The 288,358-nt window shown below is 42.4% G+C and overlaps 6 protein-coding genes, 1 long non-coding RNA gene and 2 other non-coding genes across 17 annotated transcripts; 5 read left to right on the forward strand and 4 right to left on the reverse strand.

Annotated features, from left to right (window-relative positions):
* Positions 1–220: 220 nt before the first annotated feature.
* Positions 221–19,684, forward strand: hnrnpl (heterogeneous nuclear ribonucleoprotein L). Its single transcript, XM_061803375.1, has 14 exons — positions 221–375; positions 846–964; positions 5,597–5,834; positions 6,213–6,298; positions 6,522–6,618; positions 6,695–6,767; positions 15,781–15,816; positions 16,029–16,097; positions 16,172–16,422; positions 16,490–16,611; positions 17,829–18,030; positions 18,355–18,412; positions 19,200–19,295; positions 19,394–19,684. Exons 1-14 carry the CDS (start codon positions 292–294, stop codon positions 19,453–19,455), a joined length of 1,593 nt encoding a protein of 530 aa, XP_061659359.1. The 5' UTR covers positions 221–291; the 3' UTR covers positions 19,456–19,684.
* A 131-nt stretch (positions 19,685–19,815) lies between these two features.
* Positions 19,816–26,829, forward strand: LOC133491781 (interferon regulatory factor 2-binding protein 1-like). The gene is made up of 2 exons (XM_061803374.1): positions 19,816–22,364; positions 26,150–26,829. The coding sequence occupies exon 1, from the start codon at positions 20,586–20,588 to the stop codon at positions 22,341–22,343; it is 1,758 nt and encodes a 585-aa protein (XP_061659358.1). The 5' UTR covers positions 19,816–20,585; the 3' UTR covers positions 22,344–22,364; positions 26,150–26,829.
* Positions 22,350–45,623, reverse strand: micu2 (mitochondrial calcium uptake 2). 3 transcript variants are annotated; one of them, XR_009792477.1, is made up of 13 exons: positions 45,068–45,623; positions 44,710–44,839; positions 41,040–41,071; positions 40,855–40,930; positions 39,664–39,711; positions 39,423–39,505; positions 37,987–38,037; positions 37,787–37,884; positions 31,648–31,819; positions 31,467–31,575; positions 31,226–31,383; positions 28,307–28,488; positions 22,350–25,314 (listed from the first exon to the last, which is right to left on the reverse strand). XR_009792477.1 is itself a non-coding variant. In XM_061803377.1 (12 exons), exons 1-12 carry the CDS (start codon positions 45,263–45,265, stop codon positions 28,387–28,389), a joined length of 1,245 nt encoding a protein of 414 aa, XP_061659361.1. In that variant the 5' UTR covers positions 45,266–45,623; the 3' UTR covers positions 28,255–28,386. The 3 variants fall into 3 exon arrangements, 2 of the variants coding, with proteins under 2 accessions (XP_061659361.1, XP_061659360.1); XM_061803377.1 differs by lacking the exon at positions 22,350–25,314 and having other exon boundaries at positions 28,255–28,476; XM_061803376.1 differs by lacking the exon at positions 22,350–25,314 and having other exon boundaries at positions 28,255–28,488.
* A 2,329-nt stretch (positions 45,624–47,952) lies between these two features.
* On the reverse strand, positions 47,953–109,977 carry sptbn4a (spectrin, beta, non-erythrocytic 4a). Of its 7 annotated transcripts, XM_061803366.1 has the most exons (21): positions 107,960–109,977; positions 101,930–105,038; positions 91,525–91,679; positions 77,799–78,062; positions 73,620–73,853; positions 73,450–73,539; positions 73,087–73,365; positions 72,879–73,009; positions 71,950–72,154; positions 69,992–70,237; positions 69,749–69,883; positions 69,255–69,496; positions 67,900–68,038; positions 67,692–67,776; positions 67,282–67,493; positions 64,711–66,032; positions 61,151–61,211; positions 60,801–61,069; positions 56,590–56,760; positions 56,389–56,434; positions 47,953–51,755 (listed from the first exon to the last, which is right to left on the reverse strand). In XM_061803366.1, the coding sequence occupies exons 3-21, from the start codon at positions 91,645–91,647 to the stop codon at positions 51,459–51,461; spliced, it is 4,551 nt and encodes a 1,516-aa protein (XP_061659350.1). In that variant the 5' UTR covers positions 91,648–91,679; positions 101,930–105,038; positions 107,960–109,977; the 3' UTR covers positions 47,953–51,458. The 7 variants fall into 7 exon arrangements, with proteins under 7 accessions (XP_061659350.1, XP_061659351.1, XP_061659352.1 ...); XM_061803367.1 differs by lacking the exons at positions 101,930–105,038; positions 107,960–109,977 and adding an exon at positions 96,305–96,385; XM_061803368.1 differs by lacking the exons at positions 101,930–105,038; positions 107,960–109,977 and adding an exon at positions 93,991–94,008.
* Positions 83,224–83,296, forward strand: trnat-ggu (transfer RNA threonine (anticodon GGU)). Its single transcript has one exon. It is a non-coding gene; the product is annotated as a tRNA-Thr (tRNA).
* On the forward strand, positions 105,063–107,883 carry bhlha9 (basic helix-loop-helix family, member a9). Its single transcript, XM_061803378.1, has one exon. The coding sequence runs from the start codon at positions 105,838–105,840 to the stop codon at positions 106,747–106,749; it is 912 nt and encodes a 303-aa protein (XP_061659362.1). The 5' UTR covers positions 105,063–105,837; the 3' UTR covers positions 106,750–107,883.
* A 611-nt stretch (positions 109,978–110,588) lies between the features above and the next one.
* LOC133491785 (uncharacterized) lies at positions 110,589–125,269 on the reverse strand. The gene is made up of 3 exons (XR_009792478.1): positions 125,106–125,269; positions 115,752–115,836; positions 110,589–114,448 (listed from the first exon to the last, which is right to left on the reverse strand). It is a non-coding gene; the product is annotated as an uncharacterized LOC133491785 (long non-coding RNA).
* A 41,211-nt stretch (positions 125,270–166,480) lies between these two features.
* On the forward strand, positions 166,481–216,338 carry wscd1b (WSC domain containing 1b). Its single transcript, XM_061804090.1, has 9 exons — positions 166,481–166,607; positions 167,583–168,214; positions 183,383–183,497; positions 184,662–184,846; positions 198,859–198,980; positions 203,907–204,096; positions 205,922–206,086; positions 206,171–206,371; positions 215,389–216,338. Exons 2-9 carry the CDS (start codon positions 167,833–167,835, stop codon positions 215,739–215,741), a joined length of 1,713 nt encoding a protein of 570 aa, XP_061660074.1. The 5' UTR covers positions 166,481–166,607; positions 167,583–167,832; the 3' UTR covers positions 215,742–216,338.
* On the reverse strand, positions 180,593–180,665 carry trnas-gga (transfer RNA serine (anticodon GGA)). Its single transcript has one exon. It is a non-coding gene; the product is annotated as a tRNA-Ser (tRNA).
* Positions 216,339–288,358: the final 72,020 nt, after the last annotated feature.

Raw genomic sequence — 288,358 nt, forward strand, 5'->3', positions numbered from 1 at the left:
ATTTGTCTCCAATTCTTGACTAACAGCACACATACTGTACATTATTGTAATTTGGCGAATGGAATGGAATGCAGTTCCGTATATGTAGACCCTGCTATTTTGAATATAATATGTTCTCCTGTTCAAAATGTGAAGAGTTCAGGAATATTTGCTTTACTGGATGAACAATGAAATTGTTCAAAACTGTAAGCAATTTCTCTGCGTTAAAATGACCTTTCATTTCCAATGTGAGCGTACGTTGTCCCATTGCCTGTGAATGCAACATTTATCGAGCACAAGAGGCAGAACAACATGGCTACCGCTGCGGGCCGATACTACGGAGAAGGCGGCAGAGCTACAAAACGACAGAAAACCGAGGACGGAGGGATGACAACGGTCGGGCGAGCCTTCTTGCCGCACTATTTAGTTGCGAATACAATTATTTACGGACTAAAATCGGACTTTGGAGGCTACTATATTGAAAATTAAGACCCTCATTTTGAGTAGCTAAAAATTAGCCGTTCTAAGCAAACACAATTGTGACCATACACTCTTTGGGCTTTTTAAATTACTCCGTTTCCTGGGCAAATTAAATAATTTTGTAGCTCGTGCATTGATAGTAAAACATTGATAAAGCCCAGAAATGCGAGACCAGTTTGTTTACTAAGTTTGATGTCTAAATCAACTGATAGTCGCTAGTATGTAACGCTTACGTTAATGCTAGCGAGCTAGCTAGCTAGCTAGCTCAATTCATGGGACTCACTCCCATTGCGCCGAGTTTCGCACGTCGTTTTACTTGGTAAAGTAATTTGCCACGTTGCTTTACACATCGTTATCAAGCGTCATTGTGTTGAACCTATTTTCAGGAGAGCTACGATGATCCCCATAAACCCCTACCCTCGCCGGTTGTGCACATCAGGGGCTTGGTTGATGGTATTGTGGAGACTGACTTGGTGGAAGCCTTGCAAGAGTTTGGAACAGTCAGGTATGCAACCCCTAAGGAATATGCTGTATAAAAAGTATAAAATGTATTGTTATTGTACGTTTCTGACAGCAATGGTCCCGAGCCCCAACCTTTTGTCTTGTGTAGCTCATGGACATTTTTGTCATACCATGAATTCCCCTCACTCATGCATGTACAACGGTGGCATGATCATGTTATCAAGTCAGACCCTGGTGGGGTAACTGATTATTATATGAATTTCGAATAAACTTTATAATCTCCTTGATTTGAACATTGGATTTGCAGGCATTTTCTTCTTTTTATCTTAACCCCCCCCCCCCGAAAAAATAACATTACCTTGCAAATAAATATACAAAGACTAGTATGAAATCATAATAAATAAACCTATCCTTGTTTTATACAACATTTAGAATGTTTACTGTTATATGAAGCCTCTCAACATCGTTCTCTTCTTCTCACCGCTTTCCTTAGCAATTGACCCCTCCGTACGGGGCACTTAACCATGCCTCCTGAAGTGACGTCACGCCACGTGCGCTGACGTAAGACAAACAATTCATAAAAATGGCAAATACAATACAATACATTCTTAACTGAGACAGACGCCATGCTTCTGATTTCATTCAAATCAACGATATATTATAGATTGTAAATACAATACATTCTTAACTGAGAGAGACGCCATGCTTCTGATTTCATTCAATCATTCACACGTAGCAATGTTATGCTAGCGGAGAACGTCTCATTCATTTATACAAGACGTGTATTAAAAATCAAATATAGGGCATATCTTTGTGCAAACACAATCTGGTTAAGCTTCGGCCGCGAGCCGGCAAGAAAGCGACACGTTTGTGCAGTCCGATCAACGCTAAATATCGCTCAACAAAGAATAAGTGTGTCAATCGTTCACACGTAGCAATGTTATGCTCGCGGAGAACGTCTCATTCATTTATACGAGACGTGTATTGAAAATCAAATATAGGGCATATCTTCGTGCAAACACAGTCTAGTTAAGCTTAGGCCGCGAGCCGGCAACAAAGCGACACGTTTGTGCAGTCGGATCATCACTAAATATCTCTCAACAAAGAATAAGTGTGTCAATCGTTCACACGCAGCAATGTTATGCTAGCGGAGAACGTCTCATTCATTTATACGAGACGTGGATTGAAAATCAAATATAGGGCATATCTTCGTGCAAACATATCTGTTCCGGTTGATATTAGATGGATTTAGTTGATGATGCGGTCTTCCACAAAGTTTGATCCATCAAAGGCATTTTTCGCACTGGGTCTTCGGTTTTGGAAAGGGTACGAATCGAACTCCACCAACTAGCCTTTCAGGATACCCGTCGTCACTATTACAAAGTCCGTGACGACACCTCTTAACCATATCTATTGTTAAAGAACCCAAATACGCGATAAAACGCTAACTAAACCTATACTGGACCATGCAATGTTGTCTGAGAAAATGGCGGGAGCAAAAACGGGCTTTGGTTTATGCAGATCTCTGGCCTCTGATTGGTCAGCGACGCGGATTGCCCAATATCCACGGAGGGGTCAATTGCTATCTTGGGCTGCATCGTTAAAAATTCACTAAATGCAACATAAAATGTGAGCACAGCTGCACACAGATGCTACCGAGCTCAGGTACACACATGGAAAGTCTGAATGAAGCTCCAAAAGCTGCGCGGAACCTGTATGTATCAGCATCTTCACGATCGCAGCACAATCTACCGGCAGTCATTCATGTGTCAAATCCTAATTCGCAAGACAAAGCAAAAAAATTTCCTGGCCGCGGGTCGTATCTGGGAAAACTCTTATGTAAAGTTACTCGTATGTCAAGGTACCACTGTATTTGCTTTTACGCAACTATTTTGTTTTTTTGCATGGCGCTGCCAGTCTTTTGTCAACCCGGGTAGACTAGTAGTAACACACATACATTTAAAATTAAATAAAATTTTCCATGTAGGGTGAGGTGGGTTACTTTCAAAATGTATTCAGATGCTGTTATTTGTTACCTAGTAAGGCACAGACTCTGGTTATGTTTCCTTACTTGTGACAATGCAAATGACTGATTAATCAATTTGATCTCTTTCTACTTGTACTATCCCAAATGAATCATCCAATCAAAGAAAATCTAATTTATTTGAGAACAGTCCAGCCCACTTTTATTTTATTTTTTTATTTTTTTGAGATTGCAGATTTAGTTACAAGGTAAAGAAAGTAGGCAGTGGATGCATTTTCCCTCTAGCCAAAACAGACAGTTGCCAAAATTCTTCTTTTGTAAGTTTAAAATGACTTGCTTTAATTATCACGATCACTTGAATGAAAGATGTTATCCACACGTTGGCTGGCAACATCTCGTCTACGACCAACTATTTAGCTTTGCGACTAGTTCGCGGTAGGCATTGTCAGTCATATGCCACAACGTGTTGAATGAGTCTCGTATAACTTCATCCAACTCCTCTGCTGCGGTTGCCAACCATATTCACCAGTCCAAAAACAGTTTTTCTTTAAGAAAAATATTGTATTTTTCAATATGTTGCTGATGAGCTTTTACCCTCAATATCATGGCATTTCATTTCGCCATTGCTGCCATTCTTTCTGTCCACCATTGTAGCCAGCCGCAGCATTCACCATATAATCTCAAAAACGAGGAAAAAGTTACTTGAATGTTTTTTTCAAATGAGGAATTAAAACAAAAACTCTTCTCTTCTTAATGTCCAAACAAAAACAACACAGTATGACAGACCAAAGAACATTAACTTTGCATTCTTTGCGGTCTGCTTGACGATATTAACAATTATCTATTCTTACATTACAAAACACATTGGATATTATTTGTGATCGTACAGTGTTAAAATTAAAGCATTCTGATACCATTTTTTAAATTGTAATTATATACTTTTTTAAGAAAAGAACACATTCAATCCCATTTATGCAGTGTTCCTGAACACGCCTTGTCCACTCAATTTCGTGCTCGCATAGTTTTATTTTAAAGAGCGAAATAGGAAATGCAGCACCCAGTTCATTCACTGCTTATTGCACTTGTAGCGTTTTTGAATAAAACAATTTATTTAACGAAATAGTCGTCAAAGGTGAACGTCTGTGTTCACTTCTGGTTTAGTCATATAGGTGTTTACTGTCAGAATTAAACAAAAGTACAAAGTTAAGGAAAAAGCAATGACAAACCTTTTATCGGTCTAATTGAAAGTTTATGTCGTATGAAACATGAATCCTAGATTAAAGAAGCTTCATGAGCAACGTGTGGAATTTGATAGAATATTTAATATCTCCAAGGGATCTATAAGGAAACACCAGGCTTCTAACTTTAGAAAGAAAATAACACAAATGGTTAAAGAGATAAATAGAAGAGCGATCGATCACAGGAGTAAAATGAAGCAGATTTGGCAGAAGACAAAAAAAAAATGTGCGTCAAAAAACAGGCAGGAAAAGGAAAGAAGGAAGTTATCACGCTTCATTGGGAGGACATGACTCTCTCTCTCTTTTTGCCAGTTTTTGCGATACGTCAGGTAGTTCAGAGAACTCATGTTTGACTGGGAGCATATGTGGTACCTGAGCAGCAAACTATTCAGGATGCGTACCAGTGATGATCCACGGAGGCTAGGAAGCTGGTGTGTCGGTCTGAGGACTACCTCGTGCTGAAAAGTCCCCTTGTGATGAATGCGCATGCGTTACTAACAGGGGAATTCTGGGTATGTAGTAGACGGTTACTGGGAAATGCCCCGCTCTCATAGTTCCCCTTCTTCAACATAAAGCGAGCTAACATACGTTATATCCTAACTGTTACCCCACCCCAACCTAACCTTAAAACAAAAGTATACACATATCTGTACGTTCACTGTGTTCTCTTTCTGAGACGTCCATAGTGAACATGAACACTCGGCAACAAGTTGTGTAATGCCACACGTTGAAGCATGGATGCGGATGTTTCAGAGTGGCCGGAAGTTGACAAAATATACGCGCATGCGCTTTAAACTCAAGAAGACTTTTCAGCACCGGGAGCGCTCAGACCATCACACCGGTCAAAGTCTCCATCCCCAAGCCCTGCATTTACTGAGCTGTGTTTGAACAAAAGGAAAGGAAGGGGAGGGGAGGTAGAGGCGGGAGTCACAAGTTAAATATCCAGGAGGCATGTCCAAGACGAGGGAAGAAATTGGACAAAACGTGTCCATCCTCTCAAATTCAGTCCACAGGTTTTGCCTTAAAAGTGGTGTAAAAATCATATTTTACCCAAAATACTATCAAGTTAGTACTTACTCATGGATCAAGCATACAGAACACTTGTTAAAGGGGTGGCTTGGAATGCAGTTTATCAATTTGTGGGGGACTCACCGTGGCACCTCAGGATCCGGGACCATGTCTGCTACACGGTACACAATCATCGCGGCACACCCTGTGATGTAACTATTTTGTACACGTACATTGTGATGACAATGCTCTAACAAAATATCATACATCCCTAAAAAGAAGCTTTTGGGTTAGAGTTAAAAAAAAAAGAAAGAAAGAAATTTCTATTCTTGGAGTTCATTCATAAATTGCAACGTCAACTCCCTTTACTAGGCCTGAGATTGTTATATTTTTTTTAGCTTCTCACCAATAAGGACTCTATCTATGTACCCCCCACCCCCCATAGTTCTGTGGTAATGATGCCCAAGAAGCGCCAGGCTTTGGTGGAGTTTGAGGACATGAACGGATCCTCCAGCGCTGTTACATATGCAGCCGAGAACAAGGTTTACATTGCAGGGCACCCTGCCTTCATCAACTATTCCACGAGCCAAAAGATCTCGCGGCCAGGAGACTCAGACGACACCCGGAGTGTGAACAATGTGCTGCTCCTCACCATCATAAACCCCATCTACCCTATCACCACGGTAATCTATACTTCAAACCAGTTTAAGATGAGTGGTTGTCTTTAATACGGTTTGCAGATACAACATTGAAAATGCAGCAACGTAATTCTTTGCATGCAAATTTTGAAGTGACAGTTATAAAGACTTGCTTTTAATACAGTTTGTTTTGCATGTATATCTGAAAATCAGCAATTTAACCAAATTTGCTCAGTTTTATGTTTATTGATACCATACCACCATAGAAACTATTACTTTATTTTCATTATTGCAAATATGTGCATCATCCCCGCTCTGGGCTGATATCGTAAATTTGAGGGGTACTTTGGGCGTGCAGGGAATCAGGACTGCTTTTTAAAAACAAAAATAAATAAAAAATGTTCAAATTTTTGTTCTGTACAGGATGTGTTGTACACCGTATGTAACAACTGTGGTCCTGTACAGCGGATTGTCATCTTCAGAAAGAATGGTGTTCAGGCCATGGTTGAATATCCTTTTATGTTTTTTGTGAAAATTTGCTATAATTAATATTTTATGATTTATATTGACTCCTTTGTAAAAAGATCATAGAAAGTAGTTTTACTTAGTATATATGAACTTTTCAATTCTTGTGGGTTTTTTTTTTTTTGTCTTTTTAGTGAACGGCTATCTAATATCAGTGACTCAGAATTCTTCGTGTGCTCAAACATCACCTTAACTTACAGTTGTTACATTTGACTCAGTCCAAAGTGCCCAGAGGGCCAAAGCCTCGCTCAATGGGGCAGACATCTATTCTGGTTGCTGCACACTGAAAATTGAATATGCCAAGGTATGTGCAAATCTGGAAATCTTATTATTAGTACAAGTAGAGATATTAGTGTTTTCTTTTGTGACTTAATCCACAGCCGGCACGTCTAAATGTCTTCAAGAATGACCAGGACACATGGGACTACACTAACCCTAACCTGGGTGGCCAAGGTAGGCTTGTCACCATTCCTTCGCCTTTCTACTTCCTCTTTACCTTTCATGCCACTAGTTTTTAGATGTTAGGTCTCTTTACTGTGGGAATATTGCCTTCGATCACATTGAGTTCTTGCACTCACCAAGCTCGTCATCTTTATTGTTCCAAGGCATTCTTCTTGTGGTACAATCACAGTTTTATTCCTTTTTCTTGCTACACGGCAGGCAGAAAGTGAGGGCATGAGGAGTAACCTCATTGGCAGCCATTTTTTTTTTGTCCCATGCATGAATCCAGAGCAGTGCACTCTAGTCACAGTACCATCCACAAGTACACCATTCACCACTTAGATCCACATTCCCTCAAGAGCATGAAACAGCTGCACAACAAAACATCCCTGCCTTTTTCAGTCCAGAAAATACTTGCAAGTGTGCTCATTCTATCAAACATATTGGAGATTTTATAATTGGTTGAATGAAACTCAACATTTAAGGGTCCCACAAAATGGTATCTGATGTCAGTACCTTATGGCTACTTTATAGCCACTAAGGATTTATTTATTACTTATTCTCTTCATGCCTGGATCAGACTACAAGACGAATGGTCTCTAACGATTGGGCTATATCGGACGACTGCCGTGAAATCCCGTCATATCTCAGTCAGACATTGGCAGCACTACATGAGATGCATTAGTATATAACCATATGCTGTATTTTACTATCATTCGGTATCATGATCATGTTATCAAATCAGATTCTGTTGGGGGAGGCAAAACCATAAAACGTATCATCACTTCCGGATACTACAGCTATTGGCATGGTGACAGAAATCTTGTGGCAATGTATTTGAGTTGGGGGTAAATGTGTGTTGTTGCCTGCGGGTGGTCCGTAGAGGAAGTTTTGGCCTGTCCATTCTTCAGTGAGACCCTGTCCTAATGTTCACAGACTTTCTAATATGGCTTGAAAGCAGGCAACATAATTTTATATAGCTTGCTAGTGCTAGCATTAACGTTTGTACATAAACATAGTGGCGTTGATTCATACGATAAAATTTCGGTAAATCCTGTCGGCCGACGTCAACACATATGTTAGAAGGTGTTTGTTCATATACAGAGAAGGTATCTAACATTTTTGCTTTGAAGGGCCAAATCGTTGGCTGTGGATTGTCATATCACAGAAATATTGTCGTTCATGACAAAATATGTTTGACCTGATCTGGGAAATCTTCGGAATAGCAAGTTGGGCCGACATCTATCTGGGTTTGTATTCTGTAGTCTGATTCAGGCATAATTTAGCAGTCACTCTACAGGTTAGAATACGATTATACAAATGATTGTGCTGGCAGCTGTCCACTGCCTCATATACTATTACGGAACGTGGTTTGATCCACTACATGTTTTTATGAGCAACAGCAAATGAAGTTCATACCATGACAATGGCATGAAATAATTGTTTTATGTGGTTCATATATAATTTGACAATGTGATATACTGATCAGTATGGTGAAGGGATTGTGATTGTCAGGTTGCATTGCAATAGCCCGTTTAAAGTGGTTTAAACATTCTAATCAATGCTAAGTTACACAAAGAATATGCTTGCTTGCCAAGCATGTTCTTTGCCTCCCATACTTTTGACACCCTTACACAGATTGATTTTACAGTATGGCCTGAAAAGGCACGAGAACCTTGTTTTGGATTAAATTCAGTCAGTTAGATGAGAACAACTCAATTATTTTTTTTGTAGCTTGCACCAGTTTATATAATAGACCTGAAAAGTAAGGGCATTACTTTTTGTGGGTGTGATCTTTAACATATTGGACACACTGTTCAAATTATATGCCGTTTGGTCAATTCAAAGTTAAGATACCAACTTCCTCCTGTCCTCTCCAAAGGTATTAGAATGGCAAGGTCAAATCCTTTGTATTTATTGTATACTGAAGACATTTGTGTTTCAGATTTATGAAAAAAAAAATGAACATGAGTTCACAATTCCATTTTTTATTTCATGGTATTTACATCTACATGTGTTAACAGCTCAGGACAGAGCAGCTTTTGTTTGAACCCACCCACTTTTCAAATGGACAAAGGTATTGCAACAGACTATGAAATAAACATAAATGTGAATGACATTTAGTATTTGGTGCGGCAACCCTTACTTGCAATAACTGCATTAAGTCTGCGACGCATTAACGTCACCAGACTGTTGCATTCTTCATTTGAAATATTTTTCCAGACCTTTACTGCAGCCTCTCTCAGTTCTATACTGTTTCTAGGGTTTTTTCCCTCCAGTCTCCTTTTCAGGAGGTAAAATGGATGCTATATTGATTTGGTTATGGTCAGGTGATTGACTTGTTCAGTCTAAGACCTTTCACTTGTGTCCCTTGGCATAGTCTTTTGTTATGTTGGCAGTGTCTTTTGGGTCTTTGACTTGTTGTGTGATGAAACTTCTCCTAATTAGTTTGTAGGAATTTGTAGTTTGTGGGAATTTACACACAATCAGGTTTTGTAGACTTCAGAATTAATTCTGCTCCTACCAATATGCACTACATCATCAATGAGTCAATCATTGAGCCTGTTACAGAAACAGCCATGCAAGCGCAAGCCATGACATTACCACGGTGCTTCACTGGTTAGCTTGGCTTTAGGGTCATCCATTGTTCGTTTCTTTCTCCATAATTTGACCTTTCCTTCACTTTGTTGGCAGTTAAGATTGGTCTCTCATCAGTCAATAAAACTTTGTTCCAAACCTTAAGTGTAGTTTATCCCGATTAGTTATTTGCAAGATCCAATCTGGCCTAGAGATTTTTTTTATTTAAATTTTTTTTTTGCTGATGTGTGGTTTGTATAATGTTGCATCTTGGCCTGTGTATAAAATATTTCTTGGAGTCATCTTGGAACAGCGGATTGCGATAAATTCACCCCTGCCCTGTGGAGGTTGGCAGTGATGTCCCTGAGTGGTGTCTTTGGGTGTTTCTTCAAAACGTGTACAGTTTATATCATCAACTGCTGTTGATAACCTTGGGTGAAATAATAGATATCAGACACCAGTAGTTTTTCTTTTTTAGAACGCGTCTAGTTGTTGTATTAGCTATGCCCAATGTTTGTGCAATTGGGGACAGGGATGGAGAATCAAGAAACGATTGGAAAAGAGATTAACATTTCAGTTCTCCCGGAACGTTCAATTAGAAACATTTCTGTTCCCATTTTTCGACGCCTAGTCAGGTGGCCCCAAAGAAAAGGTGGCAAAAACAATGAAGACTGCGCACAAAGATGTACTTGTGCCCAACAGCGTTTCTTAACTTAAGTTTTTTAACTTTATTATAATTAATGACCACTTGCCTCAGTTCAACACTTGAAATAAGCTTCTATTGTGCAAAGGAGGCTTTCACACTGTGTAGCATCTGACGCGCTCCCTTCCATGACGAGCCTCAGTCTACAAGGGTGCAGAGCTTCTATGGTGGCCACTCTGTCATTTGCGTGAGTGAAGTAATAAAACGCGTCTCTGCCAATATTGAGACAGTTTAAAAGGTAAACGTTTGGTTGCATTGTTGCACTGTTTTTAATGTTTGTTTTAGTCTTGAAATCAACGTAATAGCCGATGACAGAAAAAAAACTGCTTAAAGTTGAGCTAAAACTTCACCATAGAAACATTACATCACAATGAACAAAGACAAAATTCATATAAAAGTTGTTTCACAGTATCACAAACACGGAACTAAACTTGTGCCTCATCGATGGGTAAGGAAAGGCGTCTGTTTTATAGAATTTTGGTCCATCCATAAAAAGAAAAAAAAAATCTGTTACTTTTTTTACTAAAATGCTGAATTCGATGTGCACCCTTCAACATAAAATGCTATAAGTTTACAACAGGAAGCCAAGTTAAAACTTGCACATATAAACCATTTGATGTGATTAAACAGTCCCAAAGAAGGGTTTTAACAATCCTATATTTAACTTTTAACCCAAATGTTAATTGAAGATTATCAAGTCACTTGGCTCATAGGCGATTATGACTGTATTTTTGTGACCAAAAGGCACACCACATTAAAAGGCACGTCTCAGTTATGGGTGCTATTTTTGTATTTAACACATAAATAAGGCCCAGTGTGTGTTATACTGCAGGCATGGCATAACATACGCTAGCTTAATACCTATTTTGGTGGCACTGCCCCGTGAGTGTCACCATGTGGTAGCACACATGCACGGTTACACTTACGCTAGTTTGCATGCATGCTATCTATGTAACCAGTGTGCTTTGTTGTACTTTATTGAAGTAGTCACATAACATTTTCAGATTTTGGAATTTTGTTGCACACATAAGGCACGTCATATTATAAGGCACCCCTGTCCATTATGGAGAAAATTTAAGATGTAAGTCAGTTGGGCAATAGGTTTGTTATTGATACTGGTTATAATGCACCCCAAGTAAAATGTTGATTTTAGTCTATGCTGCGGCCTGCTAAGAAAATTGATGTTCATAATTTGGAAGCCCTTTATCTAAACCATGCGAACTTTCTGACCCAGCCTCCTAAAAGAATCAAAATCAATAATCATTTGGAAACGGAATCGAAATAAGGAACCGGAATCGGGACTAGAATCGTTCAAACTCAAAACGATGCACAATCCTATGTGCAATAGCTCTGATCGATTTTCCAACCAACCCCTCTCAGCTTCAAAATTGTTTGCTTTCCTCCCATAGACACTGCTCTGGTCCTCACGTTTGTCTAACAGCAAGTGCACTTTTGACAGGCGAAACCCATAATTAAAAAAATATGCACTAGTGTTTAAGTAATCAATCCAAACCCAACACCTGAGGAACTAGAAACACAAATCACGTTCCAATACGTTTTCTCACTTAAAAAGTGGATGGCTCGCTCTCAAAGAAAAGTAAATAGGTCACCCAAAAAAAAAAAAAAAGACTTTGCCTTTCCAATACTTTTAGAGGGGACTATATATAATTTATTTTTCAGTTGGTACACTTCTGAAAGAGGTTACAATCAAGCAAGGTTGGGAGGAAAAAATATTTTCAAAACAAGAAACTTAACTTGACACTTCTTGAGGTGTCTAGTTGGGAGAAGTGTTCTATTACATTTCAGCTGCCTTTTAAACCAGAGGTACTCCTTGTGTCCTTGACCATGCAAACCCATATACAGGCTCACTTCATTTCCCAAGCAGACACAACAACCTCGACAGCGACAATAGAACAACACCCAAAGCCATAATTAATGTAAATCTACTCTTTGGGACATATCGGACACAGTGGGACAACAGACACTGGAACACAACCTCAACGCCGTACGTCCTCATATCAAGTTCATCGACATCTACAAGGGGATCCATGTTATTTTTTTTGGGTGATGGACAATCACGCTTTCATTTTGAGGGACAAATACTCAGACGGCCACGCAGACACCCATACCCAACACAGACCCATCTTGATACGTTGATAAGCATCCACCGCCACCTGTTTACCAGTACAGCACATCTCCAGATCCTTGAGGAGCAACCACTTTTGTCACAGCACATTGATGGCCTGGGCAGGTTGTTGTCGCCCACACTCCCTAGCCCTGGGGGCCCTTGGGCTTTTCCTTCTGTAACACTACCACAGGGATCCACAGAGGAATTTTCAGACACTCAGCTGACAAGGGAACAGATGACAACACATACAACAGGAGATATCAGGAAAAAGAGGCCCTCTCTCGTTGCAACAGTAATACAACATGCCTCCACCTTCATGTGCGAACACATGGCACCACTACAAGCTGAATATCCACGGCTGCATACAGTGCGGAACTGCCATCACAGCACATCGTCATGCAGATATACTGTCAAGCACTAGATGCCTCTTCTATTTTTCTACAAGTGACCAACCACCATTAGACCACATCAAACCAAGCAATATTTCAGTGCCCAATTTTACATGAGAAGAAATATCCACGGGGGGGCCCATGAAGACACAAGCATGAAACATTCAGGAAGCATACAAGTACAAATGCAAACAGTTAGAAAAATCTTCTTCCAAAGCGCTGCATTTTTGGACGGGTATTCTGTTTTTCCCTTTTACCTTCCCACCTGTTTCCCTTCTATCTGTGATGTTCTGTTTCATTCCTCTTTTTTTTTTTTTTTTTTTTTTCTCTTCTGCACTGGCCCGAAGTGATACCTTTAACACCTCCCGTGTGATGCAGGTTTGGCTCAGTGTGTGTATGGACAGACAGCCCACTCTCAAATGATGCACTAATCCTGCTTTGTGGTCTGCACGGTAAGCCGGAAATGCTTGTCATAGCAACTTTGAAAAAAAAATGAAATGAAAAATCAAATGGCAACAAGCACAAACCAAGCATGGATGTTTGGATGTACTTATCTATGGTGGTGGGGATGCAAAGAACGAAGAAAAGAAGAAAAAAAAAAATGGGAGATTGAGTTGTGCCTGGAGGGTGGCATCCTTGCTGAAGACTGCCCCCTTCTGCCCACTGTCTAATACTTCATGTATGGTCCTGTAAGTACTGTTAAATAAACTGATGTATTAGTTAAAAATTTACAGTTATTTTGTACCACAATAAAAGTTGCTGTTTACTCAGTGCTGTACTAAAGTATTAGCTGATAGCAGTAATAAACTGACAAACTGGCATAATTAAGAGACTGGTATGTGAATACTTAAAGACGGGTAACAACTGTAATATAATTTGAATAAAGCTGAAAATACAGTGTGGCGGCACGGTGGAACAGCTGGAAAGAATTGGCCTCACAGTTATGAGGACCCGTGTTCAATACCGGCCCTCCCTGTGTGGAGTTTGCATGTTCTCCCCGTGTCTGCGTGGGTTTTCTCCGGGCACTCTGCTTTCTTCCCGCATCCCAAAAACATGCAATGTTAATTGGACACTCTAAATTGCCCCTAGGTGTGATTGTGGCTGTTTGTCTCTTTGCGCCCTGCGATTGGCTGGCAACCAGTTCAGGGGGTACCTTGCCTCTTGCCCGTTGACAGCTGGGATAGGCTCCAGCACTCCCGAGACTCTTGAGGATAAGCGGCTAAGAAAATGGATGGATAAAATACAGTGCCATTAGTTATTGCCCCTATCGTAGTCTTGTGGTTTTCAGTTTCTCCACTTTCATCAAACAAATGTATGTCAGACAGCTAAACCAAGTAAACAAATTATTTTATTTCGGAAAATTAGCTGCCTGGCTAAACGTAATGCCCCGCTACCCAAAGTCATTAGTTAGGTGTGGCTAATGGCATTTTTGGGTTAATTTGTACTGACCACGCCCAAGCCTGATTACCTCCAGGTCTGTTCAATCAAGAAAATTGCTAAAGTAGATAATCAATAACACATTACATCTATAGCACTTTTGTTGGCAGAAGTGTTTTACTACTGCACACAATCATTCCTCCACAGTCACACCTGGTGGTGCTAAGCGACTTGCGTACCCACAGCTACCCTGGGGCAGTCAGTTGGAAGCATGGCTGCCATTTTGCTCTTATGGCCCCTTCAACCAACATCACACATCCAATTGCATTCGTTTGTTGGGCAACGGCATTAAATGTCTTCCCCAGGGACATAATGACGACATGCCCTCGAGGGTGGATATGAAGCGGCAGTCTTACCCTCTCTGCCACGCCGCCCCATAGAACCTGTTTTGACGAAAGGAAGTCTCCCAAAAGAGCTCATACATCTGTGCTAAAATGCTGCAATCCAAAATTACTGCAAGAGCACGTCGACAATTCAGCCATGGGTCACAAGGGAACAACCGCTAAAGAACTGGAGGCCTTCCTTGCCTCAGTTCAGGTTCTGACTCAATAATAAGGAAGAATCTTGGATTGCATTAATGGCATTTTCCATGGCAAAAAAACTTAGCTGGCCCTCAAAAAAAAAAAATTCTTTTGTGTGTGTGTGTGTGTGTGGGGGGGGGGGGTGACATCTGAATGATTCCTAAAACTATAGGTAGAATTTTCTTTGGACTGATGAGGTGAAAGTTGAACTTTTTAGAAGGTGTGTATGTCTTGTTATATATGTCATGACCAACAGAATTTCAGGAAAAGAAAGAACATCCCAACAGTCAAACGTGGTGGTGTGATAGTCTGGGGCTTATTTTTTTTTCCATCAGGGTCAAGACACCTTGCTGTGATGCACCATGAATTCTGGTCTTTACCAGAAAATCCCAAAGGAGATTGTCGGGACATCCGTTTCTGATGTACTTGGGTTTCTTTACAGGGACAATGATCTAAAACCCAAGAATGCCCGCGTATGAATGGCTTTAAAAATCGGTTTTGGAGTGCGTTAGTCCTACTTCCAACTTGAGTCCAATGTAATTGCTGTGACATGACCTTTAAATGGCAGTACATGCTCAAACTCTACTTTTGCTAAATTAAAACAATTCTGCAAGGAAGAGTGGGCCAGAATATATCCGTAGATATGAGTCACTGCCAGCTATAGAAAACACTTAATTTCAATTGTTGTTGCTGCTGATGGTGGCCTGAGCAGTTACTGGTTTTAGGGAACTATTTTTGACACTAGGCCAGGTAGCTGAATGTCCCCCCCTCGCCCCCGCCGCCCCCCCATAACAATTTACAGATGACTTTATCTTTCCTTAGGTTAACGTTGTCTATTTACATTTGTTTGGAAGTAGACAAAGTGGGGAAACTGCCCCCACCCCCCCAAAAAAAAAAAAGATTTAGAAAGGGTCCTATTGTTTTTCATGGCACTGTAGCTCTAGTTGGATTAGGTAATATGGTGGAACAATAATTGTGATGTAAGAGAGTTTGAACCTTTATTTTTCAATGAATTGAGTTAGTCATTTTGTTATGCAACAAATTGGAACGGCAAATTTTTGTGGATATCCCACTGCTGCATACTTTTTTTTTTTAATCAAATGCAATGTTTTGTTATTCAAACGGTTGCACTGGTAATTTGATTTTGTTTTAATTACCATGTAATTGTCAGCGCTGTTGAGAAATGTTCAGGCATTATCAAATGTCTTTTTTTTTTTTTTTTTTCAGTTGCAACTTTTTTTATTTGACGCATGTATGTGTACTTGCACAGATGCTGATGGTGAAGGCAATTGGAACAGTTCACAAGGTGTGTTTGCGTTTCATTACAAATCCAGGAACAAAGAAATCTCCATTATGTACTAAATTGCGTTACAAAATCCTACTTTGTTTAAGACTCAAGATCCTTCTGTTGCATGTCTATCACCTTACATCCCTTAACACAAAGTCATCACTAATTTACCACAATAATATCCAGTCTAGAACCTGTTTCATAGGCTTTTATGGTTTTACGTTATGTAGATCCAAATGGGAATCCTAACAAACGCCAGAGGCAACCTGCTCTTCTTGGGGACCACCCACCTGATTATGGTATAAATCTAGAAACAATTTCAAGTTGATGTGCAAATTATGAATATTTCTCATGTTGATTATTTATCATAAAGGTGGCCCTCAAGGAGGCTATCACGGATACAGTGATGACAGTTACGGGCCGCCTCCTCCCCACCGAATGGGGCCTGGTATCGGGGGACGCGGTCGTGGCAATCAGCGCTATGGTGCTGGATATGGGCCTCCACTCCCCGAGTACGGCCCTCATGCCGACTCACCTGTACTTATGGTATACGGTCTTGAACCCTCAAAGATCAATGCTGACAAGGTCTTTAACATCTTCTGTCTCTATGGCAATGTGGAAAGGGTGAGTGAAATAAATGCTTTTAACAATTTGTTGGTATGTTTCTAACTTCATGTTCTTATTTCTGCAGGTTAAGTTTATGAAGAGCAAACCTGGAGCTGCAATGGTGGAGATGGGTGACTGCTATTCTGTGGACAGGGCCATTTCTCATCTTAATAACAACTTCCTTTTTGGACAAAAACTCAATGTCTGGTAAGGCTAGTAGTCTTAAACGTTTTCATCTTGAAAACGATGTATGTCTTTACTCTAGCCGCACCATTTAGCGTATCAGGCGGCCGATATTAGCCCTTTTTAAATAGGACATTTTTTTTTGCCATTTTTCTTTATTTACACACTACAAAACAAGGAAAAGATAGTCACATTCAAACATACACAAAAGACAATCAGCATCAAAATCGACCCAAATTTTTTTTTTCTTTCGGAATCTTTGTTTTATTGTTCTGTTCAAGGTCAAGTGTCATCCCTATAAACATTCTAAAATAGATATTGTAATGAAAAATACATATAACATTATTCACTTAAATGTCTACCCGAAAAAATAAAAGGTGTGACACGCCCCTTCAGACACGGAAACTCTTTTCGAAGAAGAGAAAATCACACAACCAAGTGAAGTTACTGGGGCAATATTCAGATGATATGCGATCACGGCCAAACCGCCTCCCTGTCCGATCCATTTCTGTGGCGGAGATGAGGCACCCGGGGTGGCTCGTTTTCGCCGAGCCAACGCGGCAGCCGTCCGACGCGCACATAGACACATTTAGCACCCGTCATACGTACGCGGATCTTTTGTTACGTTACGTGGTCCGCCCCAAACTATTATTTTTCTTTTAGTAGCTGTATACACACCTACCTGTCGTTTGGGACCCACAAAGCTTTCGTCCTTTGCACCCGTACAAGCCATTTTTCACAACGAACCGGGTCTCTTGCAAACTTATGAAGGGTAAATCCATCCTCCCAAGTGTTCGAGAAATGTCCAGCAATGCAACGAGCTGGCATTTTGGTTAACATGAAGAAAAACCGAGCTACCTTTCTGGAGGTAAAACTAATGGAAACAAACGAGTCCACTTGCGGGCGCTTCTGTCCTTTTACGTCACTTCCTGCTTCTTCTTGAAAACAAATCCCTCGAAGATTTTCATGGCGGGAGTTACAAAAAGATGTATATGTCAAAATGTTTTGTGATTGGGGAAAAAAAAAATACATGGGTCCATGTCGGCTGCCGTTTTTTTTCATTAATAACATTAATAACATTGTGCATTTCACGACAGTGGCCCTTTAAAGCAATTACAGTAAAGGCATTCTGATTCAAATATTGGAATCACATTGGCATTATAACAAAAAAATATCAGTTGGGCCTTAGTCATTGCCATTATCAACATCTAGACATAAAAACTCTTGTCTTTCCTTGGTAGTGTGTCCAAGCAGCAGGCTATAGTACCAGGACAGAGCTACCAATTAGAAGACAACAGCAGTAGCTTCAAGGACTTCCATGGTTCTCGCAACAACCGCTTCACGTCACCCGAACAGGCAGCCAAGAACCGAATCCAGCACCCCACAAATGTCCTACATTTTTTTAATGCACAGCCTGACATCTCTGAAGAGATCTTCAACCAGGTCAGAAATGCCACAAAGCTTTTACAGTGTACTGTGTGTGTGTGTGTGTATAATTTTTTGTTTTTAAAAACAACAACAAAAAGATAATAGAATAAACTGAAGTCTTAGGGGAAAATTTTAAGAAAAACACATTACTTAAATCTGCACACTCCCATGCTGTTTAGCTAACTTTTAGGTCAATGTAATAGTCTAGAAGGTTTTAAATGACTTGCTAATTTTCGATATCACAAACCTGGCATTTGAGCAGGGTTGTGTAAATCTTTTGTATCCACTGTAACTACAGTTGTCAATATTGTCTTCTCATCAACGGTGTTTTCCTTCTAGGTCTGCGATGAATTGAGAATTAAGAGCCCTTCGAGTGTGAAACTTTTCAGTGGGAAGAGTGAGTATTTAGCATGAGTCGAACATGTTTTGCCATGCCATTTTTATAATTGTCAACACCTGGTTGTTGTCCCTGTCATCCAAAATCAGATCACTGTGCGTGAACTCAGCTTATGTTTAAATCTAGAATCTGAGTTGTGGGCGCTTATTAACTTGAGTGACATACAAACATGCAACAACCTATTTTCCACCATTCCCGAATGAACGTGATCCATGTATACCCTATATTTTATTAAAGCTAGCGTTCGGCGTTTCCACGGAAATGATAATGCTGGTGTTTTCAGAAACTTCCACCTTGAGAGGCATTTGTCTTTTTTTTTTTAAATCTCCAGAATGCTGTAGTTTCATAAATTTGCCATGTCATACTGATGAGTAACCCAAACAACACTTTAAAAATGTTTGAATTTGTACAGTCTGTTGGATGTATCCTTCATTATCCAAATTGATACGGTTGGTAATCCACGCCACGTCTTCTTTTTTTTTTTTTTTTAATATATAATATTCATCTTTAGCGTTGCTTTTTTGAACAAGATGTTTTAATATCTCAAATTATGCCACTTTGATTATTTCCTAAAAAATGGTTTCGTAGGCGCTAGGGTTCCGCCTAACTGACAATATTGCGCATTCTTGAAGGGATTGATACCATTATAAGTTCTGGAAACAAAACATCCTCAATATCATATAATGGTGGACGTCTCATTTACCACAATACAGTTTACATAACTACCCAAAAAAATGACATCCGTTTGGTGTTTTAATGTAGTTATTTGTCTTGTGTGGCCCGACAGGTGAGCGAAGTTCATCGGGCTTGCTTGAGTGGGAATCCATTAATGATGCCATGGAAGCCCTGGCAATGATGAACCATCACCAGATGAAAAACCCCAGTAAGTATTCACAAAGATTGCAACGACCGAAATGTTAGTTTCATTGTCTTAACCTTCACAATGTATGTGACCAATGACCCACGCGTTTCTTTTAATAGGTGGACCTTATCCTTACACTCTGAAGTTGTGTTTCTCAACCACTCACCATTCCAGCAGCTAAATGCATCCCCTTCAAACAACGTCACATTTGATTTCTCTGCATAAACTATAATCTCGTTCTGTTATGTCCCATTTAAGTATTCACTCACTGTTGACACAAGTTAGGATTGCTGTGCTTTATTTTTTAAGTATTTCTTTTTAGATGTTACCAAGCCCACAATCTGAAATATTTCAATGTAAATCCAGGCTTTTGTTTTCCAATAAAGATGGAATTCACATTGAAAAGTAAATGTCCATACAAGGTCTTTATTAGTATGATGAGTGATGATTAAATTCCAGTTTCCTGTTTAAAAAAAAAAAAAAAAAAGTGATTTGATTATGTGCCTCCTTTGACTTGGTCGTTGGACTATAGCAAATTATCTGTTTTTACTTAATAGTTAATATTAGCACCGAGTAAATAAAGTATCTGGAAACCCTCTAGTTAGAAGGCTAGTTTTGCAGCAGTGAACTGGGACCAAATGGTAATGTTCACAAGTCTGGGAAGTGTGACCATGCAGTACAATAATACATGTAATAAACATCTCAAATACAGTTTTGTAGCGTTGTGATTCATTGTTTGAAATCGCTTTGATTTTGGATCGGGAACTTGAAAGTACTTGACTATATGAGATAAAACTGGTTGTGAAGCTGACCTCAGTTAGTGTGAGTGAGACTTTAGTGCATTGTGGCCGCAATATCAAAAGGGCACTATTTTATTGATTTTTTTTTTTTTTCCCACAGGAGGCGTGACGAAGTAGATATATACCCAATAACTTGTCTTCTTAAAGCATCGATGAAGCTGGTGTGCGTTACGTGACGTGGCAAACACGCGTGTTGGTTTCAAGGCAATTTGAGCGCAAAAGCCTACAAGTCCCATGATGCCTCGGGCCGTGAGGACGTAGGTGTTTCCGGTGTCCCGTAAGTTTTTACTTCCCTCTGCTCGGATCGACGCGGACAAACCGAGAAAGAAAACGTTCAAAACTACCGAATGCCATACAATACACTCGTCTGTTTAGCTGCGCTTCGTTAGGTGAACATTTAAACGTGCGCAGCATGTGGTGAGCCGTGGCCGAAGAAGGAACGCAGCGGGAGACGTTGAGTGCTAAGGTTTAGGCCTCGGAAAGAAAGTTTGGTCGAGGGCCTGTAAACAACATGTCGTCCTCGTCGCAGTCCTCCTCGAGACGCCAGTGGTGCTACCTCTGCGATTTACCCAAGATGCCCTGGGCCATGTTGTGGGAGTTTAGCGAAGCCGTATGCCGGGGATGTGTCAACTACGACGGCGCCGACAGAATCGAGCTCCTTATTGAAACCGCCAGACAGCTGAAGAGCACGCATGGAGTTTTAGAGGGCAGGTCTCCTGGCCCACAGCAGGGCAAAGCGAGCTCGGCCGGCTCCGTGGAAGCCGGGCGGCCGCATGGCGATCGGCTCGACAGGGGCAGGGGTGAGTACGGCGGAACGTCTCGCCTTCCGAATGGTCTGCACAGAGCTGAAGATGTGGCGCTGTCGGAGAGCAGCCGACAGAGCCCCAACACTCGCAGAGCGATGGCTGGGGCAGTTCCGAGCCTCCACGGAACGATATCCCATGCTTTGATAGCTCAGGGCTTAGTCGCATCCCATCCGCACGGGCTCCTAGCGCCGATATCGGGCTCCAGACCAGGAGGCACTCCCATTGCTGTTTCGGCTGGCCCCGTCATGAGCGATGGTGCGAGAAGACAGGCAGTGGCTCTCGGTGTGGGAGCCAGCACGTCTGCTCTGGTGGGCATCGACCCAGCCACGTGGAGGAACAGTGAAGTGATGGCAGAACTCAACGAGGTGGCACGCAGCAAGTTGGAAGGCTGGCCCAACAAACCCAAAGTCGTCAGGGACGTTCTCATGGCTCTAAGCACCTGTGTTCCCTTCACCGTGCGCTTCAGGAAAGACCACAATCTGATGGGCCGGGTTCTGGCGTTTGATGCCAGCGCCACACCGGAGTTTGAGCTCAAGGTGTTTGTGGAGTATCCCGTCGGTTCCGGCATGATATTTTTGGGAGTTCCAGACCTGGTCAGGCAGATGTTCCGTGACTCTGCCAAGGATGCCGGTAAAGCAGTGAACTCTGGGTTACGCTACGTGGAATATGAAAAGCGGCAAGGGACTGGAGACTGGCGGGGACTGTCTGAGCTTTTGAATGATGGTGTGCGTATGTTCAAGGAGCCGCCCATTCCAGAGGTTCTTCCGCAGCCGGACGCCGGCTTGCCCATGGCGGCCGCAGCACGTTCTGTCCAGGTCAAGAGCGCAACTCGGCGCCGCAAGGCCTCTCCGGGCTCCGAGAACGGCGAGAGCGACGGAAGACCTGATCACCCGTCCAGGGAGGTGTGGTCCCGAGGTGCTTACCCGGGCATGGAACCTCTTCCGGGAATGGGCGGCCCTCTGGACGGCCCCCCTCGTTTACACAGCCAGCCCTCGCCCATGTCTGCACTTATGGGGGTAGCCGACAGCCTGAGCTCCGGCCAGGTCGCCAGAGACAGCCCTGGCATGTCCTCGGCCGGACGCGCCTCCACCAGCAGTCCCGCCTCCGCCACCGCCTCCACCTCTGTCTCCCAGGCATCTGCGGGGCCGAGCAGCAGCACGGGCGGCAGCGAGTCGAGCGGCGGCGGAAGCCAGGGCGCCCTGCTTTGCTGCACCCTCTGCCGAGAGCGTCTGGAGGACACCCACTTTGTCCAGTGTCCCTCCGTCCCACACCACAAGTTCTGCTTTCCCTGCACCAGAAGCTTTATCCGCAGCCAGGGTCAAGGAGGAGAGGTGTACTGCCCGAGCGGAGAGCGCTGTCCCCTGGCTGGATCCACCGTGCCCTGGGCCTTCATGCAGGGGGAAATCTCCACCATTCTGGCCGGAGACGGAGACGTGACAGTAAAGAAGGAGAATGACCCTTGACATCGCCATTCATCAGCACTGGTACTTCCAGATATCTTCTTTTTTTTTGGTTTTTTTTTTTTTTAACACACTGTACAAGCAATACCAAAGCTGCATGTGCACAGACTATAATATTAAAAAAAAAAAAAAACCCACCAATACCAGGTTTTAGTATCCTTCTGCTACAAGCCTTTTACTTCAAGGTTTCGTGTGCTCGTGAAAAATCAGAGAATGAATACGTCTTCCGCACTAGTAGTTATTGTGCTATAGTAGTGAGAAAGAAAGAGTATTTTCCTTTGTTCCGTTTATTGTAGCTGAGATAGGGTCCAGGACACCTGCGATGGATAGATGGATACATATGTATCAAAAGCATAACTGGTATTGGTGAGTACTCAAGTGAATCCTCCTTCTGCTATTGGTCTGAAATGAAGTGCAATTGAGCGGCTCAATTTAGAAATAAATTTTTGTCATGATAGCTGAAGCGCAAAATAAATGATTAATTTTGTCATTAAGTCCTCACCAGCATTTCAGTGAAAATTAAGTTCAATAATAAAATCTATTGTCATGCTAAAATAAAATAAAAAAAAACACATCCGTCTTACTCTTCTGAGGTTCAGGGTTCAAATCCAGCCTGCGGCCTTCCTGGATCCAGGTACCGTGTTCCCTCTGTGCTGTGTCTAGGTTTTCTCCGCCACCCAACTTTGGTTCATTTGAATAATCTCAAATTGTTCTTTGGTACAAGTATGAATTGTTTGCCAATTTGTGCCTTACATTGCCCGGTAACCAGTTTAGGATAATTTTACTCCGTAGTGATGGGCTCCATCTGAACTGACACTAATTTTGAATTTCCTCATATACGATGCCCAGTGGTGTGCAAACTTTTTGCGTCACGGGCTACAATGGACTTAAAATGTGACAGCCAGGCCAGGTCACCATCAGATGCTTCCATATAAAAAATAAACGCAAAAAAAGGCATTGTAGCGTTAACAGATTTATTGATAGCAGCGTTGTTTTGTTGATCTTTTTTTTTCCTTCGTCGGTGCAGTTTGGTGTTAGTTTTATTGTTGCAGTTCTCAGAACAACAGCTGTCAAGTGAATTTTACTTATCCACAGGAAAAAAAATGCTTAACTGTGCCCATTACTTGATAATGTACACCGCACAAGTTACATCAACATGAACCAATAACTTACTGCTTTAGTGTCAAAACAGCAACTTAGTGCAGAACTGACAAGACAATACAGAAGAGTACACTATTCCCAGTACAATTCGTAAAAGCAAAGCAAGTTTATTTTTATATAGTACATTTCATGCACAGGGTAACTCAATGTGCTTGACATGATTAAAAGCATTTGAATACAAAGAAATCAAACAGTGGAAAAATCTGGAGACACTGCTCGATATAATTGTGTGTCATCTGCATAGGCATGATGGTGAACATTAAAGTTCGAAAGAATTCGCCCCATACATGCTGAACAGGAGGTGTTCAAGAACTGATCCGTGAGGGACCCCATATGTTATTGCAATCCTGGACCCGCCTGTGTGGAGTTTGCATGTTCTCCCCGTGCCTGCGCGGGTTTCCTCCGGGCACTCCGGTTTCCTCCCACATTCCAAAAACATGCGACATAAATTGGACACTCTAAATTGCCCCTAGGTGGGATTGTGACTGTGGCTAAATGATCCAGTCAATCATAGAGCGCATGGAAACAAATAGTCGCACTCACAATCACACCTAGGGGCAATTTAGAGTGTCCAATTAATGTCGCATGTTTTTGGGATGTGGGAGGAAACCGGAGTGCCCGGAGAAAACCCACGCAGGCACGGGGGAGAACATGCTAACTCCACAGAGGCGGGGCTGGGATCGAACCCGGGTCCTCAGAACTGTGAGCCCGGCCGCTTCTGTACTGTACTGTACTGTAAAAAAGTCCATTTAATTCAAGAAATGGCTTTCTCATGAATCTTGGCTATGAACGGGAGATTTAAGATGGGTCTATTGAGCTCGTGCAGCTACGTCCTAAAATCACGTGACTTTTGTTTACGTCGCCATGTTGCCAGTCAAACAAAGCGTTGTTGCAAGTTAATTCTGTCGAGACGAAATGAAAATACGTCCTACAGCACAACATCCAGAGTTTTGTCCGATACCGTTAAACATTTAGAAGGTGATAATAAATGAATATACGTGGAAAAATGAGAGACACTTGGCATCGAGGACCCAAATTTAATGCCGAAGTCGGATGTTTTCGCCGTTAAGAAATTGGACTGTTAATTTGCTTCCGCTTGTCTCGGCCAACTGGATCTACACACGGATCTGGTGAGTAAGTCGTCGAGAAAAGTACAAAAGTGTATCAGAGTCTGGACACAGAAATACTTTGGTGCTGGATCTGTTCCCAACGGGGAGATGGCTCGCGAATGCGGAAATGCGTTCGGCTACACGTTAACCTTTGGCGAAACCCATCGATCTTTTGAGCTAGTATTCAGCACAAATACCGATATTTAAATAAATGACCCTTGGTTTTACACAAACTAGCATTCATTAACTATGATTGGAAAAAAAAATGTAGCCTCCGTACACGGAAGGGTATTGCTACCACACGCTTACCTCCGTAAACCTCTCCGTGGCACACGGTTTATTTATTTATTTTTTAAAATACGCATCGTTCTCAAATGAGCAAACATGGCATCATAAATCCTTCTTGGTTATTTGAGATCGCGAAGAAGAATTCCTACTACAAAGGCGGGTGTATTTGTTTGGGCACCAGCCGTCACGTATCATTGCCCAAATCCATTGATGTTTTCTCATCTTTTCAGCTGGTATTCCGTAGAATGACCTCTTTTTGAAGATCCGTCTCATCGGTTGTGACGACCAACAAGTCTCCGGCGTGGTGTATATTCCGTCTCCCACAATGTTGCGCAATGCTGCTTGATGGACAATATGGCGCCGTGACGTCACGCGCACGAGCTCTACAGCTTGCTAACATGGAATCGTCCGGTGCTCTGTTTTTCAAAAAAAAAAAAAAGGTGGAGAGCAGCTACTTTAAGAGCTTTAGGAAACTCGCCAGATTGAATTGAGCAATTGATCTTTTTTTTTTTTTTCTGCAAATCAGATAGAATTGATTTCACAATAGTTTTGAAAAAAAAAAAACAGATGGTGTTGGGTCAAGACAGCTTGTTGACGATTTCAGCCGCTGAACAATTTTCTTTCCGTCTTTTTGGTCAACTGTATAAAATTCTGACGTGGTAATAGTTTTCCCCGAGTGGCTTCTGATCCTCGTCATATAATTCTATCATTTTGCCAATTTCGGCTGGTGGTTGATCAGATGGAGATGGGTTTGTATTTTTTCACTAAAATAAGCCAATTTATTGCATTTATCAACTGCTATGAGATATGTAGCTTCCTGATTCGGAGATGTGGAGGGTGGGGACCAGGGGCAGTGTGTGTGTAAATGTTTACCACAGCAACAGAGTGCAAGTGCTGTTGTAGTTCTTGCTGATGAATTCCTAAAACTTGGTCTCTCACACTGAATATGATGGATATTAGATTGAAAAAAAAAAGTGTTTAACATTAGGGGTCATTGCTTTGCAGGAAAGGAAATGAGCATTCTAAAAAGAAACTTTTAACATTTACTTTCTAGTAGTTTGAAAATGTGAAGCCAATTCTAAAAACAAAAAAATATTATTTCGAGACGGCCTCGTAGCTTTTCAGAGCTCTTCAAATGTGTTGACCGCAAAAAAAAAAAAAGATAGGGAAAAGGCAGCCGATGTTGGATTTCTACTTTATATTAACTTTTCTTATCGTTCTCTTTTTTTTTTTTTTTTTTCCACCCTCTAGTGGATGGATGATTGATTGATTCCAAAGCACTTCCCTACCACGTAAAGCAAAGCAGAGTGTTCCTTCTCTGAAGTTCATCGTGTGCCTCTCAGGACTGAAGAGCTCCCGTCTAAGAGGGCAAGACTTGGCTAAAGGACACAAGAATGATGCTTTTCATTGGGCCATTTTCAAAGCACACCCTTTTTGACTTTTTTTCTCTTTCATTTGCGTGTAATTTTGGAAAATAAGACGGCTCACATTGATACTGGTCGTTTACCGATACGTGCGCCACAAACGCCGCCGCCCCCCCCCCCCCAAAAAAAAAAAAAAAAAAGCAAATGTCAAAAATGAACTAACTTTCCTTTTCAAAGCCAAGGGACTCATGTAATCTCAATGTCTCATTTGTCAAAATGTGAATTTCCTTTCAATATGGCTATTTCTATTTTTGATACAATTTGATTTTTTTTTTTTGTTTATAGTACAAAGACCAAAGATGGTGTCATACTCAAGTGTCACTTTTATTTTAGTGGTGGATATCTTGTATTCGTTGATAACCACACCGCTATTCACTAATTTGTCCCGGACGTAAGCTTTATTTACTTTCTGAAATCTGTATAAGGTAATTAGCGTCACAATCTTAAATGGTAAACTTGTGATCTCAATGAGTCATTTCTACAGTAAATTACAGTAGTTGAAATGTTGCCTGTCTCTTTTTACTGTTTAATTTCCATCTCAGAAGTGCAACAGATGCTCAGATGAAAAGTTTTTTTTTTTTTTTTTTTTTTTTACAAACTTTATTCAATAAATACCAAACAAAACCCACACCACTGTATACTAATTTTCCTCAAGTTATCAACCGTGACATGGAAAGTATTCCTCCCCTTTGATTTCTAGCTTTTGTGTGTGCAATTTGAATCAGTTTTATATGTGCCCTGTGATTAGCTGGCAACCAGTTCAGGGTGTACCCCACCTCCTGCCCACTGACAGCAGGGATAAGCTTCAGCGCTCCCGCGACCCCTTCGAGGATAAGCAGCTCAAGAAAATGGACGGATGGATGGATTTTAAGGGGAGGTTGAAAGAAAATATAAAACACTTGTCCATTTCGAGCGAGCACTGGTGTCAAACTCAAGGCCTGGGGGCCAAATTCAGCACACCACGTGATTTCATGTGGCCCGGGAAGGCAAATCACATGCGTCAACTTAAATGATTTTTGTGAAAATATGTACCAAAATTTCAAATTGTCATATCATAAAAGATAGATATTTTCAATGATTTTTGTGACAAAACAACAATCGAACCCCTTACCCATGATTTCGAATTCCAAGGGGAGTACATCAATTGAGGGAATTAAATCATGGAATCATAACAGCCCTCTTGAGAGAATCCATAACTACAAGGTACAAAGATGAGTTGGACACCCCTGATCGAGAGTATGATGCAGGACAGTGCCACACCACTGAAAACTATTAACTGCGACAAATTGCTAACGATCATGACCAAGCAATAAGTTTAAGGTGGCAAAACTTTACGAAGCGATAAGGATGAAACTGGATATAAAATTATATTAGGTGCAGCAAAGTTACAATCCATATCACAGCAAATCATTCATAATAAAGGGTATTTAGGAGCTTGAGTATTTGTATGACTTGAAAGTATATAAAGTATAGATGATATAAAGATGTACACAATACCAAACTCTAAAACCTGAAATAATTGTACAGCCTTTTTGTAAAGGTTCTGCTTGATCACACAAAGAAAGACAAATGCAACACTCGCACATTTTCAGACATTTGCGTGAAATGGTTGTTTCTATGTGGCCTGCGATTGGCTGGCAACCAGTTCAGGGTGTATCCTGCAGATAGCTGGGATAGGGACCAGCACTCCTGTGAGCCTTATGAGGATAAGCAGCTAAGAAAATAAACGTACGGAAGCGGCAAAAGTCCTTTACTTTCCAAACACCCATCGTGAGAAGCCTGCCGAGCTGAAAATACGTTACTCACTCCCCCCGCCGCACACTTCTTGCAAATACAATTAAATTCTCTTCATTTTCTGACTCATCTTGAAACATATTACTGGATTAAAAACTTTTTTCATTTCAATATAAAAATGACGTGACGTCACTCGTGCAACTTTCAGACTTTTATCAACAAGGTGTGTATTTACAATTTGTTTTCACACCGTATTCCCGCTGACGATGCCGTCCGTCACTCTGGTGGAAGTGTGGTGGGGCGGAGATGTGTCCTTGGTGGACCCCACACTCAGATGGGACATCTGCCGTTTCCAAGTGCTTCCTGAGCTCCTTTCAGGGTCTCCTGCTTCACACACTTCCAGTAGCCAGAGAATCCATTCTGTGGATGCACCTGCATATGTTTATCACATAAAATAAAGCCAGAATTCTTGGAAAATGACATGTGGATGAGAGCAAGGAAAACTAACAGTTGATGGGTTCACATTTGTCACTCGTTCTGCAGTTGCTCAAGTCTTCAGACGCTCCCCCCCCCCCCCCCCCCCCCACCCCAATCTTAAATTAATAAAAAGGTATAAACTCATATTATGGGTTACACCAGGGGTGTCAAACGTAAAGCCTGCAGGCCAGTCATATGGTCCAATCCCTTCTGTGGGGATTTTTCTGGTTTTGGTTCATTAATATGTACCATACTTCGAACTGGCATTCACAGAAAAAGATTCCATATACAACGACCAAAGTAAGCCCACATCATATAAAATGTGGGGCAATTTTTGCACTATGAAAAATATTCACCCATCTGTTCTCTGTACCTGTGAGGCAGTTCTGCTTACTCGTCATCCACCATGCTGCCTGAATTGAATATTGCTATATATCAGTATATATATATATAACAGTTTCAGTTCAAGAGATTGATTGATTGGTGGAACCCATTTGTTTTTTCATGCAATAGTTTGATTTGTCTTATGTATACATTTACAAGGCAGCAATAAAACTGTACTTTCAGTTTGAAAAGGTTCCCACTTTTCTTTGCACATCACATTACATCCCTGCATAAATTGGTCATAAGATGTGGTCTGATTTGTCAAACACAGTTTGCTTAAAGGTCAAGTGTCGTCAAACGGATGATTTTTCGTATATTATTAATGAAAACCCCACACCCAATATGGTCCCATGTGTTTTTTTTCCACCACACAACAATGATTTTGACGTTAGACAGCTTTTTGTAACTCCCGCCATGAAAATCCTCTCAGGGACTTGTTTTCGAGAAGAAGCAGGAAGTGACGTAAAAGGACAGAAGCGCCCGCAAGTGGACTCGTTTGTTTCCATTAGTTTTACCTCCAGAAAGGTGGCTCGGTTTTCCTTCATGTTAGCCAAAATGCCGGCTCGTTGCATTGCTTGAACACTCGTGAGAATGGAATTACCCTTCATAAGTTTGAAAGACATCCTGTTCGTTGTGAAAAATGGATTGCACGGGTGCAGAGGACGAGAGCTTCGTGGGTTCCAAATAACAGGTAGGTGTGTATAATACAGCTACAAAAAAAAAAAAAAAATTGTTTGGCCCAGACCATCCTCTCATAACGTAGCAAAAGATCCGCGTATGCAATGTGTTGATGTGCGCATACAGCTACTAAAAAAAAATAATAGTCTGGGGCAGACCACGTAATCGGTCTCTCTCATAACATAACAAAAGATCCGCGTATGAAATGTGTCGATGTGCGCGTCGCCCAGCCAACAATGTCTGGATAGTGTTCATCGCGTACTGCGGCGACTTTGAACATACCCCTAAAAGCAACATAGCTCGGCTCCACCTCCTCCTTATATGCCACCACGGGCGCCGAAACTCGGCCACAGCGGCTGAGGCGCCGCGTTCGGCGGTCACAGCTTCCGCGAAGGCTGCGCGTCGGGCTTTGCGACGGGGGCGGCTCTGAAGAACCCAGCCGAGAATGCGTTACTCAGTCGCGTGCGCGCATAAAGCGCCCCGGCTCGACTGTGACTAAAGCAGCACCGCTCGGCTCTGTCATAAGCCACACCGGCCGGCTGCGATGGGCCGCGATGCCTCATCTCCGCCGCGGGAGTGGACCGGACGGGATGCGGTTTGGCCGTGATCGGATATCATCTAAATACGGCTCGAAACAATAGCGTAATATTGCCCCGGTAACTTCACTCGGTTGTGTGGTGCTGTCCTTTTCGAAAAGAGCTTCGGTGTCAGAAAAATCCGAATATCTCTGTTGTTCGGCTTTCATAGTAGCGGGCACAGCGCGTTTTCAACGGCGCAAGTGACGATGACGTCAAGGACAGAGGACGCGACTAACGTGGCGACCACGCGGATGTCGAGGGACGCTCAATTGCGCAACTTTGTGCATGGATGACGCGCTCTCCGCTCACTTTTTTTTTTCCCGTATAGACATTGACGTGAATACTGTTATGTATTTTTCATTACAATATCTATTTTAGAATGTTTATAGGGATGTCAGTCCCACTTTAAAGGTCAAAGGTCCCTATAAACATTCTAAAATAGATATTGTAATGAAAAATACGTATATCATTATTCACTTGAATGTCTATACGAACAAATAAATATGAGCGGAGAGCGCGTCATCCATGCGGAAAGATGCGGAAGTGTCATTCGACATCCAGGTGGTCGCCACATTGGCTGCATCTCCTGTCCGTGACATCACTGCGGACATTCGCCATTGAAAACACACTGTGGCCCCTGCTGTGGAAGACAAACACGCCCCTTCTGACATGGAAGCTCTTTTCGAAGAAGAAAACATCTCACAACCGAGTGAAGTGTCTGGGGCAATATTACCCTATTGTTACGAGCAATACTTAGACGATATGCGATCACGGCCAAACCGCCTCCCCGTCCGATCCACCGAACGGATAACATCTCATGAAAACAACCCATTAGGCCACTGATATACAGGTACTACCTAGTCCGTCCTACTGGATGTCAAAGTGGTGTGAATGTGGCCCATGACCTAAAATGAACAAAGTCATACTACGCATCATTGTTCCCTAATTATTCCCATTTTTGTAGAATTCCATTCGATTCCATTAGAGGGGAATCAATCTTTCAGGTACAACTTTGTCCTAAAGTATTTCAAAACTGTAATGGATCTACCTACCTTGAGACCCCGCAGGACTCGGTCTTTCATCACCCCAATGAACTCCTTGTGGCTCAGGCAGTTGTCCCCGTCCAAGTCGAAGAGTTTAAACACCGTGTCCAACACGTTGTCGGACAGATCATGGCCTGTGGCTATCCTCACGGCCCGCTTGAACTGGGCTGTTTTCGGAAAATAGAAACAAACCACCGTTTAGGACGGTGTTCTTCCTTGCCACGCATTCTCGCAAGAAAAGCGGTCTTACCCATTCCTATGGGTCGGTTAGCTTCACTGATCATCTTCATAGAAAATGCAAAATCCTCCAGATTGTTCGTGAATAGGCAGAAGGCTTTGAACTCCTCAAACGTGATGCTCTGCGTGGGGCAAATGGGTGATTTTTACGTTGCGCTTTGCCTCGGAAAACGAAAAGCCATGCTGCAGCATACCTGGCCAGCCGGAATCCTCTTTCGCATGTTTTCCCAGTAAATCTCATTGTCTTCCTCATTGGTGTAATGGAGAAGCCACTCAGCAAAGTCCTCACGCCGCATGGTGTCCATTCCTTTGGAGAACTGCAGGAACTCCATCTCCTGGACCTCAGCTTGTAAATCCTCCATGAACCTGAGAGAGACGCAGTTGACCAAACGATTAATTGATTTAACCCATCTCAAGATGTACATGAACAATGTTGACATTGTTAAAGCCAAAATTTTCATGAATTTCTACCAGCAACTGGTCTGCAGCAGGGATGGGAAAACCTTTGTCCTGCAACTAATTTTTAAATATTGAGAGATGGAAAGTATTTATATCATAAAAACCCTTCATTTTAATATTAAAACTTTTAATTAAAGTGTATGGAATGTATAATTTCTAACGCAAATCATCTAATCTAGATGAAAATACATGTTCAACTGTACCATAAAATGCACAACCTTTTCAATGTTTTTACCAAAAAATACAAGTGTTTATGAATTAAAGTCCGTGAGTTTTGACCGAGTTTCCCATCTCTGAAAAAAAAAAAAAAAAAAAAAAAAAAGACCTTCACAAATGCTTACCAGTCTCTGTTTCCGACACAGGGCATATCCTGCTCCCTGCGTGCTCGCCACTTTCTTCATGGCCGGCTATTTTGTCTGCATTCGAATGTTTGTGCCGTCTAACTGCCTCAAATTGATAACCTTGAACGGCTTTATAAAGCTCATATTCTTCACAGTCTTTCTGGGACCCTTCGGAATAGGGTTCATCACTCGAAATATCGGAAAATTCGTTGTCGTTCTTACAACGTATTCCAATGCTCGCCATTGTTGTCAACCAGTTATGACATCATCACAAATCTCCCGTTCAGAGCCAAGATTCTTGAGAAAGTTATTTCTAATCAACTCGAGTTCTTGAATTTAAATGGACTTTGACAAATTTCAATCAGGTTTTCGAACTCATCTCAGTCGAGAATCTGCTCTTATCAAAGTGCTAAATGATATAAGGTTGAAGACTGACTCAGGAAAGGTGTCCATTATGGTCTTGTTGGATCTCAGCGCGGCTTTTGATACGGTAGATCATAATATACTGCTGAACACGTTGGAAATGTGGGTAGGACTAAACGGAACGGAGCTACTTTGTGACCATTGGAGGTGCTCGGTCTCAGCGAATGGAAATGACCTATGGGGTCCCTCAATGGTCAGTGCTTGGAAATCTCCTGTTCGTCTTGTATAGAGCTCGTGCACGTGATGTCACCATTTTCACGGCACCATATCGCAACCCCCCCGCCCCCCTCTCACCAAAGCATGATGCTATCACCCCCATGCTTCACAGTAGGGATGGAACTCATCATTTGTCTTCCTCCCAAAAGTTCTATTTTGGTCTCTTCTGACCACAAAACCTTCTCACATGACTTCTCTGTATTAACCAAACGGTCATTGGCAAACTCAAGACGGACCTTGACATGTGCTGGTTTAAGGAGGGGAACTTCGTGCCATGCATGATTTCAAACCATGACGTCTTAGTGTATTACCAGCAGTCACCTTGGAAACGGTGGTCCCAGCTCTTTTCAGGTCATTGACCAAGTCCTGCTGTGTAGTCCTGGGCTGATTCCTCACCTTTCTAAGGGTCATTGAGACCCCACAAGGTGATATCTCGCAGGGGGCTCCACTCCGATTGAGATTGATGATCATGATCATGTTTAGCTTCTTCCATTTTCTAATGATTGCTCCAACAGTGGAGCTTTTTTCACCAAGCTGGTTGGATATTTCTACATAGCCCTTTCCAGCTGTGCGGAGTTGTACAATTTTGTCTCTGGTGTCTTTGGACAGCTCTTTGGTCTTGGCCATGTTACGAGTTTGAGTCTTACTGATTGTATAGGTTGGACAAGTGTCTTTAAGCAGCTTACGACCTCACACAGGTGCATATGATTCAGGATAATACATGTAGTTGAGTTGGACTTTTAAAGGCGGAGTAACAGGTCTTTGAGAGTCAGAATTCTAGCTGATAGGTGTTCAAATACTTATTTGCAGCTGTATCACACAAATAAATCGTTAAAAAAAAATCATACATTGTGATTTCAGGATTTTTCTTTTTAGATTATCTCTCTTACAGTGGACATGCACCTTCGATGAAAATCTCACACCATTCCTTGATTTCTAAGTGGGAGAACTTGTAATATAGCAGGGTGTTCAAATACTTATTTTCTTCACTGTAGTATGCAGCACACAACTGGAATAAGTTGTCAACAGAGGTGAAGTCAGCCCCAAGTGTGAATGTCAGGGTTCATACTCAGTCTGACCAAAAAAAATTTAAGAGCTTTTTCGGGGCATTCTTAGGGCCTGACACGAAAAATTTAGGGCCGACATAAAAAATTTAGGGCCATCGTGGGAAATCAAGAGAAAGGAAAAAAGACTCACCCAATGGTGCCATCGGCTGTTCTTGGTTCATCAAAGTACCTCAGTACTCACCTGTCGCCCCTTGTGGTAGTTCTCATCGATATGACCATTGTCAACGTCTTCACATAACAGTATACAGAAAAACAGGTTCCAACTACAATTGCAACTACATACACAAATGTCTTCTACTGATGTCTGTCTCAGCACCCCTACGAGTCGAGCTCCTTGAGCCTTCCCAGTGCCTCCTCTATTTGTTGCTGCAGAGGTGCCAAAGAGGCTCTCTCGTCCTTTGCTCTGCCTCTGAGTGCATCGGCCTCGGTGATAAACCTCAGATTCCTCTTTTCTTCTGCCTCCTCACACAGCCTGTCAACTTTCTCAATAAGCGTTGATATGTCAGTCTCTATTCTGGCTTTGAGGCTGTCTATCTCTGCCTTAGCTGCCTTCCTCTTCTCTGCCTGTTTTGACGCATATTTCTTCTTTTCCTCCTCTAGATGCTGGACGTAAATACTTCTGGCAGAAGACGCAGCGACCAACAGCTCCCTTGTGATAGGCACCATGTCAGGCCATCCATATTGCTGGACTACCTCCACTATTTGCCTCCGAGCAATCAGTGACTCCTTGCTTAGGTTGTCCTCGGTGACCTCCTTGTTTGTGGGGAAGCCTCTTTCCACAGATGCCCGTCCATAGGGCCAAGAGCAGCAGCTGCTTTATGACGCCCCATAGCTCCTGGGAACTGCTGGCTTTCCTGCTAATGCAGAGTGGAGTGGAAGAGAGTGTCCAGCCTGTCCTTAGAGATGTTGAAATCATAGAAAGCGACCCTAATCTCCTCATCTTCTTGGATCTTTTCACTCAGTCTGGAATACTGGAACAGAATCCTGTCGCAATTGCTTTCCTCCACCCTTCTGTGATCCACCGTGATGTTTAAGTTTTTTGGGAGTTTTTTGTTGTTGTTGTTCTCCTTCTCATCGTTTATCGCAATCTGCCGAGGGTCCATCCAGCTTAGTAGGGGGACTAAACTGTATATGATGAGGGCCTTCTCCAGCAACTTTTCTATCATGTTTACCAGGAAAGTTTGGCAGCTCATTCTAAATTCCTGCTTTACACGGTCGGGTTGCAATGCCGGATTTCAGAAGCAGTCTCTCAGCAGCAAAGCCTATGCCGACTTTCAGTAAATCCACCCAGTGTGACTTGTCACCAACATTAATCTTGACAAAGCTGGTGAGGGAGGCTGCCTTTTCTTTAAGGACTTCAGGCTTGGTGAACTTTTCCATCAGAGTCTTGATGAGGGTGCCCATGTCCTTTGCGATGAAGAGAAGCATAGGCTTGTCAGTCTGGTACATTTTCAGGAACGGTTCCACCAGCCTGTCGCACATAAGAAAGAAGTGAAGCTTGGCAACAAAGATGGGGTCCTGTGCTGCTTTCTGAACAACAGTGAAGGAGCTGTTGGTTGGGCAGGTCACATTCTTCGTCCTTGCTACCTCACAATAATCTCGTACGTGTGGCATCAGGGTTATGGCTCTCTCTGCCACAATGTTTTCAAGCCATCTGTGCTTGCAGAACAGGAGAGGGAGAGTGTTGGATCCAGTGACTTGTTTAAAGTCCTCGCGCCTGGCAGGTGCATCACGAAACAAGTTGTAGAGGCTGGACAGAAAATCTTCCACTCCCCATCCAGCTGCCTCGCAACCGATTCGAAATGCATTATGGAGGATGTGTAGACCGCAGCTTCCAGTCTGCAGCATGCGGCGGGTGGTCATTTTTTCTATTTCTTCTTGAATAGATTTGTACAGCTTCCAACTAACATTGGGGCCATCCATCGAGAGCTGGAGCAGCTTTTGGTGACCGAAGTCACACACGATAGGGTCGAAATGCTCCTGAAGATCAGTTGCTACTGAATGTCCAGGAATTCAGAGGTGAGGTAGCAAGTACGGACCCGGTCCAGCTGCTTCTCATGATTTAGAGACTCATCAAAGAGGAGGACATACTCTGATTCAGCCTTCACTTTCTGCCTCAGTAGAGATGAAAAGTGGGCAGCGATGCCAAATGTAGCCAGGTACAAAGTCTTCCTTTCCCCACAGTGGTAGTTTTTAGCAATGTCACTGTCTGGAAACATGACTGCAAAGACTTTTGAATTATTTTCACAAGATTTGTAACTTTAATGGCTGAAGATCACTTTTAAAGTCCACACGATCTCTGCCTTTAACGAGTCCGCCTTCGTGTATACGTTCTTAAAGCCTGACTTCTGGCTGGTTGAAGTCGATGACTAGACAACTGTAGGTCCGCATGCTTTGCCAATTCCACTGCCTAAAGTTGTTTCTTCACAATCTTGATATTTTAGAAACAGATTCATACCAACGGAAGATGAGAGAGTCTTCGCCAAATCAGCGTGTCTCCTGTTTTTCCGGTGCGACTCCAGCGCTTTGACGGCCATTTTTTCAAGCTGGTAACTCTGCTTGCTTACAGATGGCAGTAAAACATGTGCCGATCTTTTGGATCTCGACGAACCCAGCTCCCAAACTCCTTACTTTCAACCCAAGCATCTTGAAAAATGCACTTCCCCGTGATACAAGTCGGATCGATGAAAGAACTACGCTACGTCGTAACGAAGACCAAGTGAAATGCCTACTCACGGAAACGTACAATGGAAAATCGATGACAAGATGGAGACTAGTTGTGAACACGGTGACTTCCGTTGACAATTTCCGGCTGTTTTGGACGCCAGACCGATCGTAATTTTTTTTTTTAAAATAAAAGATAATTTTTTTTTTTCTGGAGAATTTTGGCGGTAGAGGTCCTCCTTTTGATTTTTTTAAATTTAAGGCCTTTTTAGGGGCTTGAAAGGTTTTCGCGGATTTTAAGGACTTTTAAGGGCCCCTAAATGCACCTTAGAAAATGTAGGGTTTTTGGGGACTTTTAAGGCCGCGTGCGAACCCTGGAATGTTTATAAATTCAGGTTGAAAACTTTTTTCTCATGCATTTCTCATGTATGAAATGTGCTATACAAATACATTCCCTTTGCTTTAACTAAGCAATGCAAAAAAATGTAATGTCACAATAAATCAATTACCCATTAAGCAACAAACTAAATGAATAAAAAAAAAAAAACCTTTTAACTTGGAAAAACAGCTTCATGAATTCAACAACGGTGGAGAACTGGTTAGCACATCTGCCTCACAGTTTTGAGGACTAGGGTTTAAATACATCCTGTGTAGAGTTTGCATTTTCTCCACATGCCTGCGTACATAATCTCCAAGTCCTCGGGTTTCCTCCTACATCCCAAAAACGTGCATGGCAGGTTAACTGAAGCCTCTAAATTGCCCATAAGTTCATTGGCGCCCTGCAATTGGGTGGCAACCGTTTTAGGCTGTATCCTGCCTCTCGCCCGAAAGAATGACGACCTACATCAATGACACTCAACATGCCAACAAAGCTGTTGATAGCGGCTCGTGTACTGAACATGACACACTGATATGGGGATCGCTGCTATTTTAATGTAAAAAAAAACAAAAAAAAAGTCAACTGTTATTAGATAACGGCTTCGTGCTGTTTTTCCCCAAAAACATATCCTGTAATTATAATTCTACACTAGTACTGAATCAAAGTAACAGACTACAAAGTGCTCCGAGGTGCCTATAAATTTTCGTTATTTGTCATCATTGCTGTAAAACGTCTGCAGTGAAAAGGGAAGACGTGTAACGGGAACTAATGGCCATCACATTACTTGTGGAATTCTTGATACCGCAACTTGTTTTGTCCACTCTTTCCAAAGAAGTATGCCTGCAACGTCGTGTTCACATGCTCGCCTTCTTCAACGGATCTCTGCAAGATTCCAGCAGTGCAGAACAGTGACACATTAGAGAAAAAAAACAAACAAACAAACAAACATTGGTGCAAGTTGCCAGACAACGGGGATTTCCTAACCTCCGTGATGTCTTTTGAAATTCTCTTTCTACTTTTCCCAATGTTCTTGAGCTGACAAACAAAAACAAGGAGAAAGAGTATTCATGACTTTCACAAAGGAAGCATTCTGATCTTTCGGAAGACATACATGGATTGTTGAAGAAAAATAAAAACATGCACTTCTAATCATTGATGCATACTTACACACCAATTTTGACAACAAATTTTGATTTCGGTTTAATCAGTCTTTTTACTAAAATGTAATTCACATTTGGTCCAAATTTTGTCATTTAAATAGCTGTACTTTTAATTTATCTTTAACTGTCGACAAAGATAAAAATGGTTAAGGGTGTGTGTGTGTGTGTGTGTGTATTGTAAATGATACGAAGCCTCCCTCTACTGGTACATGAAGAAATCACTGAATTCAATGTCAATAACGTTAAAGTGGTTTCAGATTTTTTTTCTTTCCATAGTCACATACATTTGTAAAATAGTTGAGTTCCATATATTAATAGTTATTTTAGAAGCTTTTATAAATTTAATTACATATTTTTGGTGCAATACATCTTTTTTTAAATCAAACCAATTTAAGTCTTATTTTTCCATTTTGAAACCCAGTATTGTTCACACAATCCATGCTCTGCGGTGGTTTACATTACTTAATGACGACGCTCATAAAGTGCAAAAAAACAATGTGAAAAACTTTGACATTTCAGAAAACACTAACAAAAGCAGAAAGACTAACAAAAGACGAAAACACCTTTCTAGGCAAGAGCAGCCCCGCTTCAACATGATTGGCTGCTGCATCCTTTCTTCATGGTCGCTCGCTGCTGGTGGCTTCATTCTCAAACCGTCTTAAATAAGTTCCCGATCATGTCAATTTCTTAACTTCTCCCTCGTCAAACAAAATTCGTTTTGACTGGATCTTGTCTGTTAGGGGCATATGCATGTCTCATTTTTATTCTTTGACAAAAATGTCAATTCACTTCATCATTATCTTAGTCCCTGGAAATCCATTTTTATGTCATAATTGTCATTGTCAGAGAAAAAAGGCCACTGACTAACGAACATTTTTAATCAACAAATGAATACTGTTGTGCAGCTGCTATAGTAGAACCAACATGCAAATTAGAAGCACACACACAATCCAGTTCTGCCATATATGTGCATAGTCAGGACACGGAAATGTAAAAATGTAAAAGTAAATTGACTAAATAGAAGTGCTGAGTGACGCAACAGAGATGCAAACAAGATGGGTGAGAATCCGTGGATGAGTCCACCTCACCTTTCAGCTGCGACGGCATCGGACAGCATTAAAAACACAGTGCTACATTTCAGCCTACAATCTATTCATCCATTGGTAAGAAAAGTATGAAAACACTAAATGGTAAAAATATGCGGAATAGTACAAATGTCACAAAGAAGCATATGTATCCCTGTCATTTTGTCTACTTTACCTTCAAAAACTCCCTTTTGTCCACTTGCTCATTACCATCAACGTCGAGCATTTTGAAAGCTATACGAAATCCTGTCCGTGGCTCTGCAATAGCAAAACGCATCAGTTAATGTTGACGTCTAATAAACGCATCACTGAAGCTCACTCAATAAAATGCATAAATTTAACCTGCATACCATAAAGTGAGGGAAAATATATTTTGGAATTGCTGATGAACTGACTGTAAAATCTATCACACTTACTTGTGAGAATAGTCAGCAAGAACAGGTATTCTGTGTAGGATATCAAACCTGCAAAACAACAAGTGCTGTATAAAAACCAGTACAGCGTTCGCTCATTATTCGCAGGGGTTACCCACCCCCCCCCACCCCCACCCTTGTGAATCCGGAAAATATGCAAATTCATGCAGTTTTCAAATGCCTATGAATGATATGTATCATACAATGTGCACGTAAATGTCTGATATTACCTCCAAAATGGAAGGGCACTTTGTCATACAACATGCCTTATGTGTGAACCAAAGTCCAGAATTGGTAATTATCTTTTTAGAGACCATTTCAATTAACTACAACCAAACACACTAGTTGGTAGTACCGTAATTTCCGGCATATAAGCCACGACTTTTTTTCCCCCACACGCTTTTAACCCTGCGGTTTATGCGGATAATTTGTGTGTAACGGCCGCAAGGGGGCACTCGAGCGAGACCGGTGGAATATATGTGCCGAGGAAGTGACTTTTACCGATCCAGCATTGTTAGCGCGCCGCTAGCATGAAACTCCCTGTGTACTGTCTTTCTTTGTAAATATCTCCGGTTTTAACGTGGGCACTTGCGGCTTTTACACAGCTGCAGCGTATGTATGTACCAAATGGTATTTCCTTTATAAATGTATTGGGTGAGGCTTATAACCGGGTGCGCTCCGTAGGCCGGGAATTATGGTACATACATGCAAACTCGTGTACGTGTTAGCATGCATGCTACCCCATTGTGGGGCTCTGTTAGGAACAATTGTAATTGTACATTATATTATTATATGTAAGCAGAAGAAGCTTACATTCCCCCAAACACTGACAGAGTAGTTAAGTCATTCGTAAACATGTTGTTCACAGTCATTGTATCATGGAGAAACAAAAATGATCACACCACGGGAAACAGAATAGCATCACTAGAAAAACCAATGACTGACATAACTGCAGTTGTGAAAGAGCAAATCTGCTGTTAGTGCATTCAATAATGTGTCACCTCTGGGTGTGCTGTGGATTGACCTGGAAATTCTGATCATATAATTCAAGTGTATGAAAACATGTTGCTCAGAAAGAGCCATGGTTTTGTTGAAATTGTGGAATGAAATTAAAAAAAAAAAACAACTGTTGGGATGGGAAAGATAAAGAGAATAAGCCAGTCATGCAAGAACCCCTATTCAGTTCAAACTTACCGTTGTCACCCCAAAGTCTGAACAAATTATTGCCAGGCTGAGCTTTGGAAGCAGCAACCAACATCTGATCAATTTCCTACAAAAATGCCAGAATCAATGGATTACCATCGGCATTATTATCCCCGATATAAGGTAAAATGCGGAGTAAATGTACTTAACTACTCAGTTAAGGGAACTATACTTACTTTCGTCTTGAGAACTCTCTTCTGCAGTTTGCCTAGACCAGACACCAGAAACACAGATTTGAAAAAATGAATCGCAAAAATGTTGATTTCATAAGAACTAAAAAAAAAAAAATAGCAGTAAGTACATATAGGAAAACAAGTACTGCAGGGATTAAAATTCCACAACAAATGATCCAGTACCCAATCAGATCCAGTTCATGACGCCGTGCTGGCAGAAAAAAAAACAACTCCGACAAAACAACTTTTTTTTTTTTCCCCATTTCGAGATGTTTTATAAATTAAATACAGAGTCCAGGGCAGGAGTGGTCAATACGTCAATCGCGATCTACCGCTGATGCAGTCTCATCGCAGATATTCTGCGTTGCGGGCAAAAAAAAAAAAAAAAAATCCAATGCAAATTGAAAGTACCTTGCAATGTGATTCAATGAGTGAGGGATGACTGTTTTTTGTTTTTTTTTTTTTTTTTTTTACATCTAATGGCACAATTCACATATGTACTGTAAAAAAAAAAAAATGAAAAGAAGCCACTGCCAAGTTTCTTTTAGGCAGCACACGGAACTTTCTCGAACAACGACAGCTGCTCCGCCACAGTCTCGTTTCCTAGTTTACCTACACCCCCACCCCTCTTTAAGACGTACACTACAGTAGTTACGCAGCCCATCAATGTGTTTTATGATGGCAGCGTCCACCACCGCTGCTTTAGTTCAACGTAGAGCAAAGATGAGCAAGACATGCTGCTCATGCTTACTTTTGATATTAATGGGAAAAGTTCAAAAAGAAATGCTGTTGTTTTAAGATGCAATAACTGTCAGAGTATGTGATTAAACGAAGAAAAAGTGGTTAAACTGAACAAGATTTTCTCTTTTCCGAGTGGGAAAGGTCTGGTCTGAAGCCAAAGTTTAAAGTGCAGGATCAGATGGTGTGTCATTTTAAAATTCCACCTCGGCACAGCCTGAGTGCACAAAAAGCTAATTATGTATTTTAAATATACATCTATATTTCGTATGATCTATCACATAACATTAATAACATAACATTGGGAGCATCATCCCCCCCGTCGTCGGAAGCTCGCGAGAGGCTGGCTGCTTGAAAAGTAGATCTTGGAGTAAAAAAGTCTGGGCACCGCTGGTCCAGGGGGTCCTCGGCTTACAACAGACCTGACGTACAACATTTTGATGTTATGAATGCCGTGACATGAACTAGGTTGCAAAGTGGCAAAAGAATGTCATCATGCAGCAGAACAAAGTACACAGTTTCCACTGTACGTACTGTTCCTTATTGATTGTACTGTATCGAAATGGGCGGCACAGTGTATCAGCTGGTAAAGCGTTGGCCTCACAGTTCTGAGGTCCCGGGTTCAATCCCAGACCCAGAGTCTGCATGTTCTGCCACGTGCCTGCGTGGGTTTTCTCTGGGCCCTCCGGTTTCCTCCCGCATCCCAAAAACCTGCACCATTAATTGGATACTCTAAATTGCCCCCAGGTGTGACAGTGAGTGCGGCTGTTTGTCTCTATGTGCCCTGCGATTGGCTGGCAACCAGTTCAGGGTTTAACCCGCCTCCTGCCCGTTGACACCTGGGATAGGTTCCAACACTCCCCGTGACCCTCCTGATGATAAGCGGTGAAGAAATTGGAACCAAAAAAACATGGAATGACCACTTTAAATAACGAGAAAAAAATTAACCACTAAAAGAACATGTCATCTATTCTGCTGCCAACATTGGTCTTTCGAAGAATAAGATCCCACTTGTGCCATTTCAGTTGAGTTTTACGGTCACAATAAGACATGCCCAATGAAATGTAGGAATTTTGAAGCATCGACTTAGAAAAGCCCTTGGAATTGGTGGCTATTTTCAACTCCAACTTGTCAGCCAATTGGAGAAGGGATTCCCCAAGTTGGAGACCAAATGAAAGGGCTGGGGAGAATTTATGAAATTAAATAGATTATAGATGTATATATTTTTTCAAATTTGAAGGTAATTTTTGACCAGGCATTCTGTTGGCTATAGCACGCAAAAAGGCAACTTTTTTCCAACAGCAATCATTTTTTAGGTTTTACTTTATTTTCGCCAGACCCAATCCCCCAAATTTCAAAAATGTACTCAAATTGAAGTGGCCTTTCCACCGTCAGGTTTGGGAACTCTTGTCACATCGCAAACGGAATTGAGAAAAAAATAGTCTTACATTTGGGAAAAAGCTGTGTTTGTGAAGTGTATCTGCATGTATTCCTACTCGCCATACCTGTGATTTTATTGAAGATATCAATAGCGAAGCCATCCGTGGCAAGTTGCCAACTAAACAGCAACTTTTCCTTTTTTTTTTTTTTTTAAGTGGGCTTTAATTCTGCCTGGCAACAAATTTAAATTTATAATATAAAGTGACATTAACTGCACTTCCATAAAACAATGAAAAACACTGACAGTGATTTATAGTGAGATAATCCCAGTCATAGTTTGCAGCGACATGGAACTTCACTCAAATATTTTGTTAAATGTCTCATTCCATAAATTCTCATTTTCTGCGAATCAAAATCATCACTTCTTCTTCTTCTTCTTCTTTTCCTTTCGGCTTGTCCCGTTAGGGGTCGCCACAGCGTGTCATCTTTTGCCATCTTAGCCTATCTCCTGCATCTTCCTCTCTTAACACCCCAACTGCCCTCATGTCTTCCCTCACCACATCCAGAAACCTTCTCTTTGGTCTTCCTCTCTCTCGCTCTTTTGCCTGGGAGCTCCATCCTCAGCATCCTTCTACCAATATACTCACTCTCTCGCCTCTGAACATGTCCAAACCATCGAAGTCTGCTCTCTCGAATCTTGTCTCCAAAACATCCAGCTTTGGCCGTCCCTCTGATGAGCTCATTTCTAATCCTATCCAACCTGCTCACTCCGAGCGAGAACCTCAACATCTTCATTTCTGCCACCTCCAGTTCTGCTTCCTGTTGTTTCTTCAGTGCCACCGTCTCTAATCCGTACATCATGGCCGGCCTCACCACTGTTTTGTAAACTTTGCCCTTCATCCTAGCAGACACTCTTCTGTCACATAACACACCAGACACCTTTCGCCAGCTTTTTCAACCTGCTTGGACCCGTTTCTTCACTCGCTTACCACACTCACCATTCCTCTGGATTGTTGACCCCAGGTATTTGAAGTCGTCCACCCTCGCTATCTCTTCTCCCTGTAGCCTCACTCTTCCCCCTCCACTTTTCTCATTCACGCACATATATTCTGTTTTACTTTGGCTAATCTTCATTCCTCTCCTTTCCAGTGCATGTCTCCATCTTTCCAATTGTTCCTCCGCACGCTCCCTGCTTTCACTGCATATGACAACATCATCTGCGAACATCATGGTCCAAGGGGATTCCAGTCTAACCTCATCTGTCAGCCTATCCATTACCACTGCAAACAGGAAGGGGCTCAGAGCTGATCCCTGATGCAGTCCCACCTCCACCTTAAATTCCTCTGTCACACCTAAGGCACACCTCACCATTGTTCTGCTGCCATCATACATGTCCTGTATTATTTTAACATACTTCTCTGCCACACCAGACTTACGCATGCAGAATCAAAATCATCACTACGGAAAAAAAAATAATCTTATCTTTAGACACAGCCGACCACAGATAGGAGACGACAGTACAGTGCAATATGTTGCATGCTGGTATGTAGCTTACGATCAACGTTCTCCAGCATCACAGAGAATAGGAAGTCTCTAGGCGTCATGTAGGGCTCCTCTTTGTATACAATTGAGGCAAACTGGATGAAACGCCGCTTTCTGGCAGACATTTGGGGAGCAGCAGACTCCTGCAATTAGGAGAACACGTGAAAGAATGATTTTGAACACGCGAACAATCTGAACATTGTCAAGTTAGCACTGGATGGGGAGGGTTGTTGCTATATGGGGACCTTGACGCTTGGTTACGCTCGCATTCGGTGGGAAGCTGGAGAGCGACTTTCATTTAAAACAACAATGTACATAATGCGCTGTGAAATCTCTGTTGTGAGAACGAAACTTTTCGGGTGCGTATTCACCTTTTGGTCTTCGGCGTGAACGACGACGAGAGGAATACTCCCACTCTTCACGTTACATTGGTAAGAATACCCTAAAAAGCCTGTCGCGAGCCCTACTGTGCCGCAGATCACAACGGGGCGCCATGTTAAACTTTGCAAATACCGCGAGCCTTTGGCGGCACTTCGTAAAAAGAAGGCTATTTTCCCAACGAAGGCCATTTTCCTCCACAAAAGCAACCCCCTTTCCGAAGTTCCGCCGCCGTGGATAGATTTATCAACTAGATCGGACGTAGCTGTGAGGCGGCCATGTTGGAGAGGTTGGTGACGTTTCCATCAACCCTCCCCAACAATAAATACATCGTAAATTGCTTATCTCGCGTCCGATTTTTGTGAGGTGTACTTTATTTTAATCAACGTCAAAGCGTGTGCTATCAATACATAACATAACAAAAAGTTGTCTTGTTGTAATTGTTATAGCGCTGCACACCCCTTGCTTAAATGCTGTGATATTCTAGATTTTGGTAAATGAGACACCTCCAGGGAGTCCATCTAGTCCATCTAGCCCAGCAGTCGGCAACCCGCGGCTCCGGAGCCTCAAATATATATAAATTACTAAAAAAAAAAAAAAAAAATTGTATTTAATTGAAGTGTGTTTTATTTGTGTTAGTTTTTATATTATTTTAGTTCTAATTTGAAGATTATTGTGATCTTGAAATATTAAAATATTAATTACATTATTTGATATGATTTTTTTCGTCGCTCAAAATAGACGTCACACTGCGGAAGCGGGTATACCCGCCGAAACGCCGTCTATTTTGAGCGACTTTCAAGCCCGGCAAAGCCAATGGAGAAATGTAAGAAAAGAAAAATATCTCAAGAAAATAGAACATTCAATGATGCCTGGGCAGATTCATTTGCGTTTACCTCGGGCGAGAGTGGCCTACCAGTGTGCCTAATTTGTGGAGAAAAACTGGCTCACAATAAACGGTCAAATGTCGCAAGACATTTTAACAATACACACAGAGCCTTTGCTGACAAATTTCCAGAGGGAGAAGAGGGGAAAAAAGCTGATGCAGAAGGCTGACCGGACGAAAAATCCGTTCAAGAAGTGGGTTCATTTGAGATAAGATAAATGGATATAGGGATGACGCCTCATGGCGTTTTTCTGCTTTCCTTTGCTACATGGACAATTTAAATTCAGCTTTTTAATTTATTTCAAAGAGACATTCATTGTTATTATTTTTCAAGAATTCAAAATGTGTTCATTAAATGAATAAAATGTAATTTTCTCTGTAGCACGTGGATTTCATAAGAAACATGCTGCGGTAAAGTAGTAGAAGTTTTGTTTTTTTTTTTTTCATTTTAGATGTGCGGCTCCCAGTGTTTTCTTTTCCGTGGAAACCGGGTTCAAATGGCTCTTTCGGTGTCAAAGGTTGCCGACCGCTGATCTAGCCCATTTCTGAGCCGCTTATCCTCACAAGGGTCACGGGAGCACTGGCGCCTATCCTCGCTATCTTAAGGGGAGGAGCCGGATACACCCTGAACTGGTTGCCAACTAATTGCAGGGCACATAGAAACACACAACCATTTGCACTCATTATTGTTCAAAATACTCTTAAAAGAGAACACAAACCCAGAAATGAAAAGTTGTTATTCTTAGGGTCTGACAAAAATCATCACATAGGATTAAGTTTGGTCGCAGACTCTTGACATCGGTATTTCCATCGGTTGGAGAACCGTATCTAGATTATCTCTCTGGATATATTGTAGAATACGATGAAAAATTGCAAGCCTAAATTTTGCTGTGATGGACACCCAATGCTGTCACGATTGCAAGTGAACAATCAAAATTACTGTCCCCCATTATTCGTGACACTTTGATCCTACAATTTGTATTTTATTTTTTACATTTTATTTATATGAGCAGAAATTGGACTTGGTTAAATACCGTCCCCCACATGTGGTGTGAGGGGGACTTTGGTACCCTTTTGCCCTTGATACCCTTGAAAATCTAATGTAAGTGTTGCAAAAAAATGTTTTTTTTTTTGTTAGGATTAAATAAAGTTCCACACTTTTGAATAGAGTTGTAGAAAATAAATCCACTAACATGTACACGACTCCAGGTATGGCATCGGAATTATATTTGGGGCACAATATAGTTATGTTATGCACACGAAACGCTAATACTGTATATGACCACAAAACAGGTGTAATTTGCGCACAAATGACTCATTGGTGGGTTTGTTATCATTCCAATGAACACATGACGTGCACCTTGCAAGAAACTGCAATTTCTGGTCTCCTTCTTTTCTTATTCCGTTATGATGACTAGCCTGCAATGCTATGCTATGCTAAGGCCTTTCAAACTTTTTGTTCCTTGTGGCCCCCCTTTAAATTTTGACCACCTGCTCCTGCAAAGGTCTCTGCAAGTCGTTGACTCGCAATCTTGAAAGATATTCACTCAACATTGTACTCATGGGTGTCATCCACGCGCCATTCTTTTATCTCTTCTGTGACGTATAATTTAACAATGATTTCCTGGAATCCATCGAGGTGCCCTAACCTTCCATGAAAGCGCTTTTATGCAGTAAATATTTGTTTGTTTTTTTTTTCATGGTCATGCCTGGAGAACCTTCAGAGAAGAAAGAAGACAGTGGCAAAGGGAAGGGATGCACTGATTTTATACATCACCATATTTAATATTTCGACAGAGTGTTAATTCCAATTAAATTCAATTGAATAAACAAATCATAATGTTGACGTACATTCTTGAAGCATACATCAAGTTGTGCAGGATTTGTGCAATAATGTAATAATATAACTGGTACATGTCTGATAATTTATCACTGTTCCTCCCCCCCCCCCAACCACATAAAGGTGCACAAGGTCGGGCAAGTGGGGGGAAGTTGCTCCAGCACAGCGATGTTCTTCTCGCCCAGGAACTATGGGATGCTCGGGGCATCATGAGAAGGGACCTTCTTATTGGAAAGAAACAAAGAAGTCACGGGTTGTCTGTCGTGTGTTACAACGCCCACCTGATCTCTTAACTGATTTAAGCAAACGCAACAGCATCTCTGGCTGATCGTTCGGCCGCATTTTCAGGGAAAATTCATACTTTGCAGTTGCATGTTTCAAATGCGTGTATCTTTTATGACGCCAGTCCCGGAATTTCTCTGACAGGTAACTGACCTCGTTATGTTACGAGGGGCAATCAAAACAACTGAATGCGACCTGTTAATAAGTGAAATTTTCACAGCTCGTAGTTTAAATACTTTTTTTTTTTTTTAAGTTTAAGTCTGTCCTTTTCCTGTCAGCCATTCTGGAAATTACATTGTTGGATGCTTCCCAGAAACCAACCAGAGAGCTATGATTGAGTTTCTTGCTTTGGAAGTGGAACCAAAAGGTTGCAAAATGAGGAAGCTACATTAGGCTACTGAGAAAAGTTTGAACACCTTTGTAACACTCGGAAAGCTCCAAGAACAAGCTCCAAAAGTGTCCTCCTCGTGCACATTTGTGAGTTGACTGGGTAGCTATTTGGGATAAAGCTTTGCAAAAACTTGCTATTTCTCTGTTTCTGCAGCACTTCCATGGCTTACTACCAGAAATTCAGTGACATCATCTATGATTTCCTCAGTGCTATTCCCACGATTGACCACCGAAGATCACATAGGTCACCTTAAATTGGGCTTTTTGTCCTTTGCTTTGATCCTGGACACCACCTTTTTGACTCTAGCAGAGCCTTTTGGAGTTTCCCCATACACGTTTTGCCACTTTTTGAAAATGTTTAGTGTTGGTTTCTCGAACAAAACAAGGAATTCAATCACCGTTCTCTGCTTCTGACAGTCAACCAAAACAAGTACTTAAACTACAAACCATGGGCGGGTTGGGGTGGGGGTGTAACCCCAGCGATTTTGGGCTCTCTGAGGGCAGAGCCGCTGTGACATACTGTAGTTTTAAACCTCTGGTCTACAGTAAAGTTTTGAGTAGGAAAGGCTCTCAGAATCACAATCTCCTATTTGTTCGAATGTGCATATGCGAGCAGAATAGCAGATCATACAGCGTCCACATGAATTCAATGTCAGGTTAGCATCAGCAAGTTTGGAGGTTTATTCATGTCTTAGCAGCAGGTTTGAATGTAAAGTAACAAAGACATACACACTTTAAGACCATCAATGAAGAAAACAATGTTTGCATTTTTGTTTTTTTTTTTTTAATCAGTCACAGTTTGTGCTGTCTCTTGTTGTTGTGTTGCTCATAACATGGTGGACGGGGAAAGAAAAAAAAAAAAAGAAGTCCCTGGCGTGCTTCATAAAAGTGATGGAGAGCAAACATATCAGACCGGAACAATGACATCCACATGTAAGTATTGTAGCTCCCGCGTCATCGATAAAAATCAGGTCTTGTAAAAACAAAAACAATGTATTGCAATGACAGGTTTAATTTCAGTTCTTCTTGAGTGCTCTTTCATCAAACTGTGTGACATGGCACTTAATGTTAAAAGAGTGACAGGAAAATGACATTCACATGGTAAAATACAGAAGCTCGTCTACTCTCGTCGGAATAATTGGAAGGCTGCAGAAGGACACAGCACATTGTCACTACATTCCTGGTGGGGATAACCCAATACTGTACTAGTGAATTGGAATTGGAAAGTATCTTTTGGTGTTTACAAAGAAAGGAAGACTGCTTTGAATTTCTCTATGTATATTCAAGGTGCAACGACGATTCAATGGAACGCTTCATTTTGGACATTTACACAATGCCTCCAGCTGTCACTGCAGAGCGGCTGACTTCTTTTCAGCGATTTATGCATGTTGTGTCAAAACGGCCACTGATTTTCACATTTATCTTCTCGTGTTCTCGAACACGTGAAAGAATGAACGCACAGCCAAGAAACAGTACGTTTGTTAATCTCACAGAACTCTGTGCTCACCACCGGGAATTTCTCGATTTACAAATGTTGATAATACAGACACTGAACACATCTCTCACAAACACACTGACTGTTCAGTCAGCTAGATGGTCTTATTTGGGCTGGGGGCCAATATAGGCAACATAGGAATATAAAAATACAAGCATATTTTAAGTATTTCCTGTTGCTCTTCCCTGGTAAAAGTGGCTCATACAACTAGATATTGGTGTACTTATATATGCTATGTAAAACATTCGTGATTTTTACTTTGCATATTTTCCTTTACATGTAATGTTTTTATTTGACTTAAGTGGATTAATACAAATGTTTTACTTTTACCCATTACACTTCAGTGTACTGTTTTATTAGCGCTTAGGGTTTATTGATATACATACAAAGTTAGGTATATACATTGTATGACTTAGAACAGATTTGCATTTGAACTCGCTGTTGGTATTCCACAATCTGGACTTCAAAATAAAAGACGCAACAGTACAGAGGGCTTTTCTCTCACGTCAGGTTTTTACAATTCTTCAGACATCATTTTAAATTCTGGGGGTAATTCATTTAAAGGGTGTAGAACAAACAAAAGTGTGTGTGTGTGTGACGGGGGGGGGGTCTACAGGGCCACTTCTCATCATAACAGGTCAAGGAGGAGACTCTTATAACTGTGAATGGAAGACAACTCTATGATTGCAGAATGTTTCATCGCGCTAAATTATTGCAATTTCCCAAAATGATTTCTAGAACGTAAAAAAAACAAGTGCACTAGGAGACTATTAAATCTCATGCAGTGACATCAGATGTTGTGTACAAAGGCTTTATGACAAATTGTGTTACTGTGGGTATTTCATTGTAAGCTCCTTTTTGTTTGACATGGATCAAAAAATAATGTATATTTAAGGACGTCCCAAAAAAAAAAAAAAAAGCTCAGTGGGTAACACCAGCATTTCATTGTTATAACATAATCTATGATTACCATGTTGTGGGAATACAAGATTTTGTGTTTTAAATAGCTAAGGTGCAAAGACTGGGGTAACCGTGTGGATGAGAAATCATGTAAATTCATCCCATTTGCAACGACTTCATCTTTAATTTGCTTTCATCTCTCACTGCAAGAGAGAATAACTTAAAAAAAAGTATATTGCTTCAAACGTTTTTAATTAGCGTGAACATTTCATTCACCTCTTTTCCGGTGTGTCCAGACAGACGGAGAGACAGACATGATATCATCAGTCACTGAAACATAGAAAGAGGAATCCTGGAGATGAAACAATGACAATCCCCACACGCAGGTGGCCCAATGCAAGTGCTGACGCATCGCTTTGGGTAAAGGGGGGGGGGGGGTGGCTGGGAGATGAGTTACAATAGTCTTTTTTTTTCATTGGATGGTAATCTCGTTGTTTTCCAGCTCTGTGACTGAGGCTCTCTGCAAACATGCTTCCCATTCATACAACCAACAGTTGTCAGTCAATAAAAACAGAAACATAAGCAGGCTCTTCATTTGCTCTTTCCAGATGCGCTGGAGCCCCCCGCCCCACCCTCCAGCTTGTCAGCAATTTCCGATGTGTCTAACTTGTCAGAGCCGTCTCCTTTCTCTGACCTCTCCTTCTCAGATCTCTCCTCGCCGACTAACTCCGATCTCTCTGACCTGGCATCAGCATCGCCCTCAGACCTCTCCTTCCTCTCGGAACGGTCAGGGTCCATCCCTGATGTGCCCGGCTTGTCCCACTTGACCATGGCCTCGTGCTCAGCTATACAGGTGGTGATGTTTGAAGTCCAAGCCTTCAGATCATCCTGCAGGAGACCAACAATACACAGCCTTGATGCAGTGATCACTCTGTTTTTATACTATTTTTTTTTAAGCAGAATAACATGGCTGACAAAAGCGATCCAAGCGGCATCTGCCATTTTTTTTTACAGGGCAGTGGAATTGCTAAACTTTGTCCAATTGTAATACAACCAAAATTCTCAGGTGACGCAAGCCTCCCAAAAATCTTGTAGGTATGGCATATCTTGCAAGACTTCCACATATCTCGAGAGTTTTGAGCATATCTCACGAGGCTTCTGCTTATTAAGAACATAAAGGATTAACTCCAAAAGCGTATCCGCCCTCACAGAAGAGTACTACTCAGGCAAAGAGGGCTAATATAATGTAGACAATAGAATCCTTTTGTGTTTGTACAATACTATAGTGCTAGGAGGAACCACATATAAAATGTGAGCGGCGTAACCTTAAAGTGCTACCGACACGTAAAGAGTGATTTTTAGTATGTTTTTAATTAAAGAAAAAAAAAAAAAAAAAAGGGCAGCTGGAATGGACTCATCCGTTTTTTCACCACATGTCGAAAAAGAAGATGTCATGATGTTGTCATATATGGATTTTTGCATCTCCCACCGTGAAAATGCTCTTGAGGCATTTGTGTTGGAGAAGAACAAGGAAGTGACATTTTTTACGGTAGCGGTTTCACGTCAAGTGTTTATATTGGTTAATACTTATTGTAACGGTGAAAAATTACTTGTTTGTTTCGTGTTAGCCAAAATGCCGGCTCGTCGTAATGCTGGATTTTGCTCAAAACACTTGGGAGGATGAATTCACTCTTCACAATTTTCCAAAACACCCGGTTCGTCGTGAAAAATGTATTGCACAGGTGCAAAGGACGAGAGCTTTGTGGGTTCTAAATGACAGGTAGGTGTTTATGGAGCTATTAAACAAAAATAATAGTTGTGGGGGACTCATTTGTCTCACGGTTTATAGCATATGTTACGTGTGAATTTAGAATAAATACCCTTGGTCAAACCAGCAAAATATAACAAAACACTTGTATTGCATTTAAGACAATTTAATCACACACACAATACAATACAACACAAAACTATAAAATAGAAGTACAATGACAATTTAGTAGCGTGTAACACAAACTGGGACAACTTGTCCGAGAGCAGCAGGATGAACAAAAAGCTCTGTCCGCGTCCAATGACATAATCCTTCTCTCAGAACGTAAGAAAAGATACGCGTCATAGTAACATCATAAAGTACGTAAGTCAGGGGTGATAAATGTGTTGATGTGCACGGGCCAGCGTTGTTGTTGTTCGCAAGCATTATCCTCGATACTGAGGTGGATCCGGCGGGAAGGAGAAAGGAGCCCCAGAGGCCACCGGTGTCTAGGCACCCCTGACCTCCTGAGTTTGCCTGGCATGGGTCCTCCTGAGTACGCTACACACACAAGACTTGTAAAAGAGTTAGGAAATCAAACAATTATGGGCCAGTCATTTTTAACATTTTATCGGGTTCCTTGTCCGTCTGTCGGGGAATCTGTTGTTAGTTAGAAGTGATCCACATATCATCTAAATGTGGCACGAAACAATAGGGTAATATTGCCCTGGTGACTTCACTCGATTGTGAGATGTTCTCTTCTTCGAAAAGAGCTTCTGTGTCAGAAGGGGCGTTGGAAAAGTCCTAAAATATTTTTTGTTCGTCTCCCAGAGCAGGTGGCACAGCGTCTTCTCAATGGCGACTGTCCCAGTGTGACATCTGCAAATGACGTGGCAGGCAATAAGTATTTGAACACCCTGCTATATTCTCCCACTTAGAAATCACGGAGGGGTCTGAAATTTGCATTGTAGGTGCATGTCCACTGTGAGAGAGATCATCTAAAAAGAAAAATCCAGAAATCACAATGTATGATTCTTTTACATGATTTATTTGTGTGATACAGCTGCAAATACGTTTTTGAACACCTGAGAAAAACAATGTTAATATTTGGTACAGTAGTCTTTGTTTGCAATTACAGAGAAGAAATGTTTCCTGTAGTTGTTCACCAGGTTTGCACACAGTGCAGGAGGGATTTTGGCCCACTGCTCCACACAGATCTTCTTTAGATCAGACAGGTTTCGGGGAAGTCACTGATAAACACGGAGTTTGAGCTCCCTCCAAAGATTTTCTATTGGGTTTATGGAGACTGGCTCGGCCACGCCAGAACCTTGATATGCTTCTTACAGAGCCTCTCCTTGGTTTTACTGGCTGTGCGCTTCGGGTCATTGTCATGTTGAAAGGCCCAGCCACGATCCATCTTCAATGCTCTGACTGAGGGAAAGAGGTTGTTCCCCAAAATCTCACAATACATGGCCGCGGTCATCCTCTCCTTTACACAGTGCAGTTGTCCTGTCCCATGTGCAGAAAAACACCCCCAAAGCATGATTCTACCACCCCCGTGCTTCACAGTAGGGATGGTGTTCTTGGAATGGAACTTATCATTGGTCTTCCTCCAAACACGGTGAGTGGAAATATTACCAAAAAGTTCCATTTTGGTCTCATCTGACCACAAACCTTTTTCCCGTGACTCCTCTGTATCATCCAAATGGTCATTGGCAAAATTGACATGTGCTGTTTTAAGCAAGTGAGCCGACCGTGCCATGCATGATTTCAAACCCTGACATCTTAGTGTATTACCAACAGTCACCTTGGAAACGGTGGTCCCAGCTCTTTTCAGGTCATTGACCAAGTCCTGTCGTGTAGTCCTTGGCTGATTCCTCACCTTTCTAAGGATCACTGAGACCCCACGAGGTGATATCTCGCAAGGGGCTCCACTCTGATTGAGATTGATCGTCATGTTTAGCTTCTTCCATTTTCTAATGATTGTTCCAGCAGTGGACCTTTTTTTTTACCAAGCTGCTTGGCAATTTCTCCGTAGCCCTTTCCAGCCATGTGGAGTTGTACGATTTTGTCTCTCGTGTCTTAGAACAGCTCCTTGGTCTTGGCCATGTTACAAGTTTGAGTCTTACTGATTGTATGGGATGGACAGGTGTCTTTATGCAGCTAACGACCTCACAGAGGTGCATCTGATTCAGGAAAATACATGGAGTGGAGGTGGACTTTTAAAGGCAGACTAACAGGTCTTTGAGGGTCAGAATTCGAGCTGATAGACTGGCGTTCAAATACTTCTTTGCAGCTGTATCACACAAATAAATCATTAAAAAATCATAGATTGTGATTTCTGGATTTTTCTTTTTAGATTATCTCTCTCACAGTGGACATGCACCGACGATGACCACTCCATGATTTCTAAGTGGGAGAACTTGCAATATAGCAGGGTGTTCAAATACTTCTTTTCTTCACTGTAGCTACTATTTGGATGTGGAGTGAGACTTCTGCAACTTTTCGCATGAATGACAGGCTCTCCGCTCATTTTTTTTCTCGTATAGACATTGAAGTGAATAATATTATATGTAGTTTTCGTAACAATATCTAGTTTAAAATGTATATAGGGATGTCAGTGGCACTTTAACTCGGCCCTCACAAGGCACTGAACCAAATTAGCTATGGAGTTGCTTGTTTGATAGACACATTTTTGTCCAGGCAGATTTTTACAATGTTCAAAGTTAATCATCGCTACATTACTTTAGGGTGCTCGAATATTACTGAAAACATTATATGGACAGTTAATAAGAGTGTCATGATGGCATGAGTCTGACGAAGATATGATTGACATTTTACGAGGAAAATATGCCATGAAATTTGAGTCCACGTGCATTACAAAATAGATGGCAATTGGGTTTGAAGGTTTCATTTTACAGTACAGCATTTGAGATATTCTGAAAATCTACAGTACATGCGTTAAAAATGCTGAATGTAACATTTTTAAGTTTGTCAAGTTTTATATATGAATTTAAGTGCATTTTTATTTCAAATTCTGCTTTTATCCAATAAAATCAAATTAACAAAATAATGTTAATCCAGGCGACACGGTGGAGTACCTGGAAAGCGTTGGCCTCACAGTTCTGAGGTCTTGGGTTCAATCGCAGACCTGCCCGTGTGGTGTTTACATGTTCTCCCCGTGCCTGCGTGGGTTTTCTCCGAGCACTGCAGCTTCCTCCCACATCCCAAAAACACGCAACATTGGACACTCTAAATTGAACCTCGGTGTGATTGTGAGTGCAACTGTTTGCCTCGACGTGCCCTGCGATTGGCTGGCAAACAGTTCAGGGTGTACCCCGCCTCCTGCCCGTCGACAGCTGGGATAGGCTCCAGCACTCCCCTGACCCTCGTGAGGATAAGTGGCTAAGAAAATGGATGGATGAATGGATGTTAATCCACCACCTGACTGACTGATCTGATTTGGAGATACAGTGTACAGTACTTGAAGGTAAAGTTCATTATTTTACACTCATTTGTATAGAGTTATTACTAATGTATTCGTGTTTTAACACTGCCTCAAACATGTATATATATATATATATATATATATATATATATATATATATATATATAGAGAGAGAGAGAGAGAGAGAGAGAGAGAGAGACAGAGAGAGACAGAGAGAGATTGATAGTATTATATAGTAAATGTGTATTAGAATCTTGAAAAACAATCATTCTATTTCAGCCTTCCCATGCAACTCTGTTGTCGTACAATTTGTTAAATGCACTTACCTCATCTTTTGCATGGAATACTAATAAGTTATTTCCATCGTTGACTCTGAGAGGGAAAAAAAACAGTGCTGATCAATTTGTCATTCTGTGGGAGGCTTTAGAGTAAAATGACCTTCAAAAAATTTCTGGTTAATTATTTACAATATACAGTATGAAATTGTACAGAAAAAGACACAATCACCATTTTGTAATTGATCTTACTGAAGAATGAAGACGTTCTTCTTTTTCTTATATCCCATTGAAGGATCAAAAGAACAGTTAGAAAGGTCAACAGCTGGCTCTCCATTGTATGTTGTGTTGTGGTTCCTGGCGTCCTTGTAGAACGTCAGCTTGCCCTCTTTCAGCACACAATAGACATTCACCCAGGATTTGCTGGAAACAATCAGAAAACACAGGTCAGAGGCAAAGAACGACCCATTGATATCAATAATATTCACTTATGGTCAACATGTAAATGATTACTGACTATATTTGAGTGGTTTGAACATTGCTAAAATCGTCCAGTGCATTTCCCTTTGAAAATTAATGATATCTCACCATATAATATTCAGTTCATCCATTTTATTTTGTTTGCTTCAGGTGACCAATAACATTGGGAGCGGTGAGAGCATGAGTGGCTGATGGATTGCGCATCATTGAAGCCTCACACAGCAACTTCCCTTGTTCCACCCATTTCCTTGTTGTGCACATTGTCTCGTCCACGCTTTGACCGTCCCGCACATGTACTCCATTTTAATGTTGTGTTTGTGATAACTTTTTCTATTTAAGCGATAACATTTTTTGATTATACAGTTACGATACCACTTCAGCATTGTGCCCCAGTGAAAGCTTCCTCTGTGGCACCCAAGAGGTGGTAACTCCATGGGAACTTTTGTCCTTGTGGGGATCCAGTGGGAGGAATCCACCACTTTGTGTTTGTTACCTACTGGGATGTCCTCCAGGGCTCCAGGCAGGGCACTTTTCTCCTTGTTGGACCCTGCATTGTGATTTGCCCCCTCGAGGACGATGCTCTTTCACCAACAAAGGCTGGTTTGAAAAATTAACAAAAAAGATACAGCCCAGAAACGTTCCTCTGGTGGTGGTGTTCATCGTTATGTGGAGGAAGAGTTTCCTCACCTCATCAGTGAGAGATAGCGGGAAGCAGGTTTTTAACATGGATGAAGCATGCCTTTTTTTGGAAGATGACACCTACGCATACCTCTTCAAGGAAGCAATTTATGATCATCAGGTGTCAATGCTGGAGGTGAGTAAACGTAAAGCCTTTACGACACAGGTGCCAATGCTGCAGGTGAGTAAACTTAAAGCCTCTATGCCACAGGTGTCAGACTCAAGGCCCGGAGGACAGATCTGGCCCACCACATGATTTTATGTGCCCCGCAAAGCCAAATCTAGAGTGTCAATTTCCATGATTCTTGTAAAAATCTGTCCCAAAAATTTCAAAAAGTCATATATCATTTGTTCTGACTCAGTCTGACCCAAAAAAATTCAGGACTTTTTAGGGGCATTCTTAGGGGCCGACACGCACAAAATTTAGGGCCATCGTGGGAAATCAAGAGTAGGGAAAAAAGACTCACCCAATGGTGCCATCCACCGTTCTTGGTTCATCAAATGTTCCAGTACCTCCGTACCTGTGACAGTGATCACCTGTCGCCCCTTGTGGTAGTTCTCATCGATATGACCATTGTCAACGTCTTCACGTAACAGTCTACAGAAAAACAGGTTCCAACTACAATTGCAACTACATACACAAATGTCTTCTACTGATGTCTGTCTCAGCACCCCTACGAGTCGAGCTCCTTGAGCCATCCCAGTGCCTCCTCTATTTGTTGCTGCACAGGTGCCAAAGAGGCTCTCTCGTCCTTTGCTCTGCCTCTGAGTGCATCGGCCTCGGTGATAAACCTCAGATTCCTCTTTTCTTCTGCCTCCTCACACAGCCTGTCAGCCTTCTCAATAAGCGTTGATATGTCAGTCTCTATTCTGGCTTTTTTGGTTTTGAGGCAGTAGAGATGAAAAGTGGGCAGCGATGACAAATGTAGCCAGGTACAAAGTCTTCCTTTCCCCACAGTGGTAGTTTTTAGCAATGTCACTGTCTGGGAACGTGACTGCAAACACTTTTGAATTATTTTCACAAGATTTGTAACTGTAATGGCTGCATATCTCTTTTAAAGTCCACACGATCTCTGCCTTTAACGAGTCCGTCTTCGTGTACGTTCATAAAGCCTGACTTCTGGCTGGACAACTGTAGGTGCGCATTAGGGATCGCAATCGGTTACAAATAACAGGTTATAACCGTTTTTTTTTTTTTTAAATGATATTCGCTCAGAACCCAGGTTTTTTAAAACCGAAACCGTAATCGGACTTTCGAAATCGGTTAAAATTTCCAATCATTTCTTCCGGTTCCGGTACTCCACATTGTGCTATTTTTTCAACATCATTTCCACTTTTTTCAAGTTTCACTGTTAGAGTAAAGTTGGACTCAAAAGAACATTGAGTTAAATCAAAGAAACATCAAACATGGCATCGAGGAAACGCTCCAAAGTATGGGAGTAAACTTGTTCTATTGGCAGACATCAAAACACTACTCGCATAACTCTATGAACTCGTCACTCCGGAAGAGCAACAACAAAAACAGTCCGTGCGGAACCCACCCGCACCCCAACTCGAGGTACCGCGGGTGAATTATGTAAACACCACAATGGTACCGGTTTTAAAACCGGTTAATCATTTTTTTTTTTTTTTGCTAGACCTGTTCGGTTAAAAACGGTTATGAAAGTAAGTGTTTTTTTGCGATCCCTAGTGCGCATGCAGTGCTAGTACCACTGCCTGAAGTTGATGCTTCACTATCTTGATATTTTAGAAACAGATTCATACCAACGGAAGATGAGAGAGTCTTCGCCAAATCAGCGTGTCTCCTGTTTTTCCGGTGCGACTCCAGCGCTTTGACGGCCATCTTTTCAAGCTGGTAACTCTGCTTGCTTACAGATGGCAGTAAAACATGTGCCGATCTTTTGGATCTCGACGAACCCAGCTCCCGAACTCCTTACTTTCAACCCAAGCTTCTTGAAAAATGCACTTCCCCGTGATACAAGTCGGATCGATGAAAGAACTACGCTACGTCGTAACGAAGACCAAGTGAAATGCCTACTCACGGTGACTTCCGTTGACAATATCCGGCTGATTTGGACGCCAGACGGACCGCTATTTTTTTTTTTAAATAAAAGATTAATTTTTTTGGGAGAATTTTGGCGGTAGAGGTCCTCCTTGTGATTTTTTTAAAGGCCTTTTTAGGGGCTTGACCGGTTTTCGCGGATTTTAAGGACTTTTAAGGGCCCCTAAATGCACCTTCGAAAATTTAGGGGTTTTTAGCGACTTTTAGGGCCGCGTGCGAACCCTGATAAATGATAAAGTTGAGATATTACAAGCAGTTTTGCGTTACCAAATGTGAATAGTTGAAAAACACATTACCCGTGTTTTCAGATTCCAAAACTAGTTCATAAATTGATGACGTAAATACGATGAGATGATTAAATCTTTTTGTTCCACAGTCATAACGACCCTCTGAGGGAAACCCGAACTACAATGTGGCCTGCGAGAAAAATGAGTTTGACACTCCTGCTCTACGAGCTTTTCCTCCGCCATAATGCATGTGTGTTTGTGTCTGTGTGAGAGAGCGTGAGATGGGACTGCGTGTGGAGCAGTGAGAGTGAGAAGGGATAGAAACGCAACGCGCGCAGTTGCTCATGTGTACAGTTTACCAATTTAGCAAGGGCGATCGGGGAGGAGTCGTGCTAAAGAGAGGACAGATTGATGCTGAGTGCTTAAAGGTTCTAAGAAAGCCTTCCGAGCAGCAAACCGGTGCTTCGTACCATTATTGTTCCCGCTACTAAGGCATCTCCCCTCCGTCAACAGACCACGGTCAGGTGACTGTTGCAGGAAAGATTAACAAAGGTTTTATTCTTAAGTATTTAAGTAAATATGTGTACTGTTGTAATCTTAGTCTCAAATATGTCAAGTATAAATACTGCTTACGTATTTTAATCATTCTGGTACCCAGATACACAGACGCTAAAATTCCTGGCGTGTGTGTGTGGGGCGGGTCTTTTTCACATTTTGGGGGGGGTTCTGGTCCCCATTAACCGTGGAAAAATTAGGGATTACTGTTTTCCACACAGCTGGGGCTTAAAGATGACGTGTATATATCTTAATAAGAAGACATGATACACAGATAGCACTTCACTTGGACACAAATTATCATCCCAAGCCACGCATGCGCCTCCGGAGCCTGGGTTGCCGACCCCGGCGCTTGATGAAGTAGAGTTTAATTTTTCCTTTTTGTAACATTCAAAATGTCGCAGTTCCTCACTTTGAGCCTGGCCACAAATCACTGTGACTTGAACAACTGCAGTTCATACCTGGTGGGGCTCCTCTGTTGAGCTTCAAGGTCAGAGCTGGTGGCCCTTTTGCGATATAGGAATCCTTCATTCTGTGCTGTGTGCGACGGTGGCTGGGGCGTTGTCGGAGCACCAGTGGCTGGAGCTGATCGAGAGCGGCGAGTTTCCTCAGGCTCTTTTGGGCGGGGTCTCCTCCTCGGTTTGGGTCGATCTCGAGCACGAGGACGACCATCAAAACGTGTCACTGGAGCTGAGAGGCTGCTTGGAGGCCGATACGGCTCTCCTCTGGCCTAATGAAGCAGATTTGAGAAAATGGCACAGATGCATGATGTAAGTTGCACCATTCTGGTTCACTGTGAGAGATAACTTACATGGGCTGCTTCTCTCTCCTGGACTTGTTCTACAATCTCCGCCATAGTAGATCTCTTTTCCCTGCATTGTTAGAGGACAAAAAGAATCACCCGTGAAGAGTTAAAAGTGAAATCTGGTCTGTTAGTAAAAGACCATGTTCCACTGAAAACTGATTAAAAACAATGTGATATAGACATTTGTTTTTTTTTTGACAATTGCCTTTTCGAATGTGAAATGCAAACACAAAACCATTATGATTTTCCTTGAAATCCCTGCAAATGGTAGTCTCTGAAAATGGAGGGCTTTATTATGGTGTTCAGGCCTCGGCACGTGCAGTCTCAGTGCTTGACAAGAACAGAGCTGCTGTTACGTATAGTGTACGTGGTGCTAAAGAGAATAACTACTAACAATGTTCGGTTTTCTGTTCTCAATGAAATTTCAAGTATTCCATAAACAAAATACAAAAATATATATCCTGTGTAAATTATAGCTGTCCCGAGACACATTGACATATTGTAACTGAAGCAGTGGTATAACTGATTCATAAATCCAGCCATCCATCTTCTTTGCCGCTTATCCTCACAAGGGTCATGGATACATTGCCTGTTTGTAGGTGATGAAATACAGTACATACATTTTCTAACCGCTTATCCTCACGAGGGTCACTGGAGTGCTGGAGCTTAGCCCAGATGTCATTGGGCAGGAGCCAGGGTACATCCCGAACTGGTTGTCGGCCAATCGCAGGCACATAGAGACAGACAACAGTCACACTCACAATCACACCTAGGGGCAATTGAGAGTGTCCAATTAATGTGGGATGTTTTTGGGATGTGGGAGGAAACCACGCAGGCACAGGGAGAACATGCAAACTCCACACAGGCGAGTCTGGGATCGAACTCGGGACCTCAGAACCGTGAGGCCAATGTATTCCACCGTGCCACCAATTCCTCTATTGGTCCACCTCATTTCTTTAGCACCCTCTTTTTTTTCCTTGTACCTCCCTCTTGATTATCAACTTATATCTCAAATAACAGAAAAATAAAGTTTTAAATATGCCTTTTTTGTTATGACCTTGTGATTATGGCTTCAAATGAAATACATAATTTCACAAGCATATTGTTGACGGTTGAGCCGTAAATTCGTGTGTATAATACGCTCTCATGTGTACCCCCCGAAAAAGAGTCCAAAAATCAGGAAAACCCTTCTTTCTATGTACAGTATCATGACTTTCTATCCATTGACATGTACATGTAAATATAATCAATACAATTGCCGATCCCCTCCTGACTTCCATCCATCTGTATTCCATACCACTTATCCTCACAAGGGTGGCGTGCGTGGCTGACTCTGGGCGAGAGGCGGGATATAGCATAAACTGCTCGCCGGCCAATCGCAGGGCCCAGATAAACAAACGAGCATTTGTACTCACATTCACGCCCATGAGCATTTTAGAGTCTTCAATTTAGCTACCATGCATGTTTTGATGACGTAGGGGAAGGCCGGAATACCCAGTACCTCGAGCATGCAAACTCCACACAGGGGAGGCCGGATTTGAACGTGAGTCCTCAGAACTGTGAGGCAGATGTGCTATCCTGTTTTTCCCAGTGTGCCGCACTCCCCACGCCCTTCCTAATATGCTTTTCTAAATAAGTCAGATCCGTGTTGTGTATTATGAAGTTTTATTAGTAGTTTTGCACACAACTTATTTACACTACCATTCTTGTTGCTCTTATTTTGTGCTAAAAAAAACAAAAGACATTTGAGAAGATTAGATTTTTTAAACATTTCAAATTTTAATTGCCCGCACATGACCAGCCTAAGCCTCAGCCTCCAGCGGCATCAACGGGAATTGAGTTTGAGACCCCTGTTCTCGACACTTCGGAATCAGAATCAGACTCGTTTTTGATTTTAATGAATTCTGAATATTACCCAACATTTTCTTTCAATTTTCACCTGCATTAAAGATGTATTTCTGCAAATAATATAAACTTGGGAAATTGTAATGAATTGCAAAAGTCATTGATGTACATGATAAACAGTTTCAGACCCACCACCAATCCTTGTGGCACCCCACACACAATGTCCACATATTGTTCGGATTTAATGATTAATATTTTATGGTTTACTGCATCAAATGCTTGCTTTAGATTAATGAATATCCACGCATCCATCCATTTATTTTCTTAGCCGCTTACCCTCACGAGGGTCGCAGGAGTGCTGGAGCCTGTCCCAGCTGTCGACGGGCAGGAGGCAGGGTACAACCTGAACTAGTTGGCAGCCAATCACAGGGCACATCGAGACAGACAACAGTCGCATTCAAAATCACACCTAGGGGCAATTTGGAGTGTCCAATTAATGTTGCATGTTTTTGGGATGTGGGAGGAAACCGGAGTGCATGGAAAAAAAATCCACCCAGGAATGGGGAGAACATGCAAACTCCACAAAGGCGGGTCCGGGATTGAACCCGGGACTTCAGAACTGTGAGGCCAATGCTTTACAGCTGATCCACCGGACTGCCTTAGATTAATGAAGACTCCAACAAAATATTTATATTATCTGTGGGATTTGTGGTCTCGTCTATCAATTCAATCAGGGCTTGTGTTATTGATCACTGCTTCAAAGCCATATTGCTTATTGTTGAGTAAGTTACGCATTTCTATGGAATCATCAAACCTGATAGCGAAAACTTTTCACAGAATTTTTGACAACTGTGGGAGAAAAGAAACAGTTTATAATTGGTCATAAACACTGTTTCAGTGTTTGGATTAAAACATAAAAAAACAAAAAGAACATAAATGATTCGCCAAGCAAATTTGGTCCAGTAAAAATGTAAAGGGAGCTGAAGCGTACTGCTAAAACAGTATTTTGACAATGATATCTTCACAGTGCTCTGACAATGAGTGACATCTACAGCAGTCATTTCCAACCTTTGTAGATCCAAGGCACATATTTTAAAATTGAAAAATCCCACGGCACACCAACAAAAGTAAATGTCACCAAAATGGATCGATTAATTACTGTGTGTACTTCCTGCCATCTAATAGAAGAGGATTTTTTTTTTTGTTCTGTCTGTCATTGTGCCTCACTGGCATAAATAGATGAATAAAGATACATTATTTCTTGGAATAAAGTTTTTTTTTTTTTTTTTTTTTAGCCATTACATAAAATTGGATAACTTCCCACGGCACACTGTTTGGGAATCACTGATCTACAGTATTTCATCCAATGACACATTGACAATGAACGATGTTGAAAGGCACAATCAGACTGTCCTAAAAAAAAATTAACAGAAGTGAGTGACGTCACATTGTGGCAGAACCCTGGGAATTTTCAGATTTTATTTTATCCCCAAAAGACACATTTTCAACAGTAATGCCATACATTTAATACACACACACACACACACACACACACAGGTCAGATAGGCTCCAGCATACCCACGGCTGCAGTAGGATAAGGAGTGAAGAAAATGGTTGGATGTATCCGAAACTTTAAAGCAAAAAGCCAATCAATCATTTTGCCATTTTTCTAGGGTGTTTTTGCCATATATATGCACCCCAACTGTCACCAGATCACTTACCCTGAGCGTTTGTCAGAGCCATCTTTAACAGAGCCCTCCAGGTCACTGGAGTCCTGTCGTTGCAGTCTCTGCTTGCCGCTCCCCTCCTGTTCACTGGAAGACTGCCTTTCCAGGCGTCTCCGATAGCGCTCCTGACGCACAATCATTGGAAGCTCGTTCAGCCGGGCTTGGATCTCTTGTTCGCTGGAGGTTTGTCTGCCCAGTTTGTACTCCCGCTCTCGTCTCAGGTGGTCCATCTGAGGGTCTGAGCGGCTGCCCCGGGGATCCCTCTGGAGGCGGCCGTGGAGGAGGTCCAGTCCTGACTCCGGCCCCGTCATATCCGCCATCGGGATATCACCATACTGTTCCCGCTGTACTCTACTGGCCTCGAGGAGGGGGTTTACAGCCTTGTGAATGTGATTGATTGCAGGCTGCATGAAGTCAGCTTTCAAGTGTTGCCAAGCATAAGCCATTTTGGGGTCCATGATGCCACCACTTGGCGCCAGGTAACCCGAACTGCCAAGACTTCCGCTGCTGTAATGATTTTGTGCGAGATAGCCTGAACTACCCATTCCTCCACTGCCATGATAATTTTGAGCTAGGTATCCAGAACTCCCCAAATTTGGCTGTGGAGCCAAATATCCTGAACTCCCTAAATTGGGCTGATGTCCCAAATATCCTGAATTACCCATGTTTTGAGGTTGTGTCGAGTAACCGGAACTTCCCATATTATGTTGTGTCAAATATGCCGAACTTCCCGTATTCTGCTGCTGGAGAAACACAGAGTTTCCCATTACATTACTGCTCTGCTCCTGAGCCAGGTTACCCGAACTTCCCAACCTGCCACTGCCCGGGTGGCTTTGCATCACATAGCCAGAACCGCCCACGCAACCCATTGACAGTCCAAAATAACCAGAGCTCTCAGCGCTATCAGTTGTTTGATTGTTTATCCCCAGATATGTCGAGGTGTCCTGTCCTCCAGAGTGGGAATTCAGGGCGGAAAAAGCAGAGTCACTTCCACCTCCAATGGCCTGGTGGTTCATTCCGAGATATGAGGGGCTCACCGACTTTCCACTACAGTGCTGCTCCAGCCCGTGATACCCTGATCCATTTATGACTGGATTGTAGCTGGCGAGCGATGAAGACAATCTGTGGGCTGCAGGGGCGGCAGCTTGTTCCACGCTGGTCTCTGAGTGTGTGGGTTCTATTTGGGCATGTACCATCTGCCTCATAAAAGTTGGGTTTGAACTGAACGAGGGACCACTCGGAGTCAGACAAGATAATGGGAACATCCTTCGACTGGAGAGTGGCATCTTTTTGTCTTCCTCTTTTTTCTTCTCAGCCTGAAAACGATTTGAAATAACTACGATAAGGCTTACTATGGAGAACACAACACAAAAGAAGGATATATGCAATGAAGTTATAGAAAATTATTTGCAATATTTGCTGATTCGTTTTTTGGCAACCAAACAATGAAAGAAGGTGTCAAGAGTGGTGGTCATGGTTCATGCAACAGCTTTTAAGGCCATAATGATGCAAAAAGATAGACCCGTATAGACCAGTGGTTCTGAAACTTTTTGTGGAAATGCAAAAATCATGCTGATGTTTTATTCACAATCAGCAATGTATATGGAATATTGTTGTAAGGCACTGTAGGAGTTCGAGCATAAACGCTGTTTTTGAATATTGGAAAAACCAAACAACAGCGATGGAATTAAAAAAAAATTCATCCTCTCCATTTACTGAGCCGCTTATCCTCAGAAGGGTTGGAGGAATGCTGGAGCCTATCCCAGCTGTCAACGGGCAGGAGGGAGGGTACACCCTGAACTGGTTGCCAACCAATGGCAGGGCACATAAAGACAGACAACAGTCACACTCACAATCACACCTAGAGGCAATTTAGAGTGTCCAATTAATGTTGCATGTTTTTGGGATGTGGGAGGAAACCGGAGTGCCTGGAGAAAACCCACGCAGGCACGGGGAGAACATGCAAACTCCACACAGGCGTCCCTGTCCTCAGAACTGTGAGCTGCTCTACCCTGCTGCACAAATTAAAATGAGTCAATTAAAATGTACTTTGTATAAAAGTTAAAGGTTGCCTATCAAAATCCTTTTTTTTTTTTTTTTTTTTAAAACTGTGTTATGCATAACATAGGTCAAAATGAGTGTGTTACCTGGTGTAAGTTTGACATCTAACCGGTTTGACAGCTGCTTGCAAAATTTTTTGGGGGGGCGTATCTCTAGCACAGTGGTTTTCAAACTTTTTGGAGCATGCCCCCATTTTTGGAAATTAACTTTTTCTACGCCGCACCTGCCATGTGATAGTGCTGAATATTGCAAACGAGAAAAAAAATTGTCAAGTTGGGGGGGGGGGGATAACAATGCGTCCCCCCCCCCCCCCCCGTCATGATGTCGGGCCCCCCTGTTTGAAAATCACTGCTCTAGAGGGAGCCCGTGTACCTCTAGGTGTACCCGTACCAAGTTTTAGAATCACTGATACAGATCCATGCCTGCTGAGCAACTCCGATTCCCCAAGATTGTTTTTTCCTGTGGAATCAAACTAATTCAACATTTAGCAAAAGTCTATCTTACTGCGGAAAGCTGGCGGAGAGAGCTGAAGCGTTCTTTCCAGGTTACAGCAGCCTTGCGGAAGGCTTCATGGCGAAGGATGAGCTGCTCAACCTCATCAGTTTGGGCCTGGGTCTGTCCGCCCTCTGGCTGCTTGGAGATGATCGGAGGTTCCTTGGCCTTCAGCCAGGCTTCTGCCCTTATTGTCTCCTGGGCAAACTGGAACCTCTCGTGTTCTGAAGAAAACAGCTTCCCATGAATCTATTTACCATCGCGCCGTATTACAACGCATGTGGCACAGTAAATTTGCACGTGTGTAATATCATAGTATAGTTCCACATATTGTTTTCAGACTAGTGTCACATTAACTTCAAGGTTAATAGGGTTAATTTATTTCACATTACAGTACTTTTTGTCAATAGCAAGCAACTCACTGCGCTGTAACCTTTCTTGGTGTTTGTCCCATTTCTCGACAAGATCCTTCTGCTTGGCCAGAAGGCTATCCAGTTTCTCTTTAATCTGCAACCATTATCCCCAAATATATTGATTAAAAATCGGATTGAGTGCATGAAGAACTTGTGTTGCTTGTGTTTTTATGAATAATTTCGAATTGGAAGTAATTCATTGTTTTGTTTGCCTGACCTCCTCTGATGCAGGGTTGCCAGCAGCTATCAGGATCTTGCCGAGATCTGCACACTGCTGGATGGTTTTGCTGCGGCCATCTATTTTGGCTTTTAGCTCCTGGTGCTGTTTCATCATGACCTCCAATGCTGTCAAATCCCTGAAATACGAAAGATGATGTATTATTTAGAATTACAGACGAGAAAAAGCAATCCATCTGAGTACTTGAGCTTTTGTCGTGATAGTTCAGCCAATGTGTTTTAAGGGGAGTGAGTTCTTTCGCGGACAGCCATCCTTATCATTCCATACCCTAACTGATGATGTTTTGTGCACTAAGGCATGCACCTCAAATTCCATTTTTCGTTCGACTGAATAATTAAGATGTAGTGGTTACTCAAGAGTCTTGCCAACTCAGCTCGAATGAAAAGATTTTGAGATTAACGCTATTTTACATCTGGTTCGTATTCTCTTAAGCCTTCACTTGATGTGTTTGAATTTGTTTGCTTCTTTTAATGGCATGAAAACTCCAAGACATCAAAATGAAAAAAAAAAAATGCACATACTGTTGAATTTTATTGATCAGATCAATGAAAATGCCAAAAAGGCTTCCTGTATGAATTAAAGAGCTCAGTACCAATAAACGCAGCATAGAGCTAAACTCATTTTTGGGTTAGCCTGATAAAAATGAAATTGACTGCACAATATATCAATCTAAAATAAAGCAGAAAAAAACTCATGTTGCAATATTTCTTTTCTATCATGAAAAAAGGATGCTTTTATCAGACAATATGCTTACCACATACAGTACAATACTGTACAGCAGGGGTTTCCAAACTTTTTTTTTACCCCAAGATCTACTTTTCAAGCTCTCTCGTGATCTACCGGGGGGCATCGCTGCGAGTGCCGTGGAGAAAGCAAACGAGACCATAAATAGGAGGACAACTTGCTAGAACGCACCATTATGTGCGACTGGTCGATGGCAATTGACACATTGAGCACCCCTGCTGTACAGTATATACAGAACAAGAGACATGTCTTGTACGTCATCAACTGCATTGTACCAAAATTAATTTGGAAACACATCACTTTGGTCTCAGACCAATTGGTTTTATCTGGTCCTCACACCAGTCTCACGACCTTTGGTCATCCAAACGTCACTCACCAATGGGAAAAATGACCAAGACCTCATCTAGAGTGAGCTACTGTATGATCAAAGATCAGCAAAAGATAGCAATTGACTTCAACTTGTTAAATAGGTATGAATTACAGGTTTTTTTTTTTAAATGCAGATGTTTTCCACATTGGGGAAGGATGGAAAACTTAAGTCAGTCTCATGACTACAATACTAATATGCCCACAAAAAAAGTCCATTTTACCTGGGTTCGTCCCATCCAATCTGGCCCATAATGCCTTCCATCCACATAAGATTTTCGCGCACCACTGAGAAGAATTGCACTTTGTCAGTCACTGAAGTGACCTGAACACGGCTGGCCTCACAAGAGCTCAACAGCTGCTTCCAAGCGTCCATTACTTCATGCTCTTTTGCCAGAATGGCCTCAGCCTTCTCACCAGCATAAATAGTCCGCAGCTGTGCAGCATTCTCCTGCAGCTGTCGTACCTGAACCAAGATAGGATGCAATTATTTCACCAAGTAAGTAAGTAGTAGTCGTAAACCAATTAACGATTAATACTGTAAAATAATTAGATATAAGACTTGCACCCACCCACAAAACAATCCGTATGATCACATAGTATGTAATAGATTAACTATACATTCTGTATCATATAAAAGTACTGTACATCCAAACGAAAAAAAAAGGAGCAGTAAATGATGTGACGGATGGCTTTCAGAAGAGGTCATTTCACTTGCCTGTGTAACTAACAGTTGAAGGGCATGCTCAAAAGAGTGCATAAGTCTCTGCAGGGTGGCTGGATTGGTGATGTTAGCTTGGCATGCCCTCACCTCTGGCAGCTGCTTCGTCTTTCCGGCAATTTGAGCCAAAACCTAAAACACCAGACGCGGTCGTCATCACGAGTGCTTTAAAGACAGCCGGACAAACAAACCTTATAACGACACGCCTGAAACACAGGCTGTTATTAACTCGAAACACACCTCTTTGCAGTCGGTGAAGAACTTATGGAGCTGGTTGGATGCTGCCAGCATCTGTCTGCGGGTCTCCATCAGCTCCAAGAGATCCGCCCAGGACTCGTTCAGTCCATCCTTCCACTCAGCAATGATGGCTGCATCCGAATGACCGCAATCGATCATTTCATTCACCATTCTGTTGACCTGCTCCATCCGCTGCTGGCCAACGTTGTTTGTTTCTGAGGCAAATTTGGTGAACCTTTCTTGAAGCATCTGGAAAAAAATATTCCAAAACATGATCAACAATGCAAGCACAAGAAAAATCAATTGAGAACAATACAAGCACGTGGCTATTATACTGTTTAATAATATTAACACATCCAGTGAAGTACCAAAGCCTCATTCTGCCATCAGATTTGCTGTTTTATCAATGCCACGATGTCCATATCTAATCACAGTCTCTAAAATAGAATATGATCACTGTGTCATATGCAAAACATTTGTCGCTCACATTTGAATTTCCGTCCTTTATGTAAGGCACAAGTTTTGAAATGATCTCAGACGTACACACACACATGGCAAAAATGCAAACGTATGCACTGTACTTTCCTGGATTTACTAGTGGTTGTCAAAAGTTTTTACATTCAGTGCCACCTTGAAAAAAAAAAACCCCAAAAAATGAACTCCCAAGTATCACCAGTATAACCAATATTAAACTGCAGTACTGTACAAGTCCCAGGTATCAACATAAATTAGACAGGTTTTATTCCTATAAATGTGTATTTCCTATGCAGTAATTGTAATATGTGCTGTGGGCTTCTTGGGATGCTGTGTCTGTTTCCTCTTCCTCCTCTTGGGAGAATCCAGCTCCTGCTCTGGTTAGGGTTAGGTTCCCTGCCTCCTGTGGAGGTGCCTAGTGGCCCCACTCCAGGAACCTCATCCTGGTCTCTTCCTTTTCCCGTGGGCGCTCCACCATGGTTGTCGCCCCTTTCTTACTCGGGTCTCTGGCTGACTTGGGGCCTACGGTAGGGTGTTGCCACCTCCTGGCTTGGGCGGGCTCATCTCGGGAGCCCTATTGTGGAAGCTGGGGGAAGGTCGGTGGTGGTGGGGTATAGGGGTATTGGCTTTAGGGTGGGGAGGAGCTACAACCATCTTTTCTCTGTGGTCTTCAAGCTGGTCGGGCGGGGGGGGGCAAAGTAGTCTAACCTCTTACTTCACACACTCATCACATTTTTATGATTCACACTGTTCGTATTTTGCACACTGGGCACTTTCGCATCTCGTTCAGGGTGCAAAAGACATGATGCTGTGGACATTGGGGTGGGTAGTGGCACATCTGTGCTAGTCTCCGGTCTGGTCACCCAGCTTCTCTACCTTGCCAGTCATACGGTTTTTCTGCATCACACACCTGTCAGTGGAAGGAGGGCAGCATCGGGCTGTGGAAGACATTTGGCCAGGAGTTCAGGCACTCTGACCTGCCATGCCTTTCCCCTTCTTTGGGGAGCTGGTTGGTCTGGATGGGGATGACGGTCGTGGGTCATCATTGCCCCGTGACCGTCTCGCCCATCAACCAGTCCCCCCAATTTTAATGCACGCCAGCCCACCACACACGATACAGGGATAATGGTTGCAAACTGGGGACCTGGTAACCATAGTGATAGGATGGCTAGGATGGGTGCTTTGTATTCACATGTCCTTTGGCTTGACTCTTGGGGTCTACACCTCTCCCCCTCAATGCAAAACTATTGAAGTTGTAAGTTGACTGAACTGTACTTATGCAGTGATTACTTTGCATATTACTGGAGGGAAGCGGTACGGGTACCACACTTTGAGAATCACTGGCATATACTATAACTTTACAATAATCATAAATGAACATTCCTGAGGTTGTGGGAACATTATAATTTCCCCACACATTTATAAAACAATTATTATTCTAATTTGTGTGGACCAAAGTGTAAAACCGCAGTGATCTGATTTCTCACCGTAACATGCTCCAGGTCTTGGCCAAGATCAGTAGAACTTGCCACAGTCTCTCGTTCAGTGATCCATTTCTCTAACTCCTCTACGTCTTTATTGAGCTGATAAAGCCAGTACTGCTGCTCTAGCTTGATCTTTCTGTGCTCCACCATGTCTTTCAGGGACACATACAGTCTGTCTATGTGGGACTGCTGCTTGGTGATTTGCTCACTGAGGAAAAACACAACAATACCAGATCACAAAATCACTTATCATCAGGTAATACAATTCGAAGTGCTTGGTTGCATATGACCACAAGTGCTCTAGAAGGTATCCAGCAATTGTTCAGGATGTTGTATATGTAATATAGCGTACTGCACTTTTTCTTCATCACTGTAAAACCTCGTGTTCTATAAATTCATCTATACTTCTTCTTAAATTGAGGGATATGAAAAATTTACTAATTTGCTCATCCTTATTCAGCAAAGTTTGAAGTTTGAAATGATGAGGCCAGGAATAGACCCCCCTGATTTAATCAGAAAATTATATTTTCTTTCTTACTTGAACAATGACTGTTCACAGTATTCTGACAAAATTGTACAATACAGTATCCTGGAAGGCCAGAGCCAAGATTCAAAGGCAGGACCACTGGACTTTGAGGGGGACTGAATTCAAGACTGTGAAACTCTCCCCATAGCACTGCCCTTTGAGCCACATGACTACCACCTCCATCTCAAATTCATTTTGGTCATTTGATGAATGAATGCCATTTATTGTCATCATACGAAACTGTAGTACAATGAAACATGGCACCAGTCAACAGAGCTGTATTTCACACAGAAAATCTTGACTGCAATTCTGGAGTCTTATACCATTCTATTAAAAAAAATAAAATAAAAGCTATGGCCTGAGCTTGATAGGTGAAAGGAAAGTGAAATGATGAGTCATGTCACACCTCTCTGGGTGTCCGAGCTCTAGCAGCTGCTGGCATTGTTGGGACAGCATGCCCACAGTCTCAGCATATGTTTCCACAGTTTGCTCCAAAGCTAGGTGAGTCTTCAGCAGTTGTAGGGTGCTTGCCTCATCCTGAAAAAGATCATAAGTGAGTCTGTGTACTGGAGTAGTTGGTTTACAAATGAACTGACTCCAAGAGTTGTCCGTACCGTGCCTTTTTCGTCATTGGCCTGCTGGAGCTTCTGACCTGACAACCAGGACTCTACTTTGGTTGCCTCACTATAATACTGTTGAGCCTGCAGTGCTGCATCCAGCATCACAGATCTCCTTTCTAGCTCCAACTGCAACACCTCCCACAGCTGCCGCACATGGCCTGCCCCATCGCGCACAAACTCTACTTCAGGGGTACGCAGCGATGCAATAATCCCCGCCCTGTCAAGAACCTCTTCAACACGAGCCCGCCGCCCTGCAAGCTCCCTCTGGAGAGTCTGAAAGACAGATTTCAGATAACACTCAAAAAGAGTTTGGGTGGAAGTTTATCTTAGAATTGACCTTTGTGAAACGATACCCACCAATTTTTTTTTTACATTCTGCTGCACACTCTGGAGATTACTCCCATATTCCTTACATGATGCCTGGGGAAGCCTTTCTTGAATCCACAACTATTAAAGGAAGCAAGGTAAAACATTAGAGCATGTGCACATATGGTTTTTTTTTTTAAATGAGAAGATGATGAGCTAACCATCTCATCTTCCAAATCTTGAGCGACTTGGTGCATCTCTTTGGAAGCCAGCAGGATGCGACGTCTTTCCTTCAGGGGCTCAATGAGGCGAACGATGCGGGTCTCGGCCAAGCCTGACTGCTCACCACCCTCCTTGTCACCTGCCATCAGACCTCGCTGGGAAAGGCCACCTCCTTGCAAGCTACCCAGTTCCTCCACATCCTTGTAAATGTCCCCAAACCGAGACTCCATAGCCTATGCCAAAAGGATACAGTAGGGTTGCAGCTAAAGTAATTGTTCAACTAAATAGTTGCATATGTATATAAATCAAATACAAAAGTATGGATTGACGTTTTTTGCACTTGGAAAAAAAACAATTGCCACTGTGGGTGGGGGTGAGTGATGTTGAAAGGGTTGGGGGGCAATCAACAGAATTTTTGAGTCAACACAAAAAAGCACTCTTCCAAATGATTACAAACAACACACTATAAAAACATGATACAGGTTGTAAAGAACTCAAAAAGTAATTTGTTGACTTTCCAGAATTACTAGGTCATATTTCATGAAATAAAAGGCTATTTCAATCCCAAACATCTTAACAGATCAAATTACAAACCCAATTCCAATGAAGTTGGGAAGTTTTGTTAAAACATGAATAAAAACAGAAAACAATGATTTGCAAATCACGTTCAACTTATATTTATTTGAATAAAAACAATAAATGGAATGTTCAAACTGGTAAACTTGTTTTTTGCAACTCACCATTAACCTGGAATTTTATGGCTGCAACACATTTCAAAAAAAATCTGCAACAGGTGGCAAAAAACAGAGAAAGGCAAGGAATGCTCATCAAACGCCTGTTTGAAACATCCTACGAGTGGCCAGGTTACAGGTGGGTGCCATGATCGGGTATAAAAGCAGCTTCCCTGAATAACTTCCCTAACCCATTCGCAAGCAAAGATGGGGCGAGGTTCACCTCTTTGTGAGTATACAGTAAGTCCGTGAGAAATGAGTCAAACAGCTTAAGGACAATGTTCCTCAGCCTACAGTGACAAGGAATTTAGGGATTTCATCATTTACGGTCCTTAATATCATCAAAAGGTTCAGGGAAAAAAAATCATTGTATGTAAGCGGCAAGTCCGTAAATCAACATGAATGATGAACTGCATCAAAGGCTGACGTCAATGTGAAAAGGGCATCAGCACTTGGGCTCAGGAACACTTAAGAAAACCAATGTCAGTTAATATGGTACAGTTCTAAATCCACAAATGGAACTTAAAACTCTATTATGCAAAGCAAAAGCCATTTATCAAAAACACCCTGAAATGCCGCCAGCTTCTCTCTGGGATTGTCTAAGGTGGACTGATTCGAAGTGGAAAATTGGAGGAGGACCTTCAGCGTTCTTAACCCCTCAGGAGGGCCAGTGCTATCCCAAAGGACTCCTACCTACTGCCATTGAGCTGACGGTACAGGACCATGAAAACCGGGACAAAAAGAGTGAAAACAGCTTTTTTCCAACTGCTGTTAGAGCCCTAAACAATCACTCCAGGTAATATGTGAAATATACCAGTGCAACCACTCCACTATTCAATGAAGAAGATTTTACATTTTGCACAAGAAACAGAAACATCTTGTTCTTTGTTCTTGTTGTTTTGTTGTTCTTCTTTTTGAATGTCCGACTGCCGGAGAAAAAATTCTCGTGTGTTTTTACACACTTGCCCAATAAAGCTGATTCCGATTCTATCCTGCAGTAACTCACCATGTGCGATATTCAATTTCAGATGCACCTGATGTGAATAGCTGCTCAATATGTGTTTCTGTAATGTGCCCATTTATTTCACTTTTATTTTTTGACCTTGAGCATGTTTTTTTCCACGTTTCTTAATCTTTACTATTACAATTTTATATAATTATTAATAATTATTGTGCAAAATGGTGTGCACCTTATTTTTTTTGTTGTAATGACAATAACTCTCTTAATCTGTTTCTGTGGTCCGATAAGTCCACATTTCAAATTTTTTGGGCAATTTTCTTGGACGTCCCGGTCTCCGAGCCAAAGAGGAAAAGAACCATCTGGACGGTTATGGACACAAATTTCAAAAGCTAGCATCTGTGAGGGTATAGGGTTGTTTTAGTGCCAATGGCATGGGTAACATCCACATCTGTGAAGGCACCACTAATGCTGAAAGGTACATACATGTTTTGGAGAAACATATGCTGCCATCCAAGCATCTTTTTTTACGGACGTCCCTGCTTATTTCAGCAAGACAACACCAAACCACACTCTGGAAGTGTTACAAGAGTGTGGCTTTGTAGTAAAAGAGTGTGGGTGCTTAAGTGGATTGCCTGCAACCTTGACCTCTCTCCCATTGAAAATTATGAGTCATAAAATGAGACAACGGAGACACCGGACTGTTGGACAGCTGAAGCTATACATGAAGCAAGAATGGGAAAGAATTCCACCTTCAAAGCTCCAACAATTAGTCTCTTCAATACCCAAAAGTTTATCAAATGTTCTTTAATGAAAAGGTGATGTGACACAGCGCTAAACATGAACATGTCCCAGCTTTTTATGGGACGTGTTACAGCCATAAAGTTGATCTTTGTAGCGTATACAATTAATTATAGGTTGAACATGAATTGCAAATCATTGTATTCTGTTTAATACAACGTCGCAACTTTATTGGAATTGGGTTCGGACATATGACAGTATTTTCACAATTATGACTTTTTAAAATGACTTTATGCTTTATTTCTTTACTGGATTTCAGAATAGTCTCCCAGAGTCGCTGTTTGGATGCAAACTACCTACCAGCTTGATAGATCTTTTACTTCAGGATGCTCGGTAGGTTATCAATTGGGATGTTGTCAAAGAAGGATGGGGCCACACCATGAGCTTTCCTCCCGTTTATGTGGACAGCAGCCAGTGACGCAAAAGTATTCCCTGCAGCATGATTGTTCACTGATCAGTGCAGTGCAAACCTAGATGGTTTATTTGCATGCTGTTGCCAATAGTTGGTGAACAGCCACCAAGGAGGTGGTAGAGTCTATTATGTGGTGAGAGCTTGTTGGCGCCTTGTAGGTCCCTAATGGTGTGAAAATGGTCACTTTGACTTCATAGTACATAAAGTCAAAAAATGCTTCCTTATACAAAATCATCTTCATTCGTTACAATGTACCAACTCATGTCGCAAGGAATACCTCGGCATTAGTGGCTGCTATGGGTGGGGATAAAAGGAGAGAAACTAATTGTGTGGTCCACATCCTCCTCTGACCTCAGCCCTATGAAGAACCTTTGGTGCATCAGGGTGGAAGGCGGTTCACATCAAAACAGCAGCTCTGGAATGCTATTCTGACATCCTGCAAAGAAATTCAAGCAGGTAGGCTCCAAAATATCACATGTTCAATGGATAAACAAACTGTGAAGCTGCTATCAAATAAGATACCGCGTGTTAAAATATAATTTCATCTGTTTAAATGTTTTGACTTCAAGCTTTTTTGATTTTAGTAAATCCGTGGTCCTCATGTCGCAAACTGAATGAATAACTATTTTAACCCTAAAACTTTGTGTCATGGCGCTGCTCTTCGAATGTTTTTCTTTGTGTTGCAGTGTCTGAGTGAGTGACAGTGGGCATTGACATCGGTGACGCACCTGTCGCAATTTGTAATTATCAGCCTATTTAGGCATGCATCGGAATATGAATTCATCGTTGTTCATAGCCGAAGTTTGTCTTCTGTTTGAATTTAGTTACCCCACAGGGATTTGTTTACCACGTGGGATTTTTGTCGTGTCTCCCTATGTTATCTTTTTTTCGATGCTCTCTGGTGGTGAGTTCTTTTTGCCGCACATGCCCTTTTCGCTGAATGAAAATTAATTTTTTGGACCTTGGCTCTCGAGTCTCTTTTGAGGATCTGCTCTTATGGCACTGCCCTCCATGACACTTTGCTGTGCGTAGTGCTTTGGACCGGTGCGTTTCAAATTGTGTTTATTAAAAACATCTATATACAGCTATCATTAGTAGATTTGATCGAAAAACAATCTAATTATACTTGAACGGTTGATGACTTGAAAATGATGCTGTCATTTCTATTGACTATTTCTGATAATCAGAGAAGACATAATTTGCATAATCATTTGGAACGTGGTGCAATAATATTTTTGTTCTATTCAATGCAGGCCATATATTCCTTTATTCTTGCCTGGAATTTCTGTAGCTGCTCATTGAATGTGGGCAGATGATGTGCCTGCTCCAGTTGGGGGGGCTGCCGCTCCAAGTGGGAGAGCTGGTTGTCAAGGTCCGAGTAGCTCTTTACCGCCGGCTCCGGCTTGTTGTTCTCAAAGAGCTGGCGAGCTTTGGCCTTGGTTGTAGTCTCCAAATCAGACCAGCACTCTCTGATCTCTTCGAGCTTCTGCTGCACAACTGTGCGGAGCTCTGGCTTCTCCTGGATTAGCCCCTGGCCTTCCTAAGGAATGAAAACACAAACAGTGATAGGGGCCAAAATGCATGGCCACAGAGATCGATCCAAATCATTTTATCTGTGATAACAGTGCTAGCCTTATTAACGTTTAAAATGTGCTTTATATGTGAGTCGTATTTCTTTGCTGAACGACTCAGTTTCTCCCTTGTACATGGCATTAATGTCACATGTAGCTTCAAGGGACTTAGTGAATGAACCGCTGCCTCTCTCAGTAGCTGATATGGAGAAGATGAAAAACACTCCAGCTGGAGACAACTACAAACCATTTTCAATGTCTACAATGTTATGGAAGTAAATATGTGCCACCAGGATTAGAATTAAAAATGCCATTGAAATCTTCATGTAAAATTCACATCATTTCAAAGTGATCATATTTCTAATAGCTGTATTTCAGCTTGATTTTTCAATGTTAACAAATTTGCCATATTAAAAAAATATATATCAACCTTTAAAGGTCATGTATCATCCTTATGAACATTCTAAAATTGATATTGGAACACATATAATATTCACTTTAATATCTACAGGTATATAAAAAAATAAATATGAGCGGAGAGCGCGTCATCCATGCGCAAAGTTGCGGAAGTGTCATTCGACGTCCAAGTGGTTGTCATATTGGCTCCATCTTCTGTCCATGACGTCACACCGGGACATTCGCCATTGAAAACACGCTGTGCCACCTACTATAGGAAACGAACACACCCCTTCTGACATGGAAACTCTTTTCAAAGAAGAGAACATCTCACAACTGAGTGAAGAGACCAGGGCATTATTACCCTTTTGATTTGAGACGTATTTAGATGATATGCGGATCATGGCTAAACCGCATGCAGCCAAACCACCTCACCACCCGATCCACCTCCGTCCGACGGTGATAAAAACAATGCCGCCTGCGACCGAGGACGACGCCCCGACCAAACCGCCTTCCCGTCCGATCCACCTCCGCATGGCGGTAAAAAATACAACGCCACCCGTGAACTATGACGATGCCGGGGCCAAACCGCCTCCCCGTTTGATCCACCACCGCACGGTGTTGATAAAAACAACTCCGCCCGTGACCGACGATGACGCCGCAGCCAAACCACCTCCCCGTTTGATCCACTCCCGCGCGGCAGTGATAAAAAACAACTTCGACGCCACGGCTAAACCGCCTGGCAGTTCGATCCACCTCCGCGGCGGAGATGAGCCACCGCGGCTTGGCGCCGCGACAAGCCACCCTGGCCAAAGCCATGTTGACAAGGTCAGCGGCGATCCACAAGACCAGTGGCGATCCACAAGGCCTGCGGAGGCCGTCCTTCAGCGGGTGCTGCACGGAAGCCTTCTGATGCGCACATCGACACATTTAGCACACATGATTTATGGATTACGCCCCCCCCCCCCCACAGGTAATGTTTTTTTTTTTTTTGTAGCTGTTTACACACCTACCTATCATTTGGAACCCACGAAGCTCTTGTCCTTTGGACCTGTACAATCCATTTTTCACAACGAACCGGGTCTTTTGCAAAAGTATGAAGAGGGAATCCACCCTCCCGAGTGTTCGAGCAATATCCAGCAATACAACGAACCGGCATTTTGGCTAACAGAAAGGAACAACGAGCTACCTTCCAGCGGGTAAAACTAGTATAAACAGACGAGACTGCTTGAGTGCACTACTGCCCTGTATGTTACATCCTGCTCCGCCTCGAAAACAAATCCCTCGACAGGATTTTGATGGCGAGAGTTAAAAAAAGCCATACACTTCAAACTCATGTTTTGTGGTGAGAAAACGGATGGGTCCATACCAGCTGCCATTTTTTCATTAATAACATACTAAAAATAATGCACTTCATGACAGTGGACCTTTAAAATTCAAATGCAATATTTTCAGTCTATTGAGATTCAACTGGCTACAATTCGCTGTCTGAAATTCACCATCTTATACCCAGCCAATCCAGTTACCCTTTCTTAGTCACATGACATCCTTATACTAAGAAAGGGTAACTGGATTGGCTGGGTTAAGAAGGCAGGGTTACTACAAGTCAGAACCCAACACCCAGACAATCCAGTTACACTTTCTTAGTATGTGACGTCACGTGACAAAGAAAGCGTAACTGGATTGGCTGGGTGTTAGACGGTGAATGTCAGACAGCGAGATGAGTAGGTGAGATGAGTTCTGTAGCCAGAAATAAAATGGGATAAAAAGCACCAACTTCCTCCTTGCAAAAAATAAAAGCAGGGAATAGAGCAAAATTTGGCCTCCGGCTGACCTAAAAATCGTGGATGTTACTGGTCTATTACACGTCTATTATGTCCTGTACCTGTACATTTCCTTGCTCTTGCTTCCTTCCTTCTTTTTTTTTTTTTTTTTTTGGTGAGAGATTCTGAATTAAGAGAATGTGGTTAGAGCACTGGTTTGGTAAACCAGAGGTTGTGGGTTCGTATCCCACTGGGGCCTCCACTCCCTGAGAAGGGTTGCGTCAGGAAGGGCATCCGGCGTAAAAATTGTGCCAAACATATGTGCGTTCATCTGAGATGACACGCTGTGGCGACCCCGAAAGGGACAAGCCAAAAGAAACTAATGACATTTTCTTTTGTATCAGTCGGGTTGGTATATTCTAGTACAGGTATGAACTTCTGCAGTTTTTAACAGGAAACTTCAATATTCCCGCTGTAGCATGCGTGATTTTAAACGTCAATGACACGATGGAGGAATCCATTGTGTTCACGTACTGTATATAGGGGGTGGGGCCTCATGGAACTTGAGATTCATGGAAATCATTTTAGGGAAGACAAATATTGAGATGTTTTATTGTTATATTTTAGTCCCTTACTTTAGACAAACCTGTGAGGCCCTGTAGCTCAGTGATTATAGCAGTGGTTTGGTAAACCAGGGGTTGTGGGTTCGTATCCCACTGGGGGCCTCCACTCCCTGAGAAGGGTTGCGTCAGGAAGGGCATCCGGTGTAAAAAAAAAAAAAAAAAAAAAAAAATTGTGCCAAACACATATATGCGTTCATCTGAGATGACACGCTGCGGCGACCCTGAAAGGGACAAGCTGAAAGAAACACACACTTTAGATAAACCTGTAAATCCCTTAAATGGCAATTTGAGGGATTTTAAGAAGAATCTAAAAATTCCTGAAATGTGAAATATGGCAATAACCTTAACATTCTCTATATTAGAGAATTAAAGCCCGGACACTCTCCTATAATTCTCCTGTGGAGTTGGACTACAACATTGTTACATTGTCTATTGCTCGCATAATGCAGTGCTCCATTCTTCCTCTTGGCACAGCCTCATTGCTTGTGCTCAGTCTCTCTCACGACCCTCAGCCTCGTTCTCCATCTCGTAATGCAGAGCCAGCAAAAAGTGGTCTCCCACCTCTTGCGGCTTTACTGACACAGAGAAGCAAAAGGAGATGAAACCAGAGAGGGGGTGGTGGAGAGGGAAGCAAAGAGGAGGAGAGGCAAAGTAGAAGAGGAAGGGATCCATGCGAACTAAACATTTGTGGAACAGGAACCAGGCTGCGGGTGTGCCGTGCTGCAAAATTTGATCCAGTTAGCATCTGCAGGTATTTCTTCTTCAAAGTATATATGTTGGAATGGCACCCACATGGCAGTGTGATGCTGGACGAAATTCTCAAGGCTTTCCTGTGATGCTGATGCAGCACTACAGTCGGGGTTATGTAAGAGCTTGTTTTTTGTTGACAAAAGTATTTACACCTACTGAAGACAAAAAAGTAACACCATGGCACAAACTCTGCGCATTTCTCTTTTATTCCACACTTTCCTTCAACAAAACAAACTGATAATTGTCTAATTACGGTGAAGCCAAAGAGGCATTTTAGGAGTTTAAATAACGTCAAAAGCAAAGCTAAGCTAATTTACAGTGAAGAAAAGAAGTATTTGAACACCCTGCTATATTGCAAGTTCTCCCACTTAGAAATCATGGAGGGGTCTGAAATTTTCATCATAGGTGCATGTGCACTTGTGAGAGAGATAATCTAAAGACCTAAGAAAACCAATGTTAATATTTGGTACAGTAGTCTTTGTTTGCAATTACAGAGGACAAATGTTTCCTGGAGTTGTTCACCAGGTTTGGACACACTTCAGGAGTGATATTGGCCCACTCTTCCACAGAGATCTTCTCTAGATCAGACAGGTTTCTGGGATTTCGCTGAGAAACATGGAGTTTCAGCTTCCTCCAAGGATTTTGTATTGGGTTTAGGTCTGAAGACTGGCTAGGCCACACCAGAACCTTGATATACTTCTCACGGAGCCACTCCTTGGCTTTCCTGGCCGTGTGCTTCGGGTCATTGTCTTGTTGAAAGACCCAACCACGACCATTCTTCAATGCTCTGACTGAGGGAAAGAGGTTGTTCCCAAAAATCTCACATTACATGGCCGCGGTGATCCTCTGCTTAATACAGTGCAGTCGTCCTGTCCCATGGGCAGAAAAACACCCCCAAAGTATGATGCTACCACACCCATGTTTCACAGTAGGGATGGTGTTCTTGGAATGGAACTCATCATTCGTCTTCCTCGAAACACGATGAGTGAATTATGACCAAAAATGTTCCATTTTGGTCTCATCTGACCACAAAGCTTTATCTCATGACTCCTCTGTATCATCCAAATGGTCATTGGCAAACTTCAGACTGGCCTTGACATGTGCTGGTTTAAGCAGGGGAACCTTCCGTACCATGCATGATTTCAAACTATGACGTCTGAGTGTATTACCAACAGTCACCTTGGAAACGGTGGTCCCAGCTCTTTTCAGGTCATTGACCAAGTCCTGTCGTGTAGTTCTGGTCTGATTCCTCACCTTTCTAAGGATCACTGAGACCCCACGAGGTGATATCTCGCAAGGGGCTCCACTCCGATTGAGATTGATCGTCATGTTTAGCTTCTTCCATTTTCTAATGATTGCTCCAACAGTGGACTTTTTTTCCCACCAAGCTGCTTGGCAATTTCTCCAGAGCCCCTTTCAGCCGTGTGGAGTTGTACAATTTTGTCTCTGGTGTCATTGGACATCTCTTTGGTCTTGGCCATGTTACAAGTTGGAGTCTTACTGATTGTATGAGGTGGACAGGTGTCCTTATGCAGCTCACGACTTCACACGGGTGCATATGATGCAGGATAATACATGGAGTGGAGATGGATGATCGAGGCCCCGTAGCTCAGTGGTTAGAGCACTGGTTTGGTAAACCAGAGGTTGTGGGTTCGTATCCCACTGGGGCCTCCACTCCCTGAGAAGGGTTGCGTCAGGAAGGGCATCCGGCGTAAAAATTGTGCCAAACATATATATGCGTTCATCTGAGATGACACGCTGTGGCGACCCCGAAAGGGACAAGCCGAAAGAAACACACACCAGGAGATTGATGATCCTCAGGCAGGCAGCGTCCACGTTGACGTGCCATGCTGGGTCTTATTCTGGTCAGTTTGTTCTATCACGAACCAACGGTGCAGGGGCGGACCCAAATGCAGGACTCCGAGAGGAGGACATGATGTTCAATGGATTTCATTATAAACCAAAGTTGGGAATGACAACACAGTCAGAGAAGGCAGGATCCAAGAAAAAATGTCCGATAACTATGAGTCAACTAAAGAGCATAACAAAACCGTGACTGGACTATAATGGCACAGTGGAGGAGTAACCCTGGATGCGGGAAAGCATACTCAACGAACTGGCAAATGCCAGCGACAAAACTCCAACTTAAATACACGGTGTCATCACAGTGCCTCAATGTGAAACAGCTGTAACCGACGACAGGTGTCATAGATGAAACTGTTCAGCGCAGTGGCCAGGCCATGCCTTTCTTGGCTGTGTTGAGTTGATAAATGTTTTATGATCTTGACAACTTGACCCTGAAAATCTCAAAATCAAGATAAATAAATATATATATATAATTTCCTTTACGGGAAAACTGGTCAAGAAATTTTAGGTTAACCAGCATCTCATAAGATTTCATTGCATATTGTCCAATATTAACTATATATCAGTATTGTAATCTAGCTATCATCTATCTATTTTCAACCGCTTATGGTGTTCTGGGTCATGAGTGAGCTCGAGCCCAATCCATCTGACTTTGGGAAGAAGGGCAGACTTTGCACTTCTTTTGGCATTTCTTTCACCTCCTGTCTGTGTGCGGATACAGGACAGTCTAGTTGAGACCCGGGAAAAAAAAACTTCCATGCATAACACATGTCCTCATTAGGATCACACATAACTTGAGCCTATCTCAGCTGGCTACGGGTGAGAAATAGGGTACACGCTGAATGTCAGCCCCCAGAACGGCCACATATAGACAACTACTAACGCTCCTGTCACCAATTTAGAGTCATCTGTCAAAGAAGCATGAATATGAAGATAAACCCCGTGAAAGCTTGAAAAGAATTTGCAAATTCCACATCGAGATGTTCCAATGGAGTCCAAAACCCAGATCGTTAATACAGACCTGCTAATTACTCCTGTCCGTTACGTGACTTCTTCTTCTTCTTTTCCTTTCGGCTTGTCCCGTCAGGGGTCACCACAGCGTGTCATTTCAAATGAACGCATATATTTCTTTGGCAAGGTTTTACGCCGGATGCCTTTCCCGACACAACCCCTCTGCATTTGAGCCGAGGAGAGAAGCTCACAGCACCTGGTGTTCCCAGGTGGTCTCCCTAACAAGCACTAACCAGGGCCAAACACGCTTAGCTTCCGAGATCTGACGTTCTCAGGGTAGCGTGGCCGTAAGCCCTGCCAGTTATGACAACCCTACTATACTCTTTCACAAGCGTTGTGTGGTTTACAGCCAGCCTCATTCAATCTCACACATTATGACCAGTAATCAGTTCGTATTGAGATTGATATCACATTTTAAGTATCAGGAATTGGTATTGGATGACAAAATGATGCCGTAAATAATTATCAAATGTTTCATAATACTTATCCTCCTTGGGGTGGCAAGTGAGATGGAGCCTATCTCAGCTGGCGTTGCGAGACAGGTGAGGCACACCCTGTACGTGCCACAAGGCAATTGCAGACAACAAATAGATTACAATTAAAGATACGCTGGATTACACTGCAGAGTAATGAAACTAATTTACAATTTAAATTATATTCAGCATCTAAAAACGGATTATCCTTTGCAACTCACCAATTCACCCATCAACGTTCTACTCGTAGTTGTGAATTTATTCCTTTTTGGTGAACATTGGAATAAAAATAAACAATAACACAAATTTCCCTCTGGGATTAATAAAGGATTCTGAGTCTGAAAGGTGCGCATGTAGAAATTATTGTCATTGTTCAAGGCAAAGGGAAGTAACCATCGAATTGATGACCAGATGAATGAACTACTACAATGCCCCTGACTGGTTTTTGTAGGTATTCTAAAATTCTATCACAAAAATCCCTAAAAGCTGCCTTATGCTTAGTACTACACTGTATTTGTCCATAAATGTAACTGTTCCATCTGTGTATAAATAAAGAAGGATTGAGATATACGTATTCCATATGCAAATATTGAACTGAGTCTATTAGTAAGGGATGGCTACGTTTGTTTATTTACAAACTATCGACGTCTCTGGCAGAGGTAATTCCTGGCACAGGGTCATCCGTCAGTGCTCAGACTGTAACAGAGATGTATCCACCGTACTTTTCATACACTGTACATGAGCTGTCCTGGAGCTATTGACCTTTCTGCAGATGAGCTGCATGGAACCTTTCCCAACTGACTTTGGGTGAGAGGCGGGCTACACCTTGAACCCGTTGGCAGACAGTTGCAGGGGACATATACCCAAACACAACAATTCACACTGAGCGTCACACAAGACAACAATGTAGAGTCTTCAATTTACCGAACATGTTTGGAGGATTTGAGAGGAAGCTAAAGTATCTGGGGAAAACCCGTATAAGCACAGCTAATACATGCAAACTCTTACTGCCAATCCAATTTGTCAGAGATTATGGGTTTGAATCTCATTTTTAGCCTTTCTGTGTAGTTTGCATCTATCTGCGGATTTTCTCTAGGTAGTCTGGCTCCCACCTTTCCCTAATAAAAATTTGGGCGGTTAATAGAAGCCTTAATATTGCTCATTGGTGTAAAATTGCCAGCAACAGTGTCAAATGTGCTCTGGGATTGATTGTTGAGCAATCCAAGGTCATCTTGCCTACAGAGTTAGTGGATCTAGCTCAGATCCGTCCAATGCGGACCACGATATAGAAAATCTATATATAAACCCAATTCACAAAGATTATTTCTTTAAGGGCGGCATGGTGGGGCAGCTAAAAAGCGTTGGCCTCACAGTTCTGAGGACCCGGGTTCAATCGGAGCCCTCCCTGTGTGGAGTTTGCATGTTTTTCCCTTGCCTGCCTGGGTTTTTTTCCGGGCACTCTGGTCCCCCCCCACATTCCAAAAACATGCAACATTAATTGGACACTCTAAATTGCCCCTAGGTGTGATTGTGAGTGCGGCTGTTTGTCTCGATGTGCCCTGCGATTGGCTGGAAACCACTTCAGGGTATATCATGCCTCCTGCCCGTTGACAGCTGGGATAGGCTCCAGGACTCCCGCGACCCTTGTGAGCATGAGCAGCTCAGAAAATGCATGGTTGGATGTTTATTCAAGAGATCCATACATACAATGAAATGAAATTCCAATGAAGTTAGGACATTATGTTGAACAAAAATAAATACAGAATACAATGATTTGCAAATCAAGCTCAACCTATATTTAATTGAATACACTAAAAAAATATATATTTAATGTTCAAAGTAATAAATGTTCCGATAAAGCTGAGCCCAGGTCATATTTAGCACTGTGTTTCATCACCTTTTCTTTTCAGAATATTCGAACAACGTTTGGGACCTGAGGACACTCGATGTTGGACCTTTGGAGGTGAAATTCTTTCGAATTCTTGGTTGATCAGAATCAGAATCAGATGGTCAAAAGTCTGGGGTCTCCATTGTCATATTTTCAATGAGAGACAGGTCTGGACTGCAGGAAGACCAGTCTAGTACCTGCACTCTTTTGCTATGAAGCCTCTCTGTTGTAACATGGGTAGAATGTGGTTTGGGATTGTCTTCCTGAAATAAGCAAGGGTGTTCAAGAAAAAGATATTGCTTAGATGGCAGCGTATGTTTCTCCAAAACCTGTGCATACGTTTCAGCGTTAATGGTGCCTTCACAGATGTGTAAGTTACCCATGCCATTGGCATTAAAACAACCCTATACCATCACAGATCCTCGCTTTTGAACTTTGTGTCCATAACCGTCCGGATGGTTCTTTTCCACTTTGGCCCAGAGAACACGACGTTCACAATTTCCAAAAACAATTCGAAATGAGGACTCATCAGACCACAGAACACTTTTCCACTTTGGATCAGTCCATCTTTAATGAGCTAGGGACTAGAGAATCCGGCAGCATTTCTGTGTGTTGTTGACAATTGGCTTTTCAATTGCACTTATGGAAGTAAGGCCTCGATGTATTTACCGACTCTGGTTTTCTGAAGTGTTCCTGAGCCCATGTGGCGATATACTTTACACATTGATGTCAGTTTTTGATGCAGTCCTGCCCGAGAGATTGGAGGTCACGGGCATATTGATTAATTAATAATTAATGTTGGTTTTCACCCTCGTTGCTTACATTATTTCTCCAAATTCTCTGAACATTTTGACGATATTATGGACCGTAGATGATTAAATCACAAAATTCCTTGCAATTGTACATTAAGGATCATTCTCCTTAAACTGTTCGACTATTTTGTAACGCACTTGTTTGCAAAGAGGTGGACCTCGCCCCATCTTTACTTGTGAATGACTGAGTAATTCAGGGAAGCTCAATTAATATTCAATCATGGAACCCACCCGTTCCCAATTAAACGGTTCACCTGTGGGATGTTCCAAACAGGTATTTGATGAGCATTCCTCAACTTTCTATCTTTTTTGCCACCATCTTTTTTTTTTTGAACGTGTTGCAGCCTTAAATTTCCAAGTTGATGATTATTCGCTAAAAACAATAAAGGTCATCAGTTTGAAGATTAAATCTCTTGTCCTTGTCCATGCTCCCATCAATCTTTGTAGTCTATTCAATTCAACATATTGCAGGTTGAACATGATTTGCAAATGAATGTATTTAACACAAGGTCCCAACTTCATTGGAATTGAGTTTGTAAGTATGCATCTCTTAAATAATCCATCTTTGTGAGATTAGTTTTGAGAAGGTCTTTTTTTTCCCCAGCATGGCTCAAACTCACAGCATAAACAATCTCTCCTGTTTAATGGAAAATAACTCAAGGGCTTTCTCAGAGCAACCTTTATGATGAACGACAACGGATCCTCCAACATTACCACACAAATGTTCTTCTGAATGAAAGCAGAAAACCACAGACACAATCCATATTTTCTCGTTTTCTTTTTACTTCTAATTACTGTCCAAAAAAGTAACACTGATCAGAAATGTGTACAGCATTTTGGCACAGTATTTAATGCCATTGAATCGTTTGAATGGCAACTGTGATTGCCAAATACTGCTCACAACAATCTGGCGATGCAATGCTGTGGCGATGATTTGCCAATAAAGAGGACATCACAAGTCAGAGATTATGTGGTAGTCACTACTTTGGAAGGAAAAAAAAAGGTACACTGTAGCAGTCACTGTGATTTGAGGGGCACGTATGCGTATTTTAAAATGATAAAATTTCAAGAGTACAGGTGTATTTGCGCATTTATGTAGGACCAAAACTTTTAGAGAACAAGAAGTGTCTGAATTATTTTAAATAACATTGTTACACTGTCGCTCATCAATGACGACAAAAGTACTTCGTCGCATTATTGCGACATTTGGGTGCTGCATGGTTTCGCTGATGGCTTTGAAGTCTGTTTCGTTCGTCGTCAGATTAAGCTTCACGCAGACGCTGAGACTTCTATCCGTTCATCGTGAACGTAATTCAATTGGATTTGCCATCATGATGGTACGATGGTGAACAGTTCTTGCCGAAAAACCCGTTTGATTTTCTTGTCTTTGTATGAATTTGGCAAAATGTTTACTGGCAACATCCAAGTACGAATGCTTTAGCATACTCCCCATCTGTGAATTTAGACACAGAGCAGAACCCTCCCTCTCCACGAAGACTGTCCATTCTTGTTGAAAATTTCGGTACTCCTCATGTTTTTTTATCTTTGAGCGACCTTTGTCAAAAGTGTTTCCATAATTAAATGTTCCGAGACGATCAGCGTTAGACCCTTCTGCACCTGTGGACATCGACTGCCACACTAAACCACGGCAAACCCACTAGGACAAACATTCTCTGCATGGCAGAAATCACACGAACAATATGTTGTTATGAGGGCTCCACGAGCCATATGCAACCACCACAAGAGCCAGGTAAGGCTCGCGAGCCATAGGTTCCTGATCCCTGGTCTAGACAAATGTTGTTGAAGTTGTTTTCATCATAGGCAACATAGATTTGGTACCTCACAGAGGCCCTGGCATATGTTATCTTTATGATTGGAACTGCATTCGATTTATATTTAACCATACATACTATCATCCATCTATCTATTTTCTTAGAAGCTTATCCTCACAAGGGTTGCGAGAGTGCTGGAGCCTATCCCAGGTGTCAACGGGCAGGAGGCCGGGTACACCCTGAACTGGTTGCCAGCCACCCAATTGCAGGGCACATTGAGACAAACAACTGCACTCACAATCACACCTAGGGGCAATTCAAAGTGTCCAATTAATATTGCATTTTTTTGGGATGTGGGAGGAAACTTGAGTGCCCGGAGGAAACCCACGCAGGCAAGGGAAGACCATACAAACTTCACACGGGCGAGGCCGGGATTGAACCCCAGACCTCAGAACTCTGAGGGCAATGCTTTACAGCTGCGCCACTGTGCTGCCCAATACATACTAAAATGAAGCCAAAACAGATTTGTTTTGATGAGTGTGCTATCATAATGCCAAATATTAAAAAAACAAAAGAGTTTGCTTTCTCATCCCGATGTGAAGAGGCACCATGAAATAATGTACATTGTATTTCTAGACTCAGTAGTTATATAACATTTACTAATGTGAGTGTTCCAAAATCTTTTGTTTTAAGTCAAAGACATTTTAATCTTTGGCTTCATAAATTATGTGGCTGTACCGATCCAGTCCATGGGTCGGTCAAGACAGCACCGTCTTATTGTTGGTCTGCATTTCTTCTGTAGACAGCCAAAATGAGCAATATAATACATTAGATATTTTAGCCAACATGAGTAGAACTCGTCTTCAAGGGCCATTGCTGTAATTAATTACTTTATCTCATGAATATTTAATAATGGAGACAAGAGTAAGTTAATGTATAAAAGAGCATTGCAATCAATTGTACTATTTTATGCCGTAAGCAGGATGTAAAAAAATGTAAGTACCTGTACATAAGATACATTTAAAGTATGTTTCAGTATAGAAAGAAATCAAACAATTAAACTGTGCGGTACGGCGAACAACTGATTACCATTTCTGCCTCACAGTTCTCAGGACCCGTGTTCGAATCTGACCTTCCCTGTATGAGTTTGCATGTAACCGGGTACTCTGCTTTCCTCCCACATCCCAAAAAGATGCCTGGTAGGTTAATTGAACTCTAAATTGCCCATTGGTGTGAATGTGAGTGTAGTTGATTTTTTGGTTTTATGTGCCCTGAGATTGGCTGGCAACCAGTGCAGGGTGTAACCTGCCTCTAGCACAGAATCAGGCGGGATAAGCACCAGCATGCCAGCAACTCTAGTGAGGATGAGCGGTTTGGAAAATGGATGGATGGATACAAAAGAATGAGCTTAATTTTTAAACAATTTATGTAAGGAAAAGATGAATGTTGAAGAGTTTAAATTACAAATCACATTCATAAATAAACCAATTACATCCCAACCGGACCTACACTCTCAGACAAGAACATCTTCAGCTTCTTTAAACTGGGAATGCTATTCCTTGAATGAAAGCAAAATTTCTGCAACATGGAATACAAGGAGTGCATATTTAGTTAATTTATATGTCAAAAGCACCCCTTAGTGTCGGGAGGAAGAGGATATTGCATTACGTATATAGGATGACTTACGCGTGGCATATCCGTGTTTAAAATAAAACCTGCCTTTTTACATAATCAGAGAATAACAGTTCAAGTGGGGGAAAAAAATGCATGTTATCTGCATGATCTCCACTGCTGCAAAGGTGTTTGTGTCGTTAAGCTAAATGACGGACCGACGCAATTGTACTCTTTCAATCACTGCAAGAGTGGCAAAAGCTCTGTGAACATGCCGAGCATTCATAACCTTGAGAATGTTATTCAGGATGCCTCTTTACCAAGTAATAAAAGAACGATCTTTGAGTTATGACACCTCTCCCAATTCAGACATGTGTTCTTATCAACATGGCAGCCCATTCCAGCTCCCACTGATTCACCTGCTCTATCTATGTGACCTTTTCCATCCTGTAACCCATCCACTCACCTGTTCTATCTTGGCCAGCCATTCCTTGTTCCGTGCCAGTTCTGCCATGAAGGCCTGGTGCTTCAGCCACTTCCTGTGTAGCTTTTGAGCCTCATCTCGCGCCGTGTCTCGGGCCATAAGCATCTTCTCTTCCACCCGCTGTCCCAGTCACTCAGCTAGGGGAGACAAAAATAGCCACCATCAGGAGGTCAACGCTTGAGCCGGCCCTTTCCCACAGGACGTCCTGCTTGGTTCTTCTATGCACGAGCCACCGTGTTCCGCTGGGCTCTGCAGGGGCCTGGATACCTGTTCTCTTACCACCAACCCCCAACAGACACTCTTTTTCTGTTGGGAAAAAAAAAAAAAAAAAAAAAAATCAAGAGAAGCACTTCAGCAGCGGTAGCAATACTCAAGTCCTTCGTTTGGATCGCCCTGGGTCCTCATGCCCTACTAGTTCATCGGTCTTGCGGTCCTGATGCTGCAGTGCCTGCTAGCCAGGAAAGGCAAAAACAACCAGCAAAAACAAGGAAGTTAACCAATGGCAATGCTCTTTAGCAGAGACACGCACACATCCAAGCTATGTTGCAGGTGGTACGTTATCTTCGAGCCTCAAATGTCAATAAAAATCCAGGAATCGGTGCAGATGTAACATCGCCCCAGAGAAATCTTCCAGCCGGAGTAAACCTGATCTTCCGCCACTGGCAAGTCCCGGTCAATCTATAGTCCTATCTTGGGAAGGATGAGGAGGAGGAAGAGTTTGAGTGGGAGGAGCAGGGAGAACAGGATGCAGAGGCAGTGCAGAGGAGGCCGGAGAACATGAGCTATCTGCTCATGAAATGCATCATTACCACTGCTGCAATGATGCATGCTGCTGATGTGAGACGGCGCACAACATCCTCGCCTAAGTCTGCCTTTCTCATGTTCCCGAGCAGCTTAACCGCAGTTGGTGCATGCTGCTGCAGTCCTTGCCTCTCAGCAACGCTCTGTGTGGGTGCGTGTGAGTGTGCGTGTGTGTGTGCAATCACAATCAGTACTGCAGTGCCAGAGCGAGAGAGCGAGCGAGAGAGAGAGAGAGAGAGAGAGAGAGAGAAGCAGCTACACTGTATGAGTTCAGGAGAGACAGGCAGGAAGAGGGAATGTTAACGGGAGAAAATGAAGGAAGGGGAGGAAGAGGTAAAAGATGGCGTTAGGAGCTAGTGCTGGGGTGGTAAGAAACAGAATGGAGGTAAGAGCCTGCCTGCGTCACCCTCCAGTGTCACCAGGGACATTTTGCTGCACTAGAAATGACTGCACTCGGGAGCAGGAACAGGATTTGGGATGGAGGAGGGGGTCATTGGAAAGCAGTGAATGAGAGGGAAGGGTGTTGTGTGCACACATGAGCTACAGCACAGCTGACTGATTTGGATCAGTGCTCACACTGCTGCTTTAAGACAGCCTGGGAGCCCCTTGCCCCAAAACATCAACAACAACAACAGCAACTATATGTATCGTAATTACAAGTGACTGAATGCACACATTTCACTGTTTTATCACGTACCAGTATATGTTCCCCCCCCCCCATATAATTTTAGCAATAATGGTGAAGCTAATTGTTAAAAAAAAGAATTATAATTCAAATCCCGTTTTCAAAAAGTTACCGTTGAATTAAAATTTTGGGGATTTGTAGTCAAGGCAATCCTTATTGACAGCAAATGGTGGTGGCCTACTGAAATATGTTATGGGAAAAGACAAGAGTGCAAAACAGCTCATAAAATTCATGAGTTGCACAATTGATCTGTTCTCCTTCAAATTCTTTGGATACAAGCGCATAAATGATCCAAACTACTTACTGATATGAGAATAAATGACAAATACACTGATTTATACACCTCCAGTTAAAATAATTTACATCTTAATTTGTAATCAATTATTTCAGAATATTACCCATGTTCATGTGTTTATGGGCATTTTTATGGGAGTATTGTCCATATAAAGCATTTTATCATAAAACATTGTTAATGTACAAAAATATTTCAATCATGAATCGATGAAAAAAATGACATACATATGACTTGTATGGAATTCATACAGAAGTGTTTGGACAGTGACTGGAGTCATCCAGATAAGGGGACTGGGCTATCTGATTCGGATGCCTCCCGGATGAGGTGTTGTTCCGGACACGTCCCACCAAAAGGAGACCCTGTGGACGACCCAGGACACGTTGGAGAGACTACATCTCTCGGGTGGCCTGGGCACACACCCCACAAGAGCTGGATGAAGTGGGCTGGGGAAAGGGAAGTCTACACCGGTCCATGAAATTATCAGCACCGAGTTGATGCTGAGGCTGCGCCATGTTCAGCAGGGGATTTTTTGAGAGTTACAAAAATGGAGCTTATAAGTCTCTCCGGTATGTCCTGGGACGGTGTCTCCTCCCGGTGGGACATGCCTGAAAAACCTACCCAGAAGGTTTTCTGCAGCCATGATAACTAGATGCCCCAACCACCTCACCTGGCTTGTCTTGATGCGATGGAGTAGCAGTTCTTCCCTGAGACCCTCCCAGATGACAGCGCTTGTCACTCTCTTTCAGGGAGAGCCTGTACACTCTGCTTTAAAAAAAAAAAAATCCTTTCCGTTTATATCTGTGAGCTGTATGTCATGAATATAAGTGAGCGTGGGACCGTAACTTGACCCAAATCTTGAGAGCTTTGCTTTTTGGCACTGACTGGTCTTTCATCACCATGACAGACCGATGCCCACGTCACGCGAGATTAGGGGGTTTCAAACCGGTGGCCGGCGGGCCATTTGCGGCCCACGAGACACTATTTTGTGGCCCTCGCCTTAATATGAAAGTATAATGGTAGTGCCGCCCTTGAGTTTTATATGGATGGCACTTTTACAGTGTTGTGTGCAGAGCTGACGAGCCGACCAATCACCGTGGGGTAGATGGCTATCGGGGGAGTGTCATCGACCGGGCTTGATGCAAGCAGAGAAATAATTTTCAATGAGAGAAAGTTACAGCAGAGTTGCCAAGGAATTTTTTTTTTTTTTAGAAGTTTTGCACAAACACCAGTGTCCTTCATCTTATTTTGTGTTTCAAAAAAAAAAAAAAAAAAGATGCTTGAGAAGATAGGATTTCTTTTTAATTTCTAATTTCAATTCCACATACATAGATGTGCACCGAGTCTGCGGCCCAGCCTCAGCCAGATCCGCCTCCAGTGGCCTCACGATACATTGAGTTTGAGACCCATGCTAGACGCTACACTCCTCCACTTGGCCTGAATCTCATTCCTGACCTATAGAAGGCACTATGTACAGTACGCTATTTTCCAACTCAGGACCATACCCTCAGATTTGGAGCTGTGGATTTTCAAAACAAGCACTTCACAATCAGCTGTGAATCCCTCCACCGAGAGTTTATGAAGCCAACAGAACCACATCATCTGTAAAAATCAGGTACATAATTCTAAGGCGACTCGGTTCACTAAACCAGACCCCCTCAAATGCCTCGTCTGCGCCTAGAAATTCTGTCCAACAAGGTTATGAATGAGAAGACAAGGGGGATGCCCTTTTATGGTACAGTTGTGACTTTTGAGGCTTGCGATTATGCAAAGCTGGAATCTTTTCTTAGAAGCTATCTTTTTAATTTTAGGGTTACACTGAGTTCATTAGGATGTATTCTATTGATATATATTGGCAGCACGGTGGTGCAACTGGTTAGAGCATTGGCCTCACAGTTCTGAGGACTGGAGTTCAATCCCAGCCCCACCTGGGTGGAGTTTGCATGTTCTCCTCGTGTCCTTGTGGGTTTTCTCTGGGCACTCCGGTCCCTCCCACATCCCCAAAACAAGCAACATTAATTGGACACTCTAAATTGCCCCTAGGTGTGATTGTGAGTGCGGCTGTTTGTCTCCATGTGCCCAGCGATTGGCTGGCAACCAGTTCAGGGTGTACCGTGCTTCCTGCTTGATGATAGCTGGGATAGGCTCTAGCACTCCCATGACCCTTGTGTGGATAAGTGGCTCGGAAAATGGATGGAAGGATGTGTGTGTGTGTACGTATATTCTTAATGAAGATATTTCTTGGGAGTTTGAAATTTATTCTGAAGAAAAGAGATGCAAGCAACATGTGTAAACTGATTTTGGTGCAATTGCAGTGACTTTTGGAGGTATTCTTTTTTTTTTTAGCAAAAGATTTTTTTAAGAAAAAAACATTGAATATGAATTATTTAATGAAAAGAAAAAAGTATTTGTCAGATTTTCATTACATCCAAAGTTCGTGTTTTTGTCCATTATGTCATCATGTTTGTTTAAATATTTGGTTTGTATGGCAACTAAATGGTTTCTTCTTCTTTTTCTTTCGGCTTGTCCCATTCGGGGTCGCCACAACGTGTCATCTTTTTCCAATCTAAGCCTATCTCGTGCATCCTCCTCTCTAACACCCACTGTTGAAAAGAGTATTAGACCGAGGGATGAGGATGAAATTTGAAATTGATGGTATTATCTATAATGTGATTAGCGCCTATACCCCACAGGTACGATGTGACCTCAAGTTCAAAGAGAAATTCTGGAAGGAACTAGACGGAGTAGTCCTGAGCATCCCAGACAGAGACAGAGTTGTGATTGGTGCAGATCTCAATGGACATGTTGGTGAAGGAAACAGGGGCGATGAAGAAGTGATGGGTAAGATCAAAAAGTCAAAGGTAGAGCAGAGAATCAGCAACTAAATGGATTCAATGTTTGTATTGCAGACCTATTTTGTTCGTCTTGAAATATTTTTTTTTTTTTTTTTTAAATCAGATACTTCGTTTAACTGCTAAAAATACCTTTCATGCAATTCACATATTGCAAGTAGAACTTCAGGCCTTTGCTGATGGCTCCCACTTTATGTAGTCTACTTCCACCACCTAGAGGGGAAAACGTGTATTTCACACCAGCTGGTCAAACAGGATACGTCAACCAGGTTCAGGCAACTGCTGTACATTATACAACTTTGTATTTGAGACTTTGGGTTATGCTATCATCGTATGTCAGTGATAAAAATGATTTAATGAATGTAGGCATGGAGGAAGCACGGTGGACCAACTGGTGAGACAGTTGAGTTACAAACTTCGCTTACTCTATATTGAATAGCACAAATTTATAACAGTACCGAAACGTTAAATGCTATGTCATCATGGAGAACTTTGAAATCTGTTTATCTGAACCTCCAAAGTAAAAATACCTGTACATGGAGACAAACGAAAAGAAACAAAAACATGTGGCCATAGTTATAAAGGTTGACCAGAATGAGCAAAACCAATGTGAGATTTAGATTTAGCACATCAAAATTGTCCTCGATCAGATACAAAAATTTAGGCCCTAATTTTTTGGTTGACCAGTGTTATTTTATTTTTTCAGTTTCTCTTCCTATATTAACAAACAAAATTTGCGTGCATATTTTGAATAGTTTTCTTAAAAAACAACATCAATACTGTGCTTTTGTTTTTTGGGAAAAATTCAAACATTTAGTTGATTTTAACACTTAAAGTCTGATAATAAAGCACAGTCAGCAATATCCACCCATCCATTTTCTGGGCCGCTTATCCTCACGAGCCTCGCGGGAGTGCTGGAGCCCATCCCGGCTGTCATCGTGCAGGAGGCTGGGTACACCCTGAACGGATTCCCAGCCAATCGCAGAGCACATAAAGACAGACAACAGTTACAGTCCCAATCACACCTCGGGGCAATTTAGAGTTTCCAATCAATGCATGATTTTGGGATGTGGAAGGAAACTGGAATACCCGGAGAAAACCCGCGCAGGCACGCGTAGAACATGCAAACTCGACACAGGCGGGCCGGGATTTGAACCCCGGTCCTCAGAACTGTGAAGCACAGTTTTTCCCCTCTGGCAATTACGTCATTAAATTCTCGATAAGCGAACATACCTACCTACCTACCTACCTATGTTCTGCCTTGTGCCATTTTTGGGACACACTCTCACATCTTTCAATCATCCTGTGTCAATGGTGAGCTGGTGATTTACACGGATTCAGTTTGGGCAACTGCTGAACACGTTTTTAATTCAATTACAGCGGGTGTGGCTGGAGCACTTTCTTACCGCTTCTGCAATCAGGAAGCACCACTTTAAATCCTGCGGATTGTGTGGGAACTAGCCGACAGACAGTTAACGTTGACCACATGTTTCAACACCTTTAATGATAACCCCGTGTAATGACTGACTTCACTTTGGAAAGAATGTCCAATGAACATACATCTCTGGCTCTTAGAACTTTTTTTTTTTTCCAGATCACTACAAAGTGTCCCACTTGTAAAACAAAAATAAGGAACCTATTTTCTGTCCATTGCCATATGCAATGCAGGTGGATCTTTTTTTCAACAATCACTGCGTTTTAAATTTGCACGTGTGGATCCTCCAATAATTCTTGTCATCTTAAACTGAATGATTCATATGATGATAGAGGGTGGGGTGAGGAACCATGCCGACATTCCTTTGCAGAGGAAATTATTAGACGTGTCATGACATCAGTACACAAAGATATGCATGACATAAATTACAAAGATAGGTTACATTAATGTTCAACTTACAGCTAAATTAGAGAGTCCAGGATTGACACTGACCCAAATATTAGCCGAGTTTATATTCTTGTTTTTTTACTTGCAAAACATCTTACATTTATGACTTAATTGCCATTTGTATACAGTGATTTAAAAACAAAACAAAACAAAACAGAAGTTTCAAGTTCATGAAACACGGATATATACGTCTCTATTGTAAGTAGAGTAGTAGTAATTTGCTGTGGTAAAGATCTGCATTGCATCATGCAGACTGTATTTCCACCGCGGATTACATGAACCATATAAAAAATTACCATGTTCAGATTTATTGAATCATGTAGGGGAGCACAGTGGAGAAGCTGTAGAGCATTGGCCTCACAGTTCTCAGGACCGGGGTTCAAATCCCGGCCCCGCCTGTGTGGAGTTTGCATGTTCTCCCACTGCCTGCGTGGGTTTTCTCCGGGCACTGTGGTTCCCTCCCACATCCCAAAAACATGCAACATTAATTGGACGCCCCTAGGTGTGATTGTGAGCGCAACGCTTGTCTGTCTCTATGTGCCCTGTGATTGGATGGCGACCAGTTCTGAGTGTACCCTGCCTCCTGCCCGATGATAGATAAGGTTCCTTCTATCCTTATCTTGGTTTATTATGCATTGATGAACATCTCTCTGGACCTGTATCTGTACAAGAGTGAGGCACGTCAACCTTGCACAGGAAATCTGAGTTTTTGTATCAAATGTTAGACAGTGGAAACAACTTGGACACTAGGAATCTTCACCAGACAGGTTGTTTCACTTTGGAACTTATCCTGTACCCAAGTTAGACCACATACAGTACAACTTACAAGAGTGGAGAGATAGTCACTCACATTCACAATCGATTAGCATAGCATGAATGTATTTGGAATCTCAGAGCTAACTGTGATACCTGAAGAAAACCTTTGCAAGCATAGGGCAAGAAAGCATACCCGCAAACATACACATTTCCTGTCCAACCATTTGCTGAACCGTTTGTCCTCGCTAGAGTTGCAGGCATGTTGGCCAGTATCCAATTTAATTCTGGGGGAGAGTCGGAGTACACCCTTAACTGATCGGCAGACAATTGCAGAGCATGTATAATCAAACAACCATTCATACTCACATCAACACCCACAGACAATTTAGAGTCTTCAGTTTATGTACTATTTATGTTTTGGGGATGTGGGAGGAAACCACATAGGCACACACCCCGGATTTGAACACAGCTCCTCGTACCGGTGTTGGTAACCAATTGGGTACTGTACTACCCGCATTTACCATTTTTCAGTAAATGTCTGTTTTTAATTTTGTTAGAACAACAACAACAAAAATATCATTCAAAAGCAAACTCCATCTGCTAGTACTGATTTTATCCTGTTTCATGTAACTCGGGAGAAGTCCAGATGATTCACACCTGTGATGTCAGTCTTCTTCGTGATTGCACGCTTTGTATTAACATGTTGGATGCGCTCTGTGACATCCAAACACTCACAAATCATTAAAATTTAAGACGTCCATTCTAAAATAGGACACCAATGTCTGCATGAGCCTCGAACATTTGTCGTACAAAACCTCATTTTTTCATTGTGTCTTATTTCTCACTCAGTTTGTTAAAAGGAAGATGACAACCACTGAACGAAACGCCTTCCAAAAGTACTTGGACATTGTATGGGTTCTTCTGCAATATGCTATAAGTACATGCTAGTGCGTATCTTCTTCAATTCTTTGTCATCGTCATAGCTTTCCTCTTTGGCTTGCCTTCATCATTAGTCCAATGCAAGTTTCCCAAAAGCATAAACAAAAGGAGAAGTGCAAGAGAAAAATAATAACTATCCATTGATGCAACGTTAACTTCCATTTTCCGAGCCACTTATCCACACAAGGGTCGCGAGAGTGCTGAAGCCCATCCCATCTGTCAACGTGCAGGAGACAGGGTACACCCTCAACAGGTTGCCAGCCACATATAGAAAGACAACGGTCACACTCACAATCACACCTAGGGGCAATTTAGAGTGTCCAATTAATGTTGCATGGTTTTGGGATGTGGGAGGAAACCGGAGTGCTCACGCAGGCACGGGGAGAACATGCAAACTCTACACAGGCAGGGACAGTATTTGAAAAACGGTCCTTAGAACTGTGAGGCCAATGCGCTACAGCTGTGCCGAATAACCCAGCAATACTACACAAACAATTATATTTTCAGATTTGTATTGAAAAGAATGTAAAATATCACAGAACAAGGAGGAAAAAGTAAGTGCCATCGAGGCTATCAGTTCTCCAAGACAGGGGTAACCATTTAGGTGTGAGCCAACTTGAGTTCAATCAATGAAACAAGATTGGCTCAAAGCTGCTCTGGACACTAGAAAAAAAAAAAAAAAATTATAATTAGATTTAATTCAGAATTCAGTTTTGTCGAGAAGCATTGCCTGACGCGGACCATGCCTTGCTCAAAAGAGCTCTCAGAAGACCTATAATGAAGAATTGTTGACTTGTATTAAGCTGTAAAAGGTTAGAAAAGTAGGTTTAAAAGTTTTGATATTCCTCAGTCTGTAAATGGAGAAAGTTGAGCACTGTTGCTTCTCCTCCAAGAAGTGGTCATCCTGTTTATACGTTAAAAAAAAAAAAAAAAAGCAGGGGAGAATTACACTGTCAGTGACTGTGTTTAGATGGTAGTTTGAATAAAAACATGAAAATATATCCTGTACTGGTTTGTGCAATATTAGATTGAGCCACAGGTGTCAAACTCAAGCCTTGGGGTACAGATTTGGCCCAGCACATAATTTTATGTGCCTTGTGAAAGCAAATCATTATGTTATCACCTTCCATAAGTCTCGCTTAATTATGTACCAAAATTTCAAATTGTCATCTACAATAAATAGTATATTGATATTGAAATCCATTTTTCTCATCAAACCCACTTTTACAATCACATCAACAGTAGTCGAACAAACCTTTCTCCTTGACTTCTGATTTTGAAACTAGTTCACCATCAATTTGTTGTGGACATGTATTATGATGAGACAAACATGATTTGTACAATGTGGTCTGTGGCAAAAATGAGTTTGAGACCCCTGCTTTAACCTATGAGTTAAATGTTTGTTGCTGTGGCTTCAAATTTAGAGGTTTAACAAATCCTCCCTACAACGGAATTTTCAATTAAAATAACGGCAATCATCATTTGCCGCAAATTCAAGGGATTACAGTGTGACAATTGGTTAAAGGCCTGAGGCAACCATAACCACTTTTTAGACCCATGGCTTTTTATTGAGGTGAGAAAATTCCCTGCAACAGCCAAAAACATCCATTAACATACCACTGCAAAGCCAAGGTTAGAGAACCCGGACCTTACTCGCTTATTAGCGCTAACTATCACTTTGGTAATAGATATCTACGTTTGGCACACAGACCTCTAATAACTAACGGCTAACAACCAGTCATTATTGGGGCTTGAGCAGGAGATTTGCAAATCTTAGTTTCAGTGGCACTGGACAGGTACACCGTGCTTGAAAATGCTTATTCCTCCCTGGGTGAGGTGAGCTGTGTGATAAAATCTCTGGATTTACTTCCGGTGGCTGATAATTACTGGTGTGCGGGAAGAGTCCGAGTCTGTAGTCTGCACAGTCTTTACAACACTTGCAATAAATCAGTAATGGTTGTAACGTCATAAATCCATAGCACTCGATAAAGGTTGAGCTCTCCTTGGTGGCATAAGATGAACATTTCAAATGTTTTAGAGATAGAATGTTTGCAAAGGATCAGCTTGGTTATTGGAAATCTGTGGGTCTGTACCAGTGGGTTTTGAAATATGGTATACCTTATTCAGTTGTCTTTTTTTTTTTTTGTTGATTTATGTTCTTTTTTTAATTAAATCATTACCTTTGGTTGTGTGTGGTCACCTCCTTCTTCATAATAGCTGAAAGTCTGCATCACTGAAGATGTTGCACTAATTTGCCTGTAGATCTTCAAGTCCATGCTTCTCCCACTCGTGAGCCAGACTCTATAAAGATACTTGAACTCCTCCACTTGGGGCTCCACTATTCCTTGACCTGGAGAGGTAATTCTACCCTTTTCCAAAGGAGGACCAAGGTCTCACATTTGGAGGTGGTGATTTTCATCCACTTCACATTCGGCTGTGAACTGCTTCAGTGAGAGTTGAAGATTGCAGCCTGATGAAACCAGCAAAAAACAGAGATGTGATATGTGATGTGCAGATCAATACTGAAATATGGATACCTCTAATTTTAGATTTGTATGCTCTACAATTAATTGGAGGCCACATAGCTCAGTGGTTAGAGCATTGGTTTGGTAAACCGTGGGTCAGGAGTTCGGATCCCACTGGGGTCAGCGGGTCAGGAGTTCGGATCCCACTGGGGTCTCCACTCCCCGAGAGGGGTTGCGTCAGGAAGGGCATCTGGGGTTTAAAAAAAAAAAAAAAAAAACTGTGCTACACAAATATGGGTGTTCATCTGAGATGTCACACTGTGGCGACCCCTAACGGATGGGACAAGATGAAAGAAATTTATGCTGTATAATTAATTCATGATTTAAAATATCAATTCTTTTAATGCTTCATTCTCTTGATTTCATACATATACTGTACGCTCTTGGTGAGAACTAGAAAACAGATTTTTTTTTCTCCTTGGTAGGTAAACAATGTGTGAGCACTCAGTCACTCATTCTGAGTCTGTGTAGAATTGCAAAATGACATGAGCATTAAAGATAGAGCTTTTAAATTGTGCTTCGGCACTGTTGGTGTTCATACTTTAAATCCACCATCTACAGAGAGGACAGCAATCTTGGTCTCAAACAGGGTTCTTACTCAGTCTGACCAAAAAAATTTAAGGGCTTTTTAGGGGCATTCTTAGGGGCTGACACGAAAAATTTAGGGCTGACACGGAAAAAACTTTAGGGCCGACACGCAAAAAATTTAGGGCCATCGTGGGAAATCAAGAGTAGGGAAAAAAGACTCACCCAATGGTGCCATCAACCGTTCTTGGTTCATCAAATGTTCCAGTACCTCCGTACCTGTGACAGTGATCACCTGTCGCCCCTTGTGGTAGTTCTCATCGATATGACCATTGTCAACGTCTTCACATAACAGTCTACAGAAAAACAGGTTCCAACTACAATTGCAACTACATACACAAATGTCTTCTACTGATGTCTGTCTCAGCACCCCTACGAGTCGAGCTCCTTGAGCCATCCCAGTGCCTCCTCTATTTGTTGCTGCACAGGTGCCAAAGTGGCTCTCTCGTCCTTTGCTCTGCCTCTGAGTGCATCGGCCTCGGTGATAAACCTCATGACTGCAAACACTTTCGAATCATTTTCACAAGATTTGTAACTGTAATGGCTGCAGATCACTTTTAAAGTCCACACGATCTCTGCCTTTAACGAGTCCGTCTTCGTGTATTGAACTACGTTCTTAAAGCCTGACTTCTGGGTGGTTGAAGTCGATGGCTGGGCAACTGTAGGTGCGCATGCAGTGCTAGTACCACTGCCAGAAGTTGATGCTTCACTATCATGATATTTTAGAAACAGATTCATACCAACGGAAGATGAGCGAGTCTTCGCCAAATCAGCGTGTCTCCTGTTGTTCCGGTGCGACTCCAGCGCTTTGACGGCCATCTTTTCAAGCTGGTAACTCTGCTTGCACAGATGGCAGTAAAACATGTGCCGATCTTTTGGATCTCGACAAATCCAGCTCTCAAACTCCTTACTTTCAACCCAAGCATCTTGAAAAATGCACTTCCCCGTGATATAAGTTGGATCGATGAAAGAACTACGCTACGTCGTAACGAAGACCAAGTGAAATGCCTACTCACGGTGACTTCCGTTGACAATATTCGGCTGATTTGGACGCCAGACGGACCGCTATTTTTTTTTAAATAAAAGATTAATTTTTTGGGGAGAATTTTGGCGGTAGAGGTCCTCCCTGTGATTTTTTTAAAGGCCTTTTTAGGGGCTTGACCGGTTTTCGCGGATTTTAAGGACTTTTAGGAGTCCCTAAATGCACCTTCGAAAATTTAGGGGTTTTTAGCGACTTTTAGGGCCGCGTGCGAACCCTGTCAAGATAGATAAAATCAAAGAAATCATTAAAGAAGGACACCAACACACACATAAACACAGCCACAAGTTTCTTGGCCTTCATATTAGAGTCAGCGTCAACTGGGCAAAAAACATTGCTGTCACTGAAAAACAGTTCAGCAGAAGTTGTACTTCATTAGGCTACTAAAGAAAGTTCAGGCCAACATCAGCCACTCACTTAGGAATATAGAAGACTCATTGAAAGCATCCCAACTTGCAGAATCATAGTGTGGTACGGGAACACCATTAAAAAGAAGATGCTGCGGCGTGCTATCAAAACTACAGAGAGGGTAATCAGGTCTTGAGTGTGACCTCCCTTACATGGATAATTGTCATACGTCGTAGCATGAGAAAACCAAAATATTCTCAAAGATTTACACCATCAAGCCCATGATTTGCCTCACAGTTCTGAGGACCGGGGTCTGAATCCCGGCCCCGCCTGTGTGGAGTTTCCACGTTCTCCGCGTGCCGCGTGTTTTCTGTAGTCACTCCAGTTTCCCCCCACATCCAAAAACATAGATTAATTGGAGAATTGCCTTTAGGTGTGATTGTGAGTGGGACTGTTGTCTGTCTGCATGTTCCCTGTGATTGGCTGGCAACCAGTTCAGGGTTTACCCTGCCTCCTGCCCGATGACAGCGTGGATTGACTCCAGCACTCCCGAGACCCTCGTGATGATGAGCGGCTTAGAAAACGTATGGATAGATATATTTACAAGTCACAGGTTTTGGAAGACAGATCAACTGAGCCAGCAACAATTGCAGGTTCTAGTATTTGGGCTTGTTTTTCCCCCCTTTCTTTGAAGTTGAAGTACCCTCTGTTCTTGTCCTTAGGTGCTGTCCAAGCCTGATTTATGACGATGATTTCCAGGGAAGCCACTCTAAATTACATGCCCCCTTAAACCTGAAAGGAGGGAGGGGGGGGGGGCAGAGAGAGAGAGAGAGAGAGAGCGAGAGAGAGAGAGAAGAGAGAGAGAGGTGGTCAAATAATCACTATTGAGATCTCTAATTCCAGGCGAAATCTAACCTGTACTATAAAAGAAGCTTCTCAGGTACGAGAAAAGGGGAAATATGCTTAATATTGGGGCTGTTGAAGAACTGTACAATTTGTCTGCTTGTGATACCGTCGCTCATATTGCAGAATGAATGATGACGTTATTGCTTTTAGAATCAGCTCTGCGTGTGGAAAAGTACAGATAAAGGTTGGAAAAAAGGAAAATAAGTCCAATTAAGACCAACTCAAAAGAAATAGTACGGGCAGACGTCTCTATAAAGATGCAAACTGGAACCTGGATTGATTTAAAAATGAACATGTATGTTTTGTTTTGTATGCTGAGACATAAGTGTTGAAACTTGTAAAGGATGTGAGGGAGAGTCAGAGGAGGAGGAGGAGGAGGTGACAGTGCCATTTGACTGGAGGGTACTCATAAACCTGGAGATGGAGAGAGTGCACCATTCCTCACAGGTGACTGTACCATGTGACTTCAGAAGCTTTAAAAAGCAAGTCAACCTGTCCTGTTGAAGTATAAGTAACCACAAGACAGCAGAGGAGTCAGGCGAAGAGAGTACCTGGGCTGTCGGTGCACAGCAGCAAAGACTGACAGCCCCGCAAGTAGCAGTCTCCGAACCGAGTGTGGCATCCAGATCTTCACTGCGAGTTGTATTTTTTTCTATCTCCAGCTTGTGTCCACTTCTATGTCACCATGAGCTGCAGCAGCATTGGAGAGTCTGAGTTTTCAGAGGACGAGTTGGAGCTTGGTGCACTCGATCAAAGTAAGGACAATGGAAGTCCAAAGATGTCATTTCAAGACAGCGAGAGCTCAACAAGCAGTCCGAGTGACCCAGAGGAGGGTCAGACCAAAAAGCGCAACAGACCAGTCCGGTCAAAAGCTCGACGGGTGGCAGCCAACGTTCGTGAGCGAAAACGCATCATGGACTACAACCAGGCCTTCAATGCTCTACGGGTCGCTTTAAATCATGACCTTAGTGGCAAGCGACTCTCAAAGATTGCCACACTGCAAAGGGCTATCAATCGCATCTCTGCTCTCTCTGTGTTCCTGAGCACGAACCGTCCCAGCAAGCCTTGCACCCATCAGGAGTGCATTAGGCCATCTGCAGGACCAGCAATGATGGGGGCATCTCAACTTGAGCCGATCAGGGGTACGGTCCCCCATCTGGAACATCAGAGTTACGCTCCCTGGCACGTCTCCGTCTCCCATCAGATGCAGGCACAAGACTGGCCTCACATGCACAGGCTGCCTACGGAACCGCATGTCTACAGGGATAACGGTATGTCATCATGCCCCCCTTCACCACACTACCCTTGTTGTCCCACGGAGGGACAGCTTCATGCCTCACACGGCCACCGTGCCACCCCTCAGGACTGTCCGTCTAGCCCACTGAGATACTCTCAGGTGGGTGATGGGTTGGGGTACCATCCCGGAATGTGGGGCTCCTGCACTCAAGGATACATAGACACATTTGGAGAGCCGTCTTCAGCTTATGGACGTCCCTGGCTTCTGCAGGACCACGAGCACGTCTCTAGTGGGTCAGACATACAGGAACAGGAAACTGGGAGCCCGTACTGGTGTGAACACCACAGGACAGCTGAATGAGCTCAGGGAAGAATTTGTGGGGTTTTTTTTCATTTGCTTCTGATGACTGAATCAACGCAATATGACAATCAAGTGTAAGGAATCATAACTAACATGTTTAAATCAAGATGCAATTACCATCAGCAGGATGTATAATGTAAAAGTATGTGTCATTCGAGATCACACAGAATTGTGAATGTTAGTCATTTCACAATACAAAACCTGAATTATTTCTGACTTTTATTTACTTATTTCAATGACAAATACCATCTTGGCACATTATTCACATTTTTTCACAAGTATTTATTTACTCTCTTGGCATAAAAGTTGTGTCTGTATATTGTTTGTGCATTTGTAAAGACATTTTCTAACCTTTCAAATTAAATGTTCAAATCTACAATTCCTGCATTGGTTTTGCTCGACTTTTATACACCAATCAAATATCTCTTGCTTTGAGCATACTTGAGTATGCATTTCCATGCGTGTGCGTGTGTTTGATTATAGCTGAAGGTCAGCAGCCTCAAGCATTCTGTACCTACGATGACAGAAGTCCTTCACTTATTTGAAAAATGTCATCGCAAGTCCATTCTTGTCATTTTTCTTAGCTATATAAAAACAAAACAAAGAACTGTCGGAACTGGGCAGAATAAAAAGACGAGGTTCACGTGGGATACACTGCGTTGTTTTGATAGGGGGTTTTGAAGAGCATGCCAATTTCAGTTAAAGGAACTGTTTCAGCTCATTCACATTTATAGGTCAGTTGGTGTCTGTGCAAATCCGAAGGAACAAATTATAAGAACCAGTTCACCTAGCAGCCCTACTTGCAGATCTTACTCAACAATTTTCCCAAACCTGCCAAGTACCATGGCATGAAAAAAGTTTCACTATTATACTAGAGGAGATATTTCACCGACAGATTTATGCGGGTTCAGGAAGGAAGCCTGTGCCCCGTCATCAGTGCGGTGAAATCCCCTGTCGGAGCTGCACTGGCCTGGAGGTACAAATGAATGTGGGAAGTGTGTTTTTTTTTTTTTTTTAAACATCCTAATGGTCTCTCAGCAAGGGCTCACAGACAAACAACTAAAACAACTTGGCCCGGGGAGAACTACAGCAAGTTGTAAATGGAGGGGAGGAGTGAAATAATCGGAAGAGGAGCTGTAAAAAAGGAGGACTGACTGAAATTTTCGCTTATCGTTCACCAGACATGAATCAGTGGGAAAGCTTGACTCACTAGTGCGAGACGATGGTGGGTGACAGCCCTCCATGAGAGCATGTCTTGTATTGCCTTTTTGGCACATCAGAAGATCCTCACATGCTAAACTGCCGGTTTAAGATCTTGTTTTGGTCTGCAGGCGATCTGTAACTGAAGACGCAAGTGACAGATGCAAGATGACAGTATCATGCAGTTGTAAGGAAAATAATCCGTAAAAATGTAATTGTACTTACCGGAAAAGTTTTAATTCAACATTCATTCTACCTTTCCCCAAATACTTTTGTTAAGAATCATTTTTTTACATGAAGCAATATTACGCTCACTAATTGTATTTTTATTCCAAGGTAGGCTCACTATATTTATTGTTACTTACGCGATTGTCTGGGAGTTGTATAATGTCTTTTCAAAAAAAATCAACTGACTAATTTTGATTTATGACTCCATTTGACCGGTCAAACAGACCCAGGCAGTCTTCAAACTGTTCTGGTCAACCAAACCAAAAACAAAGTTTTCAAAGGTGGAGGGAGGCTAGCCTCTCATCTATCGGGCTGAATTCCCACAGAGAGGTGCTGGGCTGGTGGGTAATCAGTATACCAACACCTGCTCGGCGCCCATCACCATGGGCAGTTACCAGAGGCCGAGAGGTGTGTGTAAGTGAGTCCGACTCCATCTAGCCAGAACTTCTCCACCTTACACACAAGCTCGCGCTCCTTCCGTGCCAGACATGTGACATTCCATTTTCTCTATAGCCAGTTTCTGTCGGCGGGGATTATATCACAGTGGTCCCTGCCTTCGGCCATCGCCCAACTCACATCGCACCCAACCCCTATGGCCTCTCCCACAGGTGGTGAGCCCATGGTAAGGGGGACCAACATTACCCTTTAGGGCTGTGTGCAACCGAGCCCCATGGGAGCAGGCCCAGCTACCAGGTGCTAGCCTTTGAGATCCACCTCCAGGCCTGGCTCCGGAGGGGGGCCCCAGTGACTCGCATCCGGGCAAAGGAAACCTGGATTGGACCATTATTTTTACTTATCAGAGGGGTTTATGGAGCCGTGCTTTGTCCGGTCCCTCACCTCGGACCTGTTTACCATGGGTGACCTAACAAGGGGCATGAACCCCTTGACAACTTAGCTCCTAGGATCAGTGGGACACACAAATTCCTCAACCACGATAAGGTGACAGCTCAAGGAGGGGTATTGTATTTTCTGACAAAGTAAATGTAACGGTGACATGACATCATGAAGGTTGCTGAATAATCATTTAAAGGTCTACTGGCATGAAAAGCATGATTTTTAGTTTGTTTTTCATTAAAAAAAATGGGCAGCCGGAATGGGCCCATCCGTTTTTTCACCATAGAACATGATTTTGACTTATTTTGCTTTTTGTAACTCTGGCCATGAAAATACTCTCAAGGGATTTGTTTTGCAGAAGAAGTAGGAAGTGACATTATTAGCAGACTCCCACTCGAGCGGGTTCACGTGTTTATACCAGTTTTACCTGCGGGAAGGTAGCTCTTTGTTCCTTTGTGTTAGCCAAAACGCCGGCTCGTTGTAATGCTGGATATTGCTTGAACACTCAGGAGGATGGATTCACTCTTCATACTTTTACAAAAGACCTGGTTTGTCATGAAAAATGGATTGCACAGGTACAAAGGACAGGAGCTTTGTGGGTTCCAAATGACAGGTGTGTATATGGCTATTAAAAAAAAATAGTTGGGGGGCAGTGGCGGCGGCGTTGTTCATCCGTCGGCATTGTTCATCGCCAACGGCATCGGCATTGGTCATCCATCGGTGTTGATCATGTGTCAGCATTGTTTCTCACCGCTGCCGTCAGCGTTGTGCATTGCCGACAGTGTAGGTGTTGTTCATCCGTCCGCGTTGTTCATTGCTGACAGCGTCAGCGTTGTTTATCCGTTCAACGTTGTTAATCACTGCCGGTGTCGGTGTTGTTCATCGCCGCCGCGGAGGTGGATCGGGCAAGGAGGTGGTTTTGCCGTGCATGGGTCATCCTGAGTACACTACTTCCTGTCATACATACTGTCGGGAAGTCTGTTGTTAGTTAGAAGTGATCCACATATCATTTACATATGGCTCAAAACGGTAGGGTGATATCACTCACTCACTCACTCACTCACTAAGATGTTGTCTTCCGTAGCAGAAGGGGCATTGGAAAAATCTGAAAATCTCTGTTGTTCCTATCACATAGCAGCTGCCACAACGTGTTTTCAATGGCGAATGTCCCAGTGTGAAATTCTGCTAATGACATTGCAGCCAATATGGCTACCACTTGGATGTTGAGTGAGATTTCCGCAATTTTGCCCATAGATGACACGTTCTCCGTTCATATTAATTTTTTCGTATGGACAAGTGAATAATGTTTTATGAATTTTTTATTACAATAGTAATGTTTATATATATATGCAGCTGTATTACACAAATAAATTGCTAAAAAATACATACATTGTCATGTCTGGATTTGTCTTTTCAGATTATCTCTCTGACAGTGGATATGCACCTACGATGAAAATTTCAGACCCCTCCATGATTTCTAAGTGGGAGAACTTGCAAGATAGCAGGGTGTTCAAAAACTTATTTTCTTCACTGTATATATATATATATATATATATATATATATATATACAGTCACATTTGACAGATCTGCACCGTCGAGCATGAAAAATCACGCGCGTAAAATTCGAAAAGTCGAAATACATAGACATTCTCAGCGCACATGAAAACCAATCCAGTGCAGTGAACCACAGCCTGATTTTTTTTTTTAACATGGAGCCACACGGTCTCCTGCTCATTTACCTGACTCCACCCCCTTTGGGTCTTAAGGGCATACACTCATAATTACAAACACCGTCCACCCACAGTCTGGGCTACGTAGGGCATGCTGCTTGTGTTTACTCTTGATAATAATGGTAAAAGTTAAAAAAAAAAAAAAAAGTAGAAGTGCTGTTGCTTTAATGAATGTCGTGGTATGTGAATAATAGAAGAAAAAGTGGTGAAACCTTTTTTTTCTCTTTTTTGACTAAAAAAGGTCTGGTCTGAAGCCAAAGTAGTAAGCACAGGATGAGATGGGGTATAATGTTAAAATTCCACCTTGGCACAGACAATACAGTGCACAAAAAGCTAATTCTGTCATGGCCCTGCCGTTCCAAACATTTGGGTTGACGAACACACCTGCTGTTTTCCAGAACTTTATTAACGATGTGCTCCAGGTAAGACTGAATAGAAACGTTTTTGTGTACCTCGACGATATCCTGATTTTTTCCTCAGACCTGACCTCCCGCATCAGACATGTCGGGGAGGTCTTTCAGCAGCTGCTGCAGCATCAGCTGTACGTGAACGTGGAGAAGTGGGAGTTCCACTGACGCTCCGTGTCTTTCCTGGGGTTCATCCTGGAAGAAGGGGAGATTCGAATGGATCCCAGGAAGATCGACGCGGTCCTTCAATGGCCTACTCCCTCTTGTCAGAAGGACGTGCAGAGGTTCATCGGGTTCGCGAACTTCAACCCTAAGTTCATCCGGAACTTCAGTTCCATCAGCGCTCCTCTGCACCTTCGAGTGGACCAGGACCTGTCAGGAGGCCTTCGACAGGCTCAAGGCGAGCTTTACCACCGCGCCGATCCTCATAATGCCAGACCCGGACCGGCAATTTGGGGTCGAGGTTGACGCATCTATAGGATAGATAGATAGATAGGAGCAGTTCTATCCCAGAGGTGCGCAAAGAACGGTAGGATTCACCCGTGCTTCTTCCTTTCAAAAAGACTGACCCTGGCTGAGCATAACTATGACGTGGGTGACCGCGAACTGCTGGCGGTCAAGACAGCGATGGAAGAGTGGCGACATTGGCTGGAGGACTCGCAAGTGCCAAGTCCAGCCGGATGTCCTCCTGGCCGCATGTTTGTTGTCCTGTCACTACGGGGACACGTCATTGACTGGACGCACACCAACAAGACTGTCTGCCACCCGGGCATGACCAAGACATGCTCTGTCGTCGAGTAGCGGTTCTGGTGGGCAAACCTGGGTAGGGATGTGAGGGATTAAGTCAATGCCTGCCCAGTATGCATGGCCAACAAGACTTCCCGCCTGTGACCAGTGGGGGAGTTGCGGCCACTGCTGATTCCCTCGCGTCCCTGGTCACATATCTCCGTGGATTTCGTCACTGGGCTACCTTGTGGTAGTTCTCATTGATATGACCATTGTCAACGTCTTCACATAACAGTATACAGAAAAACAGGTTCCAACTACAATTGCAACTATATACACAAATGTCTTCTACTGATGTCTGTCTCAGCACCCCTACGAGTCGAGCTCCTTGAGCCTTCCCAGTGCCTCCTCTATTTGTTGCTGCACAGGTGCCAAAGTGGCTCTCTCGTCCTTTGCTCTGCCTCTGAGTGCATTGGCCTTGGTGATAAACCTCAGATTCCTCTTTTCTTCTGCCTCCTCACACAGCCTGTCAGCCTTCTCAATAAGCGTTGATATGTCAGTCTCTATTCTGGCTTTTTTGGTTTTGAGGCAGTAGAGATGAAAAGTGGGCAGCGATGACAAATGTAGCCAGGTACAAAGTCTTCCTTTCCCCACAGTGGTAGTTTTTAGCAATGTCACTGTCTGGGAACATGACTGCAAACACTTTTGAATTATTTTCACAAGATTTCTAACTGTAATGGCTGCAGATCACTTTTAAAGTCCACACGATCTCTGGCTTTAACGAGTCCGTCTTCGTGTATTGAATTACGTTCTTAAAGCCTGACTTCTGGCTGGTTGAAGTCGATGGCTGGACAACTGTAGGTGCGCATTAGGGATCGCAACTGGTTACAAATAACCGGTTATAACCTTTTTTTTTTTTTTTTAACGAAACCGTAATCGGACTTTCGAAATCGGTTAAAATTTCCAATCATTTCTTCCGGTTCCGGTACTCCACATTGCGGCATTTTTTCAACATCATTTCCACTTTTTTCAAGTTTCGCTGTTAGAGTAAAGTTGGACTCAAAAAAACATTCAGTTATATCAAAGAAACATCAAACATGGCATCGAGGAAACGCTCGGTATACTTTCATGCCCTTTCTGAAAGTTCGAAAGAAGAATGTCAACATTAAAACATTTTTACCAAAAAAAATAACACAAATTTAACTTACACGAGTGCGTTGTTGAAAGTCACATTCAACAAGCTTGTTTGGCAATATTGTATACAAACGACCCCATTACCGTGGAGCAAATTAACGATCGATGGTGTAGCGGCGGAGAAAAGGAGTCGGAGGCGGAGTGTCGGACACAGGAACAAAACTTGTTTTATTGGCAGACATCAAAACACTACTCGCATAACGGGGGGAACTCTGTGATCTCGTCACTCCGGAAGAGCAACAACAAAAACAGTCCGTGCGGAACCCACCCGCACCCCAACTCGAGGTACCGCGGGTGAATTATGTAAACACCACAATGGTACCGGTTTTAAAACCGGTTAATCGTTTTTTTTTTTTTTTTGCTACAGCTGTTCGGTTAAAAACGGTTATGAAAGTAAGCGTTTTTTTGCGATCCCTAGTGCGCTTGCAGTGCTAGTACCACTGCCTGAAGTTGATGCTCTATTAGAAACAGATTCATATCAATGGAAGATGAGAGAGTCTTCGCCAAATCAGTGTGTCTCCTGTTTTTCCGCTGCGACTCCAGCGCTTTGACGGCCATCTTTTCAAGCTGGTAACTCTGCTTGCTTACAGATGGCAGGAAAACATGTGCCGATCTTTTGGATCTCGACGAACCCAGCTCCCGAACTCCTTACTTTCAACCAAAGCTTCTTGAAAAATGCACTTCCCCGTGATACAAGTTGGATCGATGAAAGAACTACGCTACGTCGTAACGAAGACGAAGTGAAATGCCTACTCACGGAAACAAACAAAGAATATCGACAAGATGGCGACTAGTTGTCAACACGGTGACTTCCGTTGACAATTTCCGGCTGTTTTGGACGCCAGACGAATCGCTCCTTTTTTAGGAGGTCCAGTACCTGGTGGATTGGGAGGCGTATGGCCCGGAGGAGCGTTCTGGATCCCCTCCCGCTTAATTGTTGACCCCACCCTCATCAGTGACTTCCACGCGGCCCATCCCGAAGCTTCTGGGCCGTCTGGAGCCGGCCGTTGGGGGGGGGGGGTACTGTCATGGCCCTGCCGTTCCAGGCTGGGCGTGTCCCAGCGGACCGACGATGATTAGGAGGCGCACACCTGCGCCTCATCTCTGCTGATTAACCCTGGTACTATAGGACCCAGGGGACGACTGGTCTTCACCAGATCGTCGCCTCGTTTCCGCATTCCTGACGCCAACCTCCCGTGTACTGACCCACGTCTGTCTCCTGACCTACCTTGTAAGCCTGTCGCTCCTGTTCCTGCTGTTTGTGCTGATTGACTCCTCGGTTACCGACTCTGAAATGAATAAAGACTTTCTCCTTACCGCTTGCCTGTCACCCGAGTCGTGCATTTGGGTCCGCCCTCGACTTCCGTTTGTGACAAATTCTGTATTTTAAATATAGGAGGCAACATAACGTAAACTGTCTGGGAGCATCATTTAGCTTTCAACATGCATTGCTAAAGATAGTCTGCTAGCAGTAATTCTGTTTTACGCCAAGAAAAACAGACAGGGATATCATTGTGGGTTAAAAAAAAAAAAATCAAACAAAGCTGCAAGCGAGCTTTCAAATTTATAGTTCATAGATAATACATGGAGTGGAGGTGGACTTTTAAAGGCTGACTAACGGGTCTTTGAGGGTCAGAATTCGAGCTGATAGACAGGTGTTCAAATACTTATTCGCAGCTGTGTAACAAAAATAAATTACTAAAAAATCATACATTGTGATTTCTGGAATTTTTTGGAGATTATCTCTCTCACAGTGGACATGCACCTACGATGAAAATTTCAGACCCTTCCATGATTTCTAAGTGGGAGAACTTGCAATATAGCAGGGTGTTCAAATACTTATTTTCTTCAATGTATACATAGTAAATTTGAGCACGCAAAAGTGTTTTTTTTAAAAGCCCGACAAGTTCCAGTGAACTAAAACGTTAACATACATGTATGCCAAAATATGAGGTCTCCCCTCCAGCTGCAGTTATGTGTGGGCGTGTCCGTTTTTAGGAGCTGAGACATCATTTTGCACAACCCTAAAATGAACGACTTTTGCTATTTAGGAGAAATTAGTAACATATTGGGGTATTTATTGGGAACAATATTTTAAGGAGGCTAGAAAGCCCATATGATGAATGTCAACTCAGGGGAATCAATGTTCTCTTTGGAGGCCCTTCCTCAGGGAGGAAAACGTCACTCTTTACTAATGGACGGAAGAAGCTCCAATTGCCTGTGTTAAATTAACTTTAGAATTGGTAAAAATTATGCTATTTAATCCCAAGAAGGTTCTATATCAAGCAAAAGGATAAAATATAGTGTTTGGACATCCTGTTAAATTGGAAAAAGTAGCTAATCAGAGGAGGAAAAATGTTGACAAATGCTATGCTGACCTCAAAATGACCACCCTTTGCTGTAAGAGTGCATTTAAATCACAGTAAATAAACCACGTTTGATATACTATTTATACTTTTTTCAGAGAATAATTTACTTCCGCTTTAAACTGTTAATTGGAGGATTATTTTGTCCTAACTATTATTTCCTTTTCATTACAACATTACAGTACTCTTAATGGAGTACAAATTTTAGTTTCTCTTACTGCTACATTTTTCCCCTTCCTAGTGGGTTTGTTGCAAATATACTCGTAGCTTTGTCTAATTTATGTGCTATTGTGAGTCACCTGAGATGTTACCTCACCTCCCCAACAAATGAACTGAGTGTGTGAGTGATGCATCTTTTTCGTTCAGACAGATCCGCCTCCTCAACACCTTTGGCTGCCAAGCTGATGGAAAAGAAAACAAGCTAACATCAGAGAAATTATGCAAAGACACAAGTGTGTGCTTGCGTGACATGGGAATGAGTCAGCCTTCGGAAAGAAGACATGTTGATATAGTACAGCCTCTATGCTCGCTATACACACACACACACACACACACACACACACACACACACACGTGCACGCACAGACTTCATGAGTGTCTGTCTACTATCCAGAAGCCTATCCCAGCTGTCAACGGACAGGAGGCAGATTACACCCCGAACTGGTTTCCAGCCAATCGCCGGGCACATCGAGATGAACAGCCGCGCTCACGATCACACTTCGGGGCAATTTAGTGCCCAATTAATGTTGCATGTTTTGGGGATGTGGGAGGAAAACGGAGCGCCCCAAGAAAACCCACGCAGGTACGGGGAGAAGACGCAAACTCCACAAAGGCGGGTCCGGGATTGAACCCGGGACCTCAGAACTGTGAGGCCAACGCTTTACCAGCTGAGCTACTGTGCCGCCCCATATTGAATTTAATTTTATTATTTTTCTTGTAAATGTTAAAAATTTTATCTCTACCATTTCTTACTCATGAAACAAGATGTGGCTTGTTTATATTTATATATATATATATATATATATATATATATATATTGTTGTTTGGCTCCACTTAGCAGTGAGCAGTATCACTAGATGGAGACACGAGACCACAATAAGGATACAAATGAATTAACTAGGGGGGGAAAAAAGACAAATGAAGAAGAAACATTTTCTGTAAAATGCGGATCTCTGGGCATTACATAAGGAAGGTCTAGCTTCTCAAACTTGAAATAAAAGTGAAGGTAAAAACCTTGAAACCAAAAAGAGAATTGGGGCAATCTGCCTCGACCCATCGGGGCTTGATGGAGTCACATTATGTAAAAAAAAAAGCAAAGTATTTACTGCCTTCTCAAATAATGATGATGATTAATTCATTTACATAGCTTCCCCACTTGAATTTTAAAGATCTAAAGATTTAAAGAATAAAATGTAAATATCACACTCACCACAATGAACCAAGTTAAAATCAAGTAAAGTAAAGTATTGTTTTTAAATGGTGATAATTCAACGGTAACTGGTCCATCGGGGATAAGTAAATGTGAGCCCCATTAAATCAGGAATTAACTGCGGCTTATCACAATTTTTTGGAAAGCTGAGTTCATTTCCACTGACTACACACATGCCAACAAGGCACAAATGACATCAATCCATCCATCCATCCATCCATTTTATGCTTATTCGCTTATCCTCACGAGGGTTGCGAAAATGCTGGAGCCAGTCCCAGCTGTCATCGGGCAGGAGGGTAATTCAGAGTCTCCAATGAGTGCATGTTTTTGGGATGTGGGAGGAAACCGACACAGGCATGGGGAGAACATGCAAACTCCACAAAGGTGGGGCTGGGATTCAAACCCTGGTCCTCAGAGGTGTGAGGCCACCACTCCACAGCTGCCACTAAATGACATCCATGACAGCATTTTAAGGTAAAAAACACTTTCAACCAAATAGAACATGATCGCTCACCTTAGCTTTGCATAAAAGACATCGGAATGGTTATCAAGTCTTTAGGGAGAAAAAACTATGAACTGTCAATACGAAAACTGTACTGTAATTGGGAGTAATTTCCAGAAAGTTAATTATGATTAATATTCATGAAATAATTGTAGGAATAATTGTGATCATAATTATGATACATCTGCTTCCAATAAAGAAAAGCTTTGCTCTGCTCTAGATAACGTGGCAGCCTCCGAGCAGGAGATAGCAAGAGCAAAAACATCTAATCATCAGAACTGTTGGAACTGCTGCCTGTTAAAGAAATGATGACCACACACGTCTTCAGCAATCTTCCACACATGCACATGAACAAACATGTACGTACACCTTGTTTCAAACTGTTTTGCTTGTCGTCTCCTTTTTGTAACATCCATGTAGATAAGGGGCGTCTTAAAACTAAATAAATCGAGGCGCTGAGGAGAGGATAATCAGTGAGTGCAGTGGTGAATTGTACGAGACAGTTCCTCTCCTCTCTCCTCGCGGGACTTGAACTGGTGTCTTTGCTTCCTTTTTTGTCCTGTTTAATGAATGTCTGATTGGTCAACCTGACAGCGTGGCAAACGCTGATTGGCTGCCAGTTTTCCAGCCGGGCTCATTGGAATGTCTGAGCGAGAGAGGAATTTCAATAATACTTTTCCAATTTAGAGATGTTTCTTGGTGAAATCTGTGGATAAATCTAATGTGTACTACCATTCCTATTAGTTTGGACAAAGTGTTCCTTTAAAGACTACTGGCATCCCTGCAACATAGGCATGTTTGTGTAATATAAAAGCAGGCATTAAGAAACTTGTAATCTGAGACCATAATCTCTTGATGGAAGAAATGATGGCCGAAAGTGGTGCACGACTATCCTGGCTTTACTCCTGATGAAGTTCATCACTCAGCAGTGGAGAAGGCGGTGAAGCTGGCTGGCATCATAAACGATGAAGGATTTGTAGGCATGACAGAGCAAGACATCTGCCCCCCAAATAGATCGCCACTCGGACCTACTGACAACGACCTTCTTGACCAGACAAGGTCTGCAAGTGAGGAAGAAGATTCGGACAAATACCTCGTTGTTCCTTCTAGTTAGCCAAAATGACGGCGCGTTGCATTGCTGGATATTGCTCGAACACTTGGGAGGATGGATTCGCTCTTCATACTTTCCCAAAAGATCCTGTTCGTCGTGAAAAATGGACGAGAGCTTAGTGGGTTCCAAATGACAGGTGTGTATGCAACTACTTACAAAAAAATAAAATGAAAAAAAAAATGAAAGTTGGGGGAAAGTGAATAATATGTATTTTTAATTTTAATATCTATTTTAGAATGTTTATAGAGATGACACTTGACCTTTAACTATGACTGGAAAAAGGATGACGGTTGACGGCTCGTGCACGCGGATGTGTTCGGTAGCACGTTAACCTTAGCCAGAATCCATTGATCTTTACAGCTTGTAATTCAATACAAATACCAATATTTAAGGGGAAGCGAGCTGGTACACCACTTAAACTGCAAAAGTTTCACAGTCGTGCCGACTGCGTTGCAGAGCTAACATGGAAATCAAAAGGGAGTGAAGGAGTGTTGGACTGAAGCGATTCAGAAGAAGACCTGAGAAGCTCAGAGTGTGAAATGAACCTTGCTAAAGCACAGGTAAGTCGTTTCATTTGCTATGGCTGCTAGTAATCTATGATTAAATACGACTGAATAAGGGAGTTTAATCTTACAGGGCTGATGCATATCAGCATAGCTAGCGCGAAGCTAATGTCATCTAATGTCAAAGGCTAACAGCATCTTAGAGAAGGCATGTTTAGTTTGTATTCAAAATCTCACGTGTACATGAATACTGACGTGGTTTATTCTTATTTTGATGTTGTTTGCCTCACACAACGTTACAGTATTTTGGGTTCGTGTTCGCACGTGTTTAGTGACTAACTGAAGGGTGGTGTGTAACAATGTGAGACATTCAGAGCTTGCTGTGAGCAAGCAGCAATGGTGATAGGTGAATGAGTGACACCTGTGACTATCGCAGCTCGGTCACAGCATCAACGCGCCACGTGTCTCTGTGGACCAGGCTGCCCGTCCTTTTTGGTTGTGGACCAGCACATTTTGAGCAACAGGCCCCTTTAAGTAATTGCGAACAACTCGTTACTTTGTAAATGTGAAGGAGTCGTCCAACTATCTATCCATTGTTGCATTGTTTTCTGCTTATAATTAAGAATAAGTATTCAGTGCAAATACTATTTAAATTCTGTGTAACTTTAGATGTTTTTAATAACATGTAAAACAATGTTGAAATATTTCTACATATCAATAACTAAAACAGTAATGGATTTTCAAAAATAAATTAAGGCTAATTACATGTCGTTTGCGTTTTTTTTTTTTTTTTTTTAAGTCACCTTTCCTCAAGAAGGAAAGCTTTGATTGTAGCCTGGGAACTTAGAATGTTGTTTATATGGATGTTTTTTTTGTTTTTTTTTTAATATGCAGTACATTTAAGTGGTCCCCTCCTTTTTTCTCTTATAGGAACTAAGCCAGGAAAAGAAAAGCTAATATCTCTGAGTATTTGATACTGTACAGCGGAAGTAACAGTTACACTGAACAATTAAATGCTGACTTGGATAGTCTTTCTTCACTTTCACCTGTGGTGTCCAAACTACACCCACACACTCATTTGCAGCTTATCGTTATCTTTTTGTAGTTGCCAGTAGCATATAAAATGCCAATTAACATGTCCTGCAATTTTCGTGTGGTAGCTTTCCAAGTAGGATGTTGACACACACCCACGACCCTTTTGGTAATCATATAAACTCTACATATCAAACTCTACATTATTAGCATATGCTACCTTTATTGCAAATTTTTCCGTTTTGCCTTTTTGAAAAAAGTTATTGCTATCTCAAGGCTACAGAAACTCCAGTGCTAGCATATTAATTTAGCAGGATTATCTAACTACACTTTTGTGATTATTTTGACCCCTAACCCAAGCAAGTTTAGCTCCTCCCCTGCTAATGTAAGTAAGTAGAATCAAAATCACGCTCCACAGAAACGTCTGTGCATAGGGAATGTAGCTGCACAGGAACTGTGATAGCATGTATATCTGTTGACATGGTATCTCTACGATGTTCAACTTGGGGCAATTACAAAAGTAGAAGAGCGTCGCAAATGTCTGGGAACTCGACAGACCAGCTGGACCGTGATCTGGCGAGGTGCCGGTGGTTCAGCATCCAGTGTGACAAGTGGGTGGACAGCAGCAGTACGGCACAGCTGATGGTCTTTATCCGGATGGTGTTAGATGATTTCTCCACAAAAGAACTTCTGACACTACTGCCCCTGAAGACAACTATGAGGGGAGTTGACATTTATAAAGCACTGAAGGAGTTTTTGGTGGGGAAAAAGGTGCCACTGGAAAAGCTGGTATCAGTGACTACAGATGGGGCTCCTGCCATGATCGGCCGACACGCAGGATTTGTTGCTCACTGTAAAGCTGACCCAGAGTTCCCAAACTTTCTGCAGTACCACTGCATCATACACTAGCAGGCCTTATGTGCAAAAGTGATCTGCTTTGAGCACGTAATGACTCCCGTTGTAAAGATCATAAACAGCATCCGCTGCAGAACTAAACAGCACAGAACATTCAAGGTACTTTTGGAGGAGCTGTCAGCTGAATATGGTGACCTGCTACTACACACAGAAATCCGATGGCTCAGTAGGGGACGAAGTTTGCAACGTTTTTTGTCACTTTTGGGTGAAATCAAAGAGTTCATGCAGTCCAGGGGTGAGGACACCGAGTAGATATTTGACCTTGTATTTTTAACGGACATTACTGGAAAACTGAACAGTTTGGACTATGAGGTGCAAGGCAAAGGTAAAATTGTCGTTGATATAATAAGTGCTATAAGTGCTTTTTGAAGCATTGATGAACCTTTTCTCTGTGCATTTACAGAGAAAAAAGTGCTGTTCTTTCCCTCTCTGAAGATGCTGCTCAAAGACAATGCTTCTGCATGTGAGGCTTTTGACAAAGTTGCAGAAAAGTACTCAGGTCATAAACAGAGTTGGGCACGACTTTGACAACAGGTTTTGTGACCTGGATCACCTTGAGGCATGTGTGTTGTTCATTTCTAATCCTTTCATGAACGTGGACATATCATGCATTGCTGAGCAGTCAAAGTGCAACATTAAGCCTGGACACTGAACAGGTGGAGATTGAAATTGTACCGCTGCAAAATGACCTCCGCTTCAAAGCCCACCAGGCTGCACCAAACATTTGGTGCCTTGTTGACACAGAAAAGTACAGTGGTGTATGCGCAGCAGCTATGAAGGTTGCAAGCCTGTTTGGTTCAACTTATCTTTGTGAATCAGCCTTTTCTGACATGAACATCAAGAACAAACACAGAAAACGACTCACTGATGCACATCTGCAAGACTCACTCACAATTGCAATGTCAAGTTACACACCAGAGTACAACACACCAGTTAACAGCATGCAATGCCAGGCTTCCCACTAACTGACAAAGAAACATAACAGATTTGGTGTCCAGTCCAAAGTGTGACATGATTTATTTAAAAATTTGAGAGTTGTTTTTTTACATGTGTTATTTGTACAAACATGGTGCAAAGTAATTCATGATTTGTTAATAAAAAAAAAAAAAAATCGTGGCTAGCTAGTTAAAATGGGATATTGTGATTTCACAAGACTGTCTTAAAAGTGTGCACAGAGAAAATATAAAAATAAAGTTTCTATATATATTTATTGTGAGAAATCATTAAGATGATCAGTATTTCCACAAAGATGAATAATAATTGTTAAAGGTGGCACTGAAGAAACAGGAAGCAGAACTGGAGGTAGCAGAAATGAAGATGTTGAGGTTTTCAGAGTTACGTTGGATAAATTCGAAATGAGCTCGTTTGAGGGACAGCCAAAGTTGGATGTTTTGGAGACAAGGTTTGAGAGAGCAGACTTCGATGGATTGGATATGTTCAGAGGCGAGAGAGTGAGTATATTTAGAAGGGTGCTTGGCTATTTCTGAATTTTTTTTTAAGTGTGTATCAAACTGGTAGTCCTTTACATTAAAAAGTACCCAAGAAGTCGCTCTTGGTTTCAAAAAGGTTGGTGACCCCTGGTCCACATCATCCTCTTCCGATTTCATGTCAGATTGTGAAACATCCAGAGACAAGGATGTCAAAGTCTTGATGCTGGAAAGGAAAAATAAGGGTGGTAGCCTGAACAATACGAGACAATACTGCCTGTACTGTTTTAAACCATATGCCAAAATAGCACGGTACTTGGATTGGAAACATAGCGACCGGGAGGAAGTAGCATGAGCATGTCGTTATCCAAAAGGTTTAAAGGAGAGAAAGACATTGTTAACTTTAATTCGAAACAAAGGCAATCGTTCCCATAATTTTGAGGTCCTGGAGAAGGGAAAAGGAGTGATGGTTGCCTCTCAGCAAAGCCGTCAACCAGTGGATGTGAAAGACTATTTACATTGTATCTACTGTGAGGCATTCCTCAAAAGGAAGACGATGTGGCGCCACTTGAAAAGATGCCAACTGGCAAAAGAAGGAAAACATAGGAAGCCAGGTAGAATTCGAGTGCAGGCTCTTTGTGCTGCTGAACAGCCTGTACCAAATGGGACAAATGGAAAAGTCTGGGCCTTAGTAAATGACATGAATCAAGACAACATAACACACAATTCGGAAAGAAAAGTATGTTCTGAAATTAGGAGAACATTTCTACAACAAAAAAGGCACAGACAAAAGCCAACACCAATACATCAGGCAAAAGATGCGTGAAATGGGTAGATTAGTTCTCAAAGCAAACGCCCTTGGCAAGATGAAAACAATAGGCGACTTCTTTTTGCCAGTAAACCTCTGCCATGTTGTGAATGCTGTGAAGATGGTCTGTGGATGGAGTGAAGATACCAGCAGCTTCAAGACTACATCTTTGGCGCTCAAACTAGGCCATAGTCTAACCAAAATGGCAGATATTGCAGCGCTTGATGCAAGGATGTCTGAGAACAAGAAAGGCCTTAAAAATGCAGAGACCTTCAAGAACATGAACATGAACATGAACCAAACTGAACACACACACCGAAACAAAACATTTCAACCAAACCATTTATGGTTTTCTAAACTTATACTATAGTTTGTTTTTTTTTGCACTGCGTTACTAAGAACAACTTTGAAATGTCATCTCATCAGCCAGTAATGTTGCAAAAATGGACATTATGTTTGATGTTTCATTTTCAAGCCTTTATCTGCTAACCTGATGTTGTGCAAAGATCATGGTGAATCCCTAAACAAAACTGGTTTATGAAATGGGCATTTTCTTTCAAGGTAGCAAATAATTCCATCATTTTAAAATTATCTTTGGCTTTGAGAAATATTGTTCAGTCACAATGTAAACAAGCAGAACCACAAAATATAAAAATTTGAGTAACTCAAAACATTAACAGTAATACATTGTTTATCACCCTACTTGTGTTGTCAGAAGTGTCACTAGTGGAAGAGAAACAAGAGGCATCGTCCTCTAAACTGAGTCAAACCACATTAGAACACATCACTGTATTTCAAGCCGCAACCTTAGACATAGTTTACAGGTATGATTATTATTGGGACATGAATAAGCAAACTCTTAGATTATCCCTAGGAGGACAGATATCACTGTTTTCAGTGTTGCTTTCTCCAGCGGTATCAAGCTCGCTGTAGTTCAGGGGCCAAATGGAGCCCAATTTAATATCAAATCAGCCAGACCACTAAAATCATACTCTACTTGATTAATAATGTTATCCTTAGATTTAATGCAAAACCAAACAAATGGGAAAATACTTGATTTAACAATTTTTAATTACTTTACCAAAACTCAGAGTTCTTTAGATGATTTTGCTTGTTTGTCATGTATGTGTGCATGATACCAGAACACGGGATTATATTTTAAGGAATAGTTAAGGCACAAATTACAGGTATTAGGAACTGAAAAACATCATCCTGCACTTAAAAGTTTAAAAAAAAAAAAATCTATGAAAGCCTAGAATTTTTTACTATTCCAGTTTCTGAATAATAGCTAAAAATTATCCTTGGCACAAGCTGTTATTCGTGTATTTTACCTCGACTGTACCCAGCCCAGCTATGGCTAGCGGGCCATGTTTGACAACCCTGGTGAACACAACATGGGTTTATCATGTACAATATGGCTTTAAAACAATTATACCTTAATGCAATAGTCCTTTAGCACCTTACTGGTTGCTGGGGATAAGCGACTTGGAAAATAGGTGGATGGGTCTTGACTTAGTGATAGTGCTTGATAAAACAAAGTTGTTGTTTTTTTTTTTGTTTGTTTGTTTTTTTAATGGAGGGGGCTGTATGGCGGGGAGGCTAAACTAGGCAACATGACAGTACTGTCGTTGTCCACCACCTCTTCACGCAACATCCATCCTACTTTACCAGACACTGACACAGAGTTTGGAACTTTGAAAGCTCATAACGTGTTTTACTTCAATATACTAAAGTTCAATTTAATTGACACAGTCGTGTATTTGAGGCCAGTGCATGTTGCGTATTAGCGTTAAGTAGCATTAGCGATTAGCAAAGCATCCCGATTAAGTTGGACTACAGAGATACTGAAGCTCTTTTTACATTGCTTTAACTTCAGTGTGAAAACTGTGTACAAGTAAAATGGACGTTATCACACTGGGAACGACAATGACTTCGAAACTCACTATTTCCTTTGAACAAACAGGCAGTTTGTCCCTCTTGATATAACAGCAAAGTGGCTCGCTCTCCTCTGCAAGCGCCGAGGGAAACGAGCGCTTGTTTTACGACACGGCGCGCACCAAAGTAACTCGGGGGGGAAAAAAAGTTATCAGGCGCGGAAGAAAGGCAGACGCCAAAATCCTTCAAATCGACGCCTACAATAGTAGCTAAGAATAACTTTGAAAAATGCAGCTGTTGATGAGCCCGACGAACAGATCAGTAATTATTTTTTGCCTGAATTGAAGACGAAAAGGACGTTTGATCGGAGGAGGTGGGGTTGGATAATACTGACGGGGTTGAATTAGAATCAGCTTTAATGGCCGAGTGTGTAACAACACGCAAGGAATTTCTCACATTCATGTTGAGTATTGAGAAGAAGAACGAACAAACTAACAAGAAGGAAGAACAATATACATTCAATCAATAGGAAACTAATCCGAATAAGAGTCACAGTTATGCAAAGATGCAGTCTTCTCGGATTTAGAGCAGTTAGAGTGTGTCAACCCCCCACATTATGTTAAGAAGTCCCAGAGATTTCCTGTCCATTTAGTCCTTAAGAAAGTAACCATCTTGGAACAACAGTACATCAAACCCAAGGGGACAGTCACAGTGTTTTGGCAGGGATATTTATTTGAATGTTGTATATTACAATTTCATGATAAGGGCCTAATGACCAAAATCTTGTCATTGAATCCTTGTTGATGAACACTCTTTGGGTTTCGAGAATACAAATGAGAATACATAAAATCCCAAATTTTGTCAAACCTCTTTGAACATTTACAGTACATTCTCAGATTTAATACTATTAAACATGAATGTAAGGTGTGACACTGTGCAACAGTTTTAACTGTCAAATGCAAAGCATAGGGCTAGAGTTATCACATTTAAAATCAGTATATACAGTAATTTTATGTATGCAACCAGAAAGGATATGGACCGAGCACAAGCACCAACAATTGGGAAACAAATGCCATGCATTTCTGAATGGGAGTCAGGTTTAAACTCAACGGGAATTTTTAATTGCTTTTTATCCATCCATCCATTTTCTTAGCCGCTTATCCTCACGGGGATCTCGGGAGCGCTGGAGCATATCCCAGCTATCAACGGCAGGAGGCAGGGTACACCCTGAACTGGTTGCCAGCCAATCGTAGGGCACATGGAGACAGACAACAGTCGCATTCACAATCACACCGAGGGGAAATTAATTCATGTTTTTTGGGATGTGGGAGGAAACTGGAGTGCCTGGAGAAAACCCACGCAGGCAGGGGGAGAACATGCAAACTCCACACAGAGAGGGCTGGGGTTGAACCCGGGTCCTCAGAACTCTGAGGCCAACACTTTCCGGCTGATCCACTGTGCTACCTGCTGATAAGGATATCACTCCAGGAAAATTTCTACGATGAGGAAAAGTTGAGAGCTTCCAGGATTGACAAAATGGAGCAGTCACCTCCACCACATCGTACATGGGAGGGAGGTCACACTGCATAACAAAAACCTTCAGAGGTTAAAAAACACAACAATATAAAGATGCATCACCACCTCCTCCAGGACAGCAACGTGAGGCGGCGGCGACATCACCACCTCCTCCTGGACAGCAACGTGAGTCGGCGACGTCATCACCACCTCCTCCCGGATAGCAACGTGAGGCAGCGATGGCATCACCACCTCCTCCTGGACAGCAACGTGAGGGGGCGGCGCCATCACCACCTCCTCCTGAACAGGAACATGAGAAGGCGGCGGTGACGCCATCGCCACCTACTCCTGGACAGCAACGTGTGCTTGGCTTGGTAGCGGATCAGTTGCCACTGCCACGTGACCAAAAGTCCGTAATGAGTCCGTCGAAAATGCAACGTGGGCGTGTCTCGGCAGCAGATCCGTTGCGACACCGACATGAGCCTTGCCACTGCCGCGTGAGCAAAAAGAAAAAAAGTCAGTAACGAGCTCGGCTGGTTCTCTAATCCTTGGCGGACCTGGGCCGTGAGAGCCCCCAGTTCGGTGCTCTGCCGCTCTAACTCCACCCGCATTTCGCGGTAGAGCACTTCGTGATTTGGCAGCCCCACCTCCCTCTGGGCTGGAAGCGTCACCACCAGCTGCGGGTCTGCCGGTTTAACCGTTGCCGGTGAGGAGTGCGTGGACAAGGACGGTGTCTTTGTTGCCGCGCAGCGGGAGGCACACGGGGGCGTCTCCTCTGGCCACCACGTGGAGGACCCGGGTAGGTGGCCATGCGAGTTCCCTCAAATGGGTTGGAGGACTCGGACCTACCGGGCGACGCTCGGGAGCTGGAAACGCGGGGAGGTGAAACAAATTGACTGGGTTTAAAGATCGGGCGAAATAATCCGAGTCGTAGTCAGGCAGCCGGTCATATAAACCACGGTTCTCCTCGTAGTCCGCAAAATCAGAGTCCAACAGAATGTGAGGTGCTGGACGGGTTGTGGTCGGGACGTATTCATAGCTTGCCGGCGGAGCGTGTGACACGAAAGCGGAGAACGTCATGGAGCCTACCCGGATCGGACAGGCTTGGTCCTCCAGCAGTCGGTCGACCTTCCGTCGGTGGTCTTTCCTGCTGGGTCCTGTTTTGGCCAGATCGTTCCTTCACGACCCATCGGAACTGAGGTAGGACCCAAATGCAGGAGGACACGGGAGACGCAAAGGTAATTTGTTAAAACCGTTTATTGTTCCACGGTCGGGGATCGGGCAGGCAGTCAGGTGCAGCAGCGGTCGTCAGGACGTCGGGCGTATAGAGCAGGTCAGCGGCCAGGGAGGAGTCGGTACACGGGAGATTGATCAAAGCAGGTAGGAGTATCAAAGGAGTCAGGCTTACGGGGTCAGTCGGAGAACAGACGGAGGTCGGTACACACGGGAAAACGATCAGAGATACGGGAGTGCTGGAACAGGGCATGAACCGCAACGATCTGGCCCCGGACCAGTCATCCCCATGGTCCTAAATACACCGGGGCCAATCAGCCAGCATGAGGCGCAGGTGTGTTCCTCCCAATCAGCATGACTGCGCGAGCACCCGCGCAGCCAGGGCTGGACCGGCAGGATCATGACAAAAATATATTTTTGGGAGGTGTTCAGAGATGCTCTAGTCTATTAGGAGGAAAATATTCATACAAACACTGTTTCTGAATCACTATTATTTTATATATTATCAATTAAGAAAATGAACCATGACAAAGGGGGGTTGTGCAACCTTAGAAGTCTCTAGTTTCCTTGAGGACATTTCTAGAAAGAAACCCGAGGATTTTTTTTCTGCATTATGTTTTGTTGAAGGCAACATTTCTGCCTGACACGGTCTCTTGAAAAATAAAACCAGGACTCATGCTAACCGGTTATTCGACATACAAAAATTATGTTTCTGATATAAAATTGTTTCTAAGGTCACATAACTGTCTTCTGTCTTTAGGTCGTGGCTGCTGATGGTTGGGAATCAAGGTTCATACGTATAACTCACGAGAGCATTGACATTTGCAAGTTTCAATTGTCACCCTTTCAATGTGGTTGTAGATGTTTTTCCAAGTTTTGCTTTCAAGATTTATTTTTAATCATTCATTCATCTCTTTTTCTGCTTTTCATCACAAGGGTAGTGGGTATTTGGAATTAATAATTTTGTAATGATTTTCTTTTCTTTTCAAAGGAAAACAAGAGTGAAAATTGCTGAGTTAAGCACATTGCAGAGGTGAAAACAGTGCAATGATGAAGCATATTAAAATAAAATAGCAGTGGGAACGGTGTTGTCCCCCTTCAAATAATAGCTCATATTTTGTTGGTTCATTTGCCCTCAATACTTTACCATGGCAAATTAACATTTGAAAGTCATACCCTAAGAGAAATGTCGACATCAGACTTCCTCTCTTCGTTTTTGAGCTCCAAGCGGTGCTCATTTTTTGCGTTATCTAACATTATTATATATTGCTCCAAGACCTCTCAATTGGTTGTAGTCACTTAGCACACATTTATCACATCAGATATTAGCTTGGCCTCTTGTCGTTATATTGAATTCCTAAAAGGTAATCAATCTGAAGCTTGTGCCTGAGGAAGGGAGCAAACTGAGTGATTGATGCTGGAATGAAAGAAGACATTAAACAAGGAGCAACTGGGTGTGTGTGTGTGTGTGTGTGGGGGGGGGGTTCTTTAAAAAAAACAAAAAAACAAACAGGTTTGCCAAAAGGTGTTATGTGTGAGGCAACAAAGGTGGACCTCATTCTTTAACAAGATGGTCAACAAGGCATGTTTTCTTATCTCTTATTTTGTGGAAGAATACAGAGGAGAGGTAGTCATAACAAACCACAGTTGAGTATTTTGGACATTGTAATCAATAATCCATCCATCCATCCATTTTCTTGCCACTTATCCTCACAATGGTCACAGGAGTACTGGAGCCTATTCCAGCTGTCATCGGGCAGGAGGTGTACTAAATTAATTATTTTTCATTCTCAAAGAATGACTGAGCTGCAATGAATACCAGGTGGTTACCATTTGTTACATAATATGATGTTGTACAATGGTAATTAAAGCAGCAAGAAAGTCCAAAGAAAGAGAGGAGATAAAGCACTGCAAGTAGATGCCTTCAGGAAAGACGTTTTCCCTCATGGTCAGGGCTTGTCAGTCAATACAGAATCCCCCAGAGTAACCTTTTCAGGAAAGTGATCCACCTCAGATCTTGTCCGGGTCACTGAGTGCAAAATCCATTCAGCGACAGCCTCAGATTCAGTCATCTCTACCAAGGCACCTCTGCAAGCAGAATAGGAAGGTGGAGGAAGAAAGGGCAAGCCACAGTAAAACAGTAGTTTGCCCCAATTCCAAAGTGTAAATGTAAATCAAGATTTAAACATTTCTACTGAGGTAGCCACTGTAATATCATTTCAGACTGAAAATGCTGCAGAACCTGCCAGCATATTTGTTTTTGGCTACTGGCATTACCAAAAGACCAGCAATCCCATGATTGTGCCCTGCAGTTCCCTTTTTGGAGCTTGGGTGGCATTTTGCATGCCTCCTGCACTGTCTCTCTCCCCATCTCTCGCTCTTCAGTAATCAGCCGCAGCCCTGTTACCAATTAGCCTTCATGATTGTGTGCATTTTAGCCTATCAGATCCAAGACTCCACTGCCAGATTATTGACATTTTCCCGTGGTTCACTGGCTCTAAACCTACACCAGTCCTCACAATACTTTTCACCTCTGTTCTTTCCTTGTCTTCAGCGCTTCCTTCGTGTTCCCCACACTGTTGATTTCTTCCACCATGCCGCCAAGCCCTCCATCTGCTCACCCCACCACCCACTCCACGTAACTTGTCTGACGACCCGCAAGTACGCTTCAAGGATCCATCTCAGTAATACTCTTTAATAAACCATTCATCACCGACCTCTCAGCCTCCACTTGCTTCTGGGTCCTGAGAAAAATGAAACCATCATATTGTGTCAAGCATATTGCAAACAGGCTTTGGGATGGAACACAGGGTACCACTAAATCAGACAGATTAGAAGGAAGATATTTTCCGACTGACAAAACAACAAAACCTTAAAACTGAGTCTCAACTGGACCAGGAGTTCATACACATGGGCCAATATCAGCGTAATACAAACTTTCTCATCATCTCATCATCAAGTTTTACTAACTGTTGCCTTTTAAATACTAGATACGGGAAGACCAGAGAGCAGCTTCTTACAATAGTTGGGGCAAGACCTAAGAGATGCATGCGCTATGATCTCTGCATCACTAGTGCTTAGACTAGGCCGTATCCTAATGATGTTGTGGAGGAAAAAAAATCCAGTTCAATAACACTGAGGCTGTTTGTTGACATGTTTTATAACTTTGGGTAATGGTACTTTTACCAACACTCTGGGTGGTATCCCGAAACCAATTGGCAGAGCCATGAATTTTTCTTTTTTGTGGGTGCGGTTGGAAAATTACTGGGAAGGCCACAAAATCGTCAGTGACGGGCTGGGGGTTTGGGTTGGGTATTTTTTTTTGCCTTTATCTTGAGTGGGTTGCCAATGGTGATTTGATTTCTCAATGATTACCCCCAACATGTGGGGGAGGAAGGTCCTTTGGTTTGGTCAGTGTGGTGGCTGCCTTACCTTTTTTTCCTCTGGTGTGCTATTCGTTACACAGCTCCCAGGGTCTGGCGGGGCCAATAATCAATATCTCACTTTTCTCTGGGATAAAAACCAAAAAGGTATTGGAAACATATCACATTACACAGTAATCACAATAATTACTTGAGGTTGTCAATTTTAGAGGCATGTAAAGTTAGTTATTTTCTGCATAACCATGATAGCTAATGTTGAGTATGATATCGCCAAGCAGTAGATAAAGACTGAACAATAGAGGGCCAAGCACCAAACTTTGCAACTAGAAGACATAGATAACAGCTATGGAAAAGTTATATTACATCAATGTGAGCTTCTAAACAATGACGGCACGTAGAAGAGATAAGTATTGGTCTTGTGTTAATTGTATCAAAGATCTGTTTGTAGAAGCTGGAAAATCAGTGATGTAAGGTTTCTTTTTATTATCTTCAGGAAGATACAATGGCAGGGACAGAATGTTCATTCCGTTGTCTTCCACAGCGTTGAGTGATCTTTTTCAAATAAAAAAAAAAAAAAAAAAAAAAACGCTTTTCCCAAAACGCTTTAGTCAAACATTTAGTGTGTCATGTTCTTCACATAATGATACAAGACCAACCATCAATTTACCAAAGTTTGATGTGCTATTATGTTCAGCAAGTTGGCATTTCACCATCTTACAACACCAGTGATGACAAAATACAAATGACCCGTGAGCATTCCAAGTATTAAATGCCATTTGGTAATACAGTAATTGCATTCAGTGATATTGAGTTTTAATGTGTGGTTTGCTCTTCTCAAATACTCCAATGCAAATTTTGTCAAATGTTGTAATACTGTGAAATCTCTCTTTCAAAGTCCCATGGGAGAGGTCAGGATAAGATTTCCTCCACTCTTTTTATTCTGAAAAGTGAGTGTGAAGATGACCTTTAAAGGAGAAGCAGGATGGTGCATCATTATAACCTTGAATGACAAGTAATGTTTTGCATCACATAGGCACACTCTGCCCAAGGATGAACAAAACATTTGGTGAAGAGATCAGAGGATTTTCTTGTATTAGTGCCTGCCACTAAATTAATCTGCTTGAAATGTGCATTCCTCAATTTGTGTATTGGCTCTTAAGAGTCACAGATAAGCTTTGATGTCATCATTGCAACAGCGTAGTGGAGCTAGTGTCGCCCCCACTTTGTTCGCCAACCTTAGAATATATGGCGTAGGCTTCCTTTTCTCCTTTCACTGCTGCCTGGCTGATTAATTGAAATGTCTGCTGAAGAAAAAGATGCTGTAGCCCAAGAACATGGCTGATTTAGCGACAGTCATAAAATCCAACACCACTCATAAAAATAGACTGGGAAAAAGTGTGTTGCTGTTTTTCTCCATACCAACTAATTATTGTCCCTGTAATTCCTTGGTGTCTTTTTTGTCCTTTAAACCGAAGAAATCCAGAATAACAAAATCTGAGATGGCCAGAGGCTAAAGTAATTTATATTTCCAGCAGGTGATGAACTGTCGAAAGCAAGTAGAGTGTGATTCTTTTCAGGTTGGAGACAACATTTTCCTTCTACTCCTGCAGCCACTCTCAAAGGTGAGGTCAACAAAAACACCTCGAAAGAGATGCTATATTCACGTCATCTGGTTGGTGAGCAAAAGATTTACAACATTGTGATGCATTCCGACAGGATAATTGCTAGTTGCTAGTGATCTTTATGTGACCTTGAGTATTCCATCAGTGACTCAGACCACAAAATTTAGAATATATCAAATCAGCCAAAAGGCTGAACACCAGACAAGCTAGGTGGGTACTCTTCTTTACGCGGTTTCGCTTCGTGATGACCTATTGGGGACAAAGAACGGGAAACCCGCTGCGTTGTCGCATATGCATGATGGGGAGAGAATCGAGTCCGACCATGCCCCCTATCCTGCCCGACGCTTGTTTCGTCTCAGTCTTCACCTGGGAAATTGAAACCCAAGTTACTCTCCTAGCCCTGAAGGCTGCCCCAATGACAGGGTATTTGTCGTTCCCCCGCTAAGGGAAAGGGAAATTGACTGGGCCCACACCAATCGCACTATGTGTCACCCGGGCATGGCGAAAACGCGGTCGGTCATAGAGGAACGTTTTTGGTGGCCAAGTATAAAAAAGGACGTCAGGGAGTACGTCAATGCGCAACAAACAAACCCTCCCAGCAACGCCCTTCAGGGGAGCTATGCCCTCTGCCTGTTCCTTGACGGCCGTGGTAACACACCTCCCTGGACTTTGTGACTGGGCTTCCGGCTTCTCAAGGTCAGACCGCTGTCCTTTCAGTGCTGGACCGCTTCTCCAAAATTGTTCATTTTATCCCACTACCTAAAATCCCCTCCACCAAGCAGACAGCTGAGCTCTTGATGAACAACGTATTCAGGTGTCATGGCTTGCCCACCGACGTGGTGTCTGACAGGGGCCCCCAATTCATGTCCAGGTTTCTGGAAGGAATTTTGCTCACTCATAGAGGCCAGCGTGAGTCTTTCATCAGGCCATCATCCAGAGTCCAACGTCCAGACCGAACTGGTTAACCAGGACCCGGAGATTGGTCTCCCATGCCTGGCCTCTCTTGACCCAAACTCATGGAGTCAGGAGTTAAGTTGGCTCGAGTATTCGCATAACTCCCATTCCTCTGCGTGCACCGATATGTCTTCCTTCCATGTTGTGCATGGCTATCCACCCTCTCTCTTCCCATCTTTAGATTGCGACTCATCGGTGCCGTCAGCTTTGGCCATGGTGAGATACAGTAAACAGACCTGGGAGCGAGACAGAAAGATGCTTCTTTGCAAGGGACGCTCCTATAAGGCCGTGGCGGAACTCAAGAGGATGACGGTGCCGGATTACAAAGTGGGGCAGCATGTCTGCTGTCAGCGAAGGGCCTCCAACTCCGGGTGGAATCACGTAAACTTGTTCCCAGGTTTGTTGGTCCATTCCCGATCACGAAGGCGATCAACTCGTTCACAATGAAGCTGAAACTCAGGAAATTGATGCGGATTCATCCCGCCTTCCACGTCAGTCTACTCAAGCCGGCTCGAGTGTCTCCGTTGGTCCTGCCTGCCGGACCCCGTCCTCCCCACCTCATGGTTGACGGATGCCCTGTCTATGCTGTGCGCCGGCTCCTGTCATGGCGCCGTCAGGGGAGGGGGGGGGGGTCCAGGACCTAGTGGACTGGGAAGGCTGCAGTCCCGAGGAGAGGTTGTGGATCCCTTCCCAGTTCATGGTTGATCCCTCCCTCATTAGGGACTTTCATGGTTCGCATCCTGAGGTTCCTGGGCCATCCGGAGCTGGCCATTTGTGGGGTCAATGGGTTTGTCAGTCACCGATGTGGCGCGCACCTGCCTCAATCAGTAGATGCGCACACCAGTGCCTCTCTCAGTAATTATGGCTCACAGATATATGACCATGCGTGCGGTCTGGTCTTTGCTAGATTGTCGTACTTATGTCACGTTCCCACAATTCCTTGTCCATACTCTTCTACCCTGTGTACCGAACCCCACCTGCCGATTCTTGTACTGCTGCCTCTGTGTACTGCCTGCCTGTGTTACGAACTTGGACTGAATAAAGACGTTCCCCGAACTGTTCCGAGCCTCTTGAGTCGTACAGCCTTGAGTTCAGCCTTGTGTTCCGGCCGTGACAAACTCTATGTAGATTTACTGTAGCATATTAAGAAAAGGTGACCAATTATATATGAATAAATGTGATTGATTTTTTTTATTTTTGCAGATATCTTTTCCAACTCAATATATTCAATGATGAGATTTTTCCTCTGATTAATGTTAATGGCCCGTTTGTTTTTCCAGTTCCAACTGCCACGTGAGCTCTGCTCGGAACAGCCAAAACCTCGACGTGGGAATGGCGATGAGGCGGGTCAGTTTCCACAGCTACGTGCGCTTGGCGAGGTGGCGAGTCCGTTCCCACTGCGACGTGCACTTGGCAAGGTGGCGAGTCCATTCCCACTGCAACATGCACTTGGCGAGGGGGCGGGTCTGTTTCCACGGTGACGTGAACGAGAGTAGGCAGAGAGTCAGGCGAAACTGACACGTGGGCGTGTCTCCGGAGCGGGTCAGTTCCAACTGCCACGTGAACCTGCGTCCGTCGCGGTTGTGACGTCAGCGTAGCTCTGCTGGTTCGCCAATCCTTGCCGGACCTGGGCCGTGAGAGCTCTATTTGCGCCCCCATTTCGCGGCAGAACACCTCGTGATTTGGCGACTCCTCCCCCCTCTGGGCTGGAAGCTTCGCCACCAGCTGCGGGTCTACCGGTTTCGCCGTTGCCGGCGAGGAGTGGGAGGACGGTGTCTTAGTTGCCGCGCAGCGGGAGGCACAAGGGAGCGCCCGGCCGGGGCGTCTCCTCTGGCCGCCACGCGGAGGTCCCGGGTAGATGGCCAAGCGGGTTCCCTCATACGGATTGGTGTACTTGGACCTACCGGGCGAAGACGCTCGGGTGCTGGAAACGCGGGGAGGTGAAACAAACTGACTGGGATGAAAGATCGGACGAGCAGATTCATAACCAGAATAATCGGAGTCGTACTCCGGCAGCCGGTCATACAAATCACGGTCCTCCTCACATTCCGAAAAGTAAGAGTCCAGAAGAATATGAGGAGCCGGACGGGTCGTGTTCGGGACGTATTCATACCTCGCTGGCGGAGCGTAAGACACGGAAGCGGAGGACGTCAAGGAGCCGACCCGGATCGGACAGGCTTGGTCCTCCGGCAGACGGTCTACCTTGCGTCGGTCCCGGCGACGCTGGGTCTTTCCTGCTGGGTCCTGTTGAGGCCAGATGGTTCTGTCACGTCCCATCGGAACGGGAGTAGGACCCAAATGCAGGACTCGGATGATGCAAGGTAGTTCAGGGAGAAACGTTTATTATATGCCGAGGTCGGGGATCGAGCAGGCAGTCGGGTGCAGCAGCGGTAGTTGGGACGTCGGGCGAAGAGAGCAGGTGAGCGGACAGGCAGGAGTCGGTACACAGGGGAACAATCAACGCAGGCAGAAGTATCAAAGGAGTCAGGCTTACAAGGTTGGTCGGAGAACAGGCGAAGGTTGGTACACACGGGTTGTCGATCAGGGATATCGGAGCACTTGAGCGGGACATGAAGCTCAACGAACTGGCCCGGCCAGTCGTCAGCGGGGTCATATAAATACACCGCATAATCAGGCTGCATGAGGCGCAGGTGTGCACCTCCCAATCAGCGCAACCGCCCGGACACCCGCACAGTCCGGGATGGAGCGGCAGGATCATGACAGTGATGAGCACAAAGGTCTAGTAACAGAACACCACTTGTGTTCTGATCGTTCATCCCAATCAAGCCCTTACAGGTCACACTGCCCTTACCCAGGTGGACAATGAAGTCCCCCAGAAGAATGATTGAGTCCCCAGAGGGCGCATTCTCCAGGCCTCCCTCTAAGAACTCCAAAAAGGGTAGGTTCTCTCTACTGTTGTTTGGTTCATAGGCACACACCACAGTCAGGACCCGTCCCACCATGCGAAGGCGGAGGGAGTCATCCACTGGGGTGAACCCCAACTTAGGGGCACAGATGGGGCAGTAAGTATACCCAAACCTGAAGTTCAGAACCAGCGAGTATAATGGCTTTTTGGGAAATGCGAAGTCTATGTTGGTCTTTAACAGAAGATGAAGCTTGTCCATTTTATTGGGAAGAGAGTGTCGATTTGCAAAATGAATCAGCAGGAACACCAATCTGTGTTCTCTCCTGCAATGACTGACTTGGATCCCAGCCCACGTCCCCCTGTGGCCTCGTCGCGTCTATGCTCCGTAGACCATAGACTGTGCCATAGTCACTGCTCCATTGAGAAACTCCGGGAAAAATTGTTGAAAAGAAGTCCGGGTTTGAGTCCCTGGTGGTTAGCGAGTCTTCCCTCTGTATGTGAGTCCAGAGACAAATGAAAAACACAAAACCACAGATAGTACTAAGAGCACCAAACCGAGGTGACTGCACGAATAGGCGCCTTTTTGGCTACTCTACCCACCTCTGCACATTATTTTGACAATTTGTAATTATTTTTTGTCATCCTAATTGAGGAAAAGTTTAGTCTGATTTCATGTCAGACAGTGGGCAGGAAAAAAAAAGGTGTTTTCCGCAGTGTATGTAAACATCTGGTCACACCTGTACATTACACACACATACATACATCTCACATTGATTGAAGAATCCTGTAGTGAATGTTTTTTTCTCTGTGTGTAATATAACTGACTGGCACAAGTCAACTGGGAAATGCTTCAGTCCCCCAACCAAAAAGAGGACAAGCACTATAGAAATGAGATGAACATAAAGGTAATCTTGAGGTGCTGCTTCAATTGCTTTGAACAACAACTTCAAAAATTCAGTCCAAGATAGTACTATTCAACAGTTAATGCCATCTGTTGCCTGAAGAGTTTGTTTGTTTTCACGTTTTATTTAGTACTACAGGACTCGTCACGTCAACGATACTTTTACCTGCTACCTTTGTGTCAATAGTGCATCTTCGATTTTTTTTTTCTCCCTCCCTAATGTGTTGGACCACTTTTATCATTAGCCTGCTGTTTTCCTCCATTACCTCTTGTCTCCCACGGTGATTTTAAGACAGGTTGCATCTGTGAGGTTTATTGTGTATTCCTTGATGACTACTATGCATGAAGACTAACAAAACGCTGGATATAGAGGTGGTTGGTGGAATGGTGGTGGTGATGGCATAATCATTATGTGAATACGCTTCAAGTCAATGGTAGTACAACAATACTAGCAGCAAATATAGGCCATCCATCGATTTTCTATACTGCTTGTATTAGGATGGCATGGGAGCAGGAAAAGTTGAATCCCAAGTCCTGCATCAAGTCTCAAGTCCTTTTATAGATACATAGTTTGAATGAAGTCAAAAGTCATCAAAATAGTTACTCGAGTCGACTGAGTCCAAGTTGCATTGAATCGAATCCTCAACTCTGGGACATTGCGCGAAACCCGGACAACACCGTGAACTGGTTGTCAGCCAATAGAAGACCAAAAGGACAAAGTAAGGGCAAATAATCTTGATAAATAGCCACAAAGCTCCACTGACAGAATCCAGATGTATTGTTTGTGTAGCACTCTGATTTGATTCTGTATAATAAAGAGGTTCATTTTGGAACAGTGTTTTTTTTTTTTTTTTACATTTGATGGGTATGCAGTGGAGAAACATCCGAGACATGGAGAATATTTTATCATATACGTCCATATTATTGACTGTATATGATTAAATCCATCATATATTTTTGTTCTTCATTGTTCTTAAACTGTTCAACTATTTTCACACACACTTGTCCATAAAGAGAAAAACCTCAGCCCATCTTTACTTGCAAATGACCGAGCAATTCAGAGAAGCTAATTTGATACCCAATTATGGCACCCGCCATTTCTTAATTAGCCTGTTCACCTGTGGGATGTTTAAAACAGGTGTTTGATGAGAATTCACAAATCTTTGTATTCCGTTTTTTATTTTTGCTTAACACGATGTCCCAAATTCATTGGAATCTTTTTTGTACATCCAATCGCTCAATGGCCAGGGGTGCATCAGCAACTCTTATTTTTATGTGCTTGTCCAAGACAATCGACGGCATTGTGCAGTTTGTCACCAGGTTGGATAGTATTAGAAATGAGCTCATTAGAAGGACGGCCAAGGTTGGATGTTTTGGAGACAAGGTTCGAGAGAGCAGACTTGGATGGTTTGGACGTGTTCAGAGGCGAGAGGAGAGAGTGAGTACGTTGGTAGAAGGATGCTGAGGATGGAGCTGCCAGGCAAAAGAGCGAGAGAGAGGAAGACCAAAGAGAAGGTTGATGGATGTGGTGAGGGCAGTTGGGGTTAGAGAGGAAGATGCAGGAGATACGCTTAGATGGCAAAAGATGACACGCTGTGGCGACCCCTAACGGGACAAGCCGAAAGGAAAAGAAGAAGAAGAAGAAGAAGTGGCATGCAGAAAAAACATAAGCGACTGCAGCATTACATGTGCACGGCATGCCAATTTAAGGTGGAATTCAAACCTCTTTTCAAAAATACTCATCTTAGAAAGACAAAAATATAATCACTGATATTACTTACATCTAACATTACTTTACCTATGTTTTTTTCTTTCAAGATGTTGGCTAAAATTAGACGTCCTTTCAGACTGCAGAATTTGCACACGCGAGGCTTGTCTTTTGCATGTTATTTTAAAATATGAAGTCCCGATGTTTGAGAGCGGTTGCAGTCACACGGCGAGGGAGTTAGTGACTCATGAATTGATTTTCTGTGTTGTTTTACCAACTTTATCTCCTTATTATCATATTAATGAAGTTGAAGAATAGCAGATCAGTGCTGGTCTTGACCAGCCTTGACAGAAAATACAAATCTGAACAGTCCGAGACAGAGGCAAGAACAAGACTTTGGGGGAATGGAGTCTGAGACAAGACCAAGACCTTCAAAATGTGGTCTTGAGTGTTACAACAATTTTGTATCCATGACGTATTACAGACTTTTATTTAATAAGTTATTAATTCCAATGGATCATTCCAAAATTTTCCTTCATTATGCACACTCCACAGGGGAGTCCAATTTATCACAGTGCAACTAACAGATGGGAAAGATAACCACTCAAATCAAGCTCAACAACTATCTTTGTCTTCAGCTTATAAACGCAAGATGTAAAATCTTTGGGATCTGTCTCACATTCATGCTAAAAATGTACTGTAATGCCATGACTATTTTAGACTGGAAAGAAATGTTGTGTAAATTATGAATTGTACATACATATATTTGATTTTTTTTTTTTTTAATATATTTTAAAACTAATTACGCCTGTCATGTTGAGGGTAGACGGCAGTGTGGTTCAGCTGGTAAAGCATTGCCTCACAGTTCTGAGGACCTGGGTTGGACCCTGGTCCCGCCTGTGTGGAGTTGGCATGTTCTCCCCGTGCCTGCGTGGGTTTCCTCCCACATCCCAAAAACATTCATTAATTAGAGATGCTCAATTGCCCGTAGGCGTGAGTATGATTGGTTTTCTGTCTCTATGTGCCCTGCGACTGTCTGGCAACCACTTCAGGATGTACCCTGGCTCCTGCCCGATGACAGCTGGGATAGGCTCCAGCACTCCCGGGACCCTTGTGAGGATATGCGGCTCAGAAAATGGATGTGTGTATGAAAAAGGTGCTTAAAGCTACATCTCAACAAGTCAGCACTATAATGTTATAAGACTTTGCTTATGTTTTCAGCACTTCAATCATAATGAGAACCAAAACACGGATATCTGCTCAAAGTCTTAGAGTACAGTAAATCGGTGCAGGTACTTAATTACTTCCCATCCCTGGTGGAGGAACATTCTTCCAGAAAGTATTGGTAGAATTCTAAATTCCACAGCCTCAGGGGCGTTTGAGGTTCCATTGTATATTACAAGTGTGCTTTTGTCTGGAACGCAGTTTGAAACAGGTTACGACCGAATGTTATGTATGACTAGATATGACTTAATTTGTTTTTATCCCCTCATTTTAATGTGATCCAAGCACACAGACTGGAGCAATGCCTTGCTGTCTTTCCTCCTGCTCCCTCTCTCATTCTCAAAACAAACCAACTGGTCAAGGCAAATCACCACCCACCCACCTCCTGAGTCCTCATTTTTTTTAAAGCACACATTCCTGGCCCCACTTCTCAACTTCTTTTCTACATACTCATGGCTGTCAGAGTAAAGCGTTGAAGCATTTGTGAACCTCGTCTAAAATGTTCCGTCCATTATCCGAGCCGCTTATCCGCACAAGTCTCTGCAATAAATTGTTGTCTAAATCGAACTGATTTGACACTGCTTGAGATGACACCTCAAAGTATAAATCATACAGATTGACACAAAAAAAAAAAAAAAAACTGAAGGCTATCTGTGCAACTCTGTACAACATAAGAGTGATGGAGTGAGAAAAATAGTAAGGCATAGATGAAAGAGCAGGGAAGGATCTAACCTTGTACTTCAAATAATATCCTTAAGCATTGTTTTTCAGAGGTCAAAGAGTTAGTCTGAGAGCTGCTCAAAGCTTCCATTATTATAGTGGATTCTTGTGGTGGCTGTACCTTTGTAAACCATAAACTAAATCTATTGTTTTGTAATTTGTACATTGGCCTGTCTTGTCTGCTAAAATGTGAAACTGATTCAAATGGGCAAATATTTATTTTTTCTCTCCATGATTAAACAAAATCAAAAGTCAGATCTGGGTCGCCATGGAGCCTCTGAGCAAGGCAACAAAATCCCAAATCTGTAAATCCACAACTAGAGTTCCCCCCTGCTAAAACGTTAAAATGGAGAGGGCAAATACCATCAGTATGCATGTAAAAGTATGAATTAATGATAGTACAGATAATTAGTTTTCTTTTTTTTCCATTCAGATCTTTCAGCTCACATATATCTACACCATAGATGTTAACTACAGATTGGATGAAGTTTTGCTTGGTTTAGTTTTAAATTGTAATTCTAATCTGCCAATGCACATATAAATTATTCTCTTAACTTTCTCCAATTCACATCAAGTGACTCCAGAAGGCAACGGCATGTGAAATTGCTCTAATTTACCCAGAGGAAAGTGTGTTTGGGAAGACAATCTCCCTGTAAGCATGTACTTAGGTGCAGCTATGTTGTAACGAATCATCAAGTGTGCAAACTGCAGCCTCCCTTCTCACAAGACTCCCATTACTGATGTCAAACTGCTTTCTGCTCAAGCATGTCACGATAGATAATGATTTTGGAATCATCTGTTCCTCTCGTCTGGCTCTTTTACATCCTCTGTTGGCAGTTTGAGGCATTTTCAGACGGCACGGTAACACAGCTGTAAAGCGTTGGCCTCACAGTTCTGAGGACCCAGGTTCAATCCCGGCCCCACCTGTGTGGAGTTTGCATGTTCTCCCCGTGCCTGCGTGGGTTTCCGCCGGGCGCTGCGGTTTCCTCCCACAACCCCCAAAAATGCATTAATTGCAGACTCTAAATTGTCTCGAGGTGTGAATGTGAGTGTGGCTGTTTGTCTCGATGTGCCCTGCGACTGGCTGGCAACCAGTTGAGGGTGTACCCCGCCTCCTGCCCGTTGACAGCTAAGATAGGCCCCAGCACTCCCCGTGACCCTTGTGGGGATAAGCGGCAAAAGAAAATGGATGGATAAATTGCCCATAGATGTGGTTGTGAGTGCGACTGATGTCTGTCTCCATATGCCCTGCTGACAACCAGTTCAGGGTGTACCCCACCTCCTGCTCGATGACAGCTGGGATAGGCTCCAGCACTCCCGTGACCCTCATGAGAATAAGTGGCTAAGAAAATGGATGTATGTATGAATGTATGGATGTATGTATGGATGGATGGATGGATGGAAGACATTTTCATTGCTGGACAGTTCCAGTTCGTGACAGAACGATCTGGCCACAACATGGACCCAGCCGACTCCAAAGCCATCCGCCTCTCGTTACAGTTCCAGAGCAGACGCCTGGCTGAGCAGGAGGCTGCCCTTCAGGTGACGAATCAACGTCTCCATGAGATCTGTGCCCGGCTGGAGCCGTGGCTAGCATCCCATGTTAGCGCGGCTGCTACGCCGACGATGGTCACTCCGCCTGTCGCTCTGAGTCCACCCGTTCCGTCTGTCACAGAGCCCTCCTGTGCCAGCATAACTCCGCTCTCCCGACCGGAACGTTTCTGAGGCGACTCGGGCAACGTCAAGCCCTTCCTTGCGCAGTGCGACCTCCATTTCGAACTGCAAGCGTCCGCTTTCCCCTCGGGGGGTGGCCTCACTCACTCACGGTATCGAATTCCGGATCCGGGCCGCCGAGAACAAGGAGGCTCTGCGTGATGCCTTCTACCAGGGAATTTCCCCACAGATCCGTGGTCAACTCATTGCCGTGGATCTTCCTCCTTCGCTGGACGCCCACATCGCACTAGCCCTCAAGGCGGATCAGCGCTTGGCCGTGCAGAGGCAGATGGACGGCATGACCGAGGAGGAGACGGAGAGGCTCAGCCCGGTCGCTTCCCGGCCACCCACACTGCTTACTATGTCGGAACCCATGCAAGTGGAGGGCCTCGGCAGCCCACCGGAGGAGCGCTTACGCCGGCGACAAGAAGAGCGTTGTTTCTACTGTGATCGTCTTGGACACTTAATCGCCCACTGCCCGGTTCGACCGAAGCGCTCCGACCTTAGCATCTCTACGCCGGTGAGTGTGCGGTATACTGTCGCTGAGTCAGGGCGGTCGTTTTTCCACCTCACCGTAGGAACAGACTCTCACTCATGCCTAGTGACCGCGTTCATTGACTCCGGTTCAGACGCTAACCTATTAAATCCCCGTGTGGTCGAGGCGTTGCGTGCGGCGACCATCCCCACACAGCGTCTTCATATCGCTTACGCCGCCAACGGCAAGTTCCTCTGCCGGGTTACACACCGCACACAAACCTTACGCATAGACTTTCCGGACACGCACACGGAACGCATTAGTTTCCACATTTTTAACTCTAGCAGCACTGATATAATCCTGGGAGCCCGTGGCTCAAGAGACACAACCCCCACATTGACTGGGTCACGGGTCTGATAATGGCATGGCGTGAGGACTGTCACAAGCAGTGTCTCGTCGCTTGGGAGGATGAAGGGATTCAAGTTGCTGAACTGAGTACCGCTTCCGAATTAGCCACGGTGCCCTATTGCTACCATGATTTAAAGGAAGTTTTTTCCGAGTCCAAGGCAAAATCTTTGCCGCCGCATCGGCCTTATGACTGTGCTATCGAACTCCTCCCCGGCACCTCACTTCCCAGAGGGAGACTGTTCTCTTTGACAGGACTTTTAGCACCAGGCAACGAGGGATTACGTCGAGGAGTTGCTGGCAACCGGACTCATTCGCCCGTCGTCCTCACCAGACGGTGCAGGGTTTTTTTTTTTCGTGAAGAAGAAGGATTCGACTTTACGACCCTGCATCGACTACCGAGGATTGAATGACATCATGGTCAAGAACAGGTACCCCTTGCCCATAATCGCTACGGCATTTGAACTCCTCCAAGGAGCCCGGATTTTCACCAAGCTGGACTTGCGCAGCGCGTATCATCTGGTGTGGATCCGGGAGGGCGACGAATGGAAGACGGCCTTCAACACTCCCACGGGGCATTACGAGTATCTTGTGATGCCCTTCGGATTGACCAATGCCCTGGCCGTCTTCCAAAACTTTATTAATGACGTGCTTCGGGAATTCCTGAACAAAGACGTATTTGTGCACTTTGACGACATTCTTATCTTTTCAGCAGACCTGACCTCCCATATCCGGCAGGTCAGAGAGGTGCTCCAGCGTCTCTTGCAGCACCAGCTGTTTGTGAAATTGGAGAAGTGCGAGTTCCACCAAGCATCTGTGTCTTTTCTGGGGTTCATCCTGGCAGAAGGGGAGATACGGATGGATCCCGGGAAGATCGATGCAGTGCTTCGGTGGCCCACCCCCGCCAGCAGGAGGGACGTGCAGAGGTTCATTGGCTTCACAAATTTCGACAGAAAGTTCATTCGGAACTTCCGCGCCGTGGCAGCCCCTCTGCACGCCCTCACCTCTCCGCACAACGTTTTCGAATGGTTCAGGACCTGCCAGGAGGCCTTCAGTAAACTTAAGGCAAGTTTCACTACTGCACCCATCTTCATTATCCCGGATCCAGATCGCCAGTTCGTGGTGGAGGTGGACGCATTGGACTCGGCAATCAGAGCCATTTTGTCGCAGAGGAGTCCCAAAGACGGAAGGATCCACCCGTGTGCGTTCCTGTCTAGGAAGCTAACCCCGGCGGTGATCCTGGCGGCACTGGCTGGAGGGCTCACAAGTACCGTTCGTGGTCCTCACCGACCACAAAAACCTGGAGTACCTGAGGACCGCGAAGCGGTTGAACGCCCGCCAGGCGCCATTCGAACAAGACGGTCTGCCACCCAAATTCAGGGTGGGGGAGCAATTGTGGCTCTCCACCAAGGATCTCCCGCTGCGAATGGAGTCCCGCAAACTTGCTCCCAGGTTCGTTGGTGCGTTCCCGATCACCAAAATCATTAACCTGGTCGCCTTATCACAACCCAGGTCGATGAGGGTGCATCCTACGTTCCACGTCGGCAGACTACGCCCGGATCGTCCTTCGCCGCTAGTCAGCCTGCCTCATCTGATACTGCTGCTTTTCCTGACTGACTCGCTGATCATTGACCACGGACCGAATAAAGGCTTTCTGTACGCTACCTGCTTGCCTCTGGAGTCGTGCATTTGGGTCCGCCCTCGAGCCTCGCTCGTGACAATTTCTAAAGAATATTTAAAGAATTATGGAACTTTAGGACCCAAGTCCTATAGAAAATCATAGCTAAAATTCTATAGAACAAGTGTTCTGTACGAATTCTATAGATTTCCATAGAATTTCTATCGAAAATTTTTAGGAGGGAACAGCCAAAACATGGAATATAAAAAAGTGCACAGAGTCTGCAGTAGCACATTATATTCTATATCACCCCCTCTGCACGTCCTTCACGTGTTATGTATAATGTGGTGAGCTATGCCCCACAGGGAGGATGTGACCTCGAGCTGAAAGAGAAATTCAGGAAGGAACTAGACGAAGTAGACCTGAGCATCCCAGAGAGAGTTGAGATTGGAGCAGATTTCAATTGTCATGTTGGCGAAGGAAACAGGGGCGATGAAGAAGTGATGGGTAAGTACGGCCTTCAGCAAAGGAACTTTGAGGGGCAGAAGGTGGTGAACTCTGCAAAAAAGAGGTGAGACAGGCTCTGGATGGTCAAGAAGAGCTCCCAGAAGACTGGACTACCACTGCCAAGGTATTTAGAGAGGCAGGCAGGCGAGTACTTCTGGTAGGAAAGGGGAGAAGGAGATTTGGTGGTGGAACCCCAAAATACAGGAAGTCTTCCAAGGAAAGAGATTAGCGAAGAAGAAGTGGGACACGGAGAGTACTGAGGAGAGGCGGAAGGAATACATTGAAATGTGACGTAGGGCAAAGGTAGAGGTGGTGAAGGCTAAAAAAGAGGCGTATGATGACATCTACTTCAGGTTGGATGAGAAGGAAGTAGAAAAGGATCTCTACAGGTTGGCCGGACATAGGGATAGGGATGGGAAGGATGTGCAGCAAGTAAAGGTGATAAAAGATAGCGATGGAAATATGACGACTGGTGCCGGAGTGTGCTAAATAGATAGAAAGAGCACTTTGAGAAGTTAATGAAGAAAATGGGAGAGAAGGTAGAGTAGAAGGTGCAAGCATGAATCACCAAGAAGAGGCAATGATTAGTAAGGGAGAAGTTAAAAAGGCACTGAACAGAATGAAAAATGCAAAGACAGTTGGACCCGATAACATACCAGTAGAGGTATGGAAGCAATTTGGTGAGGTGGCTGTGGAGTTTTTGACCAACTTATTCAATAGAATACTAGCGGGTGAGAAGATGCCAGAAGAATGGAGGAAAAGTGTGCTAGTCCCCATTTTTAAGAACAAAGGCGATGTTCAGAACTGTGGAAACTACAGAGGAATAAAGATGATGAGCCACACAATGAAGTTATGGGAAAGAGTAGTGGAGGCTAGACTCAGGACAGAAGTAAGTATCTGCGAGCAACAGTATGGTTTCTTGCCTAGAAAGAGTACCACAGGTGCATTATTTGCCTTGAGGATGCCCGTGGAAAAGTACGGAGAAGGTCAGAAGGAGCTACAGTACACTGTATCTTTGTCGACCTAGAGAAAGCCTATGACAGAGTACAAGGAGAGGAACTGTGGTACTGCACGCGCAAGTCTGGTGTGGTGGAGAAATATGTTAGAATAGTACAGGACATGTATGAGGGCAGCAGAACAGTGGCGAGATGTGCCGTAGGTGTGTCAGAAGAATTCAAGGTGGAGTTGGGATGGAATCAGGGTTCTGCGCTGAGTCCCTTCCCAATTGCGGTAGTAATGGATAGGCTGACAGACGAGGTTAGACTGGAATCCCCTTGGACCATGATGTTTGCAGATGATATTGTGATCTGCAGTGAGAGCAGAGAGCAGGCGGAGGAACACTTGGAAAGATGGAGGTACGCACTGGAAAGGAGAGGAATGAAGATTACCTGAAGTAAAACAGAATATATGTGTGTGAATGTGAGGGAAAGAGGAGGAGGAGTGAGGATCCAGGGAAAAGAAATAGCGAGGGTGGACAACTTCAAATACTTAGGGTCAACAGTACAGAGCAATGGTGAGTGTGGTAGGAAGTGAAGAAACAGGTCGAAGCGGGATGGAACAGTTGGCGAAGATGTCTGGTGTTCTATGTGACTGAAGAGTATCCGCTAGGATGAAGGGCAAAGTTTATAAAACAGCGGTGGGGCCGACCATGATGTACGGATTAGAGACGGTGGCTCTGAAGAAACAACAGGAAGCAGAACTGGAGGTGGCAGAAATGAAGACGTTGAGGTTCTCGCTCGGAGTGAGCAGGTTGGATAGGATAAGACAAGACATGAGGTCATTAGAGGGACAGCCAAAGTTGGATGTTTTGGAGACAAAATTCGAGAGAGCAGACTTGGATGGTTCGGACATGTTCAGAGACAAGAGAGTGAGTATATTGGTGGTAGGGTGCTGAGGATGGAGCTCCCAGGCAAAAGAGCAAGTGGAAGACCAAAGACAAGGTTGATGGATGTTGTGCGGGAGGACATGAGGACAGTGGGTGTTAGAGCGGAGGATGCACGAGATAGGCTTAGATGGAAAAAGATGACACGCTGTGGCGACCACTAACGGGACAAGCCGAAAGGAAAAGAAAGACAGAAATAAGATTCATGTGAACATGGTCAAAATTTGCAACAGCAATTTAGAATAGGGGCAGAGCTGTTGGAACTTGTTTCGGAGGTGCAAGAGGAACTGGCCCTGCAAGCCATCCCACCATTTCCACCACAGCAGATCAAGCAACATCTTTGCATGCAAGTTCCAAAGACATTGCCATGTGCTCTGAGTGAGGCTGAACGCATCGAGCACATCCTGTGTGACAGCAGGGGAGATAGTGGGCCGTGCAGAACTGGAGGACAGCGATCGCAATGATGACGGGAATGACGACGATGCAGATTGCCATGATGTGTAAGTTGGTAAGTACGGCATCCAGGAAAGGAACATTGAAGGACAGATGGTGGTGGACTTTGCAAAAAGGATGTAAATGGCAGTAGTGACACCTTTTTCCAGAAGAGGCCGAAGGTGTCTGGTGTGTTATATGACAGAAGAGTCTCTCCTCGGATGAAGGGCAAAATGTATAAAACAATGGTGATGCCAGCCACGATGTACGGAGTAGAGGCGGTGGCAATGAAGAGACAATGGGAAGCAGAGATGGAGGTGGTGGAAATAAAGACTTTGGGGTTCTCTCTAGGAGTGATCAGGTTGGATAGGATTAGAAATTAGCTCATTAAAAGTCCACTGTCATGAAATGCATGATTTTTAGTATGTTATTAACCAAAAAACGTTAGCCGGTATGGACCCAGCCGTTATTTCACCACAAAACATGATTTTGACACATGGCTTTTTGTAACTCCCGCCATGAAAATCCTCTCGAGGGATTTGTTTTCGAGAAGAAGCAGGGAGTGACATACAGGGCAGTATGTAGCGCACTCACGTGGTCTCGTCTGCGTGTACTAGTTTTACCTGCTGGAAGGTAGCTCGTTGTTCCTTCGTGTTAGCCAAAATCCCGGCTCGTTGTATTGCTGGATATTGCTCAAACACTCGGGAGGATGGATCCGCTCTTCATACTTTTCCAAAAGATCCGGTTCGTCGTGAAAAGTGGATTGGAGGGGAGCAAAGGACGAGAGCTTCGTGGGTTCCAAATGACAGGTAGGTGTGTGTACAGCTACTAAAAAAAAAAAACAATAGTTGGAGAGGGGGGGGGGGCATAATCCGTAAGTCAGGGGTGCTAAATGTGTCGATGCGCGCATCGCAAGGCTTACGTGCAGCAGCCGCTGAAGGACGGCATCCGTAGGCCTTGTGGATCGCCACTGAACTTATCGACAGGGCCGAGCTGGCCGCCGGCGTTGTCATCGCACTTGGGGCGTGGTGGCCCGTCGCGGCGCCGGGCTGCGGTGGCTCATCTCCGCCGCGGAAGTGGATCAGACGGCAAGGCGGTTTGGCTGTGGCGTCGTCGTCGCTTGTGGTGCCGTTGTTTTTATCACCACCATGCAGAGGTGGATCGGACGGGAGGTGGTTTGGCAATGATCCGCATGGCTCGAAACCATTGGGTAATATTGCCCTAGTCACCTCACCCGGTTGTGAGATGTACTCTTCTTTGAAAAGAGTTCCCGTGTCAGAAGGGGCATTGAAATGAATAATGTTATATGTATTTTTCATGACAATATCTATCTTTATTTTAGAATGTTTATAGGGATGACACTTGGGCTTTAAAGGGACAGCCAAAGTTGGATGTTTTGGAGACAAAGTTTGAGAGAGCAGACTTCAATGGTTTGGACAAGTCGAGAGGCTAAAGAATGAGTATCCTCGTAGAAGGGTTCTGAGCATGGTGACGCCGGGCGAGAGGAAGACCAAAGAGAAGGTTGATGGATGTTGTGAGGGCAGTTTTTGTTCGAGAGGAAGATACAGGAGGTAGGCTTGCGTGGAAAAAGGTGACGTGCTGTGGTTACCCCTCACGGGACAAGTTGGAAGGAGAAGAAGAAGAAGCAGAAGATTAGAAAATACCCAACGTATGTGTGTTTTATGTAAGGTCTAAGCATGATGGTTAAATGGGAAGGAACAACATATCATTGTCTTGTATAGTGCCAAATGGATTTCAAGAAAAGTTACCCTCACTACACATTTTTGTCACGACAGAACCTGACACATTAAAAGTGAAGTGTGTCCCAGTCAAAGTTTCACTCCCATCTCCATGGAAGCATGATGCAGATCTCCATGGCCACGGTTATTTCATCTGCCTTTGAGGCGTTTATAAAAGCTTACCCACAGCTGTGACTCTACCTGCCATCTGTTCGTAGATGGCGAGCCTAATCAGTGATGGTGGTAGGGCATCACACTACTTGAGAGTTGGTTAACGTCACAAGCTGCATTATTTGTGCGTGCCTCTTCAAGGCTGAGAAGCATTTGCGGCTTGTGGTGTAACTGGTAAATAATTTGGACAAGTTGTGCAACAGACTTGAAAAAGTAAATAAAAACGTTTTTGAATTCTTTCAAATCTAATGGGAAAAAAAAAACAGAACAATGCAGTAAATTAAGCAAACAATATGCACAATGATATAGTATCATGCATTAAAAATCCAATATAATGACACAATGGCTAATCCAATATCTGCCACTCAAGTGAGTTTAGTGTGACGACAGCTAATGCAGGTTTATTGTGATTCATCTGAGATTAAACATGAGCTGCCGCAATGGATGTAAATATCTTTAAGCAGATATTTTTTCAGGACAACTGGTTGTAACTAAGAGCCAAGTTTAGTCTTTATTTATACACTCAAGTAAAACACTAGAAAATAACAAAATGTTATTCTCATTGTCATAAATGCATTTTTTTTTTTTAACCCTTAACCAATTTAAATCCGGATTTAAATCTAATTGAGATGCTGTGTTATGACCTTAAACGGGCAGTCCATACTAGAAAACCCTCAAATATGCCCGACTTGAAACAATTCTGGGACAAAATTCCTGCAGAGTTATGTGAAAGACTCATCACCAATTATCGCAAACGCTTGATTGCAGTTATTGCTTTCAAGGGTGGTACAACCAATTATTAGATTCAGGGTGTAATTACTTTTTTCACAGAGGCTCAGAAAACTTGATTTTTTTTCTTTTTTTTTTGGTGCCTTAATCAACTGAATTGGCATTTGAAAACTGCATTTTGCATTTCCTCGGGTTGTCTGTTGAATGATATCAAAATTGGTTTGTTGATTTGAAACCTGGCGGCATGGTGGAACAACTGGTTCGAGCACTGAATCCTCAGGTTTCCTCCCACATCCCGACATCATGCATTAGTTGGAGAGTCTGAATTGCCCCTAGGTGTGTTTGTGAGGGCGGCTGTTGTCTGTTTCTATTTGCCCTGCGATTGGCATTGGGGTTCTGTCATGAGCAAGGTCTGGCCACTGCCAAGAGGGGCGTGGCCAGGCCACTGTTTTGGGCGGTGCCACCTCTGACACTGGTCACAGCTGTTTTGCATTAGGCACTGTAATTAGACTAAGCATTTAAGATGGAGTTTTGTCACTGGCATTTGCCAGTTTGTTGAGTATGTTTCACCACATCCACTCCACTTCATGTTTATGTGTAGAGGGACCGTTTGTTACAGCGAGCCTGTGCCACCATAGTCGAGTCACGTCTTAGTTCATCTTTCCAACTTTCGCCTCGTAGTCATTGGTTGTTGTTTCATGTTTTTTGGATCCTGCCTAGCGTATTTGTTCCTCTACCTTGTCGGACTACTACACCGTGCATCACGTTGCTTTGGAAAAAAAAAACCACGCTCAACACCATGCCTTTGTCTCAGAGTCCTGCATTTGGTTCCTCCCCCGTGTCGCTGGCCCTTGACAACACCTCTGTGTTTGGGGTAAGGAGAATGCTAACTTCCAGTGGCTAATCAAACACATAGCGATTACATTTACTGCATCAAAATCTTCAAAGTATTACATAGACTTACATAAAGTTTCCATGAATGACCTATTTCCTTCATAATTGCTATACTTATTCAAGTATTGGCGAATCCATATCTAATTTAATGAGCTATTCAGAGTTTCACAGAACATGCAGGCTGTGATGGGAAATGGAATGTCAAAAGGCTTAGTCTTTCAGACGTTCAATTCTCAACTTTATTTTTATTGGGCACTTTGTAAAACAGCCAAAGCTATAACAAACTGCTGTACGTAAGTACTGAACAAAAAATAGAATAGGAAGCCTTGATTGCCATTGTATGGTTCAGAAACAATTAACGAACACCGCTCAAAAACAAAGCAAAAAAAAAAACCAAAAAAAACCCCCCACCAATAATAAAATAATAATGGTGAGAAGTATATCCTGTGGTACTCTCAGGATCACTGATCTCATAGCTCGGGAGTTTCTTGAATCCCATGACGGTAATAACTCTCCGGCTGGAGCCTAGCAGTGCCAAGCGGAGAGGGAGGAGGAGACAGTTCTTTACGCATCGCCAACTCTTTGTACTGCGATGGTGAAATTATCTCGGTGAATATTAAGTTCACATCTCCTTCGCAGTACAAAATCACTGTGAAACACAGTATAATGAAAAACTGAATTGAATCACGCAAAATAGGCGACACAACCACAGTGTTGTCACTTTGTTTCTAAAAAGTAAAAAAAAAAAAAATTCACACTTTCACACTTCTAGCGTGGTCACACCAAAATATTGAATAAACATACCTAATACATAACTCGACATTATCACCAGAGGTGGGTAGATGAGCCATATATTGTACAGAAATAGGAGTAGTTACTTTAGAATAATATGAGTCATAAAAATAAAGCGTAATCATCCAAATATTTACTGCAGTATAAGTCAAGAAGTACTCAACGAAAAACGCCACTAAGAGTAATATGATTTTTGTCTTAAATCAGAGCAGAACATTAAAAAAATAGTCATATATGGGAGTCAACACACACTTGCCATCTTTTCAGTTTTAAACTAAACTAATGTAGCAAACTCGAGACGTGAAGATGACACCTCGCAGTTCGACGCACTGGGCCATATTCCCACGGGAACAGGAGGACAAGGAGACATCACCTTCGTTGTGACTCCCCAATGTGAAGTGGATTGGAAATGGTAAGATAAGAGGAAGGACTGGACAGCTGTGGCTAGGATGGTGGCACTAAACGAATTAGTTGCCACCACAGACAGAGCCTGCAACCCAGGGGGTCCTTTGCCCACTTGAAAAGGACACCATTTGGGCTGGTGGGTCAGGACAACGAATGGATCAAGAGCGAAGTCTACGGGCGAAGAAGCGCCACGGGAGACATGACTCACACGGGAAGAACGTGACAAAAATAATATTTTGAACACTAGAATGAATACAACTGGTGATTGGATTGCTTCAAACTCAAAAGTCTCATCGTAAATATGTGTTAATTGTGCCAACAAAGGAAGGCAAAGAAAAGCAAAGAGTATTCCAAACAGTGAGATAATCGCAACAATCAACAATAATGCGTGAACATTCGCCCTTACCGAGGTGGCACAGACCCCTCAAAAAGCAGCCTCCACGGCTGAGCATATCTGCCTGCTCTGCAAGCAGACCGAAACCCCTCGGACCCACCTAGGAGCCCCTGTTCCCCGGGTTGAGCCCAGACACTCGACCCGCCTGCCTTGACCATGGTCAATGTTTACGAGGGCAGCCTTGTACCCTATTAAAAGTGCAGATTAGCGCATATTTGGGTTCCATTAATGAGAACAGGGTGGCACGGGAGAGCAGCTGGAAAAGCGTTGGCCTCGCAGTTCTGAGGACGCGGGTTCAATCCCAGCCCTCCCTGCGTGGAGTTTGCATGTTCTCCCCGTGCCTGTGTGGGGTTTCTCCGGCCCCTCTGGTTAACCCTCCCACATCCCAAAAACATGCAACATTAACTGGACATTCTAAATTACCCCTTGGTGTGATTGCGACAGTTGTCTGTCTCTGTGTGCCCTGCGATTGGCTGGCAACCAGTTCCGCCTCCTGTCCGTTGACAGCTGGGATAGGCTCCAGCACTCCCGTGACCCACGTGAGGATAAACGGCTAAGAAAATGGATGGATGGGATGGATGGATAATGAGAACATTGAATCCTACCACGTGGCTAGACATCCCATGCTCACTTTTTCCCGCAACTCTCCTTCCAAAACAAATGTTTGTCCGTCTTCGTTTGTATGTATCTCATATCTGTATCTTATCTGTTCTTTTAGATTGCGTTCCCATTAAAACTATAAAATTCACTACGTGCATCCTCATCTTTGTATTTGAGTAAGGAGAGTCAACGAGCCGCTGAAACATCCATCTATCCATTTTCTTAGCCGCTTATCCTTACGAGGGCCATGGGAGTGCTGGAGCCAATCCCAGCTGTCATCGGGCAGGAGGCAGGGTACACCCTGAGCGGATTGCAGGCCAATTGCAGGGAACATCGAGACAGACAACAATCACACTCAATCATACCTCAGGGCAATTTAGAGTCTCCAATTAATTCATATTTTTCGGGATGTGGGAGGAAACCAGAGAAAACCCACATAGGCACGGGGAGAACATGCAAACGCCACACAGGTAGGGTCGGGATTTGAACCCCGGCCCGCAGAACTGTGAGGTTCAATGCTCTACAGCTGCGTCACTGTGCTGCCACTTTTATTTTCAAATCTTTTAATTTGTATTTCGATGCTTTTAGTCATGCAAAACACAGCGACTTGCCTTGGGTATAAAATGTGCTATTCCAATAAATCTTCTGATTACCTTGAATTGTACTGGTCCAACCAATTAATACGGAATGAATATATTTTTTTCAATTTCTTTTTATTTTTTGCTCGTTTTATCATCAGTAAACCAATTGTGTTGGAAAGATCCACGCGCCAGGGCTGTCCTCTTTCCCCAATGTTGTTCATTTTCGCCTGAGAACCCCCTGGCCATGTCGATTCGTATGGCTAGAGGCTTGATGGGCTTCCAAATTCGTGATCAAGATCACAGAATCTCTCTTTATGCTGATGACGCCATTCTCTTTTTGACTAAGTTATCCACGAGCCTTCCAAATGTATTGGAGCAAATTAAAAAGTTTGGTAGTTTCTCAGGTTATGTGATTAATGATACAAAGTCATCCATTTGATTTTCAAGTACTGAAGAGAGACTTCATCCTGTGGTTAACACTCCTTTTTTGAACGCGAGAGATGGATTTACTTATTTGGGGGTCAAAATTTCCCCTCATGTTAATATAGTTCAGGGTAATTATGACCCTTTAATCTTGGAGCTACAACAGTTATTAGACAGGTGGATGACGATGCCAATTTCAATGTTGTGACGTAGAAACATTGTTAAAATGAGCGTTTTGCCGAAATTTTTACATTTTTTTTCAAACCATACCTCTTCCATGACCTGACATCTTTTTCACTAGACTCAACAGAATGCTCCTGAATTTTATTTGGAATAATAAGAAAGCCAGATTAAGACTACGGTTGCTTTATATGCCTTTATGAAACTGGAGGGTTACAATTTCCAAACTGTAAATGGTATTACTGGTCTGCTCAACTACGCTCAGCTATGTATTATTTTTCAACATCACCATCACCCTCTTGGGTAAAAATAGAGCAAGCAACTACACCACACCTTCTATTAAAGTATTATTTATATTCTGCTGAGAACAGAGTATTAAAACGACAGACCAAGAATCCATTTTTGAAAAACACTATACACTATATCTGATTTAAATCACACAAACATATGGGTGACACTCCTTTACTTTCACGCTTTTCTCCCATATGGGGTAATGGCACTTTTAAAGCTAGAGGAGCAGACGGGGGGTTTAAATTATGGGCAAATAATGGTATAAAATCAATAGGTGACCTTTATGTAAATGGTGAAATGCTTACATTCATTCAAATATGTCAAAAATGTTCTATTCCCAACAAGCATTTTTTCGAATATCTGCAGTTAAAACACTTTGTCAGCACAAATCAAAAACATAATAATGTATGGACCCCCTTTGTCCAGTTTAGAAGATATTGTCCAGTCAGGTTTGCATGGATGTAAGCAGATATCTATGCTCTATAAATCTCTCGTGTCACATGATACAGAATCAAGTAAAAATAGATTGGAGGCATGGAAACTAGATCTTAAAGGAAAAAATATTGAAGAAATTGATTGGGAACATGCATGCCTTAAAGCACATAAACAAACAATGAATACTCCTATGAGGCTATTACAGTATAAATGGCTGATGAGGACTTATGTGACTCCTGTTAAACTTCATCAGTGGACCCCTGACATTCCAGACACGTGTAGTAAGTGCCCTAATGACACTTTATTTACTTTATTTACCTTGTACTTTATTTCATTGTTTATGGGATTGTTGGAAAGCCAAAGATTATTGGAAATCTATTGTTCAGGCAATTTCTATAATAGTTGTAATTCAGGTTCCTCATTGCGCAACACTGTGTAGCTTAGGTATATATCCCAAGAATTTTGCTGTTCATAAAAAGAAGGCCACGCTCATAGACGTTGGTCTCCTGCATGTCAGGAGAACAATTGCATTATTTTGGAAAAAAAGTGGACGTTCCTCCAATGAAAGTATGGATGTTGGAAATGGCCTCTTGTGTTGCACTGGAAAGACTCACGTATATTACGAGAGGAAGAGCTCAGGAATTTGAGGACATATGGAGATCCTTAGAAGAGTTTTTGAAAAAAATTGGAATTATTTGTGATTTCTGTGCTTTTTTTTAAACACTATTATGTCTGTGCATACAGTTTTTTTTTTTACTGTTATTGTGTTGTTTTTGTAAAATTATATATGAAAAATCTAATAAATATATTGCTTAAAAAATATTTTTTAAAATCTACTTTGTGTTTGGTCCATTTAACGTAACGGTAATGAACTAAAATGTGACACAACACTCCCCATTCAATAGAATGGGATATTCAACACTCACCAGGTTTTAATTGCTTGCTTCAGGGTTATTATCACAATGAGAACATGCTTTCAGAAAGGATTGATGGTGTGCTAGGCAGAAGCTATTAAAGTATGCAATACGCAATGTTTTCAATTCCATCTCATGTATTCTCAGTGATGTTTACACAGGCAATCGCGGGTCTTTTGTTTGAGTGACACAAAAATCAACAGCAAGAAGAAATCTTCATGCTTCTCTCTATTATATTGCTTTTTTAAAGGCCCGCTGCTATTGTCTGTGATGCAAATAGGAAGTAACGTGCTCGTATTGTTGTTGGAAAAGAAATGTAGGCTTGAAAATGAAAAATGGTTTAGAGCCGTGGTCTGGCGCTGTCAGCTTGAGAGAGATAGATTAAAAGAGGAGGAAATGAGCTAATGGCTGTTGAATAAGATGCTAAAAGTTCCATCCAGGAACCTGGTCAGGATAACATTGTAGTGCCCAGAATACGGACAACAAATGGAGGTTATTTAGTTATGGGTGCATTCATTTCGAGATCATTCTGAAATTGCATGGCTAAATGTACTTAGTGATACAGTAAAATAAATAAAAACCCACCTGGAGAAAACATGTTCAAAAAACAAATGCAGGGAGCAGGCGGATGATGCAGATCTCAATGCGCATGCCAAAAGATGAGAAGAAAGATGTCCTGTCAGGTTCAACAATAGTAGATGTGTGCCTGCAGAGCTGATGTTTATCACTTCAGGCTTTTCTCTTTCGGAGTTTTGATGCTGTCTCTGTGGGGTGGTTTTCATGGTATGAAATTATTCAAGAGGATATTTTTATTGTGTTCTTTTTTTTTCAGTCGAGCGTTTATTCTCCTTTGGAAAATAAAAGTGAACAAAGGGAATCCCCCAAGAGTTGCACATTTTATGTTGGTGTTTACTTCGGTCCCCATTGGAATCTTTAGCTCACCATGGGGTTTTGTGACAAAGGATGTTCTAAACCAGGGGTGTCAAACTCATGTCACGTTGCGGGGCACATACGGCCTTGGTAGATGTCAAGAGTGCCGGACCATTAAAATTATACCATACACTGCCATAAATAACCAAAAGATCATGTCTTTCTTTTGTTTTGGTGAAAAGAAGCACAAGAACATTAGGAAAGTGTCGAAATTGAATCAACATCCCTTTTACAAAACATTTTATGAAACACGTCAGATTTCCTTAGACAAATGTGCCATTTACTTTTATCATTCACATATATGCACTGCGACTGATCCCACTGATTGTACAAAGGCACAAAACTTTAACAAGTAATTGGTATTGAAAACTATAGTAATGCACTAAGATTGAAATAGATTCATAAAGAAACGATTTTTCAAACCATTTACACGTGCAAATAAAATCTAAATTTAATCGTCTATAATTCCCACAGCTCACCTCACCATACCTTACAAACTAAGGAGCGTGCTATTAAATGTGTAAGGAAGAAAGTATTCACATGTCCTGTAAATGAGTAAATTTCATATGTGAAACAGATATACACGTACAATACATACATACTGCAAATTCACAGAGTTGCATGAACAGTAGAATTCCACCATACTTTTTGTAGTGAAGTTGCTGACTAACATTAAATTGCACATTTTTGTTGTGGCGTCCATCACTGGCACCAACTCAAGAAACTCTTCAGTAACAGTCAATGTCTCATCAACTCCGCGAATAAATAAGATCAGTCGTACCCTGTTTGTGATGTCAGTGCTCTCGTCAATTGCAACGAAAAATGCAAGAGATAACTTGAGTCTCTGTTTCAATTGGCTGTCTAAATCTGCTGATAGGTAATCCTCGTCAGGCTAATATTGGCAAAAGCTTGCCGGTTCTCGGGACAAACAAGTTCAGCCGCCTTCGTCATGCATCGTTTAACAAAGTCACCGTCAGGATACGGCTTTGACGCTAATCCTATTTTGCTAGCAATTAGGTAGCTGGCTTTTACCGCTGTTTCACCGGCTTGTAGGTTCCGGAGGAAAGTTGACTGCTGTTTCCTCAGACCCGCCTGCAATTCGTTGATCTTATCTCTTCTCGGTTGTCCTTGCAAGCTGTGAAGACTCTCGTCGTGGCGTCAAATATTATATTCCTTCAATACCAAAACTTCTTGCAAACACATCAAGCACAAAGGTTGTCGGTGTATTTCTATAAATAAATAAAAAAATCTACACTGGGTATCCACTTTTCTCCGTTTGGATAATGACATTTTGGCTAATGAGGAGGAAGGGAAGGGGTAGAGACCAGGGTAAAAAAAAAAAAAAAGTCAGAACGAGCAGCAGATGGCGCATTGATACCATCTGCTGTCTCAGAGGTCTGTCTCAGAGACTGCTATTGTCTTCTACTCTGATCAAAACACCGTGCCCCTAGCGGATAATCAATAATTTGCATCGTATTAAAATAATTACTCTGTGTCTTTTATGCATTTTTTCACTTTTAAATTATCCTGTTGGCCTGATTGAACCTCCTTGCTGGTCGGTTCCGGCCCACGGGCCATATGTTTGACACCACTGTTCTTGACTGAATTTTAGAATTGTTTTTACTTGAAAAAGAAATTCAATCTGTGTCATTGTCTGCTCCTCTACTCATCGGTTTTAGTTGAGCATAAATCTTGAATCGCCATTAATATTTCATGTTAGGATCTTGTAAATGTTTTGGCTATTGATACAGTTTTTAAGTGTATTGTGTTTTTTTTAAGGTATTACTGCTCCGAATGACACTGATCTCTTTGCTCTCAGTTGTTGTCAGAAGTGAGAAAATTTGGTACATCAGCTTCAAGGAAATCTGTTGCTTTGTAAAGTGTTAAATGGCATTTTTTTTAAATACGAAATGTAATATTTAAAGCACAGGGTGTCCACTGAACACTCTCTAATTTCATGACGTTATGACACTTAAAACAACTCAAATATATTATTAAAGATGGAGGGGTTTTGTCTATAGGGACCTGTCATTGAGAGATAAAAGTTACCTGGAAATATGAAACAACTGGAAGCTTCCACAATTACTAATGGTGATGGCGGTGAGTACCTTTTTACAGCAAGGCAGTGCACTGCCACATTTGTATCTCGATGTCAGAAGATTACTCAGGGAGCACCTGCCAAACAGATTGACTACACGAGCAAAATAACACCAACAGGTCATCTTTTGGGTGTATTGAATCTCTGGAATCACTTCCTTAAAAAGACTAGTTTAAAGTTCATCAGTAAAATGTATTTACTGAATCGTTCAATTACTTTTCATAAAATAAATAATTTAAGTGCTTGCTCATTCTGCAGTGACCCATCCCTGAGGTTTCCGCTAACTCAACACATTTATGTCAGCGCGACGTATATGCGTTGTTGTTTTATATTTTCAAGTAAGAAAGGCAGGGAGAACAAAAAAACTCCTTTCCGTGCGGCAAGCTCAGCTACCAACCATCATTCTGCGTCCATTTAGGTCCAGCTTGGTCTTGCCAGCCACCGTGACTTTTCCGCATTCTGCTGCGTTGTGTCCCTGACAGCACCATCTGCCACCCGGGCTGCCTTCCTGCTCACTCACCTTATTGTTTTTGTCATCTGACTAGCGCAAAGTGTCTTGACTGCTGAGAAATGCTATATAAGTTTAATGCAATATTATTAGGAAATAAAAAGACTTTAATAATCATATTAGAAACACCGAAGGAATAATACTATTAATAATTTGGACGTATTTACAGTTAATTTACATTTATTTCAAATACAGCAGAAACAAACAAAACAAAAACCAGCAAATCCTCAACACCATCTATGTAGCATGTACACAATCATGAACCAATATTACAGAAAACGACTGTATGCATTCGTTAAATTATTTATCCATCCATCGCAAATAATAGAATTAGGTAGCACACAAGCCGAGCCAACAAATGTGCACTAGTAATTAACATAAACTTAGTGAGTAGATCATGAAACTCACCTTCAGGTATTTTGGACACAATAATATATGTTAGGGAATCTTAAAAGAAACTACAGCGATTATGTGTAAATCCAGTGGGAGAGAAGTGAAAACACACTTTCATTTCTACTTTGAATGTGCATTCGTAAAAAGTGCTCAAAGTGCTGGACCTGCGACACCAGCAAAGTACTACCTGGTAGACTTGGCCTCGTCAGACTCAGCAGCCATCGTCCCGGCTCATCTGAAAATCATCTTTCAACGTTTCACGAGGGTAAAAAGTGTTGGCAGCAAGTAATAGGCACTGCTCCAGTCACTTAATTCATCCTTTGCTTCTGGGATCCGCCCGTACTGTTGTCTCATCCTCAAGCAGACCAAGAGTTCCGTCAAAATAGGTCACGATGTTGCACTGCCATCCAACATTGCTGAGCTCGCAGTAGTTTAAAAAAATTCTGCAAATAATTATACCGGCAACACTTTTACTTACCTGGATGACTTTATTGAGGCATGAAAGACCAGAAACAAACTCAAAGTTTGAGTTTGGTGATTATCCACTCTAAAAATGGAAAACAACATTAAAACAGAAACTAAACAGATAAAGTAAAAGAGTGTTTATGCCCATCATGAGCATGACTTCAGTCATACAAGCACTTTAAAAATTGTGATAAAACACATGTGGGGAAATCCTCATTGCATACACCCCCAAGACAAAGCTGCGTATCACCATGTCAAAACTCTTCCCGATGATGACCAGAGAATGAGTGTGAGAGACTGCTTTCTCTTCCAGGCCCGGAACACCAAGCCAGGAGGGACGATGTGGAGGAGTCGCTGGCGGTGGGCCTTATCTGACCCTCATCTTCATCTGCCGGAGCTGGCTTCTTCTTTGTCAGAAAGAAGGACACGACCCTGTGCCCCTGCATTGACTACCGGGGCCTAAACGACATCATTGTTAAGAACACGTATCGCCTTCCCCTCATTGCCACGGCCTTCGAGCTCCTGCCAGGGGCTCGAGTTTTCACCAAGTTGGAGTTACGGAACGCGTACCACCTGGTGCGGATTAGGGAGGGGGACGAGTGGGAAACTGCCTTCAACATGCCCACGGGTCACTACCAATACCTTGTGATGCCGTTTGGGCTCACCAAGGCGCCTGCGGTCTTCCAGAATTTCATTAACAATGTTTTTGCGCTAGATGCTGAATAAACATGTTTTTGTCTATCTCGACGATATTCACATTTTTCTTTCCAGGCGAGGATTCCCACATTGGGCACGTTCGGGCTGTGCTGCAGCAACCCCTGCGCCATAACCTTTATGTTAAAGCAAAGAAATGTGAATTTCCCAAAGGAGCGCCAGAGATGAGAGACTACACCCCTGTGGCTTTCTGTCCAAGAGGTTGACTCCGGCGGAGTGCAACTATGACGTCTGTGACCAGGAGTTGCCCGCAGTCAAGACCGCTTTGGAGGAGTGGAGACACTGGCTGGGGGGGTCCCAGGTCCCTTTCCTGGTACTGACGGACCACAAGAATCTCGAGTACCTCAAGTCCGCCAAGAGGCGAAATGCCCGACAATCCAGGTGGGAAGTCTTCTTTACCCGTTTCAGGTTCACAATGTCCTTCCGACCAGGGACCAAGAACGGTAAGCCCGATGCCCTTTCACGGATATATAAGCGCTACGAGCGGGAACAAGTGGAGGCTGTAATCCTGCTTCGTCTCGATCTCGGGAGATCGAGACCCAAGTGAAGGAGGCACTGAAGGACACTCCTAGCCCGGCTGGATGCCCCACCAACAGATTGTTTGTCGTGCCTCCATTGACTGGGAAGGTGATCAACTGGGCCCACATGAATTGGACGGTGTGTCTGGTGTGTGCCCAGCAAATACCCAGTCAGTGGTGGAGCGACGTTTTTGGTGGCCTAACCTCAGAAAGGACATACAAGAATTTGTTAACCCATGCCTGGTTTGTGCAGCCCACAAACCCTCTCGTCAACGCCCCGTTGGGGAGCTACGTCCGTTGTCCGTTCCCCAGTGCCCATGGTCCCATATATACCTGGATTTTGTGACTGGTATCCCGTGTTCGCAGGGCCACACTGCCGTCCTCTTGGTGCTGGACCGGTTCTCAAAAATGGTCCATTACATTCATTCCGTTACTCAAGATTCCCTCTACCAAACAGACCGCTGACCATTACCGTGGGTTTCCCACCGACGTGGTGCCGGATAGGGGCCCTCAATTTATCTCCCAAATCTGGAGGTAGTTCTGCTCCCTTATTGGGGCCACGGCAAGTCCGACCTCGGGCTAGCATCCGGAATCCAACGGCCAGACCAATTGGGTCAACCAGGACTTGGGGACCGGACTTCGATGCCAGGCCTCTCGCGACCACAGCCCCTGGAGTCGGCAGCGCTGCTGGGTGGAGTACGCTCACAACTCTTTCCTCGGCATCGACAGGTATGGCCCTATTCCATGTTGTCCGTGGCTACCCCCATTCCCCAGGGGTTCTCTCCCAAGTAGAAAGTAATGTTATGATGGGAAAGGTGGAGGGTGGGGGCAAATACTCACTTCCCTCAATGAATTACAAAATAAATGGAATCTTTTGTTTCATGAGATGTTCTTGATTGTCTGTATGGCCTTCTGTTTCTGCCTGTTAAAACACATCTATCATTAAAATGATAAACCATGCATGCGTTTGTCACTTGGTAAACTAACAAAGTGAGGGGTGAAGGATCAGATAATTGTTTAATCCACTTTACTTAAATGCATATTCCTTTACAATTCCAAACATTTTTCACTCCATTTGTCTGACAAGTATTTTAGTACTGTATGTATGTACAATTGGAAAGATGGAGACATGCACTGGAAAGGAGAGGAATGAAGATTAGCCGAAGTAAAACAGAATATATGTGCGTGAATGAGAAAAGTAGAGGGGGAAGAGTGAGGCTACAGGGAGAAGAGATAGCGAGGGTGGACGACTTCAAATACTTGGGGTCAACAATACAGAGCAATGGAGAGTGTGGTCAGGAAGTGAAGAAACGGGTCCAAGCAGGTTGGAACAGCTGGCGAAAGGTGTCTGGTGTGTTATGTGACAGAAGAGTGTCTGCTAGGATGAAGGGCAAAGTTTACAAAACAGTGGTGAGGCCGGCCATGATGTACGGATTTGAGACGGTGGCACTGAAGAAACAACAGGAAGCAGAACTGGAGGTGGCAGAAATGAAGATGTTGAGTTTCTCGCTTGGAGTGAGCAGGTTGGATAGGATTAGAAATGAGCTCATTCGAGGGACAGCCAAAGTTGGATGTTTTGGAGACAAGATTCGAGAGAGCAGACTTCGATGGTTTGGACATGTTCAGAGGCGAGAGAGTGAGTATGTTGGTAGAAGCGTGCTGCGGATGGTGGAGCTGCCAGGCAAAAGAGCGAGAGGAAGACAAAGAAACGGTTGATGGATGTTGTGAGGGAAGACATGAGGACAGTGGGCATTAGAGAGGAAGATGCACGAGATAGGCTTTGATGGAAAAAGATGACACGCTGTGGCGACCCCTAACGGGACAAGTTGAAAGGAAAAGAAGAAGAAGAAGAAGTATGTACATTTTTGGATCTCAAGTGTCAAGTAAGCGTCAATGTTCCATTCATAAGATTTTTTTTTTTTTAAATCAAGACATGTTGCTGTCTAATGATGATATGAGTGACTAGAAAGGGGCAGATGAAAAAAAATGCAGTGAGATATTGAGGTATTGTGCTCCGTGAAGATTCGGAAGCATCTTGCTGCAGAGAGAGAGCAGGAAGTGTTTCTGTCTTGTCTGAGGTGATCAATGTCTACGAGGTTGCTCTGAAAAGGCAGAAATAGGAAGAGTTCAGATCCGGACCACTGAATGACAGCTCCCGTAGAATGCTTTTCAAATAGTCCAATCTGACTTACACGTTTGAATGACATTGAAAGAAGTTTATCGTCATGGACGGAAGAAGCTGCTGTCTGGAAAAGAAAAAAGGAAATTTGAGGGGAGACAAAAAAAAAAGGGTGCTGTGGATGGAAATGGCGTGAAAGCAAATCAAAATGTTTGCAGTCATTTCCTCTGTTCATCACCAGGCTAAAGTACGTGAGCACTTTTGGTTGTGTGCAGCAGTTCACGAAAAGCCGACATGTTAGGCAAGGCCACATACCTCGATATAACACAACGGACAAAACAGTGTGTACTGGGATAATGAATAACCTAACGAGATAATCATACATGTAATTTTATGACACTGAACTGTGAAAAATGCTGGAAGCCAGTGAACAAAGCAAAACCGAAGCAAACCTCACGAGACTTTGTTTCAAACAGCATCAAAGGAGTAACTCAAACTTATGCTTTTGTATTTCCTCTTCTTTAACTTGATTACAGTTCCGAGTTACCCTACATATGACTGATTGTTTAATTACATTTGGATGACTTTTCTTAATTTTGAATGAATGCATCAATAGGACCCTTGGATGTTTCCTTTAATAAAAGTGGATTTAAACCATAGAACAATTTTTGGAATCAACCACATATTTGATAGGATTTATGTGCAGCCGCCCTTTTAAAATCGAAACACGAGGGAGGCATATTTTGTGGCTAACACGTCATAGACATGTTATTAACACAACAGGAATTTTATTAAATTTTGAATTAAAAAAAAACACATTGAATGTCTCCTTTAATTCAGCAAGAAATAAAACTCATTGTGGTGCATTTTTCTTTTTTTGTCCTCTCCTGTTAATAAAATGCTTTTCTAAAAATCTAACTGTGGTGATAGTGGTCGCTCAGTCCATAAGGCTTGGAAAATTGGAAGGTTAAAATCAGATCATGTAACTGAAAATGAATGGAGATCGTGACTGGTTGTTTGAGAGATCAGCTGTCAAGGTGCCCTTGAGCAAGGCATCAAACACTGAGCACTGGCTCTGGTATTTTTTTTTCTTCCTGTGGACAGCGGGGGGGGGGGGGATTTAACAAAGAAATGGAATAAGAATATAAGAAGGTAAAATGCATCACACCCCTGGAAAGTAATCTTATTCACATCTCAACGCCCATGAGTTTCCCAAAATTGAGAGAAGTCTTCAAAACAACTTGACTTCAGGCAAAGAATCCCCCTTTCAGCCACTTTCTTCAGATTTTTTGATGAAACCGAACTTTTGAAAAAAGACATTCCAAAGAAATGAACATTTGAAAAGCTGCACTGTTGCGTCCCTGAAGGCACGGTGCAAGCACTTGTATCCAGGCCATATTGTTTTTTTTTTTGTTTTTTTTTTTTTAAAGGCTTAGTTTGAAGGTCAATCAGCCGTGACGAGGCACTTTGCTCTTCCCGCGTTCATTTGATCTCTTCGAGCAGAAGAGACGCTGTTCGAAACGTCAACTGGGTCACACGCGGTTGACTGGCTGATGCGTCATCTATGACTCATGGTTAAGTCCACTCTCTGTGCTTCCCAAGCCCTAAACATATTGGCGATTTCCCCGATCTGTGAGGCAGGAATTAATCAACCGAACCGGGATCCATGCATTTAAAGGTTTCAGTGAAGTTGGTGTATTCTTCCCCTTCATGAAATCTCACTGTTGGTGTCAGTAGTGAGTCAAGCTCTTTGACTGGTACTACAATACGGCACCGTGCTGAACACTCTGGGGACTGCCGAACACGACTCACGCGTTTGCACAGTGAAGAAGCCGTGACGCGTCCACATCATTGATGCAAATGAGACTGACTCCCCATCCACAGGAACACACACACACACACCATGCAGTACAGTCGATCACTGTGCCTTCATCTCAGAGACAGAGCATGTAAGAGAGAGAGAGAGAGAGAGGGAGGGAGGGAGAGAGCTAGAGAGAGAGCGAGAGATTATATAAAAGCGGCTTTGGGAACGCTGGTGAGCCGAGGTGACCGGAGCGAGCCAGGACGGCCATAACCTGAGAAAGTGATCACAGCAGTCGTTGGAGATCCACTACTGAAGGTACATTTTATGTTCAAACGTTCTCTTATGTCAATTGTGGGCAATTGTTTGAGAGAGGGGCTGTCGGAAATTGCTTTAATATGCGAGCTGTTCAGACACTCTCTGCCTCGTTCTCGTGCGGGCTTCCGTCATCGCTTGATTCAAACAATGTGATGATGCAGTTCAATGCATTCAAATATGGAGTTGAACCTAACTTGTTCAGCAAACTGTTGCGTCTGTCCTCTGGAGCACCGCACCCCTACTTTTTGTGGGTGCAGTGTCTGTGCAAGTGAGGCAGCGAGAGAATTGAGAGGAAGGGGGACTTTATTGTTGATTGATTTTTATTTATTCCGAACACCTCTTCTAACCTGTGAATAAACATTTTAGTTCAGGTATCTCTTTTGCACCTTATTTTCCAACACATTTATGCATTTATCTGCAAATGAAAGCAAATACAAGAGGTCAGCCTGTTCATCTCACTTCATAGGCATGTTTAACGTACTGTTTAAAAAAAAAAAACAAAAAACCAAACTACATGGTGTTATTTTTCTCCATCTCAGATTGCAGTGATAGTGTCGGTGGGATACACATCATCAGAGACTGCTGCAAATAAATGGAACATCTGCACTGAAAAATAATCCAGATTAAAAATTTGGATGAAAGGTTGATGAAATCGCTTAGTGTCTTCCCCGTCTATGTAGTATTCAGTAGAAAACAGCCGCCAAAATATCTTAAAAAGGACTAATTCTTCAGACCGTATTATGGATTACAGACAAATATCAGAAGCGGAATCAAATACTGAGCAGAGACCAAAGGAGATGTCGCAAGATGCTGCAAGGCACAAACACAAAGCCACAAGTCAAACTGGACCATTTGTCTAATCTTCCAGGCATACACACTGTACTTTTCCTTTTGATGGGTTCACCGACAGTAACACACACTTGTGCTTTAAATCCAGCCGCATATGTGATGTGCCTGTGTATGTGTCTCCCCCAGGGATCATCCTGGAGTCAGTGACCACAAAGAGGGATATTAAATCCCTCGATGCTGTGACGCATCCATTGTTCCAGCAGCACTGTTGGACTGTGCGCCAACGAAAGACCGAGACTAAATGTCTGCGACGTTGCCAAAGCTGCAGCCCCTGCCGAGATTATGAAGTTGTAAGTAGGTTAGTAGATCTGTCATTCTCCCACCTAATCCATGAAATGGCCCTCCTCTTTGATGCGAGAGTGTAACCGGAGCAGCCATGGCGGTGCTGCTCTTCAGACTGCGCTGCCCCTTGAAGCAGGCTCAGATGCTGCTGCTGTGCCTAGGCATCGCCTATCTCATGGCAGGCAGCATCCTGCTCATGCAACGCTCCAACATCCGAGTAGCCCAGCCAAGCCTCCTCGTGTTTCCTCCCTTGCTGTCACTCGCGGCACCCCCGACCACCCTTGGGACTACAAGCACAGGTGTGAGGGTGCGCTCCAGATGGGCTGCAGTACAATCTGCATCTGGTGCTGGTGCCAAGTCAGCACAGCACTGGCCTGCCTCCCGAAGCCTGGGAGTCCAACAACTGCACCGCCGCTGGTTTCACGGTGTATTGCCCGAGAGTCCAGAGCCCGCTCCAAAGAAGACCACCCAGAAAGGTATTGGTCTATTCACCCATTGTATCTCTCAATCTACTCAACCTTTCCATATTATGATAACATATCCATGACCAAATTACTTACTTACCCAACCACTGCAATTACCCACCTACCCATTAAACTCTCTGCCTATCTATCATCTAGCTCCGTGTATAACGTATCGACTTAATAACCAAGCAATCTGTGCTATATATTTAACGGAAAGTGAACAAAACTCATCTCGTCAAAAGTGATACTGGTTAGCAGTGAAAAACATGCAATGGAAGAGAATATGCACGACGTTTATGGAAATATCAATGGACTGAAACAGGTTTTCCTGCTTGATAAAATATGAAGAGGAAAATCAACACATTTATTGTATGTTCCTGTTGAACTGTGTCTCATTGTAAAGATCGCCAGAGGCAGTGGTAACACAAGGAGCTCACATAACACATTCACAGCAGACTTCATTGTTCATTTATGAGCAGATAATCGTGACCCGAGACAATTTTGAACGTTTAGAACACTTCTCAGACGTGGAGGCTTTACATCTTTTACACTGTAGTGGTTACTGTTAGCTGTTATGTTACAACAATACGACTCAATTAAAAGTAAAAAGTAGTCCTCAAACTAATTACCAATAAGTAAGTAGGAAAGTACTGAGTGAAAAAACTACAAGTACTGTATAACTGAGTACCATAATTTCTCGTGTATAATGTGCACCCCTGTATAATATGCACCCCCAAATTTGACCTCAAAATTCTGGAAAAACCTCCTACCGATGTATTACCCATTTTTACAATGCAGCGTCATAAAAACACAAAGTGTCATCTGTACAGTATTTTGTTATTTTCCCCCCAAATAATTATTCTGAAGTGAGGCACTTTAATTGAGCAAGTTATACTTTGAATTTACCTTGCTCTTTTTTTTTTTTAAATTCACAACCCTACTGTTATTTAGTAAATTGGAAAACACACAGTCGTGCTCATATATGTGATCACCCAGACAGAAGTTGTAAGACGAGGAAAATTCTTTAGAGAAAACACAAAAGACCACGCGGAACACAGTCGCACCACAACCAAAACCAATCACGTTCAAACTCATGTTCATTGGGAGTCCACGTGCGCCGCCCACCGTTTTGGTTTTTAGGTTCGAAAAAAAAAAAAAAAAAAGCAACAAATGCAGAGGGGGTTACTGAAATATCCATCCATCTTCTGTCCCGCCTATCCTCACGAGATTTGCAGGCATGCTGGATCCTATCCCAGCTATGTTTGGGTGAGAGGGGGCGCACACCCTGAACTGGTTGCCAGCCAGTCGCAGGGCACATGTAAAAAAAATAAAATAAATATGGGAGGAAAATGAAGTACCTGAAGAACCTCACCCAGGCATGGGGGGAACATGCAAACTCCACATGGCCAGGCCCACGATTTGAACGCAAGTCCTCAGAACTGTGAGGTGGATGTGCTAACCAGTCAGACGCCCTGCTGCCATATGCGAACACAATTTGCTTTATTACCTAAAATGGCTGAATGAAGTTTTTTTTTTTTTTTTTTTGGACCAGATTTATTGATAAGGTATAAGCTTTTTATTTTATCCATTTCATGTTAGCAGCATGGTGGCGTAACTGGTTAGAGGGTTGGCCTCACAGTTCTGAGAAACAGTGTTCAAATCCTGTTCTCTGCTTTCCGGTTTCCTCCTACATTCCAAAAACCTGCATTAATTGGAGACTCTAAACTGCCCTTATGTGTGATTGTGAGTGCAAATATTCTCTGTCTCCATGTGCCCTGTGATTGGCCGGCAACCAGTTCAGAGTGTCTACCGCCTCCTGATAGCTGGGATAGGCTACAGCACTTCTGTGACCGTTGTGAGGATAAGCATCTCAGAAAATAGATAGATGGATGTTTCATGATAGGTGCACTTCAATTGTACTGAAAATATCTGAAAGTGAGAGAGAGAGAAAGAGAGAGAGAGAGAGAGAGAGAGAGATAGATGGGGTGAAATATGTGAAATTTGGTCAGTTAGGAAACTGCACTGCATGATGTTGTTCTTCGTGATCTAAAATGTAAATGCATGTAAATGTAAAATGTTGCTTCTTTTTTTTTTTTTTTTTTGGGGGGGGGGGGTGAGTCACTGTGATAGGCCCACAAAGCTCAATTGACGACATTGTGTATAGAAACGGGATTTTCGCCGTGTCGTTTGATTGGAGAACTTGAGTCAACTATCACTATAGTTCCATTGGATTGGTGCGATGGTGCTGTTGTGGGAGTAGAAAGCCAACGTTTAAAAATAGATTGCGCAAACAATAATTGATAAATAAAGGTAGCGTGCGGCATGTAGATAGATCATTGTAGAGGTGAAAAAGTAACGTTTCTTCTGCACATAAATACTCAAGTAAAGATAAAATGTATGATGCATTAAATTCCAAAATTCTACTTTAGTAACTATAATCGATTAAATGTCGCATGTTCCTATTCACCTTCAAATACTGAATCTAACCGCTGGATTTAAAAAGATGAACATTAACATTAAAACCTCACAAGGTGTCCTGTGAAAAAGCCATAACAGTTCAAATAGCTCATGAATATATCCTTAAAGATTTCTTTCCTTGCTTGTCAGTGGATTGACTATTTCTGCTGAGATGACAAATAGAATGGCATTACATCCTGTGGAACATTTTTTTTTTAAAAAACAAATAGACAATTACCTGGCCACTGAGGAGTCATATAGATGAAAATGTACCCACAAAATAACCCTAACCAGAAAGAGATCGGTTTTAATAACTCCCACCTGGCAAAGTTTTTGATAAAACAAGTATAACTCTAACACAGTCTTTAATTACACAGATTGTTTGCAGGGGAAATTGCCTGAGGGATAAAAAGCAAGCCATTCTTTATTGATATCACTCATAAAGACAGACTCCACTTATAAAAAAAATATATTCATTCGTCATTGGCAGGAAGTACTTAAATATTCTAAACTATACAACCATCCGTCGAGTGGTGGCTGGAGGATTTTTTTTTTCCCATAGGCTATAAATATACATAAACATTGACATATAAAGATACTGTTCGCTTTAACGGCTTAAAACAAAATGCCATCTTAGAAGAGCGGTGAGAAAGAAACCACACAATAAAGACACTCACATTTTAGTCACATTCAAACTGTTCGAATTCTAGTGACCAACGCACACATTCACACTTCACAAAACCAGCGATCAGAATAGCAAGCCAGGAACCAATGTTAGCAAACTTATCTTTAAAATTGAAAAGGTACAATGAGATATAAAGCTTTAAGTAAAAAAAAAAGACAGCAATTCTATCATATCAAAGTTGATTTAGTATTCCGCCTGGAAGTACTGATCTCAACACAAAACGCCAAGAGATTTTGTTCTACTCGTAGATGGGCAATAGTCAAACTTCAGCTCCGTGGTGGGAGGGTGCAGAAAGTCAATACCTTACCTTGACCCTATTTAAAAAAAAATATATATTTTACTTACCATGATCCACCCAGGCGGCAAGGTGGACCAGCTGTAGAGCATTGGCCTCACAGTTCTGAGGACTGCCTGTGTTGAGTTTGCATGTTTCCCGTGCCCTTGTGGGGTTTCTCCGGGCACACAGGTTTCCTCCCACATCCCAAAAACATGCAGCATTAATTGGACACTCTAAATTGCCCCTAGGTGTGATTGGGAGTGCGATTATTGTCTGTCTCCATGTGTCCTGCAATTGGCTGGCAACCAGTTCAGGGTGTGTGTACCCTGCCTCCTGCCTGATGACAGCTGGGTCTGGCTTCAGCACTCCCACGGCCCTCGTGAGGATAAGCAGCTCAGAAAATAAATGGATGGATGGGCTCAATAAGTGAAACGAAGATAAGAGATGTAAGTAGAGGAGGAAAAACAGTAAGAATTATATTTCCGACTCACGCAGTATCTTCGCGACTGGAGCTGCATCTGACGTCAGTTCCTCCCATCCTCACGAGGGTTGATTGTGTACTTTCCTTTAGCTGAGAAGTGAGGTCCACCCAGAATCACAGGGCCCATATAGATAAATAACCATCCACACTAATTGAATTTAGAGGCTACATTCAAAATAACATGCAATTTTGGTGGGAGTGGTGGTGGTGGTGGTGGTGGGGGGGGGGGGTGGGAAGCGGGGGGTCAGAGTACCCATCTGCTGGTTCCTTAGCAACCTCATTGCAACAAGGAGAATACAGAAAGGAATAATGCGTTCAGCTATTTAACACCCACATGACCCCACGTTAAATTACAGTGTATCCCACTTCAATAGAAAAATGGATTTCAGAAACCACGTATGAAGGGTTGATTAAAAAATTTCAGTATTGATATTGGAGCTATGTGATATGTCAAGGAAGGCCTTGATTGCAAAAGCCTTCATGCTTCAATTTATAGTCCCCCGCCCGTGGTTATTTGTTTCGACACTCGTGCATACAAATAAGTGCGTTCATTGGCATTTCGTGTACAAAATGCCAAGATCATGGTATCTTGTCACATTTTGCAGGGGTCCACCTTTGTTTCACACTCTGGAATTATCTATAATCAATGATTGATAATTCATATGCTAGTGCTTATACTGTATACTCTGTCCTACATTGAAATTAATTGCTTCATTCCTCATTTTATTACACGAGGAGGCAGCATACAAAAATAGCACCAAAAACTCTGGATTTGATCAGAACAGTTACTGTTTATCCTGTCGTATCAAGATTATGCAGTTCTACCCACAGGAATCAAACGCAATAAGGGGAGATATTCAAAATTGCTCGTCTGCCTTGGATAGGTGTGACAAAACTTCCATTATGTGATCACTTCACATCACAGATAAGTCACACCAGAGATCCGTGAAGGCACTGGATTTTTTTTTTTTACAAGTAATAATATAGATACAGGTGACTTTTTGTTATTGTTTTGGAAATATTCTCTTGCAAAAAAAACAAAAAAAAAATCTTTTAGTTTTATTTGCTCACGCAAATAAGAGATTGGCTTGCCTGTAACTTGCTGGATAATTGGGAGTTTCCAAGTGTTGGCGTCTGACCCCGACCTGGCTCAGAACGGCATGTAATGAGGCTCTGCCTGCTGTGGTTTGATGACTTAGCTTGCATCAGTGATCATGAAGAATATTGGAAAGGTGGTCAACAGCAAGGAGGGGAGTGTCGGTAAGAACGTGGCCTTTTACTTTTACTTGGTCATGTTGTTAGTTCCGACAGAGACGATCATATCCAGCTCTGCCATCCGTCTTAGCATTTAAGAAAGCAGCACAGTGTCAGACCCAAGCACACTCATTTTTATTCACTCTGAGAGTTTGGACCGCTTCCCTCCATTAAGCCCAGCTGCAAATGTCTTTGGCTGCATCTTCATTTTGATTAAAGCGCCTGCCGGGTGGGTTAGTGGGGTAGCACTCTAAACTGAGTTGATGCATCAAGATGCGAGATGCTTCCTACACCAGTATCTCTTTCATTCTTGAATACAGCACCTGCTGGTGTTCCAGGTTCCCCCCCCCCCCCCCCCCCTTGAAGACGAGTTGCCTTGCCTCTGATGCCAAAGTGGTTACGCATTGTCGATTCTTATTTTCATCCTTCTCAGCGTGTCAGAGGCACATTCCTGGAAGTCAAAAGAAGAGCAAGCACATACTGAGTAGGAATATTAGTGGTCGATATTTTTTAATTCAATGCAAAATACCATCAAAACCTTAGTCCTCCTGCTTTTAACTGGTTTGTTGCGTTGGCTCCACACTTCCCTGCCTGTTGAAGAGTCTGTTGGTCATATCCGTAGGCAGTTATGATATCTCTGAATAAGCCCCAGGTGCTGGCAACCCATTCTCCACCAGAAAGTGAGATATTTTTTTTATGAATCTGCGGGATAAATCTAAAATTTGTGTTTGTCTGATTTAGACCATATTTCAACCAGTGTGTTTTTTCCCCAACAACATCAAATGGTTGGTCCCAAAGGTCAGCTCATTTGTAATTTACTCTCTTTCAGACAGATGTTTGCAAAAAATATGTCTGGGGAACTAGCAGACAAAGATTTGCAACAAACAAATGTGATAGTAAAGGCCTACAGCAGGGGTGTCAAACTCATTTTTGTCACGGGTCACATTGTACTTGCGGTTTCCCTCAGAGGGCCGTTATAGCTGTGAAATCATAAAAAGTCTGAAATGCCTCATTATATTTACACATGAAATGTATGAACTAGTTTTGGAATCAGAAATCAAGGGTAATGGGTTTTTCCAACTATTGGTGTTTGGTAACACAATAATGCTTGTGATAGCACAATGTTATCATTTATGATAGGACAATTTGAAATTTTAGTACAGATTTTAAAAAAAAAAAAAAAAAAAAAATCATGGAAGTTGATACACATGATTTCCCTCCGCGGGCCACATAAACTCATGCAGCGGGCCCGATCTGACCCCCGGGCCTTGCGTTTGACACCTGTGGCCTACAGCATGAAAATATGTCTTTGATATATAAATTACAACATCCATCCATCCATCCATTTTCTGAGATGCTTATCCTCACAAGGGTCACAGAAGTGCTGTAGCCTATCCCAGCATTCAGTAGACACCCTGAACTGGTTGCTCGCCAATCATAGGGCACATGGAGACAGACAATAGTTGCACTCACAATCACACCTACGAGCAATTTTGTCACAACCTATCGGAACGAGAGTAGGACCCAAATGCAGGAACTCGGAAGACGCAAGGTAGTTCAAGAAGAGACACGTTTATTATATGCAGAGGTAGGGGATCGAGCAGGCAGTCCGGCGCAGCAGCGGTAGTTGGGACGTCGGGCAAGCAGGAGTCGGCGCACCGGGGAACAATCAACGCAGGCAGAAGTATCGAAGGAGTCAGGCTTACAAGGTTGGTCGGAGAACGGACGAAGGTCGGTACACACAGGTTCGATCAGGGATACCGGAGCACACGAATGGGACATGAAGATCATACGAACTGGCGCCGGCCAGTCGTCATCGCGGTCATATAAATCCATAGCATAATCAGGCTGCATGAGGCGCAGGTGTGCCCCTTCCCATCAGCGCACCTGCGCGGACACCCGCACAGCTCGTGCTGGAGCGAGCGGCAGGATCATGACAGGTTTAGAGTCTCCAATTAATGCAGGTTTTTGGGATGTGGGAAGAAACCGGAAACCAGAGAACACACAAACTCCACAGAGTCGGGACCAGGATTTGAACCCCGTTTCTTAGAACTGTGAGGCCAACCCTCTCACCATTTGTCCCATCATGCCGCTAACGTGAAACAGATCAAATCAAAAGCTTATACTTTGCCAATAAATCTGTGTCAAATGCGGGGAAATATGGTGGCATTGCTGTTATTTTTAAGTCATTATTTCAGCCATCCGTCCATTTTCTGATCCACTCATCCTCACGAGGGACGTGGGAGTGCAGGAGCCTATCCCAGCTGTCATAGGGCAGGAGGCAGGGTACACCCTCATCTGGTTGCCAACCAATCACAGGGCACATAGAGACAGACAACTGTCACACTCACAGTCACACTTTAGGGCAATTTAGAGTCTCCAGTTAAAACATGTTTTTGGGAAGTGGGAGGAAACCAGAGTCCCCGGAAAAAATCTCACACAGGAACAGGGAGAACTTGCAAATTCCACAGACAGGGCCGGGATTTGAACCCTGGTCCTCAGAACTGTAAGGCCAATGCTCTACAGCTGTTCCACCATGCCATCCAATACGATACGTGGCTCACAAATGATAGTAAATACACTGATGCAATGCCAGTAGTAGTTCGTAACTCTCTCTCTCACACACACAAAATACTGTATGTATCAATGGACAAAAATATGAATTCATCTTGACTTTTGCCTCTGGATGTTTCATGTGAGGCTCCATTGAGCTGTAGCGCATGCAAAAGGCAGGTGGACCAGGATCAAAGAACACGGGACAGGAGTACTGTATATTGGATTTTCTCCTATAAATTTCAAATCAAGGCAAACCATAGGCAAACAGAGGTAACTGGGTGCAGACTCAAAAAAGTGCAGGAGATATGCGCTTGTCCAGGTTGTTCCGGAGGCTGACCGGAACAACATGAAGCTCTGGTCGTACTCTGGGTTGCCAGATAAAAGGTGCTTGGCTCGGTGGGTCAGAAGGGCAGCCGGCATGCCGAGCACATGAAGCTCCTCAAGCTCGGCAAGAGCTGCTTCAGCCTCTTGATGCCAACAGAGCCACATTCATTTCAAAGGGACAATGTAAACTGCCAGCTAATTCCGACAAAATACAGAGCAACAAATTATTATGGTGTCTTTTAGAGGCTAAAACGAAGTTGTCGTCCCCGTGGAAATTCTGCAAAAATTACAAGATAACCATGGGCATGCATGAACACAGGACTGCTGTAAAGTCTACATTCATTGTGACCAGACCTCGTTTAACTAGAATTCTCTCTTTACCATAATAGATGCTGCATATTATTATTTATTTTTTAATGAGATTGGGATGCAATGCAGTTGTGTGCACGTGCAGTATTAATCTGGCACACAAATGACTGGCACACAAAAAATTGTTTTGATCATTTTTAACAAAAATCCAAATATTTTGACTACATTGCTATGTTTTAAAATAAACACAAACGAATCCACTGAATTGAAGGCTGTGTTGCTCCACCCCTTAGGTTTCCTTTCATTCGTTTTAAATCTATTTTAATTTCGTGGGCAGCGTCACATTTTTAGGACATCATGATTTTCACGCATTATATCCTTCAGTATATCAAAATATTTAAGTGTTTTAATCCGAAGCCATAATTTGGTATCAGGAGAGGTCAAAGTTAGCACCGAGTTATTTCCCTTTCCTTCCTGACCCGACATGCCTGCCTCAAGTACACATGGAGCGTTTTCCAAGAGAAGAAAGGGAGAAAGGTCAGTATGCAACCAACCCCATGCGTAAGAGTCGTTCTACAATAAGAATTCATTAATCAACATATCTCTAGTATGCACCACGTCACAGAACTGATAACATACCGGTCCCAGTTTTGGGACGCTGCCCTTTGTTTTATGCGTTAAATGGGGGTGGGGGGGGGGGGGGGTTATTTCCTTGATTGTGGCCTGCTCAGAGACTTTTATCTCAATAAGGCAAAAAATTGCCACCCTGCCCATGAATGGGTGAACAACTTCTGACAACACCCTAACACCCCAAATTGAGTGCCATACAGTACTCCTTGGTGGAAACTGGACTTTGAGATCCTAATGTTCCGACCGGCTACTGAGTCCAGAACTCATGTACTGCAGATACGTACCAGTATTTTTTGCACATAGAATTCATGATTTCCATAAAGTGGTCCAAGGCAGCCACCAGATATTCCATGCTCTGTAGCCTGCTCCCCATCTTTTTTCTATGTGCCTTGCCTTACATGCTTTCATGCTGAATTTATCTTCCGCAACACCTTTTGGATTCCTTGGCAGCAATCTCATTTGATGTTGGTCGTCGTCAGAAGAAAAAAAGAAAGCTCACCTCTTTGTGTCCTTGAAATCTTAAAAGCCAAAACATCTTGGAAAGCAGACTCTGGTGAGTGATTCCCAACAATATTTACAAGTCAACACAGAATGCTTTCCAGCCACCCAAACAGAAAACCATTTCCCCACAGCACATCAATTCTTCAGTGAGCAAAACGTGGTGCCATACAGCGTAAAAATATGACAGCACCACACCCAAGGGGATTGATATAAATGAAGTGGAGTGAAGAAAACTCACACTCACAAACTTCAGGTCATAACGTCTGGAAAGGACAACTTTTATGTGTCAGCCATGAAAAGAAAAAGATACCATCAAAGGCGGAAGTTGGGTGGCATTTTAAAAAAAAAGGCCTTAATCTTGTCACCATATCCTAATAGTCTGTCGCAGCCAACAATGTATCATATCATTCTATCCACAGAGGCATGTTTATTGCCTGTAAATACATTCACATCATTGTACGACTAAGAATAGGCTATGTAATTATTAATTAGACGTGGGTGGGATATTCTGTTTCACCACACACTGCAGCTTTTACATTTACTCTGAGTAGCTATTGATGCAAAGGCTATGCTATCAAAACAAAGGCAATCTGGTGCACATCCAAGTTAAATTCAAGATGTGTCAGCAATTTATTGTGGGTGTAGAAATTATTTACACTTTACTGGCATACTGTGACAAATAGTCAATAGTATTACCATCTCATATTGTTAACATTGTTGACTAATGTATTGAGCATCGCTTGGGGTAGAAGTTGCCGTCGGCTTCTCCCATTTGGTGCGTGCCACAACGGTAAAGAAGAAGAATAAGATACTGTTATGTGGACTCATAAAAAGCAAAGCACTGTAATCATTTTAACAGGGCTTTAGTCATTTTAATCACTGGTGACAGTACAGGCCTCAGTGCATTATGAGGTAGCTATTTCCTGAAAGCACAGTGTCTGTCTGACTCCTCTTCATTTTCTAGCACCTGAAACTTATATTGAATCCACATTGAGACCTCTACCAGCCAAAATTATAAAACAAAACACATCTTTAAAAATGAAAAATCCCAAACGGATTATTGAGCCCACTGTACTCTTAGGAACGCCTAAGTGCCGGAGAAATCTTTTTGTAACATTGGCCAGATCTGTGACTTTCCACAATTCTGTCTCCGAGCTCTTCATGCACTTCCTACGACCTCGTGATTCTCATTTGCTCTGACATGTGATCGGAGCTTTCATGTCTTATACACGGACAGGTATGTGGCTTTCCTCATCAAGTCCAATGAGTAAAATCCAACACACCTGGACTCCATTGAATATTTTCGAACCATCTTAAAGGCCCACTGACAGCCATCTGTACATTTTAAAATAAACGGAGGCGCGTGGAAAAATGAGAGACACTTGGCAGAGAGAACCCACGTTAAATGCCGAAGTAGATGTTTTCACCGATAAGAAATGGGACTGTTGATCCACTTCCGCTTGTCGTGGCCAACTGGGTCCACGCGTGTATCTGGTGAGTAAGTCGTCGAGATTTACACGGAAGAATTTGAAAGCGTAAAAAGTCTGGTCGCATACAAATAGCTTTATCGAAGTTTAACGCGTGGCCGGCCGCAACACGCTTCCGTGTACGCTGGAGACGGCTCCCTGTCTATTTTTTGAACACATTGTTCTCAAATGTGCCAACGTACTTTAATAAGTTATTATGACGAGGTCCATTTGTTACCGTCTGAAGGAAGGATTACGTCATCCCCCGCAACTATTTTTTTTTTTTTTAATAGCTCTATACACACCCGCTTGTCATTTAGAACTCACAAAGCTCTCGTTCTTTGCACCTGTGCAATCCATTTTTCACGACGAATCGGGTCTTTTGGAAACGTATGAAGAGGGAAAAAAAATGGATGGGACCATTCCGGATGCTCATTTTTGGTTAAAAACATACTACATTTTATGTTTTAGGTGTCAGCGTCCTTTAAGGATGATCACAGTAAAGTTTCTGAATTTTTATGGCTGTGTGATATTTCAGTTTTTCTTTTTTAATAAATAAGTAAATATTTCAACAATTCTGTAATAATATAATATAATATAATATAATATAATATAGGCGGCACGGTGGATCAGCTGGTAAAGCGTTGACCTCCCGGTTCTGAGGTCCCGGGTTCAATCCCAAACCTGCCTGTGTGGAGTTTGCATGTTCTCCCCGTGCCTGCGTATGTCATGGTAAGCGTCACTGATGGTGTTGTGGTACTTGAGCGTGGGATAAATTTCCGCTCAGTGATGGTGTCGATATCTGGCCTGCGACTGACTGGTGACCAGTTCAGGGTGTCGGGTTAGGCTCTAGACCCTAGACCCTTGTGAGGATAAGCGGCTTAGATAATGGATGGATGGATGGATATGTCATGGTAACCCAGAAAAAATGATTGCACATCTGCTGTTTTTACTTGGTTCCTTGATGACGCCAGTATAGCTAGCAGTAAAACCTCAGTTTATTATCCTGCTAGTAGTTGAGCTACTGAGAAATTCTATCGTGAACTCAGAGGCTACATTCAATCTGCCATTCAACATTTACTGCAATGGCAGAAAACTGTAACGCATTGGATCGAGATGTACTTTGCTTCGCCGCATGTCGGAACATGTGGTCCGTTGTGTGCATTAGTTATGGTATGAAAATTCACACAAAACTACCATTATCCCAGTGTCATCTACCATGTTTCAGTTAGGCATTACACTGTATAAACTACAGTGTAGTTGTTGTGCAGTTTAAAGGCAACAGTACAAAATATAGCACTACTCTGGAGATGAAGTTTCTTTCCGCTTGTCCCTTTCGGGGTCGCCACAGCGTTTCATCTCAGATGAACACACATATGTTTGGCACAATTTTTTTTTTTTTTTTTTTACACCGGATGCCTTTCCTGACACAACCCTTCTGAGGGAGTGGAGGCCCCAGTGGGACACGAACCCACAACCTCTGGTTTTCCAAACCAGTGCTCTAACCACTGAGCTAGAGGGGCTCCGCTCTGGAGATGAAGTGGCAATGAAAAATTCTTATATTATTAAAGTTCTTACAGATTCTCTGATCCCGTTACTTTTAAAAAGAGCACAAGTCCAAGACTGCGATTGACACAATACTTTTGGTGCAATTACAGCCCTTATAACGTTTTTAGGTGTGAACCGACCACCTTGATTTTCCTATTCTTTGAAAAATAGCTGACCTGTGTTACATTGGATGGAGAGTGTCTGTGAACAGCATTTTTAAATCTTGACAAAGATTTTGAATGAGATTTCGATATGGAGTTGGATCTGTCAGAACATGTAAATGTCTGTTGTCCTTCTGGATGAGGAACCTCCGCTGTGTAGGACTCTCCACCAGTATTTATCTTTCCATCCATCCATCCATCCATCCATTTTCTTAGCCACTTATGCTCACAAGGATCACGGGGAGCACTGGCGCCTATCCCAGCTGTCATCGGGCAGGAGGCGGGGTACACCTGAACTGGTTGCCAGCCAATCGCAGCGCACATGGAGACAAACAGTTGCACTCCCAATCACACCTAGGGGGCAACCAATTGATGTTGCATGTTTTTTGGGGGGGATGTGGGAGGAAACCGGAGTGCCTGGAGAAAACCCACGCAAGGCAGGGGGAGAACATGCAAACTCCACAAAGGCGGAGCCGAGATTGAACCTGGCTCCTTAGAACTGTGAGGCCAACGCTTTACAGCTGAGTCACCGTGCTGCTACCAGTAATTATTTTACTTCCAAAAAGCTTACTTGTGCTGCAGGGGTCCACTTCAAATCATCCTTCTAATGAGCACGTTCAAGCATTGGAGCTGCAAATGTTTTACAGTTCGGAAAACACTTTGTGTATGAGGAGATGAGATCCAAGAAGGACTTCAAGAAGTTAAAGGGTGGATGAGCGCTCAAGACTGCATAAATGTGCTCTTATTCATAAAGAAAATCCTCAGCGGTATTGATGTGACCTTGAAAGGACCATTCCCTGAATTGGCATTTCCATTGAATACTAGTCTAACACCTTTAATTTTCTGACAGCATTGAGATTCCTGTCATGTTTAGTGCATTTTTGGCCATTGACGATGAGAGTATTTTAATCATTTTGTACACCTTTAAGGCCATTGATGATGCCAACCAATTCCTAAAAGGCCTCTGTCATCTTCATGTAGCGGTAGCGGTTGGTAAGCATTAGAAGGTCAATCATAGTAAACGCCTTTTCACCTTGTATGTTCACAGTTTCACATGATAAAGGCTAGCAATCTGTTACCACAGCTTTATTCGTTCCCGTAGGTCGTTGGACGTAATGCACTTATTCCATCAGTTTTACGTCCAGTTCCTGCAGTAGCATCATTCAGGCAAATGCATCAATCTTTTGGATAAAAGCATTTTTGTGTCAACAGTTCAGTCTTTCTGCAACAGAGGCAATTACAGAAAAAAGGCAGGCAACATAGCTTCTGGCAGATTTGCTCGACAGTATAGTTGCTCTTGATATTATGCACAAAATTGTGTACATGTGACGTCAGGAGTTCCCAGATGCTCCTGTGAATATTACAGGCACAAGTGAAGTCGTCGTTGGAGGGAGGCTGTCATTACCTGTATTCACATTTAATCAAAGGTTTTTTTTTTCACTAGAAACTGTTAAATCTCCAAACAGCTGAGACAGTCCTACCAAGCTACTTGAGGCAAAAAAAAGAAGTATAGCCAGGATCAAAGTCGTCCATGTTGTTCTTAGCGATCATCTCCCAATATCATGGCACTGAAAGCTTTGCTAACACTGGACAAAATTGCAGAACTCTTTTGTCTTGAAGAATGGAATCCTGCTCACTTACCGGAAAGTGAGCACGCTGCCGGATTTTGGCTGTCACCACTCCCTGCAAATTTGGCCTTTTTACTTTGAATTGCAGTACTTTCGCCAAGATTCATTCTAGCTCCTTTAGTTAACCATCATGGCTGCCAACCGCCTCCGGCATTGGCTTCTTTTTTGCCGCTGTTTTGCCACTGCTCTGAAGATCCTTGCATATCCTCAGGCTTGGTTCCCGAACTTCTCCTTCTGTGGAGATCATCTCAGTTGCAAGCTCTTCTCCGGGGTGCTTTCTGATAAGTGTGATATGCCGCAGCCACCCAGGGCAGTGCTACAACCCATCCCTAGTGACCTTGACAATTTTTGAGCATCACATAGGGTGCCTAGTTTCGGGGCAGCACATTTTTTTCATTGGCAATGCACCAGCACCAGCGCGTTTTTGAAATTTTCAATTCAGATGAGATATTCTGTGGTTCTGACAAAGATGGAAATTTTCCTCAATTTTAGCATTCAAAGTCACCCTTGTGCCGATAAGTGGCTTGGAAAATGGATGGAGATGGCTAAAGTGGACGCCACCATTGAAACATCTGTTAATGGTTGAAATCCAAATTATACCATGTGATGGGGTTTTGACTGCATTTCAGTGAGTCCGGTCTGAAAGCTTCATATTGATAGAACTCCAACCTTCATCTCAGAGTGAACATCATTGGCAAGTCTCTCCAGTTGATTTACTGCTGCGCTACTGCCAAACTGATTGATTACATGCCTTTGCCTCTGAAATATGCAATGACTTTATAGTCAATTTGTAGTTTTAGATATCCCAAGACAAAAAGTTTGTCAATGTGGAATCTATATTATGGTGGATTCATTCTAGTCATCCATTTACTGACTAAAAATATTTCTGATACGTTTCTGTAGGAACCTACATTGGCTGTTTCCTGCACAACACCAGTGAGCGAGCCCTTGGGGGAATTATGCTCTACGACCTGCGGAAAATGACCAGCTCTCTGTGTCAAGACACCTGCTCCGAAAGGTAATGCTTTTCTCATGGAGGCCCAATGAGGGGACTACAGAAGTCCTGCTGTTTGAGTCAACGCTTTGGCGCTCATTCTCCTTCATGAAAGCCTGCTGTGTACTCAACCGGCGGAGAGCCAGGTGGCTAGATAACGGTAAAAGATGAGGCTGGCTGAGAGAAGTAACTAAAAGGGTGGATCTGTTGCAAAAGTAAGGGGTGGGGGGGTGGGGGGGAGTGTCCGTGCATGCTTAATTTGATGACATAAGTGGCTGGTGGCTGGAGCAACTACAGTTCACAGAAAAAAAAAAAAAAAAAATCCAAGATGAGTACATGACTGTAGTAAGATGTGGAGGAGCTGGTGGATTTCTTCAAAGCAAACTCAAGAGAGGAATTATTCCTTTTAATACCTTAATACCTGAAGTGAATGCAGAGGGAGGCCCTGTAGCTCAGTGGTTAGAGCACTGGTTTGATAAACCAGGGGTTGTGGGTTCGTATCCCACTGGGGCCTCCACTCCCTGAGAAGGGTTGCGTCAGGAAGGGCATCCGGCGTAAAAAATTGTGCCAAACATATGTGCGTTCATCTGAGATGACACGCTGTGGCGACCCCGAAAGGGACAAGCCGAAAGAAACTTACTTTACCTGAAGTGAATGCAGATTTACTGCTCGATTCTCAAACACCCAACCAAACCTCCACATAACCTCTTGGCCCCTCACTCACCCCCAATCCACACAGCCGGAAATCCTGCTCGTTAAACGAGTCGGCCAATTACTGCAACTGGCAAAAACGAAAAAGTCAAGGCAATTTATGAGGAAGCGTCAAAAGCAAGTATGCAAAGGTCATTTTTGATGAGGTCTCTGTCTTTTTCGAAGAACAGTGGATAACGATGAAGGTGGTGAGAAGGAGTGACTCCAGGCTTCATATACAGATCACAAGTGACGAGTGACTAGAAATATAATTTGCTAGATGAGCATCGGAGGATGTGGTATGAATATAACATCATGAAGTGTAGATTTCAAGAAAGGAGGTTTGATGAAAGCAACACATGGACATTATAACAAATGTCTTCTGTGCCTGAAGCCAATAGCTGGATATTATTGATCTTGCTTTAGACAATAAATGATAATAATTATATTTGTTCCATGTGTATGTGTGTGTGCGTGCATCTGTCTGTGTGTTGTTAGTGGGTACCAGTTTGCAGGGTTGGAGTATGGCGCTGATTGTCACTGTGGGAACAGGATCAATAGCCCACAGGTTGCCGCGGAGGATTGTAATCTGGCATGCCGGGGAGAGAGGGGGTCTCCTTGCGGCGGGGTGGGACGTCTCTCCATTTATAAGGTGCAGGAGCAGATGCCTGGTCACCGAAAATGTGAGTCAAGTTTATTCTTATTTGAAGCACAAACTGAGCAAATGCAACCAGGAAAATATAGAGGAAGATTTAAAGTCAGAAAAAGAAAAAATCCCCAAAATGTAACTAGTAGGCATAAATACGTACAACACATTTTAGGGTCTGCGATTGGCTGGCGACCAGTTCAGGGTGTAGCTCGCCCCCTGTTTAAGGTCCAGCACACTCGTTATACTCCTAGTGGGTATGAACAGTACAAAAAATGGATAGATGGACATTCCAGGGTCACCAACACCAAGTTATTTTGTAACTTCAAGTGGTGTCTACCAACCATAACATGTGACATGTAAACCAGTCCGGTCTGCATGTCCAGTAATCCTTTATGGATTGCAGGGGTTAGATTACTTTACATGATTAAAAGAAATGGAATACAAAGAGATAAAACATTTAAAACGGGGGGGGGGGGGGACAATAAAAATGCAAAAGTATGTATATCTACATATATATATATAAAAGCACAATTTAAAAAGTGTGCAGTATAGGAAGTATTTAAATTGGAAATACTCTAATAAGCATGCAACATAATAGCCAAATGCTGCTTCACCATGTCTGCGCTCGACTATTTGACCCAAGTCTGTGGATCTCAGAGCTTTATTGGGTTTGTATTCCGTAAGCATTTATTTCATGTTTTCAGGACCTAAACCATTTAGTGATTGATAGACCAGTAGGTGGCCAAGCATGTAACAACACACAAGGACATTTTGGCCAATTGTTGGAGTGTGTGTAGGAATGGTTAGTTGCTTATATTTGCTCTGGGAATGGCTGACAACCAGTTCAGGGTGTACTCCGCTTCTTGCCTGAAGATAGCTGGGATAGCCTCCAGCATGCCCATGATGCTAGTCAGGATAAGCAGTACATAAATGGATGAATAGATAGGTGGAGTCACTCTGTTATAGTATGAGGACAAACTGACAGAGATACATTTAGGGCATAAAAACAAAAGTACAGAGACTCATTTTGAAATGAACGGATGCCAGTAACGTAGTAATACGTATGCAATGGTGGTTGTACAAATGATGCCGCAAGCAAGCAATTAGACGGCAATTTAAGGTGACATAATCTGATACAGTGACGATTGTGCAAATGGTGCAGCGAGTCCTCAGTGAAGTCTGGCTCGTACAATCAATAACAGTTATCTTAATAGCATAGAATCACAAAGAGTCCAGAAAGACTATAGTAATATAATGTAACGTCTCAAATTATTGATGTGCAAAATTGGCAACATGTCACAATAGAATTTGAAGTCAGCTATCTAATGAGTTATTGCCCAGCAGGAAGCTAGTGGAATGTCTTCTTGTTTTACTGTGCATTGTTTGATTATGCTGACCTGAGGGAAGGAGTTTGAAAGAGGAGCTGACTAAGATGTCCCAAGAGAATTTTGCTTGCCCTTGTCCTAGTTCTTGCAGGGCGCAAGTCCTCAGGAGCAGATATGGGTGTCATGGGCGTGGTTTTTCCCTGCCTTGTGCGCACCTGCTCTGGGGAGGAGGCTTCCACCTGTGCCTTGTTTACGCTGGTTACCTCTCACGTATATTACCTTGTCGTTGCGATCCCGCAGTTCCTTGTATCATGCTAAGTACCTTTTGGATGCTAGACCCTGCTTTGTATCGGACCTTGCTTCTTTGCTTGCGGATTATCTTTCTGTTGCTTTTGTACGAATCCCTGCATGGGTATCAACCGGAGGCCCCGTAGCTCAGTGGTTAGAGCACTGGTTTGGTAAACCAGGGGTTGTGGATTCGTATCCCACTGGGGCCTCCACTCCCTGAGAAGGGTTGCGTCAGGAAGGGCATAAAGGGCGTAAAAACTGTGCCAAACATATATATGCGTTCATCTGAGATGATACGCTGTGGCGAAGCCGAAAGAAACACACACCCGCATGTATATCAACCCCAAATTGAATAAAACTCCTGCTCCAACTGAACATGGTCATGCATCTTGGGTCCAATTCTGAGTTCTCCCCGTGACACTGGAGGTATTGGTGATTTTTTTTTCAGCAGTCCCAACTATGCATTGCAGTTGGATTTTGTCCTTCTTTGTAGCAGTACCAAATCAGACTTTGATGGAGGAACTTTTTTCCAAGTTCCTTTACATGGTTAGCCAGCATTTGCACCGCGGTATTCATGTTAGCCCGGGGTGGAACGTAAACACAGTATAAAGGAGGAAAACCCGTCTGGTCATTCAGTTAAAAAACGGTGGCGTGTGTGTTGAGCTCCATGACATCAGCACAAAATTTTTAATTGATGGTTAACCATATTCTGCCAAGTTTTATTTCCCTCCAGAGCTTTGTGTCACAGTCAGCTCGGTGGAGTTGGAAGCAGGCAGTTGCATTGTTCTGTCAACAATGTCTTCACTGAGCCAAGTTTCTATAAACCAGAGGGAACCAGAATGCGAAGTCTTCATTAGTCTCTGTGAGAAGAAGCTCATCTCTTTTGCCGAGGAAAGGTTGCAGATTCGCAAGAAGAATCAGAGGGAGCGGAGTCAGAAAAACTGTGACAATGTGAGGGTAAAGGAACAAGATCACAGGATGCATACAGATTGGTCTGGAAAAAACACACACCGTCACATTGGAGGCCTACTTGACACACTAGGGTGACTTCATTTGATCGGGAACGTTTCTGTCTGAATGTGGTCTCTAAAGGGTTATGCAAATAATTTTAACGTTAAATTGCTGACATAGCAAGTCAACTACAGTCAGCAGCAGCCCCCTAATTCACTTGTTTCCTCAGGCCACCATTAATTCCTTGAAAAATATTTTGCTTCCCTTTTTATTCTTCTGTTGTGCCCTTTGAGGATGCACGCAAACACGCCTTGAGCGTTTTTCTCAGCTTTGAAAGTAATTCGTATTGATTCCCACGCCACACCATCATGATCTTAAACACAGTGAGCCTCTGCAATTGTGCGTTTGCTGAAATGTTGACATGGTCATGTTTTAGCATGTTATATATGTGCCAGTGTAACCATAAATTCAGTTAAGGTGCATTTCCTTATTTCTGCACCACCAAATCAAAACAATATTGGCGTAAAAATATGGCGTTTGCCCCTTTCCATTGTTTATCCTTTCACCAGCCACAATATTTGGTGAAGCTGTTGAATATGATTGAAGATTTTATAGAAAGATACCAAATATTTTTGTAGCTCTCTGATTTAGAGATATTTAGATATCAGTATGTTTGTTATTATTTCCACCCAAGATGTTTTAATTTCCTCTTGTTGGGTTGTTTGCTTATTTGGTTGTCCGAAGTATTATGTATGGATCTCGGCTGCAACCTTCCTGTGTGGAGTTTGCATGCTACTCCGACTTCCTCCGACATTTTGAAAAACTTGCACGCAATCGATGATTCTCAATTGCCATTACGTGTGAATGGCTGTTGGTCTAAACTAGGGGTCCGCCAAATTTTTGGCTTAGGGGCCAGATTGACTTAAAATTTGACAGGTGGGCAAAGTCAGATCCAGATGCTTAGATTTCGAAACGATTTTAAAAAGGCATTGAAATGTTAATACTTAGATTTGCTTTTAACGGGAACCGTGCTGTTTTGTTGATCACTTTTTTTTTTGCCAGTTTATCAAAATCTGGTGTTAGTTTTGCTGTGGCAGTTCTTAGAAAAGCAGCTGCCAAGTGGCAGGAAAAATCGGTTATCCACAGTACCAACACCCCCTTCTCTAAAGACTCTTAACAGACAGATGGATGTTGATTAGTGTTGCTACAGAAAAGTTGCAGGAAAATCGGGCTGGCTGGCAAGAGCCAAGCTGGGTGAAAATGGATGCGGGAGGATGCTCCCTAGCTTAGCTTGCTCCACGCAAAGGTGGGGTTTTTTTTTTGGTTTTTTTTAATCTCCCCACCTTTTCGACTTTAAAATACACAACAACAACAACAAAACAACAATGCATATAGTGTTTGGGTGAACATGTTGAGTAAACATGAGCTTCAGGGCTGGATCAATATTGGAATGAGGAAGAACTTACATTATTTTATGAAAAAGAACAGAATGATTCAGCCAATGAGTCTTTTTAAGGAAATTATTTGAGTGATTCGGTACACTCAAAAGAACTGCCAAGTCCATCACTAATGCTGATTGTGGCCTGTGAAGACAACACTGCGTGCGTGTGTGTCATGCTCCTGGATTCCAGCCCGGGCTGGGCGTGGCCAGCTAAGCAGAAGGCGCACACCTGCGCCTCATGACCACTGATCAGACCCAGTACATATAGGACCCGGGGGACGACTGATACTCTGCTAGATCGTTGCTCTTCATGCTTCGTTCCCGCACTCCTGCTTTCTCGACTTCTGACCTCCGTGCACCGACCCACGCCTGTCCACTGACCACCCTCGTAAGCCCATCCGTACTGGTACTTCGGATTGTTTGGACTGTCTACCTGATCTCAGACCTCGGACCGAATAAAGGTTTCCTCTGTACTGTCTGCTGTCTCTGGAGTCGTGCATTTGGGTCCACCCTTGAGCCCCGTATCGTGACAGTGTGTATGTCCATTTACATAAATATAAGTAAAAGTGAGTGACGGTTTGATAGTTACTTAAGTGACGTCAGTCGTGCAACGTGTCAAACCAGCTCGCACTCCAGACTACAATGAAGTTGAAACTTCTCACTTTTCATTGTAAATATGATTTAAAGGGAAATTCCGGTGGTTTGGATTAACAATGTATCCAATAGGTCGTGCCATATGTACTGTTCCTTGACAATGTGATGTTAATCCTCTCCCATTTAATGGTGTTTTGACAAGATTTTTATGGGCAACTATGAATTTTCTTGGGCGCCGCCATTTTGGTGAGTCACATGAAGCTCCTTACAAGTGTCGCGAGGAGAGCTGGAGCCTATCCCAGCTGTCAACGGGCAGGAGGCAGGGTAGACCCTGAACTCGTTGCTAGCCAATCGAAGGGAACACTATATATACATTTTAAAATAGATATTGTTATGAAAACTACATATATTATTCACTTCAATGTCTATATGGAAAAAAAAAAAAAACAGGCGGAGAGCATGTCATTAATGTCTCTCACTTGACATCCAAGTGGGTAGCTGTATTGCCTGCAACGTCATCAGCAGACGTCACACTGTGACATCCGACATTGAAAACATGTAGTGGCACCTACTATGGAAGATAAACAAGACAGATTTTTGGATTTTTCTGACGCCCCTCTGAGACTGAAGCTCATTTCGAAGAAGAGAACATATCACAATTGAGTGAAGTGAAGCAATATTACCCTATCGTTTCGAGCCGTATTTAGATCATATGCTGATCACTTCTAACTAATAACAGACTCCCCGAAAGATGGATGAGGAACTCGATGAAATATTCAAAATGACAGGCCTATAATTATTCGATTTCCAAAGTCTTTTACAAGTTTTGTGTATGTAGCGTACTCGGGCGGACCCATGCCAGGCGAGGTAACTACTCCAGGGGTACCCAGACAACCGGAGTTTTATATTATTGCTGCTTTCGGAAGAGTTTTTCGAGTTTAGTGACTATACGTCTAGTTAGCTTGTGTTACACTGAACTGTCACTGTACTTCGATTTTGTCATTGTTTTGTGTTGTATTGTGTGTGATTAAATTGTCTTAAATGTAATACAAGTGCTATTTTATATTTTGCCGGTTTGACCAAGGGGATTTATTCTAAATTCACACACATGTGAGACAAATTAGTGCTCCCATAAATATTTTTTTAAAATAGCCCTATACACACCTACCTGTCATTTAGAACCCACAAAGCTCTCGTCGTTTTCACCTGTGCAATCCATTTTTCCCGACGAACCGTGTGTTTTGGAAAAGCGTGAAGAGTGAATCTAGCAATACGACGTGCTGGCATTTTGGCTAACATGATGAAAAAAAAACAAGTAATTTTTCACTGGTACAATAGGTATAAACCAATAAAAACACTCGACCCCCACTACTGTAAAAAACGTCACTTCCTGGTTCTTCTCCAACACTAATGCCTCGAGAGGATTTTCATGGCAGGAGATGCAAAAATTCATATACGACAACATTCTGACGATGGGTCCATTCTGGCTGACTTTTTTTTTTTTTTTTTAATTAAGAACATAGTAAAACTTATGCTTTACGTGTGAGTTGACCATTAAATATATTAAAAAAAAAAAAAACTACAACCAAATACACTTTTTACAAATGAAAATAAAAAGAGTAACAAAAAGAGTATGGGAAGACTAAAATCTTGCATTTTCTCTGTAGGTTTATGATATTGCACAGTCACTGTGTATTATGGACTCAAAAGTCCACCCCTAATCCCTTTAATTCTCTAGTTCGTCATTTATACAGTTAATGGCCAGTGGTCTTGGTACCCTGCAAGAGTCGTTTTTTTTTTCATATCATGTTGGTGTGTGACATTTGTAATAAATATTGGTGATCAAAGATATGTGTGTGAATGAGGAAGGAAAGATGTTCATGTGGATGATGTGGCTCATTGCAGTAACAGTGGAAAAAAATGTGGATCTCGGTCTCCAACTGATTGGCCACCCCATGTATAGTGGGCAAAATGAAGTGGTAATTAATTGGGAAAAAGATATAAAAAAAGGTAAACATCTACGCTCAATTCTGGGTTAGTCCAATTTACACTTTAACATGCAAATCAAAGAAATTTGTCTCATAAAGCGGGACCACATCCCTTTTTAGATTTATAAAACTTTAGGACAAAGTGACGACAAACCTTTTTTGAGTCTCATAATTTGAAAGTTGCTGCATGAATTAAATAAGAGTTCTCAATATCTGGTATGATACAGGTCATGAATTTTTCTTGTAAATATTATGAGATCCAACCTGGAAATCTCGAGGGAAACAATGCAAGAAAAACCAAAGGAGAGACAAATCATGGCAAAGGAGAGTCACTTTTGATATAACGGTGGAATGCGTAGAGCTGGGGGTTCCAAATTTAATCCCAATTTTCCACTAATCTGTTGTTAAAGTACTCAGAAAGTTAAATTGAGGCGCGTGGAACGCAATGTTGGCAGGCTGGTCGAGCTCTTAAATGTTTGGCCTGTACGATCCGTACGGGGGAACAGGTGCATTTGGCGGGAAAGAGGAAGGAAGGAAGAAAACCGTCCAGTATCCCAGACAGGAGGAAGAAATGTCAGTGAAAACAGCTCGAGAAAGAAGTGTTTGTCAGTTAGACTCTTCGGGATGACTGGGGGTAGAAGTTAACTAATTTAGTGTCCGGCTGAGAAACCAGTTGTCCGTGTCTCAGCTTTGATGAGCTATTTGGGAATAGCCGGTAATTCATTTGAGCGACTCCTCTTGCTCCTTTTTTTGATAAACAGACAATGTTTTCTTTAGATGTCTTCCATCCATCCATTATCCAACCCGCTTATCCTCACAAGGGTCAAGGGAGAACAGGAGCCTATCCCAGCTAGCTTCGGGCAAAAAGCGGGCTACACTCTGAACCGGTTGCAAGTCAGTCGCAGGGCAGATATCGACACCATCATCGAGTGGGAATCGATACCACACTGCCCACACCAAAGTGTTGCGTGTGTACCACTACATCAAAGGTCTCCTGTATGCAAGTATGTGGAACAGCACGAGACAGTAACTTACTGAGTGTCATCTTCAGAGGCCTGTCCATTGCAGTCAACTGTCAAGTCAAATAAAAAGAAAGTCACACAAAGTCGGAAATATTTATATTGAAAGCCGATTTAATATACAGGGAGTCCTCGGTCTATGACAGAGATCTGGTCCTAAACTAGCGACAAAACCTGAATTTCGGCGTAAGTCGGATGTCACTGTTCAAGTAAAAATTTATGATAACAGCTGGGATAGGCTCCGGAACTCTCGCGACCCTTGTGAGGATAAGCGGCTAAGGAAATGGATGGTTGGACATTAAAATAAAAAATAAATAAGATGCTGCAGGAGGTGGATGACGAAGAATGAGAGGAGCCTGTGCTTCGCTATTGCTCGCGGTAAATTCCTCCTCGGCGTCATTTCCTTCCTGCTCTTTCAAAGTTCGGAAAATAAGTTACGCCTTTTCCCTTAAGGAACATTAGTCTGCTATCAAGCCTATGTTGATTCTGATCCTTGATCCATTCTTTTTCTTCTTCTGTTCCTTTCGGCTTGTCCTGTCAGGGGTCCCCACAGCGTGTCGCCTTTTTCCATCTCATCCTATCTTGTGGATTTTCCTCTCCAACACCCAAAGTCCTCATGTCCTCCCTCACAACATAGATTGTAGAAATAAAAGTGACCTTTATTAAATGGCCTAAGATTGGTATGACGACACCCAATGGTGGTTACAAGAGAGGAAAGAACAAGAAAAAGCAAATGGTAAGAAAGACCTGTTGCTTCACAGACAGGAAAATAATGAATAGGGAAAAGCAACAATACCCCTGTACCCTGATTTAGACCGCCACACAGAACCACTTGATCAGACGGAACTGTCTTGAAATGGTCGAAAAGACTGGGAGGACTACGATCTCCCGCACAGACTGCTGCACAAATGACCAACTTATCACCAAGTTAAGGCGACTTGTGACCAATGTTCCAAGTCATCAACCCTGACACACAAAATGGCGCCGACCTGACTATTTTAGTATATAGGACTTGGACTATGGGTGATGTTAAAAAAAAAAAAAAAATGCTGTGGAAGATAAAACTTCACACAAAGCTGACATGAATCAATACGTAGAAGATATGGAACATTTGAAAATTCAGGGAGCAACCCAGCGTTTTACACATCCAGCAAATTACACTAAAATAAGAGGCGAAAAACAAAAGATGATTAGACTTTTGAGGAATACAGAGTGACAATGACGACTGTATTCAAGATTTACAGTGGCCTGCAGGAAGATGGAGAATCGGCCATTTCCACAGCAGTTGACATACTCTCCATGCAGGTTCAAAAGACACAATTCACAGCTGAGTTAACAAACATTACACTGGCCTGACCACTGGCACATAGGAGCAATATGTTCATCAATTCCCTCCATGCGGAGAAAATTCTGAAAGATAAAAAGAAACAAACAAACTACAACTTTTATGGGAAAGACACTGCTACAGCAAGCAGAACATTTCCAAATAGAACGGGATAAAATGAATGACGACTTTTTTGATCGAACAATGTCGTCCAAAAAAAAAAACAAAAAAAGTCCAGGCCCATATTTTCATTACAAAAACAAACTCAACAAATACACAAAAATAAAACGGTTGATTATCTGTAAACAGATAAGATGGGAACGGCAGCCGCAGGCCTTGAAAGACCTCTACAGAGGCTTTATGTTGCCACGTGTCACTTTTTAAACCATATGACACGCACTGGGAGTGGTTGTGAGGTTTCGTCAAAAGAGGCCAAACAGCAACTTTGAAAAGTACAGGTTAGTGCAGTGCTTCATCAAAAGTGACGCGGTATTGACTCTTATCTCTTCACAAAAGAAAGTCCCAGAATGCATATGGTCAATAGGACTATCAGATGTGGGACTCATTAGGGGAGCACTGTCATGCTCCTGGGTTCCTGCCCAGGCTGGGCGTGGCCAGCGCACACCTGCACCTTGTCCCAGCTGATGCCTCCCAGTACATATACGACCCGGGGGACGACTTGTCCTCCGCCAGATCGTCGTCCTTCATGCCTCGTTCCCGCACTCCCGTTTGCCTGACTTCTGCTCTCCGTGTACCGACCCACGGCTGTACACTGACCACCCTCGTAAGCCCATCCGTACTGGTACTTCTGCTTGTTTGGACTGTCTACCTGATCCCAGACCTCGGACCGAATAAAGGTTTTCTCTGCACTGTCTGCTTGTCTCTGGAGTCGTGCATTTGGGTCCACCCTCGAGCCCCGTTCATGCCAAGCACAACCTCTCCAAATTAGACCAAAAACAGAATATAGACTATTTATGGAAAAAAAAAAAAAAAAAAAGGCGCGGCCATCACGAGGTTGGAGAACGGTTCAGGACCTACAAGCAGTAAATGCCACGGTTAACACAACGAGCACCTTGTGTCCCAGACAAACATACACATTGCTGAATTCATTAAGACCAGATGCAAATGTTTTTACAGTAGTGGATTGAGTTAGAATACATATTTACCAGGTTACCTCAAGTGTACTGTGAAAAGTCAACAATTTATTCACAAGTTATGACAGCTATTATGTCCGTATTTGAGCTATCGAGTGGCAATCAAATTTGACTTTATGTAGATGGCGTTTTGCTTACATCACCCCACAAGGAAACTTGCAAAAGTGATTAAATAGCATTTTTACAACATTTACTACAGGAGGGACACAAAGTTAGCAAGAACAAACTACAAATTTGTGAACAAGTTAATAATTTAGGACACAACCTTAGCGCAGGAAGAACCATTTTAGATGATAGAAATAATAGTTGTATTTAATGCATCAAATCCACAAACAAACTACGCAACAATAACTGGACATGTGTGAATGTATGAGGAAGACCTCAAAATGACATCAATTAAAATGGACAGAAGAATCTGAAAAAAGCTTTCCGTGAGATAAAGAAGTAACTAGTGTCAGATTATAGCAAATCCTTTATACAGATACGAGATTCCAAAGGTCATTTTATGACCTCAGTTTTAGTGCACCAACATAGAGACTCAGCATAGCATGTCCAGTGTGTAAGAGCAGTTATTGTGACATCTATTGCCGTAGAAACAACTTCAGAAATATGAACCAAAAGCAGAAGTGGCCTGAGAGATCAGCCTTTAGAAAGAAGTGTGATTTCTAGATGGCTCATCTAAGAAAATGCATAGTATAGACAGCCAATATGCATTTGCAACAGTCCACGTTTTTGCGCAGTACTGGAAGGAAACACAAAACAGGGGGATGATTTCATCCACAGCCAAAGTAACATGCAAAATTGTTAGTTGATTTACTAAAAGCAATACAACTGCAAAAAAAAAAAACCTGTTACTGTATGCAAATACCTCACATATACGTGATTTCATTGGGAAATGCTTTTGCTGATACTAAAGCAAGTTGCATTAAAACCTATATAATATATATATATATGATAAATAACAAATTTAGATAAAAGACACATTAAGAAGATATGTGCAACATTACAACAAGATATCTATGTATGACCAAACAACAAACCTATCCTATAAATAGGCGGCCATTCTGAGCTTTGAGTTTGTCACATATCTCAAACAGGAGGGATATTAGTCTTTATATCAACATGAAACAATTTGTGGCTTCATTTTTTTATTCGAAAAAATGTTTGCAGGACATGTTTGACATGTCCAAGACATAATCCACAAGGGTAATTTGAGCCAATGCAGAGGACGGTTCCCTACACCACAATATAGAACTCTTTCCCAATAGCTTTAAAAATAGCAAAAAGGAATACCTGAGTTAATTTAGCTCATTGCAAGAACGATATTGATTTTGAAACCATTGTTAATAGTCATGCGTTTTATTGGCTATTTTTTAAGATAGGTGTTGTCATTCCCACTGCCAAAATTGCTGTAGTCCGGTTACACATGGGGCAGTGGTATTTAGAACCCTTCCGTCTCAATCCGGTGAAGAAAACAACCCGGCCAAGGCATTGAGGGGAGTGAGTCTGTTATCATAATGGCAACTAAACGGTTAAATTTTGCTGTTGCGTGTTGGATTTTCATTTTTCTGCTCGAGTGGTACCTGTGGGAACCACCCAGGGTACCGGAAAACAAAGTGGATAACAGCATGTAAAAAAAAAAAAAAAAATGAATTTGAGTTCATTAAAATAACATGGTAGCTCTGTAAATTTAAAACCACATTCTTTTGACACTAATCATTCCATGAGAGTTGCACTTATTACAAAATGTGTACTTGGGAATGGAACAAGGGCTTATGTGTTTTCCAAACAATCCCTGTGTATATTTGTGCAAATCACAAACCACCATAATCTGCCTTTGTGACAGTTTCGAGGTTAAAAGGGAGCGACTTTACCCTTTAAACACAAAACTAGCTGTAGAAAATTTGATTCAAATATCAACAGGCATTTCCAGACAAAATAATAATTGGCTTCTTATGGTAGAACAAAGGAGACGTGATGGAGCAGCTGTTGGGCTTTGGCCTCACAGTTCCGAGGAACGGGTTCAATCCCTCCTCCGCCTGTGTGGAATTGCAGGTTTCCCCAGTGTCTGCGTAGGTTTCCTTCCAGCACTCCGGATTCCTCGCACATCCCAGAGGCGTGCGGCATTGGTCGGATACTCGAGAGTACGTGCGACTGTCGTCTGTCTGGATGTGCCCTGCGAGTGGACTGGTGGCCAGTTCAGAGTGTACCATGCCTCCTGCCCGACAACAGCTGGGATAGGCTCAAGCACTCCCGTGATCCTTATGAGGATCAGTGGCTGAGAAAATTGAATTTATGAGTGGAACGGTACCTGAGAATGAATGTTAAAAAAAAAAGTGATTCTGTGTATACACTAACTTCTTTTGAAAAACAAAAAACATTCTTTTCTAATGATGTACATCAGATTTATTGGAACCGCAAATAAATTGGGAAATTTATCAGCATTGATTTGTAAAACCATTTTTGTGATTAATAATTCATTTAAGTCATTGTCACGTAGAGACATCTGATGGTGGTGCAGAGTTAACAGTCTTTTTGATAAATTGAAAAAAAAATGTAACAGGTTACTGTGCTTCATTAACTTGATTATTGCCATTTGTCTGTTTATCCTATGTCTGTTTACCTGAGCACTGGCATAGACAAAAAGAGTAGCGGTATGGGAACGCCAAAAGTCTTTCACATACATCGACGCTACTGATGTTCCAAGTGAGTACAAATTGGGTGATCAATTTGGCAGCGGGATTTGAGTCCTTAGAGTTGGGGTGCAACCATCAAACACGTTGACAGAATCAACTCCATTCATTACAATGTACAAGAATTGGGCAATTGGACACAGAGAGGGTTCGAAACTGTGCGTGAACAGTTATCTGCTCATTTATGGCCTTCCAAAGCGGAGTCGCTGTTGACAGGTCGGCTGAGAGAGGAGAAATCTGTGCTATGTGCGGAGAACAATGCTGCGCAGTGAAGGCCAACACACAGCTACGGAGTCATGCCACCGAGGGCTTCGAACCCTGAATGGCTCATTCCGGTATTGACACCTCCATGTGTGAGAGATCTGGATGAAAACCTTTGGAAGATGCAGAGCCCTGTTGTCCTCAAATTTGGAGTCAGTCACTGTTTTTGCAGCAATTTGGACCGTGTGGATGTTTTTGTATTCCTTGTCTGCGTGCTCTCATTGTGAAACTTACTAGCACTGTTATGTCACTCACGAGCGAACAGGTGGCCGAGATGTATCCTGTAATGATGAAGAATGACAGTGACGGCGATGACGATTTTCCATTAATCTTGCCTGACTTGTTTCCCGATCCAGATTATGAGTAAAAACATTTTTTCTTTGAGTGTGCGTGTTTTTGGTTTCATAAAAATGTTTTCGTTAGAAGAAGTTGCTAGATGATATAAGAATTTGTGAAAATACATAATAAACAGGGGGGGGGGGGAAATGTTAGAATTATGGTTAATATATTTATTATGGATTTACAACAAAGCCAAAGTATCATCCTTGTTTCAAAGATTCCTTGCACACAGGAATGCAGCCAGACAAAGTATCGTCCTCGCTTCGAAGAGTCTTGAGTACACAAGAGGCTGGTTCAGAACGTGTTTGGAGACTGTAACTGGCCTGTCAATCATGTCCTCTTGATCAGAAGAAAGATGACTTCTTGTCTGTTATTTGTGCAATTATTCCAGCAAATTAGGTGATAAACCCAACAGTTTCCATGGTAATTGCTTTACTTTTGGCTGGACCTGGATTGCACAAAAACTCAGCTTTCTTCTTTTGGGTCAGAATGTGTACAAAAGTGGGCGAAAAAGGCATGTATACTCCCAGGACATAAACACAAATAAGCAATATGCATTAGCTAAGCAGAAACACGATGGTGCTCGGGCCAAAAGGTTAGCCGACTATTTTATTTCCTGAAAGCTATTACTAATTTTCCGATATTTTTGTTTCTTCCCTTTCACCACAGTCAGGAATGCTCACCAGCGAGGCTGCTTCAAATTGGTGAACAACACGATCAACACCTTCCCTATTCATTCATTTCAGACCAATCTAACAACACAGTCCTGCATCGAGACTTGCACCGACAAGGTTTGAATTAATTTCTTATTTTGAGTCTTAGTAGTTGCAGTTATATGTAGTAGTTGTATGACCTACAGCCCAAACCAACATTCCACACTCCACAAACTCTGCTGACACCACAGTATCCACCATTCATGCCCAAAATTAGCTGGGATACTCTTAAGTTCCAGCTCACTCATGACACAACTGAGGATCAGTGGCATAGAAAATGGATGGCAAGATTTTATTTCCTAGATCGTATATACCATATACAAGTATATACAAACTGAAAAACTCATTTTGAATTTTCCTTGCAAAAAATGCTGCCTCGATCCAGCATATCCATCCATCCATCCATCCATCCATCCATCCATCCATCCATTCATTATCTACCGCTTTTCTGGGTTGGGTCGGGGGGGTAAGTAGCTTCAGCAGGGATACCCAGACTTCCCTTTCACCAGCCACTTCTTCCAGCTCTTCCGGAGGGATCCCGAGGTGTTCCCTAAGCCAACCAAGAAACATAGTCTCTCCAGCGTGTCCTGGGTCGTCCTCAGGGTCTCTTTCCGGTGGGACATGCCCGGAACACCTCACCAGGGAGGCGTCCAGGAGGCATCCGAATCAGATGCCCCAGCCACCTTATCTGGATCCTCTCAATGCGGAGGAGTAGTGGCTCAACACTGAGCCCCTCCTGGATGACCGAGCTTCTCACCTTATCTCTAAGTGAGAGCCACCCGATTGTCCAAGACATGCAGTCGCAAGTCACGACCACAAAGTCGACCATCGAACTGCGACCTATAGTGTCCCGGTGCCAAGTGAACATGTGAACACCCTTATGCCTGAACATGTTATGGACAATCCGTGATGAGCACAGAAGTCCAGTAACAGAAGACCACTCGAGTTCTGATCGGGGACCGTCTTCCCAATCAAGTCCTTCCAGGTCTCATTGTCATTGCCCAGGTGGGCTTTGAAGTCCCCCAGCAGAATGATGGAGTCGCCAGAGGGGGAACTCTCCAGCACCCCCTCTAAGGACTCCAAAATGGTGGGTACTCTGCACTGCTGTTTGATGCATAAGCTCAAACAAGAATCAGGACCCATCCCCCTACCTGCAGGTGGAGAGAGGCTACCCTCTCGTCCACTGGGTAAACCCCAACGTACAGGCCCCAAGTCAGGGGGCAATAAGTATACCCACATCTGCTCGGCCTCTCTCCCCATGGGCAACTCCAGAGTGGAACTCCTCTCAAGAGGAGTGGTGCCAGAGCCCAAGCGGTGTGTAGAGGCGAGTCCGACTATATCTAGTTGGAACTTCTCGACCTCCTTCCCTGCCAAAGAGGTAACATTCCACGTCCCTAGAGTTAGTTTCTGTAGTCGGGGATCAGATCGCCAAGATCCCCGCCTTTGGCCACCGCCCAGCTCACATTGCACCCGACCCCTATGTCCCCTCTCACAGGTGGTGAGCCCATGGGAAGGGGGACCCATGTTACCCTTTCTGACTGTGCCCGGCCAAGCCCCATGGTTGCAGGCCCAGCCACCAGGCGCTCACTTTCGAGCCCCACCTACAGGCCTGGCTCCAGAGGGGGGCCCCGGTGACCTGCGTCCAGGCAAGGGAAACCAAGATCTAATTTTTGTAGTCATCATAGGGGTTTTGGATCTCACCTAGAACCTGTTTGCCATGGGTGACCCTACCAGGGGCGTGAAGCCCCAGACAACTTAGCTCCTAGGATCATCGGGACACACAAACCCCTCCACCACGATAAGGTGACTGCTTGAGGAGGGAATGGAGCATATCTTGGTCCAAAACCCGTATGTACCTTTCCACATTAATGGTGCCTTCACAGACATGCCATGGGCACTAAGTGCTTTCAAGAATCCAGATGGTCACTTTCCTCTTTTGTCCATGATTTCAAAAAATATTTGAAAATTGGACTTGTCAGAACACAGCAAACTTTTCCACTTTGCATCAGTCTATCTCAAATCAGCTCAGGTCCAAAGAAGCTGGTGCCTATTTACTATGTTGTTGATACATGCCTGTTGCTTTGCATCGTAGAATTATACTTTACGTTTGCAACAAACTGTTAACTGATGAGGATTTTCTCAAGTACTCCTGAGCCCATGTAGCAGTATCACAATGATCCCGGTTTTAAATGCAGCACCACCTGAGGTATGAGGCCACTATGGGCATTTCTGCCTTACCAGTTTCTCCAGATTCTCTGAAACAATTGATAATGTTATAGACCATAGATGATTAAATCCCTAAATTCAGAGTAATTGTATGCTGAGACATAAGGTTGCTAAACTGTCAAACTAGTTGCTTGTGCAGGAGTTCCCTAAGTTGCTTGTGAGGAACGGAACCTTTTGGGATGTTCCTTTTGTACCAAATCATGACATGTTTTATAATTAACCTGTCCGCTGGTGGAACGTTCCACGGGGGTTTTTTGGAGCATTTCTCAAATTTCCCAGTCTTTTGTTTTCTCTGTCCTAGACTTTTTGGAAGAAGATGTGATCATCGAATTCAAAATAAGAAAATATTTGGATAAAAACAACAATAAGATTGTTTAGGATTTATTGTTTTTGTAGTACATTCAATTGAATGACAGTTTAAAAGACATTGCATATAATTGTATGCTCTTCTTATTTATATTTTACACTGTCCCAACTTAATTGAAACACCTTTGGTACAAATTACAGTGGAGACTGAGAGCCAGCCCTTCTCGTCCAACATCAGTGGTTAATAGCACAAAGGCGCTTTTGGAAGAATGGTAGAAAAAAAAAAAAAAGAAGAAGACCATAAACACACTCCTAAACCAAAAAGTGAAAAAGTGAAAAGTCTCCCCAGAAGTGATGTAGATGTTATAGAGTGTAGTTATAAATTGTGAATCAAGGTCATATTAAACCTTTGAGATTAAGGTTGGGGCGTCCTTCAAGGTCGGATGACAAAGATGTGACAATTATTCTTTATAACTCTAGAACGCCTTTACAAATAAGTTGTATTTGTGTGTAATATTGCTACCTGTGTCTTTCCTAAGTTAGTATTCAACTTTGTATCATTTGGTACTTTGATAAGAGCAGATTCTGTACTGTGATGAGTTCAGAAACCTGATTGAAATTTGTCAACAAGTCCATTTAAATTCAAGAAATTGAACTGAGTTGATTAAAAATAACTTTCTCCACAATCTTGCCTATGAAAGGGAGATTTGAGATCTTGCTCACATGGAACCGTTCACCTCTCTGTTTTTTTAGAAGAGCCTTTACAGTAGCTACTTTAAGAGCTTTATTAACCTTGCCAGACTGAAGTGAGCAATTGATTACTTGTTGCAAATCAACTTGCACTGACTTCACAATAGTTATTAAAAAGTCAGATGGTATGAAGTCGAGACAGTGATGAAGATGAAGTGATGAAGTTGTTTCGCAACAACTGACTTGATTGTACGTATTTTATCTGCTATCTTATCTCATACCCAAGATGTTGTTTTTATTTTTATTCTATTTTATTCACACGAGCACCTTGTGTAAAAGCGCTCATTATTTTGTCGTATGCACAGTCATATAAGGACATTAAAGGATTTTGATTTGATTTGACATTGATAGTTTCAGCTGCTGAACAGTTTTCTTTAGTTTTAGGTCAACTGTATCAAATTCTGGCATGGTTTACCCTGGGTGGCTTCAGATGTCGTATCTGAGTTGTGCTGATATTTAACCTGATGGACTGTATTTTTTTCACTATAATAACAGGCAAAGTCATGACATTTACAGCGAAGAAAAGAAGTATTTGAACACCCTGCTATATTGCAAGTTCTCCCACTTAGAAATCATGGAGGGGTCTGAAATTTTCATCGTCGGTGCATGTCTACTGTGAGAGAGAGATAATCTAAAAATAAAAATCCAGAAATCACAAAAGATGATTTTTTTTTTTTAACAATTTATTTATGTGCTGCAAATAAGTATTTGAACACCTGAGAAAAACAATTTTAATATTTGGTACAGCGGCCTTTGTTTGCAATTAAAGAGGTTAAACGTTTCCTGTAGTTTTTCACCAGGTTTGCACATACTGCAGGAGGGATTTTGGTGAGGATAAGTGGATCAGAAAATGGATTGATGGATGAAATAATGACTTAAAAATAACAGCACTACCACCACATTTTCCCCCATTTGACACTTGTTCATAAGATTAAAATTTGATGGTGTTGCCTGATTTAAAGTGCTATAGCTACCTTCGGTTAACCACGTTTCATTTAATAACAAAAAGTCCACATCATAGGTTTTAATGATGTCATTAATCAACATTGATGTGTACCCAGTGACCCGATATTAAAAAGAGCTACTCTCATAGAGATAACTGGAGACAATAGTTTGATAGATTAACATTTTATCCTCACTATGTTTGATATTCTCTGTGACGAACTTTCTGTCCCTTGTAATTACAGGGACAAAAAAAAAAAAAAAAAAAAGCCTCATCTCCATTAGGGTTTTAGTTATTCTGGAAAAGACCCTGCATATGTCAGTCGTATTCACAGATATGATTCTTCATGGGTGGAGGAGCGGCCTTTTCCATCCTAGTAGACGTTGGTTTCAGGCGAGGGGCGATGGGAGGAGAACAGATTACTATAATTACTCATCAACCTGAACACTGCTAGACATATTTTAAGGGAATGAGGGTAATTCCTATGAAGTTGGGTGTAAACACTACCACCATAGCCAAGATCATCCATCCTGAAATCTACTTACAAACACTTGTCTATGAAATTACAACCCAATTCAAACCCACTTCTGGAGCAGTATTGCACTTTCTCCCGCACAGTTTTTACACTGTTCATGAAAATAGGATCCCAGGTGTTATCAATGTACAGGAACATGTGGGAAAATATAAAGGTATTACACCTCTTTGGTTCCCAGCGACAAACTTGTAAATCCATTTAATAGGTCACGAAATACGTGACCATTTGTTCATTTGATTTGTAGGAGCTTCCGCTTGCTGTGTTCAAGAAGCCACATTGTTTCTGTACTTGGACATCCTCCCTCTTCAGTCTGGACCGGCAGTCTGCTAGACATCAATGTGCAGAAACCACTGGTCTGAACACCATCAGCAACTCCACACTTACAACACCTACTGAGCGGGACTACTATCAGGTCTATCACACACCTTTACTTGGTGAGATATTTGCTACACTTGTAATATAAACCTGTTTTTTAGGTGTGGAAGGTTTTTACATTTTTTAATATTACACTGTCAAATTTGTTATCCATGAAAGTGTATTGTGACGAAACCAGATTTTTTTTTTTTTTTTTTTTTTTAATAATATGATACGTTTCATGTTATAATGTGACATACAAGTTGCTCGCTACTGCACATGCAAATGTAGTTACTATAGACACTACCTCGGAAGGATGTGAGTGACCACAAGGTCGCAACAAGAGTTGAGTCCTCCGAGAAACCAGCTTTAAGACACAATAAGAACTCCACGAGTGACCTGAACTGGAGAAAATTAGTTGTTTTTTCTGCCAAATGTGAAAGTCAATTTTAGTTCATTTTTATCACATCATGTGAAATGTATTACATTATAACATGAAGCTTATCACATCACAATATAATGTGAAACCTATAACGTCATACACCTGTAATATGAAATGCATTACATTATAATGTGATGTACCACCGAGTTTTTTTTTTATTGTTTTCTGGCATGCAACCAATACGGTTCTATAGTTATCTATATAGTCATGTATTTTTATGAGAATATGTTCTCAGTTGCCTTGGCTGGATAAATAAAGGTTACATATAAATCAAAAATGGGGTTTTGTTTAAAATGTAAGTCAAGCCCGAGTCTTTCAAGACGAGAACTTGAGGCTGAACCCAAGATGCGTGACTCACGAGACCAGGTACTCTTCGGCGAGCGGATTTATTTGATCCAAAGTCGATACACAGGCAGGCAGTCCAAATAAACAACAGTGTCAAAATCACAGGGCGAGAGGCAAGGTCGTCAACGAGGCAGGATTCGGTACACAAAGGATCAAAGACATGAACATTGAACTGCGGGAATATGACATCGAGGTACAGTGATCTGGCGAAGGACCAGGCCGCGCGCATAGCAATATATATCGATAGTAATTAGCGTGAACAATAGGCAGGTGGGCAATGTCTCCTCACTGCGCATTTGGTTGAGGAAGGACACCCCCATGACAGAAAAAAAAAAAAAAAAAAAGGTCTACACTTTAGTATGTAAAGGGTGTCTTCCCTTGAGAAGAGTTCTTAGCGACATAATGCTCCATCTGTCAATAGAGAATTACAATAATCCAGCCAAGCGGACAGCTTATTTTAAGTATTAGCTTTACCTTAGTTTACACTCACAGGCCACAAAATGAATTTAACACTATTCTTAAATCATGGAATTATTATATGGCTGGAGTTTGCTGAACTGTAAAGTTATATGGCACGTTAGTGATATGTTTACTTTTTAAATGTTGTAATCACCTTGTTTAGCGAAATGGCAAGGGAAAGATTTTACAAACACATTCAGTTTAATGAAGTGCAGTTATATCGCACTGCAAACTAAAATCACTAAAATAGTGTTAAAATCATTTCACTTATCTATTTTCATTCAGTGGAACACAACCCCAATTGAACTTTAATTTAGTCAGTGTTGGTACCTGCCAATGACAAATACAATAACTGTAAAAATAAGAAGTAAGCTTAAGTATATTTTTCAGGGATGCATTTTTTTAAACATTCAAAATTAAAGTAAAGTAAAGAGACTGAAATTATTTAAGTGCAGTCATAAATCAGGGTGATGTTTGGAACAAACGTCAAATTGAACAAATATAAAATGTAAAGGATAAAAATGCACACAGTTTACGATGTATACGGTTTGTCAGGGTCCTCAAGACTATTTGTTTGGACTCTGTCGTCTGATGTAGAAGGAGTGTGATTTAGGTGAATTCCTGTTCACTTCCTGACAAATAAATCACTGCTCTTCCAGACTCCAGGTGCAAGGAGAGGATGTTTCTACCACAGAGATCCAGCTCTCTTGTGGCTCTCTCCAGTTTTCCAGGTGCCGGCAACACTTGGGTCCGACACCTGATCGAGCTCATGACAGGCTACTACACTGGCAGCTTCTATTTTGATGGCACCTTGTACAGCAGAGGTGGGAATGCAATCCTTGCCTCTGATGACTGTTGAGACACACATTGCCTTGCAGATGATCATTTCGTCGCTTTACTTCTTCCAGGTTTCAAAGGCGAGAAGGACTTCTGGAGGAGTGGTCGCAGCATTTGTGTAAAGACTCATGAGAGCGGGAAGAAAGAGATGGAGATGTTCGACTCGGCCATCCTGCTGATTCGGAACCCTTATCGCTCCCTAATGGCTGAATTCAACCGCAAGTGTGCTGGACATTTAGGACATGCATCAGATACCCAGTGGAAAAGCAAAGGTAACACACTTTAATACATTTACTCCTAGTGTCTAGTTGTTCTATGACTGCTTGAGTACTGTGATGTCATGTCTTGATCTGATGCAAACAAATTATTACACCACAGAATGCTTAAGATCTCAATCCCTCATTCATTACTCACGTGCGTGTTAAACCCTACACATGGTTAGTTGACGGGCTCAACTGTTGACTCCAGTATTTCCTCTCCTTTATTGATCCAAAGACCGTAGTTTAGATCTGAAAAATCCGATCAACAGAAACCCCACAAAACAAACTGTATAAGTACTCAAAAGGCTCAAACTCAAAATGGGTGCTAATTCGTCAAGTAGCTTTCTTATGCCTCTATGTCCTCATATGTTTCGGCCATCAAAAGATATCATCTTAAAGAGTCCGTTGACTGGAATTTATCCTAGTGGGTGTCCTGTCGTCATGTGTAAAGCCCTGTAATATTTTCGCTATTCGCCCAAAAATTGTGAAAAAAAAAAAAAACAGTGAAATAATGCGTCCATCCATTCTCAACACCACTTATCCTGTTCAGGGTCATGGGGCGCTGGAGCATTTCCCACCTGACTTCAGGTGAAAGGTAGACTGCACCCTGAACTCGTCCCCAGTCAGACACGGACCATATATATGGAAGTAAATATGTGCCACCAGGATTTGAAATAAAAATGCCACTGGAAATTTTATGTTGTAAAATTCACATTGTTATTTCAAAGTGATCACATCTTCAATAGCTGTATTTCAGTTTGACTTTTCAATGTTATCAAATTCGCCATGTAAAAAACTTTCCCCTTTAAAATTCAAACGCAATAATTTCAGTCACCTGAGATTCAACTGGCTACAATTCGCTGTCTGAAATTGACCGTCTAAATTCAGTGTTTAGAAGGCAGGGTTACTTCAGGTCAGAACCCAAAACACTGCCAATCCAGTTATGCTTTCTTATTCACGTGACGTCATATACTAAGAGAGCGTAACGGGATTAGCTGGGAAGCACCAAACCAGACTGCATTGGATGAATATAGGACTGATTCAACAGCTCCTGTGGCAGACCATGCTTCCTAAGAAGTCGGAGGGAGTACATCCTATGCTCGGCCTTTTTGAGGATGTAGTTGATGTTGATCTTCCACTTCTCGTCTTGAGAGACAGTAATTTCCCACGACATAAAAATGTTGCAAAAACTGTAAGGACTGAAGTCCATGATCATCTGTACAGTCTTGAGTGTGTTCAGCTCCAGGTTGTGTCATTCACACCACAGCTCCAGCCTCTCCACTTCCTGTGATATGCACTGTCTTTGAAGAGGGTGAATACTATGGTCTTATTTGCAAATTGCAGGAGTTTGACAGCCGGGTGTGTTGAGTTCCAGTCCTTGTAAAGAAAAGAGCAGCAGAGAGGACACATTCTTGGGGCTCGCTGGTGCTGGGGTGCATATGGGTGAGGTGGTATCCCCCAGCTTCTCCTGCTGTGTAATGTCTATCAGTAAGTAATCCACTGGCAGATGGCAGGCAAGGCGTTCAACTGGAGAAGTTTGGAGGAGAGGAGTTTGGGGAAGATGGTGTTTAATGCAGAGCTGAAGTTCATGACCATGATCCTTACACAGGTCATCCTGCCGTCAAATTGTTCTTGGATCAAATGCAGTCCCATGTTGACTGCATCATCCACTGACCTTCAGGGGTCCAGGAGAGGACGTTCTTGTGGTGGTAAAGCATAAGCCACTCAAAGGTCTTCATGACCACAGATATCAAGGTGCCAGTCCTGTAGTTATTCAGACCATAGATTGCAGGTTTCTTGGGGACTGGGATGATGGTGGAGCGTTTGAAACAGTTCCAGAGATCTACTGAAGATCTGTGTGAAGACTGGAGTAAGCTGATTCCCGTAGACTTTGAGGCAGGATGGGGACACAAGATCTGGGACTGCTGCATTGTTGATCTTTTGTATTGTTAAGATATGTCTCACCTCCTATTTGTGGACAGTCCACACAGAAGGGGGAGTCAGAGGTGTGATGGTGCTTTTTTTCCTGCATCGCCCCAATGCATCATTGGACATAGGGTTAATTTTCGCATAACCATTGTTCATTACTTTTTCTTCAACATATTCATTGTGGGATACAGTGAGGACAAAAGGGGATAATCTACTGTGTACATGCTTAACTCACTCAAGGGGGATATGGTAGATTTTAGTGGAAGAAGCAAGAAGCGAGAAATTTAATGCATTGCAGTTTTAAAAAAAAAAGAGAAAGGAAATAAGTTTTATTCAGATAAACACTTGTCTGGTGTTTGCGTGTGTAGGACAGTGAACTAATGTTTTATCAGAAGAGATTTGATGTATTTTTTTTTCGAACTGAAGGTGATTGGCCTCGGCTCATTTTGTGTGAAGAACACAGAGGCCAAAATATTCTCTGCTTGGAGAGGCAAATGATTTTTGAAGAGAGAAGCTTTGACGGTGATAATGCAGGCATGGAAACTGCCGGTCCACAAGCTGGTTGCAGCCCACATGTGGCCCATGTATCTAGGGAGTCTGTTTGAATCAGATCTGACTTGTTTATTAACTGTGAGAGCAAAAGAGGTTTTGAATTTGGAGGGGTACCGGTTCACAGTTGCGGCTCAGGATGCTTACCATCTCGCAGCGCTCACCAACTACTGTGCCCGTCGGATTAGTCTGCTAGGGAGCAGTTGGGGGCATCTGAGATCCACAATGAAGAGGCAGATGCCCCAAGTTTAAGTCTCCCCAAGAACTCCAACCCAAAAAAGATTCAGTTGGAAAAAAAAACATTGATAACATTATAATGTTGTAGTAGTTGCAAGAATGGCACAAAAACAGCACGTGGCATTAGTGTCCACTGCACTATTAATTTGAAAAACACTTCAAATGGAGAAAGGGGTATTTGTAACAGGGGATTAACCATAATTTCAGGACTGGTGCATGGGACAGGGGCACAAAATTAGATGAGGGTCAAGTAGTCTTGCAAACAACTTGTGAAGAAGAAGGTACGGGACTGTATTCCAAATCAGCTGCTCACACTGAACTATACTTTAAGTCTTTACATTCAACCAGTGAAATTGATGGGTTATGGGAAATTAGACCATATTTACACAAATAGGTCACAAATATTAAGGGAATACATGCAAAATGTAACGGCAAAGTACAAATTACATATCAGGGGCTATTTGTAGCTACACTGGGGCTGAAGAAAGAAAACATACAGTTTAGTTCCACTTTGACTGTACCATAGTGTTTCCAAGAACCAATACCAATGGTACTTCTGATACCGAAATGTACAATCAACATTAAAATTGTACATTCTTACACTAGCTCTAAAACAGTATCATTCTTGCAACAATAATATATGCTTGCAATCATAAAACTGTTCATTCGGAAGTTGTGGATTCAATAATTTAACAGGATTTATTTTGTAGTTCAAATGTAAGAAATCGCATACTTCCTGTCCACAGTGATTTCTTTGCTTGACTTCGGCATGACATTACATTACATTAACGAAGAGTTGGAATTGTTACTGTTCCCTCACCCCCAACTTTCAACTTGAATTACCACTCACTCATATTACAGTAAAGCATGCTCCTGTTACAATATGCTTAAATAATTGAGCGGGATGCGGCCTGATGAAGCAAAGGTTCAATAGGAACAGATCCCAATCTGCGGGCCGGCGCGATCAACATGGCGCCTCTCACCCAATCGTTGTGTGATATAACGCTAAGACTGGAATAGAGGCTATGGTGTAGCCTTGGGAAAGATTCGAGGGATTCATTTTTTTTTTTTTTTTGGAACTTGTCCTCTTCTGCTGCATTGCCTAGCAGAATGGTAGGTCTGTATGCATTTTGTGCTGGAAAACATTTTTTGGACAACTTGGACAACAAAATAACCTCCGCTTATTTTTTATTTTTATTTTTCTGATGTTCGTTGAAGATGCAGCAGAACAGAAAAGGGACAGAAAGAGGGACGGGGTGTACAAGGGGAATAAGAATCTTAACCACAGCAAACCAATCGTGATTCAATAATGTTACAACAGGCAAATCCTGATGTTGTGAATGGGTGGCACCCTGGGTGAGGAGGGAACCTGGTGATGGCATGTAAAGTAGCCAAGAGAACAAGAAGAGAGAGGACAGAATGGGCAGGACAGAACTGGGAATTGATATGCTCGTATAACCTGTGTTATTATTTCTAGTCCCAGTACAAGGAATTGAAGCCTTATTAATGAATGAACACTTCATTACATGCATGCAAGTCAGCTGACAATTCCGTGATCGCTAATTCTCAGGAGAGGGGTATGCAGTCAAGTCTGAAATGGTTGGGATGAGAATCAGCACCTCCAAATCTGGGACCATGGTCCTCAGTCATAAAAGGCTGGTTTCCCCTCTCCAGGTCGGGGATGAGATCCTGCCCCAAGTGGAGCACTTCAAGTATCTTGTGGTCTTTTTCACCAAGAGGGAAGAATGCAAGGCGAGATTGACAGGCGGATTGGTACAGCGCCTGCAGTGATGCATACTTTGTATCGGTCCGTTTTGGTAAAGAAGGAGCTAAGTCAAAAGGCAAAGCTCTCAATTTACCGGAAGATCTATGTTATTACCATTTTCTATGGTCACGAGCTGTGGGCCAAGACCGAAAGAACAATATCCCAGATACAAGCAGCCAAAAAGAGTTTCCTCCACAGGGTCCGGGCTTTCCCTAAGCGATAGGGTGAGAAGCCCGGTGATAAGGGAGGGGCTCAGAGTAGACCTACTGCTACTCCACATTGAGAGGAGCCAGATGAGGTGAATCGGGCGTCTGATTCAGATGCCTCCTGGACAACACCCTGGTGAGGGGTTCCGGGCAGGTCCCACCGTGAGCTGACTCCGACCCAGGACAAACTGGAGAGACTGCCTTTCTCAGCTGGCCTGGGAACGGCTCAGGATCGCCCAGAAAAAGCCGGATGAAGTGGCTGGGACAAGGGAAGTCTGGGTGTCCCTGCTAAAATTATTGCCCCTGTGACCCGACCTCAGATAAGTGGTATAAAATTGATGGTTAGATGGATGTCAGTCAACAGGTTTAGGGAGATGCTAAGCCAGCACATCTTGGAAGGGTGGGCTTCAGCTCTACCAAAGCGGCATGACCAGTCCCAACAAAGACATGGGCACTGGACAATCCCCCACTCCCAACCCAATCCAACAAGTTCTTTCTGCATTTCTCTCAAAGCGTGCCAATCCGTGTATTTTTTCTGCAAACAGGAAAGCTTTTTCAGCAAATATTGGAGGATAGGCACCCCCCCCCCAAAAAAAAATCTGTGCTTAGTCAAATCTGTGAATATGCAGGGTTTCTCTAAATGATGTTTATTAATGTCACCATCTCTTTTTTTTTCAGTGACACTGCTTTGATTTTTCATTATCCAATTTAAGCTTCCTGTTTTTCACATTTCGGTTTTTCCTTCTTTCAACTTTTTGGAATGTAACAAAGTCTTGGAATGTGTGGGGGAGGGCGATTTGGCGCGTTTTACAATTGGACGCGTGCTAATGTCAGCATGACAGTGACAGTTGCACGCAATGGGTGATGAGTCTCTGGTGTTCGACGTCAAGTTGGTTGCGGCTTGCTGCGTTCCAGATCTTTTCCACCTCTCATCCAGTGGAGGAAGCAGGCTGAATCCCCTCCAACCCCCACCCAACCCAATCGATTGCTTAGTGACCTGGAAAAAATACCTATGCCCAAACTCTGTCACTAAGCCTAAAGTCAACAAAAGAATAAACCCAAATTAAAATTAGAAAACAAAAACACGGAAAAAATTAAATCTTTGCCATTGAAAATAAGATGTTAGTTTAAGTTGCCAAAGACGAATAACTAAGAGATATTTTAATATTTAAAAAAATATATATTAAGAAGGGGAGCGTTGTGACTCACAGCTTGTCCAGGTTAGAAAATGAATGGATGGATGGATTAGTATTTTTGAAGACATACCGTAGTTTGCTTTCCCATCCATCCACCCACCCACCAATCCATTTTCTGCATGGCTTATCATCACTCGGGTCGCAGGCAACGTTGCCTCTAATTTTTTGTGTCTGAGCAAAGACACTAAGCCCCTGAGGTGCCCCTTTGGCCACGATGAGCAACATCAGACGTGTCCTCCACTGAAGGTACATGGCTGATTAAAAGAATCAGATTATGGCATTTACATTCCCATCAGAATACTTTTATTACAAACAATTTTATGAATTTGTGTTATTACAATCAAAATGTCAGCAAACGTTTGTTCTTTTAACTTCACAAAAACTACATTGCAAACCAAGCCAAGACAACTATAAATAATAAATCTGAAAGCCTGCATCCAAATTTACTTCATCGATTTTATTTTTTGGATTCCCAATTGTATCCCCGTCAGTTTTTCTTGGTGTAAAACTGAATCATTGCTGGCACAATATTCTTTTGCAGTGCATTCTGACAACAGAGTGATGCTTATGTGATATTTGATGATATTTTACTCCCCGTATTTAAAATACAGAATTAGCTTTTTGTGCACTATATTTTGTGATTTCAGCCATGAGGAAGGTGTGCCAAGGTGGAACTTTAACAATGCTATTTTATTTATTAATTGATTAACTGACTGAATAAAAAAAAAAAAAAAATCAACGTAATAACTTCTGCCAGGTCAGCTTTGTGGTATATGGAGGTACTTTGGTTGAGTGTGAATTTGTTTAACAGACAGCAGAGATGCATTCCTGTTGATGGCTAGCAGAACAATGTCGATGAGAATGTTAACTTGCTTTCAAATGGCTTGCGCGGAATGTGACGCTTGAGGTAGTCCAGCTTCCATTCTAGCCATTTTGGCTCCGTAACGCATTTTTCAGACCGGAATCTTTCTCGCTTGAAAAAGAGAAAATCTCAGCCAGTTTCACCGCTTTTTCTTCGATTTGCACATACTCCGACAGACATTGCCTCTTAAAACAGGAGCATTTCTTTGTTTTTACTTTCACCACAAGGGTAAACATAAGTCGCGTGTCTCGCTCGTCTTCGCTCTGCTATGCCCAGAACGCTTGCAAACTCTGCACCGGTGGTGGCTGTCGCATAAGGACGCGTTCATTGTAAAAGTCGGTTGATAGGCTGCATAAGTACGTATGTGAATCGGATGCAGCCAGTCACCCCTCACTCATTGAATCACATGGCAAAATGGCGCAGTTACTCAATTGGTCACCCTAGAGGACTTGCACATATCATAGAAAATGTTGCCTTTTCTTATTGTTACTCTGTGTATAAGCTGCACAATCCATGTACAAAAGGTCTCTGGAACACACGGTGGATCAGCTGGTAAAGCCTTGGCCTCGCAGTTCTGAGGTCCCGGGTTCAATCCTGGACCCACCTGCGTGGAGTTTGCATGTTCATCCCGTGCCCGTGTGGGTTTTCTCCTGGCACTCCAGTTTTCTCCCACATCCCAAAAACGTGTGAAAATAATTGGACACTCTAAATTGCCCCGAAGTGTGATTGTGAGCGCGACTGTTGTCTGTCTTGACGTGCCCTGCGATTGACTGGCGACCAGTTCAGGGTGTACCCCGCCTCCTGCCCGTTCACAATGGGATCGGCTCCAGCGATCCCTGCGACCCTCGTCAGGATAAGTGGCTCAGAAAATGGATGGATACATTTAACCCACTTCTGTTGAATTACATTTTAAAGGATTTCTTCCTTTGAATATTAGAGCACATTTAGTCATTTGCTCTGATCGTTGTGCAAATAGTGGTTCTTACTCATTGAAACACTTTAAAGGCATCAGCATACATTTTGTATGACCATATCATGTCCACGACATGTACAGTACACCGTAGTTGGATTGCTTTATAAAACAAATTAAATATGGGAGGGGGGGGGGGGTCTTGAAGCAATTTAACACTTATGCTCTGCACATTAACAACACTTGTCCGTAATTAACTAACTACAAAATCAACAAAACAAAGAATAAACAAATGAATTATGTGATAATGAAATCCTACTACTACTATTAAAACCTCCCATTCAATGGTATAACCTACTTTACACCGTGAGATGAACAGAAAAACGATATCAGTATGTGACAATTAAATCATGTCATACAATATGGAAGGCAAGTTTAAACAAGCAGGTGGTGTTATTTCGGTTAATCAATTTTTTTTGGGCCCTATGGGGGTTTAGCTAGCAGTTACACTCAAACTATTTTGTGATCGTTTAATGAGTGTCAATTAAAATAAGTTAAATAAACCGTGATGTGGCCCAAGTAGGTGTTGTGGAACCGTGTTCTACTGCATTACTTTGAAAGTGTGTGACATAGGTGTTCGCCGATTGTGGATTTGCAACAAATTTCTGCATTTGGCAAAACTGATTGAAGCACTTCATTTCGGCTCAGGTAATTGACGAAGCCCTATAAAATGAGTCCCGGAGAAAGTACCTGTAGAAACTGTAAATATCAACAGTATCTTTTGTTTTACACAAGATGTATTCACCAGCTGCCAAAGATGATAATATGTACTGTATGTTTTGTTTCGATTTTTAGTCCGTTTACATATACTGTACTATATCAATGAATAGACAAATGACTTATACGTATATATGTACACCAGAAAAAGATATATTTATTGATTTATTTTTCAAAATGTTTGGGTTTAAACCACCATATCATCAACCCTTCATGATGCTAGTGATCACGGCAAGTACGGGGAGTCCGCTAACCTGTTTTTAAGGCTTCACATATAGCGGATGGTTTTGAGTTGTGAATAAAAATTGGCTTGTGGAATACTCCTTTAGATCTGTTGAATCCATTCTAGATCAAATGCATGTCGAGTCTGGGGGACACACACACACACACACACACACTTGTTTTTGTATGGAAACAAAGTGAAAGTACAAAACCCTTTTCAAAATTTTGATTAAAAAAAAAACCATGAAGCATACCAAAACTAGGGTAACGTAGGGTAAAGTTTAACTCACTGTAACATTGAATTAAATGAAAGTGGCTACGAATATACTATATATTGTGTATCCTAACGATCGTCTGTTCTGCTGTTTTACTACAGAATGGCCAGAATTTGTCTACAGCTATGCCCCCTGGTGGTCATCCCATGCATTGAGTTGGCTGAAGTTTGGACGTCGCCTCCACGTGGTCCATTATGAGGAGCTACAAAAGGATCTCGTCCCTCGGCTGAGGCTCATCACCGCTTTCCTGAATGTCACTGCAACTGAGGAGAGACTGATCTGTGCGCAGAGCAACCAGGATGGCTACTTTAAAAGGCCAGGCGCCCAGCAGCCGTCCTTTGACCCATTTACACCTCACATGAGGCAAATGATCGACACGTTCATTCAAAATGTCGACAGAGCACTCCAGAGCAGGAATTTTAGTGGACTCCCAAGAGAATACCTAACCAGATGATGGCATGGAAAACAACTCCATCTCGTCAACAGGACAGCAAAAACACACAAACTGGTCAAAGTAAGTGGACCAACTGCTTCTACGTCAGCCCAGATGCACTTTGAATGGAACCACACCGGAGATTAGAGCAGAAAACAAATCATTGTGCCATCGTACAGTGAACACAGAAGACTGTGATGAAAGCCTCCGGGCTGGACCTATTTCTCTGTGAACAGCAAATATGATGAACACTAAAAGAGGATTTGACAAGATGTGTGGCAGCAGAAGTAGGATTTCCGTGCAAAGTGTCTATAACTGCGCACCACATGACAGTTGAATTGATTGATGAACACGTTGTTTTATTTTCCCCTCAACCTTTCTGTTTTTCTTTAAGTTGACGCCCAGGTTAATTTCCTGTTGTGCTAACACAGAGGATAGCAAGAAAAGGCAGATTATACAGATTTGCAAATCTGACGGATAAAAGCCTCAAAGTTATTACATGCTGCAGACTCTTCATCAAATGACTGTATTGTGCCATTTCCTCTTTTCATTAAATACATTGGCATTGCATTCTACGAGATGTTGAAGTTCCGTAAAATATGTTTTTTTTTTTTTTTTTTGGGGGGGGTAAAGTTAAAGTGATTTGAGCATTTCTAAAATACCAGTTATTTTTTTATACAGCCAATATGTTCATGTAAATAAACATTGAAACAGTTTTTATTAAGACAGCTGTACCACCCTTGCTCTTTTATTAACGTTACAACAATGGTACATTCCAAATACTGCCTTAAAAAGAAAAATCAATGAATGCCAGATGCACCCCACACCAGTCCTAGATACAATAACTTGGAGCAAATAAATATATGTATATGTGTGTTAATTTACCAGTGCACATGTGAAACAATGACGAATCAGTGGTGCAGTACAATGAAAATGAAAGTAATGAAGGCAGGCTTGTTTCATCCAATGTAATTAATATCGACGTATCGCCCTGCTTTCCTCTTAGCCACCCCCTCATGCTCATTATGCAACGTCCACTAACGCCAGCAAAATCATTGAACTCATTGGACCTAATCATCACTTTTATTCCAGCTAATAATCATTAATAACAGTTGGGACACAGAAGACTCCGCCCATTATTGATTACAAGATAAACTATGGAAACACGAACAAAACAGGAACATGATACATTTCCTTCCCGTATAAAAGAAACAAAACACTAAATTGTCACTTGAATCTATGAGGGGAAAAAATGTGTGAATATTCATTTGTCAAGTAATGAAACTTTTTCCTCACAGTCCGTCAATCCAGTACTCATAGTTTTATTCAGGTCACAGGTGGGTTGGAACCTACCACAGATGATTTGGGCAAGAGGTGGAGACATCCTTGGACTGGTCCGGCCAATCACAGGACACGTACTGTATAGATAAACAACGAATCAGACTTACATTCACAGCTACAACCAGTTTAGTCTTAGATGCATCTAAGAAACATGTTTTTTTTTTTTCGTTTTGTTTTTTGAATGGGTGAGCATCCAGAGCATGCTCGATGCCAGAACTGGAACACTGTTGTTCTACCCACTAGTCACAATCCAGCCCCTTTCCAGAATATTGTAGATGATGATTGTAAAAGTTCATTAACTTGAATAGTGTCTTCACATAAATGAATAAAAAGGTACAGTAATTTGAGCACATTTTTCAGACGTGCGTATAAAAAGTTTCAGACTGGTAGCGCTTCCAGATAAGTTGTGCCCAAGAAATAGTACTCATTTATTGTGACCCCTGCTGAGCACCAGCAAATGCTTGCAGATCTTTTTCCTCAACATGTGGAGGCTTTCTCATATTTTCAAAATGAGTCATGATCTTCAAAATCATCAATGGGCGTGCCTCACTTTAAACAACGTGGCAAAAATTTTAACCAGTAACCAGAAAAATAAGAGGCAGGCAAAAGACGCTCACTAGAAAAACTAAAATCCTCACTCAAGAAGGACAATGCCTAATCCCCCACTGCGCCCGTACCATGCGCAAAAAAAAAAACAAAAAAGACCAAGCAAAGCTGTATTTTATGACATAATCATCTTATAAAATCAATCAAAAAACAATAATTAAATCCTTACAGGAAGGGGTTTTAGTTTAAAAAAATGGCTTAAACAGTATCTTAAATTTATATGACCTGACAGGAGAATATTATTGCAATTATGTTAACAACTACAGAGAAAGTGTGTGTCTGCATCAAAGACAGAAACTCAGGCAAGGCCACGAAGGTACAGAAGCGGTTTCGATGGATATAAAAAAAAAATCCCGTCAATTGTTGAATTAATTTGGGATGATTTTGATTCTCTACGTAATTGTGACTCGTTGCTTACTCTTGATATTCCTAGCTGCTCGTAGCCGTCCACTTCGCCAATTAGGGAAGGCATTTTTTTCAGGTATTAATCATAGCTTGATGGCAAACTGTACGTTATCGTGGTAGAAATGTGTCAAGGTATAACTATTAAGTTATTTGACATTCTGATGGAAAGCAACTGATGAAATGACAGTGCTTCGTGCTTAGACTGACTCGGGGCCAACCAAGTTCAACCAATTGCGTACTTATCCTTGTTTTTACTCCTGCCTGAAAAAAAAAAAAGATATAACATCATATTATATAACTCTTTGACCCAACATTTCAGGACTGAATTGTTTTCAGTCTTTGCATGTTTTCAGCACTTATTAAAACTATTTAATATATTTAGAACCAAATCCCTAGAAATGGTTTTACATGGTCTTTAATAAAAAAAAAAAAAAAAAAATTAATAATGTCCTACTTTGATGTAATGAGGGTTGCTGATGTTGTCTCAAAAATCTTCCACTAAGTACCTTGAGGAAGAAAAAAGAAGGATAAAAACATGCAACATGTCTAATAATGGCATGCACAGCTGTCTGTGTAAACAAATGTATATTGTTTTTGTTTCAACATGTTTATGGTTCTGTTGTGTAACTAATCTTAGCCAACAATGTGCAGCCGATAAACTGGCAATGCCACTTTTGTCACAACTCATTTTTTTTCTTTTCTTGATCCTCTTTGTTTGTTTTTGTTTTGCATGCTCTGATGGATCCGTTTGGTTCTTTTTTTTTTTTTTTTTTTTTTTTTTTGCGCCGTAGACGGTTTTCCCAACAAGCATGAAGCAGGGGGTGCTCAAGAGAGGGATCTCTGACAGCCAGCTTGTTCCTGCAATGACCGCCTCCAGTTGTGTATTTGATATTGACCGATACCAGCCATCTGTCGGGGGTAGGACCCACCAGCCGGCAGCTAGGAAGGGGCCACTTTGCGGGTATTGCCGACAGCCGCATGTTGTCATTGCGCCGTGAAAGCAGGCCTTTTCTCTTCATTGCTATGCAGCAACGTGAGCCGTCTCCTGGGTACCCCATCAGCTCGAGCCCCCTGGGCAGTTGCCTGTCCTAGTTTGTTTTGATTCCTATGCTAAGGATAGAATAATCAAAATATCACATGAAAATCAAAGGACTAAAGTGAATGACACAAAATACATTTGGATTCTTTTAGTCCACTTGTGGGTGTCCTCTATTTTTTTAAATCAGTTTTTAAGACATTAATGCTGGCTGGTACACAAAAATCAAATCCTACAAAAAGTGAGTGTCTATAAGGACAGGACTGGAAACAAACTGTTTCATCTTTTGAAGCAGACAAGCTTGAAAGGTTATTTTAATTCTCTTAAACGGGTGTCTTATTTACAGGCGGTTGTTAATTCCCGACTAAGCTTTCTTGGCTAGCTAAAGGCTTCTGAGTAATCTGTCATAAAAACCTGAACGGATTGGCATCCTCTGGCATTTTAGTGGCACGTAACACAACGTGCTTATCCCGATGTCACTTGGAGTTTGTCGAGGTTTACATAAGCATGCAAAGCCTGTGCAATTTTCTTCAAGGTGAAAGTGACACAGGTGAACGACGAGAGAGCTGGAGACGATAGCAGTGCTGCGTGATGATCAAGTTAAGTGATCTTCCTCGAGCTGCTTCTTACATGAGCTGCATGTGGAGTGCAGATGAATCTGTCCATATTGTTGCCAAAGGACCCATCACTTCACTGTCAATAAGTCACATCATTGAAGGACACAGAAAGTTGGACGGGTTCCAAAAATATGTATGAAAAAACATCATTTACCAAGTCACTTTTTGTAGTTGTGCTTTCAGTGAAATGATAGAATGTGCAGACTGTACATGCAGTATGTCATGCCATGTGGACCAGTTCCACAAATACATACATACATATATATATATACATACACCCAATGTAACCTAAACATCCATCCATCTGCTTTGTGTACTCCTTATCCTCTTCAGGGTTGCGGGGAGCTGGAGCACTTCCCATCTGACATTGCGCAAAAGGCCGATTGTACACCCTTGACTGATCACCAACTAAAACCAAAAGTCGACTTTTAAATCTTTCCTACATGAAAACCATAATCTGCTGAGCCAGTCTGACTGAACCACGACAAGAAAATGACTCTTAAAAAGTCCCATTGGAAAGTCTAGAATATATAGTTGAATTAAATCAGGAATCTTCGAAACAGAGCACTTCAGCCAGTGTTTCCTAAACTCTTTTTGCAATAACCCGTTTTTCGGAGAACACAAACGCATTTTCAGTCCACTCCCTCCAAGACTGACCTCTGAGAGGCAAGCTTGTCCCACAAGGCCACAAGACTACCTGAATATACAAATAAATAATAGTACAGCGAACAGTCACTGTATGGCGGTTCCGGTTTAGGGTTAGTGACCAGTTCTGGGTGTAGTCTGCCTTTCGGGCGAAGCTAGCTGGGATAGGCTCTGGCTCTCCCGTGACCCTTGTGAGGATAAGCGACTTTGGATAAGGGATGGATGGATAGTTGTCTGGTCATGATTTTTTAGTTACACTCATTCATTGTAGAAGCATGATGTACCGAAATATGCCAATGTGGATGTGGATGTTATACTGAATCTGGCTATCTTCAGACAGAGGCGGGGTGCACCCTGAACTGGTTGCCAGTCAATTGCAGGGCACATCTAAACAAACAAACATTCACACCTACGGGCAATTTAAAGTTTCAATTAACTGCTGGAAAGGCAGAACTGTGAGGCAGATGCTCTAACTGTGTCCCAATTACAGGAGATTTTATGATCATTTCTGTTATCTTATCTATGGCGTTTCACATGACATGTTAATATGACTCTAGTGGACTTAATATTATTATTCTATGGTTCGGGTGAACATTTTGGTGTGGAAATTGCCATCCTTTCATTTTTTTTTTATTCTGCTTTTCTGTCATGTGTGCACTTGGAGCCTATCGGAGCTGTTCCAGGAGGCGGTGCGAACCCGGGACTGGTTGCCAGCCAATCGTAGCGACACATTTTTACTTCATTTCACCAATCGAATGGAGCCAGATTGTCACAATGACAGTGGACAAAAGTCTTCTTTTTTTTTTTTTTGGCACGCCGTCCCGCAATCGCCCAAGACGATCGCCATCAACGCATTGAGCACCCCTGATCTAAAGTCACACAATTAATGACAGGAAACATATACGAGATATTGTATGCGCCAGCGGAGTATTGAGGCAGAGATATGTATCTTTGTGACAGTGTCAACGTATTTCAGTGTAAGTCATTTATTTTCCACCAGCTGTAACTTTTATTTTATTAGTGTTGGGTTAAACTTATTCATTATTAACTCCAGTGGCATCCCTAGGCAAATAACGGCCATGTTAATAAGATCATTTGAAAGTTAGGCATATCCAAAGTTAGATATTATGATTTGATGTCACTGGCCTATTAAAGGTTTATACATTAAGGATAAACATCTACTTAAAGCCACCATGCAAATCTAAGCCAAACTCTTTTCATCTCACCACTGACATCCTTCCATCTGTTGAAATAAATGTTCACATTTGTGTTGGATCACTGGAATTATTACTTGCCTGGCACAATTAAATCTCCATCAGTGGTCAGGTGTGTTGGCAACATTCATTAGCAGTTTGAAGTTTGAACTCCTTTCATTATTCCTTTTGTGCAATGAATACAAATCCACAGGAGTTGGGAAAAGGATAAGGATAACTGTTGAATCACGGCTCCCACAGCATTCTGTCCGTGTCATTCCCAAGCTAAAGAAAAAAAAACGTTGGTTTGATTTTCAAAAATCAAACCAACCAAACTCCAAGGCAGGGACTCCTATTGTGGGTCACTGAGAGCTGGAACTCATCCCTACATTGGACTGGTTGCTATGATATTAGGGGTCCCTTCTGGATGTGAGATGTCAACCACATGGAAATTTCTGACACCATGGAGTACAACAGATAGAGCGTAAATGGATGAGTTGGGAGGATACTCAGTCAGACACAGTTCATCTTTTTTTTTTTTTTTTTTTGACAAACAGTTGGAAAATATTGAGGGGGCATTGTTTAATCTCTGAACCAACATCCAGCTTTTGTTAAATGTCAAATGTGCCTCTTCAACCTGGCAACACAATCAACGTCTTTGCGGTTGGATTGAAGACATAACAGTTGAGTAGCAAAACCTCCTCTTGTGTATATTAAATATGCAGTATTTGCCCTTTCGAGCTGAATTTTCTTATCTAACTAATTCAACCAGACAATCCAAAACGTGATGCGAAAATGGAAAATGTCACTTGTAAACAAGTGGTTCATTTCCCTCGAGACAAGTGTCACCAAAATTGACTTTTGGGCCAAATTCCAACCATCCATCCATCCATTTTATGAGCTGCTTATCCTCATGAGAGTCACGGGGGTGCTGGAGCTAATCCCAGCAGGAGGCAGGGTACACGCTGAATTGGTTGCCAGCCAAATGCAGGGCACATGGATACAGACAACACAATCAAACTTAGGAGCAATTTAGAGTCTCCAATTAATGCATGTTTTTGGGAAGTGGGATAAAACTCGAGTGCCCGGAGAAAACCCAGTCAAAGAAACTCCACACAGGCTGGGCCGGGATTTGAACCCCGGTCCTTAGAACTGTGAGGCCAACGCGCTACAGCTACCCCACCATCCCGCCTGGGCCAAATTTAAATTAGTAATGTATAAAATCACATCACTCATGTCATGTCAGAGAGCCTGTCTGGTGTCGAAAGAGTGTAAAAAGTAACATTTTGTCCAGAATAGGGTCCACAGATTCGTTGTGGGGGGGGCAAAACCAAATCACCCTGAAAACAAATCTAACTTTGACAGCTCCTCACACTGATTAAATCATTAGGAAGAATTTACACAAATACACAGTGAAGAAGAAGAAGACATACACTTCAGGGGTCATTGGCACGAAGCGAGAGCACTCAACTGTTGTGACAAGTAACAGTGTAGCCTGTCACATTTGCGTAGGTGCATTTCTGTCACCTGCTGGCAAATTTCTGCGGGGAACAGCCATGTCAGTCTAATCCCTAATGACAGCATGGTGGCCACTGGAGCATGAAGTTGTCATTTGTAAACAGAGCGATTTATGCTGTTGCTTGCTTTTACCTACAAGTCTTTGCTTGTTAGAATAATTGATCACTGTGTTTGCATGTGACAACTACGCACCCTCCGGTTATTAGAAGGTGTGCACACTTTTGCAGATTGCAGATTAGACCACATCGGTCTCATCAGATGGTGACAAGTGTACGTACCGGCAGGAAGAGTAGCGGCTGGAGCTGTGGTGCAGATGACACAATTTGGAGGTGAACACGAGAAAGAGCGTAGGGAGGGTTGTGGACTTCAGCAGGCATAGTTCAACACAGCTGGTAGAACTAGCCTGTGTCAACCATCGAGACTTTCAAGGTCCTGGGAATTAAAGTCTCTCAGTACCTGAGGTGGGAGATCAATATCAACCCCATCTTCAAAAAAGACCAGAGCATATACTTCCTGTGGTTTCTGAGGAAGCATGGTTTACCACGAGAGCTGTTGAGGCCTACGATACGTTATCCGTGCACTCGCTGTCGTAATCTCGCCACTCAGTGTTATTTCCATATCTGTAGTTGACTAATACTGGCCGCTAATTTGCTTGAGAAGTATGTGCACCGTTTGACAGGTGACGTTGTTTCAGATGATCGCACTGCTTGTCACTTTAAACTGGATCGATGTTTTGAAGTCTCTGCGCCATTTGCATTTGGTCTCTGTCCCAGTCTCTACCAGTCATTTCAAATTGCTCTAATACACTGCATCATTTGCACAATTGTCAAAAGTAATAAAATAAAATGCGTTGGCGTGACTGGTAACCTTTTATTGCTCAGTGACTCTGTATTCTGTTTTTGTCTCAAAAGTCAAATGGTTGTCCATTGTCGTACGAGAGCGATTCCACCTTCTGGGGAAGAATTCCTTGCGTCCTTCTGATCGACGTACATATACGTAGAAAGATGACTCGGACTCAGAATTCTGATTAATTTTTTATTTCACTATTTCAAAAAAAAACTTACTTTGTCAAAGAGAATTGCTTAGAAGTTAACTGTTGAAAAATATTGAAACCTTAACCTTCAGTTAATATTTTTATATCAGTTATCATGTATATTATAAAACTGCACATTATTGTTATTCTGATTCACATTATTGATTCTCATATACTTCACTACGGAAGCGTATTGCTGCCACACCAAAAAAAAAAAAAAGAGTCGCTATCACATTATAACGTGATATGTTTCACGTTATAATGTGGATGTTTCATCTTATAACAAATGTTTAACATTATAATGTGGTTAATTACACGTTATAATGTGACTCATTTCATGTTAGAGTGTGAAAAGTTTCACGTTAACTTATTTTTCATTGTGATTTTAATTAATTGTGAACATGGTCAAAGATTGTTGTTTTCTGATAACATTCCATCTCGATTCTCATAGTGTAAATAATACTGTGGTAATAACAAGCATGGACCCCCCAACACACACACACACACACACACACACACACACACAAAATGCCCTCAAAAGACAGAGATAAAAAAAAAACACTTCAATCACTCAGAAAACAAACATACCTTTCACACTCATTAAAACCCCTTTCACAAACCAATACATTTGACAGTTTTAAGCTATCTTTTAGACACAATTTTTTGAATCTATTATCGACATAGATGACATACAGACACATACACACACACACACACACACACACACTAATCCCAACTTTATTGCGTTAAACAAATAAAAACAAAACAGTGTGTGCGTGTGCGTGGTGTGTGCGCGCGCACGTGCGTGTGTGAGTATGAGAAGTTTATTTTGTGTCGGGACATATAGCATCTCCTTTATAGGCTTCTTTTTTAAAATTAATATTTATTATTATTATTATTAATATATTACAAGTAGGTTGCTGTAATGAGCGAAATCTTTATCCATATATTATATTATAACTCCCACTAGATGGAGCCGCAGCACCTTTTGGTGACAAAATAGCGCCTCCGTTTTCTCCATCGTGTCAAAGACAATTTCAGATGAGCAGACATTGAAGCGTTTCTTTTATGCTGCTCCTCTCACTCGGGAAAAAATATTGCCACTAAACTCATGTAAATATTAGACACAAATGAGCATTGTTTCGAAATGATAACTAAAGTAAAACATTGCTCGAGACTGTCGGTCTCTCCACAAACGTGTGCGTGTGCGTGGGGGTGCGTGCGTGCGTGCGTGCGTGCGTGCGTGTGGCACGAACGTTCTTCCGCTAGATGGCAGGATTGAGAGATGTGCTCAAATTACGCATGCCCAAGTCTCAAACAAGTCCCAAGTCATTACCGTGAGTCACAGCACGTGTAGCCAATTCGGGTATCTATGTTGTGAGAGCAACTTGGGAAGAAAAACAGAATTTAATGTCATGTACAGCAATTACGGCACAGTGGATCAGCTGGGAATTCGTTGGCCTCACGGCCCCGCCTGTGTGGAGTTTGCACGTTCTCCCCATGTGCCTGCGTGGGTTTTCTCCGGGAGGGCACTCCGGTTTCCTCCCACATCCCAAAAACATGCAACATTAATTGGACGCTCTAAATTGCCCCTCGGTGTGATTGTGAATGCGGCTGTTTGTCTCCATTTGCCCTGCGATCGGCTGGCAACCGGTTCAGGGTGTACCCTGCCTCCTGCCCGACGACAGCTGGGATAGGCTCCAGCACTCCCTTGTGAGGATAAGCGGCAAAGAAAGCGGATGGATGTACAGCAATTAAATCACCTCCTCTTATTAGATATTTAAGCAACCACCCTGTCCAAGGCAAAACAACCAATAAGAGACAGATTTTGTGACCAATGAGATATTTGGAGCCACATTCATAAATGGTCATCGGCACAGCCCACCAGCCTTATACTGACCTGTTTACTCGGGCTTCAGGAGCTTTGGTGAACTGATTTAGAATACGGCTTTTGAAAAAAAAAAAAAAAAAAAAAAAGTCCATCCCTTACTTGCTCATGATCAAAACAAGCAAAAAGCAAAGCAGAGCAAGGCTTCTCAAACAGCGGAGGATTCACAAGCGATCAAGAATCGCCACCGAATTCTATGCAACAGGTAAATATTTTTCACCTCTTTCAAAGTTTTTTATTGATTGCACATTCCATCGAAATTCTAAGCAATAACATTAAGTGTTCAACTAACAATTCAATTATGAATCATAAAATTATTATTATGGTACCAGCGAAGCAGTCTTGGCAAACATCAGCTTGTTTAAAGTGTTAATTATAGCTTAGTATTACTGGCAATGGTATTTTGTTTAAGCTTGACAGCGCTCTCTATGGCTATTTGTTGTAATTATGCATTTTTTCTATGAACATGTAATCGGCATGATTACATGTTCATAGAAAAAAGAGGGTAGACAAATTCTGGATCCACGTACTCAGAATGATAACGGACATTTCAAAGCAATCGGCCTTCATCAGGATGTTGGTGACAAAAAAATGCTGCGCAGTTATGACGTCGAAGTCTTCACTCACCTGCCTCAGATATGAAATTAAGTGGCACCCCATTCTTAATTCATACAGTTTAATACGGCATAGGTCAGCCCTCTGCACTTACAACATCTTCATCTGTTCTGGGAAGGATTTCCACAAAATCTCGGTGTGTGTTTATGGGAATTTATGATCATTTTTACCAGAAGTGCATTGGTCAGTTTGTACACTGATGTTAAAGGAGTAGCCCTGACTTTTGATCTCTGCACTTCCATCCATCCATTTTCTAAGCTGCTTATCCTCACGAGGGTCGCAGGAGTGCTGGAGACTATCCCAGGTGTCATCGGGAAGGGGGCAGGGTCCACCCTGAACTGGTTGCCAGCCAATCACAGGGCACATGGAGGCAAACGACCATACATGCTTACAAGTATCGCTATGATCATCTTGTTTTTCAATAGTGATGCATTTTGCAAAAAAACAAAAAACAAAAATCCTGTTCAGCACTTGTGGTGAATAAATGAAATATAAAAATGTACTAGGTCTACAAGTATTTTGATGTATTAACAGATCTTTTTTGTGTGTGTGTGGTGTGTGTGTGTGTGTGTACGGCACTCCAGAGTGTCACACTGTCAACATTTACTGCACGTACCCGATGAAAAAAAGCAATTAGTCGTTCAGGTCTCTTGAATCTTTGGACACAACAAACCTGCTTTGGCGGTGCTGCACTCGCTGCATTGTCGCTTTCCTCTCCCTCAAACCGTTGAAAAGCACATGATCGACGAAGGTTGGCCGTATTTCATCTGAAATACAATTAATAATTGATCTTTCTCAGAGACCTCATATCTCTCATCCTCCTCCTCTACCACTTCTTTCGCTTATATTTGGCCACTTTCTCTGTCTTTAACCACAGTGAAACTTCACAAATGGCTCGTATTGGTTTCTTCACGTCATTAGTCACAAGTGTGGCCTTTCCTTTGTCCCAAAATTCAAAAGGGAACACACTACCGCCATGGCAGGAGTCCAATTAATCTGCGCATGTAGTCAATAAATCCATTGTGTACGAAGACTAAAATGGATTGTCACACGGCAACATCATGGCCAACAGTTGGTGGGTCGTTGAACTAATGTGCTGCATAATCCAGCCATCCTTCCGTTTTCTGAGCCGCTTATCCTCACAAGGGTTGCGGGAGTCACGGAGCCAATCCCAGCTGTCATTGGGACAGGAAGCAGTGCGCACCCCTGAACTGGTCGCCAGACAATCGCAGGGCACATGGAGACAAGACAACAGCCGCACTCACACTCACACCTTGGGGCAATTCTATGTGGGGAAAAAAAAAAAAATCCCCGTAACAAGGTACCTGTTTTCATTTAGGTTTAAATATTTACACGTTGTTATTAATTACGATTACGATCCTTTCCTCCAGACTTGCGAAACTAGTATGAGTCATTATATAAACCCACAGTTATGCTTATCTAAAATCTCAAATTGCTCTTCTCATTGACCCTTTTTGCTCTTGCCTGGTGACTAATATCTATTACATTTTACTGGAAAGGGTCGTAGTTCACGGAAGCTAATCTAATTATAAAGTGGTTGTGTTCCTCATAAAACTAAACGAGGTAAATAATATGGAGCTAAATAAGGTGCAAATGACAACAACAGTGAAACGAATGCTTGTCAGCCAGCGTAAACAATGATTACGTTATCTTGAGCGTGTAGAACCGCAATATCTTCTGACATGGAACCTTTTCTCAAATGATTTTTTTAAATTCATATCTTTAGCACAACAATAGTTATCTTTTGTCACTTTTTATGTGCCATTTCCAGCCAGTTCATATCCAGCCACCAAATAAAAATTTGAAATGAACACTCACTTTATCATGTGCATGAATTACTTTTTGTGTGTGTGTGTGTGGCATATTACTGCTGATTCGATCCACAATGTAGTTTATTTGAAGCTGAAGACTCGGACACAAAAAAGAACACTTGGAATTTTCCGGGCGTATCACAAAAGCTATACAATGTTGAATAATAGCTTGAACAGCAGTTAGTCACAGCCAGGCAGAAAGTATGTAATCCAGTTAGAATTGCTGTCACAACACACCACTCTCAAACTTCCCTGATATTTAATCTGCTTTAAGGATTTGTGTGTGTGTGTGTGTGTGTGTGGTGTTACTTCATTTGTGGGGTTTTGTATCTGCTGGTGCTGTAATGACTGCGTTATAAAGTGGAGATGGCGTAAGATACTACGAGGGGCAGACAAAATTGATGAGCCAAATTTAATTTAACCTAACAATAATTTTGAGTGTTATTTTACCAAAATTATCACAACTTGTTTTAATACTTGTTTTAAGATTTATTTCAAATAAAAGTTTCGTTTCACCAGGGCCTCTTTCTGTCAGCTTTTTTTTTTTTTTTTTTTTTTTTTAGAATTGTTTTCATTGTTGGATGCCCGTCAGAAGTCGAGAACTTTCTTTGAAGTTCTTGCTTTGGAAGGGGCCCCACCAATTATTAGTATTTTCAAAAGGTTGGGAAAGGCGTAAGGGGAGCGCAATCAAAACGTGGGTGTCTGGGATCAAATCCAAAGGACAAAAGCCAGCTTTGAGTGACATCTGTGAGCCGATATGGCACCGTCATACTGTCACCTTTCGGACCCTTAAAAAAAGAGTTTGGGGTCTGCACTTCTCTGATGACAAAGACCTCGAGAAACCTGTAAAAACTGGTTTCAAAGTTTCAAAGCCTGCTCGATTTTACACGACTCGCATGCATGGCCCATACATGGGATGAGTAAAAGGGGGATTACCTGTACATTAAAAAGTAGTGATGAAATCCCCACTTTTATGGTTTTACTTTTATGCCTATATTGTCTTTCTACTGCAATAAAGAAAAGCTAGAGGAAAATTGGGCTCCTTACTATTTGACAACCCCTCATCTGTCCCTCCTCCAAATCCCAACAGTTGGCCGTTGTATGCTGATGTGATTCACAGCAGCGGTGGCCAGACTGAACTCTTTTCAGATGGGATCCCGCATCACGTGGGTTAATGGCTTTGCGTCCTGGTGAGGCGAGGGAGGCGCCGCCGCAGGTTTTTGCAAAGCTTTCTGTGACGGACCATTTGAATGCGGCGTCTGTTGTTGGAGGTGGGGAGGTGCCTGACACTTTCCCAGCAGCCCTTGGGCCACTGACAGGGAGATGGATGATATCTGCAGCCTAGCCGCATTGCCTCCCTCATTGCACATATGCACACACACACAGAAAATATGAGTTCTTGTTTTATACAGCTCATGCTGCCTTCGGCAACAAAGCCAATATACGACATATCAAGGGGGAATGAAAGCCTCGCTAGTGAAAACAACAGGATTGTTTTGAAAGGAAATTGGAGGATTCCTGCCTCGTTTGTTGGTTTTAGAAATACCACATTAGACGTGTACACAAAGAAACAGAAAAAAAAAACATTTTCAGATCGGTTTATTTGCAGTACAACTCATACTGTAGACATCTGGAAGAAGAAATACATTTAATTAGTATTTTGGAAAATGCAGTGTCAAATTTAGTACGACCTGACTCAGCAAAATGATGAAAGTACAAATATTTATTCTTACACATTCTTTTGGTAAACTTACCTAGCATTCAGGAACTATATTTAACATGGAGTGGCTAAAACATTTGGACAGTCTAATGAGATCAAATGAAAGAGTTGTATAAATATACTTTGATTCACATTGTCAAAAAAAAAAAAAAAAAATCATACTTTCATAGTGGTGGAGAACAGCACCGTCATACTGCGAGGTTTTAAAACATCCAACAGTAAAATATCAAATAAAATGTACTCGCATACGGGTTACAATTAACCAGAGTAGAATGAGAGCAGCAAATTAGCAGGAAGTTTTCTTCATTGGATTCGGATTTGTTTACTTCCTGTTTTACCAATTTAAACCTTCACTGAATCAAGAACGACGACCACTATATAAAACATTAAATTAATATCTCAATCAAACATTTTGTCTTTTTCACGGAAATTATTTTACTTGTCTTGTATTGGACATCATGTACACAACAGATACTCAAAATCGTATTCCAGATCAAAACTAATCTGATTAGATTTAAAATAAGATTCACCACCTAAAAAGTAATTTCTTTTAGTTTTCACATCGGTTCAAGCATTGTTTCCGAATCAGACGTGAGTGGAAAAAGATGACGGGTTTCTTTGATTATTAAAATGGCAAATTTGCTCAATTTATTTCCAGTGAATTGTTTTCAAGAAGATTCTTTGTAGGTGATCAGATTCATACTAAATGCAAGAAGATTAGAAGGCGTAAGACAAATATTCTTGGTAGGATTTTGAGTTTCTGCAGTGCAAACAGATCCAACGGTGAGAGTTTTGGCCTGCAGTCAACGAACGCGTACATCGGCCCAGCGATGGCGACAGGTATACAGTAGGGTATACTGTATGTTCCGGAAAATGTACCCAAGCCTTTCCTCTTCTCCCCGCAGCCCTGTCCCCCCCTTGCCATTGTCCTTACCTGCTATCCTCCTCTCTATTGCACTATTGATGTTTCTGCAGCGAGGCCCCCATTCAGTGGTTTTATCACCTTAGCAACCGCCACTGCATACTGATGTAGAGCTTAGGGGTTTCGAGGCATGGCTGGTGGTGCACTGTCTCCTCCACTTCACTTCAAACCTGCCCACTTTTACTTGCATCTTCCTCATCCGCACTCTGGAAGAATAGAATGGAAGAAAGACAGAAGGAAAGAAAGGAAGGCTGTGACACACACATCACACAGAGGAGAGGGGAGAAATTTCAAGTGCTGTAGGGGTTAAGGGTGGGTGGGGGGTGGGGGTGGGGGCGCGAGGTTTTGAAAGGAACATCTATCACTGTTTTAAGTGACTGCTGTGGGACAGAGGAGGGTAGAAGGTCATCTGGTCTGTTCATGTACACAGTGGGCACCTGACCGGCTTCCAAATGACTCTGGCCTAATTATCTCATGCAGACTTGCGGCGGTCTGACTTTGTGTCACTTATGTATTGCTGAGTGCAAAAAAAAAAAAAAATCAAAAGGATCCTACGCCCAACGCTGCCAGCCACGGAGAGTCGTGTCTTACCTGCGACCACAAAGACGGAAAGACAAGCACGTCCTCTCCTGGATGAAACACACAATGAAAAAGATCAGCAAATGAAAAAAAAAAACATCAAATACGGAAGAGCTTCCACTTCCGCGACAAAAATGGCCATCACTAAAGAGAACATGAATTCACATCAGCGACTTCAGAGAGACCCACCTCCAAAATAAAGATAAATGCTATTCTAGTCGTGCATTGTTGGTGACAAAATAAGATTCAAAGAAACAAACATTGTGGCTCGGCACTAACATTTCGTGGGGTTTCCCGTGGTCTACGCAACAAAAACCTTCAAATGAACTGCATAAAATCTAATGTAAAATGGTTGAGCGAAGTAGATTTGGGAAGACAACCAACAAAAACAGAGCCAAATAAAAGGTTTTCTTTCCAGGCACGTTCCAACACATTAGAATGTATTGAGCAGGTATGTAAAAGTTCTGTTTCAAGATAAACAGAAAGGCGACATTGATGACTGTGAACAGATCCACTTTCCTGAACAGATTTAAATACTCTCATTTGTAAGAGTTGTATTCTAATGAATCAATTTCTCGCTCCTGAAAAACCTCCTGTCCAAATACGAAAGAATTTTTTTTTTCATAATCCATTTACAGGTACATGTGTCATGAACTGTTTATTATTATTATTATTATTATTTTGCGATACTGGTTGCAGTCGATCAAGACTGCAAACATCAAGATTTTATTGCAATTGCATATGAAAAAAATATTTCTCAAGAGCCATGCTTTTTGTCTATTTTATGAATAGATTTAAGGCAATTTTGTCATGCTGAAACAGGGAATGATGTGTTTTTCTTGTTTAGGTCATGCTTTTTTTTTTTTTTTTTTACAATTTATTAATAAAATGTTACAAACTTTGCTGATAGACAGATATTGATAAAAGTAATTACAGGTACTATTATTTGAACATCTACAGTGAAAATACCTTTACATATAAAGAAAAAAATGCGGCTATAGGTCAAAAAGTGAGCGTCAGAGAGAGCTCCCACCCTGGCTCCCCACCCCCACGTGAAGGATGAGTTTCTGATCAGGAAAGTCCACTCTCCATTGACGAACGGTTGCCCATCTGTGAAAAAGATGTACTTATATGTACGGGTCCAAAAAGTTTTTGGGACCTTGTGCGAAGAACTTGAACCTGTACTGTACATTGATAAGGAATTTAGGAATCTGTATTAAATTTTGAATTTTACAGCATCGGGTTGGTGAAAGGGTTAAAAGATTTTGCAGGCTACAATAGGTTACATTCAGGTCTCAATCACAGGATAGGCAACCTGGAAGATAGAGAACAATTATCCCCCCTCGTTACAGTTCAATAAGTCCATCAAGCCGCAGGCCAGATACCACGTTTCCCTGGCAACTCCTCTCAGGTAAATCACAGATCGGGTTGGGGGGGGGGGGGGGGGTGAGAGAAAGGGAGCTAATATGAGATGAGGGAGGCACCAGGGCCCGCAGCACCGAAGGGGAATGCAAGGCCTTGAGAGCGTCCAAGATGACACATTTGGCTCATAAGGCACGGGGGTCTTCTTCACTTAAGCTTGGTGGCTTGCCTGTCAATCACACCTTCGTTGTCCTCATCTCTCAACTCTCCTTTTCGGTCGACAACACCACTTTGCAGAGCACTCGCTGTAATCTAAGAACGCTAACCGAGTTCATCGTTTGTGCCATCGCACCGAGGAAATAAGGAGATCCACCAGCCAATACGATTGCAGGTGGGACTACGGTGGCTAACTCTTTATTGGATTGCAAACAAAATTGAATCGGCGTCAGTTAAAAGGCGGAGCTCGGAATGAGATATGCATGTTGTCGCACAGGTGCGTGTGTGTGCCGTTATCATGAGCGTGTGTGTGTGTGTTCAGGTGACTGTCTGGCCTCCTGCCGCAGTGTCTGGAAATTCAGACACTAACCCCCCCTCCCCAAATCCACCCGCTCTTCTAGTCCGATGCCGCACTGCTATCAAGCATACCTGACAAGACCGCCCCCCCCCTTTCTTCTTCTTCCTCCTCCTCCTTCCTCCATCCTGCTGCGATAAGAGCTCCACGAAACACAAGCACCTTCGCCAAACAATCGATGCAAAAAAGGGAGAAAAGCAAAAAAAAAAAAAAAAATAATAATAATAATAATAATTCTTCCTATTCAGAGTCACTTATCTCTTTACATCTGTCAGCTGTAATTCCTCGCGAAGCGGATAAAACATTCATCTGGCCTTTATTCCATTTATCAGGGGCCAACCTGGCAACGCGTTATGGTGACATGGCCACCTCGGAACAATGCAGCCTAATCTTCAGCACACACTCGGGTCCATCAGCGGTAGCCTTTGATTTATCGAAACCTATTCAAGGGTTGGAAGAAGTCCCCATTTCAGAAATTTCTCAGATTCTTTTCAAAAAGAACGAATATTTGGTCATTTGTAATAAAATGGTTATGATTATTATACATTCAAGAATAGATAATAACTCTAATTACAACAATAGCTTAACCTGAATTATCTGTAGATCTGTTATGACTCCATATCTTTTACATCAAATTTTAAGAGGTACCGAATTTAATATTATAACAATATAATAACAAGGCCACCTTTTTGTGACGCAGTACACACGGTATCTGCTGTTGATTTACTGATACAAAAAACAGTTTGTTTTTTTTTTTGGGGGGGCGGACATTTCCTCCATGTCAATGCACAGGAAAATAAAATAAAGCTCTTAACACTGACGACATTATTCTATGTTTATTGAACATAGTCAGAATGTCAAAGATGCAAACGCAAATGATTTATAACCTTTTGAGCTTTCACAGATGCCAAGATTTCCTTTTTTCCCCCCCTTCGGCACCTGTGATATGTTGCTTGGATGTCACAACGGAGGCAAATGTAACATTTGCTTGTTGAGAATATAGTCTGACTTCCAACTAAGTCGTAATCCCCAGTGCGCCGCATTTCCAAAAGTAGGTGGGGGCAGATTTTTACAGAGTGATATTTATTGAATACTGGGCAGATTTCGGCAAGCTTACTGCTTTGTTATCGTTGGGGGAGCTGCTGATGATTTAATCAGAGGGCTGAGCGCTGCCAGACTTGACTGCGTGTCAGACAGACCCTAATAAAACTGTCTGGCTGTTTTGTGGGCACCAGCTCCGCTCTGGCTGTGGTGCGTCTGACTGCTCAGCACTTGTCGCACCGTGCCTGGCTGTTTGGTATTCATCGGGCATGGTGTCCCTTCAGCTGTTGCTGGGGGCTCTGGAGCACAGACACTGCCTGATCATTTGGCATCGGTGATGCTCACGATGAAACCGAATGGGAGGCGGGGATGAAGAGAGAGAGAAAATAAAATATAATTAGAGAGCACAAGATTGGAGACAAAGAGGTGGTGGAGAGAAGAGTATTATTTGAAAAAGTCTTTGGCGCCGCATTTCTAATGCAAAAAAATAAATCATTAAAAAAAAAAAAAAAAAAAGAAAAAAGCAGTCAGCCCAAGCAGCCTGCAAACCAGGTCAAGCTGTAAATAACACATTACCTCACACATTTCAACAGCGGTGATATTTTTTCCATTACACCTAATTTATTGTAACAACATGCCTATAGTCAGTGTTTTCATTTGGCTTTTAATATCGAACCTCATCTTGTAACCAGGCCTTCCTGATCAAATCATATCACAGCTCCAATTTTGATGAGAGTTTACACAAATTGCCAGCTCGATTTTGGCAATGAAAAATCCTCACAGTAATTATCAAATTAAATGAGCAAATGGATTCTAGTTTTGCTCCATATTTCGTCTGTACTCTGCAGTATAATGACACGAAATACCTGAATGCCATCGTTCACAAATGGATTCAGTTCTTTATACCATTTATGTAAAAATTGTCACTTATTAAAATTACACGTATCATTTTTCATGACACAAAAAAACCTTTACAAGCTTCATAGAGGTGAAAAATCTATCTTGAAACAACATTGTGTTCCTGTTGTTTTTATCTATTAGAAAATGCAGATTTATTTTTTATATATATATATATATATATAAAAAATCGCAGTGCAACCTATGTGTGCCTTCGAGATATGACCTTCTCCTTATGCTACTTGTAAGGGAAAACATTGCTTTATTATGGTAAAAAAAAAAAAAAACAAAAACAAACAAGAAGCAGATGGCTCCTGTAGTGCCAGAATGAAGGTGGAGCGATCACATAAGAGGAGTTGCCTTAGTCCAGATCACAGCCATTGGTTGTGCCTCAGCATTGCTATGCTGTGGTGTCAGGGGTATATCAGCACGAGTCTGGGGTGTGGTGCTGTCTTTCCATTCCTAATCTTCGTTACATTTTGCTTGCATGACAAAGTCGAAAATGATTGCCAACAATGTAGATGCTCTACAATGCCCTGGATTTTTCCACTGATTAAACAACGCCGAGCTACCGGACATGCACATCATAGATTGTGACAGCAGACATCATGCGAACATTTTTATCCTTTACTTGTATAAAATGTTTATTATATATATTTTTGGCCTATTTTACCACCACCTGAAAGTCGATTGTGCCCTCCGCCCGCGTCCCAAGAGCCTAACCCGTGATTTTTTATCAGGAGAGCTCACAAGTTAGGGTCTCAGGGAGCAGGTGAAGTACGCCAGAGTCTATCGAGGAGCTGCAGTCTGCTGCAAGACACCAGTGTTTTCCTCTATTTGTATTCACACGCTTTCCTACCACTCCCACTTAAAAGGAGCCCATTTCTGCCCCATGCATCTAAAAGCAAAATCTAAATATTTGCCTTTCCGGAGATGGGGGGGAAAATTTTTCTCTCATCCACGCGGAATAACTTTGTCCTGGGGACAGAGTGCGGCTCACCGTAATGACAGAAATACGATTGTTTCCGCATGCAATTAACAAAAGAGAGCATCAACAACAAAGAAAGACACGTCGCAGAAAGATTTGTCGCAGACGACACGACGCCCAAATGATTCTTCGAAGTGTACTAAGACCGAAATGGAGGCTCAGACAAACACACAAGCCTGCTCTGTGCTCGCTAGCCTTTGTGTTTGAAAAAGAAAAAGCCCCGCAGAGGAGCAGCCGTTATAACCTCGAGCATTGACTGATCATCAGTCTACATTTCTCTTCACTAGGACCGCAGGACCTGGACCCATCTGACAGACTGTTTGCTCACCTTGACTGATAGACGCAGAGCCACTTAGCAGCCTCGCAACGGACGAGTGAAAACCCTGCAACTGTTCAATGTATCATTTTTAAAGAAATAACTTGTTTCTGGGTCCAATCTGAAGATGGTTTGAAATGCAAAAAAGAAAAAAAAAAACCCATCCCAAAAACATGAAAGGGTGGGAAGCAAACTCAGACACTGGTTCAGACCCGTACCACCTCACCGGCAAACTGTGCTGCCGGCGTGAAAAGCATGGCACCCAATCAGCTGGCATGAGTCAGCATCTAAACAAACATAAAGTGCAGGTATAACCTACCAGCCCATACATAGCAAATTGCAGTGAATATTAACAGATAAATTAAGGAGACATAATAATATGTACCCCAACATATCTGATTTCCCTCTCTCCCTCCCCATCCCGAGCAGAATTTCTCCCGCCACCTGCCACTAACCGCCAGGCTCCTCCCCCTCAGAGAAAAAAAAAAAAAAAAAAGAAGAATCAAATTGACGTCTGACTGTCTCCTTCTCTCTGGGGAAGGCCATGCAAAGTGCAGGCTTCCGGAAATGAATGCTCTGCGCCTACAACATGTTGCCTCGCACGCTCATTCTTCCGCCTGCCACCGACTTCGCCTCTCGCCATCCTCCTTTGAGCTGTGGATGAGGAAGTACAGAGAGAAAAAGGGACGCAGCGGTACAAGAAGGTAGCAAGGGTAGAAAGCCAGAATTAGATAGTGGCTGGGTTGGGGTGGGGGTGAAGCTGAGGTGTCTGTGGGAAGTGGCTGCCAGATGCAGGTCAGTGAGGTGGGAACTCCCCTCCCCTCCCTATGCAGCATCACTCCATCGCAGTTGTGGCATTATCGGCTCCATCTCAGCACCTTCACTCACCAACACCACTACCACCGCTCCGCCTCCCTGCTCCAGACACTGGGGCAGCAGACATGTCATGACACACTCATAGGCACTCTGCCCCACTTTCACATTTCCAGTTCTCTCTACTTCCCCAAGCATCCGACACGACGAGGTCCCATCATAGATTTGGAAAAAAAAAAGAAGCCAAAAAACACTTGCTTCCTCCGGCTGCTCCTCCCTGCCGCCGCACCCCCCCGACTGCCCCCTCCCCCATTTGACCTCCGCTCCCCAATCCCTAACTCGCCGGCATCCACTGCCCTCCACCTCTTCACCCCCTCCCATTATTACACCAGGTCTGTACCTGTCAGCTTGTCTCTGCTGTCTGTTACTCCCTGTCTGCAGCTGCTTGCCCAAAGTGAGCTACTGCAGCAGGAGTCTGCAGCGACAGCTCTTGCTCTTTCTCTCCCTCCCTCTCTCTCTTACACACAAACACACATACACCCTCCATCCAGCCTTTGCCGGTGAACACGTTCCACCCTTTGCTGATCAATTTCTTCTCTTTTTCAGCCATGCTCAGACAAACACATACTGCAGCAAAACTGGGGTTGCCCACTTAGTTATTGCATGAGATTGGAGCACGGCGCCTTATCATTCGCACCAAAATATCCATCATTGCAAAAAAGAAAAAATATATATATATCAAAATCAAATGCAGACTGTGCACAGACAAAGTTGCATCTCGTGCTCTAGCGAGAGCCGACACTGGCGCACAAAGGCTCCCCGAGCACTTTGAGCAGGCATGAGTTGAAATGTTGTCAGATGCTGTGTTGAATTTTAGTTGTCTAAGGAAATCTGAATTTCTATACATAATAATATACCCAATACTAAAATATTAAAATGATGTATTTTACGTTGCTTATAAATACAAATGCTTACGCTCACAATTTAAATGACATCTGCCCTCAACAGCTTGTCCAAGTCTCGGACTTTAACTGCTTTCAATACCCTTGATAGATTTGGGCTGTGACTCTCTTTGACACAGAGGGGGCAGGGAGTGAGATCTGCAAATGTTATCAGTGATTGATTATGACCTTTAATGAGCATGAAAAACAACAGTGCCTTCAAGCTGCTGCATTTAGTTTATCGTCAAATTGGAAAATGGCTGACTGAGTGGAGCGCTCTTCCTGCATTAACTACAGAAAAGGGGCAGGCCAAGTGCAGAAGACGGGTACAAGTAAATCCTGCAGCCAATGTCAAAACCGTGGCCAGGTTGAAGTCTACGGGGGGGGGGATGGTTTGCCTTCGCAGATTGGCTTGGCGATAGCAGCGGTGACGCAGAGAGGGAGGGGGTTGGGAGTCGCTCTATACTGGGGGCCAGCCGGCGACCGTATAGGTGATCAATCAGCTCCATTACAGCAGTGACACTGCAGTCTGGAGCTTGGCTGCATCCCGCCCATCACCCCTCTGAGTACACACACACACACACACACACAGAAACATTAGCTGCTTCGTTTCTCGTCTAGACTGGAAATAGAACCAATTTGAGTGGTGAAAATGGTCCACAAGAGCCAATACCGTGCAGCGACAGATAACCAATCCAGTTGCTGTTTCACACAGAAGACATTTTTAGATCCGTTTGAACTGCAGTGAGACGGAGTATTTCAAAGCCTCCAAAAATAGGACAGGCTGTTTTGTAATTCTTGAACCTACAATGAACCCAGATCCATTACACAAGCAGACTTTGACTGTTGTTTTTGCTTAGCGATAAGTGTGCATAAATACTGTATGCCCACTGACATGCCGTATGTACCCATCAGACGACTGTCCAGACAATTGTCCTTTATGTGGCAGTGCAAGCGACAGAGAAGGGAAATATGGAGGCAAAAGTAGGAGGGATGAAAGTGGTAAGCAGAGGATAATGGTGGAAGGTGCAAGGTGGAGGGGGCTTGGGGGAGGCAGTAGGAGACAGGGAATGTGTTGAACAGCGCCTTTCCAGCCAGTCAATCCACCAGCGGGACATTAATGACGATCATGTCTTGTCACACTTGCTGTCGGGCCAGTCAGCAGATGATGCCCTTGTCCCTGCCCTTCTCCGATCAATGCCATTGATTTGTCCCGGGGGTCAAGGGGCAAGAGCGTATCAATAGGAGAGTGGCTGATGCAGCATTCAGAGAGGGGCTGACTCCAGACAGATCGATGACGCCACCGTCTGCCATCGCTGCGTTATGTTTATTCATTTGTCATTTTCGTGACCGCATCGAGAGAATGCATTTCTTTGTGAAGAAAAGCTTGAACAGTGGTACGGCTGATATTTTTTATTTTGTATGAAATCATGATTTTAATCAGGGAGTCTACATAATGTAGCAGTCTGGCTAACGATCTCAGTTTTCTTGTGTCAGCCAATTTGTTACAAAGGTTTCTCCTCATCTGTGACGTCAAGAACTTTGAAGCAATGACTGTGCACAAAATGTCCTGGAGACATAAAGAGCAGTTCTCTAAAAAACATGCATCCAACTCGAGCTCTGACGGGCAGATCAACAACATTTTATGTGGCTCATAATTTTTCCTTGACTTCTGTTTGAAGCCACTTGTGTTATCCTCCCTTACAAGTGCATTTATTTCATTGAAATTTTGTTGACCTCCCTGCGATTGGCTGGCAACATGTTCAGGGTGTACCCCGCCTCCTGCCCATTGACAGCTGGTATAGGCTCCAGCACTCACGCGACCCTTGTGAGGATCAGCGGCTAAGGAAACGGATGGATAATTTTGTTGATCGTGTGGTGTTGATTGCCTATTGCAATATTGCTCCCGGATGGACAAATAGATACCTGGAATGTAGCATTGTTCTTCCGCCGAAGGACCTATGGACAATAATACTGTGAATATTGGCACTGATTCCACAGATCTGGACTTACAAATAATATCCACAGAAATAAAATTGGGCTCAATAGTAATTGTAGCTCTGACACGTCAAGTGCAAAATGAGAGTACATTTCCTCATTGATCTACTTTGTATTCTGCTGTGTAATATTTGCCTATATTGAAAGTCTGAATGGTTCGGCGGCATGGTGGTGCAGCTGTAGAGCGTTGGCCTTACAGTTCTGAGGACTGGGATTCAAATCCCAGCCCCAGCTGGGTGTAGTTTGCATGTTCTCTCCGTGCCTGGGTGCGTTTTCTCCGGGCACTCCGGTTTCCTCCCACATCCCAAAAAAACGTGCATTAATTAGATACTCTAAATTGCCCCCATGTGCGACTGTTGTCTGTCTCTATGTTCCCTGCGATTGGCTGGCAACCAGTTCAGGGTGTGCCCAGCTGCCTGCCCGACGACAGCTGGAATTGGCTCCAGCACCTCCGCAACACTCATGAGGTTAAGCGGCTCAGAAAATGGATGGATGGATGGTTGTTTTTCTTTTAACAATAATGAGGGGAAATAGTGACAGTGAAACATTTTAGAGCCTCTGTGTTTTTTTTTTTTAATCCATTCTTGAAAAACTTCCTTGAGGAAGGAATACAGTCACATGATCAAGTGCTTCAATGTTAACTGTGGTGTAAATGGGTTTTGTCAACTTGGTTTTGTATTGATCACACCACAAATGCCTTTTTGAAAAGAGTTTTAAAGGATGACGTAGGTGTTACTCTTTTGCGTGACTAGTGGCATTGACTGAATTCTTTATTTCGAACATTGAAAAAATGTCGATCAATCCACCCATCCATCAATTTTCTACTGCTTATTCAAAGTCGGGTCAGTGAGGCAGAAGTTTCAACTCGGATGCTGGGACTTCCCTATCCCCAGCCACTTCATCCAGCTTTTCCGGGAGGATCCCAGCCGAGAGACGGAATCCCCCCAGCGTGTTCTGGGTCATCCTTGGGGTCTCGTTACAGTGGGACATGCCCAGAACACCTCGCCAGGGAAGCGTCTGGGAACCATCCGAATCAGATGCCCTATCCCCTCATCTGGCTCCTCTCAATGCGGAGGAGCAGCAGCTCTACTCTAAGCCCCGCCCGGATGACCGAGCTTCTCACCCTATCTCTAAGGGAGAGCATGGACTCCCTGCAGGGAAAATTCTTTTCGGTTGCTTGTACCTGGGATCTTGTTCTTTCTTTTAATGAGAATTTTTAACAAAAAACATACATTTACTTTAGTCCTATATTTTATCAGAACATGTTATAAAATTGTTTTGGATAATGACGTAAAACGCGTATTTGATTTTGTGATATATTACTATTTTTCTTTTTGAATGGTCTAAGGAGCTGGGCTGACAGACAACTTAGTGGTGGACACCTGATGTGTACCTCCCAGCCAAGACTTCAGCATAACTTGATGATTGAAAACTGTGATCGATCGTCACCAAAATGTTTGTCGTCATCTCTGTATATGCCCACTTATACCTCTGAAAATTCCAGAACAATCAGGCTGATATTTTTATGTTTATGGATGATTATTTTTCACTCAATCGATGCTCATTACAAAAAAACATTTAAGGTTATGTAACTTACTGTCCTATATGTGTCATTTTAATTGATGACACACAAAAAAATTTTTTTTTAGGCAGATTAAATTAGCAACTGAACATAATTTGGGGGTTCTAGTTCTTGTTCATATGAGATAGTTTTTATCCACAAGTGCAACAATAAATGGCAGCAATATAAGGTTAAATACCAACTTGAATAAACCAGTGTTTGAAAACTCTCCCAAAAATTTTGCAGCTGAAGGGATTCCATCTGACTGTGACAATGATGTTTTATTGTGACTGCAACCCTTACTGTGGTGAATGTGAACTGAACTTTGACCTTAACACCAAGCTGTAATACCAAATTGACTAGCCACCAAACTGTAGGGATTCTCTCGGGATTAAACATTTATATGATTTCAACATTATTAACAGCTCCCTGAGGGTAACCATAGCGACCAATTTTCCCACAGAGAAAACAAGTTTGACGGCCTGCTCTAAAGCGCTAAAAAAAAAAAAAAATTGTCGGGGTTACACCACAATATGACTGGGTCTCCGCATGACAGACCGAGACATTGCAATCCTCATTGAACGAATGTTTCAAATAATTGACGAACCTTGAGGTTCTGGGCAGGTGGACTTCTCAAAGGGACATTTATAGCACCAGGGGGGAAAAAATGCCCACCTTGAGCCATCCCTATCTAATCCCATAATTTATTTGTTCAACCATCCTAGAAATGAAGGCCCAGCTGGAACCGTTGACTTTTAGTGTGCTGCTTGGGCAGTTGGACAAGAGAGTGCTGAGATGGCATGATTTTAAGTACCGATGCTTCGCTCCTCACATCTGGAGGGAAAAGTGCGGTTTAGAGGTGAGAAAGATGAGGGAATTACTTATTTTTCCAAGTTTGAGTCTGATGTAAAAGTCATACATTCTGTCTGCAGGGTACAATATGTAAAAGGCAAAATAAGTTTGATAAAAGTAGAGGAAAATGTATACTTTAATGTCAGCTGGTTTTTAGTTTAATTACAAAAAAAAACAGTTTTCACACACACTTGCATGACACCACGGGGCATCACAGAATCAGTAGTTTTCATTTATCTTCCTTTGCTTTTTTTATGCTGTGTAAAGTGTAAAAAGGCTTTACGATGGCGCCACTTTCACCGAGAGCTTTATTGATATGTAATTAGCATTATTTCCTATAAGAACATTTGCCACTAAATTGTAACAAATTAGAGCGCAGCGGTGAACTACGTTTGCAGTGTGTTACTTCCAAATGCTTTAGTTCCGACTGACTTACATAAAAAGTTTGTCTACCTAAAAACTTACAACCCTATTTCCTCAAATAATCACTTTTCTTTTTGCAGACAAAATGGGGCATATTTACTAGAACAGCATCAATTGGCATGGCGTGCTGCATAAATCTGTGTGGTTATTGGTAATTTCACAGACGACCGCAAGCTGCGGTTTGTGGGGTGTGAACAGAGCCAATCTCTATCATGTCCAATCAAAGTGGCTCTTCTCATTCCCTTTAAATGTGGCACAAGAGGTGCAAAAGAGGACGATGTGAAGTCACAGCGATCTGTGCGTGAGTGGAGCATTCTCCCTGCTCTTGGCTCGTGCGGCAAACAACAATGTGAGTAGGTAACTTTATTAAATACAGAATGAGCTGGTGATACCAATTGGAAACTTCACTATGTCCACGGACCGAATGAATCTATCCTCACAAGCTGCGAGTGATGCACTTGCACGAAAATCAGAATCTGCCAGCAATTCCACTCACTGACGATGTCGCATCTATGAAAATAAAGTTGTGTCTCTGTGTGTCATCCACTCGTGAGTGATGATAATAAATCCCACCAACAAAAGACACCTTATTTTCTCTGTCATAAAACAGTGGTAATTATAATTACCTCGAGTTCACACGTATACAACTGTGTGAAGTTAAACGAAGAGTCCATTTGAACTTCCTTGCTAACAAAAACAGCAGCAAATACTGAGTGTGGAGTCTTCCTGGATGTTGTTATGAGTTCCCTGCATAGTCTAACTACCCTCTTATCTTGTGTGGGGAGGGCATGTTTTCCAGCAGTGAGCATTCCAGTAGATTCTCATTTGCTCTTCAGCATGACTTCCATGTTCATGTTCTGCACATCTTATATCTTCCATCAGCCTTCTATTGGCATTTACTTGAAACGCTCCATAATTATCATTATTTTGTAATTACAATTCATTACACTTATCTGGTCAAGAGGAATTTAGGCTCTGCTTTAATTTGTCAAAAAGACTCTTTTTGTTTCATACTCCAGTTTAACTTAATATAAATTGTACAGTGAAGAAAATAAGTATTTGAACACCTGTCTATCAGCTTGAATTCTGACCCTCAACGACCTGTTCGTCCGCCTTTCAAAGTCCACCTCCACTCCATGTATTATCCTGAATCAGATGCACCTGTGTGAGGTCTTTAGTTGCATAAAGACACATGTCCAGCCCATACAATCAGTAAGACTCAAACTTGTAACATGCCCAAGCCCAAAGAACTGTCCAAATAAACCAGAGACAAAATTGTACACTCCACATGGCTGGAAAGGGCTACGGACAAATTGCCAAGCAGCTCGGTGAAAAAAGGTCCACTGCTGGAACAATCATTGGAAAATGGAAGAAGCTAAACATAACGGCCAATGTCAATCGTAGTGGAGCCCCATGCCAGCTATCACTTCGTGGGGTCTCAATGATCCTTAGAAAGGTGAGGAATGAGCCCAGGACTACACGACAGGACTTGGTCAATGATCTGAAAAGAGCTGGGACCACCGTTTCCAAGGTGACAGTTGGTAATACACTAAGACGTCATGGTTTGAAATCATGCGTGGCACGGAAGGTTCCCCTGCTTAAACCAGCACATGTCAAGGCCCATCTTAAGTTTGCCAATGACCATTTGGATAATACAGAGGAGTCATGGGAGAAAGTTTTGTGGTTAGATGACACTAGAATGGAATGTTTTGGTCATAATTAAAATAATTATAATTCCACTAACCGTGTTTGGAGGAAGACGAAGGATGAGTTCCATCCCAAGAACACCATCCCTACTATGAAGCACGGGGATGGTAGCATCATGCTTTGGGGGTGTTTTTCTGCACATGGGACAGGACGACTGCACTGTATGAAGGAGAGGATGACCGCAGCCATGTATTGTGAGATTTTGGGGAACAACCTCTTTCCCTCAGTCAGAGCATTGAAGATGGGTCGTGGCTCGGTCTTTCAACATGACAATGATGCGAAGCACACAGCCAGGAAAACCAAGGGGTGGCTCCGTAGGAAGCATATCATATCAAGGTTCTGGCGTGGCCTAGCTTGTGTCCAGACCTAAACCCAATAGAAATTCTTTGGAGGGAGCTGAAACTCTGTGTTTCTCAGCGACAGTTGTTTAATATTAGTTCAAAAAAGACCTGCAATAGATGATCGATTCATCTGATTTTGAAGTAAATCAGCTCACTTTTTCAGGGAATAGTTTTTATTTAGGTCAAAGGTAATATTTATGAGTAATAATGTGGACAATGGGTTGGAATTTAGAAGACAAAAAGAGATCTCGGGTTGCCAAGGGATTACCAGGATCATTCCCTCATAGAAACCAGTTTGATGACAGGGGCTTTGTTGGCATTGCAAAGCTGCAACTGGATCACCAGGCAGGTCAGCGTAACTCCAGATATACAGTACCAAACACTGTTGATCTAAAATAGCTGGTTCGAAGATAAAGACATCTGGGTCAGAAGTAAGGAGTTTGCTGTTGTTATAAAGCTACTTTTTCTCACCGGGCTGCAAAGGTTTGTTACGCAACATTGGGATTTGCCTCAAATTCTACGACTGCAGAAACCCTAACATTCTTTAATCCAATATACAATGCTTTAAGCGATTGGCCAACATTCACAATAAAATCCCTCTTTTCTGTGTCATAATTAAGTGAAGGTGATAAGATAGCCCCACAATTTGGAAGCAAATACGACAGAAATGTTTTCTTGCTCAAGTTGCATTTTAGTTATTGTCATTCAGACAATATGAACTTCAGGATTTTAAGAGCCCAAGAGGCTACATTATTTTCTGTTTTCTATTATCTGTTGTTTAGTAGGGATGGAAAAAAACAGGTTCAACTTACAAACTATATCATTCATCCAACCATTTTGTGTACTGCTTATCCTCACTATGACCAGTCATGGTGGAGGCTATCCCCGCTTCTTCAGGCGAAAAGCAGAGCACATCTTGAAATGGTTGCAGGGCACATAAAATCAACCATTCCCACTCCCATTCACACCTAAGGGGAATTTAGAGTCTTAAACCAACCTAACATGCATGTTTTGGGGGTGCAGGAGGACATTGCAGTACTCGGAAAAGCACATGCAGGCACGGGGAGAATATGCAAACCCCACACCGGGATTTGAATGCCAGTCCTGGGACTGTGAGGCAGATGTGCTAACTAGTCAATCAATGTGCCACCCAAATCATCACGTTAGCGTAAAATTTAAAAAAATCAATGTCGCCTCGCCCATTTATGGTAAGGTGGAGAAAATGTCCTGCAAGTCCTGTCCCGCTAAGTGCAGTAGCAGAGCCGGCCTCCGCTGCTTAATCACCTCCGTGGCATCATTTGTCCAAATCAGTCCTTTTAATGTCCGCATGCGACTCAAAAGATGTCAACCATCGGTCTAAGTGTTGCTGGATGCGTGTAGCAAAGGGTGGACTACCTGACTTTTCCATACTATGAGCTAAACCTTTTGCTAACATGCAGTATCATCAAGGGTTTTCTTCAATTCACCGAGTGAAAACAAAAAGAATAAATAAACAAAACAAAAAGTATCCTTCCATAATAATGCAACAACCACTCCTGTATTGCCTCTTCCAGATGTATCAAAATACACCAATAAGCAAATCCATTAGTCACCCTCTGGAATGCCATTAAGTCAAATCAGCTTGTAAGGTTACGAGAGATTCTCACCCAAAAGGAAAAATGGGTTTGTTTTTTTTTCAGACCACGGACACCAAGGTATGCGGGCAGTACAATGGGAATGCACGAACTGACCACAATGCATTAATCTTGCTGACCATGGCTAAAGGTCAACCGTAAAAAGAGAAAACAAGGATGGTCAGCGAGGCACCGAGATTTGTAGGGTGCAATATAGCGAGATTGTGTTCATTCTGATGTCATTCGTGTACTCCAAGGAAAGCTAGAAGGTTGTACAGTTAACTCCCACGGTATAATTCTAAACCATACAACCTACTACCTCAACCCGGATGCACACATTTTCATTCGCAGTTTGTAAATTTGCCACATGTTACAAATGGGTTGTGCATTGAAAAGCCATTATATGTAGAGCGCTGCAGGATTTAAAAAAAAAAAAAAAAAATGCGGCACTTCATCAATCTAGCATCCAAGCAAACAGAAAAGTTTCGAAGACGATGTTCACACCACAGTGACAAAGACCCACAGAGGCGAGCTTGTGCTGTCAGATTTTCCACAAGATCGGATCTACGGGTTTGCGCCACGTGGTTATGTAGCCGAAGTATCCAAATAATTTCATCAAAACAGACCAGCAGGAATGGATGAACTGATTCATTAAGAGAATGGTCAATGGTGGTTCGTAGATTCATCATAAATGTAATCCCTGGTAAGACAGTTGCACAAACCTACCTGACATGGATGTATTCGCTAGTTGAATGCTCTTTCTGTCCAGGGTCATTTTCTACTTCAAGTTCCTAAAAACAAAAGGAACAAAAAGTTATTTTTACTTCTCCGCAATGGTGTGTATTTGACGCTTGTCGCGATACCATCAATAATACGGGAAGGAGAAAACAGATGAGAGCTTATTTTCTGTCCTAACTGATGTGTCTTTGGAAGTGTATCATTGGCAAAGCATTTCCCACAAATCCATTTGTTCTAACAGTAATTACTCAACTATAGTGGATTTACGATCCCAACCAAAGCCACGGAACCGCTGGAGCTGTCCGCTTTCTGGCCGGCATGAATGCAAATGCGGCGAGAGGTTTATTCTACTTGGCCAAAACAGCAGAGGAGAGAGCTGAGACAGAGAGAGATGCCAGTGTAATCAAGCATGCCACGGTCAGCTACCATTAACCGTGCCAGCGCCGAAGAGCCGTCCGCAATGGAATATTCCGACGCAAGAAAAGAGCAGACAATGAAATGGCCGCTGCCATTTCTGTCTTTTTCCAAACAAAATAGCATCAGGAATTGAGAGAAAGTTTGCTTATGAAAGTGAGCTCCCATGCATGAAAATACAGACTCAGCACAGCGGAACGGTGGCCGCCATTTTCTTAGTAACATACAAAAACAGGAGAAGAGAGAAAATCTGCATACAAACTTTTGTTATCATCGTAAACTCGGAATCTTCGCCCTCCGCTCCCCTCCCTTTGCTCCTGGCTCAATTTTCTCAAAGCTTGGGTTCCTACCATTGAGTCATGCGCAGTATTCCGCTTACACTGTGAAGACATCCTTTGTCTGAATCAAAATATTAGCCCCAGTCTGCCCCCTCCCAAAATCTGGCACTTTCTTGTTGAGGAGCCACGGCAACCCGTACGTGGCATGCTGCCCAGAACCCTGAGGAGGGTTGAGGTAGAGGCTAATGCGATGTTGAGCAGGAATGTTTGATGCCTTCCAAAGTCAACTCCATAGGCCTGCTGCTTACTAAAGATTTCAGGTTTAAATGATAAAATTAAAAAAAGCTGTCTTTTTTTTAAATTTTGTATTGTTTTGTTTTCACCAAAAAAAAAGATAAAAGACTGGCATTGAACCTGATTAGGAATATTTGGTGATGATTATGGGAATGAAATGTATTTTTCTGGGTTATCCCCACAATTTTATTTTTTTTCATCCGAATTAGGACAACTTTGCATTGATGAATATGAAAATCACGTGTTCAGGTTTGTATGACAAGTTATCCGTTGTTTTACATTTTGCTCATTGTAAATTGGATATTAGACAGTTAAGCCCCTGTAAATTGAATGTTATGTCACAATGTTTATTTGAACTTTTAAATAAAAAATACCTGACATTCAAAAAATGTAACCATAGATCAAAAACCTGTTAGAGTAAAACCAAACTGATATTTGGATTCAGCGCATGAAAATCATCCTTAATCAGTAAACAAAATCTGAGACAATATATTTGTTGTTGACCAGTGTTATGGTTCTAAAGCACTAATAATATTTTTTTCTCTTTGTTATTTCCAGCTGCATGGCTTTAAATGTAACAACACATTTAATCATTTTTTTTTTGTTTAATTATGAAGCTGATCAAGTTCTTCGATGCACCATGATGCAGGTGTAAAAAAAAAAAATCCAAATTGAACAAAAAAAAAATGTGAAAGTGCAGGTGATTCTGGAAAATCTGCGCAGGTGCTATGATAACGCTGGTTCTTGCTTTTACACGATGCAAAAATATTGCATGCTATTATTGCTCTTTCAAATGACAAGTACATATAGACGGACATATTTTGCTGTGCATGTGCACTAAACAGTCAAGCCACCTCATGTCTGAGAGCAGAGGAATTTTAACGGTCACTGTTTGGACTCCAGAGTCTCTGCAAAATAATTTCAATACCGGTACATTCATTTTTGAAAAAGACAAATGATTACACTGGAAAAAAAAAAAAAAAGTGTTCAGCCACTGTGTACATCTTGGCGAATAAGTCTTACAGTATGTTGACATGAAGGTGAACAAAACCTCTCGCTCGAGTCATGCTTTGACTGTAGCACTTGAATACGTCTTTAAATCAATCAGCCGTATCTTGTGATGCAAAACCCACGCAACCTAAACTGCTAACCATGACAATAAGAGGTTTATCTTGAGTTTGCTTTGTCTGTGGTCGTAGCTCTGTGGAATAGGACAACATCATACGTCAGAGTGCATCAACTTTCTCCAAAGAGAACGTCGACAAATGAGACTGAGTGTGTGAACCCTTTTATTATTCTCACAAGATGAACTGATCTGTGTGTGATGAGATTGTTATTGACCTAATACAGTCACCAAATCACCAAGGCCAATAAATCTCAAAGTGTTGTACGTGGACCATTGGTGGTTGGTGAAAGAATCCCTGACAGTCCAGTTACAGACGCACGCACCTCAATGTTCACATGCACACACATTTATGACCAACTTTAACATATTTGCATTTAATCTTAGCGAGCCGAGATAGGCTCCAGCACGCCGGCGACCCGAGTGATGATATGCGACAAATACTCCATTAAAAATAGTAGGTCATGTTAAAACATATTAATAAGGAAAGAAAATATTCAAGAGGCAACAAGATTGAATCAAAATATTGTACTCTCTGAATCACAAGCTGGGTAAAGAGTCCCGCCACTAAAACTCGGAGGGCTTGGAACTCTGGTTTCTTGGGTAAATAGAACCCAGTCATGCCGAGTCCATTTTCTGAGCCGCTTATCCTCACCAGGGTCACAGGAGCGCTGGACCCTATCCCAGCCAGGAGGCGGGGTACACCCTGAAGTGGTTGCCAGCCAATCGCAGGTCACATGGAGACAGACAATAGTTGCACGCATAATCACACCTGGGGGCAATTTAGAGTGTCCAATTAATGCTGCATGTTTTGGGGATGTGGGAGGAAACCAAAGTGCCCACACACGCAGGGGGGGAACACACAGGCGGGACTGGGATTTGAACCCCGGTCCTCAGAATTGTGAGGTCAACGATCTACAGCTCGACCCTCCGTGCCGTGCGCCTGGTTTAGTCAACTGAATTCGCGTCATTTACTTTTAAAGCCCTTTCACACCCCACCTCGTCAGCGTGGCAGCGCGGAAGGACAATAGCACCCCAGTGCGGCCATTAGTGACCATACCCATATTTGGACGTGGTAAGGGAGCAGGTTACATGGAAGTTGGGAGCCTTTCGCCGCTGAGTAAACAACAACTTGGCAATGTATATTCATCATTGTTGATTACTTAAATGAGGAGGAGGTGACGCAGCAGCAAAAAAAACTTGGGGGGAAACTTGTGCGTCCCATACAAATATCATCGCATTTCGTAGGAGTTTAAGCTCATTTGTGAGCTATCGTTCCACAAAGAATGCTTCGTGATGTTTTCCCGGCAGACCAGGGACCAGTTTAAAAGGCTTCTGGTCATACGATTTTTCTATTGTGTCACAGGTTAGGACCCCTTCTATTACCCCTTGTCATTTCCGGTACAGGTTTGCCAAAATAGCACTAAGCAATCTCTCAACCAGCCCCTCTACTGGAGCTACGTTCGAGGGCGTGCCCCGTCACGTGGACTGCCCCCCAGCACACATACACAATTAATGGGAAGGTTAACATTGGCTTGAGACGGCCAAGTATGACGTGAAAAGGCCTCTATTTTACGATTGGCGGGTGACTAATCTGGGGTGTTCTATCATTCCATCAAGTCTCAAGATCAAGTTGTCCAACATTCTCTCGTGTCATTAGTTGAACATAATTACACGAGTCATTTTTACCTTACTATTACAGCATCAATTGAAAACAATGCCAATTTACTTGAGAAGAAAAATATTTTTCATTGTTTTCCAATAAATGTGCAAATGACTAGTAGCCAGGCTATTTGGCTAATAATCCTCACATCAGAACAGTAGCCAAAGGATTTTGCTCCACTTCAAATCAACTCATTAAAGGGCAACGCAACCAGCAGGGAAGGACTCATTGTCTGTCATTGGAGTTTCACATATTGATCACGGCTGGGACTGGCTCCAGCACGCCCGTGACCCTTTGTGAGGATAAGCAGCTCAGCAAATGGATACATGGCTAATTCAAAGAGTTGCGTCTGTTTGTCTGACCACATTGTCGGAAGCAGACTTTTTATGCTATCAGAAGCATGTGTTCCGACAAGCAGAAGGCAATTGATAGGCGTTATTGAACTTACACAGATATGCAAAAGAGCGTTATCGCTAGATAACCTAAACTAACACAAAGATGAACTTGACTCAATTTGGTGCGCAGTTGTGGTGGTATCATAACATTACAAATTTTATAGCATTGTCATCTCTAAATAACAGCAGGGGTTGGGAACCTATGGCTCGCGAGCCATACCTGGCTCTTTTGGTGGTTGCATATGGCTCCCCGAGCCCTCATAACGACACGCTGTCCATGTGATTTTTGTCGTGCAGTGCTAGTGGCGTTGCCGCAGTTAGGTGTGGGGGGGGGGGCAACGCAAATGACGTAGAGACAGTTTGCCATCGTGGGTTGCCGTAGTTTTTGCGTAGTAGTTGAAGTCCAGTGGTCCAGAAGGGTCTAATGCTGATCTTATCGGAACAACTATTTATGGAAACGCTTTTGACAAAGGTCGCTCAAAGAGAAGAATACGAGTACCACCGAAGTTTTCAACAAGAATGGACAGCCATTGTGGAGATGGAGGGTTCTGCTGTGTGCTTAAATCCACAGACGGGGAGTATGCCAAAGCGTTCGTATTCGACGTCGCCAATCAACATTTTGCCAAGTTCGCATCAGGACAAGATAATCAAGCGAATAAAAGACGTGCCTTTGTTGCCAAGAACTGTTCACCATCCTACCAGCATGATAGAAAATCAAATTGAATTACGTTCACGATTAACGGATGGAAATCTCAACGCCTGCGTGAAGATCAATCTGACAGTGTATGAAACAGACTGTCAAGACATTAGCAAAACCAGGAAGCACCTGAAGTCGCATTAATGGTAAGAAGTGCTTTTGTCATCATTGGTTTAGCAACATCATAATGTTATTTCAAAGACTGCATTGTACTCTAAAAGTGTTGGTTCAAGATAAATGCGCAAATACACCTGTATTTAGTTTTTTAAATAGTGCATGGCTCTTTTGAAATTACGTTTTAAAATATTTGGCATTTATGGCTCTCTCAGTCAAAAAGGTTCCCGGCCCCTGTCTTAAGGGATGAGCTGTGCTGGGAATCAGCCGTTGCACACTTGAACCTGATAAAACAAAAATCTTACAAGACTGCACAAGCCTTTACAAACCCAAACTAAGTAACTTTGCTGTAATAACGCTTTGAGACTGAAAATTTGCATTTTTGTATCCAAGTATGCAAGAACACCAGTACTGTGTACATGTGCACTCACTGACTCATGCCATCTATTTTATCTATCACAGCACATAAGATGTACGTGAGAGATATAGAAAAGTAGGAATTAATTATAGTAGTGAAAATTATAGTATAACCGAATGTGTATAATGTAAAAATTCTTTGGTGTCACAAAATAAATCACCGGTCCTCACAGATCATTTGAAACAAAAGATAGGACCAAAGCCAAAAAATTATCAGTACAGGACGCAGATATTGACATAATTCCCCAATGGCGCAAATCGGAGGTCTGTGCTAACAAGGTTGCACCAACTTTGGGACAGTAGGACACAGCACTGTCTGCAAATGTCAGCATTAAATCATCAAAGCCGAGCATTGGTATCAAATACAAATAATTTGTGTTGATTGTGCAATATTGTACTGTTGTATCTTGCTTTAATAATAATGGCACTCTTTCTCAAATGCACAAAATGTCTCGTTCATGTCATTATTGCCACGCATACTTATATAGTGTGACTTTACATTATTTTGCAACACTATGGTATTATTAAGAGGTGGATTAGGCCGGTGAACCCTGCGTCCAAAAGTCGTCGGCCTACCGCTGGCTAACGCACAATGCTAAAAATGCCATGGACGAGATAACCAGACTGGCATTAATGTTGCGGTAATTATATATCTTTAAACAACTTTTATTTATACACAAGCAGTAGCGACAGATGCAGACAGAGCATACAATTCACACACATAATACAGCGGTGTCTTGAGATACAGGTTTCTTCGTTCCACGATCAAGCTTTTCTCTCATAACATGTATCTCAAATCAGCTTTCCCAATTGAAATGAATGGAAACGCTATTAAACTGTTCCCACCTGCTGAAAAAACAAAAAACATGACAACCCCAGTGCTCAAAAGTATTGTGCAATACGAAACACCGTGATAACGTTTGCTCTCCACATAGCCTGCAACTATAGAATATCCAACTATAAAGGTTGATATTTTTCTTTCTGTGGGGTCTTTTCTCGTCAGTCTCTGTGTATTTAACCCCCTAGTTTCTTTCAGATCTCCCAGTCCTTCCTCGTCTTCAAAACCTACACCGTGGCACACTGTTTGATAATTACAAGACTGAAGAGTGCAGTTTTTTGGGGTAGCTGTCACATATGAATGGCAGTTCCTTTCATTACAATGTGGAAATATGATTTCAAGTGTGTGTTGTCAGTTACAATTGTGCTGAGAGAATAAACTAAGCTCATAAAAGGCATCCCTGTACAGGCTTTTAAACGAGCAAAAAACTGGTCCTCGAAACAGAAAAGAGATCCAAAACATTCTTCTTTAGTGGGGAGTCATTTCATATCCTGAAAGGCAGCCGAGCAGGGTCAAAGTTCAAATTAGAATCGGGGAGCAGAGGTTAGGAGACCCCCCTTGGGATGGGATAAAGTACTGCAAACCAGACACGGCTGGGAAAATTAGACAGACTTTTCAACCTGGTCAGACATATGCAGAACGCGATACTTTTGTGGCCATCGGGGGTGGGACACAGAGGTGGAGACAAAAAAGCAATTTGCTTGTACGTATAAATATGCTATACACACATCTACAATATTTATTGATTCAGCAGCCTCAACTAGTTAAAACGTCACGTCAAACTCACTAAACATAAAAATGCTTACAGGTGAAAAAAAAAAAAAAAAAAAAACAAGGCTCGCTAAAGAAGAACAGCGACACAAATATGGTACTAATAGAATTTCAAATCTGTGACACATCTGCTTTCTTAACCAAGTCCATCGCGCTGCCAGACAAAAAGTTAATTTGCATCGGTATTCTCAAAAGGCAGAGCTAGTTATTTTTGGCCTCACTCTTATCTGCATTAATTTAATGTTGCCTCAAGCCATCACAGAAGAAGAAGAAGAAAAAAAAAAAACACTCAACAGGTTAATCTCAGCACAACTTTGTGTAGTTTGTTTTCACGAGCTATCACACACACATTACACGCTGGACAAACATTGCTGAAGATAACGGCGCGCTGCAATGTGATACCCTGCTTGGAATATTTGATGTGACTCAGCATTGTGTTCAACAGCGATAAACATGCTTTATTCTTCCCCCTTCAAACGTGGCCTCGGCGCACTGTTCTTCATTTTAAATGAGTTCAAAATGACATACGTTATGATTTAATGCACATTTTCATCTATGCTGCGATATTTATTCTGGCTTGCAAAGACGTGTTTGTTGCTTAATAGACAAAAAATATTTTTTGTGAAGGCCCATGGGAGGCTATGACTTTGCCTGACCCACCTGTCTGTCTGTTTTGCTGCATAGCACCAGACTAACCTCTGGGATTTTTTTTTTTTTCTTTTTTTAACCAGGAGTGATTGGCTATCGCCGACTAATCAGCGGCCAATCAGAAAACGTGGAGGGAGGAAGCGATGGATGGCAGCGCGAGAGTCAGACAACGTATCACTCAACGTAATAAAGAGAAAAGAATTTAGTCAAACAAGAGAAATTCCTCTAAAGCTAAATAATCTCATTTTCTGCTGCTTCTATAGTGTGAATATTGATACATCATACGCCATTCGCTCAGAAACAAATATGCAATCGTAGCAAAGCAATAACAAACCAGAAGGACACATTTCTAAAAGGCACTCAATTGATTCAGTGACTTCAGCCCGTGCTGCCATTGGAATGTAATTTTGACGACTCAAAAAAAGGAATCAATTCCTAATGAATTCCAAACGCCTGAATTAAAGAAACATAAATGTACTCCACACGAGTGCGTAAAATAACCTTGACAGATCGATGAATACGGCATTACAAAGCCACCGGAATGTTTCTTAAGTGACCTCGGCGTTTCAAATCCATTCACACAACAATTAAAATGGATTAGACGATCTGGCGGCTTCATTTGGGAGTCTTAGGGACAATTTTGGTAGAGTTTTTTTCTTCATTACTGCAACTCAAGCGATATACAGCCAGCCCAAGGCAAACTGGGAGAAAACTGCGTTAAATCAACGGGAAACAATAATTACCTTTTTGTTCTCTTTGGTTTTTTTGCTCCTCGGCTCCTGACACAAAAGTTGCTCTTCTGAGACCCCTCCCCCCGATATTTTTAAGAGTACAGAAAGGTTTTATAAGCATTGCTTATAACTCCTCCAGTAATATTTGCTGTTGCCCGTCATCACAAGACAACACGGGCCCGCCTCGCGTTTCAAATTCCAAGTTGCAATTTTAAGGTAACATTCTTGCAGTGGTAAAGGTCCTTTAAAGTTATTATTTAGACAGGAGTCACAAAGTAGACAAGTTACCAAAAATACAATGAAATCAATTTTAGAAGTACATAGTATGTGCTCTTTTGTGTGGTTTGATCAATGCGATTTGCCCATGGTTATTATTTACGACAAGATCAGTTTGCACAATCTTATAATGTGTTTGATTAGTTATGCTGTAAAATCTCCCCATTTTAGCCCCTCTCAAATTTTTATCTCTCGTTAAAACTTATCTGATTACACTTGAAATACTCTTTTATGGACAATGATCGCTTGTTTCAAGTGGAAGCATGGTTGTAACGACAAGAGAAATATACCATTGTTAATAAAAATAAAAGACTTTGCTGGCAATTTTTTTCTACTGACAGTAAATATTTGCGTCAAACAAGTCAAAATCCTCTCACTACAAGTTACTTATTCGATGTAGTTATTACCTTAGTATTACTGATTAGTTACTTTTTATTTTAAGTGGAATCAGATTCATTTTGACGAAAAACAAGATAAATATTCTTGGTGCCATTTTGAGGTTTTTGAGTGTGATAGTGCAGTATTTTTGTCTTAGATTACGCTAAATAACCACAGATTACTCTGAAAATGCATACAATTGTGCATTATTGATCTTGAATTGACTTGTACCATTTAAAGTTGTGCGTTGTTAGGTATGAAGATTATTTGACAAAAACTACAGGAAGAGAAAACGATTACGGTTGCAAAAAGTGGCGCGATCACCTTGCCGTCCTTCCAAAAGTTGAACTCGATATAATCCCTCTGCAAAACATGTACTTATCAAAGTAATCTCTTGACAAAGAAGAAAAGAAGGCAGGAAATTGAGTCAATTAGTGTCGGACTATGAAAAATAAGAAGGGACGACTCAACGCTTGAATTAGCTTCTTCTCAAAATAATCAGGCATAATCGGGTGTGAGCATCCCATTGCACTAAAACTCATAAGCGGGGGTTGGAGACAAAGTAATATTTGATGATTTTAAAATGGTCAATTGCGCTCTGATACCTTTTGATAACAGTTGGATACTAGAGGGTGAAAAGTGAGGGGGAGATCTCAGTGTGTCGAATGAAAGCAGATGACTTGCAAGTAAATCAGCGTGGCCTGGCCATTAGCGTGAAAATGCCTTTCGAAGCACTTTGGAACTGTAAACATGCACTGAATAAATAAATAAATCACAGTGCAGCATGTAAATTTGATTGTGCTGGCGGAGAACTGAAATGCAGCTATTTTCTCAGTTTTGTGGCGTTCCTTTCTTTAATCAAGCCTCATGCATAGAGTATGTACACCGAGCTAAACACCACTTTCCCTATATTAGAAGGAAAAAAAAACATAATAAAAAAAATAGCTTAATCGCTATCGGCTGAGCAGCACGGTGACCCAACGGGTTGGAGCGTCGGCCTCCCGGTTCTGAGGAACGGGCTTCACATTCTGGCCTGGCCTGTGTAGAGATTGCTTGTTCTCCCCGTGGCTCCGTGGGTTTTCTCCGGGCACTCCAGTTTCCCTCCTCCATTACAAAACCATGCAACATTAATTGGACACTTTAAATTGCCCCTAAGGGTGATTGGGAGTGCAACTGTTGTCTGTCTCCGCGTGCCCTTCGATTGGCTGGCAAACAGTTCACGGTGTACCCCACCTCCTGCCCGATGACAGCTGCGATTGGCTCCAGCACTCCTGCGACCCTCGTGAGGATAAGCAGGTCAGAAAATGGATGGATGGATGGATACTATTGTGTGATCACATCTGGTTTAAGTTAAAGCTTAGAGTTTGAATCCCACCGCTGACCTCTCTGTGGGGAGTCTCTCTGTGCTGCATACTCCCACAATAGTTTGGCAGGTGTCAAACTTGCGGCCCTTGGTTCAGTTCCGGCCCACCACGTCATTCTATGTTCCCAGCAAAAGCGAATCCTGTGCGTCAACTGCAAATTGTCACTTCACTTTTAATAACGTTGCGAAATGCAAGCAAATGTAAATGCAAACCTTTTTTTCGTTTATTTCCAGTCTCCCTTTGAAGTTAAATTGACTAATAGTTTTTATTAGCTTCTGATTTCAAAACTTGTAAAATGCCAAAAATGCACCAACATGAATTGATTATGATTCAGTTCATGGTTAAGATCGTAAAATGTGTCAGAAAAGTCTGTAAAAATTATGATCGTTTTATTCCAAAGTAAAAGCAGATGATTACAAATGTCTTACTTTAATTCAAAGATAATTTTTTTTGCTTTCATGGAAGACTACAGAAATCAGAGAATATTCATTGGTGAGAGGCTGAAAACACAATTGCTAAATAATTAATCAAATATCAAAATCGCTACCACTTACTTTGGCAACCAACTAGTTAGTTAATCATTTAATTCTTGCACCTCAAATTTACATTTCAATGGTTCCAACACCAAAATGGCCCACTGAGGAAATTCAGCGCTAAGATTTGGCCCGGGACAAAAATTTGTTTGACATAGCTGCGTCTTAATTGCACACAGGTATCAATGCTTTGTGAGTCAGCATGATTTTTTTAAAGGACTTTTTAGGATACTCGAACTACAAAAAGAACAAAATGTTTAAAAAAAAAATAAAAAATCATAGAACATTGCAAACGCAAGATGGGAAGGATTTGAACTCCAAACCTCAAACGTGTTACTATTCCACAGGAAAAGAAAGGATGCTTTTAATTTTGTTGTTTATATTCAAGTGTTCAGCAACCCAAATCAATTTGGATTGATAGACAGTTGATTGTTTCCAATATTTTATTTGATTAAAATATGATCATTTAATGGGGCAGCAAGGTGGATCAGCTGGAAAGCGTTGGCGATATAGTTCTGAGGTCCCGGGTTTGATCCCGGACTCGCCTGTGTGGAGTTTGCATGTTCTCCCCGTGCCTGCGCGGGTTTACTCCGGGCACTCCGGTTTCCTCCCACATCCCAAAAACATGCAACATTAATTGCCCATTGGTGTGGTCGTGAGTGCGGCTGTTTGTCTCCATGTGCCCAAAGATTGGCTGACAACAAGTTCAGGGTGTACCCCGCCTCCTGTCCGTTGAGAGTTGGGATAGGCTCCGGCACTCCCCGTGACCCTCGTGAGGATAAGCGGCTAAGAAAATGGATGGATGATCAATTAATTACAAAGATGGTGATAAATGAAGTAAAAATAATAGTATCAGCCCAACTCTATAAGTAGATTGCATAAGGTTAATAAAAAAAAGTTGCATAGGTTGTCTGATTTTACAACATGTATTCAAATTAGAAATTGTTTCAATGCTTTCGGCGCTTGTCATCTTATTTTTAAGAAGGGGTCTTTTTGGCGATAATCATGATGTGAAGTTTCCCCCACCATTTTATCCATATCGTGCGTGTTGAAGAACAGAGGTGCTCCTCACGCTGCAAAACTACGTTCTGTCACACTTCTGAGCGTGTCTCTCAGCAATGATTGCAGACGGTGAAAAAGAGCAGGGATTATATGGCAGCCTGGAGTTTCTAGCGGGGTCTCCCCTGCTGGGTAACATGGTCCCAGCTCCCATTGTCTGCTGTTAACCCGTTAAATCCCGCGGAAGAACCCATTGAGGAATGTGTCACACACCCCAGGGGGGGGCTTTTTGTCTGGAATAATGACCTCAAAGGTGTGACAGAGGATCGCCACGGTTCTATTACGTCACCTTTTTAAACATTTGGGAAGTCAAGTCACAACACTGACAATATCCATCCATTTTGTTAGCCGCTTATCCTCACGAGGGTCGCAGGAGTGCTGGAGCCTATCCCAGCTGTCAATGGGCAGGAGGCGCGGTACACCCCGAACTGGTTGCCAGTCAATCGCAGGCCACATGGAGACAAACAACCATATATGCCCACAATCACAGCTAGGGGCAATTTAGAGTCTCCAATTAATGTTGCATGTTTTTGGGACGGGCGGGACGGTGGATCAGCTGGAAAGCGTTGGCCTCACAGTTGCGAGGACTCGGGTTCAACCTCAGCCCTCCCTGTGTGGAGTCTGCATGTTCTCCCTGTGCATGTGTGGGTTTTCTCTGGGCACTCCGGTTTCCTCCCACATCCTCAACACATGCATTAATTGCAGACTCTAAATTGCCCCTAGGTGTGATCGTGATTGCGGCCGTTTGTCTTATGTGCCTTGCGATTGGCTGGCGAATCAATCAATAACCCTAACCCAACCCTCGTGAGGATAAGCGGCTAAGAAAACGGATGCATGGATGTTTTTGGACGGGCCGGGATTGACAGACCTTAGAATTGTGAGGCCAATGCTTTCCAGCTGATCCACCGTTCCACCACAACGAGAATCATTTTGTGCCCAGAACTCAGCATAATGGGTACGATGTTTTGAGTAGATAATAAAGAAATAATCAAGGAGTAAAAAAAAAAAAAAAAAAAAACAAACCTGGAGTATGCAGGTCAAAACTGTATTACACATCAATCAAAAAGTGAATTTGGTTTCATCTAATGTAAAATATTAACACGTGTTTTATAACACCTTCATAATTTGTGTGCAAATAGGACAAATCACATCATAAATATTTTGAGGCATTCAATTACTACTACAACCTACATAATGTAGATTTGGTACATTAGTGGCAGCAAATCAATCAAACAACTGTTGTGAAGCGTCTGTTTTTCTGCTACTTTATTTGTTGTATTTATTCATTATCTCGCTAAATGAAATGATCAAACCTACCAAACAGAACAGTTAACACTTTCTCTGTTGTGATGCATTTTGGATCATTGTATTCCACTATATTGATTATTGCAGTCTTGTAATACTATCAATTCGAGTATAGTTTTGGAATTTATAACAAATTATTGACAATTGGATTATTTTCTTTAGCAGTTCTGATGGCCCTCATATAATAATGGAGTATGTTAATACCACTGTGACGTAGTCCGTCACCAACTCACTAACACAGACATAAAGCCATTATTCCAGTAAACATCTGTATGAACAAAACTTCTAGACCACGAAGGGAAAATAAGCAACTGAATAACAGTAAATACAGCAGTAATTGAGCCTTCTTTTGCCATGTGACATCAAATTCTAATGCTAAATCTTGATTGGGTGCTGTTCGTAACCTCAAAGAAGAATTTTTATGGTTCTTAATCCTAAAGACAGACCTCTAAAGTTAACCCATCACAATTGTGAACACGCAGCGCCGTATTTTTATGACCGGCGTGAATCCGGCAAGGTGGATGGCGCAACCGTGCACTCCGGGCAAGTCAGCCTGGTCTTGGTAATTTTGTACACTCTAGGCTGAACCAAGAGTGGACAGGATGTACTGCTGTGGGAGTGTTTACAAGTGACTTAATTCATCACCAATAAGAACGGCTCATCTCATTCCCTTTAGATATTGCACAATGACAGATTACCGTGGAAACATCTCTGTGCAGAATAGCACCACGGGTAATAGCGCTGATCCGTGTGAGACTGGAGCATGTTACTGCTCTTGGCTGGTGTGGCAACCGGCCATGTGAGCGGGTACCCGTATTAAATAAAGAATGAGCTGCTAATAATCGTGAAAGCAAGCTTTCGAAATGCTCTCAACAGGTTTGGATTTAGATCGGTTTTGTGCCACCAAATTGTCCCTCCCTCGCGGTGTCAGAACACCTAGCTTGGAGCAGACCGGGCTGCCAAACTGGCAAACATCCAGTGAGCCTGGCGCTTTCACCATAACCACGATTCACCAGCATTGTTGCGCTGTCTCCGAAAATACAGCCCACACTGGTAGTGGCGCAAAGGAGAGGAGGCATCACATCTCCCTGTTGAGCAGTACAGAGCAGATTTCTGCACACAATAATGAAATGCCACGGGTTTATATCCATGTTCGAGAAAAATAATATGTTCACCGAGAGAAAGTAAAATTATTCTGCGGTACAGCACAAAAGATTTATGATGCGGCCTCTAAAACCAAACCATCAAACCAATGGCAATTTGCCACTATAAAAATAAACCATGACGTGATTGTATCTGCAAAGCCAAAGCACAAAATGTCTCTGGTTGTGTATTTATACACAACACACGAACGAATAGGAAATGAGCTCAGAAACCCAATTAATGTCCATCCACCGTCAAAGAGCAACTGCGCGTAGTGTTCAAGTTCTACAAAAAAAAAAAACGTTCTTGTTAGTGTTAAGAGTGAACACAAGAAACGTGTGAGCACCTCTGATAAGCTTCATGATCTTTGTACATTAAAAGCATCCAGATGATATCTCGAGATGAGTGCGGTGCTTGAATGCCGAGCGAGCGAAGAGATAACGGCTGAAAGGGAAATAACGGGCCCTCAATGAAGCCCGTTGGAGTCCGAAGTAAAATGGCCAACGCTTTTTATTTTACGGCGGCGCTTTCGTAGGAAATGGAGTCAATTGAGGACAACATGACGTCACCTGCACAGCCCAATGAGTGGCACAAATATGCCTCCTGAATGAGTGTGAAGAACACAACAAACCTCAGACTCTGCTGCTGCACACTAAAGCATCGCAAGGTCAAGTTGGATTTTTTTTTTTTTTTTGGGGGGGGGGGGCAAACCGATTAATGCAACACATCCTTTTTTTCCCCCCACATTGAGAGCACTTGACTCATGCTTAAATTGAGATCATGTTCCAACGTTTTTTTTTTTTTTTAAAACCTCCATTGTAAATTGTAATATAAGAGACCTTTTTTATTAGTAATATAACTGAACTAATTTGAATGATCTTGAAATGCTCCCTGATTGCTGTAAGAATACGTATTATTTCTAAAAAGATCAAATAGAGATCATCTGAAACAAACCTCAACCAAGATTGGAAAAGGGTAAAAGCTTTTTTTTTTTTTTAAATCCAACATCAATATGACAATTTACAACATGTGAACCGGAGCACAATGGGTTTTCTTGTGTGGAAATCTGCACTCAGATTATACATGGGAATTCCTGGACGGAGAATAAAGACTTGCTTGTCTGGCCTGCCCCTTCTCTCGGTTTCAAGCGCTTTGTTTGTTGTTGCTGTTGAAGATTCGGATATTTTGAGGAAAATTCTTGCACTTGTCAGCACACTTTTAAGTGGGATCTTTGGAAATTCTAAAACCTGCATGTTGCAGCCCAACTGACAGTACTCCAAATTCAAACGGACACGTGAGGGCACATTTGCCGCGTGAAACGCCGTCTCTTGTAATGACGAATTCACAGTACAACTTTAGATCAAATGTTAACAAATGCCGTCCTTTTTTTTTTTCTCACGATAATAAATCCCAGAGCCGTCTCTCTGAGGCGAATACAGAGCAAGCTATGATTGAACATAAGACTGAGGGGCAACCGTTTTCAATCAGATTCCAAATTGTTCCTGAATGCGCCGTTGTCAGCTTTAGTTGGAAATTCTCCCTCGTTTAAATGCCGTTTAATCCGGTCACATCAGGCCCCCACCCGAGCAGGTGAAGTCAGCCAGAGACTTTCCCACGGTCCAAGAGCAAATCCAGCACCCTGAGCAACTTCCTGAGGACTGGCCATCTGTCCGCTCTGTTCGAAGCATATTCGGGGGTGGGGGGTCGGGGGTGTCAGCCACACAAGCAAATTCAACGTTCCAACACACGCCTCCCTCGTGAAAGAAAGCCCAAGTTAGCACCCGCTGCTTGTGGCCAAACACAAACGCGTCAACAAACACCCTGGCACATAGATCGAGACCCAAAATATTCTTCTTACCAAAACTGTTTTATAATGTTTGTCAATAACAATGAAAAATAAATGACTATGGACAAATGTGAAGTTAAAAAAGTTACTGTGTTGCTTCAAACGTGAATTTTCTCTCATGACAAGGACGTCCCTGCATCCCAACAAAGGAGATCCCTGTATAAACCTTGACCTTTGCTCCCTCTGATGAGAAATCATCAATGCCAGCGACTTCCACGAAATCACCCAGTTTCTGCACCAATACATTCAAAATGCAGACCAAGCAAATGAGAAGAATATTCAACATTTCTGCTCCTTGCAAATGATATTGGGATTGTATCCTTTCATCCAAACCAAATTGCGTTCCACTGTTATTTTTTTTGGTCCCCCACATCAAAGTGAAACCCCCCGACTCTGCTGCTGGTGGCGATGGCGCTCACTCCGGCCTGACGCATTTTTAAAAAGCGTGACATTGCCTCTGTGGGAGCATGAGAACGGCGCTTTTTCAATTGTCGGGTCCCCATACCCGGCCCGTAACCATGGAAGCAGATGCTTGCCCTCCCGGCCCTCCTTACCTCCTGTCGATCGCAGGCTGTGCGCTGCCTCGGCAGTGAAAAGAGGGTATGCGTGTCTTTCTCCTCGCTCTGCCCGAACTTGCCCCACTCCTCAAAAGGACCCATTGAACAGGTCACCGGTCTAGACTTGTTTGCACGGTCCAGGGAGCAGCCTTGATGTAACCCTTGCTCTCCTCTCTCTCTTTCTCTCTCTCTGCCTTGCCACAGCAGCCGCCCAGCGACTGCAGACTGCGGAGGGGTGGCGGGGGGGACATCGGAGAAGTGCGCTTGAAAAGGAACCCGTACGGTTTTGCCATTGTGCCTTTTCATTCATCGATCGAATGAATATCGAACCTTCTGTCCCTGCGTGTGTGAAACGGATAGCTCCGCGAGCACTTTACCCTCCCTCCTCACAGGTCTGTGTTGGGGCCCTGAATCGCGACATTGGGATACTTGCAAAAAGTATATATATTTTTATTGCATGTCTTTTTTTTTTTTCATTTTGTAATTTGTAGTTAGATTTCATTTTCTCGTGATATTTTTAAGTATTATAGATTGCAGATCACAACTGGATTTGGTGGTTTCCTTCACTGAGGTGTTTGCTTTTAAAAAAAAAAAAAAAAAAAAAAAAAAAAGCGTCTAAAATGAAAACTATGGTCATGCCTAAATGACAATATATTAATAAAAATTGCAATACATTCCCATTCATCCATTTTGTACTGCGCTTATCCTCACTAGGTTGCTGGATATGCTGGAACCTATCCCGGCCATAGATGACATTGAATTGAATAACTTTCCATAACGTGCAAATGACATAACGGCAACTTGTATTACAAATATAAAACACTTTCAAGCAAATAAAACACTCCATACTATTGGGAAAACTTGTTGACGTGGACTTTTAGCAACTGGGGAAATTATACACGTGGGGTGAAAGAGACGGGGATGAAGGCTTTGTAAATGCTGAGACGATCAATGTCAACTTATCGATAATGTTCAATCAAGCATTAGGCCATGAATATATGACTAATATAATTTCCAATGCGAAACTCACTTTGTAGTTGACATAAGGTTTTATGGATTTACACTCGCTTGCACAACCGAGAACATTTTCAAAAATGCTTCACAGATTGTATCTCTAAAAAAAAAAAAAAGATTGACAATAAATGATCAATTTAAGAAATTGTTTCTATTCATTCTTTTTATTGAAATGAATCAAAGGACCCTACTTAATTCTAATTTCAAAACGTCAGCTTCGATAATTGAGCTCGATTTTTTTTGCGATTGATTACAAAATGAAGGAAGGTGAGTTATGATAATACTATTCCATCAAATAATCCCCAAATGTCTGAGGGGCAGTCATGTCCACTGTGCCGCATGTGACAGGTCGCTGTGCGGGGGCCAATTAAGGGGGCAGAAAGGGGAACAATGCAGGCAGAAAAAGAACATATTCAAAGGCAGAGGAAGGAACGCAAAGGAACCAGTCAAGTAAGAAGGCGGCGGCCATTGTGTTGGGCTCCTTCCACGGTGAATGGCACCTCTGTCTCTGAAAATGTGCAACGACCAAGCACAGAAACCGGTCCAGGGAAACCACACTGAAAACTGAAACCAACTGAACCAAGCAAACTTAACAGTAACAACAAGGAACCATCATATAGAGCTATAGAAAAATATGTTGGGATAACATTGGGGACGAGAAGGTTTACCCTTCTAAGTCTTCATTTGAGGTTGATGCTGCAATAGTAAAACAGCTTATGACAAATATATTAAAACAGAGTTTGCTCCTACATTTTCAACGCTTTAAGAGCCAAAGCGGGGATGATGTCAAATCATTGTTAGGAGTTTGTATAAAATAATAAAATGACGGCAAAATCCAAAATTCATGCTTTTCACTGGATATGAACGAAATGTTCATTTGGTCCAAAGCGGAAGCAAAATCAGTTGAATTCATAATCGGGATGAATAGATTCTGCACTGAGTTTGTAATGAGTGCATAGGAACCCTGAATTGCTCTGGGAAGTATTTTTCAGTGACACACAAGTCAAAATCCCTCCACCGCAGTCATCCTACCTGGAAACAGCGGATGTCAAATGCAAGGCGCAACTGGGCGACGTCTGCTCTCTGACGGGCACGCATCGTTTCAAGCTGGCCAAGCGAGCAAAACACAAGACAAATTGCAAGCAACGAGATGTTCCGGGACAGTACGATATGTGACAGACGCACAGAAAATACATTCAAACGTGACTGCAACTGCAAAACTCCTTTTTAGTTGGCAATTTCAAGTCGACCAAAGTCCAAAATACATAACTCAACATCGCTCCTTGCGTCCAATTCCGTAATGCATTTGAATCACATTCAATTAAAAGAATATCCTTTCAGATTGGTTAAAATACATTTATCCATATATGTAAGAGTGAAAATTCACTTCAAACAAAACTTTTGTTTATTTCAGAATTTGATTTTGTTCTTAAACGAATAACAAATTACATTTTTGTTTTACTTTTTTTTCCACACAAAAGTATGATCAATGACCACTTTGCTAAAATTTCCATGCATCTGAAACGAATGAAGTTCCTCGTGAGTCAAGGTCACAGATTCCAAATGAATTGGTAAGAATAGACTTATAAATAATCAATACATTTTCCAACTTAAAAATTAAAGCGATAACACGTGAGAACAATCGTCACTTTCATCTTTTACAAACTGCAGCTCAGGAAAAGGCCTGTGGTTCTAAAGTACTTCGAAGTTCGGTTCACCGTTCCCAAAAATTCTTTCCACAAACGACTTCATAATTCAAAATTTGGAACGAACAAAATGTTTTTTCCTCAATATATTGTTGACAGGCTATTCCACTTCCAGTACTAGCATTTGATTTTCCCATTGTTGCACCCCCCTAGTTGTCATGCAGCTGCAGCTTTCGCCCCTCAATCCCCCAAGTGTGAGGAAAAGCACTGTTTGCTTGAATGGTCTTTTTTTTTTTTTTTTTTTTTATAAATTAAATGAGGAATTTTAAAAAAACAGGACAAAAATATTCAACACAGTATAACAGGAAGGATGGTAATGGGAACTCTGCCGGATTGTATTAACAATCCATTGTATTACAAAAGAACCACGGAAGAACATATACACCAATATTTACGCAGTGCCCGTGAACGCACCTCGCATTGTTTTCCAACACTCAGCTTGAATGTCACTTCCCTTGCTCACGACATGTTGGTAATAGTTTCACATGCTTGGTGCAACCCAAGCATGCACCTGTTTAATGATTGTTGCCACGTCACGACGACCCAGTAGTAAGGGAAACGGCGGGTTATTTATGAACCAGCGCGGGATCACGTTGACGCAACCAAATGAATCAAATCACTTGTCAAATTAATCTTATATATATTGGCCGGGTGATCGCTTCTTAAATTGAAGGTGAACCAAAAGAGTCGATGAGCCTTCGGATTCCAAACAGCCCGCAAAGATCTGAACGGCAGCTTCTATGTCACATCCCAGCAGGGATTCGCGCATGCTGTCACCAAGTCAAACATTGCGCTTTGGAAGGTGCTTCAGAAGGTGAATTGGAACAAAGGCCCGGCACCATAACCATTAGTCAAAGCACTGTTTAATTAGGTGGAGAGCAACAAATCCTCCCTATTCAGTGGCTGGACGCTTGCGACGGCAGAGTGGGGTTTTGTTTTTTGTTTTTTGTTTTTTTTTTGCTCTGTGAAAGACCCCCGTCATAACACTTAGAAGAGTGTCCCCTCCCTCACAAAAACACACTAATTCAACTAATGCCTGTGTGTGTGTTAACAAGCCCACTGTCTGCTGCTCTAAGTGATTGTCTTTTCAATAGGTGCTAATGGAGAGACAAAGCAGCATGTGCACACACACGTTGAGGTCCGTTTGGCTTTTTATGGACTCGCGCTAGACGCTGGCCTTGGGAGGCACAATCGGATTTGAGTCATAGATTAGGGAAAAGGAAAAATTAATTTGGGACGGCAAAATGGACATTTACAAGCTGACGGGAATAAGACAAGCATGAATTTTGAAAATAATCAAAATCAAGATTTCTAAAAATGTTATGGTGGGAAAGCATTTGAAAAAAATCATATTAGACCAATATTGTAACACATTTTAAAATGCAATGAAAAAAATTCCTGTGATTAAAGAATTAAGTTGCAGTGTATAATTTTTTTTGTCACTGAAAATTACACATTAACCTATGACTTTTCTAATTTATTTACAGCAATAGCTTTTTTTTTTTATTTATTTCTTGAAACAAAAACAAATTTCAGGCCACAAAAAAAAAAATAAAAAATTTTTTGCAATGCTACTAATGAAATAAGTTCATGTAGAAGCCACAGTAAGGAGATTTGAATATGGCTGCTGGAAACGAATAATGCTGACGGACAAAACCAGCACCTCCACCGAAGCAAATCTTGTTTGATGGTTCCCTGCTGCTTGATCCGACCACAGCAGACCGGTCTTTGTGTCAGACACACTCAAAGAAGGAAACACGCTCCAATTTTATTAGAAATGTCACTTGGCTATACAATAACAATTTCCACATGACATAAAAGCAAATTATCGTCATCCAACCATGGACTGAGCACTCACTCAGTCAGAATGAAAATTACAAAAATGCTACTTTGATATGAATTTCCTAATGATCAGCAAATGTTCCCCCCCCCCTACATAATAGTATGGCATTTTCCTAAATGCAATGAGAAGTTACATTCTGAGTAGAATATAGTGGGGGGGGGGGTCGGTGGAGGAAAAATGTACTAATACAATGCTAAAAAATATATATAAGGAAAGAGGGAAATGTAGGAGAATTACATGGAAATACCTTTAACATATCACATGATTTTTGGCATTGCATATTTTTTTTCTGTTGCACCGAAACTAAGTTAAACTAAAATTCCAAGGTTGCATACATATCTGGTTGTATTGCTGTTACTGGGGACAAGACGGCAAAGGGTTAATGGAAGAAAGTGACGAGGCCAAGATTGACCGAGCTGCCTGTTTAATTGAAAGAGAGAGAATTAAAAAAAATAATAATAATTCTGAAAGTGAAATTATGAGCATCTTCTTTTTCTTTTGGTCTGAAGTTCGAGACTGGGCAGTGCCGTTATAACCAGCTCAGGGCTATTCATGACCAGATCAAGTTGATGTGAGCTTCTCTCCCTCCTTTGCCCCTCATTTCCATATGAATACAGATTACGCTTAAAAAAAAAAAAAAAAAAAAACAGCAACCTAGATCGTTGTTCACGGCAGCTGCCACAGAGTGAGAAAACACACATTTGCAGTGAAGGGCTCGGACAAAAAGCAGCCCCAGACAGCAAAACAATATTTTGATTGAATAATAAAGGTGACTTGGTCACACGGTGTCATTTTGCATCATTTCTCTGAACGCTCCCGTTCGCAGACAGTCAAGGTCAAAGCTGCTGTCAGCCTCGCATCTCACTAAGTTGTACAAATTGCATACTCATATTTGAAAATGATTTGCCAGTCGCTGAGGATAAACGGCTAGTTTTACTTTGTCTGTGCGTAGTTGTAAAACTGTTTGTTTTATTTTGCTAGCTGTCCACACGACATATAAAAATAGTAGCCAAAATTGTATAGAGCCACATTAGTGATATGCAACATTGCTCTTATTCATAACGGGCCTCTAATAAAGCCAAAGTAAGGGCTAAAATGTGCAACATTATTTCACTAAGGCAACATTACAAATTACATTTAGACATGAGCAGCTCTACGTCACTTGTATTAACATGTAAAAACGATTACCCAGATGTTAAGGGCCATTTACATAAGAAGATAAAAAAAAAAAAAAAACATTGTTTGGAATTTTTATTTATCTCCTTAACACTGTTAAAAAAGAAAAAAGCATCCTTGCCTCTAAGTCCAGAGCCCACAGAAAGCCAGACGGTGTGTTCTCAAAGAAAGAGCACAAAAATAAAATAAATGGCCCCTGAATCGCAAGAAGAATATGAGTGCAATAAAAAGAGGGCAAGTAAAATATATACAGATTTGATTTTGTCATGAATACCGCTCGTCTGTGACTGGGCCAGTCTGGCCCCGAAGTCACTGGCATCCTCGTGGCCTCCTGCTACACACAATGACAATGTCACAAGCTTCTATTGTTCCACTCGACTATTTGGCCAGAGACGATCCTTTGTTCGGTCAGTCTCTTTGAATGTGGACTTAAAACCAAGAGCAGCCAGACAAAAAAAAAAAAAAAAAAAAAAAGAAAAAAGAAAAAAGAAAAGGGCACGGAGAAAAGAGACAGCTAATATCAACAACGAAGGAAGCACCAGGAGCCCAAAGCTTGCTGGGCTCACATTAGGAGGATCAGTGCGTTCACGGGATCCGCCAGACACACTAAAAACCCGAGATTCATATACACTCCATTTATTTCCTCCACGGCACGGATGCCTGAAATAAACACCGAGTTGGCCCGCTTTCTAATTCATCGATGGTGGCACAAATGAAAAATACTACAGAAAAATAAAAGAATATAAAAATGATACATACTGCACATGTTTCTATGATGCACTTTTGCTATGTTCAAGATTGCAAACAACAACAAAAACTGGGTTTGACATTGTCAGCCCTTCTTGAGAACTTTTACAGTTCACTGGGGAAAATTTTAATAGTACATTTTTGGCGACAACTGCACAGCAGCCATTGTAATATAATTTCATCAGCAGTTCCTTTTGAAATTAATTTACTCATAGAATTATTCAAATTAGCGGAATTATTATCATTCATACTGGAATCATTGTTTCAAAGATTTTAAAAAATATTGTCAAGTAATATTTTTAAAACATTTAACGCCAAAAGATCTTTACCATTACCTCTTTGAAGTGAAGTTTCAGAATTTAAAACATTTTCTGAAGAAGCTAATTCCATTTTTTATGATTTAGAATCTTTTCCCAATTGCTTAATTTACTTAATAACGCTTGTATGTCGTTACCGTTATTATGATTCTTAGTAGTTTGTTATTAAGCCACTTGTATCTGCAAAATTTGAAGGGCACCTTGTAAATTGCACGTTTTTTCTTGATGTCAGAAACTCATGTCAGTGGGGCACCAAAATTTTAAAATGTGATCTCTCTAATACTCTGAATGTTTACAATTTGAAATAATCAGTAACTATTTGAAAATGACAGTTTTCGCATGAATGTTTAAACATGGAAAACATTCACCTATGATATAAAAAAGAAATTGCTTAATTTGATTTTTTTTTTTTTTAAGATGGGCCTTCACTCTTATTGGTTATATGATATGAAAATAACTCATAAACCAAGGATATAGAAATTTTGATCCAAAAAAAAAAAAAAAAAAAAAAAACTGACCTAAGTAACTGAAACAAATGAGTATGAATTCAATGAATGTATCTCTTGGGTTCTTTCACTGGGATATAATTCATGTATTTCTATAGCAAATGGTGTAAACTATGACTGGAGGGTCCTTGAAACTCATTTGACTACAATGTGAAGGGTAGATTGGACCTTTAAGATTGCGATCGAAAACCATACGCGGTTGTTGAGCATTCTCCTAATCTGCTTATCACGAAAAGGCAGAGCTATCCATCATGGCTAAGTAGGACACATTCAGAATGAATGTGGGTTTTTATGGAGAATTGGCTCGAAAGAACACAGACATTTAACGGCCTTTTTAAAAGCAGGTATATACAGTATTTATGTAGCCCGAAGACCTTGAAAGACCTCCGACAGCATACTTGAGTACATAACCTTGGTGATTGTTCGGCCAAAAGATGAAGCCACGGTGGAAACAAAAAAATAGAGAGATGTTTTTGAAGAAGCTGAACATTAATTACAGCGATGCACATTGACTATTTTTACTCCTGCACAACTCAGTTCTGTCTGATCAGCCAAGTGTCATGGACAACTTAGAGTCCTCCTGAAGGACGAAGCCAGAGACAGCGTCTTCTTTTCTTTTCGGCTTGTCCCGTTCCATGTAAGCCTTCATCCTCCTCTTGAGCACCAATAGCCTTCATGTCTTCCCTCACGACATCCACCAACCTTCTCTTTGGTCTTCCTCTCCCTCCCGTGCCTTGCAGTTCCATCCTCTTCGTCCAAGATACTCACTCTCTCTCCTCTGGACGTCTTCAAACCATCAAAGTCTGCTCGCCCCAACTTTGTCTTCAAAAGAGCTAAACTCTGATGAGCTCATTTCTAATTTTATCCAACGTGGTTACTCTAAGAGAGAACCTCAAGATCTTAATTTCCGCCACCACCAGCTCTGCTTCCTGTTGTCTCTTCGGGGCCACAGTCTCTAGTGCGTAGATCATGGCTGACCTCAGCGCTGTCGGATAAAATTTGCCCTTCATCTTAGCCAAGGGTGTTCCCTCACATAACAGACAACATCTTCCTCCTTCTGTTCCAACCCCTTTTCTTCACTTACTTACCACACCCACCATTGCTCTGGACATTTGACTCCATATTTACAGTCCTCTATTCTTGCTATAACTTCACTCTATAGAGCTCGTGCACCTGACGTCACCGTTTTCATGGCACCATATTGCCGGTCAAACAGAGCTGCTCGACATTGTGGGAGACATTGAACTAGAGCAGAATATTTACAGTGCCCGAGACTTGTTGTGCTGTTGGTTCTCACAATAGACGAGACAGATATTCAAAGAGATCATTCTATGGAATACCAGCTCAAAAGACGAGAAAATATCGATGGATTTCGACTATGAAACGTGATAGATGGTGCCCAACAAAATAGACATCCCTGTGTAACGATCACTTCCTTTCACGTAGGAATTATTCTTCTCAATCTCAAATAACCAAGAAGTATTTATAATGCCAAGTTGACTCATTAGAAAATACGTATTTTTTTTAAAAAAATGGTCACAGAGAGGTTTACGGAGATGTGTGTGTGTGTGCGTGTGGCTGCAATACGCTTCCGTGTACAGAGCAGACGACTCCCTGTCCTAAATTTTTTTTCCCAATCATAGTTAATGAATGCGAGTTTGTGTAAAACCAGGGGTCATTTATTTAAATACTGGAATTTGTATTGAAAAAACGAAAAGTGTATAGAGATCGTGCATGTGATAGATGGTTACCAATGAAATACACATACCTGTGTAGCGATCATTTCAAGTAGGAAATATTCTTTTCAATCTCAAATTTTCAAGTATTTATAACGCCAAATTAACTCATTTGAGAACAATGTGTATTTAAAAATAATCATAAACCGTCTGTCCTAAGAGCAGTGAGGATCCTATCAGACCCTCCACATCTTGGCCATCAGCTCTTCCAGCTCCACCCTTCTGGTATGCACTACCGAACAATACAAACAAAAACCAGCAGGCATTACAACAACTTCTTCTCTCTTGCAGCTAACTACAAACACACAATTCAACTGGAACATGCTGACAATTTTCTGCCTCGAGTTTGTTGTCACATTCTAATGGACCATTTAGTATTAGTGTGGTAGTCTGACCACTTTGCACCATCTGCACATCAGTTGTTGACAATACTAGCCTCTCATACCCGAGTAGCATCTCCGCACTTACACAATTGACCCCTCCGTGGATATTGCGCAATCCGCGTCACTGACCAATCAGAGGCCAGAGATCTGCATAAACTAAAGCCCGTTTTTGCTCCCGCCATTTTCTCAGACAACATTGCATGGTCCAGTATAGGGTTAGTTAGCGTTTTATCGCCCATTTGGGTTATTTAACAAAAAATATGGTTAAGAGGTGTCGTCACGGACTTTGTAATAGTGACGACAGGTATCCTGAAAGGCTAGTTGGTGGCGTTCGATTCGTACCCTTTCCAAAACCGAAGACCCAGTACGAAAAATGCCTTCGATGGATCAAACTTTGTGGAAGACCGCATCATCAACTAAATCCATCTAATATCAACCGGAACACATGTTTGCACGAAGGTATGCCCTATATTTGATTTTTAATACATGTCTCGTATAAATGAATTCGAAGTTCTTCGCTAGCATAACACTGCTGCGTGTGAACGATTGACACACTTATTCTTTGTTGAGCGATATTTAGCGTTGATCGGACTGCACAAACGTGTCGCTTTCTTGCTGGCTCGCGCCCGAAGCTTAACCAGACTGTGTTTGCACGAAGATACGCCCTAAATTTGATTTTTAATACACGTGTCGTATAAACGAATGAGACGTTCTCCGCTAGCACAACACCGCTACGTGTGAACGATTGACACACTTATTCTTTGTTGAGAGATATTTAGCGATGATCCGACTGCACAAACGTGTCGCTTTGTTGCCGGCTCGCGGCCGAAGCTTAATTAGACTGTGTTTGCACGAAGATATGCCCTATATTTGATTTTCAATACACGTCTCGTATAAATGAATGAGACGTTCTTCGCTAGCATAACATTGCTACGTGTGAACGATTGACACACTTATTCTTTGTTGAGCGATATTTAGCGATGATCGGACTGCACAAACGTGTCGCTTTCTTGCCGGCTCGCGGCCAGAAGCTGAACCAGACTGTGTTTGCACGAAGATATGCCCTAAATTTGATTTTTAATCCACGTCTCGTATAAATGAATGAGACGCTCTCCGCTCGCATAACATTGCTACGTGTGAATGATTGAATGAAATCAGAAGCATGGCGTCTCTCTCAGTTAAGAATGTATTGTATTTAGAATCTATCATATATCGTTGATTTGAATGAAATGAGAAGCATGGAGTCTGTCTCAGTTCAGAATGTATTTATTGTATTGTATTTGCCATTTTTACTGTTTGTCTTACGTCAGCGCACGTGGCGTGACGTCACTTCAGGGGGCGTGGTTAAGTGCCCTGTACGGAGGGGTCAATTGACTGAGGAGTATCTGCAACATTTACTCAATGGACATTGTCCCAGACAAGTCACTTTAAAGTGCATACACTCTTGGAATTCTGTTTTGACACCCTCTCTACAATGGTGATTGTACTGGACTATCGCTCTAATGGGCATCTTAACTGCTTTAAATGTTAGAAAACTCTGCATCCTTTGCACAACTGTGAGTTTAAAAAAAATGTTCTCTGTCAATGGATTCTCTGTCTGCTATCGTACTCAACATATGTTGCACTGGGGGGCTCCAACTACCGGAGACAAATACCTTGTGTGTCGTTTACATACTTGGCCAAGAAAGCTGATTTTCATTCTGTTTCTGACTCTTAGCTAACCTCTTTCCTCGTATGATTTCCCGTACTTTGAGGTTCCATCTCCAAGCCACCCTATGTTCCTGCCTTTTCTGGAAAAAATGTGTACACTACAGCCATTTCCATCCTTTCAGCAAAGTTTACCACCATCTGTCCAAAGTCAAGGCCAGCTTTACCTCAGCTCCGGTCCTCATCTTGCCTGATCCTGATAGGCGGTTTGTCGTCGAGGTCGATGTGTCGGATTCAGGGATAGGGTCGGGTCTCTCACAGAGAAATCCCAAGGATGGAAGACATCCTTGCGCATTCCTTTCCAAAAAGCTAATGGTGGCGGAACGAAATTATAACATCGGAGACCGCAAATTGCTTGCAATCAAGACAGCCATGTCGGAATGGAGACATTGGTTAGAGGGGACACGGGTCTCGTTCTTGGTACAAAAATTTTGAATATATTAAATCAGCCAAGAGGCTTAACGCCAGACAAGCAAGGTGGGCCCTTTTTTTAAGCAGTCCCGCTTGATGATGACGTATCAGCCGGGGACAAACAACGGGAAACCCGATGCGCTGTCGTGTACGCATGATGGGGAGAGAACCAAGCCCGACCACGCCCCTATCCTCCCCTACACTTCAAAATCAAGACCCAAGTTAAAGATGCACTTAAGGAGTCTCTCAGCCCTGAAGGCTGCCCCGATGACCGTTCCTCAACGTCCGTGGTCACACATCACCCTGGACTTCATGACCGTGCTTCCAGCTTCGCAAGGTCACACCGCTGTGCTTTCAGTGGTGAACCACTTTATTTTATCCCACTACCTAAAATCCCCTCCGACAAGCAGACAGACGAGCTCCTGTTGAATAAAGTAGTCAGGTATCATGGCTTGCCCATCGACGTGGTGTCTTAGAATTCAGTCCAATTCGTCTCCCGGAAAGAAATTTGGCTCACTCATAGGGGCCACCGTGACTTTTTCCTCAGGCCATCATCCAGAGTCCAACGGCCAGACCGAACAAGTTAACCAGGACCTGGAGATTGGTCTCCGATGCCTGGCCTCTCGTGACCTAAACTCAAGGAGTCAGCAGCTAGGTTGGATTGAGTACTCACATAACTCCCTTTCCCCTGCGTCCACAGATATGTCTCCCTTCCATGTCATCCGTGGCTACTCCAAACACCGCCCTCCATCATTAGATGCCGACTCATCAGTGCCATCAGCTTTGGCCATGGTGAGATGCTGTAAAAAGACCTGGGAGCGAGCCAGAAAGATGCGTCTTCGCAAGAGACGCTCCTATAAGGGGGATGACGGCGCCGGATTACAAAGTGGGGCAGCGTGTCTGTCTGGCGGCGAAGGGACTCCCACTCCGGGTAGAATCACATAAGCTTGCTCCCAGGTTCGTCGGTCCATTCCCGATTACGAAGGTGATCAACCTGGGAACAGTGAAACTGAAACTCCAGAAATCAATGTGGATTCATCCAGCCTTCCACGTCAGTCTACTCAAGCCGGCTCGAGTGTCTTCGTTGAGTTCAGTCCAGAGTTCTGGCCATGACAGAGACTCTTTTCACCTCCAAGACATTCTTTTAAAATAACCCCTACTCTATTTCTCTTTCCATCAATACCGTGGTTAAAAAAAAAAAAAGTAAACTTTGCCCCAAACTGAGTTTTACGGCCTTTCCACCTGTTCTCCTGGCCACACAGTATAGTAACCTATCTCCTAATCATCATGTCAACCAACACCTGAACCTTTCCTGTCATAGTCCCAACATTCAAAGTCCCCACATTCAGTTGTAGGCTCTGTTCTTTTCTCCTCCTGCTGAAGAACCCGCTTTCCACCTCTCCTTTTTCTTCAACTCAGTTTCAGAATTTCCACCAGTACCCTCTTTCACCTTCGGTCACATTCTACCTGTGGGGCTTAGCTTTTATTTACACTACACATAAAACCTTTAATTTCAAGTTTCAGCCTTATCACTTCATCTGACACTCTTTTTACCGCCAAGACATTCTTAGCTAATGCTTCCGTAAAAGCAACATCTCCTCCATTTCTGTTCCCATCTACACCTTGATAAAAATCATTTGGACCATGCCCCTAAACTTCTACCCTTACTGCCTTTTTACCTGTTCTTCTGGACACAGAATATACCTAACTTTCTTCTCATCATCACGCCAGCCAGCACTCTAGCTTTTGCTGTCATACTCCCAACATTCCTAAGTCCTGATTCAGTTTTAGCCCCTGTGATTTCCTCTTCCCTTCTGTCTTAGAACCCATTTAACACCTCTCATTTGTCTTCAACCCAATGTAGCTGAATTTTCACCGACACCCTGTATGGTCATGGCAGTGGTGAAAAACGTTGTTTTAGGCTCACACCATGACGTTCTGGTCAACGTTCTCTGAACATTTCAATCGTGCTATTTTTCCAGCGTTCTCAAATGCGGATGACACATCTGGCGTGTGATTAACGTGTGTCAAACGTATGACTTAACGTGTGTCTAACCGACCAAATAAGATACCCCTAAAACCATTAGCGTGTGCTAACGTGTCGCTGGCGCGCGACGAGCGATTTGTCAACGTTAGACGAGCGTGTGACTAAATATGTGAATAACGACAGAATAGCGTTTTGCTGGTGTGTAATTTTCACAGTGGAACGGGAACGAAAACGTTGGAAATTTCATACTCACTTCAGTTGTTCTCGTGAGTTTGAACAGTCAGCATCATGCCGCCTAGACGAAAAAAAGGTGGGGTGCGGACTTCAGCGACTAGCGCCGCAAGTAAGAATGCAAAGCATCAGTTTATATACCCATATGCATGGACCTTCGGGCAACGCTCGAATGACGCTCAATGGACGCCAAAGGACGTTCGTTTGACTTTAGTTACACACTGTGTGCGCTAGGGGATTGTTCAGTGGTCGTTGACAGGTTGCCAGTGAGTCGTTCACTGTAAAGCAAACGATTAAGTAACAACCAAGTAACGCTACAGTAACGACTGACTAACGCTAGCCAAACGCGTGCGACGCTCGGTGAACATTAGTAAAACGTTCCACAAACGTTCTGCAGCGTTTAAAATTAAACGTGGATGAACGCTGGTCTCGGTGAGAACTTTTGTGCATGTTCAAAACTTTTTTTCCAGACCGGCGTTGTCCGCCGATTCCCAGCGATCATTGACGTTCAAACATCGCTCTTCTGGCGCTATCCCGGCGACCATGGGCGACTACCAGCGTTTCCTCAAATGCTATAGAACGCTGACCAGAACTTCATGGTGTGACGGGGCCATAACCTAGATCAAGACTGATCTGGTCTGTAACTCTTTGGGTGAAGCCTCATAGTTGTTTGGAAAAATGTCAAGCCGAATGACCTCCCTGACGCAACCCTGTGTATTTATCTGGGCTTAAGACCGGCCTATAGTTTGCACTGGCTTGTAACCTCCAAAGGGCTGCACTCCAAACACTGACAAATCACGGTAATGTTTCCCATTGAAATGAATAGAAATGTAAGCTTGAAATAGAGCTAGAGCTCGAGCTTCGACCTGGCAACTACTAGCCAGCTGGAAATGTATGCTTCCAGCAGCATAAAGATCTTATAGTTACATTATTTTGATTGTTGCGTGGTTAAAAATTAATACTCTGCAAAAGAGAAAGAGGTGAAAATAAAATGTACGGTGAAGAAATAAGATTGGGTTGGCTAGCAAATTAGCCATTTTGGGTACAGTAATGTTGATCTTCTCTGTGGTTACTGACAGCCCTAAATGGCCACCACCTCCCATAATGCAGTGCACCTTTTGCATTGCTTTGTGGGAGATGGTGAATATTTAAAAAAAAAAAAAAAAAAAAACATACCACCGAACTGTTTGTGGAGTGCGAGAAAAGACAAGACTGTTCGTAAACTGAAAATAGTGTGCAAATACAAGGTAATAAAGTGCAGAAACCAAATCGTTTGGAAAAAAAGTGTTTTGGTCAACTGGGGCACCACTGTGTAATGCTACATTTCAGTGCCCCATGACAATTACGTCCTTTGCTTGAGCATGTCAAGGAGCGCATTCTTTTTTGTTTTTCTTTGCAAGATTTAGAGAGCAAATTACAGCTTTAAAACATTGTGATAACTGTAAAATAAACAGACATATGCAATCATTAATTTCCATATCCACCATTGTATTAGAAGTATAAAGGTGTCTAACATATTATTTCCAATTTCAATTATTATCTAACATTCATACAATATTTAAAGGTAGCACGGCGAGGACTGGTTAGGACCTGCCTCACAGTTCTGAGGACTTGGGTTCCAGTCTGGCCTTGCCTGTGTACACTTTGCATATTCTTGGCGTTTCTGTATGGGTTTTCTCCAAGTACTCTGGTTCCCTCCAACATCACCAAAACACCCATGGTTCTTTAATTGAAGACTTGCCTGTAGGTGTGAATGTGAGTGTGAACGGTTGTTGGTTTATATGTGCCCTCCATTTGGCTTGCGACCAGTTCAGAGTGTATCTGGCCTCTCACCTGATGATAGTCGGGATAGGCTCCCGCCCACCCGCAACCTTGTGCATAAAATAGATGGATGGATGGATGGAAGGAAGGATGGCCAATGTTTTAAAGATGTGTTAATTATCTTTGTGGAAAAAAAAGAAACATATAAGCAACTATTAATTCCATTCCAATCATCATCTATATCCAAAAGAGTATTATCCAGTTTACAGTCCCTATGTTAATGTTGTTACTAATTTGACCTTTTTTTTTTTAAATTGTGTGGTGTGTTTCTGTCTTTAATCATATTTTGGGTATTATAAGAATTCATGTTTATCCATCCATATTCTTTCCCACATATCCTCACTTGGGTCGCGGGGGTGCCCCGCTGACTCTGGGCGAGAGGCAGCATACGCCCTGAACTGGTTGCCAGCCAATCGCAGGGCACATAAAAAACAAACAACAATCCAATCTCATATTCATAACTACAGGCAATTTAGAGTCTTCAATTAACCTACCATGGATATTTTTGGAATGTGGGAGGAAACCAGAGCACCCAGAGAAAACCCATGCAGGGACAGGAAGAACATGCAAGCTCCACACAGGGGAAATTGTATTTGAATCAGACTCCTCAGAACTGTAAGTCAGATGTGCTCACCAGTCGTCAATGTGCCACCATAATTGATATTTATCCATCCACTATCTGGACGGCTTATCCTCACAGGGGTCGCGGGAGTGTTTGAGCCTACCCCAGCTATCTTCGGGCAGGAGGCGGGGTACACCCTGAACTGGTTACCAGCCAATCGCAAGGCGCATAGAGACAAACAACCAGTCGCAGTCACAATCACACATCGCAATTTCGAGTCTCCAATTAAGCCATGTGCTTGCTATGTGGGAGGACTTGTATGTAACAGTAAATATATCCTGTCTGTATCAATGTTCTTAAACATCAGAATCATCTTTATTTTGGTTTGTGGGAAACACAAAGAATTTGCCTCCAGTAGTTGGATCCGCTCCAGTAAAACAAGCTGAAAGAGTGTACATTTGAGAAATAAAGACATTGTGAGAAGACTGAGTAAAAAAGATTAGTAATCTTGCAATGTTCATCCATCCATCCATTTTCTTAGCCACTTATCCTCACAAGGGTCGCAGGGAGTGCTGGAGCCTATCCCAGCTGTCAACGGGCAGGATGCGGGGTACACCCTGAACTGCTTGCCAGCCGATCCCAGGGTACATAGAGACAAACAGCCGCACTCACAACCACATCTCGCGGAAATTTAGTGTGCCTAATCAATGTTGCATGTTTTTGGGACGTGGGAGGAAACCGGAGTGCCCGGAGAAAACCCACGCAGCCACGAGGAGAACATGCAAACTCCACACAGGCAGGTCCGGGATTGAACCCGGGACCTCAGGACTGTGAGGCCAATGCGTTAGCAGCTGGGCCACCGTGCCGCCTGGTACATTTTTGTTCTTGATAATTTAACAAAGATTTTAACTGTAACAATAAAATACAGTGGTACCTCTACTGACAAACGTCTCTAGTAACAAAATATTCAGGTTACGAAACGCCTCCTTGGACAAATATTGTCGTTTGTTATGAAGGAAAATTGTGAACACGAAAGGACAAAATAGGCGCTGGATTGGGAGGCCCCAAATTCCACCAAACGGTTTGAAAGCAGCCCGATAGAGCTGCTCTCCTATTGGCTATCGCTGTAATATCTTCCTGGCATCCCATTGCTCTAGGAGGGACGTCAATCTTTACCCATGATGCTTTTCGTTTCTCTTGGACACTCGACTGTCATTGAATCACGCTAGTTCTGTCACACGTTATCACAAACTAGCGCATTTTGAAAAATTACAACTTCTCCGGGAGTTTTCCATTTGTGTTTTTTGCAAGTTTATTCATGTTTATTCACCATTGGCTCCCAGAAACTTCAGTGGAATTATGTTGTATGTTTTTTCTCAGCTGTCAAACGTTTGGCTCCTCCTCCTCCCCCACGATGACTTTTGCTTGTCCCTCACCCTTCTTTTCGCATCGTCACCCAATGCCAAAGGTAAATGAACATAATTTATATTATTCTTTACATCGTGTACTTTGAATGCTTATTATTTTGCGTGCGTGGGGGGCTTGGAACAGATTACGCTATTTACATGTAAGGTGTGCTTCTACTTATGAAAAATTCACGTCACGAAAACGACTTCAGGAAACGGACGAATTTTGTAAGTCGAGGTACCACTACAATAAATACACGAATGAATAAATAAATACAATTCTAAATGTTTAAGAAGTTAATTGCAAAAGGGCAGAAGCTGTTGGAAAGCTAATTTTGGTTTGCATTGTTTGGTAGTGCCTACCCGAGGGAAGGAGCTGGAAGAGCTGGTGACCAGGTTGTGAAGGGGTCCAAGAGGATTTTGGATACTCTTGTCTTAGGCAGCGTGCAAGTTCTTGAGGGTGGGTAAGGGTATACCGACAATGTTTTCAGCAGTTTTGATTGTCCGTTCCAGTAGGACTTGGTCCTTTTTTGTAGCAGCACCAAACCAGACAGTGAGGGAAGTCCACAGTACTGATTCGATGACCACAGTCTCAACAGCATGTTGGCAAATAAAGTGTATATATTATATTAACCAATGTATCGTGTATTCTCATTGTTTTAGTCCCCAGTTTTGGTATCGGCATCAGCCTCAAAAATCTCATATCAGGAGTACAAATAGGGTAAGTCACAAAAATAAAAAAAAATGCGCATCTACTCTGCACTGATAATTGGAAACACACAGAATCGAGTCGGAGCCCAGCGAATTCTGTTGTGAAGTGTCAACAACTGTGTCCGACCCACTCCAGGAGCAAGTCAACCTCTCCCAAGTACACAAAAAGAGAGAGAACATGACATCACTTACTGGATGTCCCACACCAGAGGCCCAGAGTTCAGTAGGTTCAGATGCTCGAAAGAGGAGGCTAAGTAAAAGATTCAACTTATAGCAGATACTTCTCTGTATGTTGTTGTTTGTGTTAGCACTGGATTTCAAGTGAATTTCTATTTTTTCTTCCAGCAACCTAAAATAGAATATCCTTCCGATAGTACCGGTTTCTGGTCTGGATGCCTCCATTCGCACATTTCAAAACACTGTCTCACAACATTACCATGCTGAACCCATTTGGGATTTTTATTCAAAAGGGAAAAAAAAAGAAAAAGGAAACAGCAAACAAATGCAGATATTTTTTTTTTTTGAGGTTGGTTATCATAAAATAACAATCTGTTATCTACTTGGAACACAAAGTCAGCGGTTTCTGATATGAATAAAAAAAAAAAAAGTGCAACCTGTACAATTAAAGCCCCATTTAATCCCAGTTCAAGAGAACAGGACCAAAAAAAAAAAAAAAAAAAAACAAAACTCTATCTTGTGGCCCTCAATATTCATTGTTCCCATTTAATTTATTTTGGGTGCATAATCCTTTCACTTTCAACAGCAAATTTAACAGTCCCTAAGGTCTAAGCACCAGACTGGTCAATACAAAACCAGACACCTAATTACTGAGCACACCGTGCTCTCCTTCAGCCCCTCCTCCCTTCTTTTCTCGCTCTCTCCTCTTTTTCTTGCAGCTGTGGGGTTCATATACACAAGAGCAGCAGTCAGGCAGTATTAGGTTTCCACTTCCCAGGTCTCGGTTAAAAGCCTGTCCCATAATGGCCCTTCAGTCCCACAAACACGCATCGGGTTTCTCACAAGAAATAGCACACAACGTTCCAAAACTGCATGTGAATTGTGGATACAGACATTTACTGGAGAAATATTGGAATATTTCTTGAAAAGAATTCTTGAACTTTCACACACACACACACACACACACACACACACACACACACACACACACACACACACACACTGTGGTTATGTCGCATAAGCATTAGGTGATTTTAGTTCGATGCCAACAGTACGTTGACGTTTCTTTTCAGGGTAACAACGCTGGAATCAAGAAAATGGTATGTTTGCAATTTTACCTTGCTAACGTCAGATGGCATTATGACGGTGCAATTACTAAGTAATTGATCCTTTGTTGGCAGGTAATAAATTAGAGCCCCAAGGTGATGGGCTGTTTAGCGAACAAAATACAGCTGACCTTCATCTCAGTAGGATCTATATTTTATCCAGTACAAGATATCCTATAGTAAAAGTTAAATAGTATTAGCGTTAAAGAAAAAAAAAAATAATAAATGAAGTACAAAAAAAAAAAATTCACAATCAGTTATTTATATGGAAAAACAAGCATGAATATGTCATAATTCCTAGATTATGAAGTTTTGGGAAGAATCATTCTCATACTGGATACGGTGGAATCATAAATGCCACTGTTCATAAACAAAGACAATTCTCAGAAATACATTGCTCCCTGTACGCTTTAACATGTGCAAAGTCATTCACTTGGAGTTGGAACCATCAGAAATGTGGCTTCCCTCACCAATTATTGAAATATAGCCATATTGAGGACCGTATTCCGAAGATAATGGAAGCTCATTATGTTTATGTCAAATGAAACCACGTTTGAAAAAGTCACAAAGCTACAACGTCTTGAAATGTACTCCAATGAATGTCCATAGTCAAAAACGTCAATTTCTACGCGTTTCATTGAGAACCATAAAGGGTTAAGATCACTTCCCTCAGACAATGGGAAGAGTTAGCCGCTCAGTGACCTGAGAGGAACGTCCTTTGTCCCGCTGCAAATGTTTTGTCGCTGCCCATTGTGTCCCTATTACCCACGCGCCCCTCCCCATCCCACGATTTGAAGGTGGCGACCCATTGCACTAAGCTGCTGCCCACAAAAAGGAAATACATACACAGTCTCGTATGCATGCTAACATACGGATACGTCCCAGCACAAAGAAGCCCCATAACCCCCCTTTACTAACGGATGAGCCGCTGTCAGTTTAAACAAATTGCCATTGATCTCTTGACCCGTCATAGGAAACTGCTTGAAAATGTTTTGAACACAAAAGTGGCTAAGAACCTGAAATGGGGTACCGTCAGTGCAGTCATACTTTCCAAGTCTGAAACCTCAACTTGGTCAATTCTTCTTCTTTGCCTTTCGCCTTGTCCCTTTAGGGGTCGCCACAGCGTGTCATCTTTTTCCATCTAAGCCCATTTCGTGCATCCTCCTCTCCGACACCCAGTGTGACCTCATGTCCTCCCTCACAACATCCATCAACCTTTTCTTTGGTCTTCCTCTCGCCTCAACTTGGTCAATTCTAAATGAAACATTTTATAGCCGTCTTTCATCCTGGGTTCACGATGCTCGAGTTTTAAGATTTTAAAACTGATAATAAAGTCTCGATGGTATTATCATTGTTTGAAGAAGCCAAGTGGTGATGCATGCATGAAGGCACTAAGACAGATCATTCATAATTACAGATGGTTGGGACTTTAGAGTTTCACTCCGGTTTTGGCATTTCTGTGTGAAGTTAGCATGTTCTCCCTGTGTGCTTTCTTGTGTTTTTTTGTAGCCCGCATCCATGCATCCATTTTCAGTGCCGCTCATCCTCACTAGAGTCACAGGCGTGCTGGAACCTTTCCCAGCTGAGGTCGACCTTGGAATGGTCACCAAATAATTGCAGGCTCCTTACAAACAAAAAAAACACATTCACATCTCCGGGCAATTTCGAGTCTTCAATCAACCTACCATACATGTTTTGGGGATGTGGGAGGAAACCGCAGTGCACAGAGAAAACCCACACAGGTGTGAAGAGAGCATAGAGATTAAAAACAGGTGAGGCTAGATTTGAACCGGCACGTCAGAACTGCGAGGAAGATGTGCTCACCACCAGTTTGTCCTATATTAAAAAATTAATATTAATTATTATAATAATTAAAAATCTTTTAATCTACAAAAGTATTCCCCCCCCCCCCCCAAAGCGGACCCAAACTTTGCTGAAATCATTACCCATTAAAAAACATGGTTTTATTGAGTGCATACTTCTTCATGATTGTGCCGTCTTCCACTCTGCTTCCAACTTGAAGGTATGATGCCAAGAAGTTGAAGTCTCTATCAGCGCACCATACTGGTAGTTAAAAGAAATGTTATTCCTCTGCAGATGCAGTATGTCACAATTTACAGTATATACATACATATACTGGATATCATTTACAGAGCATGATTTTGGTGCATGCTGTCAGGCCAGAAAATTTAACTGCAGACGTCGGGGATGGAATCAAAAAATTCTCGCCAAGTTAAAATGAACAGTCGCTCTCGTTCGTTTTTCAGAATTTATTTTGCAGTATCGGGAAACAGCTTCTAGCTTTAAACCTGAGAGTCTTCAAGTAAAATACCTGAAATACCGACAAGTGGTTCATTTACACAGCATCATTGGTCTCCTGAGGGGCCGACCACTTGGGTTCACTCTTCATACTGCAGGTATAGCAGAACCTACACTTAGGAGTGACCCGACTTGGAATGAATTTATAAAATGCTGAACATATGAAAAATGTATCCTAAATGTTGCCCTTTTGCTGTGAAAATGTGGAATTTGGGGAAAATGCCTTGGAGTTGGAATGGTTTGAATCTGTCAAAAAATGCTGAATCCAGGATATGTCTAGAGTTTTCCTTAAATGTGAATTATTTGAAAGCAGGAAGTTTTTTCCCCCCCAAAGTGATTTAAATGGAAGGCAGCCTGGTGGATCAGCTGGAAAGCTTTGGCCTCACAGTTCTGAGGTCCCGGGTTCAATCCCAGACCTGCCTGTGTGGAGTTTGCATGTTCTCCCCGTGCCTGCGTGGGTTTCCTCCGGCCACTCCGGTTTCTTCCTACATCCTAAAAACAGGCAACATTAATTGGACAGGCTACATTGCCCCAAGGTGTGAGCGTCAGTGCGGCTGTTTGTCTTGATGTGCCCTGCGATTGGCTGGCGACCAGTTCAGGGTGTACCCCGCCTCCTTCCCGTTGACAGCTGGGATAGGTTCCAGCGCTGCCGTGCCGTGACCCTCGTGAGGACAAGCGGCTCGGAAAACGGATGGACGGATTTGAATGTGCTGACATTTTGAATTTGGAATTCTATTCTAACTGTAGGTCTAGGTCTACTTGATGCTCCATCCATCTATCTTTATTCTATCCTACAGATCCCAGTTGGAGTCCATTCCAGACGAATTCGTTACACCTTGGACTGGTCGCCAGCCATTTGTGCTTCAATGCTACAGGTTACATTTTCCAGACTATTTGATGTTCCAATCAAAAGACGTCTCCAAGAATAAAACCATCTTGTCTCTTTTCAGACGGGGGGGAAAAAAAAAAAAAAAATGGTGGCAGAAACGGAAACCATTTCTTGTTGAAGCCGTGAGAATTTAGCAACTCGCTAATGTGCCGCTTTCATCATGAATGGCACCTCAGTCAGATGGCAGCAGCAGGATCACACCCAATAAATCACAGCTACTGAGTGAGCTTTTCCTTTCACTCCTTACAAACAACAACTGGGCTAATTTATAACCAGGCACAGTACACAGAAGAGAAGCTATAATTGGCCGTGGGGGTCATGCAGGTTATCTGACAACACCCCGCAAAAGTCTTCAACTTACTAACAGAGATGATTGTATCAAAACTTTACAGCAGATAAGCAATAATATTCATCAAAATAAACTCGAGCCCAGACCTTCCTGAACATTTTGACAGTATAATTGATGAGACCTCATTACAACAGCTCCGAAAGTATGACCCAGTTGCTCAGAATAGATTATAATTTGTGTATATTTTTAAATCAGTTGAGGTTGTGGCTAAAATCCAGGACCCGCGTGCCCCAAGGGTATTAGAAACATGGGCATTATGCGGCTCTAATTACAAGTCAAAATGGCACAGGGAAGTTAATTTTTTCCAAGACAAGCTGATGTGTGACAAACTTATTTTTTTTTTTGGACTCATGGAAATATTCATTATAACAGAACTGGTCAAAGGATGGAATGCGGGTCGCATTTGGAAAATGGCCACAGTTTCTGGCTGGTCCTCACAGTTGTGATGAAGTCAAAATCCATCCATTCATTCATTTCCCATACAGCTTATCCTCACAAGGGTTGTGTCTGGAGCCTAACCTTGCTACCTTTGGGCAAGAGGCGGGGTACACCCTGAACTTGTTGTGGTCCAAGGATTT

Source organism: Syngnathoides biaculeatus, chromosome 18, assembly GCF_019802595.1.
Source record: "Syngnathoides biaculeatus isolate LvHL_M chromosome 18, ASM1980259v1, whole genome shotgun sequence".
Lineage (NCBI taxonomy): Eukaryota > Metazoa > Chordata > Actinopteri > Syngnathiformes > Syngnathidae > Syngnathoides > Syngnathoides biaculeatus.

Coding starts and splice junctions, on each gene's coding strand:
- hnrnpl (XM_061803375.1), top strand. CDS start 292: ATGGCTACCGCTGCGGGCCGATACTACGGAGAAGGCGGCAGAGCTACA. Junction 16,612..17,828: donor GGACAAAAACTCAATGTCTG/GTAAGGCTAGTA, acceptor TTTCCTTGGTAG/TGTGTCCAAGCAGCAGGCTA. Junction 19,296..19,393: donor TCACCAGATGAAAAACCCCA/GTAAGTATTCAC, acceptor TTCTTTTAATAG/GTGGACCTTATCCTTACACT.
- LOC133491781 (XM_061803374.1), top strand. CDS start 20,586: ATGTCGTCCTCGTCGCAGTCCTCCTCGAGACGCCAGTGGTGCTACCTC.
- micu2 (XM_061803376.1), bottom strand. CDS start 45,265: ATGGCCTTCGTTGGGAAAATAGCCTTCTTTTTACGAAGTGCCGCCAAA. Junction 44,840..45,067: donor TTCACGCCGAAGACCAAAAG/GTGAATACGCAC, acceptor TCCTAATTGCAG/GAGTCTGCTGCTCCCCAAAT. Junction 37,885..37,986: donor TTTCAAAAGACATCACGGAG/GTTAGGAAATCC, acceptor GGAATCTTGCAG/AGATCCGTTGAAGAAGGCGA.
- sptbn4a (XM_061803366.1), bottom strand. CDS start 91,647: ATGCTTATGGCCCGAGACACGGCGCGAGATGAGGCTCAAAAGCTACAC. Junction 73,540..73,619: donor AAGATTTGGAAGATGAGATG/GTTAGCTCATCA, acceptor TTCCTTTAATAG/TTGTGGATTCAAGAAAGGCT. Junction 56,435..56,589: donor AAGAACGTCTTCATTCTTCA/GTAAGATCAATT, acceptor TTTCCCTCTCAG/AGTCAACGATGGAAATAACT.
- bhlha9 (XM_061803378.1), top strand. CDS start 105,838: ATGAGCTGCAGCAGCATTGGAGAGTCTGAGTTTTCAGAGGACGAGTTG.
- wscd1b (XM_061804090.1), top strand. CDS start 167,833: ATGGCGGTGCTGCTCTTCAGACTGCGCTGCCCCTTGAAGCAGGCTCAG. Junction 204,097..205,921: donor CTATCACACACCTTTACTTG/GTGAGATATTTG, acceptor CTGCTCTTCCAG/ACTCCAGGTGCAAGGAGAGG. Junction 206,372..215,388: donor TACCCAGTGGAAAAGCAAAG/GTAACACACTTT, acceptor GTTTTACTACAG/AATGGCCAGAATTTGTCTAC.